General features: G+C 34.7%; 5 protein-coding genes across 6 annotated transcripts; 2 read left to right on the top strand and 3 right to left on the bottom strand.

Annotated features, from left to right (window-relative positions):
* Positions 1 to 52,404: 52,404 nt before the first annotated feature.
* LOC131842544 (solute carrier family 12 member 9) lies at positions 52,405 to 78,280 on the bottom strand. Its single transcript, XM_059191114.1, has 21 exons — positions 77,957 to 78,280; positions 75,953 to 76,090; positions 72,575 to 72,697; positions 70,197 to 70,331; positions 69,533 to 69,667; positions 68,085 to 68,287; positions 66,968 to 67,172; positions 65,893 to 66,072; positions 65,100 to 65,189; positions 63,851 to 63,966; positions 63,409 to 63,494; positions 61,072 to 61,273; positions 60,816 to 60,947; positions 60,386 to 60,493; positions 59,997 to 60,145; positions 59,592 to 59,783; positions 59,251 to 59,474; positions 55,116 to 55,246; positions 54,717 to 54,820; positions 53,716 to 53,827; positions 52,405 to 52,488 (listed from the first exon to the last, which is right to left on the bottom strand). Exons 2-21 carry the CDS (start codon positions 76,071 to 76,073, stop codon positions 52,408 to 52,410), a joined length of 2,829 nt encoding a protein of 942 aa, XP_059047097.1. The 5' UTR covers positions 76,074 to 76,090; positions 77,957 to 78,280; the 3' UTR covers positions 52,405 to 52,407.
* A 5,979-nt stretch (positions 78,281 to 84,259) lies between these two features.
* Positions 84,260 to 86,003, bottom strand: LOC131842600 (probable small nuclear ribonucleoprotein G). Its single transcript, XM_059191177.1, has 3 exons — positions 85,920 to 86,003; positions 85,607 to 85,754; positions 84,260 to 84,603 (listed from the first exon to the last, which is right to left on the bottom strand). Exons 1-3 carry the CDS (start codon positions 85,949 to 85,951, stop codon positions 84,553 to 84,555), a joined length of 231 nt encoding a protein of 76 aa, XP_059047160.1. The 5' UTR covers positions 85,952 to 86,003; the 3' UTR covers positions 84,260 to 84,552.
* A 1,132-nt stretch (positions 86,004 to 87,135) lies between these two features.
* LOC131842524 (microphthalmia-associated transcription factor) lies at positions 87,136 to 218,300 on the top strand. 2 transcript variants are annotated; one of them, XM_059191082.1, is made up of 13 exons: positions 87,136 to 87,462; positions 207,808 to 207,910; positions 210,094 to 210,201; positions 210,776 to 210,877; positions 211,036 to 211,167; positions 212,728 to 212,893; positions 213,189 to 213,430; positions 213,812 to 214,015; positions 214,454 to 214,568; positions 215,323 to 215,447; positions 215,928 to 216,042; positions 216,662 to 216,766; positions 217,644 to 218,300. In XM_059191082.1, the coding sequence occupies exons 1-13, from the start codon at positions 87,305 to 87,307 to the stop codon at positions 217,805 to 217,807; spliced, it is 1,839 nt and encodes a 612-aa protein (XP_059047065.1). In that variant the 5' UTR covers positions 87,136 to 87,304; the 3' UTR covers positions 217,808 to 218,300. The 2 variants fall into 2 exon arrangements, with proteins under 2 accessions (XP_059047065.1, XP_059047066.1); XM_059191083.1 differs by lacking the exon at positions 87,136 to 87,462 and adding an exon at positions 190,965 to 191,036.
* Positions 218,301 to 228,795: 10,495 nt separating this feature from the next.
* On the top strand, positions 228,796 to 234,372 carry LOC131842667 (phospholipid scramblase family member 5-like). Its single transcript, XM_059191237.1, has 6 exons — positions 228,796 to 228,891; positions 229,908 to 229,985; positions 231,048 to 231,211; positions 232,040 to 232,293; positions 233,028 to 233,163; positions 234,266 to 234,372. Exons 1-6 carry the CDS (start codon positions 228,796 to 228,798, stop codon positions 234,360 to 234,362), a joined length of 825 nt encoding a protein of 274 aa, XP_059047220.1. The 3' UTR covers positions 234,363 to 234,372.
* A 22,649-nt stretch (positions 234,373 to 257,021) lies between these two features.
* On the bottom strand, positions 257,022 to 261,601 carry LOC131842615 (zinc finger protein 628-like). The gene is made up of 2 exons (XM_059191192.1): positions 261,564 to 261,601; positions 257,022 to 258,894 (listed from the first exon to the last, which is right to left on the bottom strand). The coding sequence occupies exons 1-2, from the start codon at positions 261,599 to 261,601 to the stop codon at positions 257,022 to 257,024; spliced, it is 1,911 nt and encodes a 636-aa protein (XP_059047175.1).
* Positions 261,602 to 288,358: the final 26,757 nt, after the last annotated feature.

Here is a 288,358-nt window from a genome sequence, read left to right as displayed (position 1 = left end):
ACAAGCATTTTTTGACAAGAACAGTCATATTTATTTTTTTATTCTACCACTCACTCGGAACACACACACACAAGATTCTTGCTCATTCTTCTCGTGATGAGTGTTCATCACGAGAAGAATGAGCAAGAATCTTGCGTGTTGCTCTCTTAAGGTCCCAGTGGAAAATAAAATAAAATCATCAACAATCTAAATAAGTATTATAAATAAAATATTTATTTACATGGTTGATAAGGAAACTCCTTTATTATTGGAGGGCAGGGGATTGTTAGTAATGGGAACTTGTGACCCTAGTGGTGCCATGTAAGGATATCCACATGGTCCTCCCTGGAAACCATTGTGGTTAATTCTTGGTGAATCCGCTGCGATGGACTAATAGACCTGACTTCATGCCCTTCATGGAGGAGGATCACCACTAATTCCCCGCCAGCTAATACCGTTAGTTTATCGGTTTTTCAAAAAGGGTATATTAAGGTTTCTTAAAAGTCGGTAACACACCTTAGTTCCCCGCCAGCTAATACCGTTAGTTTATCGGTTTTTCAAGAAGGGTATATTAAAGTTTCTTAAAAGTCGGTAACACACCTTAGTTCCCCGCCAGCTAATACCGTTAGTTTATCGGTTTTTCAAGAAGGGTATATTAAGGTTTCTTAAAAGTCGGTAACACACCTTAGTTCCCCGCCAGCTAATACCGTTAGTTTATCGGTTTTTCAAGAAGGGTATATTAAGGTTTCTTAAAAGTCGGTAACACACCTTAGTTCCCCGCCAGCTAATACCGTTAGTTTATCGGTTTTTCAAAAATATTAAGGTTTCTTAAAAGTCGGTAACACATCTTAGTTCACCGCCAGCTAATACCGTTAGTTTATCGGTTTTTCAAGAAGGGTATATTAAGGTTTCTTAAAAGTCGGCGACACACCTTAGTTCCCCGCCAGCTAATACCGTTAGTTTATCGGTTTTTCAAGAAGGGTATATTAAGGTTTCTAAAGGGTCGGTAACCTGGTGATTCAGGCGTCCATAGGCTACGGTAACCGTTTACCATCAGATGGGCTGTAAGCTTGTTTGCCACCATAATAGTATAAAAAAACCATTCCATTATCACTTATAACTTAAAACCTATAACTGTGCAGATTTTTAAAAATAAGTAAAAAAAATATTCCTCCTCACTCAGAAAACTGTGCCGTGACGTGTCTGCACTCCAAAAGCGGGGTAATGCAAGGTGTCAGCCTGCTAGTGTCACCAGAACTTTATGTTTATTTTATGTTTCAGTGTGTAGTTATGTTTGATATTTATTTATATATATGTCATGGTAGTATGTCGTAAATGTTTACTCTGTGTTATCCGCCTAGATCTATGTATGTATGTGTATTATTATTATTATTTTATTATATATATTATATATGAAGGTATCTGCAGAATACCAGCGTCGTGGCACCCCGTCACGACATATGCTGAGCGGAGACCTATTTGGTACTATAAAATTAATATAAACCCATAAAATGTAAATAAAAATCTAAAAATTATTTTCAGTATGCTATGTACCTAATAAACAATTTTCTTTCTTTCTTTTTCTTTTCACTTATAAATAAAGTACCACGTGGTACAAACTTCTATATATTTTCCAGATTGTAAGATTTAAAATAATCTGTAAAGAGGCCTACATAGTTGCGTGAACATAAATGTTTACGTACATCGTGTGTTGAGTAAACGATCTTTTTTTAATTATAAACGCTCAAGTAAAAGATTACAATTAGTGAGAAATGCACTCTAAAGTTTCTACTTGAAAGGTTAATTTCAAAATTCGCAAATTTTGAGTTAATTCAGTATTTAGCTTCGACGTACCTCTACACAAATGAAAAAAAAATATTTTACATAATTATAACGTCATAAAAGCATACGAAATAGAAATCGAGATAGAAATAGCTATTTAACGATAAGGCCGCCTATTATTACCTTTATATTGTGATTATGTTATTTTTTTTTATTTGCTACACATATTAATTTATGTAATTGTTATTTTCTTTCTGTGAAAAAAATCATAAATAGTTTTTCATTTAATTTAATTTCATAGAATATTGAAAATTGGTTAAATACATATCAATTTTAAATTTTCTATCTCGATAAATATATGATTTAGAAATTTTAAAATAAAAGCATTTGAAAGATTTTTTACAAAGCTGGGTATTTAAAGTTACGACCATTCCGCTTTCTTCCGGCTATATATTATATATATATATATATATATAGTTTTAGTGCTATTTTTATATTATTCCAGTCGTTTTCTATAACGTAAGTGGTCAGCCTTCATACTCTACTAAAGTGTTAAGGGGATATATCTTGCATAATGTCACCATATATACAAAGATATATGTGTATATTATATACACACAAACGATTACATTACAGGTACATATGGTATATAATAGAAACTAGCTGTTTACAACAATTTTGTCTGTTTCTTGAAGACATAAGCCATATATATATTTGCACAAATTCCACTATTAACTAAAAACTAGCTTTATCCATCAATTTTGTTTGCTTTTTGAGATAAATATTTATTTATTTATTATTAAAACAATAATTACTTACAATTAAAATTATGAGAATGTGTACTAAAAAGAATAAATGCTTTATACACATATATGATACAATAAATTAATCAATACCAGAAATAGAAACAATCTTTATTAAAATGAACTTAATATAAGCACTTTTGAATAGTCACTTTTTTTTATTCTACCACTCATTCGGAACACAGACTCATCATAAGAAGAATGAGCAAGAAACTTGTGTGCTGCTCTTCTTTCTTGTTAATGAGACGAACTTCTTATCATTCCACGTATTTTTTTTTTATAATTCTTGTGTAAAATTCTGAGTGCAATTAAGAGTTTATAAAGTAACTACCTACTCGCCCCAGCTTCGCCCGGGTGTACATGTATTGTACATATATAAACCTTCCTCTTGAATCACTATATGTATTGAATAAAACCGCTTCAAAATCCGTTGCGTAGTTTTAAAGATTTAAGCATACATAGGGACAGACAGCGACAGCGACTTTATTTTATACTATGTAACGGCAAGTCAAGAATTAAAGAGCATGATGAAAGATCGCGGAAAGTGGCAAGAGCTCCACCGACAAGAGCGTAGCTCTTAAATTATGAATGAATGAATTAACGGCAAGTACGCCGTATCACCATGCGGAAGCTGGTTCCATCGTGTGTCAGAGGCAAAACTCAGAGCAGTTCCCGGGACTTGTAACCTGGGTGTAGTTTTAAAAGGTCCGTTTACCGGATTACATCAATCAACTTCGCCGATCGTGTTTCTCTTCCTGCCCAGCCAAATCTGCTAGGAGCATGTCAATGCTGCTTTAGATACAAGTTCTAGTATAGAACTTACTACGGTTCTAGATAAGCTAAGTTATTTTAGAGTGAGTTTTTGCTGATGTAAGCCAACACTGACCTTCGTGTTTGTCTCCCTACCCAGCCAAATCTGGTAGGAGCCTACTGGTAGTTTAGATACACGATCTAGTATATAACTTACTGCGGTTCCAGACAGGTCAAAATCATTTAGACGATTGTAGAGATTTTGCTGGTGTACTCACTGCCACTTCGACTGTATCAGGTACTAGACACACAGAGATTGAGAATTGCTTGATTGAGATATTACTGGTATTTAGAAATCAGTTTTCGTACACTCCACGAGTGTACCAGAATGACAGTTAATAAGGCGAAATGGTGAGCTGCCGTAAGGCGAATGCCATCATCCTCTCACCCCACAATATGATGACCACGACCGTTCTATCAAGAACGTATCTAATAAGAAGAAGTCTTGAGAAATATTCACAAAAATTCATATTTGTCCTTTCTGTGGGGTTATCTAGGTCCGCTTAGTTAACCTATACATTTAATTAACAAAAATTTTTAAATTTTTTATTTCCACAAAAAACATTGTATACACTATATAAAACAAAACATTGATATATATAATAATTAATATAATAAATTCTGTGATAATTTCATCCTAAATTCTCCAGCTGTTTACGAGGTCAATTTCCGCATCTGTAAGATTTAAGTTATGTTAAAAATAAAGATAAAAAATAAGGTCAAAAAGTTTTAAGTTTCTTCTTTGGGAAAGTTGTTAAATTTCATGAACTCTATCACTGCATTTCAGCTTGTATACTATTTAATATACATAATTAGTCCGTACGTGGGTTCACCTATCTCGTCCTAAACGGCTGGACCGATTTAAACGAAATTCTGTTTAAATATTTCTGAATGTTCTGAAGACTCGGTAAGACGCGTTTTCCGGCCAAAACGAGTCGATCAGGTATACTAAAAACATAAAAAATATAATCGTATAGTAACAGCTTACACTTAATATGTGCCTCGAAATAGCAACGTTTGATCGCCAACAGGCGCTGCGCACGCGCCGATCGGCTGAGTATCGATCGATTGATTTATACATACATCTATCCTTCCCTAAAATACGTCGTAACCAACTCCATTTCGTGTATTGAATTATCAACTTTAGAGGTAACTCGTAGAGTTCAATTTTGTGGTTGTGTCTTAACATCCAAGTTTATACATGTAAGTGTGATTTAGGAGTTAGGAAATTGTGCCGAAGCCACGTGTTCCAGAGAGCAGACATTTACGTTATTAGGCGACGGTTATTATGGGGGACATCCGAGGGGCCCGCGAAGAGAGTACCTTGGCTGGATTAATTATAGAAATAACCTTTTTTTAAATAACTACGTACATATTTTGAACATTTTGTGCTAAGCCATTTATTTTTCGAATTTTTCTTATAATCGATTCCATACATGATTCCCCTGCGTACTGCGTACAAATGTTAGTAACTACTACGATTGCATTTTGCTAGTTAGCCTGTAATAATAGTTTCAACAAATTTTATAGTCAATTTTAACTTATCATCAGGCGGATTGGTTGGTTAACCACTTTCATAACTTGGGATAATAATACACATTTTCTCAATACATTTTGTTCATTTGTTTATTACATTTTCATGACAGAACTGCTAAACCGATTTTAATGAAATTTGACGATATCTATCACGACGACGGATATAGGCTGTCTGCCCTTTATCACAAAATCTAATCTGAAAGGGGGTGTAATTGGGGTTCAAACTTTGTGCAGACGAAGTCGACGGGAAGAGCTAGTAATAAATAAGAACCTATTAACTTCGGTCGACTCGAGAGTGGAATGACCTGGAAAACTTGAATTAAGTCGTGAGCCGCTTCCTAGGGCCTACTCTGTGCCTACAATCAATATTATCTCCGCTCATACCTATTATAGAACCTATACAATTACAACAGAGTCGAGTTTCCCTTAAAACCCAAACTAGATACCTTCTAAAATGAACTTTCCCCGTATTGTTTTAGAGATGCTATTAATATAATCATTCTTAAATAACCCGACAGAAATTGTAAACGGCACCTTTGTTATATATCTTAGCAGGATTTTCAGTAAAAGTTCCGAAGCTGTCGGACCTTACTTATTTAAATTAATACCCTAAGCGTATAGGTTTATGGTTGATTTTGTTGTGAACTAAATTAATAATGTCGATATTTATCGGACATATTAAAAAGTGGCATCGTTTTTGTGAATATATTAAATCATGAAATGAAGTAAATACTAATATGTTTGTATTGAGGTAACAATACATTATTCTCCCACTGCTCTCCCATAGGGTATCTTCATTGGAGCATTTTTTTGGACAATAATAATAAACTCAGAACAATTCACACAGCGCCATCTAGACATAAGGTAAGCTAGCTAAAGCTTGTGTTATGGGTACTAAATAACTGATACAGATATGTACATACTTTTTATTTTCGTAAATACATACATATAGTACAGAGAAAACACCCAGATCGACACAAACAATTATACTCATGAATACAATTTTTTGTATCGTGGGAGGAATCGAACCCGTGACTATCAGAAGTAAGGCCCACATTGCTAGCTAAAGCTTCTGTTATGGATACTAAATAACTGATACTGATAACTGAGGGAAAATACCCACACCGACACAAACAATCATACTCATGAATTAAAATTTTTGTATCGTACGAGGAATCAAACCCGCGACTATGGGAAGTAAGGCGGTGTGCTAAACCGGTAGACCACCGAGGCCGTTTGACAATGGTAATAGAAGCCTGCTCTAACGTTATACGTTAAGTAGCTGACACCAGTGACAATAGAATGAGCAAGAAGTCAGGACAATCAGCACGACTTGGCATAATCACCAGTAATTAACCGCAATGGTGATTAATCCAGGAGGGACCGCATGGAGGTCGGCCTTACGTGGTACTAGGGCAACAGTGGGCGCAACAATTCTCATTACTAACAATATAGATGTACAATTAGGCCTTTAGCATGTTCCCTTAAAGCATGTAATAGACTAAACAATGAACAAATACTATTTTAAAATAAATTTATACACAAATAAATTATTTTATATAACGACTGTTTGTTGCCAAAATAAAGAGATAATAAAAATTATAATTCATATTATATATTATTATATGTATTTGATAATATAAATCACCAAAATTATAAAGCACTGTGTCTACAAAGTGAAGTGATATAGCACACCGCTATTCTTCCTAAGGTCCCGGGTTTGATTCCTTGCAAGATACTTATACAAAAACATTATATCTATAAATATTAATATTTATATATCATTCAGGGAGTTTTCTCTGTATATTATGTAAGTTTTTACAAAAACTGTAATTATTTATTTCGGTCAGTTGTCTAGTACCTACCCATAACACAAGCTCAGCTTAGCTTCAGACTAGATGGCGCTGTGTGAATTGTCCACGGTTAATATTATTTGTCTTATGGTGACATGCCACTATTTCGGTAGCGCCCAGATAAATGGTAGACAGAATAGGAGTTAACTGAACGTTTTATTTTAACTATTTAATATTAACTAAACCTTTCAAACAACAAAAAAATCGTGGTATTGTTTCATTTAGAAACCGGATCCAAAACCTTAAATTAATAGTGCGCGGTTTTCCATGGTTCCCGAGAAACAATGGACGGACAGACGGACGGGTCAACGACCGGGTCACGGCATGGTTGACCGACTCCATTGTTTTATGGGATCTTTAAATACGATTAGCCCAGTTAAGGGGTCACGAGTGTGGTTTATGAAGGCAGCTGTTGCTCTGACTGTTCTTAATTAGTAAATGCAACACATCACTTGTTTAGTGTAAAAATAATAGCTAAAAATGCAGGCCTCGGTGGTCTAGTGGTTTAACAAACCGTTTTACATCCGATAGTCGCGGGTTCGATTCTTCGTACAATTATGATATTAATATAGATTGACTAATATTACAAGGGTAAACACAAATTTTTAAAAAGAGATATCGCAAACCAAATTTTAACGAGCTAATCTCTGGAACTGTCTGTTGGATTCGACTCGAATTCGTTCTGCGTTTGATTGACCAAGGTCTTAAAAATAATATAAATTATTCTATTTCTTTGAAAGTAGGTACCAGCCAATAAAATTAGATTTGTCAATAGGTATGTTTTGAAATAGATTAAAAAGTCGCCTTGAACATTTTTAAGTCTGTCAATACAGTTAAAACTTCGGAAGCACTCAACAATATTTCATAGCGGCGGAAAAATCTTAGTGTACCAACGAATTTATTTATACACGCATCTGTTCCAATAGCGAACCGACGATAGCGGTTGATTCCTATCATAATTTTATATTTAAAACCAGTAAGATGCCAAACCTTTTGTTAATTTTGGCATAGTTTACGATCTGCTATAAATCCGCCATGTTGACGACACTCGTTCCAAAATGGCCGCCGAGCAACGTCAAAAAGGGCGCGAAAATGTAGAAATGGCGGATAATTTCGTGCTTTAAAGATCTCTTAAACGGTACTTTTATTTGCGTTTTATTTTTGGCTACAAGTAGGTCACGGTGTATTTAACTACGCTGTTAAAATTTGTAGCTAGTTTGGCGAATGCATAAATATCTATCCTTTTTTATGCTGCTTTCAATCTGTACATTGATTAATTTAATAAATAAGAATTTCCGGGCACATCACGGTGGTTTTTAATAAACTCACCATTAAAAAAACTGATTAGGTAATAGGGTCAACTAAATCATGTCCGACCTATGAGTCAAACATCAATAAAATTTTTGACAGTAGTAAATGTCAATGCTGTACGGTATAAGGATCTTTGCCTGTTTCATCATTAAAAAGGAGGTGGACGAATATGAAAAAAATCCGTAAATGTCATCTTGACAGATGAACTGATCCTGAACTGACAGCAGATCTTAGATGTGGAAACATAAACTGTACACATATTAGTCTATTCTCAATGCTACATTAATTTTATTACCTGCACTTACCGCGAAACTATAAAAACGAAAGTGGGTGTTCTGAATGACGGAGCTCCACATTGATGGTATTTCAAAATATCCTGAACTCTTGGGACTTGTTGTAACTCACTGCTTATTACTGTAACCAGAACATTCTATCTTCACGCTAAATATATGACAAAATGTAAATTTATTACAGAGTAGGCGAAGAAATACAGCGCTTTCAGTTAAAGGGTCAAATTAGCTGTATGGTCTTGTACCTTTGCCTATCCGCTTATGGATAAAATATACTACTAGGGTCAAATTAGGCTGGGAAATTATAGGACAAGAGACAATATATCTTAGCCTTCAGGAGTAGATATCACAAGTGTCTCATGATAACGTGATGTCTCTGATGCTGTTCATGTATATAGCCGACGGCACCACTTACCATTAGATGGGCCGTTAGCTTGTTTGCCATTCCAATAACAGCCAATAACAGAAGACTATACAATTATATTAAACAAGCTGTACCCGCGGTTTCACGCGCTTTAAATTTCAATAAAAAATATCGCCTATATGTTATTCTGATGCATAAGCTATATTACTCTAAAGTTTCAAATCCGTTAAGGAGTTTTTACGTGAAAGAGTAGCAAACGAAATACTTACACATTTTCGCGTTTATAATATTATTAATATATTTATTGTACTTGTTACATTAGTAAATAAAGATACTTATACAAAAAAGTGAGCAAGCGTGGGCTTATCGAAACTTAAGAGATCTCTTCCAGTCAACCTAATGCTGTGATAGAGGTGGTAGTTAGGGGGCAACGATAGTGCTCGAGTTTTTGTAATAACAAATTCTAATGTTTACTTTTTAATAGTGTTAATAGTTCCATTATTAAGATATTCATCGTTAATTCGTCATGTCCATTTCGCAAAAGCTTTTAAACTTAGGGCGCATACAAAAATAATAATCATCATAACCCATGACAATTCACAAAAGGCCATCTAGTCCAGAGCTAAGCAGAGCTTGTGTTATGGATACTGGACAACTGATATAAATACTTAAATGTTGATATAAATTTTAGAACATAAAATATAGTGGAGAGATCTGGAGACCCGTAAGACAGGTTCTTCGGATATCTATTAAAAAAAACAGAACATACAAGTTTATGAAATGATGACAAAGTTTTTGGAGAAAATATTAATTTAGTAAGTTAAAGAGAAAGCCTCTGATCATCAATTTTTTTCATCTAAAACCGATGTGTAAAATTAACATGTCCAGACATGTGGCGGTGTCTAAAATGTCCAGACATGTGGCGGCGTATTGGGCCGGGTCATTGGGCTCGCTAAAATATGATCGAGCGCAGTGATAGCTGCCTCATCCGTCATACTCGTGAACGTGCTGCTTGTAGGGACTGGTCTGCTCTTATCACTACGACTGACTTAATCTTATTGTGTATTTATATTTGACCCTAATAAATTAGTGCTGGTTGGTAGTTTGTATTCGTCGTTTCCACTTGTAAAATGTGAACTTACAAGGATTATTTAAAAGAGCAACACACAAGTATTTTGGTCGTTCTTCTTGTTGAGACAGCTTTCCGAAGCGATAGATTAAAGAAAATGTTATGACTATTCAAAAGTGATAAAATTAAGTTTATTTGAATAAATGATTTTCTATTCTATTCTATTCGAAACAACACCTTGGCAATTGCATAGTGCACCAGACTTAGAAGTCGTTGCATGAAATAGTTTGCGTGGGTCCCTGTCTGTCTCACCTATTCCTACTAATAATCAGCGTGATTTGTAACTTGTGTTCCGGTTTAAATGATGAGATATGGCAGTGAAATTACAGGGTATGAACCTAACACTTTAGTATTAGTACTCCGAAAGATGAATATCTTAGATAACATGAATTTATTCGACAGCCGCTGTGGTCTAGCGGCTTAGCTTATAGGTCTGAATGTTTTCTATGTATATTATGTATTTACAAAAAAAAACTATGTATTTATGACAGTTGTCCAAAATATATGCTCTTTTTACTTCGGGACTAGAAGAAGACTTTGTGGAAATTGTCTCTAGACAATTCACACAAAGTCTACCCTCTAGGGTATTATTATTATTTAGTATTTTTTTATATAAAACACCGTACCCTTCCATACGTAATGCTATTTCATTTCTAAAAACATACATGTTTTGGTAAGTGAACCAGTATTTTTTTCACACAGCGCCATCTATTCCCAAGCTAAGCAGACAGCTTGTGTTCTGTATTCTGAACAACTCATAAATTTATTTAGATACTTTTTTTTAGTAAATAAATACCTTACATACCCTATATTTTTTAATAATACATATTATAAATAGAAAACGGCCAGTCCGATACAAACAGTCCCAACGAGGAATCGAGCCCACGGACATCGGAAGTAAGGCCGTTATATACCGTATTGGGCATTGACAATAAACCATAATCTAGAGTCGTGTCATTTCTAATAGGATCATAACAGTGCCTCACCTCGCAAGTATCATAATGTCAAACATTTGACATTAAACTCCCCAGAGGTAGATAAAATCTAGCGCCAAAACATTCAAAATGGCGCCGATAAAATGTCAAAAATAGGGCGCGCAAAATGCCAACGAAATGTTAGCCAACGGCATTTATTTACCTCGATTCGCAAATCCAGATCCGCTCGGATGACCACCCTAAGTCTATCGACTGTCTTGTTCATTGTTTTGTTGGGTTTATTTATTATAATGAAAGTCTTGTCGGGTCGGGACAATGAAAGTGTTTTACGAATAGAGAGGGGATTATTTTATTATTAAATTATGTGAAGAATTTAATTGCTTAATTAAGGATATAAAAATCAATTAATAAAGAAGAAATTCTGACGCAACTATAGTCTGTTTTTTAATCCAGAAGACTAAATTGACAGGTGTAAATATCCAAATTTCAAATAATGTTACCACCTATAGCGGGGTAGTGCTGTACCTGCGATACCGATTTGTTTAATCGGAAATTTTTGTTTTAACATATTATATTTAAAGCCGATTCAACAACAGATTTTCAAAATTTATGTACACATACTAGTGTTTCTATTGCTATCGTTGTATTATACATCATTAAAATACATTTTTGTCGTTTCCGTACATATAGTTTTTTTTTTTTCTGTATTAAAAACATCATAATTTCTTGTGATTAATTGATATTACATTTCTTTTCTTTCTTTTATTAATTAGTACTATACATCTGAAAGGTTATCCTGTATTATGTATTTCTTTATGATTAAAAAATAAATAACGTAAATTATTTACAAATGTAGAATAAAAACATGACTCATATAATTATATTTTTGTACAAGTACAACCTTATTTAAAAAAAATGTGAATTCAGTTTCTTGTCAGTTCTCAGCTCGGAATCACTCCGAACTGTCGAACCTATATGAATAAAGATATTTGATTTGATTTGATTTGATACACGTCTACGAATTCTCGGATACAACTAGTATTTTATACGAAAAGTGAAAGAAATGTAGATGTGCTTTGCAGACACAATTTCGTAATGTCCATGTATATTTATTGCGTCTGGGGCGAGTTGCCCAAACTATGGATAATTCATCACATTTTGAAACTATCCATATATATGTATACAGACTAGCCGTGCCCGCGACTTCGTCCGCGTTGAATACTGATCTTGACCAAATATGGAAAAAATATTTAATAATCTGACCCAAAAATCCAAAGAAAAAAGTTTCATCGTTATAGATTCAAGAATGACAAATTTCCATATAAACTTTCATCACCTATTTTATTTTAACCACTTAAGGGTTATATTTTTACAAGCTTTGAATGTCATATCTATTTATATTTCATCAACAGGCTACTAAATAAGGTTCAAGCTTCTAGCTTTAAAAATGACGAACTTCCATAGAACCTTTCTATCTGCCTATACTTTCAACCCCTTACAACCCTTTTTCGCATTAAAAAGTATGTCCTATCTCCTTTATCAGGGTCCAGACAATCTGTGTACCAAATTTCATTCAAATCCGTTCCGTAGTTTTGACGTGAAAACGAGACAGAGAAACAGACAGACAGAGTTACTTTAGCAATTATAATATTAGCAAAGATAAGGATTGGTCTACCAAGGTTTTTATGCCTTCTTCTTCTCATTCGTTACGATCTTGACAGACATTATGTATTGGGGTTTGAGGATCATGTCATCCACCGCACGGTCTTTATGTAGTGAATACATAATACATAAATTATCCGAGGTTTAGCTAAGGACAAGCGTTCTCGGGGTCGATTCCCAACGCGATGGACTGACCTTGTAAAAACTACACTACACTTAGAACCGCGTGGAGGTCGACCTAACCCGAGGTGGGGTTCCCTCCTCCATTGTGTGTAGTATCCCATTAGGAACACAATTTTGGCTTCACTTCCTCTGGGACATTGCTAGTAATGTGGACTGATGACCCCATTTCTGGTTGTTCTGGCAATATCAGGTTGACCAGCATGCGGTTCACCCTAGAAACCACCGTAATATGTTCGTTATGTGATGTGCTAACTGACCTGACCTCATGCTCATCTTATCATCCTCCACTGTTGCCATAAACCGTTAGCAAAAACGATCCATGATAGTAACTTGAAACAGTCATGCTCGCTATAAAGTTCAAACTTGTGGCGGAGTGGTGGGCCGGGTCGATGTGCTCCCTCAATATGGTTGAGTGCAATGATGGCTGGCTCATCCATCATACTCATGAACGGGTACTGCTTGTGGGGACTGATCTGTTCAGGTTGCGAACACTGATTAGATTTTTAGCATATGCTGGTGATCACTCTATTGTCCCAAATTTGAATTTAAATGAATCTGTATTATTGTAAATATGTGCAACAAGTATTAAAAAAAAAAACGAGCTAAGTGTCAGTTCTTCTCATCTAGAAATCATTCCGAACTGACAGTAGATTTGACATATCCTAAGAGTCTGTAATAGACCTACATGAATAAAGATTTCGAATATTTGATTTTTTTTTTAAAAAAACCTTCTTCTGAGATTACGGTCTTGAAGGAGAGCCAGAGATATTAGTAAGTTTGTAAAGTGTTAGATTTTCCTCATCCGTTTATAAAACATTTTAAATATAAAATCACCTACAATCATAATGTAAATAGCAGCCGATGAATGAGAAAGCCGGCGCGGCGGCGCGTGCGCAACGAAACAGATGTCCAGGGTTCGATGCCCGGTTTCGGCACCCGCCCGGCTTTATAGGGGCACGTCCTACACACAGTATGATTATTTTTACATGAGTGTAGTTTTAATTTTTTGTGTACAATCTTACAACAGAATATTTTTAACTTGTAGGGACTGGTCTGCTTTAATCTACGGCTTATTTGAAATTATTGTGTACTTGCTGTGCCTGCGACTTCGTTCGCGCAGCGCAGGGCTTCCGTTAAGCCCTCAAATATGAATAATTTCCCCATTTTTGTATCATTTTTCACTGATGCTTCGCTTCTATTGGTCGTAGCGTAATGTTATATAGCTTAAAGCCTTCCTCGAGAAATGGACTATATAACATAAAAATATTTTTTCAATTCGAACCAGTAGTTCCTGAGATTAGCGCGTTCAAACAAACAAACAAACTCGTCAGATTTATAATATTAGTATAGATTTTGACCCTATTAAATTAGAGCTAGTTGGTAGTTTATTTGTACATTTCACCTTAAAAATGTAAAGTTATAAAGATTATTTAAAAGAGCAACAAGCAAGTTTCTTTCTCATTCTTCTTGTAATGAGACAGCTTTTCGAATGAGCGGTAGATTAAAAAAATAAGTATAACTATTCAAAAGCGGCCTAATTAAGTTTACTTGAAGAATAGATTTTCTATTCTATTCTATTATATGCTGAATGAAGGGCTTGTCGATTAAGCAAACTTGTAAGTACAGGCAAATAAAACGAAGCACGATGGTTACAGGGGGGACCGCGTGGAGGTCAAGCTGCTATTGCTAAATATAGATTCACTAGCCAACCCTCTTACTAACATTCGCCCACACATGTCTTCCCAACAGATAACTTATATAAGACATATGCATTTTCAGTTTGAAACTAGATGGCGCTGTGTGAATTCTTCAAAATTATTATTATTATGACAGTTAGATCTTCCCAAATGAGCACTGGCGGGAGGCTTCCACTCTGTACCACGAGTAAGGATAACAACCTGTATACTAGGATGTTTATTTTTACCTTTGTGAAGTTAATTCTTTTGTTCTTTGATGTAGTACAGTTTAATGCCACATGGCCGGCTCTCGAGGTAAAAATAAAAACGGTCAAGCTAGAAACGCGGTGAACCGCAACTGGTTCGCTCTAAACGTCTCTCGGTGTCAGCAAAATGTATATTTGTAGGCCGATTTTTTTGTTCATTGTCTTTTTTTGTCTTCATGTAAGCAATCATTACATAGTATAAAGTCGCTGTCGCTCTCTGTCCCTATGTATGCTTAAATCTTTAAAACAATGCAAAGGATTTTAACGCAGTTTTTTTTATAGATTTCTAGAGGAAGGTTTATATATATAAGACATATACAACAGTGCGAAGCCGGGGCGAGTAGCTAGTTATAAATAAATAACCCTGCATATTTAAAACAACACCATACGGTAAGCACAGCTTGTGTTATAGGTAATAGACAACTGATATAAATACAGACTTCCTTTTTTTTTTGTAAATACTTACATAGTATACATAGAAAACAGCCAGACCGATACAAACAATCATAGTCGTAAATAAAAGTGTTTGCATGTACGAGGAATTGAACCCGCGACCATCGGAAGTAAAGCGGTGTTCTAAACCGCTAGATCACCGAGGCCGTTAAATCTATTATAGAGATCCATATCTAATTCGTACAGAAATCTATACATCTACACATATAAATAAAATTGGAGTGTCTGTTTGTAATATCGAAATAACCTTTTTTTACTACATGCATATGAATATAAATACGGTACATACACCAAAATGACATGTCTTACAATTTTTGTCTGTCTGTTTGTTCCATCTAATCTCTGAAATGGCTGGACCGATTTTGACAGGACTTTTTTTAGCAGGTAACTGATGTAATAAGGAGTAACTTAGGCTACTTTTATTTTAGGTAAATAAAGTCAAGTTCCTCGCGGACGAAGTCACGGGGACAGCTAGTTAATAATAATAATACCCGGAACATTCCACCCTGGACAATCCACAATGCGCCATCCAGTCCCAAGAGAAGCAGAGTTTGTGTCATATGGAACTGTCGTCGTATTCTGTCGTCTGTAACCCATGGGAACCCATGGGACTGGTACCCATAGGTACTGGGCAAGTGATATGAATACTTAAGTACATTCTTTTTGTAAATGATACATGCATAAAATATATAAAAAACCAATGCAATCAAATCAACAATCATACTCATGGATAACAAATATTTGAACCATCCAAGGCATCGAACCTGCGATCTTCATACATAAAGCAGTGTGCTAAACAGGTAGACCACCGAGGTCGTCAAGCATTGGGATGTCGACTAGCTGGTAGTGTATTATATATTTATGGTTTATGATACTTCATTTTGGAGTGTCGCACGGAATCCTGATAACACCAATTATTGGTTCTTTTATGATAATTGGTTTTGGCTTAGCTAAAGGTGCATCGTAAAGATTTCGAAGAAAGGTATCATTCTCTGGACATTGGCTGAATTGGTAAATTTAAAGGCCCATTATGACCTACAGATATTTTTGTATCCTATCACAATATCAAATTAGTGTATATCTTATATCAAAAATTATAAAACTATCTATGCCCACGATTTCACCCACATGAAATCTATAGCATATATGTTATTCTGACGTATAATCTATATTACTGTTCAGTTTCATCAAAATCCGTTCAGTAGTTTTTGTGTGAAAGAGTAACAAACATCCATCCATACTCACAAACTTTCACGTTTCTTATATTATTAAGATGTGTATGTATATATGTTACCATTTCAAGCCGAAACGGTGTTATATATAGCTATATTAATATACTGTATCGTAAGTAGTATATATTACACAATATTATACTATTTATCACAAACAAAAGCAGACGTAATCGCGAGAAAGAGCTAGTGTATAATAAAATAGTTAAAAGATTTTATTGTAATAGTAGTATATATTTATTATAATAGTTAAAAGAAAAAAAGCAGGCGAAGTAGCAACTTCGCCTGCTTTTTTTCATTAAAATCTTATCAGCCGTTTGGTAGTGAAAAGATAACAAACAGACAGACACGCATTCGTAGTTATAATATTAGCACAGATAACATAATTTGATATTAGTATGATGTACTTTATATAGCTGTTACGCGCCACTTCGCCAATACTCACTTTCACTTCGAAATAAAACAAAATTTCTAAAATAAAATTATCCTAAATTAATCCTTATAACATCTGCTAACAAAAGTCCCGTAAAAATCGATTTCAGAGATTCAGAAAATAGCAAGAACATACAGACAGATAGACAACAATTTTTTTATTTTATTTTGCAAAATCGGTTTCAGAGATTCAGAGATTAGCAAGAAGAAACAGACAGACAGACAACAATTTTTTAATCTTATTTTGTAAGTACCGTATATACAAGTCTCATACGCATTTAGTGAATAACTTAGTTTTACCACGTAATTTTTTTTTTATAACACAGGGGACAAACGAGCATGCGGCTCACCTGATGGTAAGTGATTACCGCCGCCCATGAGCACCCGCAACACCATAATAAGCTCTTTTCTTGAAGGTTTCAATATCGTATCGGTTCGGAAATACCATTGCTGGAAGGTGATTCCACAATGTGGTTGTGCGAGGTACCACGTAATAGTGTTTCAGACATCCATAGACTACGGTAATCGTTACCATCAAATCGGCTGTATGCCTCCGATCCCCATCCAATTCAAACGGAGATTGAAATTATGACGGCCTGAACCGAGATTCGAACCTCTAGCGGTACCCTCAGACTAAAGTAATATCCGCCAGGCGAGAGTTGACCTTCAACTGCTCTATAAGTCCGTCCTTTGGTTTGGATTGGCATCTGCACTCGCCGGTCCGGTGAAGCTGTAAGGACCAACTGCGGCGTACAGCAAAAAAACGGCTTTAGGCTTGTTTTTCACCTACGTAGTATAAAAATACTATATAATATATATAATAATTAATATGTATCATTATATAGTATAAAACAAAGTCGCTGTCGCTGTCTGTCTGTCTCTATGTATGCTTAAATCTTTAAAACAACGCAACGGATTTTGAAGCGGTTTTTTTTAAATAGATAGAGTGACTCACGCGGAAGGTTTAGACATGTACAACTGGGCGAAGCCGGGGCGAGTAGCTAGATGTATAAATCTACGAACTGTTTAGCCATTATTCAAATACCTCCGCATCTGATGCAGATTACACTTAATAAAAATACAGTACAAACAATTAATATTTAAAACAGCTGACGGAATGCAAATGGCGACGAGTTATAATGCCGACGCCATTTTGTAATTTCGCGAAAGTTACGCGCGACGTCCCGCCGTTGGTTCCGTACCTATCTATACATATAAATAAAATTGGAGTGTCTGTTTGTAATATTAAAATAACCGCTTTTTACTACATGCATATGAATATAAATACGTACATACACCAAAATATTTTTTTTACAATATTTGATGGTCTGTATCTCTGAAATGGCTGGACCGATTTTGACGGGACTTTTTTTGGCAGGTTGGCACTTTCATTTTAGAAAATTTCTTTTAATTTAGAAAAATAAAGTTAATTCCCACTCGGATGAAGTCGCGGGTACAGCTAGTTTATGTATATAATATACACATTTGAATTTTACGTCGTCCGTTTATCTTCATGATATAATCCTACCCAAACGTTTAACTGTATTGAAAGAATAATAATAAGCTTGGACAACTCACACAGCGCCATCTAGTCCCAAGTTAAGCAGAGCTTCTGTTATGGGTACTAAACTACTGATATATATATACTTAGATATATTTTATATATATAACAATATATACATAATTGGTATTACTATATACTGGTCACGTATTCCTCGCACGGTGCAAACATTTGACAGTTAGCCTATCGTGATAAATTCATCATGAATTTCTCAGGATGGTTTCAAGGGGGACCATGTGGAGGTCAACCTGATATAGTACATTGGTAACATTGAGGTTATTAGTCCACATTACTAACTTCCTTTCTCCCTCCTATATATATATATATTACGTATGTATTTACAAAAATATATATATATAAGTATTTATATCACTTATCTAGTACCTATAACACAAGCTTTGCCTGAGATATAGCGCTGAATTATGAATTATGCTTGATTATTCATATTATGAACTAGCTACGCCCGCGGTTTTGCCCACGTACTTATAGCCTATGTGTTATTCTGATGTATATGTTTATATAAAAAGTTGATAAAAGGTTGTACGTATCGTTCTTTTTAAAGCAAGAAGCTTGAAATTTTTTCTACTACTGATTAAATATAAATAAATATGACATTTAAAGCTTGTAAAAATTATACAAATTTTAAATGTCGGAGAATCGTCATTACTGAAACTTTTACTTTGGCTTTTTTTGGGTTTGTATTATTGAATATATTTTCTTTATTTGGTCAATTTTACTATAATACGTGGACGAAGTCGCGGGCATAGCTAGTTAAATATATTTGCATAAATATTATTTTTGTTCTATTTTAATATATCACAAAAGTACAAATATAAACCGAGTTACTTGCCTAAAAAGTTGTCTGTACCCTAAACTCCAAACCCGTCCACTTCCCAAGTTATCCATAAACATACATACCGACACATTCCTCGGAAATATGAATAATTCAGTCGTCATTCCGAATTTAACGGTTTACGAAATTCTCAACTTGCGGCGGGACAGATGAATTCATTTTTGACGGGATTAATCTCGCTGCGGAATATTAAGGCCCTCTAATTTAGGATTAGGGTCCAAGATGGCACAGTACCCTTCTCTTAAATCAGAGATTCCCAAACTACGTTGAGCAAGAGGCCCCTATGGGACACAGTTACCTAGAAATAATAATTGCATTTAATAATGTCTAGTAAGATAAATCCAATATTGTGTACTAAGCACTGCCGTGTATAAACTGTGTCACCCCACCTAACATTTTCCTATTGTCATTTAGTATATAAGATCAATTTTTTTATGTACATGTTTTATGTGTATGTTTTCTAATAAATAAATAAATGTACATATTGTCAGTCTATTATCATCTTTAATATATATCGTCTCTACCAACAACATCGTGTAACTTACCCGCAACACCCCTTTTCTAAAATGAAGACTACAAACACCAACCAACAAATACAACAATAAATATAATAATAGCCAACTTTAAAAAAACATACTTAAAATTATTTAAATTATTAACCGGGTCTTAACACGAATAATTTTATGGCAAATAAAAGTATTTACCTCTCTCGACGTTTCGACTAGGTTGCACTAGCCGTGTTCACGAGCTGAAAGGTATTTACCTCTCTCGACGTTTCGACTAGGTTGCACTAGCCGTGGTCACGAGCTGAAAGATATTTACCTCTCTCGACGTTTCGACTAGGTTGCACTAGCCGTGGTCACGAGCTGAAAGGTATTTACCTCTCTCGACGTTTCGACTAGGTTGCACTAGCCGTGGTCACGAGCTGAAAGGTATTTACCTCTCTCGACGTTTCGACTAGGTTGCACTAGCCGTGGTCACGAGCTGAAAGGTATTTACCTCTCTCGACGTTTCGACTAGGTTGCACTAGCCGTGGTCACGAGCTGAGTGCTCATTCAGCTAAAGGTCAGGCTTTATTTGCCATAAAATTATTCGTGTTAAGACCCGGTTAATAATTTAAATAATGTATATTAAACACGAAAGTTTAAAATTAACATACTTAAAAACTGTATCTTTTTTTTCTCTATTTATTTATAACTTAAAGAACCTTATATTTTTCCTATTCATACAATATATTAACAATTTAAAACGTTGACGTTTAGTTAAGTGAGTGAACTTGACATAATTATTTCATCTAATAATATATTGATTGTACCGTAGTAGTAAATTAAGAAATATCATATATAATAAATAATTATTGAAAAGATAAAGGCAAGCCAATGATGAATTAATAATTGACGGCCCCGGTGGTCTAGCAACACACCACCTTACCTCCGATGGTCGCCGGTTCGATTCCTCGCACGGTACAAACATTTGTAATCATTTTGTATCGGTCTGGGTGTTTTCTGTATATTATGTACTTGCTGTGCTCACGGTTTTACCCGCATAACATTTATAGCATATGTGTTATTCTGATTCTATATTACTATCAATAAGATGTATTTAGAAAAAAAAAACGTATCTATGTATTTATATCAGTTGTCATTAACAGTAGCTCTGCTTGGCTTGCCATTAGATGGCGCTGTGTGAATTGTCCAGGCATCTTATTATTATTATTATTAATGAATGAAAATTATTATTATTATTATTTCATTTATTTCGGATATTTATCCATCCATATTATGTTAGTAAACAACTTATTAACTATGTTAGTAATTTACAATTTTATACATTTAATTCATATATTTATGTCTTTGTCCACGTCCAGAGGCCCTGAGTCCGCAGCAATGCAGTGGGCTCAAAATCACCAAGGTGGCAAATTCCAAGTTCTGTTTTATGATGAATTTACCTAGCAGCTATTACTTTGATGATCAGCCTAAATGATCCATAAACTTATGTTTAAACAATATTTACGTTGGCAGAGCATGGAATTGATTACAACTCTTGTAATTTTATTTTTAAAGAGACCTATCGCTGAAAAAAATCATTACGGGAACGTTTTTGTAAGGTTTATAATAATATTAAAATATATTTAAGTCTTTATTTTTTCCTTTTCAATAGCTATATGTTATATACATAGAAATTAAATAAATCTAATGAAATTGCCAATAAAGACGTTAGAAAGCAAATATATTGTGCAAAATATTATTTTTTTTAATCTAAATTATCTAAATATGAGAAATAGATGTGTCTTATATATTAATTAACATGCTCTAGGTATGAGAAGTTCGTCATATTTTAATATTATTAGAGCTTTTTTTAAAATATCTAAAATAATCATGTATTATCTGCGAGTTTGGTGATGTTCCCGGAAGGGATGAGGTGTTCACGGAATGATGCGTGTGTTCCTTAAATGACGATATAGATACAATTTAGGAAAAATCATGAGCAATGTTTTTGGAACATCGTACTTATTTATTCATTTTTGCATAAGGTTCCTAATTATCAAAAACCGTAACTTAAAACACTTTACAGTCTTTTAATAACCTGTACACAGCTGATTAGAAAGTTTTAATAATCATATTAAACTTTTATTACAATGGCAATAATCTTTTATTCCAATGTAAATAAATCAAACCATCTAAACATTATACTTATTATTTTTTAGTCATTATATACACGAATTTTGATATCGGTCTTCAGAATCAATGTACTGGTTCTTTCTTTGGCATAAAAGTCTTAGCCATACGAATCAGTTTATATTTCTTTGCTATCGCTAACACATTTTTGGAAGACTTCCCTCTCTTTGGAATTTTTTCATAAAATACAGGCCTTTTCTTTTAATTGCGCTGTCAGTACTTCGTTCAATAAGAGATTTTTGCGCACTTTAGGTGGTTCTATGACATTTTAAATCAATGCGTCAACTTTGCTGTTAGGAGTCGATGTTCTATTTCCTGTTCTTTTTTTTTCTTTTCTTCTTAGTCTTTTCTTTAAAGTTTTATATTTACATTTTATGTTAGGAATTGTTTTCTCTTGTTGTTTTATTTTATGATTTGGCTCTATCTTTCCGAACAATTTTTGTTGTTTTTTCCCTAAAAACCGTTCTGCATTTAATTCATCATTCGAATCTGGCAAAGTATTGTTTACTATACCTGATATTGCCTTCCTTCTTCCCTGTATTTTTCTAATCTTTCCCAATTTTTTATTTTGTCTCTCTCATTGATTTCATCAATGTTTTTAACTTTACCTACAGCTTTTTTTCTAAAAAGAGGCCCCAACCTGAGCCCTTTTTATTTCTCTCTCTTTCACCATCATCTTATCTAAAAAATTTTTTTTCCTGGCATTGGATTCTCCCATTGTCGCAAGTAAACCGAACTATTCTTATTAACTTGTTATTTCGGACGTTTCTTTATTTTTTTCAGCCATATGAGACTCCATATTGCTAAATAACATTAAACATATATTAAACAATATGTTAGCACAACATACACTGAATTGATTAACCGTTGGTAATAATAACAGGATGCGTTTATTTAAAAAGTCATTTCGGGAACGTCATCATCATTTCGAGAACCCTCCGTCAACTTCGGAAACGGTCCCGACATGACCGTTCCCGAAATGACTTTAAATAATATATTTTAGATCGCAGTAATCTTTGACATCATGTTTGGTTTTATTATTGTAACATATTTGATATATTTGCTATAAAGTACTACAAAACTTATATTTCAATTTCCCAAGTTTAGAAACGCATTCCCGGTATGATGACGTATTGATGTACGCTCTATAAATATTGAATTGAAAGATGCTTACCTCTTATTTTCAATTGTTTTGGCAAAAACGAAAGACGACAACCGTTTGTTTACATCGTTCACATCACTATACCATAGAAAACTAAGGGTTGCGATAAAAAACAAAATTTTTATTGAGAATCAAAATTGCGTTCACTGAAATGATGCTTACACTGCGGGACACAATATATAGACTTGATTTTCTTTAATTTCGTTTCTTTCTTTAGTAATAACAATAATTAATTGATTTATGATAATATTGTAGGCCATTGAGTAAGAAAAACATGTAAAACTTATTTTATTTTATTAATATTTTCAACGTTAGTTTTTGAAGATTGGTACTTGGGACGCGTTCCCGAAATGATTTTTGAAGTTATTTCTTTAAATATTAATAAATGTGCTTTACTTTTTCAGTAAATAATATTAGGTACAGTTAATATGAACATAGTTAAGTAATATTTACAATATCATTTTGTTTAAAAATACCAAATTTAGACTTTTATTTGCTGATAAAGCTAATTCTCCACCTTGGTGATTTTGAGCCAGCGATATCCAGTGCCCCTGAAGTGGACAATCCGACATATTGGATATGGTGTTTAGGAGGCTGTTTGCGCTCCCCCGAATTCTACAAATTAGTAAATGTCGATTTTTAGACCTCTTCGAGCCCAAAATTATTTTTCTGTATGTCGGCCTCTAGAAAACTAAAGTCGAGTTCTTGAGGTCTCGTGCAACTTTGGGAGTCCCTGTTTAAATCAATATCGGGCAGTACCCGGACGGTGCCGGAGCACATTACGTTTCCGGAAGGTTTTAAGTTTCACGTCAATTAGTTGAAGTTATTTTATGTTTGCCCAAACCTTTCTTAAGTTTAAAATTAAGTAGGCAGCAATTGATTTTTTTAAAGTAAATAATAATATATTTATTTAGAAGAAAAAAATCGGTGTAGTAAGAAGTAAACTGGTTTAAAGCGGCTTCCGAACTAGAAATGTAAACAGATTACATATATGAATATCTCCGACTAATTTGATGACAATTTCCTTGCTTTAGTACAAAAATAATATTGACAATGTTATCTGATTGCACTAAGACTGAATGCGTAGCTGTTTCTATGTTGCTTATCGCATGCCTCTTACTTGTTATTGTATAATTATTTATTAAAAAAAACTTTTATTCCAAGATCAACACACCAGTTTCTTGCTCATTCCTCTTATGATGAATCTGCGTTCCGAATATGTGGTAGAATAAAAAATATGACCATTCAAAAGTGCTTGTATTGAGTTTATTTGAACAAAGATTATTTTCTCAGTAATTTGGAGTGGTGGTCACATTGCTCGCAATATCCATATCACATTGACCTCCACACTGTTCCCCCTGGAACCCATCGATAAATTGGCACTGGCAATGGCACAATTGGCACAATGTGCACCTACCTCAGTTTTTTTTAAATGGATAACGATGAAAGTAAGAAAGTACCTTTGGAGGATGATAAAATGAGACCAGGACAGTTAGCGCATCGGGACAAATTCTTCAGAAGTTTATCATGATAGTTTCCAGGGGGAACTGCGTGGAGATCAAGCTGACGAGGTACATAACTAATAACCCCCATCCTTCTCCTAATCTCAGGTTCATTCTCCACTGATGTACCATTCCATTACCATCCATTAAAAAAATTGTAATACCCACCAAAGACAATAGTGGGCGTACAGGCCGACCTTTGTCAACAGGTAGTTTAGCAGATCTGCACGTGCTATGTACCGTCAGCAACCAAAGTTTTCTAGAACAATATTTCTTTGTTGGCCCTGTTAGAATTGTCCAGTATTATTACCGAAACCTTCGAGAAAGTTCGGCAACGCACTTGCAATTCCTCTGGTGTTTTTTTTTGTGGATGATAATGCAATGGTGCACCCGCCTGCGCTAACGGTTTACGCTGGCGAGGCATTCCCCTGGTGTTATAGGTGCTCATGGGCTGCAGTAATCATTTACCATCAGCTCAGCTGCAATCGTGTGTGTACCCTATACTATAAAGGATATAGGCTGACCAATCCGGGGCACTCACGTGCTCGTCAGCTCGCTATTTTATATGTCAACTGTACCAATAGGAAAATAGTCTCCTCTGATCAATCTCGCGTCCAATTCAAACGGGTATCGATATTATGATGGCCTGTGCTAAGGTTTGAACCCCTAGACGTGATACTAAAGTCGCATCTTTCAGGCAGACGTTTTCCCTCAACCGCTCCATAAGTCCTTCCGCGGGTTTTGAGTGCCATCCGCACTCGCTCGCTATCGTCCAGTGAAACTGTAAAGACCAACTGCGGCCAACAGGATTGAGTAGTCCTAAAAATAGGATAAATAGTATATGTTCCTTGCAGTTAGTTAAGGCACGCGTAATGCTCGACATAAAGTTCCATTCTATTTTGTGTATTTTACGGAATAAAATGTATACCATAACCCTTAAGGGGCCGGTCAAGTATTACGTATGCAGATTTATTACAATTATTTACCCCCCCACCCCGCCCCCACCTCCCCTTGTCAGCAAAATAAGTAAAGCTCTTACCCCCTCCCCCCATGGTTACGTAAACATTATTATATATGTAGGTATATGTATTTATATATTATACTTAAATATTTATTTAATATTCTAGTTGTTATATATTATAGTTATGTAATGCGTTTGTTGTTATTGTCATGTATTTGTATATATATAGTTCCACCACTCCACAATTCCTTTCAGTCATTCAAAGGTTGACTGGAAGAAATCCCTCATTTGGGATAAGTCCGCTATTGTACATCTTATATATATATATATTTTAAGATCGTTGTATCTTTAGTTAATTTAAATGTATTTATTGTGCAATAAAGTGTTACAAACAAACAAACATTTTTCAATTAATGTATTGTTTTTAATCAAAAACAACGTGAGGGTTGCCATTTTATTAAAAAAGTAAATAACTGCCTATGACGTATTACTTAATTTAAATGTATTTATTGTGCAATAAAGTGTTACAAACATACAAACATTTTTCAATTAATGTATTGTTTTTTATCAAACACAGTGCGAGGGTTGCCATGTTCTTAAAAAAGTAAATAACTGCCTATGACGTAATCATCGTCTAAACTCTCCCACCCCCCATGTCATTCAAAATAAGCAAAGTAAAGACCCCTCGCCCAATAGTGCTTACGTAATACTTGGACGGCCCCTAACTCGCGCTATACAACCCTGAGACCCTCACGTCCATAAACACATTTATTCAAAGCAAGCTGCTTCGCGGCTGAAATACCTGAGACGCAGAAGTACACTTTGTGATAACTTTGTACAAAGTGTATATATGTATGTATAGGTTAATTTGAAAATAATTATCTATTTATTTATTTACATCAAAATTAAGCGAACTGCACAGTTTCCCAATATGCTCACTTAGGAAAAATTACACAAAAATATGATACATTAATAATTACACAAAAAAAAATATATTTCTTTTTATATATGATAATTGTAAGATGCACCCGCCTGTACCTACCACCTAACGGTTTACGCTGGCGGGGCACCAGTCGAGGATGGTAAGATGAATATGAGATCAGGGTGAGTTAGCCCATCATGACAAAGGAATGAAGGAAGGATTCACCAGGAATTTATCACGGTAGTTTCCAGAGGGAACCGCGAGGAGTGGAACCTAACCTAACACCTACTAGTGTCACCAGAACTTATATCTATTTTATGTTTCAGCGTGTAGTTATGTTTGATGTATATTTATATATGGTAGTATGTCGTAAATGTTTACTCTATGTTATCCGCCTAGATTTATGTATGTGTATTATTATTATTATTTTATTATATTTATTATACATGAAGGTATCCGCTGAAAACCAGCGTCGCGGCACCCCGTCACGACATATGCTGAGCGGAGACCTATTTGGTACTGTAATTATTAATATAAAAATGTAAATTAAAATTTAAAAAATATTTTCAGTGTACCAAATAATCAATTTTCTTTCTATTCTTTCTTTTCTTTTATTTTCTTTCTTTTCTTTCTTTTCTTTCTTTTCTTTCTTTTCTTTCTTTTCTTTCTTTTCTTTCTTTTCTTTCTAACATTTTCTAACATCTTAACTTTCTCCCCATTACTAGCAATGTAATGTCATGAGTCCACATTACTAACAATTCTCTTCGCCCATATAAAAAAAATATTAAAACAATTAAAATAATAACAACTTACAAATTTACGTATTACTTAGTTGATTATTAATTACTTAGTTTTTGTTAATTGCTGAATTTTAGCAGAATGGCAATAGTAATCCTTTTATAATAAGTTACATGTAAATATGTCCAGCTCAGGAAATCGATTAACGATGAAGCCTTGAGTACTAATTATATATTAACTGCGCAACCAAATAGATAATCCCGCAGTTGTAGAACGGATAGGATTCAATATCCCACCGAATTACGTGAGAAGTGTCACCCGTGGTCGTGTCCGACTGTTTGCAACCGCGTCGGTACGCACTAGCCACGCTAGCAATTCTCCCACTATGAGAGCATTGCAATTATTAAATTTATTTTTAGGTAAGGTCCAAGATGCTGACGTATACACAGAAGCCTTGCCTTCCATAATTATTAAAATAAGAATATATTTATCATCGTATAATTTTAAGTAGTATAAATAGTTTTAAAATATAAACGTGTTGGCAATTAGCTGTAAGTTTATATTGTATTAATTAAATAAATAAATAAAAAATAAATAGTTTGTGTTGGCTGTACCTACAGTAATAAGCCTATTGTGTATTCATACGTGCACTATCAATGCATACCGAGTACCTACCACTAATGTGGCTGACCATCAACTACTGCGTTTGACGTCATCGTCCTTGAGTCTAGATTGTAAAACCATAGACACACTTTTAATAGTTTATCGAAATCAATCGTCATTTACAAAAAGGGTTGGAGAATGATCAAAATTGTTTTTTAAATAATAAAAAGGCATCTGGATAATGAAAATTACTGAAACCTTGAAACCAAAATTACCATTCAGATACGTAATTTGAACGACAAACAAACTTACGGCCTACCTGATGGGTTGTCGATGAATATATATATAGGGATAAGATATGTAGGAGAATCCTGTTGTCATTTAATACCAATGATACCACTCATACGTTGCCATTTCTAAATGAACTCTAAAACAGACGAACACAATAAGAGATCTATGCAGATCTCAGCGCTAAAAGTCTAAACTACCTAGTAATAAATCAAAACCCTGAATAAAAAATATATATTCATTTTAATACGTCATTTACTGTTAATAATTAATACATAAAAGTCCCGTCAAAATCGGTCCAGACATTTCAGAGATTAGCCGGAACAAACAGACAGACAGACAAAAATTGTAAAATATGTTATTTTGGTGTATGTACCGTATTTATGTTCATATGCATGTAGTAAAAAACGGTTATTTCAATATTACAAACAGTCACTCCAATTTTATTATACGTGTAGATTATTTCTTACTAGCTGAACATCGCAACTTCGTCTGCGTCACACTTATCATTATATATCGCCCAATGTATATAATATATTTTTAAGTTATAGCCAATGTGTTATTCCAATGTATAAGTTCTATTACTGTAAAGTTTCATCAAAACCCGTTCAGCAGTTTTTGTTCCCTCCGATCGATCCCCCATCCAATTCAAACGGGGATCGATATTACGACGGCCTGAGCCGAGATTCGAACCCTTAGCGTTGACTTCAGACTAAAGTCGTATCCGTCAGGCGGGAGTTGGCCTTCAGGCGCCATAAGTCCTTCCGCGGGGTTGGAGTGCCATCTGCACTCGCCCCCTATCGTCCGGTGAAGCTGTAAAGGCCAGCTGCGGCCAACAGCATTAGAGAGTAGTAAAAAATCTTGTCTGTGATCCTGTCTATCCATCTCTCTTGCTTTCATTTTAAATCTACAGAACCGATTTAAATTAAATTTGGTTCACAAATAGCCTATCGTCCGGTGAAGCTGTAAAGGCCAGCTGCGGCCAACAGCATTAGAGTAGTCAAGAAAAAAAGCAGTTTTTGTGTGTAAGAGTAAACATCCATCGGTATTCACAAAACTTTCGTATTTATAATATTAATGAAATGAATAGTCTGTAAGTATTTATGTAGCCTACATGATCCATATTATATATATACCTTACAGACTTTATAATATGGATCATGTAGCCTTACCTTACGTATTAAATATTTAAAAAAAAAAAATCAAAATTCAAAATATCTTTATTCATGTAGATCTATTACAGACTCTTATGATATGTCAAATCTACCTTCAGTTCGGAATGGTATCGAGATGAGAAGAACTGGCAAGAAACTCAGCTCGTATTCTTTTCAAATAAATGTTGTACATGATTACAATAATACATAATCCTATAAATTGTTGCCTTCATAATTGTATATATGTTGCTGTGTACTTATACTCGTATATATTTGTATTATATTATTGTATATTTATTTTATAAGTTATGTATTTATATATTATGTAGAATGTATATGTTTATAATATGTGTGTATTATTTTATATATTAATATTATTAATGTTTCTACTCCATCATGCGCCATCCACCATCTTCTGTCTTTTCTCCTCTACCCAAAGGTTGTCTGGAAGAGATTATATAGCATAAGCGATAAGACCGCCTTTTGTACCCATATTCTAAATATTGTTTAAATTTGTTGTTTGCAATAAAGAGTAATAAATAAAAATAAATAAATAAATAATCATTAAAATTCAAATTTGGGAGAATAGAGTGACAACCAGCATATGCTATCGCAAACAAAAAATTTAATCAGTGTTCGCAACCTGAACAGACCAGTATATATAAATACCATATATTATTAGTAAGTTAATATGCAGAATGTACGAATAGATGTAGTTGTAAGTTGGAATCCCTAGTGTGCTGATTAAAACGACCTTGGTGCATCACAGTGCCGTTGTTTAGTACCCAACACTAGTGATGCGACCACGCTATTAAACTTTTACAACGTTAAAAATAAACGCATTATTAGAAATAGCATTAAAACCTTTATGAAATTTTATATGCATCTTCGGTAGGTCTGAGAATCGGCTACTATCTATTTTTCATACCACTAAGTGGCCCCTCAGATCGATCCCCCGTCCAATAAAACGGGGATCGAAATTACGACGGCCTGAGCCGAGGTTCGAACCCCTAGTGGTGCCCTCAGACTAAAGTCGTATCCGTCAGGCGGGAGTTGGCCTTCAGCCGCTCCATAAGTCCTTCCGCGGGTTTGGAGTGCCATCTTCACTCGCCCCTAACGTCCGGTGAAGCTGTAAAGGCCAGCTACGGCCAACAGCATTAGAGTAGTCCGAAAAAAAAAGACCACTAAGTGGTAAGGTATATCCACCCCTAAATATATATTTTTTATTTTTTCGACATAATATTTTATTATTATTTAGGATTGTATATCCTAAATTTTCACCCTTCTAGCATGAACCCCAATTTTTTAAATGCGATTTTAATTTATATGGCAAAATAACGTTTGCGGGTCAGCTAGTTAATGTGTAATATTATCTCATCTGTGCTAATATAATGCGAAAGTAACTCTAAAACTAACAGTTAAAAGTTTCAAATTTATTTTTAAGGTATTGATTAAATATAAATAAATACATATATTAAGCTCACTATTACACGCGGATGAAGTCGCGGGTATAGCTAGTAAAAAAATAAATAGAGAAACGACTTTCAAATTAAAAAAAAACTCTTTTTGTAATAAGAATACTCGTTATATCCTCGGTGTTGCTCGCTTGAATTGTAATAGTTGGTTATCAGTGTTTCATTCAACGGAAGGATACGAGCCTACCGATATCTTTAATAATAAATATATCTTAAAAATTATTTTTGTTTTACTATCGGTTTTTCTTGAAGGAGAGGCAGTCAGAAGTATAAATTAATATATAGGTTATTTATATCAGAATCGAACTCACGACCTCTTAGGTGTCGGAATAGTTAACCACTAAGCCACGAGGCTGCCAACATAATAGGATAATAGGACCAGTGCTAAGTAGCTTTACTATCGGTGTTTCCTACACCGAAAGGCAGTCAAAAATAAAAATTAACAAATAAGTTTTTCATCAGAATTGAACTCACGACCTCGTAGGTGTCGGAGTAGTTAACCACTAAGCCACGAGGCTGTCAAGATAATAGTATAATAGGCTCAGCGCTCAGTAATACCGTTTAGTACAACACTAATAAGTACTTCCCGTGGACATGAAGTACATAAGTGCCGGTTCCATGCGCCATCATAATTAACTCTTTGTTCGTCTTTGTACGGCCAGCAGAATACATGAACACATATGTTTTAAAACAATACACATATACTAGCTGTGCCCGCGGTTTCACCCTGAAATTTATAGCCTACTCCGCGTGAAATTTAATTTAATTTTTCTAAAATAAAAGTCGGCGTAGTTACTTTTTATTACATCAGCTACCTGCCAACAAAAGTCGCCTCAAAATTGGTCCAGCCATATCAGAGATTAACCGGAACAAACAGACAGCCATACAGACTCACAAGAACTTTAAAAAATATTATTTTGGTGAATGTAATGTATTTATATTATATTATATAGTAAAAAACAGTTATTACAATATTACAAACAGACACTCCAATTTTATTTATATGTATAGATTAGCGGACCAGGCCACGCGTTGCTGTGGCGAATTGTTACTTTATATATAACAATAATTTGCAATAAAATAATATTGCAGAAACTATAAATTGAGATGTAAGCTTTCCTATCTTTCAAGTTGAATCAAATTGCGCACAATTTGCAAATCAAATTTGCAATCGGTTCAGTAGTTTAGGAGTCCATCGCACACAAACAACGTGACACGTAATTTTTATGTATAAAGATATGTTATTCTGATGTATAAACTAGTTTACTGTAAAGTTTCATCAAATTCTGTTCAGTAGTTTATGCGTGAAAGTGTAACAAACATCTATACATACACACAAACTTTCGCGTTTATAATAAAATTAATGTTAGATTTCACATCAATATTGTAGAAAAAATCCGATATTTTAAAAAGATATTAAAAGAAGGTAGTTTGTGTTTAGTACTAATGAAGTACCCAATGTAAAGATTATTACAAATATTGTAAATAGCGCCATCTAGTATTTATAGACCGACCTACTACACTGACTTCGGTCTATAAATACGGAGGTCGGTAGTTAAACAATCCTCTTTCGTTGGGTGAGTCGCGGCATTCAGTCGACAAGCGCAGAGCGTGCCGGTTGTGTTTTGGATACTAAAGTGAATTGTATTAGGAATGGGTTTATCCCGGTCTTAGTTGGGCCTGAGGGGAAGCTGCAAGTAGTGAAGGTGAGTGTTAATGCATTCTAAAAGGGCCTTTTAAACCTACACCCGTGTCACAAGTCACGGGCGCTACTTGGGGTTTCCCTTGCTGTAGCCAACTTCAAAGCCTAAGTCGTCATTAATGAATTAGTGCTTCTTATATTAATAAGATATATTTACTTTTTAATAGACAATAATAAATTGTTCAAATGAAACTGCTCACGGCATTGGTGGTCTAGCGGTTTAGCCTTAACTTCCGATGGTCGCGAGTTCGATTCATCGCACGGTATTAACATTTGTATTCATGAGTATGAATGGCTTTATTGATCTGAGTATTCTCTATAGGTATATATTTTGTCTATTCTTTTATATATATGTCATTGTCATACTTGTTCTGCTAACTATTTTACTTTTGTTCATAAACTTATATTATTTCTTCTTAAAACCTGTGTTTGCATAATTATATCTACCAGCCATTGGGTTGGTAGATAGTATATACCTATAGTCCTTCCTTCACAGTATGCCATACATTCAGACCATCTAAATACATAGATACATTTACATTTGTAAATATATAATTGATACATTTACAAATGTATCTATGTATTTATATGGTCTGAGTGTTTTCTATGTATATTATATTATTGCAGTAAAAAATGTATCTATACATTTATATCAGTTGTCTAATGCCCATAACACATGCTCTGCTTAGCCTTGGATGGTGCTGTGTGAAATGTCCTGAGATATTATTAGTATTATACAAACTGTTAAAAATTATTACACACGCACACACACATACACACACATATTGCACTTACTTGGTTTCGGCCCGAAGTGTGGAAAAAAACCAGCAAAAGCTGAGAGAATGAGACGATGGTGATGATAATAATAATATATACGCAGCAAAACGTAAAAACTCAGCAAAAAAAAGCTGAGAAAACATATCAAGAATAATAATAATAATATCCATCATCCATCCATATCTTTTTCTGGAGATGGATTAACTGTGAAAGATGATATGGTAAGAAAGGGAGTAAATAACGAGATGACTGCGAACAGGGATGTATGGAAGAGAAAAATATATTACGGCGACCAAAACCAACTAATACCAACTAAACCAAATAAATAGTAATTCAATTGATAGTTCTTAAAAACTATACCGAACTGGACGGTTAAAATTATAATGGCTAAAATTGACGTTCATAATAAAAATGTTTTAAATAATTGAATTTGAATCAATATACTCGTAAATAATGGTTACCATCAGACGGACCGTAGGCTTCTTTATCATTCAAATTAAAATAAAAAACTCATAAATTTAATTACACGTCATTATTGAATTTAATTTCTGAATGTATTTATGTTTAACACAAATTGTGTTAAAATAAACAGAATAAACAACACTGCAATTCCCAGTCGACAAATTTGGTTAACGAAGTTTGGATAACTTCGTTTCTACACTTTTGAATTGTAAACATTATTGATGATGATTATGATATGTTGACGACCTCGGTGGTCTAGCGGTCTTTTTTTTTTTTTTTTATATTTAAATACATTTTTCCACAGACATATTCGTCCGTGCCTTTTTTAATTTACTTTAATATTATTATATTTATTTAATTTCCATTTTTGTACAAAGTGACACCAGCAGTGTCACCCATCTTTATTTGGAAGATGATTTATCAATATGCATATACAATTATATAAATCTTACATTACTGAATCACAGTATTTATGTTTAACACAAATTGTGTTAAAATATAACAATTATATGAAATCAAACACTATTTTCAAAGTTCACCCAGTTTTGTTTAATTATTGATTGTTTAATTTCAAGTTTTTTTGTCGTAATTCGGCAATTTTTTTTTTTTTTTTTTTCCCTTTTTCACTTCCCTTTCCCCTTTTTTGTTTGTTTTTTTTTTTTTTGGTCCTTTTTTTTCCTTTTTTTTTTTTTTTTTTTATTTTAGTTTTTTACGACCGATTTTCGAAAAAACATTTGTATTATTGTTTGTATCGGTATTTTCTATGAATAATAATTGTTTTATTGCTTTCAAAGAAGGAAATTTTCTCAAGTACCTATATGTATATGACAATAAATATCTCAGGCCACTTCACAGAGCCCCATCTAGTCTCAAGGTAATTTTTTTTTTCGGACTACTGTAATGCTGTTGGCCGCAGCTGGCGGCTTCACCGGACGTTAGGGGGCGAGTGCAGATGGCACTCCAAACCCGCGGAAGGACTTATGGAGCGGCTGAAGGCCAACTCCTGCCTGACGGATACGACTTTAGTCTGAGGGCACCACTAGGGGTTCGGACCTCGGCTCAGGGCGTCGTAATATCGATCCCCGTTTGAATTGGACGGGGGATCGATCAAGGTAAGCAGAGCTTGTATTATGGGTACTAGACAACTGATATAAGTACATAGATACATTTTTAATAAATACATACATATAATATACATATATGGAAAACAACCAGACCGGTACAAATAATCACATATACTTATGAATATCGTGCGAGGAATCGAACTTACGACCATCGGAAGTAAAAAGTTGTGCTAAATTATTTAGGCCATGTTTGAAACTGTGTTTTCAAAGTGTCTAAATTAAGTAACTTAAGTGGTATACTGTAAGGGGGTTTATCGATCCAGTCCTCCGTCTTAAAGTTTGCTAACAATGTTTCATATCAAATCGACCTCCACCCGGTCCCCCTTAATGACATTCATCATTTATAATTTAAGAGCTGAGCTCTTGTCGGTGGAGCTCCCGCCACCTTTCCTAACATTGCATTTATAATTTAAGAGCTGAGCTCTTGTCGGTGGAGCTCCCGCCACCTTTCCTAACATTTTGTTTAATTCCTAGTAAATTTAGCGCGATGAGTCAAATCACCTGACTTTATGCTCATACCATCTCCTTGCACTGATGCCCCGCTAGCGTATACCGTTTCCACAGGCTAATCTATATTCATCATTTCAGCCCGGAGACGTCCACTGCTGAACAAAGGCCTCCCCGAAAGACCTCCACGACGATCGGTCATGCGCTGCTCGCATCCAACGCCTTTCAGCGATCTTGACCAGATCGTCGGTCCACCATGCTGGAGGCCTTCTCACGCTGCGTCTTCATGTCTGCGGTCGCCGCTCAAAGACTTTATTAATATATTAATACCCATACGTACGTATTACGTATTACTTATAATAGCAATTATGGTTTCCGTTAATAAATTCCTATATCGAGAGTAAGAATTCAGCCATCAATGTATACCTATATTTTGATTGATGAGTGTACAAAGGGGGGGAAGTAGAGAGGGGGGCGAGGTTGGTAGACGGGTCACAATCGAGCTTTGTTTACTTTATCAAAGCGGACAGCAGCCGACAACATTTGGTGATCGATATGATATACCCCTACTTATAATTAATGATCATAATAATATTCCTCACTAAAATCAGAGGCAGTCGATTCCATACAATTGGTGCTTGCTTGGAATGGACATAATGTAGGTGGAGTCATTGGCATTACTGGAATTCTTAATTCATCTATTAAAAAAATATATAAATGTTAAAATCACGTTAAAATGAAATATTGGGTCTAGGAAAGTAATTCTCGTATATACACTAATTTTAGTATTGACGATTTAATTACAATTATATAATATTATCTCATCTGTGCTAATATTATAAATGTGAAAGTGACTATGTGTCTGTCACACTTTCACGCAAAAACTTCTGAATCGATTTTACTGATATTTAGTACACAGATAGTAATTCAGAGAAAGGTTACTTATCACTGCGAAAAAAAGGTTGAAAGGGGAAATGAAAAGTGGTATAGAAATATCGTCATTTTTAAAGTAGAAGATTGAAGTTTATTTTTTAGGCTGTTGATTAAATATAAATTAATATGATATTTGTAAAAACATTACCCTTAATAAAAATAAAATAGAAAATGAATGGGAAAGGGCACGGAAAATCAGTTATTTTTGCAGCTAGAACGTTGCCTATGGACGCCTGAAATACCAGGTGTGTCCCTTGCGCGTTGTCGACGTTTAATATAACCTTCTTGAAGAACGCCATGCTGTAGTTTCTCGAGAAAACCCCGGCAGGTAGTTTATTCCACAATTTAAGTGGTACACAATTAAATTAAGTCTTACACTTCTCACCGTCCGAGACCACTTAGATTCCAGCATGTGGGGATGAATTCCCTACCGTCTACGAGCAGTGCGATGGTAAAAAGGAGTATGTTTTTTTTATTGATTAATTAATAACTACTTACCACATGAGTATTCCGAATAAGTAGTAGAATAAAAAAATATGAGTATTCAATAATGTTTATATTAAGTTTCTTTAAGTAATAATGATTTCTAATTGTTATAATTTAAAATGTTGTCTATCTCTGTAATTATCCGAGTAGGCACAGATGCGGCGCACGTGTTACGCCGGCGCGTGCGCACCGCTATCCATTATACGTACCTATTCACCCCGAGTCATGGGTTCACTTCCTACACCAGCTACCAACATCTTGCGAACCGTGATTTTTTGATTGATACATTGTTTGTTGATGGACATAGATTGAATTTATCTTGATTTGAAGAGTCAATGAAGCCATCAATGTACCGCTGTATTTTATAATAATAATAATAATTTATTTATTTGCTTGCTACATGGTAGTTTCGGATCTTATTAACTAATAAAAGTACATGACATGCAGCACCCCTTAGAGGTATGCAAATATTCAAATTAAATCATATTCAATTTAATATAAAATTATGTCATTACATTACGAATACCTACAAATATATTTAAATATCTATATTAATTAATTACAATATATAGTTATTAATAAAAATTATATAATGTCATCTATTTTGCATGTAAAATAATCTTTCACTGAGTAAAAACACTTATTTATCGCAATTTGTCTTTGAACCATTTTAAACAAAGATTTGTAATTGTATATATTATATATATTTATGCAACAGGTATATATTATACTGTTCTCATTTTTGGTAACACACAGTTTTCCAGGATCTCTCACAGAAAATTTATAGAAGTCACCCTTAAAAAAGGCAGCATTCAAGTATGTACATTGAAGGGACCGTGAGTATCTTTAATTATAGTAAACTAGCGATCCGTTCTAGCTGCGCACAGATGCGTTACAAATCTTTAAATTTCTTAGCTTATTCTATACTATAACACACATTATATAAAAAAAAAACTATCGACCAATTCAGGCTTCGCACGGATTCATATATACATACGCATATATTTATCTATTGTTAAAAACTGCATTGAAGTCGAAGACTTTGTTAAAATATGTAATGATGCTGGTGCACCTGTGCGCCTGTAATAGCCTCAGTAGCTCAGTTAGACTAGTACTTACTATTAACTAGATATATATAATAACAATATCCCTGCACAATTAACAGAGAGACATCTAGTCCCAACCTAAGCAGAGCTTATGTCATGAGTACTAGACAACTGATATAAATAAATAGATATTTTTTTTTTCTAAATAAATACTTAATATACATAGGAAATACCCAAACCGACACAAGCAATCAATTCACACAGCCCCATTTAGACCCAAGTTAAGATATCTAGAGCTTGTGTTGTGGGTACTAGATAACTGATACAAATAGGTACATAGATTTCTTTTATAATTTTATATATACATAGAAAACACCCAGACCGATGCAAACAGTCATACTCATGAATACAGTCAAGTTTGCACCGTGCGAGTAATCCAACCCGCGATCATCGGCAATAAGGCACTGCACTAAACCGCTAAACTGCTGAGTACATCTTAAGACATCATTTAAGTTATTCAAAAGTTAAGGCATTTTTATAATAATAATCTCAGAATTTTGAATAATAGTTACTATTTTAGTAAATGAAGGAATGATGTTAAGGAAGGAATAGTAGTTTCATCTGAAGACATCATTTAAGTTATTCAAAAGTTAGGGCACATTTTTTATAATAATAATCTCAAAACTATGTACATACATTTTAATAATAATAGCAATTATGTTATCACACAGCGCCATCTAGACCCAAGTTAAGCTAGCTAAAGCTTGTGTTATGAGTACTAGATAACTGATACAAATACACAGATATTTTTTTGTGTAAATAGAAAACGCCCAGACCCATACACACAATCATACTCATGAATACAAATATTTGTGCCGTGCGAGGAATCGAAGCCGCGACCATCGGAAGTAAAGCGGTGTGCTTAATCGCTAGACCACCGAGACCGTAGAATACTAGAACTACTACAAACTTTAATAAGAACAAAGAGGGTAACAAAGAAGTTTCATGTATCAAAGAAAACGTACGAAAGCCATGCGCATCCCTTCCACACGTCCCCCCCACGTAATTGATTTCCACCCCCCGAAGGAATGCGCCCCCTAATGGGGGTTTCAAAAACTCATTTGGTAGGTGTAGCTGGCACTGTGACCTAGAATCATATGTAAGTAGATTTTAAAACCCATTTATGTTTAATGTTGTATTGGTTTTCGATACAGAATGAAATTGACATAATCTTAAATCAAATAAACATAATATAAGCACTTTGGGTAGTATAAAAATGCCTTCTATGTATAATATCTATGTATTTACAAAAAAAACTATGTATTTATGTCAGTTATCAAGTACCCATAAAACAAGCTTTAGCTAGCGTAACTTGGGACTAGATCGTTCCGTCACTGCTGGGGATTGCGACTATAGATTATCTTGTCGACCAGCTGTCACCATCGGTTGCGCTCGTATACCTGATGTATTGTGGCGCTGACAGATGTATTCAGCTGACTGGACACCTGGTCTGACCATCGAATGGGACTTCGGCCTTGAGGTCTTTGACCCTGTATCTTTCCTGTTATCATCAGACCATATTGTCTACATCCCTCCGCGTAACGTGTCCGAAGTATCGCACAATGCGTAGAAAATAGACGCTGTTAATCTTTCAATTTGAGCTCTATTAGTACAGAGACGTTTTTTTATGGATGATAATGGAATGGTGCACCCGTCGACGCTAACGGTTTACGCTGGCCGGGCACCAGTGGAGGATGATATGATGAACATGAGGTCAGATCAATTAGCCCATCGTGACAAGTCCTACAAAAATTTATCGCGATGGTTTCCAGAGGGAACCGCGTGGAGGTCAACCTGATAAGGTACATTGCTAGCAATGAGATCATTTGTCCACATTACTAACAATCTCCTTTCCCCCTAGTACAGAGACGTTAGTACAAAATTAAAAAAAAAACCAAATTCAAAATATCTTTATTTATGTAGGTCTATTACAGACTCTTATGATATGTCAAATCTACTATCAGTTCGGAATGATTTCGAGATGAGAACAACTGACAAGAAGCTCGTATTCTTTTCAAATTAATATTATACATGTTTAGAATAATACAGATTCATTTTTAAGCACAAACTTGGGAGAATAGAGTGACCATCAGCATATGCTATTGCAAAAGCAAATAGTCTACAGACCAGTCCCCACAAACAGCACCCGATCACGACTATGTTGTATGTCCACGGTATCCTCAATAGTCACAAGCACCTCAACTCTTTGCCTATCAACGGCTTTGAGTGTCCATGTCTCTGCACTATCTGGTACTACTGCGGACGGTCGCACGTTCGATTTATTTTTCATTCGAATGGGTGTATTTACAAAAAAAAACATGCTTTTAAGAAATTCTATCTGTTGTCTAGTACCCATAACACAAGCTCTGCTTAGGCTTTGAGTGTCCATGTCTCTGCACCATATGATACTACTTCCGATGATCGCATTTATTCTTCGTTTGGTTCGATTTATTTTTCGTTCGAATGTGTGTATTTACAAAAAAACATGCTTTTAAGAAATTCTATCAGTTGTCTACTAACTACAACACAAGCTCTGCTTAACTTAGGACTAGATGGCGCTGTGTAAATTATCCAGGGTTGTTATTATAAAATATCACTAGTCATTTCCACAATTATTTCAACTTAACTTTGCTTTGATTGGCTTCGCTATAATATTGTCGTTAGCACAAACTGTGTCGTAACTAGTTCAAACTAACCTATTCAAAGAACTGAATACGTATGTACTTGTTTTATAAAGTATTTGTCTCACTGCTGCCGATAAAGGTGTTGTTATTATCACCATTACATAGTATAAAACAAAGTCGCTGTCGCTGTCTGTCCCTATGTATGCTTAAATCTTTAAAACTATGCAACGGATTTTGAAGCGAGTTTTTTTTAATAGATAGAGTGATTTAAGAGGAAGGTTTATATATAATACATGTGCGAAGCCGGGCATAGTAGCTAGTAAAATATATATTAAAAATAATAATAAATTTATTGCCAAGTATTTAGATACGACTAGCTTTTAGTGTATTATGCAACATAAACGAGATAAACAAATGGAAGGGTCTCAAGTATTGACAGACATATTGCAAGTGTGTTACTTTTTATTAATTTCATTTGTTTCTCTATTGTGTTTATTCTCACTTTTTTTTGGATGATGATATTATACTTTAGCCGCGATTTGATACGGCTATGTGTTTTTTTTAATGGATGATAATGGAATGGTGCTCCCGCCTGCGCTAACGGTTTACGCTGGCGGGGCACCAGTGGAGGATGATAAGATGAGCATGAGGTCAGGTCAGTTAGCCCATCGTGACAAATTCACCAATAATTTATCACGATGGTTTCCAGGGGGAACTGCGTGGAGGTCAACCTGACATGGTACATTACTAGCAATGAGATCATCAGTCCACATTACTAACAATCCTCTTTCCCCCTATACCGATATGTGTAGGCACACATTCATATCCGCTGATAGTGAAACAGTAAGACAGCCGCTTTACCTCACGTTGCAGTTTGCAGACGCGGCGTGGGACAGACACGCTAACATCCGGTGAGGCCCTTTGTTTTAGAAAATAGGTGGCTTGTACACCACCACCCTGTTACACAACCTCCATCCGTATTCAATTGAAAGACGAACCATTTTGTTATGACACATTTCGATTAAACTTTACGGAACGCCCAGATTAATTAATTTTGCGTAACTACTTCAAATGCTGTGTTGATTTTCTTATCGTTATATTAAAACGTGAAGCAAAAACGTTGTGCCCCTTTTTACGGAAAATATGCGGACGAAGGAGTATGAAATTTCGCACATTTGTTTTATTAATATTATAAACGTGAAAGGTTTTATGAATGAATGGATGTTCGTTACTCTTTCACGCAAAAACTACTAAACGGATTTTAATTAAACTTTACAATAATATAGCTTATTATATAGTTATGCTAGCTTATATCCGAATAACACATAGCCTATAAACGCAAGTGAACCCGCAGGCACAAATAGTTCGTACTGATATTATAAATTGTAGAGTGAGTCTGTTTGTCACCTTTTCACGACCTGTCACGTTTCAGCCGTAAAGGCTGAAAAGATCACGGACGGATCATAAGAGTATGGACATAGACTATCGTAATTTTCAAAGAATAATCTAGAAGGTGGTGAAATAGGGGATAAAAGTTTGTGCAGGCGAAGTCACGGGCAACAACTAGTGTCAGGTATAAATTCATTACCTATTCATAAAAAGTAGACGCAAACGACCCACGTAACTGGATATAAACAGTACAATAAATTATACCCAAACCGAGAGGCGGGCAGCGCCGGGCGCAGTTAATAAACTCTTAAGTAATACGAATTGTTGTTACGTGACGCGCCTCCAGAACGCCTCCTGAACACCCCGGCGGGGCTGCACGAATGGCAATAAAGTGAAGGATAGCCAAGGATGCCAACTGTACGAAAATCCTCAAGTTCGAGATTTTAATCCAATACGAGGTTTTTTTCATTCTCGTACAATATGTACGAGTTCTTGACTTGCGGAAATCGGTTTCGGATGGTGTCCAAGGTTAAAGAGACAGATTCAGATAATTTTATGAATATTATAAACGCGAAAGTTTGTGAGTATGGTTGGATGTTTGTTATGCTTTCACATAAAAATTACTGAACGGATTTTGATGAAACTTATTCATCATAATAACATATAGGCTATCCTTAGCACATATAATATACAATATTTTATCAGATTTTTTATTTATTCATGCCGAGTTAAGTTTTGAGGTTGTCAATTCATTTTTTTATCATGTGAAAGACATCTTTAAAAGACCGCCCCAAAGCCGAACAGAGAATTCATCCCTACAAGCTGGAACCTAAGTGGCCTCGGACAGTGCGGTTTTAGAGAAGCCCTCCCGCGTACACTTAGATTGTGGAATCAACTACCTGCTTAGATTTTCTCTAAGGATTTCAGCACGAAGTTTTTAAACAGAAACACCTCTGCTATTTCAGGCGTTCATAGGCTACGGTAACCATTTACCATCAGATGCGTCGTATGGACTCTACTATACGGCCCATCTGATGGTAAATGGCCACCATCGTGGTATCAAACAAGAAAGTGGGAGGGTGTGTTGAATTCTTACCCACTAATAAGCCACAGCCACACACCTACAAGCGCTATTGCCGGAATCGCGAGGTCGCGTCAGCAATCTACCGCTAGGGCAGGCCCCTACGAAATAGGTCGCCCTAACAACGAAATACCCATCTCGTTGTTAGATCGACCTATTTCGTCCTACTCAATTGCGGAAGCTTGTAGGTATACCTCCGGAGCCATTTGATGGGGTTAAATTGGCAACCCTGGCTGGGTCTGTCTGTACGTCACGAATAGCAATAAAGAGAACCATGGCAGGCACGACATAATTATGTGACACCTGAGATTCACGAATTGAAACTCTTACGCCTCCTCTCCGTTTCAGTATCAGAATACTGGGAGAGAATCTACCAGGGATAGACTTCGTGTAAAGTCGTTTTCTTAAGCTGTATTATCTATTTCAACAATCAGCTTTCTTTCTAAACTGTATTTCGGTCGAAGAGTGAATGGCAGTGAAATTACAGAGTAAACAATAATAATGCTAAAACTGTTCATACAAAATTGTAAAACTGAAGTTTTAATAATTCATTTTCCTAAGCTAAATAGATTGGACTGCAGCAAAGGAATTTCCTTGCAGCCGACATTTTGAAATTAGTTTCCACGGTCCGCGTCTTCCTCGTTATTTTACTGAAATAATCCAACGCTGTAGAGAGCTACGTACTCGTATATAAAATAAACCACTTGTTGCATATCACCCGACCGCCTGACCTACATACGAAATTGGGTCACTTGCCGTCCAATAAACCAATATTGAAAATAATCTACGTAACGCTTACTGGTTTAACTAGCACACATACGAGTATAGTTACATTTTGGCATTTTAACAGACTGCCTGTGCCTACCTACGTTAATAAAAACGCTCGGAAATGGAGCAATTTCCCGCCAAAAACTAGTAGTTCTAGTATTCTATTGTTCTTGTCTCTGAACAAAGAGCTCGGAATGATGTCAAATGACAATTCGCGTCTAGACAACGAACGTATAATTTTGTATTTGGAACGTCATTATGTCAGCTACGGCAGGAGGGTGAGTGACGCCATTGCAGTGGCGCACTAAGGAATGAGTTCGAAATTTGAATTAGTTTTATGGGTAGTTGAAAATGACGTCAGTTGGATAACAAAAAATACTCTTAGTAATTTTTTTTTAGTGTATATTAATGGAATGGTGCTTTCGCCTTCGCTAAAGGTTTACGCTGGCCACCAGTGGAGGATGATAATATAAACATAAGGTCAGGTTAGCCCATCGTGATAAATTCACCAGAAATTTATCACGATTTTTTTTATACTACTATGGTGGCAAACAAGCATACGGTCCATCTGATGGTAAATGGTTACCATAGCGTATGTACGCCTGAAACACCAGTGGTGTCACCTGCGCGTTGCCGACCCTTAAGAAACCTTAATATACCCTTCTTGCAATATCCCATGATGTAGTCTCGTGAGAAAACCTCGGCAGTAAGTTCATTCCACAACCTAAGAGTACGCGGGAGGAAGCTCCTCTGAAACCGCACTATCCGAGACCACTTAGGTTCCAGCGTGTGGAAATAAATTCCCTGTCGATGACGAGTGGTGCGATGGTAAAAGGTGACCGTAGGCATCATGTCGAACAATTCCTCAGAACACAGTCCGTTGTATAATCGGTAGAACACACAAAGCGAAGCGAAGTCTCGACTCAAACTAAGTAGTTCGATACCGCCAGAGAGAATGGGATCATCGACAATTCTCATAGCACGTCTCTGAACTGAGTCAAAAGGACCGAGCTGGTATCCAGGTGCCCAAAGATGAGAGCTGTACTCCAGGGGCAACCGCGTGGAAATAAACCTATTATTTTTGTGAGACTGCAAACAATTTCATACAAAACACACATGATCTTACATACGCCCTATATACAGTATGCATGTTTGTATCGGTCTGGGTGTTTTCTATGTATAATATGTATGTATTTACGAAATAATATATGAATGTATTTGTATCAGTTATCTAGTACCAATAACACAAGCTTTAGCTAGCTTAACTTGGGTCTAGATGGCGCTGTATGAATTGTCCTGAGATTATTACTATTACTATTAAAATGTATGTATATAGTTTTGTAAGTTTTGTAAATTATGTATGTATTAAAAAAAAATCTAAGTATTTACATCAGCTGTCTAGTGCCCATAACACAAACGCGAAAACGTATGGTTCAATTTGTATGTAAAATAAGTTAATTATAGTCAATAAAGGTAGCTTTCAGGAAATACTCCGAAACTCGCCAAACTACGTTGGTTATTCCTTCATTTACTAAAATAGTAACTATTATTCAAAATTCTGAGCGCCGGCTTATTGGAGGCTGGTAAAATATTCATAGTTCCTTGTTACTATCAAATCTACCAGAGTATACTTACTTATGTATGGGTATCACTTATTAAACATGCTATTTTCAGATAGTGAATATCTGAAAACATCCGTCTTCGAATATAGAGTCAAAAAAATTGAGTTGGTATACCAGGTTTGTTCAGATTTATTAACATTTTGCCTGAACGACTCCTTGACTTCAATATTGGGAATATTAAAGTCAAGGAGTCGTTCTCGTTCTCGATAATTTTCAATACTATTATATATTTTTTTATTTCTTACTCATAAGTCTTATATGTAATATTATTTTATTATCATATCAACATTATCATTACATAGTATAAAACAAAGTCGCTGTTGCTGTTTGTCCGTCTCTATGTATTCTTAAATCTTTAAATCTACGCAACGGATATTGAAGCGGTTTTTTTAATAGAGTGATTCAAGAGGAACGTTTATATGTATAATACATGTATACACGGGCGAAGCCGGGGTGAGTAGCTAGTATTTTGATAAAAAACCATAAACATTACATAGATATTTGGTAAACAACGACGGCCTCGTGGTCTAGCGGTTAAGCACGCCGCTTTACGACCGCTGGTCGCGGGTTTGATTCCTCGCACGGCGCAAACATTTGTATTCATTAGTATGATTATTTCTATCGGTCTGGGTGTTCTCTATGTATAGTATGTATGTATAAAAAAAATGTTAGTATTTATATCAGTTGTCAAGTACCCACGAGACAAGATTTGCTTACCGTGGGACTAGATGGCGCTGTGTTAATTGTCCAGGGTTATTTATTTAGTTAACTAGTCGTAAACTAATCAGAACTTGTACTGAACAACAATATACATTATATACAAACAATCATAGTAATTAATATTAAATGTTTGTAACGAAAATTGAATCAACGACCATCCGAAGTGAGAGTGTGCTTAGGCTCTATAGGTAACTATATTTTGATCCAATCTTTTACAAAATGATGCCTACCTACATACTTCAGATCTAAACTGAAAAACTGTGTTACCTTTGGGAAAGTAACTACACCGAACTGTGACCTATTTACACTACTGCAACACAAATACACAGTACTAAAGACAGATTGAGTGTCATTACACTTGTTTCTAGTTTTAATTTCTAATAAAAAAAAAACTATAAACATTATGTATATAATATATTCGGTAAACAACAACGATGACCTCGTAGTCTAGCGCTTTAGCACACAGCTTTATTTTCGATGATCGCGGATTCGATTCCTCGCACGGTGCAAATGTTATTATGATTATGTATTGTATGGTATTCACCGAGGCCGTCTCATCGATCAACAATTTTTTTTTCGCACAAACGAGTAAGTGCTTTTATTGATTTGTTTTCTTTATTTCATTGTTACGCTACTTACAAAAGCGTTTTTTTATTCAGTTTTGTATTTCTATTTTCGAACTCGACATTTCACAATTCACTCCATTTTGTGTCGGATATTCCAATCTCATTAAAAAAAAGTAACCAAAAAGTTTGATCTTAATAGGATTTCACCAAAATTCAGCAAACGCTGTCAGTTGAGGCGACACGTACAATACCCACTTTTGCATATGACGTCGGGTGAGAGTACAAAGGGAGACGCGGCGGGTCAAGGGTTCTCGACTCGGCGGAACCAATTAAATGGGGCAACGGGGGCTTGTTATAAATCGCGCTCAGGTACAGTTTGCTTAGTATTCTGTGGTTAGGTATAACATACAAAAAGATACCTAAGAATATACTTGGAGTTAGTATTTAATAGCTTCAAAACTACAGCTAAAGTGACGTTTTTTTAGGCATGATAATGGAATCCGCCTGAGCTAACGGTTTACGCTGGCGGGTCACCAGTGAAGGATGATAAGATGAGCATGAGGTCAGGTCAGTTAGCCTATCGTGACAAATTAATCAGGAATTTATCACGATGGTTTCCAGGAGGAACCGCGTGGAGGTCAACCTGACATGGTACATTGGTAGCAATAGGATTATTAGTCCACATTACTAACAATCCCCTTTCCCCCGCTAAAGTGACGTTGGGCCGTCACTTTAAATACCAACGCACAAGTTTCTTGCCTTTTTTGAGACAGTTTTTCCAATGATTGGTAGTTGTAGTTGGTAGTCCCAAAAAATAAAGGAATTTACTGTATTCTATTCTAGAATATTCTATTCTATTAATCAGTAGTTGGGTCGGTAGGTATTTTTTTTATTGACTTCATTTGAATCACTAACTGCACTCTCCTAATTGACTCTCAATTCAAATTTTCAAATACAAATTCAAATTCAAAAATCATTTATTCATGTAGGACACTTTAGACACTCATGAACGTCACATTTTTTACATTATAATTTTAATTTTACCCTACCGTCCAGTTCGGTATATAGATCCAATAAGAACTGGCAAGAAATTAAATTGAACTACTTTTTTTAAAAAGCCAGTTTATTTACAATGTATATTTATATAGGTATCTATGTCTAACATTAAATAAAAATCCCGAGCATGAACAACTATTGCCATGCACGCTCGTCAATAGTAAGGTATAAATAAAACAAATACATAAGCAAAGATAGTAATAATATTCATAATTTATTGTCATATCACATTGTTATACAATTAAAAAAATACTTTAGCAAAATATAATTATTTTCTGTCAATACCTACATGCAATTACTTTCTAGACAGTTTCCATTATAATATATCATACTTTCTCGATTATCAATCAATTGACAATAAATTTATAAAATTTGCATTGAATTTTAATACAATTCACTTCTTGACGACCTCGGTGGTCTAGCGGTTGAGCACACCGCTTTACGTCTCATGGTCGCGGGTTCGATTCCTAAACAATATAATTATTTGTTGTACATTCTGTAAATTTTCATGAAGCATCCTAATTAAAGTATCAACCCTTCTTTTTAATTAAGCAAAGTTTTTTCGCATATAATATTATAGTATATATATTTATAAATGTAAAACACGTTAAAAGTAAACTGTTTTTGAAAATGTGTCTATAATACGGTATGTGCTGTTGTTAAACTTTAAAATAGTTATTTTTCAAAAACACTTAAAATTAACAGATATTTAGTTAATTAAACCATTATCATGTAAAATATTTCTGATTTTGACTGATCAATTCTGCCCATGTCTAACGTCAAACTAAATTAGTAGTTATTAAACTACTAAATTAGTAGAAACTAATATATGTATAAAAAAAATCTACTAATCTGATATTCCAACATTTACATAGAGTATTTGGTTAAGACTACTCATCCTATATTCTCTTATTGCTAATATATATTATATATATATAAATATATACCTTATAAAAATATATTTTGGTGCATTATTTAGTGTGCGTTACATCTATACACGGCGAGTTTTGTCTATGGTACATACCATAGTCAACAAAATCTCTTTACCCAAACTTACTTTCTGTCGACGACCATGTTTCCAATTTTCTAATTCACAACAAAACTAGCCGAGTATATAAGTATATTTAATGCTAAGTTAAAATCTAACATTTTATTATTCAATATATACAATTTTATCATTTTAAAAAACATTTTACCGTCAATAGGAATAGAACCTGCGCAGGTGCGTTCCGTGTTGAGCATTATAGTCTAGTTACATTAATTTCCAATATAATACTTTCTTTTATATTTCGCTATCTAATTATACTTAATTAATATAAAAAAAACTATTTTGATATATTTCTCTAAGTTCAGATTTCATAAGACGCCGCAAACGTATCCTGTTAGAAATCCCTCTTGCTTTATTCTAACAAATTTTGCTTAATAACATATATACTTTACTAGATTTTCAATTTGTCAAGTTACAATATTTATTTAATTATCAATATTACACAAATTAAAAAAATAACAGAAAGCATAAAAATTCTTTTGGAATTTGGAATGCACGATATTAAGGCGGGACCTAAAGGACCCTACATAACAGTACGGCATTGCTATTTAGAATCTAATCATAAGTTGGTTAACATCATAAGATACTTTATGACAAAATATTTGCGACAAATATTATACCTATTTCTTACTCTCAGTAGCGTGAGCGTGATATAGGACAGATGACAATAAGAGTGGCTGAAATATACACATATATATATAATAATATAATAATCTCAGGACAATTCACACAGCGCCATCTAGATCTAAGTTACGCTAGCTAAAGCTAGTGTTATGGGTACTATATAACTGATACAAATACATAGATATTATACATAGAAAACACCCAGACCGATACAAACACAAACAATCATACTCATGAATACTAATGTTTGTGCCTTGCAAGGAAGGAATCGAACCCGCGACCATCGGTCGTAAAGCGGTGTGCTAGACCGCTAGACCACCGAGGCCGTCAATATATATATATATATATATACAACATTACAATTAGTGTTTTTTTTTTAATGTTTTGTTTCATTAATGTCTTGTGATAATCGTAAGTAAAAATTGTATCGTAAATAAAATATTTTATGCGTTTTATTTGAATCGGTTTAGCAAGAAATAGTATAAAATAATTTCTACAGGTCACAGCAATTGACTTGATTATATTTTGCTATCATTTGCCGTGGGTAGTAAATGTTTTATGTACAAAATCGTAATAATGCGCAGTCTCTGCTGTATGTTTTTTATGGTCATATCATTTCTTGCGTACTCTATTTCTATATCCCATAGTTATTCCATGTCTTATAGGAAACAAAATCCCATATACATGTTTTACACAATGACGTAGTATCTGTTTGCTTTGAGTTAAATTCCTAATTTCTAGAACACATAAAATACAATAACTTTAGATTTAGTGGTCAGTTTAGAGATACACATGTTAATAATCTTTGTCTAATATTTGTCTATCTATCTGTAGATATATTAGATATCTATAGATAACTCTAACTTCATAATTAATAGTCATTACAATTACTTTAAATTAAAATAATAATATAATATCAGATTTCATATTAATACATTTCTAATTATAATTTGGAGTAGATATAGCACCATTCGCACCGTTTTTATGTATCATTACATAGTATAAAACAAAGTCGCTGTCACTGTCTGTCCCTATGTATTCCTCTAGAATCTATTAAAAAACCGCTTCAAAATCCGTTTCGTAGTTATAAAAGATTTAAGCATACATAGGGACAGACAGTGACAGCGACAGCGAGAATGTTTATATATATATATATTTAAAAAATCCTGGATTTAACAATATATATATATATAATATGTTGGCAATATTATCAAATTGTGGATGTCAACACTGTAATGTTTTTTTTACTCTCTGATTTTTGGTGCTGTCTATGGTTGTTAAATTGAGTGTGCTATGTAATAAAAATAAAAAGTGTTATCCAATCAATTACTACTGTATATACTCAATACACATATATAGTGAAAGTTATCCCAAAGAACCTATGTGGTTATAGCCGAAACGAAATATCTCATATAAATTTAGTTTTTATATCTTATAATATAAAAAAATCAAATATAATATAAACAATCCCTATACTGGTAAAATAAAATTAATACGAATTACTGTTATATCTGTTTCTGGATTTTTTAACTATACTTATTACAGCGATATATAATTTATATTAAATTAAGTTTTTATACCCTATAATATAAAAAATGGTAAACAATCATGTGGTCCCTATACCAAGATATGTATGAGTTAGGTAGCATATATACAATAGTTTTTAATTACAAAGTTCAATAGTTTAAGATCTTAGTTCTTAATCTTCTGGAATGCCAACGCGTGCCATTATAGGACGCTGTCCATGTATATAGGCAACGGTTACCACTTACCATCAGGTGTACCGTTATCCTATTTTCTATTTCAATAATGAAACAAAATTTTTTTTTGGTCAAACAATTGGATTAAATTTAATTGCTGATAACCATTACAGGACGCTGTCCATGTATATAGGCAACAGTCATTATTGATTTATTTGTATTGAATAATTGGATTCAAACTCATTATTGATAAGTTTCTGCATTCAATATTAAATTTGATCTAAATTTGCATGCTCAAGATGGTACATCTTGAGCATACAAATTGTATTTGTATTGTATTGTATATGTATATTGTATTGCATGCAAATTGTACATGGAAATATGTATTTCTGAAAAAAACATAACATATTCAAAGCAAATAAATAAATGACCCGCACATAACTGCAAAATGGTAGGTTACAATTGAGTTGTTAATAACATAAGGTCCACATATTTAAATAATCCTGATTATGTAACACTGTTATTATAAAATGATTGAAATCGAAAGCGGGACTATCCCGTCCTGAGCCGTTGCGTCGATTAGGGATGTTAGGGATATAAAAATTCGGATACGGATATGTTTCTGATATAGGAATGATTATTATACTGGATACGGTTACGGATGCGGATATGAAATTATTTCGGATTATCCGTGAGTTCCGGATAATTTCGGTTACGGATATTATTTTTTTAAGAAATTTCAAAAGTAAAATACAAATAGCTAACAAAATGGTTACATAACGTGTCTGATTTAGGCTGCCCCCCTATCCGATATTATCCGAAACTTTTATTTCGGATCGGTTACGGTTACGAATATTATTTTATATCGGATATCCGATAGTTTCGGTTACGGTTACGGTTACGGAGCTCCCTAACATCCCTGTTGTCAATACATCATATCATAGTCTAAGATCCAACAATATAGAAATCAGATATAAAATTGTCAAAATTTTACTATTAAAAAATAACTACATCATCTAAAATTAAATAATAACTTAATCACTAAATTAACATACTGTCAGGAGTGTCAAATTTAAAGCATAATATTAGCTAATGTATTACATATAGGAAATTTTAAAATTAATCTGATGACCTTGGTGAAAACCTGGTAATAACAGTAGTGTAATGTCAAGCTCGTAAGTCAGTCCAGCAGTCTTCAGTTCACCTTGGACTGCATTATTTGTGAACTGTAAAATAAACATAATTACTAATAAGAATAAAGGTGTAACTCCAACATCCTTACACGCTAGCCTCAAGATATTCATCCACTTACTTTCATACTTCTCCAAAAAGCTTTAATACCAAACACACGTAGAAATATGTCCGCAAATTAAAATTCTTCGGTTTAAAAAAATCTTAACCATTATCATTACTTTTATAGCTGTCATTGCTTGTTGATTTTCACCCGCAATGACAAGTCTATCACTCCATCAAAGGGAGATATAATAAATATATTCCGAACTGACGGTAGATTTAAGAGGGTATGTAATAGACATACATGTATAAAGATATTTTGATTTTAATTTTATCTTACCTGATTGTTTTATAGCGCCGTGGAAGTTACTGACTTGAGTCCTCGGACTAGGATGGTAGGCGACAGATCTTTGGTAAAGTCATCTAAAATCTGTTGAAAAAGAAAATATCACATTCATTATTATATATAATACATGAATATAAATTAATAAACATATAATAACAATAATAATACCTCAGGACAATTCACACAGCATCACCTAATCCTAAGCTAAGCAGATCTTGTGGTATGGGTATAAATATTTAAATACAATTTTTTGTTAAATTAATACTATTCATTTTTTCCCATTACTGCCCTTCAACCGCTTTCTGTTTTTACCCAATTGTTAGCTGATAGAGAATGCCATATGGCATTAAGGTCGCAATTTGTACATTTGATGGTAGAGGGTTAAAAATTTAGGCTTGTATGCATTTTTAATGACGATAAAAAAAAAAAAAATTTGATCCAAAAAAAATTGGGTTGGTCCAGATTATAAAAAATACATAACCTATTCTTAAACCTGTGTAGTATCCTACATATAAAAAAAATTGGGTTGGTCCACTTAAGAGTATAAAAATAAAAAATACATATCGTATTCTCAGACCTATGTAGTATCATATAAAATCATCAACATCAGTGACCTTATATAAGTACACAATGTAAATAAACTGGTTTAAAGCCAGTTTATTAAAAATTCAGTACCACTCTCTACCGTCGCTACCACCCTCCATACGTAATACTCAATCCTCAGCCATCGTTAAGAAGCCATCTTTAAGTTAAATCTCACATTCTCTCCCTGTAAATACTCGCATGTTCACTTCTTCTCCACTTCTTTTGCTTCTTACATTTAGTATAGTGTGTTATTTGTGTAATATTTATATGTATGTATACTTTTTATGTGTGTATATATGTATGTATGTATTTAGTAATTTTAATTTATTTACGTAAGAGAGGTTTTTTTTTTTATCTCTTTAATTTTTTTGGGATTTTTGTGCACAAAATGTGACGATGACAATCCCATCGTACCTATACTAAATAACAAGAATAAACTAAAAAACTTAATCTAATATGATACCATCCAGAACAATAACTTGGCTGCATCGGAAGCTGGTTCTGCCAATATTTCATGAAATACTCCTATGTCTAACCTATTTAACATTAAAGCTTGGATATTCTATTCTTTCGTATATTCGCATATTCTCTTTTATATGCGTTACGAACACATTCCAAAGAAGAGAGGTAGAGAAAAAATATTAATACAAAAAACTTGATGTTCGTAGGTGGTTAAAATGTGCTACATGAATAAATGATTTTTGATTTCATTTCATTTGAGTATACCTTTAAATACTGTTCGCATATCGGCTCGTCTGTAGGTGACGGTGGCTCGGGCAATTGCACGAATGTCACCGCCGTGCCTTCACCACACCGACCCCTTATTATGTTGTTCACGCTAAAAGAAAAACAATATATAATATGTCAGGACTATTCACATAGCGCCATCTAGTTCTTAGTTAAGTAGAGCATGTATTATGGGTACTAGACAACTGATATAAAAACATTTATACATTTTTTTTTGTAAATATATACATAGAAACACTTGGATAATAAAAATTATACTCATTTATATTATATACATTCATGAGTAATATTATAGTTTGTACCGTGCGAGGAATCAATCCGGTGACCATTGGAAGTAAGGTGTACCACCAATCCACTAAACTATTGAGGCCGTCAAAAGAACAATTACTTCGTTAAAAGTATAACAATATTGTTTAATACATTAATATGATTGAAGGTATCATGTTAACTTAGTTACGCAGTGTTAGGGAAAAAATGGAAGCGTGTAAAGGATATCTGTCAATTCATACCTTTTCTCCGAGATTTTTATGCTCTTCATCACATATCAGGGTCCAGGATATGTGTGAGCACAATGTCACTCGTTAAAATCTTAGTTTCAACACTAGTTTTTAAATATACATCAGGGGGAAGGGAATTGTTAGTAATGTGCATTGATGATCTTATTGCTAGCAATGCACCATGTCAGGTTGACCTCCACGCGGTTCCCTCTGGAAACCATCGTGATAAATTCTTGGTGAATTTGTCACGATGTGCTAACTGACCTGACCTCATGCTCATCTCATGATCCTCCACTGGTGCCCCGCCAGGGTATACCGTTAACGCAGGTGGGGACACCATTTCATTATCATGCATAAAAAACATATGTTAGTACATCGTGCGCGCGTGTGGGGTCGTAAAGTGTGGTCTGTGCAACTGTCATGGTAGGGAAAAGAGGGTATGCAAAAAATTTTAACACACAAAATAAATAAAAAATCACTTACGTCTGTAAATAACTTAAGGGCACCCGTTGGAATATAGCGTTATCATCGGAGTGCAGCTCACTGGACCATTTGGTGGCGTTGTCCAGGGATGGCCACTCAGTGACCTGTGTCACGAAATTATATCTTAATTTTGTTCGTAGTGTGCACCTATATGCCAATTAACTAATTTCTGGTTAATTTGTCATGATGGGCTGACCTGACCACATGTTCATCTTATCATCCTCAACTGATGCCCCGCCAGCGTATATTAACATCAAGCGAATATTTTTTTTTTTCTTTCTGCTTTATTTAATAACTGAACCAATCACCATGCAATTTAGCAAAAAAAAGCAATCCTTTTTAGCTTGTCATGGTATGGCGAGAAAAGTCGGTGAAAGAAACTAGTAACAGAATACTTACAATGTGCGCAGTGGCGTTGATTCTGAGGGACTTGAGAAGTTCATCCAACCGCTCCTGAAGTGGTCGGGCTTCAGACATGAGGGGGGCATTGCCCTCAGAAGTGGAACCCACAGTCACCGATCTACCTGCTTCTGGAAGGAATATATAACTTTAAGTTTATATACCAGATGACTTAAATGAGGGGCGCGGCCACCATGACCCGCAGCCGCAGGTGCTGCCAGCCGCGCGCCGACCGCACCACGGCGGCCAGCTGCAGCGGCACTAGTGTAGTACTGAATTGTCAAGTGGTGGTGGTGGTGGTGGTGGTGGTGGTGGTGGCGGGGGGGCGCGGCCACCATGACCCGCAGCCGCAGGTGCTGCCAGCCGCGCGCCGACCGCACCACGGCGGCCAGCTGCAGCGGCACTAGTGTAGTACTCGCCTTGTATGACGGTGGGCGGCGAGTGGTGGTGGTGGTGGTGGTGGTGGTGGTGGCGGGGGGGCGCGGCCACCATGACCCGCAGCCGCAGGTGCTGCCAGCCGCGCGCCGACCGCACCACGGCGGCCAGCTGCAGCGGCACTAGTGTAGTACTCGCCTTGTATGACGGTGGGCGGCGAGTGGTGGTGGTGGTGGTGGTGGTGGTGGTGGTGGTGGTGGTGGCGGGGGGGCGCGGCCACCATGACCCGCAGCCGCAGGTGCTGCCAGCCGCGCGCCGACCGCACCACGGCGGCCAGCTGCAGCGGCACTCGTGTAGTACTCGCCTTGTATGACGGTGGGCGGCGAGTGGTGGTGGTGGTGGTGGTGGTGGTGGTGGTGGGGGGGGGGGGGGGGGGGCGCGGCCACCATGACCCGCAGCCGCAGGTGCTGCCAGCCGCGCGCCGACCGCACCACGGCGGCCAGCTGCAGCGGCACTAGTGTAGTACTCGCCTTGTATGACGGTGGGCGGCGAGTGGTGGTGGTGGTGGTGGTGGCGGGGGGGCGCGGCCACCATGACCCGCAGCCGCAGGTGCTGCCAGCCGCGCGCCGACCGCACCACGGCGGCCAGCTGCAGCGGCACTGGTAGTACTCGCCTTGTATGACGGTGGGCGGCGAGTGGTGGTGGTGGTGGTGGTGGCGGGGGGGCGCGGCCACCATGACCCGCAGCCGCAGGTGCTGCCAGCCGCGCGCCGACCGCACCACGGCGGCCAGCTGCAGCGGCACTAGTGTAGTACTCGCCTTGTATGACGGTGGGCGGCGAGTGGTGGTGGTGGTGGTGGTGGTGGTGGCGGGGGGGCGCGGCCACCATGACCCGCAGCCGCAGGTGCTGCCAGCCGCGCGCCGACCGCACCACGGCGGCCAGCTGCAGCGGCACTAGTGTAGTACTCGCCTTGTATGACGGTGGGCGGCGAGTGGTGGTGGTGGTGGTGGTGGTGGCGGGGGGGCGCGGCCACCATGACCCGCAGCCGCAGGTGCTGCCAGCCGCGCGCCGACCGCACCACGGCGGCCAGCTGCAGCGGCACTAGTGTAGTACTCGCCTTGTATGACGGTGGGCGGCGAGTGGTGGTGGTGGTGGTGGTGGTGGTGGTGGCGGGGGGGCGCGGCCACCATGACCCGCAGCCGCAGGTGCTGCCAGCCGCGCGCCGACCGCACCACGGCGGCCAGCTGCAGCGGCACTAGTGTAGTACTCGCCTTGTATGACGGTGGGCGGCGAGTGGTGGTGGTGGTGGTGGTGGTGGCGGGGGGGCGCGGCCACCATGACCCGCAGCCGCAGGTGCTGCCAGCCGCGCGCCGACCGCACCACGGCGGCCAGCTGCAGCGGCACTAGTGTAGTACTCGCCTTGTATGACGGTGGGCGGCGAGTGGTGGTGGTGGTGGTGGTGGTGGTGGCGGGGGGGCGCGGCCACCATGACCCGCAGCCGCAGGTGCTGCCAGCCGCGCGCCGACCGCACCACGGCGGCCAGCTGCAGCGGCACTAGTGTAGTACTCGCCTTGTATGACGGTGGGCGGCGAGTGGTGGTGGTGGTGGTGGTGGTGGTGGCGGGGGGGCGCGGCCACCATGACCCGCAGCCGCAGGTGCTGCCAGCCGCGCGCCGACCGCACCACGGCGGCCAGCTGCAGCGGCACTAGAGTACTCGCGCGCGCACGCATGAACCGCGTCCGCAGGGCTGCCAGCCGCGCGCCGACCGCACCACGCCAGCCACACGTGGGCGGCGATGGTGGTGGTGGTGGTGGTGGTGGCCGCGGCTGCCATTACCCGGAGGTGCTGCCAGCCGCGCGCCGACCGCACCACGGCGGCCATAAATACTATTTCTATATCTCTAGTGGTGGTGGTGGTGGTGGTGGTGGTGGCGGGGGGCGCGGCCACCATGCTATGGTCAGCCGCGCGCCGACCGCACCACGGCGGCCAGCTGCAGCGGCACTCGCCTTGTATGACGGTGGGCGGCGAGTGGTGGTGGTGGTGGTGGTCCGGTGGCGGGGGCGCGGCCACCATGACCCGCAGCCGCAGGTGCTGCCAGCCGCGCGCCGACCGCACCACGGCGGCCAGCTGCAGGAAGTTCGCGCCGACGACCACGGCGGCCAGGCAGCGTTCTCGCCTTGACGGTGGGCGGCGAGTGGTGGTGGTGGTGGTGGTGGTGGTGGCGGGGGGCGCGGCCACCATGACCCGCAGCCGCAGGTGCTGCCAGCCGCGCGCCGACCGCACCACGGCGGCCAGCTGCAGCGGCACTAGTGTAGTACTCGCCTTGTATGACGGTGGGCGGCGAGTGGTGGTGGTGGTGGTGGTGGTGGTGGTGGCGGGGGGGCGCGGCCACCATGACCCGCAGCCGCAGGTGCTGCCAGCCGCGCGCCGACCGCACCACGGCGGCCAGCTGCAGCGGCACTAGTGTAGTACTCGCCTTGTATGACGGTGGGCGGCGAGTGGTGGTTTGGTGGTGGTGGTGGCGGGGGGCGCGGCCACCATAGCAGCCGCAAATAAAAAGACGCGCGCCGACCGCACCACGGCGGCCAAAAGAATCATTGTATGACATATATATGACCCGCAGCCGCAGGTGCTGCCAGCCGCGCGCCGACCGCACCACGGCGGCCAGCTGCAGCGCCACTACTGTAGTACTCGCCTTGTATGACTGTGGGCGGCGAGTGGTGGTGGTGGTGGAGGTGGTGGCGGGGGGCGCGGCCACCATGACCCGCAGAGCTGAGACCGCACCACGGCGGCCAGTCGCGCCTAGGTAGTACTCGCTCGGTGGGCGGCGAGTGGTGGTGGTGGTGGTGGTGGTGGCGGGGGCGCGGCCAAGACCCGCAGCCGCAGGTGCTGCCAGCCGCGCGCCGACCGCACCACGGCGGCCAGCCCAGCAGCCTTGTATGACGGTGGGCGGCGAGTGGTGGTGGTGGTGGTGGTGGTGGCGGGGGGGCGCGGCCACCATGACCCGCAGCCGCAGGTGCTGCCAGCCGCGCGCCGACCGCACCACGGCGGCCAGCAGAACCGGCACGAGGAGGGAAGTCGCCTTGTATGACGGTGGGCGGCGAGTGGTGGTGGTGGTGGTGGTGGCGGGGCGCCGCCGCCAACAACACCAGCCGCCGCTGCTGCAAGCCGCGCGCCGACCGCACCACGGCGGCCAGCTGCAGCGGCACTAGTGTAGTACTCGCCTTGTATGACGGTGGGCGGCGAGAATGTTAGAACCGCACCACGGCGGCCAGCTGCAGCGGCACTAGTGTAGTACTCGCCTTGTATGACGGTGGGCGGCGAGTGGTGGTGGTGGTGGTGGTGGTGGTGGCGGGGGGGCGCGGCCACCATGACCCGCAGCCGCAGGTGCTGCCAGCCGCGCGCCGACCGCACCACGGCGGCCCGCTGCAGCGGCACTCGTGTAGTACTCGCCTTGTATGACGGTGGGCGGCGAGTGGTGGTGGTGGTGGTGGTGGTGGTGGGGGCGCCGCCACCATGACCCGCAGACGCAGCTGAGGCAAGCCGCGCGCCGACCGCACCACGGCGGCCAGCTGCAGCGGCACTAGTGTAGTACGACGGTGGGCGGCATTAGTACTCGCCTTGTATGACGGTGGGCGGCGAGTGGTGGTGGTGGTGGTGGTGGTGGTGGCGGGACCATGACCCGCAGCCGCAGGTGCTGCCAGCCGCGCGCCGACCGCACCACGGCGGCCAGCTGCAGCGGCACTAGTGTAGTACTCGCCTTGTATGACGGTGGGCGGCGAGTGGTGGTGGTGGTGGTGGTGGTGGTGGCGGGGGGGCGCGGCCACCATGACCCGCAGCCGCAGGTGCTGCCAGCCGCGCGCCGACCGCACCACGGCGGCCAGCTGCAGCGCGAACAGCGCGCGCACGCTGAACGCGTCCTCGGGCTGCGGCCGCAGCAGCTCCGCCAGCCACACGTCGATGTACTGCAGCGACGGCGACCGCCTGCCATTACGGATTCAGTTCATGTGAATAAATACTATTTCTATATCTCTACTGCTATGGTCATCGTTGAATAGTACCACTCATTCGTTTGAGCGAGAAGCAGCGAGGCGCACTGACCGTTCGACGGCGGCCATATCCAGGCGGTAGAAGTTCCGGCAGAGGCAGACGTTCTTCCCGACGCAGAGCACGTCGGACACGATGCGCACGTACTCGTGCGGCGGCAGCTGGTCGCGCGCGTCCGCACGCGTCGGGAACACGCTCTCGCCCGACTCCAGCTCGAACTGGTCCGTCTTGTACGGCGACGCCGGACTGCGGGTGGTTTTTTTATCAGTCAGGTATGATCACGGACAACAACGTGACCTGTATACATTGTTTTTCCAAGTGTAGTTTTTATACACCTTACAGTATAAAATAAAAAGATGTGTTACAGAAGAATCATAGCATATATACGACATACACGATATACACTTGATATAATGAAGCCGAGAGCTGAGAACCTGTGAGTCGCGCCAGGGTACTCACTCTCTGAAGAAGTCGTGCGACGGGTGCGCGTCCCTGAAGCCCAGCAGCAGCGTGTCGGGCTTCATGGCCCCGAGTCCTGAGAGCCGCGCCAGCTGCGCCGCGCCGTCCCGCACGGACGCCGCCAGGCACAACTCTACGAACGCCTTCACCTGCGCCCACATTATATTCCATTCTCATTTAATCCCATATTTCAAACAGCAGAACCATGAATTACAGAAGTTTGTAGAATGTTAGAAGACAGTATGTTCTAATTTGTAATTAATATTAGATCCATATCCGGCTCGAAGGACCAATATTCGGGTTGTACCGAAACTACGATGATAATGTACGAGCTAGCATCGTACATTATCAATTACAAACTATTCTTTTTTTACAAAGAAAAAGGTTACCTTGAGATGGTCGATGAGTTTCAGCCAGTACTTGTGCTCAGCCGCGAGTGGGTCACCGCTACCGTCCAATTGTCCCACTCGCACGTGGCCCAACACGAACAAACCGCCCTGTTACATATTATTATATAGTAAACAGTATCTTGTACATGATACTATCATAATGAATGTTGCAACTGAAAACCAGTTTCTTGTCAGTTCTTTGCTCAATAGCAAAGTGAACAGATGGGCAGTATTGTCATCTCATAATTCTGTAATAGACCTATATGAATAAATATATTTTGAATTGATTTAATCAGAATAACATTATCTAATGTTAAATTATTTTAAATAAAATACGAGTAAGTTTTATTTGCGTATTCCGCAGCATTTTCAAAAAGTACTATCATTACAATGAGCAAAACTAATTGTTAATAATATATTACTCACACACCTTTTTCTGGTCATTCACGAAATCAATAAGCGGCGCTGACTGCCTGGGGGAAGCTATGAGGAGCAGCATCTGCGGCCTCCAGAACTTGACGTGTTCACGACGTGGATCCAGGAGTAGCAGATATTTTCTGACCTATAAAACATCATGATATATTTTAATAGCACAGAGCAGTCATGTCAAAGACACGGCTTGCAGACTTCTTCTGATTCCTTGGCTGTACCAATAAGAATATATTTGTATACTATTCTATAGTTACTTGGTGGAAGATGAGGGCCTGGCTGAGGCTGCCCCACTTGGGGTCGGCGGCGGCGGGTGACAGCAGGTGCAGCGCCACCACCAGCGAGCTGCAGGCCAGCGCGGCGCCGGCTGCATACAGCGGTCGCAGTGCGAACACCAGCGCCGCGCACCCCGCCAGCCCCGCCAGCGACGTCGCCCACGAGAACTGCTTGAACGTCGGCCTGCACACCAACCGCTCTATTATTTAGCTTTTTTTTATACTACTTAAACCCCCAGTGGCAAACGACACTGTTGCTCGTTTGCCATCAAGTAAATGGTTACCGTAGCTTATAGACTTCTGAAACACCACGGGTGTTACGTGCGTGTTGCCGGCCATTAAGAAACTTTAATATACCCTTCTTAAAAAACCCCATGCTGTAGTCTCATGTAAAAACTTCGGCAGATAGTTAATTCCACAATCTAAGAAGCTCATCTGAAACCGCACTGTCCGAGACCACTTAGGTTCTAGCATGAGGGGATGAATTCTCTGTCGACGGCGAACGGTGCGAGGGTAAAAGGTAGCTGTGGGCATCATGTCGAACAAGACACTCTGTTGTATATTCGGTAGAAAACACAAAACGAAGTGAAGTCTCGTTTCAAACTAAGTGGTTCAATACCGAACCATATTGAACCACTTAGCTGATCTGCACGTCTCTGAACCGAGTCAAAAGGACCGAGCTGGTATCAGGGTGCTCCTGCCGAAAGATGAGAACAGTACTCCATATGCGGCCGAACCTGTAACTATTAGTCAAGAGTAAGAGAAATCTCTGGGCCACAATGAAGTACCGCTTCATTCTATTGAGCACACCGAGTTTTTGGACGCCAGCCTCACCTTTTCTTCAAGGTGATTGTGGAACTGAACTGTGTTAGGAATGTCGACACCGAGAATCCCAATGCTCTTAGAGATGATAACGGACGTGTTCTGGAATTGCGGAGCCACAGTAACAGGGATTTTCTTAGCAGTGAACGCGCAGGCTTGTGTCTTACTAGGGTTAAATTGAACTAAGTTCAGTCGCCATCGGAGACTCAGGTAAAAGTACTCTCGATTTCAGACACAAGCTGTCCGCGATTTGCCTCTACACTACACTCGCACAACAGAAAGAGGGATATTAGCACAGCCCGTATAGTAAGCGTATGAGCGTAATATCGTATGAGAACTGCTTGGACGTGGGCCTATACACAGACCGGTCTATTGTTTAGCGTACGAGAACTGCTTGAACGTGGGCCTGCACACCGACCGTTCTATTGTTTATAGACTACGAGAACTACTTGAACGTGGGCCCACACATAGAGAGTACGGGAACTACTTGAACGTGGGCCTACACACAGACCGTTCTACTTTTTATAGAGTACGAGAACTACTTGAACGTGGGCCTACACACAGACCGTTCTACTTTTTATAGAGTACGAAAACTACTTGAACGTTGGCCTACACACGACCGTTCTACTGTTTATAGAGTACGAGAACTACTTGAACGTGGGCCTACACACAGACCGTTCTACTGTTTATAGAGTACGAGAACTACTTGAACGTGGGCCTACACACGACCGTTCTACTGTTTATAGAGTACAAGAACTACTTGAACGTGGGCCTACACACAGACCGTTCTACTGTTTATAGAGTACGAGAACTACTTGAACGTGGGCCTACACACAGACCGTTCTACTGTTTATAGAGTACGAGAACTACTTGAACGTTGGCCTACACACGACCGTTCTACTGTTTATAGAGTACGAGAACTACTTGAACGTGGGCCTACACACAGACCGTTCTAATATTTATAGAGTACGAGAACTACTGGAACGTGGGCCTACACACAGACCGTTCTACTGTTTATAGAGTACAAGAACTACTTGAACGTGGGCCTACACACAGACCGTTCTACTGTTTATAGAGTACGAGAACTACTTGAACGTGGGCCTACACACGACCGTTCTACTGTTTATAGAGTACAAGAACTACTTGAACGTGGGCCTACACACAGACCGTTCTACTGTTTATAGAGTACGAGAACTACTGGAACGTGGGCCTGCACACCGACCATTCTAATATTTATAGAGTACGAGAACTACTGGAACGTGGGCCTACACACAGACGGTTCTATTGTTTATAGAGTACGAGAACTACTGGAACGTGGGCTGGACGCGGAACGTTCTATTGTATAGCTTATGAAAACTGCTTGAACGTGGGCAACACCAAATTAAACAATTGCAAGAAAAGAAAAATTAAACACTTTTAATAATAGCTTATAACACCAATAGCAACGGTATCACTGGGTTAATAAGTTAGTGGAACTGTAACTCTTGTTATACTAACCTGAAGTTAGGCGCAGACGCTAGATCCAATCCCAAACAAGCGAGATTTATTGCAAAGTAACTTGTCATGAATAGCACAGAATTCACCTGAAAATATTATTTATTTATAAACCTACTAATCACTTAAATATAACTTTTTATTTAGACAGATGGAATGGTTAATAAGCAAATAGCACACCTGTTGGTAAGCAGTAACCCTTGCCTATATACATACATGAACAGCACTAGGGACAACACGTTCTCATTTGACATATCTGATACCACTCAAGCATTGCCATCCAAAAGACTATACATGAATAAATATTCTGTCGTGTCAATAGTAAACCTTAATATATTTAGACCAGACCTTGGCAAGTTTAATGGTATAAACTGTTGCCTTCAGGTCGTCCTGCGATCAAGCAAATCGCTAGACATATTTTTGATATCTACTTTTGAGGACTAACCTGCGCTATAGCGTTGAGGGATCCGGCCATAATGCCCACTTGTACTAGAAGCCACGACGCAATCACAGCCAGCACGGGGTTGCCGGACCGCGACACCATCGGACGCAGGAGGAAACCTGACCAAATGCATTTTCTATACGAATAGCTGTGTTTACACGTACGCTCGTTACGCGCGAATACGAGTACTAATATATAATAATATTCGATTATACAATCACAAACTGTTTACTAAAATGACTTAAGACCTGTATATGATTATGGCTAAATAAATTTATTATTTATTGAAATAGTACATACTGGTAGACTACCAGCATTAAAAATTAGACAGAATAGAGTGACTACCAGTCACTTTATTCTGCCTACTTTTGAATTTCAAAATGTATTTATATTTGGTAAATATGTACATTTCAAAAGAATAAGAGGCGAGTTTCTTATCAGTTTTTAGCTGGAATGCTCACCGAACTGATGGTAGTTTTTGACATATCATACGAGTGTGTAATATTTTTTTTTTTTTATTCTGCCTTTTTGGTACAAACAGTGAATCTATATTTTACAAATATATATATATATAGAATAAGACAACGAGTTTCTTTTCAGTTTTTAGTAGAATGCTATTAATAATGGTAGTTTTGACATAATGAGTGTAATAGAAATTAAGAAAGAAAGAAAGAAAATATTTTATAGTTTAATATAAAAAATACAATATAAACATGAAATATAAAAAACAATTAAACATAGACATATAATTAAACATAATTATTAATTAAAAAGTCAATTAACAAGTTATTTTATATGATTAAAGATATATTGATTTGATTATTATTATCATTAAGAGTTCTGCAAACATTACGTTTTTAAAATGCAACATCACAAAATGTAGGACCTCATCCGTACCCTGGACACACAATGTCACAATTTGTAGACCTATTCCCCTAGCTAATATGTGACGCAATTTATTAATTTATGGCTTTAACCGTATGTTAAAACAGTAGTAGCAAATCTGCTTTGAGAACTATAATGCTCAAACCCACAGACGCCATCCTCAACCAGCACTGGTCGACGTCAAACGTTGCGTCGATGACGGCATCACACAATCCAGTGAGAAGCACCGCTCATCACGCGACACATATGAGGGTGGATACATGTGCTTCATGAGAAGAGGTCACAGTTTCATTTTAAAACACTCTTCCTTACCAAAAAACAAATTAACACCATACCTTCTCATAAACAATGCATCGGATTTACTTACCGAAAATATTATCTTTCGCGAGCGCTTCCAAAACTCTAGATGCTCCTATTAAATTGGAGAGTCCAGCCGAGAATGTGGCCATCAGCATCCCTGTAACAAAACATCAGTATACTTGGTACGGCTCCTACAATCATTAAATAGTATAAAATGATATTGTCCCTGCTTTATTTATTTCAGTTGTCTAGTATCCATAAGACAAGCTCTGCTTACTGTGGAACTAGATGGCGCTGTGTTAATTATATAGGGGAAAGAAAAATATATGTGCCTATTTAGTGTACAATATAGATTTTTCTATATGAATATATTTATATTTACATAGTATAAAATGAAGGCGTCTCTGCATCTGTTCGCTTAGATCTTTTAAACAACGCAACGGATTTTAATGTAGTATTTAGCTATAGATAGAGTGATTTAAGAGGAAGGTTTATATGTATAATACATGTACATCCGTGCGAAGCCAGGGCGAGTAGCTAGTTTACAATAAAAGAACTAAGAGACTAAAGCTCACTGATGATATTACTAAGTTTAAATTGACTTTGAAAGACTATTAGAAAAAAAATATAGTATGAATGAATAAAAATAAATTAATTTCTGGATGATGAAAATTCGTTTTTTTATATAATCCTTTAATAATATATTCTAATTTCTTCAATCATATTTGTACGCGTAATAGCAGAAGACAGTAAACTTATTATTTATTCTAAGACCTTTGTTACTTGTACTTCCCAAGTAGAGTTTGTATTAATGTGGAAAAATCATTTACGCGTACGAAACGCATCATGAACCTACATACCGACGGCTATGAAGGGTGGCCACACGTTCAGAGGCAGCAGGTACACGTAGTTGTTCTGCAGCAGGGCCCGTGAGCACGTGGCCGCGGACAGTGCCGCCAGCGCTGCGTACGAGACGCCCGTGAAGACCAGCGCCGTCAGCGTGCCCAGCGGAATGCTGCGAGATGGACTCTTCAGTTCACCTGCGTAACACATATTCATCATTTTTTTGTTTTTTATTAATTTATCACAAACTGAAATCACCTTTGTGTTTACAAAAGTCCGTTATGTTCATTTTTGATATATCAATCCCATCAAATTTAAAATATATTTATACATGTAGGTCTATTACAGACTCTTATGATATGTCAAATCCACTATCCGTTCGGAATGATTTCGAGATGAGAGAACTGACAAGAAAATCAGCTCGTATTCTTATCAAATACATGTTGTACATGTACGTAATAATACAGATTCATTTTTAAATTCAAATTTGGGAGAATAATGTGACCACCAGCATTGCAAAAGCAAATAGTCTAATCAGTGTTCGTAAACCGAACAGACCAGTCCCCACAAGCAGCACCCGGTCAGGAGTTTGACGGATATATATATATATTATGTCTCCCTTTGATGGGGTGATACACTTATCATTGCGGGTGAAAATCATTAAACAATGACAAATATAAAAGAAATGATGGTGATGAAGATTTTTTAAACGGCAGACTGACTGACTGACTGAGAAAAATTTCTACATGTGTTTAGTATTACAGCTTTTGGAGAAGTATGAAAGTAAGTGGATGAAGTTGTAATTATTATTGTGAGGGAAGTTACCTCCGAACTTCTCACGTTAACAGAGTAACTATAGTGGTGTTCAAGTAAATAACGTAGAATAAGATAAACAAAATATATTTCTAATCAAAATAAAATAATATAAAAACACATTTAATACAATATACAGATAAGTTATAGATACATCAATACGACGACAGACAAGATGCAACACACTCTCTTTTCAAATATTCAAACATACTTCATCTGCCATACCAGCCAGTCTAGACATCGATTGCAAACCTCGTTCTAACAATTATTAATACTCACCACTCATATTCGCGCCCGCCATTACCCCAGTAACCCCCGTGAACAGCACCCCGAATACAGACGCAAAGTCTACCATATCACCGTTGGTGGTCGTGTAATCCCTACCATACTCTGGATATAGGTTCTCGTAGAACGTCTTTGAGCTAAGTCCCGTGTAGGTGAAATTTGTTGCGTTTACTAATTGGTTTGTGTCGGGTTTCTCTATCTGTAAAAAAGAAGAATTGGATAAAAAATATAATAATATAAACTCAGAATAATTTATTCAAAAAGGAACTTTCAAGCTCCTTAAGTCTCTTCTATTTTAGTTGAGAAGAACTTGGAAGAAACTTACCGGAAAATAAACTACAAATTTAAACAAATTATTAATAAAAAAAATAAAGTAGAATAAATTAGAAAGAAGAGAAAAAAAAAATGAGTATTTTATTCAATAAAATTCTTGTAATATATATCTGATACATGAGTTAATAAATAAAAAAATATATCTTATATATAAAATTCTCGAGTCACAGTTTTCGTGTCAATTATTATTCTCATGAAAATATATCTGATAACATTTAGTCAATGTTAAATAAAAAATATATTTAATATTTATTATAAATTTAATATCATTATAACAGCTTTATTCAATTAAAAATGCAGTTACCCGTATTAATAGATATAATCTTTATTCAAGTAAATATAATAATGCACTTTTGAATTGTCTTAATGTTTATTCTAGCACACATTCGATACGCAGGATCATTACAAGAAGTGGGAGCAAAAAATTTGCGTGTTGCTCTTTTAAATATATCTTAAGTAAATACACATCAAGAACGAGGCATGCGACAATCAACATAGAAACCGATATAACTCATTCTTAGCGCAATCAGATAATATTGTCAGCTCTATGAATTTTACGTTTTTTTTTCTACGAAAATGTTTATAATTCTTCAATTTTGTAATAATAATAAAAGAATTATAGCAAAATAATCAAATTTAATGCAAAATAGTTTTGCGACAATAATAAAAAAGAACATTGCAAAATTAAAGAGTATATAAATCTTCAATTTTACAATAATCTTTTTTAATGAAAGTAATATAGGTGAATTTAAGTTATAAGTGAAATAAAACCACGTACCTCAGCCGGAGGTGTGACGAAGAAACTGATGAATGCACTAGACAGACAGACCAACATGGTGACCCATATGGCCAGGCTGGTGCGTGCGAATAGCGAAGCGCCAGCGAGCGACACACCGAGCCCAACCGTGTTCAGTATAGAGCGATACAGGAACCTGTACCACCAACCATCTGGTATACCAGGGCTCGATTTCACCAGATACCCTGAAGAACAGATAATCTATAATAATAATAATCTCAGGACAATTCACACAGCGCCATCTAGTCCCAAGTTAATCTACCTAAAACTTGTGTTATGGCTACTAGATAACTGATAAATATATTAAATAGATTTTTTTTCGTAAATACATACATATTATATATAGAAACCACCCAGACCGATACAAACAATCATAATCACGAATAGAAATGTTACAGATGAGTCTATATTCATTTTTTTTATACAGCCTCGGTAACACAGACTACCCTTTGTCTACAAAAAGGATATGGATGGGGGCGAAATGGGGGATGAAATGTTCTAGCAGGTTAAACATATAAAAACTGCACAATCTCACACCTCTAACCCCTATAGCAAAGGAATAATGGTGAGATCCCTTGACGAATACATTTTTTTTCTGAATACTCATTCAAGATATTCTTGAAATTGAAACCATATATAACTACCGATAAACTAATTATAATTTATTAAGAATTTTGTAACAGGTAACAACCATTTTTGAAATAAGGGAATAATGGGACAAATTGCAAAGGAAATTAATATATATAATTATTGAAACGAATGCAACCCTTATAGGGTTAGGAGTGTAAGATTGAGCACAAGACTATTTTAGATGAAAAACAACAAAATTTAAAAAATTAAAAATAAAAATAAGTACAAAAGACAGTCTTATCGCTAAAGCAACCTATTCAACAACCTTTAGAGAGTATTTTAAAAAATTGAGTAAGTGGCGCACGAGTGGAAATATAAAATTATATACACTTATGTAAATACTAGCTACTCGCCCCGACTTCCCGGGTGTACATGTATTATACATATAAACCTTAATCACTCTATCTATTTAAAAAAACCGCTTCAAAATCCGTTACGTTGGATCGGGCTGAAATTTGGCATGCATGTAGATGTTATGACATCGACAACCGTTAATAAAGGATTTTGATTAATTCTACCCTCAAGGAGATAAAATAGGGGATGAAAGTTTGTATGAAACTTTGTCAATTTCAAACCGATCGGGCTGAGACTTTGCATGCATAAAGCTACTATGACGTAGGCATCCCCTAAGAAAGGATTCTGATGAATTCCACCCTTAAGAGGATAAATTAACGCGAGCGAAGCCGCGTGCAAAAGCTAGTTATACATATAAACAAGAAAAACAACAATATACTAGTTAAAATGTCACAGGTAACACAGTGTAGAAGAAGGAAACATATCCACAAAGAATTTAATCTCACCATTAGTTCCAAAGTTCTCCACCAGTGCCTCAGTGCACGCTGATATGCAGAGGGCGCTGGACACCACATTGGCGAAGAAAAATAACGTGCCGATAGCGCCTCCGAACTCTGGACCTAGTGTCCTGCTTATCATGACTGAGTTTGCATTGAGGAAAAGATTGGTTCGCATAAAACCTAACTAATCTTAATCTTAGTAAGTATGTATGTGACTCATTCACGCAAAAAGTACTTAACGGATTTTGATGAAACTTTAGAATAATAGCTTATGCATCAGAATAACACGTAGGCTATATTTTATATTGAAATTTAACGCAGGTAAAACCTCGGGAACACAATGTAAATAAAATAACTTTTAGATTTAGGAAAAATAAAAAAGAAATTCCGTTGACTTTTTGCCTGTTCTTCTTAATTGAATCTGTATACCAGAACAAAATATGAATACAAAAACTTGAAGTTCATAACCTGCTAAAATGTCCTACATTAATAAATTATTTAATTTTGATTTTATATTCAGCCTTCTCAACAGGTCAACATGAACAGGTTGTTATCTTCAGTACACATTCCATACTGGCAGCCCTTAGACCTCACTTTGATCAAAATAGGACCAATGTTGGTTTGTTGGTCGGTTGGTTGATTGTTGGTTTTTTTTTAAAAAAAAGGATACAATACACTCCTCCTCCCTCCACGGCGCCGTTAGTGGATATGGCGCATATTGACGTGACGGTAAACAGCACTATTAAATAGGCAAGTGCGAACTGCGCCAACGTCACGAGCAGACCCGCGTTTCCCACTAAGTAACCTGCAACATAATGAAAATAATAATCTCAGGACAATTCGCACAGCGCCATCTAGACTCGAGTTAAGCTAGCTAAACCTTGTGTTATGGGTACTAGATAACTGTTATAAATACATAGTTTTCTTTCGTAATTACATATTATACATAGAAAACACGCAGACAGATACAAACAATGATACTCATGAATACAAATGTTTGTGCCGTGCGAAGAATCGAACCCGCGACCATCGAAATTAAAACGGTGTGCTACACCGCTAAATCACCGAGGCCGTTTATATGTATATTCATATACCCCCTATATGTTATATTGCATGTTATCGATGATATTGGAATGCTGCACCCGCCTGCGCTATCGGTTTACGCTGGCGGGGCACCAGTGGACGATGATAAGATGAGCATGACGTCAGGTCAGTTAGCTCATCGTGGCAATTTCACCATGAAACGGTGTTTTCCAGGGGAACCGTGTGGAGGTCAACCTGACATTGTTAATTTATATTCATTCCATATTGTTACGTCTGTTACAAACAATTTATGTTTTTGTTTTTATATTTTCAGTTAAAAATACTCCTACTAGGCCAGAACGCCTTCAACGCCTATCAGGTCGACATCCATGCGGTCCTCTCTGGAAACTGCCATGATTTTTTCTATTCTAAATTAGTGACCGTCATCCTGCACTGGTGCCCCATTCCATTATCATTAAAAAAAAACACACCCTGTATAACGTCATAAAAATTACGACAGTCAGATTATTTAATTATTCCATTAATTTTAGGTCAATATTATAAAACAACTGATATGTTCACACATGGTACGGACAATTATGAATCATTACAGATAATGTGCGTTTGTAGGGTCTATACATGCACGGATTCATTTATTTATTACTAGCTCTATAGATGCAGTTTCACTCGCGTTAAATTTATAGCCTACTAGCTGTTCTCGCGACTTCGTCCGCGTGGAATTTAACTTTATTTCTCTAAAATAAAAGTGGCCTAAGTTACTCCTTATTACATCAGCTACCTGCCAAAAAAAAGTCCTGTCGAAATCGGTACAGCCATTTCAGAGATTATCCGGAAAGGACAGACAGACAAGAATGTTATTTTGCTGTATATACCGTATTTATATTCATATGCATGTATTAACCGAAGTATAGTGTATGAACCGAAGATGAAAAATAGAGGAACTGAAAAGAAAAACAGAAAGAAGAAACTCAGATCGTAATCTTTTCAAATAAGATTGTAACATGTACATGTTTACAATAATATAAAAAATTAAGAAAACACAAAACTATTCATTTGCAGTATAATGGACGTTACCCAACAAAAGTTACTTAATGCAAATTTTGAACAATTACAAAATCAGTGTTAAATTTATTTTCTGACTAAATTGATTACTTGCTGTGTAGTTCTTTTTTTACAGTGGACACAAAATCATCAATGTCATTTGATTAGGAAAGAGTATTTTAAACACTATTATTGCATAGCAGCATTGTTGATATTACAACCTTGAAAGCAGGTGTAATAGCCGGGGCGATAAACAACGTAGCAAGTCAGAAGAGATTTTAGGTCATATACTTATTATTATTCATATTACTTATTTATTAATAACTAGCTTTTACCCGCGTCTCCACTCGCATAGTTTCATTAATGGCCGTTAAATGACGCTGAAATAGCAAAATGTTGATATTCTATTTTTTTGTTTTATATATATTAACTACTTTTGACAGCCTCGGTGGTCTAGTGGTTTAGCACACCGCTTTACTATTCGATGGTCGTAGGTTCGATTCCTCGCACGGTACAGACATTTGTATTCATGAGTGTGATTGTTTGTATCGGTCTGGGTGTTTTCTATGTATAATATGTATTTATTAACTAAAAAAAAATCCATGTATTTCTATCAGTTGTCTAGTACCCTCTGCTTAGCTTGGGACTAGATGGCGCTGTGTGAATTGTCCTGAAATATTAAATTATTAACTAAAAATATTTTGTTTTATATAACATAAAAAATAAAATTAAATATCAACATTTTGCTATATATATATATATATATACAATATTCTGGAAACTTACACATGCCGTGCCTACCAGTAATTAAGTCAACACTATATACCTGAACTTTTTGCAAGTGATAACAATTTAATCTTCATAGTGGATGTTCATGCTCAAATAAATGAAATAAAAAAAAAAAGCTTTGTAATTATAGGTGCGAAGCTGGTACAGGTCGCAAGTAATAAAGAAAATGATTACCCATCCGAATGAAAATGAGGGCGCTGAACATAGAAAGCACGACCGGACAGAAAACACCGGCGAAAGTGCCGACCTTCTTGATTGCCGGCCGCTCTGTCCGGAACTCACCGAACTCCACATATCCTACAAAAAAGATTTTTTTTATGATTCATAATGCACTGGAATTAGTGTGTGTGTACTATATCACTATATTTATTATAAAATAAAATGCTACTAACTAGAACCAAGAAGGGAAATCGTGAGGAACAATAATCATCATTGCCTTGCCTTTATCCCATTATTTGTGGTCGGCGCAGTATGTCATTCTCTTCCACTGATTCCTATCGACCGTCATATCTGGGAAGGTACATTGCTAGCAATGGGGACACCAGATCCCATTACTAACAATCCGCTTTCCCCCAAAAACAAAAATATTATTCATTTTTTTCACCCAATGTTAAATTTCGACGTGCGGCAACGCGCATTGACACCCCTGGTATTTCAGGCGTCCGTAGGCTACGGTCACCATTTACCATCAGTTGGGCCGTATGCTTATGTACGTCTGTTTTTATACTACATGCGTTGCATGTAGTATAAAAAAGCTTTACTTACTAATTTCTGAAACGCTTGGACGCATTTTAACGGGACTTTCACTTGCAGATAGCTAATGTTATAAGGAGTAACTTAAGGTACCTATTTTAGAAATTTTATTTATTTTAATTCCACGTGGACGAAACCCATATAACAGCTAGTATATCATACGTATTTTTTCCACCATGTGTAAAACAATACGTAATAATATTATTTGTGTCTGTACTAACATTTGTAGGCTACCAACCTCCTTACATTTACAACAGGCATATAACACAAATACATTTACTAAAAAAGTATATTGTCGAAATGTGAAATTGATTCGCTTGCTAATTACTGATTTAGAAAGTTATATGTAATTGGTGTATGTTACTTTTATTCTGATATTATATACTTCGTCATATATTAAATCTTTCATTAATTTCACTGTTGTTATCAACACGCCAACCAAACCACACATTAATTATAAGAAATCTGTAATGCTAACAAAATGGGCAAGTAAGTCTGATAATAAATAAATTATTATTATTAATAAAAATAATAACAATAAAAATAAAAAGCTTACTATAAAATTGAAGAATTCGTAAACGATAATAATGTTTTTGTAGAAAACATTTAAATACATAGCACTGACAATATTATCTGATTACACTAATAATGAGTGCGTAGCGATTTCTATGTTGATTATCGCATGCCTCTTACTTGTTACACTGTAATTATTTATATAAAAAAACATCTATTAAAAAGAGCAACACACAAGTTTCTTGCTCATTCTTCTTGTGATGAATCTGCATTCCGAATGAGTGGTAGAATCAAAATATGACTATTCAAAAGTGCTTGTAATGAGTTTATTTGAATAAAGATTATTTCTATTTCTATAACATAAAAATGTACAACTTGACTTTCTTGGCAGTTCTCAACAGAAGTAACTTCCTATTGGACGTTAGGGATAATGATAAAGAATTATAACATGTATAAGAGGCCGAATATAGGACCTAATTATTGAATACAATAAAAAAATATGAAAAAGTACCTTCCAGAGATTTTACTTTCATCTCGAACACAAGTCAACGCAATGGCCACAAGAATAGCACTGATAAAGTAGTACAGTTATCAACTATTGTGCAACCTTGAAATACATTGTTTGAAAACAATGCATTCACGCTTATTCACTATAACATCAATACCTAGTTAGTTTAGCCTCAATTGTAACTATTCTACTCAACTTACAACTCGACAGACTTTTTTTTTATTTTAATTTAGATGACACGCAAGCTAGCCCACTGTGGAAGGTCCCTCCTTGCACAGTGGGCTAGCTTGCGGGAAATTGTTCATCATCATCATCATCAGCCCACTGCAGTCCACTGCTGGACATAGGCCTCTCCCAAGGCACGCCACTGGGCACGATCTTCAGCCCTTCTCTTCCATTTTTTACCCGCAACCCTACGTATGTCGTCGCTCCGTCGGGAAATTGTTAGTAATATGAATTATTTACCCCATTGTTACCATGTTAGGTTGACCTACATGTGGTTCCCCCGGAAACCAACGTGATAAATCCGTAGTGAATTTACCACAATTGGCTAACTGATCTGACCTCACATGCATCTTATCATCTTCCACTGGTGCCCCACCGGCGTAAACCGTTAGCGTTAGTGGGTGCACCATTCCATTATCATCCATAAGAATAAAAACTCATCGTGGAAGGAGGATAGGAGATTGATAGTAATATGGACAAATAACCCCATTGTTACTATGTCAGGTTGACCTCCACGTGGTTCCCCCCCGGAAACCAACTTGATAAATGTCGTCGTGAATTTACCACGATGAGCTAACTGACCTGACCTCACGCTCATCTTATCATTTTTACTGGTGGGGCACCACCAGCATAAACCGTTAGCACAGGCAGGCACCATTCCATTATCATCCATAACACCCATTGTGGAATACCGGCCACTTACTCTATGTTATATTAAGAGGACCTTAAATTTCAAATACCAAATTCTAAATTGTCACTCCATATTATTGTTCCTCTCAGTTTCCCTCCCTGGCTCTAATTTGTAGCATTTTCTTTTATAATATATATTCTTATGGCAAACCCGGCCACGCGTTGCTGTGGCTAAGGTTCTTGAATATAATAATATTGCGACTATAAATTATGATGTCAGCTATCCTACCTTTCAAGTTGGATCAAATTGTACATAATATGTAAATCAAATTTTCAATAGATTCAGTAGTTTAGGAGTCCATCGCGGACAAACAACATGACACATAATTTTTATATAAAGATATATAATAGATGTATAATAGACACACTAATACCACTGCCTTCACTTTAATTTCACTGCTTTCTCTCATTTCAGTTGTAGTTATATTTTATATGTATATAGGTAAAGAAAATACAGAAAAAGACTTGGAATATGGAGATTCATATTATTGTCAAGGTATAGTCAAAATATACAATAAAAGAACTATAAATTTAAATACAGAATTTAGAATAAAAAATACACATCTGTCTAGCTAGTACAGTATACAACATTCATTCATTCATAATTTAAGAGCGACAGACAACACCGACTCTTGTCGGTGGAGCTCTTGCCACTTTCCACAATCTCACATAATAGTCTTTAAACCTTGATACATCACATCACCAATATACAACAATTTAAACATAAATATATCTGAGAAAGCAAGGTGCTTAGTAGCTGAAATAAGTAATACGAACTATTTCAGCTACAGGGTAAGACTTTCTACAAATCCATGTCATAATACAGAATATATGTAATAATTAATTTGCTAAAAATTATTTACCTTCCCCCATTGGTCTACCAGATGGAACATTTCTGCTGAATCTCATTCTTAGTTTGTTCATAAATCCTGGTGATCTGTAAGAGTTTGTGCTGGGCGATAGGGGGTCAAGAGTTTCCGCCATATTCAATAGCTTCGTCACTGCAAAAAAAAAACTTAACCCAAATTTATACTCTGTATTGAAGATGTATTCTCATACATTATAAATTTTTATTTTTTAATCACTCTGGGCAATTCCGACGACATGTACTTGCAAGCTAAGCTGTTTGTTTTGTGAGTACCAGACAACTGAGAGAAATATAGATAAATATACATAATAGCATAGAGGTAGCATGGTCTAAATCTCCAGACCATAGAGGTTGTGTCTTCTTAGTCGATGTTCTGAATAACAGGTAAAGAGTAATAAATAATATGAGCCAACAGACTCTATCATTTAGTACCAACATAAGAAGAGCTTGTAGGGAAATTACTGATAAGTTTAATGAGAAGCATTCATAAAAAAAACATAATTTGTAGTTGCTATTAAATTTGTTATGTAAATTGTAATTAATCTACAGACAATTGGAGTGTCTGTTTGTAATATTTAAATAACCATTTTTTACTACATGCATATGAAATTGTAAAAAAATTTTTTTTTTACAATTTTTGTCTGTCTGTCTGTTTGTTCCGGCTAATCTCTGATACGGCTCGATCGATATTGACAGGACTTTTTTTGGCAGGTAGCTGATGTAATGAGGAGTAATTTAGGCTACTTTTATTTTAGAAAAATAAAGTTATATTCTATGCGGGCAAAGTTGTGGGAACAGCTGTTAATTTAAATAATAAAATCAAGGTAATAAATAACGTAATTAGTTTATCTGCAGCAATAAAGGCTAACTACTATTATACTAGTTGACCCACTCGACTTTGTCTGTATCACACTTACTTGACATTTATCATTAAATTTCAAACAATTTACATACAAATAATCCATAACATTGTGTATATATTTACAAAGTATACTATCATATCACAAACAGACATAACATACAAATGTAAACAAATATAACAACTAATATTATAAATGCAAAAACTTATATGGAAGGATAGATGGATGTTTGTTACTCATTCACACAAAAAAATAATGAATGTATTTTGATAAAATTTTACAGTAATATAGCTTATACATCAGAATAACACATAGGCTATAATTTAAAATGATATTATTTAAATAGGGTCAAATTTAATTGTGAATGTTAAGTGTGACGCAAAGTTGAGTGGGTTAGTTAGTATAACAATAACAATAGCCTTTATTACTGTAGATAAACTAATTACCAACATGATTTTCTTATTTGAAGTAGTTAATTACATTCACATAAAAATATTATTGGTAATTTCAAATTTGTTTCTCTACTACTTATATTAAGTCTATATTTAGACGATTAGGGCATTATAATGACCTAGTAAGGACAAGTAACAATATTTAATGTTCTGACTAATATAATAAACTCTAATTGTCACTAAGAAATATAATAAGAATAACAATATTTCTATCACACTCACTGCAGTATGTTGATGCAATAAATTTAGGATATTAATGTTCCCATAATTATAAATACACCATAGATAATTATAGCTATGTACATTATATGAGAAATATGAATTGAAAGATAGTCATTCAAATCAGATCTTAATAATATTAACTAACTGATTGTTAAAATTAGGCAGAGATGCACTGTCTGATTAAATAAGAATTTAGATGAAAATTACAAATTCCACATTTAGAATATGCAACTATGTTATCACTAGTTTTGCTAAACCAATGTAATATTGCCCTGATGACCTCATCTGAATAAGAACACGATTTAGTTTCGTTTTTTCTTCAGCTATGGCTATATAATATGTATATATATTTAAAAACATACAGATTGTAATTAAAAAATAAACATTGTACTTTAGGCAAAGACAACAAAAGCAATAATCCTTTATCGAATAGATAAATAATAATAAAAATAAAAGATTACTTACAAAATTTGTCAATACAAAATATAAACCCCTATTCGGACAATGGACATGAAGACACTCTGACACAGATTTATAAATCTCACAACATTGTCTGATAGTAAAAAATACACTTCTAACGCTACTTATTGTGAATTAACACTGAATAGAGTCACCGTTTAGAAGTTCTTTGAAGTCACCACAAAGTACTTTTAAAGTCACTATTTGTTATAATTATGGTTAATGCGAACTGTAAATAAAAAGATAAACGTTTAAAATCGATTTCTGTTTAGTTTAGTAAATATTTCTATTAATTACATTTATCTTGATTTATAACAAAAACAAGTTGAAATATAATGTACTGTAGGGAACACAGTGGACTCGGCGATATTTTTTTGGAATTTGAAATGACATTGACAATGACTTTGACATTACATATTAAAATCACAATTCACCTCAATTACAGCTTGTCGTGAAGCCATTAAATATAAGAAGAAGATTTTAGTTACATTTTATCTGTCAAATAGTCGTGTACAATTTTTAGTTTATTAAAGCCTAATAATGGGTAAATCTAGTTTTAATTAATAATTCAATACTATATTCATATCAATTTAATAAACTAAAAATTACTTATAATCTATAATGGATAAGTATCTAAGACCCGAAAGATTCGATGCAGATCCGTCAGCAAATATTGATCAATCTCCGCTATGGATACATTGGAAACAAACTTTTGAGAATTTTATTAGTGCTATAAATACTAAGGATAATCCTATTACTCCAGAGCAGCAATACCAAGTACTCGTCAATTACTTATCGCCGATTCTTTATGCACATATCAAAGAATGTAACAACTACACTACAGCGATTCTTAAATTAAATCAATTATTTACAAAACCTGTAAACGAAATCTATTCAAGACATCGTCTTATGAAGCGATATCAGCAATCCGGTGAGTCAGTTCATCAATATATACAAGCTCTTAAACTATTGTCGAAAGAATGTAACTTCCATAAAGTTACAGCAGAACAGAATGAAAGTGAATACATAAGAGACGCTTTCATAGGCGGACTGGTGTCACCTGTAATACGTCAAAGACTGTTAGAAAATAGTACTTTAACCCTAGATGCGGCCTTCCAGCAAGCTCAATCACTGGAGTTAGCAGAAATTCATAATCAGAATTATCTACGTGACACTAATCCTGTAATAAATAATACAAATAACTGTTCTAATATTCCAGTTTTAAAGGATTCTATGTCTGCTGACAATAAGAATACTGATGTCACCGTTGCTGCAACACCAAATTATAGAAATACGTTTGAGTCTTGTTACTTTTGTGGAGAAAAAAGACATCCACGAAGATTCTGTCCAGCAGCCAGTTCAACGTGTCTTTCATGTGGTAAGAGGGGTCATTTTGCTAAAGTCTGTCGAAATAAATCTCAACGCAACGCAGCTACCTCCAACGAAAATCAGTCAATCGAAACACTCTCCTGCATACTATCTGCTGCAGATTTAAGTAAAGCGACTGTTCCTATTATTATCAATAACAAAATTATGGCTAGAGCACTAATAGATACAGGCAGTACAGCTAGTTTTATTGACAAACGACTGGTTAACCACTATGATTTAATTGAAACACCATATCACCAAAAGATAACAATGGCCAAGTCAAACCTTATATCACATGTAAAAAGCAGATGTGCATTAACTATAGAAATACAAAAACAAAAGGTGGAAGTCAATCTTATGGTGATGGAAGGATTATGTTCTGATGTTATTCTCGGTCATGATATGTTAAGTGAACATAAATCATTAGAAATGCAATTTGGTGGTTTTAAACCCTCGCTTCAATTATGTACTCTTATAGAAGCCAAAATAAAACCTGTTAGCTTATTCAGTAATTTACTACCTTTCGAGAAACCTATTGCGATTCGATCTAGGAAACAGTCAGAGATGGATCAAAAATTTATAGATGAAGAGATACAAAAGTTATTAAAAGATAAAATAATTGAACCTAGTCAGTCTCCATGGCGAGCACAAGTCCTTGTTACTAGTAGTGAACACCATAAAAAACGTATGGTTATAGATTATTCACAAACAATAAATAGATTTACTTTATTAGATGCATATCCACTCCCTTCTATTGAAGATGTTATAGCTAAGGTATCTAAACATAAAATATTCAGTAAAATAGACCTTAAAAGCGCGTATCATCAAGTACCTATATTGGAAAGCGAAAAATCATATACTGCCTTCGAAGCAGGAGGAAATTTATATCAGTTTCGACGAATTCCGTTTGGTGTCACCAATGGAGTGGCCGCATTTCAACGTGCAATTAATAATATCATAAAATCAGAGCAATTAGAAGGAGTTTATGCTTATCTCGATGATATCACGATTTGTGGGATAAATCAGACTGATCACGATGAAAAACTTAAAAAATTTGAAGAAATTTCTACAAAATATAATCTTACATTAAACGTGACAAAATATGAATTTTCAAAGACTACTATAAATCTTCTGGGATACAACATATGTAACGGAGTGATTAAACCTGATCCGGAACGTTTACGCCCTCTCCTAGAACTACCAATTCCTACTGATTCTGTTTCTTTGCGACGAGCACTAGGTATGTTTGCGCACTATGCTAAATGGATTCCTAAATTCTCATACAAAATACAACCATTTGTCAATCATAATACATTTCCGCTTACGGAGGACGCTATAAAAGCATTTGAAGATCTTAAAATAGAGATAGCTAAATCTACAGTAGCTGCTATCGAAAGCGGCATACAAATGACTGTAGAAACTGACGCTTCAGATTACGCTATTGCAGCTACGTTTCTCAAGAAGGTCGGCCAGTAGCTTTTTTTCAAGAACACTTTCTGCTACCGAAAGGGGTCACCCTGCTATTGAAAAGGAGGCCTCGGCAATTGTAGAAAGTTTGAGAAAATGGAGACAATTACTAATAGGACGAACATTCAAACTGATTACAGATCAACGTTCTATATCATTCATGTTTAACCAGCAACATACATCAAAGATCAAAAATGAGAAGATACAGCGTTGGCGTCTTGAATTAAGTAGTTACAACTTTGACATCATATATCGACCGGGAAGAGAAAATGTCGTGGCCGACGCATTGTCACGAGCAAATACTGTCATAGCTTCGACATCGAGAAATTCATTAATGGATTTACATAACATCTTTGTCACCCGGGTATTACACGGATGGTACATTGGGTAAGAACTAAAAATTTGCCCTTTTCTGTTGAAGAAATCAAACGCATAAATACATTATGTCCCGTATGTGCTGAAATTAAACCTAGATTCATAGAATCTTCTGGGACTTTAATAAAGGCTACTACACCATTTGAGCGAATTTCAATGGACTTTAAGGGGCCTCTTCCAAGTAGAACTCAAAATAAGTATATTCTAACTGTAGTAGACGAATATTCTCGTTTCCGATTTGCCTTTCCATGTCCAGATTTAACAGCTGAAACCGTTAAAAGGAAATTAACTCAATTATTTGCAATCTTTGGAGTACCCACCTATGCATTCTGATCGAGGAACATCCTTTGTCTCATCAGAATTAAAGGAATTTTTATGTAGCTTAGGAGTAGCTACAAGTTATTCATCACCTTATAATCCTCAAGGAAATGGCCAAACAGAGCGTTATAATGGGATTATTTGGAAAACTATTCAACTATCACTTATGTCTCTTAAGCTACCTATAAGTGCTTGGGAGTCAGTTATTACTCAGACATTACATTGCATTCGTTCATTATTATGCACCAGTACTGGGTGCACACCCCACGAGAGAATGTTTTCTCATCCACGAAGGTCATCCAATGGCCAATCAATGCCAACATGGCTAACGGAAGGAAGTACAGTGTTCATGAAAAATCTTGTGAGGAAGAGTAAGTACGATCCGTTTGTAGAAGATATATAGAGGTACTTAATGTAAACCCACATTATTCTCAAGTGCGTTTGCAGAATGGTCGAGAAACTACAATTTCAAATAGGTACTTGGCTCCAGCTAATCCTCCTTTGTTAAATGAACCTGTAAGAGAACAGAACCCGAACGCAGAAACTGAATCATTTAATGCTGATCAATCTACTGCTGACCAATTTCTAACAGACCAATCTCCCGCAGAAGAATCTCCTACTAATCAATCTCTTACAGATCAATTTCCTGCACTTCCATCCCCTGCTGAGGCAAATATATCTTCACGTCGTTCCACCAGGCTACGTCGCCCACCTAATCGGTTCCAAGATTATCAAACAGATTTCTAAGGCACGGGTGAATGTCGTGAAGCCATTAAATATAAGAAGAAGATTTTAGTTACATTTTATCTGTCAAATAGTCGTGTACAATTTTTAGTTTATTAAAGCCTAATAATGGGTAAATCTAGTTTTAATTAATAATTCAATACTATATTCATATCACAGCTTGTCAATAATGTCTATATTTCACTGTTACAATGGCTGTATGAGCGCAATTCCGTTTGCCTTTCCTTTAAGGAATAAATAAAGAACCAAAAAAAACCAATGTTGCAAAAATTCGTCTTACCCCCAAGATTTTTAGTAGATAAGTATATATTTCTCTATAATGGTGTCCGTTTGCTCTAGCGCTATACTCTGGCAGGGCACCAAATGCTATGGTCAGATACTGCCAACGTGACAAATTCTTCAGGAATTAACCATGCTGATTAGGGGGAATGGGATTGTTAATAGACTGAACTGTTGACCCATTGTTAGCAATGGACCTCTACGCGGTTACCCCATGGAAACCATCGATATAAACCTGACCTGACCACATGCTCTTCCTATCATCCTCCACTGGTGTCCCGTTAGCGTATACCGTTAGCGCATGCACGATTAAATTATCATCAATAGTAAAAATATAGCCAAGCTGATTTCTAGCGGATACTTCGTGGATATTACTTACTCAATATGATGAGAAAAAAATATTACCACCCAATCATAAATACTTATAAACCACTATAAACAACCATTTTTATTGGAAACTTATTACAATTTTTAATTTTGCAATTTATTACGAAAATGTCACAGCTGAAATTACGTATCGTACGTCAAACTATTCAAGTATCTGCAACTTAACAAACAATACATGCATCATAACTAGGATATGCATCACTGGACACTGCAAGCTGAATAAGCACATGGCAAAATTAGGCCTTAGCTTAACATAATCATATCAAACATAATCTGCAGATTTTGCCAAGCAGAAGAGGAGACGCCACTGCACATCCTATGTGGCCAACGGCGGATCCAGGGGGGCCATGGGGGTCATGACCCCCCCCCTGAGCCCAAAACTTAGGTGGACCACTAATTGAACACAATGATTTTATTTATATACTTTGTCACCATATAGAGTTTATGTAACTACATACCTTCAATATTTAATTAATTATATTTAAACAGTGCTTCTCTGGATATTCAAGAGAAGATTGCCATCTTCTCTTGAAGACATCCATGTGTATGTGTATATGTACAAGTTATTATGTGTTAAGTTTTTCAAGTGTACAATAAAGAATAAATATTTTTAAGTACAGCACTTACGTACATTAAGAAACTACCTACTTTTTATTTGTATCTATTATTATCGAAATTAAATTATAAGTTCTTGACGTAACCACGACTATGTGACCCTCCTGGCGCCAAAGCTGGATCCGCCCTTGTATGTGTGTTGATGCATAATATTAAAACCATAGATAAGATAATATTTTACATAATAAAACTATATCTGTTCAAATTAAGAACATTCAACTCCATTACATATTATAATCAAAATCTGCTTAGATCTGTCAGTTTTTAGAAAAAAATCAGATGTAACCAAAATTGACAAGATTGAAAGTAGTGAGGGCAATTTCTGATGTCCAATTATGTAATGATTATTATATATTTCTTGTATACACAATAATAAGAGACTATAACTGGTGGTTTTGTAATTTCCTGTAAACCATTTGGGAGTAGCAAATGCTAACTAAATTACAGACTTCCAATTATTACCATTAAATAGTCCATACATTACTGTAAAGTGTAGATTTAAATCTGCTACAGTTGATAATTATAAATAACATCTTTGTTATTCTATTATTAGGGTCGGGAATGTGCATGAAACACCCCTGGTGTCGCAACCTTCCATAGGCAATATAGTACCATATACCATTAGATGTGCCATGTAAAAAATATGAAATTAATAACCTTTCTAGAAGATAGAGCATAGATTAAAAATAAAAACAGTCTTTATTGTAAATAGAATCCTGTTCTTGTGGATAAAGCATAGACTAAAATGAAAAACTATTATGGAATGACAATATTTTAATGTTTTACAATTTCAACATTAGTGTTCCTGGCGTGGTGGTTAACAAAAAATGGGTCTGAAACATTTCATGTGTAGGGTCAAAAAATATGTATTTTCATTCATCGTGTACATATCATATGGAGTACAAGTAATTAATGTACCTAACATTATAATAACATTTACAGTCCTTCATTATTTGTAGTACTTAATATTATGTAACTTAATAATAAAGTAGGTTCTTATGATGCTTCTTATTCATGATAAGTTAGATTAAAAAGTACTTAAACTACTACTATATTCTGTCTAATGATTCCAGCATTATTATGCTGTTCCCTCTAATGACCTGTAACAGAAAAAAAACATATTTGAACATATTTTTATTTCATCAAATATTAATTAAAGAACTAATAAACCCATCTCCAACCTGAATTTTATTCCAAAACAAGCAAAGTCTATACTAATTGTAATTAATAACACTGATATTAGTTTTAGTAGTTAAAAAACTGGAATAGCAAACAACCCAAAGGCTCACGGCTAATGCGAAATATATATTTTTAATAACTAATTATTATTTAAGCTTTATTTTCCATATAATTTTATAATTTTAATTAATATTTTAAGTTAGACTAATTTAGTTGACTTTATATTGATTGGCCCTATGTGAGTAAAAACTTCCTCCAGCTTGTTCCATTGTCCTCTATTAATAGCCACGCTCATCCAGTTTTCCCCAGCCACTTTTTTAATGTCATCAGACCATCTTTTTCTTTGTCAATCCACTAGCCTTTTCTCCACCGGTCCTAGCCACTTTGTTAATTGGTGAGTCCACCTTTTGTCTCTGTACCCTAAGCTGTGATGTGACCTGCCTATTTCCATTTCTGTTTTAGGCCATGTTGAAGTGCATCTTTTATTTAAAATTGTTAATAAAATAAAATAATATAATACACAAATAACTATTAGTAATAAACAATCAGTAGCTACAAGAATAATAATACCAGTAGAAAAGTTCTGAATTTCTGACAAAAAAATCAACATTTGGCAACAACATAAAATCCATCGCATATTTGATTATAAACTATCCTACATTACTTGTCTACTCTTCAAAACTTTGATGTTGCATTTGCTTGTCTTAGATAATTTTAATAAACAAAATCTCTTTTGTGCTTTTCCCCTTGAATATTCAACTACATATATAAGTCACTAGATATGTATTGGACAAAACTAAGCTTAGTCCTGTCCACAGCACAGAAAATTGATGCTTAAGGAAGTAAAGCGTCGCTGCTGTGACCTAGTACCCCAGCAGATAATACAAAGTCTATTGCGATAATTAATAAAATATAAATACATACCACCATGCCAATGTTGTTACGTTGTCCATCTTTACATTCTTCTACAGACTCGTCAAGGACTAGATTCATGAAGGGGTCGAAACCACGGAGCACGCCGGTTACGGCGCGTCCGGCGTTCAGTTTTATGGACAGTTTCTTGTCCATGAATCTGAAAATTTAACATTATAAGTAAGTATTAAAGTATAGTCATCTATCATTACAGAAAAATAAAACAGCATAAATTATTGTTAGTGTATAAAATTGGTAATTAACGCAAGATAATATTATAGGTTAGGGAAGCTGTACAAACAAAACAGAAAGAAATTTAACTTACTTTTTTAATTCCGGAGGATGAGCTTTCGACATATTTATTTAAGAAATTAAGGTAAATGTTTTATACAAATTTTTTTATAATGTTTTAGCACTATTGAAAAGTCAAGCGTTCACAAAAACGAAGTTTTGTTTTTTCTTCCTTTATTTTTTGGAGTTTCGTACTACAGACCACAAACTATATACAGACTATGCATATAGACATATTTCATATTTTTATGTATGGCAACACCTGGGGGATCTTGCCAATATTGAGTAATTAATTTCCCGAGTTAATTTGTTTATTTTGAGATGTTAAAATGTCGTATTTTAGTAACTTGTCCCTTGTTATAATGAAAGCTTATTAGTATGCACCCCATCCCTCCCCGCAAATTTTATCAAATGTCTCCACTACAACTAATTTACCTTCTTCGCTTATATAATATAGCTGTCAATTCCTTGTGTTTATTTTCAAGTTTCTTTGCAACATCGTTGTTATTAATTTTTTAGTTAAATAACAAAAGTATTGCTACCGCAAGAAGGCAGAATAATTAAACCGACACCTAATATGATAAATATTAGGATATAATATTACGCCGGAGCTGATTAAATACATGGGATAAGTATTCAAAGATCAATTCGTTTATTTTAACAATGATTCTTATAATATTTTTAAATCATAATTTAATTACTTTTAATAACAAGTCATTTAAAACAATGAAAGTCATTTTAATATAAACTCACCTACAAATAACATTAATTAAGTATTTGTAAGTAGATAATTTGTATGTATGGTTTTATTATTTTACTTATATGTGTCTAATAAAAAGTATATTCTTTCATGTTATGCTATCAGTTGTAGTTTTACCCTTAATTAAAGGTAAAATACCTTTAACTGGTATCATTGGTTCATTCTAGCCAGATTAAAAAATATATTAGTAAAGTTACGATGCTTCATTTGAAAACTTTGAGATATATAAATATAGTATTATGATTATTCTCGGATACTTACAAATGAATATTAAAAATTAAGACTATTACAACTGAAAGGGATATAATAAATTATTGTAGGAAAGTATAATATGTACTATCGTTTCTGTAATATGCCAATAATTTTGGAAGTCAGTTACAGATGAGTATATCAATACTATGTCATGATTTTTTATTTTGTGTCTTAATAGTAACTGTTTATCAAAGTACACAGACGCATGTAAAGTGTCTATCTCTGTCTACAACTAACATTTAAACAATATAGCAATAAGTGTACACAGTTGTGAGGATGGATTCTTTTGGTATATTTATCATCTCTATATAAAAAACGCGTGTTTTGTTTTTAAACATGGTTATGCAGTTTAGTGGTTAGAACATAATTTGTAGTGGAAAAGTTTGTGTTTGTGTTACTGTTCAAAAATGGATGAATCTGGGATTGACTTGGCGTATGATCTCGCATCTTTGCTGTCGAATGATTTCAACCCTGATCACGGTATACCGGACGAAATGACTGCAGGACAGCATCAGGATTTCATGTTTTACGAACTCAAGTCGAAAGCCGTACCAATCACTGAAAGGTAAGTTGAATTGTTTAGAAGTAAGAGTTACGTTGCAATCATAAGTAACTTTGCGAATATTTTTAGCGCGTTAGGAGGAACAATTTCTCCGATGTTAGCATTCGTGGAGTGACCATGAAAACTGGACTTGGCAAAACACCCAGTTTTACCGTCTTGTTTATTATTATTTCAATAGTTTTTAGTATTTGGGAGTCGCAATTTTTCTTCTCTTGTCATCTTCATTCAATATGCTGATACTAGATAAATACATAGATATAAATGGCTTTTTTTAGTGTACATTTTATCACAATAAAATACATGTACCTTTTAATTTGGTTATAAATAGTAGATAAGAATCTACCTGTGCACGGTTACTATATTTTTAAATAGGAAAATTTTCCCGCGCTTTTTTACGCTATTACATTTCTGAACAGACGTACCAAATAGGTGTATTTTTTTCTTTTTATAACTCGTAGGTATGTATTGATTGTTCTATTGTCTATTATTCATGGTACATTGAATTAATAAAAAACTATTAAGAGTGCGATATTATGTTATGGTAGTGGCGTCTGCCAGTTAATTCGTGTGTAGATCGATAAAACAAACCATGTAAGTATGGTTTATTTTTTTTTATGAACAGCGCCATCTTTTATATTAAAATTAAAGTAATTATTTAAATTGTAAGTCGCATATTAAACATATTATTTAATATAGTTCACCCCTTTTTCTCAGCTGTAAAAATACACTTAAGTATTTTCCTCGGCTCTCTTTAGCCTTTATATTTAACAATGTATTTATTTTGTGAAAATTTCATCCGAATTTTTCCAGTCGTTTGTATGTGAATCCAAACAAACAAACAGACACTTCGACGCGTTACGATTATATTATGTAAAGATAAAATTTATACAGATGACCATTCTATATGATGCGATAATGGTCAATTGGTTGACCTCGGTGATTTAGTGGTTTAGCACGTTGCCTCACATTCCGATGGTGACGAGTCACGGGTTCGAATCCTGCACAACAAATATTTGTACATGAATAATGACTTTCTGTGATTGTATAGTTGTTTGCTTGTGTAGATAGATACATATATTATGTATGTATTTATTACTTAAATATTTGAAGGTAAATAAAAAAATGACTTTTTTTTCTCAATTAAGTTCGACTCAGCATGTATGAGTAGGTGTGTAAGTACTGACTGCGAAAAAATTGTTACCTACAATTTCCTGTGCTTTTTTGAGATAAAATATAGTCTATGTTCTTTCTATCCATTTTCGACCATCATTTGACATCGTTGTAAACCGAGGTAGACTTTGTGGGTACCTCTGTCTTACTTAATCTCTAATCTATTATATTTAAATTTAAAAAATGTATATATTCATATATTTCAGTACCTATATATTTAAGTATTAACTAATATAACTATACATGTAAATAAAATTGGAGTGTCTGTTTGTAATATTGAAACAACCATTTTTTACTACATGCATATGAATATAAATACGGTACACATACCAATATATTTTTTTTTTTCAATTTTTGTTTGTCTGTTTGTTTATTCCCCCTAATCTCTGAAATGGCTGGACCGATTTTGACGGGACTTTTCTTCAGTAGGTAGCTGATGTAATAAGTAGTAACTTTATTTTACTACTAGGCTACTTTTATTTTAGAAAAATAAAGTTAATCTCCACGCGGGAGTCGCGGGAACAGCTAATATGAAATATAATATAATATATATGTATTTCTATAGTCGTAATTTAGCATCCCCTCCAGAGGAATATATTAATCAATTAAAACTTGTATCAAATCGCGGCTGAAGTAGTTAATATCATCATCCAATGAGAAATTAAACATAACAGAGAAAGAAATAAAATTAATAAAAAAATCTCTAATGTCATCAGATTTGGAAGTAAAATTATAGGATAAGAGCTACTCGCCCAGCTTCATACGAGTGTATATGTATTATATATATAAACTTTCCTCTTGAATCACTCTATCTATTAAAAAAACCGCTTCAGAACCCTTTGCGTAGTTTTAAAGATTTAAGCATACCTAGAGACAGACAGCGACAGCGACTTTGTTTTATACTATGTAATGATAATGATAATGAAGAGGTATCACATCTTAGGCCTCGGGAATGGCAACGCGTGAGCTGTATCACATTCGTCACATGATAACGTGATGTCCGTAGTGCTGTTCATCTATATTGCGACAGTAACCGCTTCTATAACTTCATGGGCTGTCAGTTTGTTTGCCATTCCATTAAAAACTGGCCATTAGTGTACCTTTTGTTTACTCTATTACCCATTAGCTGCCAATTATGACTTTTTAGTCAAACAGAGGTATTTAAATTTAATTTTACAAACTATTACTTACACCTTGGAGAATGAAATTACGTCTTTTTCGTTAAGCATTTTTCAATTGATCTTTAGTATCTTCTTCTTTATACACAAGCTGTTTTTTGCGGCTTCGTTTACTGTTTGTACTACAGACTATCTTTTATCCCAATAAAAGATAGTCTGTATCCGTACTCTTGATACGGTCTATGTTTACGACAAATTGTATTAAAATATTTTCAGCCGTTTAGGAGTGAAAATGTAATAAACAGACAACCAGACACACATATACAATGTTAGCATGGATTATACACATAATAAAACATCGATATCATCATATTGGAAGACAGAGATATGTATACACAGATATCATATTGGGAGGATTCATGATCATCATAAAGAATACAGTCTTAATGGGAGACGTTTTTATTTGTTTTACTACATGCATATGAATATAAATACGGTACATACACCAAATTAATTCTTTTTTTCAATTTTTGTATGTCTGTCTGATTATTCCGCCTAATCTCTGAAATTCCGGCTGGACCGATTTTGGCGGGACTTGTTTTGGCAGGTAGCTGATGTAATAAGGAGTGACTTAGGCTACTTTTATTTTAGAAAAACAGTTTTTTTTTACTTTATTTTGGAAGACAAAGATATGTATACACAGATATCATATTGGGAGGATTCATGATCATCATAAAGAATACAGTCGTAATGGGAGACGTTCTCATTTGTTCGTATCGTTCTTTTACATATTACAAAACAGTACTAACAGAATCAAATTCTAATGAACACAAATCTTTGTATTATGTTGGTATCGAACTCACGACTATATAAACATAAAGCAGTATTAAACTGCTAAACCATCGAGTTCGACAAAGTAGATCCAATTATGCTTCAAGGAAAACGTGGTTTAACCCACCCAAAACTCTATTATTATCCGAGTCAAGGAGTATTTATTTATACAGTAAAAGTTTTACTATTTCATCTGTTTATTGTTACATCTTGATGTATTATTATGCCACAATACAGTCTATGTGCGTGCCAAACCTTTGACTAACAAAACAAACAAGTTTTATAATATTAGCTATGTTTGAATGTCAAATTTTTATCTAAGTAGAGTTGTAAAAATGTATGAAGATGACAAATAGACGACGTAATACACATAGACTCCTTGTACCCGAAACGTTCTTCGTTTTGGTACCCCAAATATACCCATCGCTACAGAATCCCCAAATTCGGGAGATTTCCAGAACTCAACAATTCAATATTACCGATGAAGGGAAAAGTGTAAGGATAAAATTCACATTTCAAAATTCAAGTCCCAAAATTAAAAATTCAAATTAGAATGTCTTGTAAACTTTTGGCCGCATATTCAAGCCATTTTTTTTATCACTCTCCCTACCGTCCTTTTGGCTAGCTACTTCAGTTAACATGAACTCGTAAGATACTCAACTTGTACTATTGGCAACAGCGATGCTTGACCCCATTGGGGATCATTTTTCTGTGCTATATTTAAAGCTACTCTTACTTTAATTATTATTCTCTTTTTCACAGCTTAAGCTGGTGATTAGTACCAAGGACGGGACATGCCAAGTCTATTGTTACTTTATTTTGCTTGATGATTTATTCTGTGGCATTTAGGAAGAGACGGACTATTGCACATGTATTTACGAATTTGTAGTGAAATGTAGTTTAGTTTATTATTATTTATTTATTTCAGGCAACTAGACCCATATCATAAATACCTTGTAGAATAACATACATATGAAATAATTTAAAACTAATGTATTGATATTGTCTGTGTGACACGGCACTGACGACGGCAATCTGCCACGGTAGCGCCGATACACCACACCCTTTGGCCAGTAGTCCTACTTCATGAAGGTAGCATGTGCATGTTTGTGGCCCGGGTTCCCACAACCCGGGCCACAAACACCTTGAAAGTCGGTCCGTATGTAAACAACAATGTCCTGGTCCTTTTCACCTAATTGACCTAAATCATCTAAAAATTTTCGGGTGTAGGTCCTTTGCACATATCCAGATGTCAAAAGGATAAAATAGCTTCCTAAAAGTAGAGAAGATTTGTAGGATATTCCGAAGAATCATATTCATTCATTATCATATATTATTTGATACTGCAACAGAAAATTGTTACGAAACTAGAGATGTCATTTTTTTTAAACAATACGTGGTTTGTTTGTTTGTTTTTTTTAACAATGGTTTTTTTAAACTAGTATTGCCGCATAAACCTTGAAAATAAAGAACAAAACTTTACAACCGTCAACCTGGATAATGTTTCAGAGGACACTGATTAATTTGCAAGATTTGGTAATTTAAAAAAAAGCAAGTAACATAACATAGTTTAAAATTAAAAATTCAAAGGATTTCTACTGGATGTGTACATAATTGTTTACTAGCTACTCGCTCCGGCTTCGCCCGGCTGTACATGTATTATACATATAAACCTTCTTCTTGAATCAGTCTATCTATTAAAAAAAATCGCTTCAAAATCCGTTGCGTAGTTTTGAAGATTTAAGCATACATAGGGACGGACCGACAGCGACTTTGTTTTATACTATGTAATGATGTTGTTGTTGGTTTGTTTATAATTGTTTCTGTCTACATACTGGGCTGTGGTCAGGGCCTAACAAATTCGTATCACACAAACAAACAAGTATATCAATTTACTGTTGACTAATTGTGGTTGAAAGGTCGCCGATTCGTTTCATTCAGTGTGAGAGAAACGTTACATTGCCAGTATAATATATTGTTTCTTGTATATTATGTTTGAGATTACTATATCGGTTGGGTCATTAACTGACTAAATCATCATTCTTTAAAACTATATATATATTTAAATATATATATTTAAATTGCATAGAATAGCGATGTCTTCATTTTAAAGCCTATAATAATATCCCTGAACGATTCACATCTAATCCCAAGATGAACAGATTTTGTTTTATGGAACAACCGATAGATAATTTTTTGTACATACCTACATAATATATGTACATAGAAAACACCCAGACCGATGGAACAATAATAATAATAATCTCAGGACAATTCACACAGCGCCATCTAGACTCAAGTTAAGCTAGCTAAAGCTTGTGATATGGGTAATAGATAACTGTTATAAATACATAGATTTTTTTCGTAAATACGGAAAACTCCCAGACAAATACAAACAATCATACTCATGAATACAAATGTTTGTGCCGTGCGCAGAATCCAACTCGCGACCATTAGAAATAAAGCGCTGAGCTAAACCGCTATAGTACCGACCGTCAGTATAATTCAGCCTATTGTAAATAGGCATATGAATTAAATTTGTAATAACTATGATTTAGTTGCAAAAGTAGAAAATAAATATAAATCGTCCTTAATTATCCTTTGTGAAATTATCAAACCAGATAGGGCTACGTTTGATTCGTGTATACTGAAAGAATATCTGAAAAAAACCCGTAGAAATAACCGTAGAATCGGAAGAAATTCGCCTAGTCACTGTTTTATAATTTTATTGTATATCTTATTATTAGTATTATAAATGCGAAAGTTTGTGAATATGGATGTTTGTTACTCTTTCACGCAGAAACTACTGGACGAATTCCGTTGAAACTTTACAGTGATATAGCTTATCAGAATAACACATAGACTATAAATTCACGCGGATGAACCCGTGGGCACACTAGTAAAGAAATAAAGAAAAAAGAAAAAATGCATATTGTTTTAAACGAGTGCAGTAGCCAAGACCAAAAAATAAACAGCCATAAGGCGAGTGACCGTAGTGAGCCGACGAATGACAAGGCAACGCTCAATTGCTCTTAATTCACAACGTGATTGATAGATATATAACGTAGTTGATAGGCGATGGTCTACTTGTTACTTACACAGTTCAAGTTCAAATCGTCTAGTTGGCTGTTGGGATGTCAATTGACGTTTTGTTGTATAACTTATTGTCTTACTACATTGTTACTTTACTATATTTTCAACACTTGCTCGTGGAGTGGATCTAATTTCACCTATTTTTGGTATACATATAAAACACTCGTATAAATTATATATTAAATGTAAGTAACATTTAAATTGGGGGTAAATTATAAAATAAAATAAAAAAATATATAAAGTTGAAGTTAAATTACATGAAGTTATATTCCAAAACCGCACTATATGCTATATACTTTTGGAATTTCGACAGCGCCGGCCGGCAGCGCGCTGATTTAAAAAAAGTAAAACGGCAGGACAGCAACTGTGTGCATCACAGTTCTATGGTTGAGTTTATTTAAAACCAAGTGTGTTGAAAAACGTCGTATGATATACGTATCTAACACACTGGGGTCTATTGTTTTATAACCATTACATCGCACTTATATCGTAATATATACTAATATATTAACAAAAGGTACTAATATATTAACAAAAAGTAAAGTACAGTAAGGGGCTGTTCAAGTATTACGTAAGCAGATTTATTACAATTATTTACCCCCCATCCCCCTTGTCAGCAAAAGTAAGCAAAGCTCTTACCCCATGCTTACGTAAACATTTCTCAATTAATGTATTGTTTTTTTAACAAAGACAATGTGAGGGTTGCCATTCGTGTAAAAAAGTAAATTACGACCGATGACGTAATCATCATACAGACTCCCCCACCCCCATGTCATCCAAAATAAGCAAAGAAAAGACACCCCGCCCCCCTATAGTGCTTACGTAATACTTGAACGGCCCCTAAGTACTTGTTTTTTTTTAAATTGGAACTGCATACTTGCCCTCTTAATTCAAGTGGCAGTAGTCCTCCGATCCCCCGTTCAATTTAAATAAAAATGGATTAGGATAGGTTAACATACATAAAAATACAGTAGAATTGAGAACAACGTCCTTTTCTTTGAAGTTGGTTTGTTATCGATACTTTTACTATTTCTATCACTGGGGACAGGGATAACAAATCAATTTTTGAATTTTATTTCTATATTGATGAAACTTTTATTAGGCAGCTTCGATCTCACGACCTCTAAGATCGGTGTCAGTAATATATATATCTATACATATAAATAAAATTTGGAGTGTCTGTTTGTAATACTGAAATAACTGTTTTTTACTACGTGCATATGAATATAAATACGGTACATACACCAAAATAATATTTTTTACAATTTTTGTCTGTCTGTTTGTTCCGGCTAATCTCTAAAATGGCTGGACCGATGTTGACGGGACTTTTATTGCCAGGTAGCAGATGTCATAAGGAGTAACTTAGGCTACTTATATTTTAGAAAATGAAGTTAAATTCCACGCGGACGAAGTCACGTGTACAACTAGTAATATATATAAATAATTAGACCCCAGATGCGTTACTACATCTGTCCGTCTGTGCTCAGTGCACGAGAGGGACAGAGATCGTTTTAAATCTGCACACTGTTCTAATAACTAAGAATGCGTTGACCTAGAGGTTGTTTGGCGAAATAATCTATTAAAGCAAGGCTTGTATCAACCGTACCTGTTCTGAAACATTGACCTAAAAATTTATGTTCATAAATAACGTATATAAATGTATATAAACATATATAAATGACTTGAAATGACGTGCTCATGGGCGGCAGTAATCACTTACCATCAGGTGAGCCGCATGCTCGTTTGTCCCCTGTGTTATAAAAAAAAACTTAAAAAAATTATTACTAGCTACTCGCCCCGGCTTCGCACGGGTGTACATGTATTATATATATATACCGTCCTCTTGAATCACTCTATCTATAAAAAACCTCTTCAAAATCCGTTGGGTAGTTTTAAAGATTTAAGCATATATAGGGGCAGACAGCGACAGCGACTTTGTTTTATACTATGTATTCATATCAATACGTTAAGCAAAAACTTTGTATCCCTTTTTACAAAAATTGCGCGAGCGGAGTAGTATGAAGTCGCATACTTATAGTTTATTAGCTATGCTCGCGTTTTACCCGCGTTAAATTTAATATAATAACATATAGGCTGTATTCATATATACAATAAATGAATACAGCCTATATGTTATTATGTTGCATAATGCATATTACTGTAAAGTTTCATCAAAATACGTTCAGTAGTTTTTGCGTGACAGATTAACAAACCTATACTTACAAACTTTCGCGTTTAAAATATTATATTAAGATATATAGAGAAGAAGAGCAGAAAGTTAACATTTTTTTTTTAATTATGTCTAAAAGTATATTTACAGTCTATTACTTTGTTAACAATTATTTGGGAGACGACTTTTCTTAGCGTTAGTCATCCAGACAAGGGATTTATGATATTTGAAATATATTCCACATACACACTAAAGATTGAATATTAATAAAAACATAACAAAATAAAACATTGCGGTCCTTGCATGAACATTATCCCAAATTTCTTTAATAGTATTCAACCAAACTTCTATTGAGATATGAGATTATATAAACTCCTTGAGATTATATGAATATTTATTATATGTAGTTTAAATTTATATTTTATTTATATGTAATCCATAAACTTATATATTTTATATTGGTATATTAGTATTTTTATATATTTGCATCTGTGTATTATTTTTCTGTATCTATTTGTTATATTTTTTGTTTTTCTTTTTTTCTTTCAATTAATTATTAAAGTGCACCTCTGCATTATCTCTGATCAACGCGACGGTTGACTGGTAGAGAATGCCATCAGGCATTAAGTCCGCCATGTATACATTTTTGTGTGCAAAGAATAAATAAATAAACAAAAAAAAATATTTCATGCGAGTTTTTCTCGACTGAAGTAAGTAGGTAGCCGATAAACGATATGGATAGTAAAAATTGATATGCATTAGAATAGAATAGAAAATCATTTATTCAAATAAACTTACATTGAAGCACTTTTGAATAGTCATCACATTTTTTTTAATCTACCGTTCATTCGGAAAGTTGTCTCATCACAAGAAGAACGAGAAAGAAACTTGGTGTTGCTCTTTTAAATAATGTTATTTTAATGTTTACAATTTAAGTTTAAGTGTGTGAATACAAACTACAGATCAGCACTAATTCAACTAAATAACATTAACGAAAGTGAACTAACTATACGAATAAATTCTTTTTTAATTTCAATTTAAACTTGCTTGCGCACCAGTTACTTATGAAAATGAAAAAAGAGTATTCATTGGTATCAACATGGGTAAGGGATGGGTCGTTCTTGATTACTGAGCCCGGACGGACAGAACTGAAAGCCCCTGACGGGTCAGGCTTTCAGTTGTGTGGTCGATGTTTTAGCAACAGCATATATTCATACATTCTTAATTTAAGAACGATGGTCTTTTCGTTGGAGCTCTTGCTTATATATATATATATATATATACCTACTCTATAGCTGTGCGTCTTAGCGCATTCACTTTTGACAAACGGGTTGTGTAACAAAAACTTACAATGGTCTCGTGCTCACAAGATTACTGAGAACTGGTTTCAATGTAAAAAAGATGTGATACTACGGAAATTTTTTGTATATATATTGTAATGCGTATAAAATCGTTTTTATGCGGATTATTAATTATTACGTAATAATAATAATAATCTCAGAACAGTTCACACAGCGCCAACTAGACCTAAGTTAAGCTAGCATAAGCTTGTGTTATGGGTACTAGATAACTGATATAAATACATAGATATATTTTTTTCTTAAATACATACATATTATATATATAGAAAACACCCAGACAATCATATGAGTGTGAATGTTTGTATTGGATGTATAAAGGAGTAACTTAGGCTACTTTTATTTTAGAAAAATAAAGTTAATTTCCAGGCGGACGAAGTCGTGGGTCCAGCTAGTAAATAAACAAATAAGATCGCCAGGATGATCGTCAACCAGTAGGGGAGGATGCATAAAGAAGTTGAATGATATATACGATGGTTGCTTACTATCAGGCAGGCCGTCACCATGTTTGCCATTCAAATGTCATAATACTGTGCGAGTTTTTTTAATTTGATTTGGTCGTTCAAAATGAAACTGCATACCAATGAAATAAGTACTAGTGTCTATTGTATGCCGCAGTTGTACAATTAACGTGATAAAGATATCACAATGGTCATGTACATTTTTCTCATTCGGCTATTGCGACAGATAAGGGATTCTGTATCAGATAAAACGGTCTTACACTAGCACTGTACTTGCAGCTCTGGTTATGCTTTAATTGAATGTGGTTCACTTAAAAAATTATTTAAGTAAAGTACCGTATTTTTACCATTTACTCGCGTATATCACGGAAAGTGTTCTGAGGAATTGTTCGGATTATTACCAGCTGCTGAATTTTACCATCGCACTACTCGCTAGAAACTATTATACAATATCATCAAAGGATGAATGGTGATCCTTCATCCTTCATGGCCACCACCACATTGTGGAATCACCTTCCAACAATGGTATTTCCGAACCGATGCGATATTGAAACTTTCAAGAAAACAGCTTATTACTTCTTAAAGGGCAACGCACTTGCAATTCCTCTGGAGTTGCGGGTGCTTATGGGTGGCGGTAATTACTTACCATCAGGTGAGCCGCAAGCTCCTTTGTCCTCCTTTTTATAAAAAAAATATAAAAGTGGAAAATAACTGAATATAAGTATATCAGATTGCTACTTTGATACTCATTTCATTCAGAGTAGATTAGCCAATACTTACCAATTTACCGTTTTACCATTGATCAATATGTATAAATGTCCTAATGGAGTTGTTCTTACTACGACTAACTGGTTAACGGTAATCACATCCCGTGGTGATTGACAATTCATCAGTTAGTATGACAGTCGCATAAAAAAATTAGTGACCATTAATTTTTTTATGCGACTGTTAAACTAGTAGAAAACTTGTTTTGTAACGATGCTAAGCCTAAGTATAACCAATAACCACACTCTAAAATTTACATAGGGGTCACAGTATTATATACTTACATAATCTACCAGTGCATCGACTTTATAAGACGTTCTTACGTTTCTTACTCACCCCGGCTTCGCACGGGTGTACATGTAATATATATATATATAGACCTTCCTCTGGAATCACTCTATCTATTAAAAAATCCGCTTCAAAATCCGTTGCGTAGTTTTAAAGATTTAAGCATACATAGGGACGGGACAGACAGTGACAGCGACTTTGTTTTATACTATGTAATGATACATACATTTAAGAGATCAGATATTCGTTTTATATACTTATCAACCGACTTCAAAGAGGATGTTGTGTTTGTGCGTATGCTTTTTTTATTATGGTATTTTTAGATGCTAAGGCCTGTGACACTGCGACCTGCATAGATCTATTGTACTCGCCCTTTTTCACCCGTCAGGGACAAGAATTGAAGGATGTTCATAGGAGCGATGGTTCTTATCTCCTCAGGGTGATATCAGAATGTATACATAGGGACGGACAGACAGCGACAGCGACTTTGTTTTATACTATGTAATGATACATATATTTAAGAGATCAGATATTCGTTTTATATACTTATCAACCGACTTCAAAGAGGATGTTGTGTTTGTGCGTATGCTTTTTTTATTATGGTATTTTTAGATGCTAAGGCCTGTGACACTGCGACCTGCATAGATCTATTGTACTCGCCCTTTTTCACCCGTCAGGGACAAGAATTGAAGGATATTCATAGGAGCGATGGTTCTTATCTCCTCAGGGTGATATCAGAATGTATACATAGGGACGGACAGACAGCGACAGCGACTTTGTTTTATACTATGTAATGATACATACATTTAAGAGATCAGATATTCGTTTTATATACTTATCAACCGACTTCAAAGAGGATGTTGTGTTTGTGCGTATGCTATTTTTAATATGGTATTTTTAGATGCTAAGGCATGTGACACTGCGACCTGCATAGATCTATTGTACTCGCCCTTTTTCACCCTTCAGGGACAAGAATTGAAGGATGTTCATAGGAGCGATGGTTCTTATCTCCTCAGGGTGATATCAGAGTGTATACTTTCCAAAGGAGATATTTCGTTTATGCACCTCCACACATATGCTACAACCACATAGGATGTGTAGTTTTTTTTATACCCACATAGTGTTGTTTTTATTGCGTTTATTACGGATGATAATGGAATGACGCACCCACCTGCGCTAACGGTTTTCAGAGGAGAATAAAGACCATATTGCCAGGTCAGTTCCCTCATCGTGACAAATTCACCAGGAACTTATCACAATTATTACCAGCAATGGGATTATTAGTCCACATTATTAGCAATCCATTTTCCCTCCCACATAGCATAATTGCTACAAATTCAAATCATTTCTAGACATAAAATGTACAAGTATAAATGAATGTCTGAATGACAGTTATAACCGTCAAGTTTTTTATTTTAAAACAGCCGATTACAAAAGTTGGACTACTGTTAACAAGAGCACTGTGGATTTATCTTAACACAAATCAAACGATGACGTACAGTGGTGTACTCGTGCAAATAAGATAATGTGTCAACTCTGTATTTACTGACTGCTTTCGTAACAGTGGATCACACAATAATAGTGTGGGATTGAATTATTTAGTTCTAAGAAAAAAATACTCGTATACATCATCGCTTATTTGCTTTTACGTGTAATGCGAAACTAGTAAATTATTTGTAAATAAAGTAAAATTTGTTATTTTAATGATATGATGGTATACACCGGTATGTATGTATATATAGTGTACTAGCAGATCCGGCCACGCGTTGCTGTGCCTAAGTAAAATAATATTGCGACTATAAATTGAGATGTAAGCTAACCTATCTTTCAAGTTGGATTATATTGCACACAATGTGCAAATCAAGTTTGCAATCGGTTCAGTAGTTTAGGAGTCCATCGCGGACAAAGAACGTGACACGTATTTTTTATATATAAAGATGTACTGCCGAAGCAAGTACATGAAGCACGTGTCCAAAGAGCTAATGTTTGTTAGTTTGAATGTTCGGGGTAATCTCCGCTACTTATAGATCTGATTTTGAAAATTATTCTAGTTTTGGATAGCTCATTTATCGAACAAGTCTAGAGATCTATAGTCTTCTTCTATAAATGTACGAATATGACCTTACAACATTACGCTACGACCAATAGAAGCGGAATGAAAAATGTAGCGAAAATTGAGAAAATATAACGCAGATGAAGCTGCGCGGGTGTGCTAGTGTACCTTAAATAATCGATGGTTATCAACGTCTATGAGGCAGGTATCAGCTTATCTGTCATTCATAAAAAACCAGTTGCATCACATCTTTGCGAATATAATTTACTACTTATCCGTAGAGCGGTGAAAGTGCCTTGAAGTTACCAGTTTCCAAGTAGACGATTTCTAGCGAATCTCGAACCGACTTCAAATAGTAGACGTTTTTAATACCTATTCAATTTGTGTGTGTTAGGTAATAAAGAAAGGTTCAATTAGGCCCTTTTTATAATTTTTATGTTACTGGAATGCCATACAAGTTGATGGTAAGTGGCCACTGTTAGCTATATAAACAGGTATATAAACAGCAGTTATCATTCCCATGACACTGCTCAGTGTGGAAGATCGTACAAAAAAACCTATTTGAGGGTACGTGAAAATAATAAATATAAAAAATATAAATAAAAATGGCGACTGTTGTACGATGTGTTATGTTATATACAAATAAATAATTATACAGACTTTCATAGCGTTTATTGACTCATTACCAAGACAACAATGAGTAGCCATTTTACGTTAGACGTACTTTACACAAGCTGATTAAATTAAAATCGCTATTAAAAAATAGGGATTGGTGATAGAAGGGTGAAAATTTAGGGTTGTATGTATTTTTAATGCCACATTATAAAAAAATAAAAAAATTTACAAAAAAAAATTAAAATGATAGGGGTAGACAATCCTTATCACAGGGGTATCAAAAATAGATAGTGGCCGATTCTCGGACTTACTGAATATGCATGTAAGATTTCATAAAAATGAACGTGAATGAGGTGATACGAGATTTTTTTTTTAATATATTTAATAAAGATAATTGTACAGTTGTTTTTATACATTAACTCGCCAAACTGTAGAACAGTTTGTTGGCAAGATATCGATATTTTATAAGTGTATATAGCGGCTACCCGCGCAACTTCGCCTGCATCACACTTACATGACATTTATCAGTATATTTCACCCAATTTACATAATATCTATTAAAATTATAGCCTATGTGTACAAACTTACGCATCATCATCATTACATAGTATAAAACAAAGTCGCTGTCGCTGTCTATCCCTATGTATACTTAAATCTTTACTACTACGCAACGGATTTTGAAGCGGTTTTTTTAATAGATAGAGTGATTCAAGAGGAAGGTTTATATGTATTACACCCGGGCGTAGACGGGGCGAGTAGCTAGTTTATAATATTAGTAAGTTATAAAATTCCCTCTCGTTTGAAAAATAAAATAATACATTGCAAATGGATTATGTGTGTTTAAAAAATGAGTCATAAACACACACAGTATAGGTCCTACGTCTAAAATCGATCTAAACATATCGAGTAGACTAAGGGGTTGGCAGCGGGCCTAAATATCTCGCTGTCAAATTATCATCCGTAGAACTAATGTTTCCGAGTTCTAGCTTACATACAACACGTGTCATTTGGCAAAATAAAGATAGGTATTTACAGAAAACTGCTGGCAACGGTCTGTACCAGGGGTTCCCAAACTTATTTTGTCTACTTTCCACTTTGAGAACAAATTATTTTTTAACGCCCCCATTTTTTCACCTACTCAAAAACTATTACTTCAAATTAAATTAATCAATTATTGTGGGCTATATTAGCGGAGATTAAACATTAATTCTAAAGGAGATTTACTATAACTCGCACGAGTTAACATGAAACCTGAGCGCAGTAGGTATGTAATAAGTTAACAAGTTAACTCTTATAGACTACAAGAGACTACCACCTGCCAATGAGAATGATTATTGAAACACAACTTTATAGTATTTAAACAGTATCTCTTATTCAAAATAAAATAAACATAATGGATTCTTATATAAAAACTGAATATGCATCTAAAATTTCATAAAAATGAGCCTGAATGAGGTGATACGAGATTTTTATATGTATATACATAACTAGCTGACACTCGCAACTTCGTCTGCACTTGCTTGACATTTATCATTATATTTCGCCCAATTTACATAATATATTTTTAAATTATAGCCTATGTTATTTTGATGTATAGGCTACATTACTGGAAAGTTTCATTAAAATCCGTTTAGTAGTGCGTGAAAGAGTAACAAACATTCATCCATACTCACAAACTTTCGCGTTTATAAATTACCAGCTACTCGCCTCGGCTTCGCACGAGTGTACATGTATTATATACATAAACCTTCCTCTAGAATCACTCTATCTATTAAAAAAAACCGGTTCAAAATCCGTTGCGTAGTTTTAAAAATTTAAGCATACATAGGGACGGACGGAAGCATAGACAGCGACAGCGATTTTGTTTTATACTATGGAATGATAAATATCTGCTCATTTTCATTTCTTCATTTTATAATATTGGTAAGGATTGTTGTAGAATTTAGAACTTCGCTATTTAGAAGTCTAGTGAAAATAAGATAAGGTTATTTAAAATGATAAGGTAATACAAAAAGCGAGTTCATTTGGCCGTGACACGAGTTTTATGAGTAATGTCATCGTACTCGTGTCACGATATCAAGGTTACTCTGCCGATAAGAAGTGCATTTATAACATATTGAATATACATCTATACTAAGATTATAAAGCTGAAGAGTTTGTTTGTTTGTTTTTCAAATAAGAGAAATCAGCAGTAGATTAAATATTAAAATATATTAAAATGATGAAGTTTACACGTTGACTTAAGAAAGTTACTGAGATATAACAGTGACATATTGTATAAAAATGTACAAATAATTCATTCTATGATGGCCAGCAAGAAGTATAATACTTCCAACAGTTCGTTTGTTTGAAGGCGCTAAACTCAGGAACAAGTGGTTCGAATTGAAAAATTATTTTTGTGTTAGATAGTCCACTTGGTTTTAAGCTAAATAACATTATGCTACGACTAATAGGAGCGGAGCTGCAATGAAAAATATTGCAAAAGCTGGGGAAATGAATTGCTCTCTACCTGCCATATGAACGAAGCCGCGATGTGGCGTTAAGGTAGACTTAAAAAATTAAACAGCGGTATTATAATATTTTCTGGTCAAGATCGCTGGAAGGCATTGGATGCGAGCAGCGCAGGACTGATCGTCGTGGAGATCTTTGGGGGAGGCCTATGTCCACCAGTGGACGTCTTCCGGGCTGCGATGATGATGATGATGATTATAATATTTTTTTGGTGGAAAATAAAATCCATATATCTGACTATACAAATAAATAAAATATAAGTGTCTGATTGTGGTTCTAAATTAATAACTTTTCACTAAATGCATATAAAAGTATACACGGGTTTTATATCAAAGAAGTAAAAAAACGGACTGTTTCTTGTTACTAATCTCTGAAACGGCTGGACTGATTTTGACGGGACTTTCACTCTCAGGCTAATATTACAACGAGTGTTACTTTTACTTTAGATTTTTTTTTATTTTAATTCCGCGTGGACGAAGGCAACTGCTAGTATTTAATAAAAAAGTGTTTTTATGTTGTTTACATAAATCTACTTGGTACTATGTACAACATAAGTTATTTCTTAAGAAAAACTACCGATAGATTCTAGTGTCGTTATTACGAGTATCTAGAAATTTTATTTCAACTTTTTAATATGTAAAAAATACATTTTTATTGAAGAGAAATTTTGTTATGCATGTGTAACGTAATCTACATCATAAACCCCAATAATACCAGTTTCACATTAGCTTAATATTGTTATATAAAACTGATAAATATCCGAGTAGTGACAGAGTACACAATATAACTGTAACAATGTATTAAACTGACAAACTGCCTCTTTTTTATGTAATATTATGTTATCTGTGGTATTATAAAGAGGTAAAGTTTGCGAGTTTGAATGTTCTAAACATTAAATCTCTCTACTGATCCCATTTTGATGATTCTTATAGTGATAGATGGCCTATTTATCGAGGAAGGCTACGTAACATTATGCTACGACCAATAGGAAAAATAGCTGCAATGAAAAATTTTGTAGAAACAGAGAAAGTTCACGCAGACGAAGTTGCGCGGGTCAGTTAGTATACGTTCATACATAATACTTACATCGTAGGGATGAAAGCGTGGTGTTTTTTTTTTAAAGAATGATAATGGAATGGTGGAACCACCTGCGCTAACGGTTTACGCTGGCGGGGCACCAGTGGAGGATGATAGGATGAACATTAAGTCATATCAGTTAGCCCAACGTGACAAATTCACCGGGAATGTATCACGATGGTTTCCAGGGGGAACCGCGTGGAGGTCGATCTGACATGGTGCATTGCTAGTAATGGGGTCATTAGTCCACATTACTAACAATCTCCTTCCCCCCAAGCGTGGTGTTTGACCACATGCAAATAGACCTAACCCTAAACTCACTTGGCATGAAGATAATCTATCTTATGGGATTCCGAGAATTAATCGGGGTCAGATTTTGGTTCTGGACGATATGTTATGTTTGTGAAACTGTTGTGAAGTCCCATCAGGTGTGTCGTCACCCTCTTTATCATTGCAATTACTTGATGGAAATATACATATATTTTGTGACTGTTTAATTTGATAGGTCACAGAAACAGACTGTGTAAAAATCTCAATTTATACAAAAACCTTTTTCTATTCGATTATTCAAATACAGTTAGTAGGAAAGACTGATTTTAATTGATAAAGATAGTGAAGTATTGCTGAGGATTTAAAAGACAAATTACTGTTCTCAAACAAAGCCGCCAAAGTCCATGAACTTGCGCAAGCGCATTTAAATAGGCGCACAATAATAACAAACAGCTGCGGTGCGCTTGCCAAAACCACAATATTTACTATAGGATATAAAACGACCCGAACCACAGACGTGAATATAAATAGACGTGGCAATTGCAGTAGACGTACGTCGCGTGTCAATTATTGGTTCTAAATTTAACATTGCAACTCCTATCTAACTTTCAGAAAATTTCTTTAGATAAAAATAGGCGAAAGTAATATACATTTATTTAAGTCATTTGTAATGTATGACATATTAACAGGTTATGGTAAATTTTTGATAATAAATAAAAGTAAAATGTGCATAAGACACGAAATACTAAAATGATCACGTGACCTGTTTTTGTGAAGGTTTTAAGTTTCCATTTTTGCGTCTTTGGGAAAGTTTAAAAGTTTCATTATATTATCGTGTATTTCGATTGGACGATAGTCTGTATTAAATGTAATATCTGAAATGAAGTACCTTAGTCAAATGGAATAGTATATTTTGATTTAAAATAATGTTTTTGCCCTGTCTATCTCTACGTATGTCTATGACCTGTACCATATATCCAACGCTAACGATAATCGTATATAATGCGCATATATCATTTAATAGAAAGGGAAATAACATAAATAAACCGTTGTAATATAATCTACAAAAATATAGAATAAGCGGTGTGAGTCGGTGTAGAGAAAATAAGATAAATAAACCGTAGATATTAGTCTAAGAAATTATAGAATAAACTATCAAGCAGCTTGCTTCGTTAGCTGTGGGTCGGTGTAGAGTGTAGATAAGGCAGTGAAATCACAGGACGATAAATGGCATGACACCTTAGTTCTTCGGAATGTCAATGCAATATGATTTAATAAAGAGGAAAATTAGATAAATAAACCGTAGACATTAGTCTAAGAAGATACAGAAGAAACAAAGAGACAAAATAAAAATACTGTAATTTTTTTAAATATTCCACTTTTTTTTTTCGATAAAATCCATCATGAACATACGGCCCAAATAGATGTAAAGTGGAAGAAGCAAGATACCAACTTAAAAAATTAGCGAATTTACCAATATGGCGAAATCCATGTTAGACTATCAAATAAAGAATAGGGTTGTCATTTTTTATTGATTTATATCATAGTATAATATATTTTCTTTAACAAAAATGTTTTTCTTTGTGTGTATATATTTTGTAACAAATATTAAAATAAAATACTTACATATTGTAATAACGTTTTCTATAAAGATATTCACATTGTTCATCTTAATAATTAAATTACTATATTTCCAATTTGAGCATTATTAATGTAAGTATCTTTGCATTTGTTTTTATGCGTTTGTTTGTCAATATCTTTATATCTCTTCTACCTCGTGATAATAATATAGATGTTTCTTTTATTAGAATTATATACTTTAAGTCAATGTTACCCACAATCTAGACAATATTCACTTATATGTATTATTTACTACTATAATATTATTTTTATCATTTTTAGTTTTTACTGTGCTTATTATGATATTTATATTACCATTATAGTAATGTACTTTTAAGTAATTGCAAAAATGATGACTGAGGTAGATAACTAGTAGTTTTCTTTATCTGTAATCTACTTTCTCCCGTCGTTACAGATTGATAAAGGCTTCAGAGATAAAAAATGCATGATCAGTTTGAAATTGGAATCATATAAGTATTTATTTTTAGAATTATATATGAATTATTATCACATAGGTACAAGTTACGGAAATTACTTATATCAGGCGACTTATATATATATATAGATTGATATAGTTTTTATATATAAAATATAATGTAATAGTTATATGTGTCTTGTTCTAGCAAATGCATAATTTGTATATTATTATCGAGGTAGAATTCGTAGGAAGTTTTATGTATAGTATATAGGTACACTAATCTAAAAAGTTACATCTTCAAAAATGATTGCCCACCCTAGATGCGGATGCAGTGCGTATGTTGATCGACATCCATTTTAGTAAAATTATAACAAGTAACTGTGAAGTATGTACAACTGCCGGGTAATTCTGTTGTAGTTTAGGTAACTGCAATCACTCATTTATAATTTGGGAGGAACAATTAATCTGGCTTGTAGTGTGTAAAAAAAACCTATAAGAATCCTCCATGCATGTATATATTAGGTATATCTTAATGTTATAATACAATATAATAATATAGTTATTTTAGTCATCATATTATATATTTTTTAAGCTTTTTAATTTTAGGTTTTTAGTTGTACAATTAGGTTATATAAATACTAGTAATAAATATATTTATAAATTAAAATAGGTATATTAAGATATACCTAATATACAAAATGGAGTAATAATTAGAGAGTTTATAATATATATATATATATATATATATATATATATATATATATATATATATATATATATATATGGTGGTCTAGCGGTCTAGCATAGCGCTTTACGTCCGATGGTCGCGGATTCGATTCCTCGCACGGTACAAACATTTGTATTCATGAGTATGATTGTTTGTATCGGTCTGGTTATTTTCTATGTATTTACGAGAAAAAAATTATCTATGTATTTGTATCAGTTATCTATAATAGTACCCATAACACAAGCTTTAGCTAGCTTAACTTGGGTCTAGATGGCGCTGTGTGAATTGTCCTGAGATTATTATTGGCATTATTATTATATTTTTTGGCAGTATAACTTTCTACTTTCCTTATTAAAAGGCTGTCGTATAAGAGTAGATAAGAACAGTCAGATGGTATATAGGTGGTGAAACTTGAGAAGCGTCCATCTAAATTGTTATATCAAAACAATTGGCTAACAATGTACTGTCACTATATGTTACTGTAATTGGCAATCCATTGACCGCAATGGTAACAATACCTACCTTTAATGTGTCATCGATATTTACAGTATTTGACTGACTAGTCTGACTACCAAAAGGAGGCGAATCTTAATGCGTCGTATTATTCAATGACCAGAAGTAAAGACTGCCTCGGTGGTCTAGCGTCTCGGTGGTTTAGCGCATTTACGATGGTCGTAGATTCGATACTACGCTCGATGCAAACCTTTGTATTCACAAGTATGATTATTCGTATGTATCTGGGTGTTTTCTAAGTATAGTGTGTATGTATTTATAAAAAATTAATTAAGTATTTCTATAACTTGTCTAGTACTCATAACACAAGCTCTGATTAGCTTGGGACTACATTGAATATGTTTTTTACTTACATATACATTTTTTACACATATATAATAGAAATTATCTAGACCGTGACAAACAGTCATACTCTTAAATATAAATATTTATAAAACTAGAATCGAACTCGTGACATCAAATATAAAGGGTGTATTAACCTGCTAGACCACCGTACCGAGGTCGCGTCAATTTGTTTGTAATATCTTTGAGAGTCTTTGAGAGCCTTTACAAGTGTTAGTTTAATTTTACAGATCATTTAGTGCTAATTCGATAATAATTATTTACTATAATGACAAGTATCATCGTGTTTATGTATTCAGCAAATGAGTCAGTCACGATAGGCGTATTTCGGCCAATAACACTTGTAGCAATGAGTGACGACACGACATGAAAACTACGATTTTTTATTTTTTTTTTTATAATCCAGGACAACTCTCACAGTACATATAGTTCAGAAAGTATAGTTTATAAGCAAAGCAGAACTTCTGTAATGGGTACTAGACAACTAGTATAAATGATTATTTATACTAGTTGTCTAGTACCCATTACAGAAAGGGAAAGGAGATTTTTAGTAATATGGACTGATGCTAGCAATGTACCATGTCAGGTCGTCCGAATTTAATTTTAAGGATTCTCAAATCAGTGCAGGTATTTTGGAGTTTACTTTCCTAATAACAAAACTAGCTTTCTCTGTATTATTATAATTAGCAGACCAGCGTGACTTCGTCTGCGTCATATATTCCACGTACAGGTATATCTAATATGTGTCATTGGACTTATCTTGATGTTATATAGCATATAGCCTTTCTCGGGAAATAGGCTAGCCAACACTAAAAGAATTTTTAGACCTATTTTCCACAAAGATCACAAAATTTTCATCTTTTTAGTATAAAAATAGATACGAAGGGAAGCTCGTCTCGGCTCGGAATCTCCAGGATATCCGTGTGGTCCTTTAAACCTACACCCTGATCACAAGTCCCGGGAACAGCTCGGAGCTTCCCTCTCTAACACACGATGGACCCGGCACCCAAACGGTGAATCCGTAGATTGCTTAGAAGTTGGTCTCTCTCTGCTACGGATATCTGACGATGGACCCAGCACCCGCACGGTGAATCCGTAGATTGCTCAGAAGTTGGTCTCTCTCTGCTATGGATATCTGACTATGGACCCGGCACCCGCATGGTGAATTCGTAGATTGCTCAGAAGTTGGTCTCTCTCTGCTACGGATATCGAACTATTGTGTCAATATATTCCAACTTTCTGACATAAAAAAAATATATACCAGTTCTCCTGTAGTTTTAGAATGCATCACATCGCGGTGTCCTTGTTTGATGCAAAAGTGTTGGAAACGAATGCCAATGTTAGTCTTTCTACATTCATTTCACGCACCGTGTAAGATAATAAGAGTGCAAATTTCTGTCTGTCTGCTCATGATATTGTATAGTTAGTATGTAACACACTAAATGGTGCGCAATATGTGTACTAAACTGTTTCATTATGACCTTTAAGTGTAGAGTCTACTACGTTATACTTTTTTTTAATCGATGACGTTGCAGTGGTGTTGTCTCATTTAACGATTTTTTATGTAACTGAATTGGCAAATGTTATAGTCTGTGGAGATACAAACTTATTTATTAATCTGTAACTTGTTGCCTACATTCTCTCTGGTTGTGGCAACGAACATGTTAAGTGCGACAATAATTATAAAGTGTTTAAATAAAAGAATATGTGAAGTTAAAACGTGTTTAACGTAATCAATGCACTGCAAATCATACCAATAACATAATATAACATCTCCAAAGAACCAGACGTGACCACTTCGTGGTCGGTGGCAACAGTCTCTTATGTACATGAGGAGCGTTCAGGGACAAAACGACGCCTATAGTTTTACTGCCACACCTATCCATAAAATTTATAAAGGTTGGCTCTATGGGTGGCTATGTTACCCAATTTATACACTCGTAGAGCAGCAGAGCACTTTGTAGAAACTCTACTCTAACTCGACTCGCTTGAACGAAGCTGATAAAATGAGAATTAAGATTAAAAGGTTAGACATTACGCTAACTCTGCCAGGATACTTGTAGGGAGATAATAAATTAAGACTTAATGAGGTTAAAGAGCCAACTGTGACGAATTCACCAGTAAGTTTGTCCTGTCTAAATTATAGGGATGTGGGGGTAAAAGCCTGAATTAAATAAATAAAAATATCTCAGTCCTCAGAGGTACATGGAGGGTAGCACGGGCATTACAAATTTTGCTATTCCAGTCCCATCAAAAACTTCCAGATTTGATCCAATATAGCAATACAAAGTATATATCTATTCACAGCAGGCTAATTGACTTCGAATTCTAATTTTATATGCATTAACCATACATCGTTTCTGATGGTAAAAGGTTCCCTCTGGACGCCTGAAATTTTAGGTGTTGTGAAACTTAGGAAACATCAATGTCCATTTTGGAAAATATGATACGTTGAGGCATCTACGACTACATTCGTGTTTGCGGAAGGAAGTTCCTCTAATACCTCACTGTACGTGACCATTTTCTCTCTACTCTGCAGTTATCTCTCTTACAGACATTTCTAAAGTAGAAATCAATCATTTTTATCATAAATTACCTATTTACGTAGACATGCAATGTCAATTATCAGTGAATGCCAAACATTATTTTTGTTCTCGTTGTAAAGTATTTACGTCAAGTGATGAATCCAAAAATACACCGTCTAATCTATATCTAGACAAACATTTTTCGTCTATAAATTTTACATATAAAAAAAAATGGGTGTTTTGTTTTAATAGGGAATTTATCCCCACACACTGGAACCTGTGGTCTCGGAACGTGCGATTTCAGAGTGGAAAAATTCAGTGTGTTTGTGGTATGAACGATGTTTTTTCTCTAAAGACGACAAGATAAGGTTTTCTTATTGAAAACCTCATCTGGTAGTATTAAGGTTTCTTAAGGTTTGGTTACAGGCCATCCACAGAATACGGTAACCATTTGCCATGAGATGGGCCGTATGCTTGATTGCCGTCTTCGTGGTATTAAAAGACATAATATATTGCCTGTGTCACTCTAGAATAATGCACATTTCAAACAGTAAAATAATGTCTTAATTGTGATTTCGGAGTTAACGAACAGAATTTCAACAGAATCCATTTTTTGATGAAATATATATTTCCTATATATATATACTTTATAATTTATTTTTTTATTTGAAGCTTCTTCATGGGTGCAATTTGTTCCAAATATAGTTACACTGACATGTCCGTTTTGCTGTCTATATTTGAATCCACCGTGGTAAGGGCCGGCGGTCTTTCGTTTTGTTTAGCCTTTTTGTCGGTGTACACAGTTTTTCATTATCGTTGCCAGTCAGATTGGAACGGATGACATTTTAAGATCTGTAAGTTGCTCTAGTATGTCGAAATGCTGATATTCCCACTACTCTCTTTTTATGTTTATAGTTCTCAACATACCGCCTTAAATGAACGTCATTTAATAAATTATTAAAATCTGACGACTATGACAATGCTGCCTGCTTATTCTACCTTCGCTGTTCTGTGATTCTAGTCATACTTTGTTTTTAAAATTAATTATCTATTTAAATTTATTTTAAGTTTCAATATTAAAACAAATTCTTTTTTTAATAACTGAGAATTATTTAAAATACAGTGATTCTTATAGTAGAATCTAGTCCCGTAACTCAAGCACTCATTATATGTATTTGCTATTATCTCTCACGTGTAGGTATCTATGTGTGTGTAGTATATGTATTTATTTGTTATTCTATGTATAAATAACAAATATTTATGCTATAAATAACTTCAGAGAAGTACAAACCATAGTGACATACATACCTACAAGTAGCTCTATCTATTATATTTTACTTGATTTTCGACACTTTGTCGATCACTGGCCTCCTCAGCAGTCCTCGAAAGGTTCACTAGATGGCGCTGTTTGTAAAGAATACATTCTAGCGTCTTTTACTTGTTTATGATGATTACTTTGTTATTAAACGAGTATTACATTTTAATTAAAGAACATAATGGAACAATATGTATAAAAATTAATCACTATTCTCCTTGGTCACGAAATCACTTTCGAACAGTTTAACTGACTTCATTTATGTTTATTTTATTGTTTTCTAATACTTTGTAGAAGATTGTTACAGAATAAACAATTAGCATTTTTCGCAGAAACGCTTGATATTAAAATAGTATTTTAAATAATTTAGTTTGACAGCTGGGTCAGCTAGACAGCTAAATTGCTACCTCCGCCGACTCAATTCTTCGTAGACGAGCTCGACGGAGGAGGGATGTTGTTCCCCTCCCTCCGCAAGGGCCAGGGGCGGCGGCCGTGGGGGCGCCTGCTTCCCCGTCGACATCGCAGCCTTGAGAAGGTACACGCGTGTACCCGCACTACTTCTCCTGAAGAAGACCCCTCCACTGAGATGGGTCCCCGCCGTCGAAGCTGCGGAAGAATGCTCGCGCACACCCGGAGCTCCGGCAATAAGCAGTAGAGGCACACCTTGGGGTTTTAGCCGGTAGGAGTCCGGCAGTACCCGCTCGCTACCCCTGGAGCGGGCGGGTCTTCGGGGGCCATGACGAACTTCCCCAAGAAAAAAAAAGCTAGACAGCTAACAATTAGTTAACTTTGTTATATTTATCAAGTTATCATCATTAGACATTATGACATTAGGAGCATGACGAAGAAATTCGTTGGATTTTGTTATTATCTACAGTACTCGTGAAATATTATCATTTGCGAAATAATTATTTAAGTTTATAAAACTAGACTGCACAAAGTTGTTTCTGAGGGTACCTCGGTTTCGCTTATTTCAGGCTTCAAGCAACTTGCATTCTTTTTAATGGATAATAATCGAATGGTACACCCGCCTGCGCTAACGGTTTACGCTGGCGGGGCACCAGTGGAGGATGATAAGATGAACATGAGGTCATGTCAGTTAGCACATCGTGACAAATTCACCAGGAATTTATCACATGGTTTTCAGGGGGGACCGCGTGGAGGTCAACCTAACATGGTCATTGCTAGTAATGGGGTCCACAAGACTAACAATCCCCTTCCCCCCGCCAGTCCATATTATTAACACCCTCTTCCCCCAGTAACTTGCACTGTATGATGTGTTTCGATTGTAGGGTGCGGTACGCAGTGAAATTATAGGGTAAGAGGCATGACATCTTAGTCCTCACGAAAGGCATTGCATGAGTGGTATCACGGGGCTGTTATGATAACGTGTTATCCGTAGTGCTGTTCATGTATATAGGCCACAGTTACAATGTAACATCAGTGGGGCCGACAAAACTTAACATGCTCTAGTATGAGGTACAATTTTTTGTTCTAGTTAATTAATATAAGACGGCTTTGTTTGATGTGGAGTGACCTCATTGTAGCATGGGTAATGGCTCACAAAGAGCTCTCCTGACAAAGGGACTGGAATAGTTTAACGAGTGTGTAATGAAACAAATGTTATTTTAATTGTTCGTGGTATGACGCCAACAGACTTAGCATTTCAGTTTTGGACAGTTGTGTGAAAAATTTCAACAAACGTTTGAACAATTATTGGATCCAAACAGTGTGGCTACAGGACGTACTTTATGCATTGCAATACAGACAAAATAATTAGTTTTCTTTTATGGATGACTAGCTGTTCCCGCAACTATGTCTTCGAGGAATTTAACTTTATTTTTCTAAAATAAAAGTAGCCTAAGTTACTCCTTAATACATCACCTATCTGCCAAAAAAAGTCCCGTCAAAATCAGTCCAGCCATTTCAGAGTAACCGGAACAAACAGACAGACAAAAATTGTAAGAAATGTTATTTTGGTGTATGTTCCGTATTCATATGCATGTAGTAAAAAACGATTATTTCAATATTACAAACAGACACTCCAATTTTATTTATACATATATAGATAATGCAATGTGTTTTTGCCTGTGTTAAGTTAATAAGCTGTAGTAGAGTAACTTAGGACACTGTGATTTCAGAAAAATAAAGTTAAATTCCACACGCCCGAAGTCGCGGGAACAGGTAGTATAATACGTTATTCATGTAGGCATTGCTTTGTGTTTCAGGTAAGAGGATAGAGCTGTTACATTTGGTAAGTTTATGAATTATTTTTCACTACAATGGTGGTAAATAAGTATACAACCCAACTGTTGGTAAACGGTTACTAAGGCATACGGATGGCGCCTGAAATACGAGGTGTGACGTGCGCTTTGCCGCACTATAATCTGTATTTATTTGTATATCTGTAGATTTGACACATCATAATTGTCTCTAATAGACCTATAAGAATAAAGACATTTTGACTTAAAAAAAAGAACATTGTGGTACATATACAGACAATAATGGACTCTATGATCAACCTATGAGGTATACAAATTTGGATTTTATTTGATTTAAATATTGCAATTCGGCAATTAAATAAGTTCTGTAGTAAATTTCAGGCGTTCATAGGCTACGGTGACAATCAAGATAAAGAATGAATACGTCAGAGGAAGTATGAAAGTGGGACCGATGTCGGAGAGGTTAAAGAGTAATCGTCTATCGTGGTATGGGCATATAATGCGTAGGAATGAAGATCATATCCTAAGGACGGTGATACATATGAATGTGGATGGTTATAAGGGTAGAGGAAGACCGAAAAAGAGATGGATGGACTGTATGAAAGATGATGTGGTGAGAAAGGGAGTAAATAACGGGATGACTGCGAACAGAGATGAATGGAAGAGGAAAACATATTACGACGACCAACAAATAAATGTGATAAGGAAGAAGCAGATGATGATAGGCTACGGTAACCATTTTTTTTTATTTATTTTATTTTTTTCATACATATCGATGTTTCCTACTAGGTCGTATATCTGAGAAAGCAGTAGATAGATAGATAGATAATTGATTTATTGCCAACATAACACCAATAATACAATTTACAATAAGACACAAAACAAGAAATAAATAATAACATGGAAGTTGGCAATAGGAGCTGCCTCAGCTGTTGCTGATATAAGCACAACCTTAGTGAGGTGCACCTATACAGCGCTGGTTTTCAGGCAGCCCCCATTACTCATAAAAAAACTAAGATGCGGGTTTTTTACTACATACAGATACATATAATTTAAACACAAAAAAAATATATTAAATAAGAAAATCTCTACACTATAGATACTCGGCAACACTGCATGCATATAAACTCAGTAAGTTTATACATGCAGTGTCCATCATTGAACTTACTAAAATTTTACTTAGTAACAAGAAACAAAAGTTTAATGAAATAAATTATAAAGTTACTATGCAATTACTGTTCGTTCTAAAATATTATAGTAAAGCCGCTGCAATAACAGTGTATTAATTCTAATTGCATTTGAGAGGTAGCCAAGGAAACTTTATTGGCTATTTTAACGTTTTAATAGTACACTATGTGAGATTTCTATTACGTTTTTAAAGGCGACATTATTGAAAGTCAAGAATAAAATTTTTTTATTTGAGTTTATTGTGAAGAAACAATCATACATTATCTACTTAACATGACATACCTGATCTTCGATATTTATCTACCATCAAAATAAAAATAAAATAAAAAAAACAAATTATATATAGGTAATTTGAGCCAGAGAAAAAAGTGGGAAAGTTAAATTATATGTTGCAGTAATTACATTCTTAAGTACAAACAAAAAACATCTAACACTATATTTTATAAGTGTTGTGCAGTATTGTAATTTTTTTATGTAAAACGATGGAATTCGATTAGCCTATCATCCTCCACTGTCATCCCTAGAGCTCAGGCGGGTGAACCTTTGTCATTCTTGTACCAGGCTAATCGATAAGATTTTTATATTCTAAAGTTGTAGTTAATTTTATAGTATTTGTACATTGTTTTTACTTCCCTTCTTGACAAGCCTTCAAATGAAGCTCCGTTCTCCGAATATGTTTTTTATATAGTTATTTACTTACATAAATATCAAAAATTATAATCAACTATAACTTAAAGTGCTTATATTAAGTTTATTTGAATTAAGGATTCTTTATTCTTATTCTCCTTCTCTTGACAGCCTCTATGTATAATATAATAGTAATAATATTTCAGGACAATTCACACAGCGCCATTTAGTCCCAAGCTATAAGCTGAGCTTGTGTTATGGGTACTAGACAACTGATACAAATACATGAATACATTTTTTTTAAATAAATACATATTATACATAGAAAACACCCAGACCGATACAAACAATCATACTCATGAATACAAATGTTTGTACTGTGCGAGGAATCGAACCCGCGACTATCGGATAGTAAAGTGCTGTACTAAACCACTAGACCACCGAGGCTGTTGAATGTATGTATTTACGAAAAAACAATTATATTTATGTATTTCTATCAGTAATCTAGCACCCATAACACAAGCTTTAGCCTGCTTAACTTGGGTCTAGATTGCTCTGTGTGAATATATATATATTTTTTTTTCAGTTTTAACTCACAAACTTTACCTCTATAATATTAGTAGAAATGATAATGTAGCTCAGTGGAAAATAACAAACTTGGCCTATAAAACAAATAATCTACGATCTTGCCACTTGTGAGCAGTTCATGGCGTTATTTATGAGTTTAGGACGGGATCCCCTTTAGTGATCGTAGGACATCTTCATCCGACAAGAGTAACTAGGTTGCATCCGGTTTCAACTGGATATGATGGACCAACATACTTCGGTGTGATTAAAACAATTTTAGCACTTGTACAGCCTTGTTTATGGTCGTGGGAGATTTTTTAATCTGTACAACCATGATTAACAGCTAAAACTTAATGATTACATGAGCATTGAGTTTAATTAAAATAATTTTGAGTTTTGCAATAAAATTGAATTCGTATTTTACGATTATTATCACGCAGACCCCAAGTAAAGGCAAGGCATGATTTAAAAATGTGCACGTCAAAGTACATCGTGATTTATATAAATATTGATTGAAATATTGGTATGGCGGTTTATTGAATCAAGTTAAATTAATATTAGGGATTATCCCTGCTATATATAAAATACATATTATTATTATTATGTTCCTATCATAGAAAGAATATGTATTTTATATATATATATTTTATAGGTTATGTTGTCCCACTGCTGGGCAAATATCTCCCTCATTACTTAATATTTTTCTCTCTCCTCTACATAGGTATATAGATATAAATGTATAGGTGTGTTGAGCTTTCCAAAAGATAGTAATTTTATTATTTATTTTTTATTTGTTATTTCAGTTCGATTGTACTTTTTTATTTTTTATACGGTAATTTTTCAGATTTCACATAATATGATTATAGCAATGTCGAATATAATATATCAACTCTATGTACCAGTAAAAGTATGTATATAATAAAATAACAACTATATAACTTTTACAGATTTCATTAGTTTGAAGCCTGATAATGTGATTATAGCAATGTCGAATGTCGATTCTAATATACTTGATGTTTGAATTAGGCGTTATATACGGTATAACGGGTACCAGGGATGCCACATGATAACGTGATGTCTCAAAGGATCAAGCCTTTCATGTATGTATAATGTGACCAGACGTCCGTTTTGAACGAGACAGTCCCTTTTTATAAATACGAGAACCGTGTCCCCGAAATGAACTCTGGGACGCAAATTTGTCCCGTTTTCAGTAACCGTGAGAAATTTTGAGAAGACGAGCCGGTTGTTGTGTGTTGTTAATTAAGGTGAGTATAAAAAATACGTGGCAAGAGTGGCATTCTTATTTAAAACTTACTAAAAAGAATATTTGTTCCGCTGATAAAATCTATACATAAAAATAGAATTGGACTGACTGTTTGTAATATTGAAAACCGTTTTTTATTACATTCATATGAATATAAATACGGTACATACACCAAAATAACATTTTTTACAATTTTTGTCTGTCTGTCTGTTTGTTCCAGCTAATCTCTGAAATGGCTAGACCGATTTTGACGGAATTTTTTTGGCAGGTATTGTTTTGGCAGGTTACTTAAATATAAATATGTTTAATTATATTTATCAATGTCCCCATATCGTTTAAAAAAGTAATAGGTCTTTTATGGGAATAGGTATAAAAATTTACAATAAGATACCGAAGGATATATTGGAATTACCCTTAAATAAATTCAAAACAATCATATTTACTGAGCAAAGCCCTCACTCACTAAACGATTACTTGAATGACGAGTGTGCATGGCAATATTTGTTCATGCACTGAATTTTCATTTAATGTTAGACATAGACACCTATATAAATATAACTAAACATTTTATTTTTATCAGTTACTTAAATATAAATATGACTAAACAATATGTTTAATTATATTTATCGGGTATAGTTTTTAATTCGTAACTAAGCAAATTTTTTCTTAACATATAATTTTAAAAAAGAGTTTTTTTTATTAACTGTCTGTTAGTTGACCTAAATAAAGCGATGTCCCATTTTGAGTCGAAGAATAAATGGTCACGTTACCTATGTGTTATATTAGATGGTAACGTGATGTCCTTGGTCCTTTCATGTATGTACATTGATACCCCTGGTATCCACTATTGTTTTTTGGTTACCGTTTTTAAGGACTAAGATGTAATACTGTTAGATACATCCATATATATGTGAAACATTGTGTAATCACAATCTTCTCTTCTCTTCCGCTTGCTGTGCCTAACAGGGTCCATAATTGATCTACTTTGAATCTAACTCCTACCAACTGCCTACTGTATTAGTGACTGCAAAGCTTAAATAAATAAATACATTACCACTTAACACAGGGTGATTTTGTTTGCCATTCATATACAAATAGGCTAAGGTCTCGGTCCCGTAGTATATGTATGTGATTACTGGAAACACGCTGTGTATGTTTAAATATACAATTCAGACATAATAAATCGGTCCGTGGTCTATATTTGTGTATTTTGACGAGTTTTGGCACACGTAATACTCGTTTTACGTCACTTATCGTCACCGTGGAACTGGTTTGATCATTGTACCACCGAGTGATTCACTCCCAGTGTGGAATATTTTTTAAATTTTAGTTAATTTTAATTGTACTAGCTGTACCCGCGGTTTCACCCGCGTTAAATTTCAATAAAAAATGTAGCCTATATGCTATTCTGATGCATAAGCTATATTACTGTAAAGTTTCATCAAAATCCGTTCAGTAGTTTTTGCGTGAAAGATTAACAAACAACCATTTATAAACTTTCGCGTTTATAATATTATTATATACTATCGACCCGTCCCGGTTTCGCACGGATTACAAATCTTTGAATTTATTTACTTGTTCTATACTATACTACTACTACACGCAAATATTATACCTATAAACCTTACTCATAAACCACTCAACTGAAGCAATTTTTAATAGATAATTAAAAACTGCTTCAAAATCCGTTGCGTAGTTTTAAAGATTTAACCGTACATAGTGACGGACAGACAGCGACAGCGACTTTGTTTTAAATGTGTAGTGACGAAGACTAGTTGTATTTTCTTTTTGTAGTATAATATAGTTTTGGTATGAACATGAAGGCTTACATATATCAGTGGAAATACACTATATTAAACTAACATGGACACATGTGATGGTATGTGTCCTAATGAAACAAGTAGTTCTGGATGTTTCCGTTGGTCGCATGTTCGGTTCCTCGTATTTAAGTAATTAGTGTAAAAAACTGTAACACTACATTATTTAAATTATTAACCGTTTCTTAACTCGAATAATTTTATGGCAAATAAAGGTATTTACCTCTCTCGACGTTTCGACTATGTTACACTAGCCGTGGTCATGAGCTGACTGGAGCAACAGCGATATCAATGTAGATAGGTGACAGCAGTTTTTTCTTCATCTACCGTCACTAGATTGTTTAACGAAAGTTCGCGACACACAGCACTCACGGCAACCTAGTCGAAACGTCGAGAGAGGTAAATACTTTTATTTGTCATAAAATTATTCGTGTTAAGACCCGGTTAATAATTTAAATAATGTATATTAAACACGAAAGTTTAAAATCTAACATTACATCTTCTATCTGTATTCTGCTTAACTTGGCAATAGATGGCACTGTGTGAATAGTTCATGGTTATTGTTTATTAAGTCCGCCTTATGTAGCTTTGTATTGTGTGCATTAAAGTTATATAAATACATATTATATGAGGAGAGTAAACTCACATTTTATGGTTGATATATTGTAATGGAAAAAGACGACCTGCGTCGCTAATAATGATTACACAAGACAATAACGATAATGATTAGAATTCATTGGAATATGTTAATGATAAATCGTTATTGCGATTGGGTTTGTTACTTTTCCAACGTAAAAACACATAAATAATGAACTTTTAAAATATGAAATCGTTTTTGTGAAATCCAATGTTATTGTAAGTAATGAGAAATGTTTTTAATTCATTTATAATGTTCTTGCACATTATTTAACTGGTTTATTTATAAGTCTTTTAAACTTTGGCGTATGATAAAAACTGCTATATACCGCCGTTTTTTTTCATGCATATACTGTATAAATGATGACATTCACCCGACTATGTTGTGTGTCAAAGGGTCGAAGATGTCCAGCACCTCTTGATGGAATGAGATAGGAAGAGTAGAGAGGGAACTATTTATTAAGGATTTTAAAATCAACAAATTTGATGTGGGTACTATTCAGAGCATACTACATGCCCTTACTACGGGATGTTGCTCTGCGGTTGTGGGCGCTGATAAAGGCAGCTTAATAAATGGATCCCTCGCAGTTGGCAATTGTTTGATTGTTTTTCATTTTTAAGAATTGTTCCGATTAGTTAGCAATAATGGGGTTGACATGTCTAAAAACAAAAACCCCAAAATAAATCTAGATAAAAAAAAATTATGACAGCCTCGGACGCCCTCGGTGGTCTATCGGTTTAGCACACCGCCTTACTTCCGATGGTTGCGGGTTCAATTCCTCGCACGGTACAAATATTTGTATTCATGAGTATCATTGTTTTTATCGGTCTGGATGTTTTCTATATATAATATGTATGTATTTACGAAAAAGAAATATGTATCTATGTATTTGTATTAGTTGTTTAATACCCATAACACAAGCTTTAACTAGCTTAACTTGGGTCTAAATGGCGATGTGTGAATTGCCCACAGATTGTTATTATATATTAATAAATAGTATAAAGAGGGTGAAGTTTGTGAGGTAGTAGGGAGTAATATCCGAATTTACTGAGTGGTATAAAAAAAAATGTGATGACTATACGACAGTAACAATGCAGACAGAAACCTTTTTGAAATTGGTTGCTAATGGACCACGATGGAGCTTAGTGGAATACGCTGTCAGCCAGGAGATGACGCAGCCAGCGTCACTGGTGCGCATCTGCCAATATTAGCAGCGCCACGTACTATAATTACGTCTGAAGTTTGAACTGATGTGTTATGGATTTACGTCTAAACGAATAATTTAATTAATTGTAATACCTGCTGCTCCAAATACAGCTAGGGAATCATCCCAATATGCTGGCCAATCAATTAATAGTAAAGAAAGACGAAGAACGACGGACGGAAAGAGTTTGTTAGTAATTAGGAGTAATAACCTCATTGCTAGCAATGAACCATATCAGGCTGAATTCCACGCGGTTTCTGGAAACCATCTAACTAACCTGACCTCGTACTCATCTTATAATCCTTTACTGGTGCATCGCCTGCGTAAACCGTTAGCGCAGGCGGCTGCACCATTGCACTATCATCTATAAGAAAAAAAGATAGTGATAGTCCCCGACAACATATGTCATAGTTTGGCAAGCCATCAAACATTGGAATGAGTTACCCCTTGACATTAAATCCATCGCTTCCAAATTCTCATTTAAATAAAAATTGCGTAAACACCTTTCCTTGAACTAGAGTAATTCCTTTTATCCCAAATTTCAATACTATTTAATCTTCCTCTACCTCTCCTCCTTCAGGAATCTGACTTTCATTCTTGTTTTGTATATATATATGTATTGGTATGTATATATATATATATTATTACGTTATGTAAGAATTATGTTAATCATAATGTACCGCCCACATGAATCTCTGTTTGCCCTATGGTTGACTGGGAGAAAATGCCTCTAGATGTTAAGTCTGCCATGTGCACCTTTATTAATGTATCTGTGCATTAAAGTTTAGTAAATAAAAAAAAATATATAGTTTACTGGAATCCGATGACTAATCAGGAACACCTAAAGAGACGACGATTCTGCTGGGAATCACACATCTGTTCATAGTCTTCGACTGATTGTAAGTAGTTGTAACCGCAGAATAATCCTAAATTTAATCTTAATAATATTATAAACGTGAAAGTTTGTGGATGTTTGTTACTCTTTCACGCAAAAACTACTGAACGGATTTTGAGGAAACTTTACAGTAATATAGCTTATACATGAGAATAACACATAGGCTATATTTTTATTGAAATTTAACGCGATCACAGCTAGTAATATATAAAGAAAAAGATTTTATTATTACTAAAAATCAAGAGTTTTTATGGATGGTAATGGAATGGTGCATCCACCTGCGCTGAATGTATGCGTATTTATTTATAAACTCTACTGCACTAAACATCTAATACAAGAATAATACTGACGAGATTTTAATGCACAAAAGAATATATATATTTTGTTTGCTCATAGTAGTGATAATATACGTATATTTTAAAACAATTCAATTCAATATTCAAATAATGTATAATTATATATTAATAAATACATATCTTCATATAGTATAAAACAAAGTCGCTTCTGTCAAGGTGCAGGACCAAGGTGCTAACAGAAAGACGTTTTGATTGAGACTGTTTAATAAAGGAACATGCAATACAGTACCCACATAATATTCATAATACAATTACCCACAGCTTCCACTGTCTGCTGTCGCTTATATCTTTTAAATCACGCAACGATTTTAATGCAATTTTCAGCAATAAATATAAATCAAAATCAAGGTTTGTATGTATGTATGTACCGTATTATAGTATAGAGAAATTAAAAAAATTGTAATACATCCACCCGCAGCCGGAACTAGGCGCTAGTTTAAAATATAAGACAAAATAGTCATTAGCTCCGGTCAGTTGTGTAAACTATAGTGATAAAATAGCAAGTAACCTCACGATCGACATTTATTATCGTATTATAGTAAAGAGAAATTAAAAAAATTGTAATACATCCATCCGCAGCCGGGACGGGCACTAGTTTAAAATATAAGACAAAATAGTCATTAGCTCAGGTCAGTTGTGTAAACTATAGTGATAAAATTGCAAGTAACCTCACGGTCGAGATATATTATCGTATTATAGTAAAGAGAAATTAAAAAAACTGTAATACATTCATCCGCAGCCGGGACGGGCACTAGTTTAAAATATAAGACAAAATAGTCATTAGCTCAGGTCAGTTGTGTAAACTATAGTGATAAAATTGCAAGTAACCTCACGGTCGAGATATATTATCGTATTATAGTAAAGAGAAATTAAAAAAATTGTAATACATTCATCCGCAGCCGGGACGGGCACTAGTTTAAAATATAAGACAAAATAGTCATTAGCTCAGGTCAGTTGTGTAAACTATAGTGATAAAATTGCAAGTAACCTCACGGTCGAGATATATTATCGTATTATAGTAAAGAGAAATTAAAAAAACTGTAATACATTCATCCGCAGCCGGGACGGGCACTAGTTTAAAATATAAGACAAAATAGTCATTAGCTCAGGTCAGTTGTGTAAACTATAGTGATAAAATTGCAAGTAACCTCACGGTCGAGATATATTATCGTATTATAGTAAAGAGAAATTAAAAAAATTGTAATACATTCATCCGCAGCCGGGACGGGCACTAGTTTAAAATATAAGACAAAATAGTCATTAGCTCAGGTCAGTTGTGTAAACTATAGTGATAAAATTGCAAGTAACCTCACGGTCGAGATATATTATCGTATTATAGTAAAGAGAAATTAAAAAAATTGTAATACATTCATCCGCAGCCGGGACGGGCACTAGTTTAAAATATAAGACAAAATAGTCATTAGCTCAGGTCAGTTGTGTAAACTATAGTGATAAAATTGCAAGTAACCTCACGGTCGAGATATATTATCGTATTATAGTAAAGAGAAATTAAAAAAATTGTAATACATCCATCCGCAGCCGGGACGGGCACTAGTTTAAAATATAATACAAAATAGTCATTATAGCTCAGGTTAGTAGCGTAAATTGTGATTTTATAGCAAGTAACCACGATAATCTTATTTGTACAATATTGTACAAATAAGATTTTGTATATATCTGGTACAACAGACTTAATAAATATAAATGATTCCCTCTTAATACCCTAGTAACTCAATACACAGTATTCGATACCTAATAATATCTATTCGGGCGTGTCTGTTTGTTTGTGCATACAGTAAACACAGCGCAATTGTGTACCAAACGGACCGACACGTGAACGATTTGAGATCGAGAGCGCAATTCCATTTAGACGGATCCATGTTTATTAATTCACAGATCAGAAATGAATGAATCAGTATTTTCCATTAATGAGAAAAACCTTATAGTTGTGTGAAACTGTGATCATGTCACAATCCGTCACACTTAGCATGTCATATGAATTCATGTGACTATTTATTAATACGAACGATTTGAGATCGAGAGCGCAACTCCATTAAATAAATCCATGTTTATTAATTCACAGATCAGAAATGAATGAATCAGTATTTTCCATTAACGAAAACCTTATAGTTGTGTGAAACTGTGACCATGTCACAATCCGCCACACTTAGCGTGTCATATGAATTCATCTAATTTATTAAAAAGAATTCTATATTGTTAAGAATTAAATTTAAGTTCAGTTTGTTATTTATTTGTTTTTGAAAAGTAATAAGTTACAAAATTAATTTTATTTAATTCTAATTTCTTTCCACTCATGCGCCGTCTGCTTTATTTTGTTGTAAATACAGAGATTAAGTTCCAATATTGTCTGGATATTGATTGGTGATAAGAGTGTCTATTGTATTCGGTTTTGTTTTTAATGTTTTAATTTTGTGCATGTCCTTTCTATATTTGTAAAAAAGTGTTATAAATATATAAATAAAACAAAATGTATTTGAAAAGTAATTAGTAGTACTTAGTAGTAATCGGCAACAATATGAAAGAATGAAAGAATATTTTTTTTAAAACGTAATTTTATTTTGCTCTCATTATTTATAACTATTTACGAGAATTTAATGAAATTACAATGTAACTATTGTTATTCGTGACAATTGTTTCGACTTATTCTGGAAGTTTTGTTTTTTTAGGTTTACGTTATACATAATATTGATTTCAAATAGTTTACCATAATATAACAATTTTATTATTTTCATATGTTTGATTAGTCAAACATTATTAAACACGAAATACCTGATTAGGAATTCAAATAGGATCGACAAATAGTAACGCTATTGTAAATTAATAAATAAAGTTCTATCTAAGAAAGGTATTGGTTGAAATGGTTCTGGATTTTATATCATATAGGTAATTGTCAAGTGATTACCTATGTAAAACAGAAATCACTGTTGTTATTATAATTTTCTCTGCTCTAATATATTGCGTCTATGATTTTGTATGACACATACCTAGTACTAATTTTGGCGCCAAAACACAAATTACTACATACTATACCGACTCACGTAAAAAAAGAACTATATTTTTAGGGCTTACGCGAACGGGCCTTGAGGTTGATCGTACAGATAAATCTTACGAATTTAAGCCGTAATTTTAGCAACCCTAACTGTCTGGTCGTCTGGCGGGACTCTTTTCCAATTAGGTTTTCTATTTTAGAATGCGCGCAGCTAGAACACCGCGGCGCGCGTCTAATGCCGACCGTCTCTCACAATCGCCAATAAACGGTATTATTAAATAAACTTCGAATCGAGGGAAAATGGCGGCAGTGTTCGAAATTCAAATTACGCGCGTTAAATGTGGCCAGTGTTTGTGTTGTGGTTTTAAAAAGTGCGAAAGAGTTTTGATATCATAGAAGGGTTTGTGTTGGCAATCAGTGACGTGACGCTCGAGTGGCACAGTTGGATAGTGTTTTGTTTAGATGCGCAAGAGCATCTGCATTGTTTATTTTGGACAGGCGACGCGCTCGGGTAAACTTAAATCGATTTGGATTTGTCATAGGTATCCACAGTTCACAAATGACAAACTAAAACGTGAGAAGTGTTAAAAATGTTAATAGCTGAATAATTACCCTGCGGTTCGATGCCAAAAATGTCAGATATTCACATAGTTTGCAAATATATACAGATTCTTTCGACGTTGTCTTGTCTTGTCATTTGTTCTAGTATTACGTTGGTAATCACCATTTATTTGTCACATCCATTTCCATTTATTACAACATATTTTATAAACGAGTATTTATATGTAAGTATGCATAAATAAGAATAGAAAGTTCGTATTCATACAGTTAAACTCTGATTATAGATTAAACTGAACAACACATTAAATTTAAAAAAATCGGAATATATGGATAATAGTGCTACCAACCCGAATCTCAGTGACAGTATTAAAAAACTGATCGACTCCAATATCAAAACAATTATACATTATACAAAACTTTAGGCGCTTCAATATATATTTTAACTTCAGATGATGGTTAATTTTTAATAGGTTAGTTAGCTGTTGTGGTTTGTAATGTCAATCTCAACTTTGTAGTGTAGAACTGAAAACCTTATTTAAAAGACTCTGACTAAAGTCATCTGAGTCTGTCACAACAGCTAGGCAACTTGCATTGTAAGCTGTGTTCACATTTGAATCTATTTATTACTCATCATCTCAGCCCGGAAGACGTCCACTGCTGGACAAAGGCCTCCCCCTATATACTAATACGTGAAGCAAAATATTTGGAATTTTCGCGGACGGCTCCTCCGCATGGAATTTTGCACACCTATAATTTATATAAGAGAAGAAGTTTAGAATGCTAATATAGTATATTTAAAAGATATTAATAAAAAATACATAAATTCATTAAAAAAGCATTACACAAGTTATTACAATACATGTATGTATTTGACATAAGCTTGTGCATATATGCATATAGTTTTTTGTTTATTGTTAAAGTCTGTGGTCAAGTTGAGCTTGTTTGTTTCAAATATTATTCGTCTACAGTCTGTATTGTTAAATTAATAAGGCTTGAATTTCGACCACTGAGTGACCACAGTATTAGTAACATTACATGGTAAAGAGATATGACATCTTAGTCGGAATGATTCGGGTCTTCTGCACGCTCCTATGAGCTTGGAGCTTCAATACGAGTCCCATTGTTCTGATCTTCTCCGGAGCTATTCTCCCGTATCACTGGTTTGACGGCTGGTGTTTTATTTACTTTATTTTATTTATCCTTTATTGCACTATTTAAAAAATGTACAATTGGCGAGCTTAATGCATGTGGTATTCTCTACCAGCTGACCATTGGATAGAAACAGAAAGCGGTTGAAGGGCAGTAATGGGAAAAGGCATACTATTTGTATTTGTCTTCTTTTTAATTACTAAACATCTTAGCATTAAGAAATGACAACGCATTAGGCCACGTCCGTCAAATGACGTAGTGTCCGCGATACAGTTTATCTATATAAGGATCGGTTGTCAGATTGTTTACTGTTACACGTATCGTATAAAGAACTAGCGGTCATACCCGGCTTTGCACGGTATTTAATAAAAATTTGAAAAATTATAAAAATTCGAATAATCTGGCCAAATTTGTACCGGCGTTAATACTACATATTTGCCACAAACGTGTAGTTTTTGTAACTTAACTGTGTTCGACATGGTATCTTGGACGTTTCTGTACAAATTTATGTGCTCTATAAAACTGTAGTACATCACTTTGCTGTATTATAAATAATTTCCGCAGCGTACGCGATACAAGGAAATCTCTTGTTATTTTTTTCATACGTTGTGTTACATTATCGAAGTTTTCATAAAAATCTCTAACATTTTTTAAATTATTCCATTGCCTATCTTTATCAGGGATGCTGTAGGATTCTAATGGTAAAAGAATTTTTCAAATCGGTCCAAAAGTTTTTAAGTCTAATGCAAACAAACAAACGATTTTTTTTCTCTTAATAATATTATTATAGTATGAAGACATGTTTAGTTCAATTTGATGTTTCTTATCGGCTAGATATACACAACTTACTGACTGACGGAATAATTAGAATACCACAATACTTAGTTTTAACTGACGAGCGTCTGGCCAGTGTCAGAACATTGTTATGCAGCATCCATGCTGAGATGTGCGGCCTCGAACGTAATACATGATATATACACCGAAAATTATATTTATAAACCGTTACATGATAATGGAAAAGTTTACACCTGGAATAAGAAATATTACACCAGAAATAAAAACAAATTCTCCTGAGATTCCTTTTACTTTGAAAATTTGTCTAAAATTTGATGGTGTTCCCAAAAATCACTTTAGATTTTAGTAGTAATTGATATAGAAAACCAACTGACGCCTCCTCCAATGGAAAGTGTTTATTGCAGAGGACTAGAGTGATTATTCATACGTAATGGTGTATCAAGCGTCCAAAGGCTACGGTAACCATTTACCATCAGATAGGCCAAATTCAAAATACATTTTTTTTAATGTCACATCTTACCATTCCAACCAGATCATAGCTTTCAAAACAAGCTGGTTACTTTCATATTTTTTTCTATTGGTCTATAACTAAGCAGAGCTTGTGTTATAGGTGGTAAGAACTGATAGAAATTCTGATAATTGTATATATGTAAAAAAGGAGACTAATACAAACAATCATACTCATGAATACAAATGTTTATATCGTGTGAGGAATCGAACTGCGACTGACTGAAGGAAACTAGTATGCTAAATCACTAGACCACCGATGCCGATGCTGAAGATTTCTTAAACTTTCAAAGAGGTTTTTTTTAATGGATGATAATGGAGGCACCAGTGGAGGAAGACAAAATCAACATGAGGTCAGGTCACTTACCCCATCGTGACAAATTAACCAGGAATTAATTACGATGGTCTCCAGGGAGAACCGCGTGGAGATCAACTTGCTAGCAATGGGCTCAACAGTCCATACTAACAAATCCCTTCCGCCAATTTTCCTACAGACAGTAGGGCAGACATCTATTAGGCAATGATTTTCCTAAACGTATCTCATACAGACACAACCGCGGGAAACAGTTGGTTGTACGTTTAAAATCCTAAAACAATTATCAAGTCAGTTGATAAGTATGTTAAAATATTACTCTAGTCTGACGGCTGTTATCATGAGGGATTTACAAACCACGTTTGTTTTTGATATTACGAAATTGCTTATGTATGGTTATTTGATTATTGCTTCAACATATATCTATACATATATACGGTACTACTTTGACTGGAATTACATTTGAAGGACCGATTTGAGTTCGTTTTTCACTAATGGATTGTACCTATCTTCTATTATTATACTCTTATGTAATGTGAACTATATATGAGATGATGTATAACCATATCGTATCAGGTTGACCTCCACGTAGTTACCCTCTGGAAACCATCATGACAAATTGCCGAGGAATTGGTAATGATGAGCTAACTGACCTGACTTCATATTCATCTTATCTTCCTCCAGTGGTGTCCCGCCAGTATAAACCGTTAGCGCAGACAGATGCATCAATGCATTATCATCTATTAAAAATATGAGTATAGAACGTATATATGTAGAATAATATATACATATATATATGTATAGTATACAATATACGGGCGAAGTTTACGGCTGGTCTTTCATTATTTAGGCCAAAAATAGGTGTAGTTGCAACATCGTTTTAAAAAGTTACTTCTGTTTATATTAGTGGGATAAACCGAGGTCTCACAACACAACAACCATGAAACGAGTCTCGGGACAGATAAGTAACAGACAGTTTTTCAATATTTTATTCATTTATTTTCAACCGACATCAAAAAGTTAGACATTCCCAGTTTTTTTATGTGTGTCACCTCAGGACTTTATACTGCGCAAATCTACATTGTTTTTTTTTAATTTTATTTGAATGGCCCTAATTCTCGTATGTTCTCAAATAAATTTTACCAAGATGTACAAGTAGTTTTAAAGTTATTCTAATTATTGCGATTATAATAAGTTTTGCCGTGGCAATATCTGACCAGTACTTTTAAAATTATCCTTAAAATTGCAAGGAAGTAGTATTTTATGTTATTTTGCAAATCTACAATGGTTTTCCAAAAATAACAATGAAATTTTTACAGAAGTATTCGAAGTGTACAATTTATTATATATAATACATAACCTAATAATATTTGTAGTTTCGATGTTATATTAACTGCAAAAGAAACAACAAATAGAAAGAAAAGAGACCACATTTTAAAAGAAGATTATGCTATCGTTACAACCTTTGAGCTTCATGCAGAAATTGATATGGTTCACGAACGACTAACGTTTATTATAAGACGAGGGTCCTGTGTTCATCACATAACGGTTGCCAGGCGCACGCGCATCCTATTGAAACAATTTAAATCGTTTATAGCTAACTAGCAATTTATACATAGTAATAAAAATTGATGGAGTAAAAAGAGGTTTAAAAGTTACTACATTAAATATTGTAAAACATGCTTACATAGCAAAATTTTAGTGTTTTTTTAATTATATATATAATTATAATAGATATGTACATACATATACATATAAAAACTAATGTCGGGTAACTTATCGCCGTAGTAGAACCCAAAAAAATTATTAGAAAAGGTAACTCACTAACCTCAGGAAAAGGCTTAACTGATTAGGGTGCAGTATTCGTTAATGTATTGTGATAAGCTTGTGTAAATTTTGTATTTCTATTTCATTCCAAAAGTTGTAAATTGTAGTTTTAGGGAATATCACTACGCACAAATATAAAATTGCGGTCTCAGAATATAAATAAAAGTATTACTGACAATAACAAGAACAAGACTAACAACATAATAAAACAACAGGTAGAAAATAAACTCTTCATGACCAGAATTAATAACGGCTTGCTCTGTCCTTCGAGAGAAGGAAAAAGGTAGATTGCGTCACTAGCGCCGTTTTCAGTAAATTACCTGTACACCTGATTGCTGCGCAGGCGCCGGATCCTTCCACACTTTACGTCATGCAGGGATGCCAACTGTACGAGAATCCTCATTGATATACAAGATTACGCTTTTGAGTACGAGGACATTATCATCGTCGTTCAAGGTTGTAAGAGATTTTGAATTAGAAATTTGTTAAAATGCTACGATGTATGAGGTTAGAAAGTAAGTTTGAGTCAATTTTTGAGTCTTAATACCGAAATTTTTGACTTCTTCATAAGAGGCTAATTGTTTTATAGTTGGTAACCCTGACACCATATCAAACTCATCAGAATCGTCAGTGTTATTCGAAACGCCGGCGCGTGCGGACATTGTGACCTCGCTGACAAATTATTATACACGTGTTTTTGTGAGTAAATAATCGGAGTGGACCAATTCTTATCAATTTAACTGGAACTGTGTTGTGCGTGTTTCTGTCACATTGGATTGTTGGATGGATGTGTTTCTACATTAGATCCAGCATAGTTTTGGTATGCCGAGTCGGTATTGTTTATTTTGATGACGCCAGAATATTACGAGGAAATATTAGCAATGTTTTGGTTACTGAATAATTGGTGTGATGCTTGTGTGCAGTAAATATTGTAAAAAGTCTCATAGATAATGACTCTGTAATAACAATTGTCATTGAATCATTAACGCATGTGTAACTTTTATTGTTTGATATTATCAATGAGCAAAGTGCTTGTCGAGGAGTTAAGTGTCTTCTATTAATTCAATGCGTACATCATTATGGTTTTTATTGCGAGGCATTAGAAGTCTTTTTCCATTAACTTTGTGCAGTTACTCAATAATATTTATTAGTCCATATAACACTGAATCGATGGCATGCAGTTGTAAACAATAAGAAATCAAAGAACATTATCCTTAACCGTCTTTTCGAGTAAGGTCAAAATAAGAGAAAAAAGCGGTTTTGCGAGTACTACGGATTTACCTATTAGTGGAATTCAATATTCTTACTTCGTAGAAAATATTCCTGGAATTAAACACGCGTGGAAATGTTGAAGACTTGTAGCAAATTGATTCGCAATAGTTAAAATGTATCTATGATAATTTTATGTAGTTTTTTTTTATTTTGTTGACTTATTTCCACTTATGCACTACTTACTTTATTATATTCTCATTTTTAAGGTTCTCTAGAAGAATTTGCTTTAGCTATATATAAGGCAACCTTTTGTAGTTATTTTTATTTTCAATCTTTTAATTTTGTTCTTATTCTTTTAATGTTTGCAATAGTATTAAATTAACAATTATTAATTAAATAAACAATTTTTATGCAATTTGAATGGCAAACAAGTTGACGATCCACCCGATGTTAAAAGCTAACTGTCGCTTATATACATAAACATATATAATTTTATTTAATAAACTAAACTGCCTTCAAGTATCTCCTCACTCTCTAAGGTTGGTAGAGAATCCTATTAGCATTAAGCTACTGTATAAAAATCAATAGTGTTTAAACACTATTGATTTTTATATTATATAAAGTAAATAAACAGAACTATGAACATCACGTTATCATGCGTTGCTATTCCAGATGACTAAGGAGTAATGCCTCGTACGATTATAATATTACTGAAAATTTTAGCATTGTCAGACAGTATTACGTTATGTTTACGAAAGGTTAGGTTATATAGGTAGACTATATAACCAAACCTTACTGAAACTAGACTAAATGTGCAACAAAATGTAAATAACAAACAAATTTTAAATAAATGAAGTACCTACATAGGATTTCTAATTTGATTACTATAACTAGAGAAATTAAATTAGGAATAGGCGAAAAGATTTCATTGATAGAAGAGTAATGCATAGTAGAGTCTATACAGCAAAGCAAGAAATCTTACTTTGTAGTAGTATATAAATATGACTCCCTAAATTGTCCATCCCGTTTATATTGCTACCATTTGTAACACTGCAAGTTTGAATCATGTTCAGTAGGTTTTTTTTATTTCCCTATTTTTATCTATATTTAGCTCTATATAATTAACTCTTTCAATAGTTACCCTATGTTCAGTTTATTTGTATTTATTAATATCTTTTCTCAATTTGCATAATGGGTTATATATTTTTTTCTTATCTTCATTGTTGCCTAATTCTGTATCTTGTATCTTTTTACAAGTAACTATAACTTATTAAATCTTTTGTCAATTGTTTTCATCAATCAATAGTTCAGTTCAGTAACAATGTTGTTTAACAATTGTAACAATGTTGCCAATATTGTTTTGTTAAAGGAAATAGTTTCAAAAATTAAACTTTTAGCATTCCCGCGCGTCCTTCGTTTAACCAAGTTAACAAGCTAAATTAGCTATTTAATAACGCTCCGGCACGGTTTGTGTCATCGTACAAAATTCTCGCTGGATACAGACATCAAATAATATGAGGAATACTGCGGTATAAATGTTGTATGCCATTTGGTGTTCGATTTTTTGTAGTACTAAATTTATTTGGATGAAGTTCAATTTTATTGTTCCCATTTATGCATGTTTATCAATTCTTATATCATAGGGTTAACAAGATTAGGTTTTTCAGAATATTGTTTAAGTTTTTTCTTGTTTTGAGTAATAAATTTTTAAAAACAAATGTAATTTTTGTTACTTCTGAAACCATTTAAAAAACAGTGTCAAGTAATTAAATAAGATTATCAAAAATATAAGGAATTGAATTACAGGCTATTATTTTTATTATGTTACTCCTTATAACGTTAGCTATTTGTGAGTGAAAGACCCGTCAAAATTGGAGAACATACAATTTTTTTTTTAAATATTATTGTATTCACTTTCAAAAGCTGTTAATTTTAATTGTGTAGGTCTGTTTGTACACTTCAATTTTATTTATTAACGAACAGATATATAGATTTTCCTATTTTTATGGAGCAACTGTAGTAGTACACGAATAAATAAATCTTCGATCAAACTTATGAATATAATTGTGGAATCACCTTCCAGCATCTCCGAACCGATACGAAATTGAAACCTTCAAGAAAAGAGCTTATTCTTTTTTAAAAGGCTCACAACGTACTTTTAATCACTAACCATCAGGTGAGCCGGATGCTTGTTTTTCCTGTGTTATAAAACAAATATATAAAAGAGGACAGATTTCTTTCTAAATTTACATGTTATCTACATTGATTACTTGTTAGGATATTTGTAGATTGTTGCTCCACTACTGCTGCGCCAAATCGGTATTGGGTGACACAAGTAACCTAGATTGTAAACATGAACACTAATGAATACCCACTATTTCTCATTTATGATATTTATTGTCAATCCCAAATATAGATCCAATACTTATTTTTAAACTTTCGTGTTTAATACACATTTTACTAATATTATAAACCCGGAAGTTTGTGAGTAGATATGGATGGATAGATGGACGGATGGATGTTTGTTAGTGTTTCATGCAAGAACTACTATTACTGAATGTATATTGATGAAACTTTTACAGTAATATAGATTATACATCAGAATAACACTTAGGCTTTTTTTCACGCGGGTGAAACCGCGACCACAGTTAGTTATAAATATCATTAAAAGTTTTAATACTAATAATTTTATGGTAAATATAGGTATTTACTATTAGCTAGAAGTATAAAAATCTATTACAGTTCATTAGTCATACGCTGAAACAAAAATACCGTTTCACTATTCATTTCTTTTTGTTTTGTATGCTTGTCTGAAATATACTAAAATAACAAATTATCAGCGTATAAATCGAAGAATTGTTCAATAATTTTAATTTTTAATTGAATTTCCACTCTGCTTTACATTTATTATATATTATTCTTCTTTATATATTAGGATTAAAAATCGTGGATTACGTTATAAAATATATTATAGTTGATACAACATTTAACGCGTCATCTAGTTCATAATGTATTTATGAAATATGTATTTGTAATGACTATGGGTACAAAGAATATCGTATAAATGAATGACGAAAGTCTAGACCAAATAAAAAAGTAAAAACTAGATTGACAGGATGTGGTTTCTAATACGAAAGATAGTCGATTATATATATAAGATTTTAATGTTAATTAACTGAATCTTAAGAACTGCAATCGTTCTTAATATTTCAACTGATGTCGTATCAAATTTTGTGCTGTTCTTTTGTAACGTAAAATTAACAGAATAAACCGATAACAATGTCTGTTAGTGCTTTAAACGAATTATAGAGTCAATCCATTGCTAATGTATAATTAAAGAGTATAAAAAAGTGCGAAACGTCGTAATCCAATGTCATTCCTTTAAAGTATATTCTAGAATAGACCGGCTGTCTTGATATGTCAATTGTGAGAGAAGTCAAGCCTTCGGTCAGTCATCATGGATCATTTAGTTATAGATCATTTAGAGATATATATTATGACGTATATACTATTTGTTTTCTTATGCCATATTGTCTTCATATTTTTGCTAGCTTTTTTTTACCTCATTTTTTTTTAACCAGCTGAGATTTGTAATCATAATTTTTTTCTCATTTTTGCTGAGATGTCTAATGAGTACTCTACATAAAGTAAGGTTTTGTTAGCTTGTGAATTATTTTTCCGGTATTGTCCTCTATATTAGAATATTATCGTTATTACGCTATATTTAATGAACGAGTCCGCAAACAAAATTAATAAACACGTGAACACCGGTAAACAACGTTTGGGATTCTGAGAAGACTGCGACCAAATAAGGATACGTATTCTCAAGTTGCAAAACTAAATGATACTGTTTTGAAATAATTCAGTAAGGTGACCAACTATTTTTTGATCAAAAAGAGTACACTTTACAAGTATTTCATAGGTGAAAAAAAAAGAAAAAACGATAAAACTTTTTTTTTTCGGAGTGAATTTTTATTTGCTTAATGAGGATGTTCGTGTAATAATGGAGCCACATCTGAACAACTTCCATTTTGCATATTACATTTGACTGCTAAGATGGCAGATAATGTTTTTACAGAAAGTTGTGACTTCTCACCGCTCCAATAATCATTCCCTAGTACTATATACCCTAGTAGAAAATACCCTTTCAACAGCAGCATTAGGGCCTAGACAGCATAAGGAAACTTCTATTAAAACTTAAATTTTCAGGTGGGATATGTCCTACTCTACAATAGCCTCAAATCACTGTCAACATAATTTTAAATATTTAATTAATAATCTAAAAAAATATTTTAGAAATACAAATAAATATAAAAATATACAAATGAGTACTTTCAGAGTACAGGATTTGAAAAGAGTACGGTATGCGAAAAATGAGTACAAAACTCAATAAATGAGTATAGTTGGTCACTTTAATTTCAGTAACAATGAGATCAGATTTCGTACAACGTAAATATTGTCATAACTACTCACAAAAACTGTAGCTTTGACCTCTCAGGTTAGCGAGTTGTATCGATTAGTGGCAGTTAAAAAAAAAGCTGTAGCAACTTATTAACATAGCGTAATGATAAGTGACCTCAACAGTGGAGTAACCTTAACCTAAGCAAGTGAACTGTTGATCTCAATTTAATCAGATCTATATCGGTGCAGTCAAGTATATATAGCTTCATGTAACTTAGCTATTAGGGGGATTGTTAGTAATGTGGACTCATGACCCCATTACTAGCAATGTACCATGTCAGGTTGACCTTCACGCAGTTTCCTATGGAAACCATCGTGATAAATTCCTGGAGAATTTGTCACGATGGTAACTGACCTGACCTGACCTCATGTTCATCTTATCATCCTCCATTGGTGTCCCGCCAAGGTAAACCGTTAGCGTAGGCGGGTGCACTATTCCATTATCATACATAAAAAAACCTTAGGCTCTGTACAATCATACTGTCATTGTTCAAGTTAATCGTAGTTATATTTGTAAAATTTGTTTGTTTTGGTCATTAATTTTATGCGGAAGTTCTTAGCTTCATTTGTAAACCGTATTTGTTTGTAGCCAAGAATTTATTTTTTTCTTACGTAGATTCTATGTATTTGTCAATTTATACCTATAGTATTATTGTTAGGCTTAGAATATATCATTAGACTTCATTCTAATCTTCAATTAGTATTACTTCTAAAAATAAATAAAACAATAAATAGTATATTTTGTTTACTTTATTAGTACTAATAAATCTTTCTTCGAGTGGACCGATTTTGACGGGACATTTTTTGGCACATTGGACATTTTTATAAGGAGTAACTTAGGCTGTTATTTTAGAAAAATTCTTTTAATTTAGGAATACAAAGTTAAATTCCACGCGGACGAAGTCGCGGGAATAATTAGTATTGTATATATAAATAACTTCATCAATATTACATCAGTAGAAGTAGCTCTAGTAATTTCCTCTTACTCAAAGTTTATAGGCCAAGGTGCCCGTTTACATAATCCTGCGAAGAAAGGTCCTTACCATGACCATCATTGCAGCCTCCGGCCATAGCGATAACTTCAACCTTGCCTATGTGGGGTAATAGCGTTACTGTGCACTGCATCTAGGGTTGTCAATACTTAGAAAATGATTATATAATTGTACAATTGGAATTTACGCATCGATTATTATGTTATCTGTGGCACGACTAAGATTATTGTGATGATATTACAATTTATGATATTGGCATAAGGTTTATATTGATGACGTCAAGGATTGCAAATTTTGTATTTATTGAAAGTGGGTCATAAAACGCTATATTGGATCTCGGTGACATATTTGGTATTGGAAGAAATGTTTGCCAAACATGAACTGAACTGTGCTCAGTCAACCAGTGGAATTAGGGCGATTATATCAGACATTTTGGCAAATGTTTGTGATCCTTTAAAGAATATATAAAATGGAAAATATGTAAAGGTACCGTAATTGTCACTTGACTAGTGAACCATAAAAAAAACAGCTGTGGATCAACTGGCGAGATAATTAAGCTTGGACCCGTTCTAACATGTGACGGGTATTGACATTGATAACCAGTATGTACCAGATGATTATGAACACTGATATGACACATGTTTGTCTGTATGTGCGGCAATAGTAGGGTTTTATTTCGTACAATAAAGTACAAGGTAAACTAACGTGATATACAGAAAAAAGTCTTATTTAGAAATAAAAATAACTGCTTTTTTAGATTTAAAAAAAAGCCGATAATCAAATCTATAAAAATTTAAAACCTCATCACTTTTTGTTAAATCTGTCGCCATATGACTACCTGACATCATCACTGGCTTGGCTAGTGCAAGTTAGTAGAAATGTTGTTGACAGGAAAATTTACATTATACATTACATTATTCGTGTCTTAGCTGTAGATATTAATAAAAAAAGGGAGAAATCCTTCTAAAATGAACCTGTCAAGATGTAATGAAGATTCTTGAATACTAGGAATATAATTTGTTAATGATTAGTTAAGAGTATCCTGTCAACGTAAAGAAAAAAAAATATGCAACAAAATGTGCGGTCTGTCATTATATATTATAATCCTTGGTTTCGTTTGATACAGAGTGATTCAATATGAATGGATTTCTCGAAATTTCCACATTGACAGGACCTCTTCCGATCGATCCCCCGTCCAATTTAAATGGAGATCGAAATTACGTTGGCCACACCCGAGGTCTAAACCCTTAGCGGTGCCTTCAGACTAAAGTTGTATGTGTCACGCTGTTGGCCTTTAGCCAGTCCATCCTCGGATTTGGAATTCCATCTTCACCTGGCCCCTGTCGTATGAAGGGACGAAAGTGAGCTATAAAGGCCAGCTGAAACCAACTGCATTAGAATAGTTAAAAAAAGTGACAGGACGAATCCACGGTAAACAACTAGTGTATAAATATGGGATTATAGTGAGATAAGTAGAGTTATTTATTACAAATTATGCAGTGGTGCCTTGTTATGACTGGGGAATCACAATGGAGTGTGATTCATTATTACCGGCGTTTATCACACGCAACCGACGCTTTCATACGATATCCGCTATATGACATGTCATATTATGATATAGGTTAAGTATTTAATTACTATGTCAATAAAATATATACGATAGTTGTGTAGAACGCGCGTTGGTTTTTTACATGGCGCCTAATACCAAGCAAGTTGAACCCCATGGAGATAGCCTATGCGTTATGTATCAGATGCTTTACTCTATAATTATTGGACCGAACTGGACGGTAGGGAGAAAATAAAATTATAATGTAAAAATTTGACGTTCATAAGCGGCTAAAATGTCCTACATGAATAAATGATTTTTGAATTTGAATTTGAATTTATTGGCAAAATAGAAGACAAGATACAAAAGAATATATCAGAAGATAGAAAAGATCTGATCAGTCATGCTCACAGAAGAACTTAGGGAGTTATTATTGGTGAAGATGTTAATTAGCATAGGACAATTCAATATGCATGGAAAATGTAAAATTACATCTTCCAAACAAAAATAGACCGAGGAATTGCCAATGCTGAACATTTATGAGATTTCAACTATGTCACATGAAAGCAACCTAATTGAAGTAGTCAGTATGTTATTGTAGACTCCTTTAGAAGAATCCACTCCAGCGGCATCAAACAGCGGTGTAGCGCAGACTTAGTGTTGTAGCGTACCTATTAGTATATTACTTTTTAGATTATTATTATACGTAAAAACATAGAACATAAAGTAATGTGCAAGTGCATATATTGAATTTTTAAAGTTTTTTTTTTTATAAAACTGGATGTGCATTAAATTGTCGCAATAAAATTCCCACAAGAAATACTACGGATGTAACAAAATACATTGAAAACAAAATTACACTTTCAACTTTTACGCCCGCATTCCAAAAGGTTTAATTTTCTGAATTTGACATTGTAGTGCATTGTTCAAATAATTTTGATAAATCCAATTCAAAATCATGTCCCATGAATACGTGTGCTTCGGTCCACATCTAATAACATATCCAGCGAACAATTGCATTATTTAATATCTGTGAAATACTCAATGAATGTAGGTCGTTGAAGTACTTGTAAATAAATTGGACGAGGAAAGCAAGTACCTTGTTAGTAGTAATTACTCACTGAATGTATTACCATATCAAAGGTATTTAGGTAACAAAAGTAATTGAACATTATGTTTTTCTTTGTCACCTATTACTGATATTTCATCATCCAATGTTCCGAATTAATGGATCAATGAACCGTATCTAATTTCTATTGGCCCACTAATATGATATTGACATCTCCAAAGATATAGATATAAGAAAAAGCATTTTAGCTACACTGCATTAAACAGACCAAAATCAATAATCATTTATTTTCATCAAAATATATCACCTAAAACTGCATCACATGAAAAAAAAGGACTGAAGTAGAGAAGTCTGCGTATGTTTCTTTGCCGTTTTATGCAAATTCGGAATGGAGCGAATATTTTTTAAACTGTTTTAGTCTATTCGCTAAAAGTTTGGTTAGGTTATTGTTTCTAATATTTTTTATATCTCTGGAAATTTAGCACCACAATCTGGTCATTTCTTTTCAACCCGGTAGATGTCGTCTATCTAAAGTCTAAATGAACGTTAATATATATAAGTATATATTTTAATTACTTATATGTACTTTCACAGCTGCTTTTAGCATCTGATCTGTAATTCCAAGAAATCCTATCAGTTGAGCTATGACTAGTATAGCTCAACTGATACTAACTTTCAAAATATATATCATATTCAAATTCTCACTTTATTATACCGTGGTAAGTATTTTTCCGCGCCAATATAACACTTGTTCGTCTTACTGATAAGGAACGCATGCTTTTCGTTGATAATTGTGTTTGTTAATCAAATATATTCGATATATTTCATATTTCCTATTACATAACCTACGTAACCGATTATAACACATAACACGGCTAATCTTTTGATCTTTTATTCGTAATACCGCATTTCCATCATACACCTTATCTAACTTTCTGATAATATTATGAATGTGAATTTTTAAAACATTTCGAGATGCTTAGATGTTAGTTACTTCAGCGACAGAATGGATTTTAATGCCTGGTACAAAGATTAATCTACCATATCCTATATTAGTGACTTACTGGATGCCATCTATTTTAATTACGCAGGCTGTACTAGAAAATACTGGTTGTCACAAGAATCACCACATCAATTACACATTGCACGTGTACCATTGAAAACATTTTGGCGAAAGCGTCGACAAGGACATGCGCGCATGCACTGATAAGTATGTAAATTTAAAATTTGCGTAACACTTCGGAAGCGTTGACTCCAAAGACTCCAAACCAATACATTTTACAGTAATTTATTAGCCCTTTCATGGAACGGTAATTAATTCTGACATAATTATGTAATATGCTTGTATTGAATACAAACAATGTAGAATTTTCTCATGCTTAAAATTCTTAACAATTAATAAGTACAGTAATTGAGAAGCGGTTAATGCTAATTATGACAATAACGTTAGGATATAAATTATTTTACATGTTACGGAAATAGTACTACAAGAGTGGAGTATCAATTGTTGTAACTCATATTTGGATAATGCGAAAATAGACCTACTTATTATGTAAAGGAGACATTGATTACCGAATATCGATTGGACAGTTTGAGAAATGAAAGGGTTATTAGTTGTGCTCTAGATATTTTATTGTTTGTTAATTATTTGAATACAGAACAAGGTACAATATCAGTTTTGTCAAATTTACGTAGATTTGCTAGTGAACAAATTGATAACATTCTAGAATCTTCTATTCTATTTGTAGTTTCAGTACATTAATATATCATAAGATTATGTTTCATAAGGTCCTCGGACGGTATAAAATTTTCAGTTTATAATGTGTTGCCATATATATCTACATTTCATGCCCCTGACATGAAATTTATTAAAATTCACTAAGCTACTTACTTTAGCATTCATACATACATAAAAATATTATCCACAATTGTTTGACAGTCTGTTAATGTATTGATTGATACATTGCGAAATTAGTTCACGGTCATAGCAAATTATTAACTTACAAGGGATTTACATATGTTTATAAAATACTAAATAGATCATTGTTATTATAATATTGTAACTAATACATTTATCGGATGAAGTACAATATTTTGCTCTTTTAATTTCAAGTTTGAAGTAACTGTACAAGTTGACATTAACACCGTTATTGCATTGACATGTTGTTTGCGCAAAAACATGTAGGTTATTGGAGTCTACTTTAGCTATTTATGCTCTTATTTTACTTCTATTACATATTAATATTAAGTTGGTCGTAAAGAGTACACCAATCTTAAACCCAGTTACGATATTTATAACATTGAATAATTTACCATCGGAACTAATGTTAAAACGAGCTACAGAATAAGAATTATATTAATTATTTGTTTCATTTTGTAGTCACAGTTTAAGTCCTGAAGAAGATTTTACAAAATTTTAGAATTTTGAACCTAATGCAGTAGGTTCTAAATTCTCAAATTTTGATTAAGACTGCGATAGGCCTATTGATACCACAATTACAAATCGGTTTAGATTTTTTACTGTTAGTTTTAGTGTTAGGATTGATATGTTTGTTTCGATAGAGGTCCTGCTGATGAAAAAGAGTCGTGTTATAATCTTATTCAGTCATTAATTCACCTTATTTCCAACATTCTCTTGTATTGTCGTATGTTAGTATTATTTAACGGTAGTAATCAGCTCCTAAACCAAATACAAGGCTGAATCTTTTTATCATGCTTACAAAATGATCTTTTATTGGCGATCATAAAATATTTTGGCAATTTGCAACGAATCCACTTTCTAAAACTATCGTAATAAATCTTTATATAGTGTTTTGTGTTTAATTGACTTTAGTCTCGCCTCTTTTGATTGCGTGTGGGCGAATATAGTTTGGTAATGATGTATATATACATAATTAGTGTATCATAAAATTTATCTTTGTGTCATCTCCTGGGGTCTTGTTTATTTATATTGTGACCTGAACCGTGGCTTCTGGAAAAAAAAAACAAACCACCCACAATCAAAACCTAATAATTTTCAATTACGCATAATCTTTCGACGTTATAGAATGCCTCGTAAAATAATTTACTTTTATGTGCAATTAAACGTCGAACTCATGACATTGAATTTACATTAAGACGTGTCAAGGTCGTCGAATTTAAGATAAAAAATATTGGTTCGCAATTCGTCTATTGGTAGTACGTATGTGAGTTTATATTACAACTAGCAAAATGATAGGTTTTGATAACATTTGAACCGTCTTTTAGAGTTCATAGTTTCATTGATTAATTTTTTAGTCCGACGTCCAATGACTGCATTTTAAAAGTACTTTGTTAAAGTTTTTAAGTTAGGTAGGTTTTTCTTCCAAAAAATATCAGGACACATTTTTTTTGGGGCTACTGGCAAATGATGAGTTACTTACGTTATGAGTGTTTAGTGTTTTATACCTTAATCATTACCATAACTTTTAAGTATATAAATTTGATGACTTAAATAGTCAGTATCTACGGCATTTTGTTTGTCCAGTTTGTTCTTTTAATGCAATTTTACTGCAAGAGTTAGTTATTTTTTAATAAAGTTGTATTTTGGCCGCCTGCGAGCTTAAGCGAGTCGCTAGTGTATTAAATAATTAATTTAAAAGTAAATCCGTTTGTCAAGGGCGTCTAATTATTTTTTTTAATGCTCTGGAGCGGGCCGGTGCCAACCTGTCGACACTACTGATTTTTTGTCCCCATTGTGATTCAAATTCGACCTTTGCTCAGTCAGTGACTGTTCATTTTAGGTTGTAAGTAAATTGTAATTGAATTGCTGACCGCAAACTTTTTATAAGATTTATTAATAATGTTCTAGTTTATTTTTAATCTCACTTCAAAAGAGTAAAGTCTTAATTCTATTGTCATTAGGTGAATCTATTCAAGGATATCTTTACCAATTGATATTATAATATTATTGTTTAAATCAGTATCTTATTTTTCTTTTCTTTCACATATTGATCCTACTTTTATTTGATCACAATTAAAGCAATTTGTTTAGATAAAATTTTCAATTATCGAAATATAATATAAAATGTCTCTACATGTTAATGTTTTATGTCAGTCGCAGTAGGATTATTTGTGCTACAGAAAGCGGTTCTAAGCTCAAAAGCTATTAAGCACATACCAATTTCCATTGTAGGACTATAGATAGTTTGTAATTTGTAAAAGAACTTGCAGAGCATTTTATAATCATTCATAAGTGTCTCAACTGCATTATTGAAATAATTTCAATAACGCCGAATCTACGTCTACATGGTAGTCCAAATGTTTATCGTAACTTCTTATTCTCTTATAATCTGTTTCTGTGTCTACCTTTTTTTATGTTATTTTTTATTTATATATTCTTTAGTTATATACTGTTTTAGCATTCAATTAAGTGTTTTCAATAATCATGATCTAAGCTAAACCATAGATAATGCTACTTCTGGAGCGTTCTGTTTAAGCGATAAAGGAAGCTTGCCTCAGAGGTCAAGGCATAGAGTCGGCAAAAAGTCTGTCGCGCCATGCGTGTGGGTGGTGGAGATTTTACAATACCAGGACATTCAGATTCGAATATGTATTAATAGTTGTATTAAATTAGATAGTTAATACATACAAAAGACCAAACAGTAGACGCATTTAGGCTCCTTAAGAAACTAAAAGAAAAGATAGAACGGGATCCTAATTGTGCAACGTGCTACATACGTTAGGTGTGGAAATTAAAGAAGTCATGTTTTAAAAATATCAGTTACCTAATATCTGTTATAGTTATTATTGTTGTTTGTGTTACAGATGTATCAAAATATTATTATCGTACACGGACATTATGTAATTAATAATCATTATTAATGATATTTATCTTAGAATTGTGTAATTATCAAATTGTTGGACTTGTCGTCATAGTTTTTTTTTAATGGATGATAAAGATATGGTTCACCCGTTTGCGCTAACGGCTTATGCTGGCGGGGCACCAGTGGCCAATAATATGAGAATGGATGAGCATGAGGTCAGGTCAGTTAGCAGGAATTTATCACGATGGTATCCACGGGGAACCGCGTGGAAGTCAATCTGATTACTAACAATTTCCTTCCCCCAATTATGTACTCATTAGTACGTTCATCATCATCAGCCCACTGCAGTCCACTGCTGGACATAAGCCTCTCCCAAGGCATGCCACTGGGCACGATCTTCAGCCCTTCTCATCCAGATACTACCCGCAATAAGTACATTAGGTATGGTACATATTGTTACCTTATTTTATTGTATGAAATAATCTTCAATAGATGGTTTGTGGGATTCTTACCCATTGAAACCCCATGGTGTACGTAAATACACCATTGCTGGAGTTACGAGGTCGTGTTTCCATTCTATCACGACTCCGGCGGCATATATTCCCTAATGCTATTTATATACTAAAAGTTCATGATGATTAATCAGTGGAAACACATCAAACAAACTTACTTTCGCATTTATAACATTAGTTATGATATGACACTATAAAATAAATATGGCGGTCATAAACCGTCAAAACCAAATTTACCATTCGGGTTTTTTTTACTTTATCATAATTAATTTATTTGTTTATTCATTTGCTAGTTGCAACTTGCTGATTTTCTCGCTCGAATCAAGACAGAAGTATTCTATATTGTTCTAATATATGGTACTTTTATAAACCAAATTTAACGCCACTCTATTGTAGATGAGAATATGACCACTTATATATTGGTCAATAGTGTAGCTGCCACGCGTACGGACTCACATGCATTACTAGTCTTAATATTATTACGCCATGCTTGACGCTCGAATGGCTGCTCTATTTAAGAGTTTTCACAAGAAATGGTTATATCATCACAAATACCAACGATCCAATTTAATAGCCCCCTAATGTACAGAGTGGTCGCTAATACCACAATCGGACGGGGAGAGACGATCTTCTTAGCATTCCATGGATTCAACATGCGGGAGCCGGGTCAAATGTGTGGCAGAAAGGGAAAATCCGAGCAGTTATTATTATAGACGCGAAATTCTGTGAGGATGGATACATAATTGGTACTTTTTCACACAAAAAGCAACTAGATGGATTTTAATTAAATCTGATACACAAATCCTGGACATTTCACGCAGCGCTATTTAGTCCCAAGTTAAGCTGAGCTATATACATAGAGAACACAAATAAATCTCATCTTAACTTGACATACCTTAATTTAGCTAAACAATATAGGTCCTATTTGAATAAATTCGAGGTTATATGCACGTCTTAAATTTTCTATCACTATTGACCGTCCAGAGTTAGTTACTTCAGTTGAGAAGAACTGGCAAGAAACTGTTCTGGTATTTTTTTTTGTTATTTTTTAATACTTTATATTTGAATTCGTTTCTACTGTACTAGTAGATACTAGTCTGCTTCGACTAGCTACTTCAGTTGAGAAGTTTTTTCTTGGTTATTGTTTTATCACATTTTATACCTGAATTCATTACTACTGGTGCTATAAAATCTGCCATTACATTTATTATATGCGCACGTATTATTAATTCGTTACCATGATGCACTGCGCGAATGTTAGCGCAATTAAGTTTTCTTCAATTATTTTTCCTTACAATATTTAGGCCATGGATATCAAGTGTTGCGATTTCGTGTGCTGTGATGGCGTGCTAGATTGTGATCAGAATATAAAAATTTTGCAACATCGCTGAGTTATATATGACATCTGGTAAACATGTCTTGCTTTTGTACAGCATGTTATTAGTGTGAGGGTTGTTACACTATCAAATATGAGCAACACGCAAGTATCTTGCTCATTTTCATATGATGAGTCTGCGTTTCGAATTTCTGGTAGAATAAAAAAATATTACTATTCAATTTCTGTTTCCATTTCTATTTAGAATAACTTAATTATCTCAAAGTTTTAAACAGTAGTGATCCCACTAGATTATTTCTAAACTATATGTAACTTTTTTATTTGTATAATAAGAGTCTTATATAAATGAGAGCGAATTTTGTAGCTTTATAGTACATATAAGGGACTATTAGAAAAAGTCTATCATCACTCGAAAGATACAATATTTTCACACATTCATCAGTATATTAATACATTAAATATTGTATTTAAAAAATGCATATTTTAAACATATTTTTAAGTTGGGTGAATGCTAATTCACCCAAAATATTCATATCATACATGCATGAACATTTCATGTAACATAAATGTCAATATAATTATTAAAAAAAATTACAGTCTCATCCGTCGTTATGACGAAACTTTTTCATAACTTGTAAGACACTTAAATGAGCAAAGGAAATATCCTAAACTACTTTGACTTGTTTGTTTCATTAAATGGTGGGAAAAATAATTTTTACATTTACTTTATACATTTATTTTCCATCTTAATTTATTTGTTCCTGTAATGCAAAATGAAAAAGTAATAATTTAAATACTACTTTACTTGTTGGTTTCAGAAGGACATAAAATTTGAAATCTATATCTATTTCATTCTCAGATTTATACAGCAGCAGATATAATCATTCCATTTTAAAGCTTCCCAATTTCTCCACATTTGGCAAACTGTAGTAAGTATTCAATATTTTGCATTCAGGTGAGGTTTTGTATTTACAACCTGATGACTTGTTTACCTCTGCCGTACCTTCACCTTATAAAATAGGGGCACTGCAATACGTTGAATTGGTACGCGTTAAGCATGCTGCGTGTGCGCACTGGATTTTACGTTACGTCATCTACAAGCAAAGAAAGAGGAAAATCAGTTTGTTTAACGTATTGAACTAGTGATTCAGATTTATGTTTATAAACTACCGGTTTTCGTGATTGTTTATTATTGAGCATATCAATTAAGCTGACAGCCGCCTGATTGGAGTAGATCCGTAGTCTATTACTATACACATCCCCGTCATTGTCTTCCCTTGTATCATTTGGGTTCATCACATCGTCATTTGTGGTCGTTGTATCCTCTCCTATTCTATTCATATTGTTTGCTAGCATAACAGTATTTCCTTGCCTATTAGTCACAATATTATTCACACAGACCATCTGTTTCTTTATAGGCTTATCTTTATTCTTTATTACTAACCATATATCCTAATTAATATTATGATTGACTTTGTGTCTTATCTATTCAATATTGTCATTGACACCTACTGGACGTTGTTAAACAACTTTCTATCTTTTCTTTTTAGTTTAGATAAAATTTGTTACGACCAAAAAATAAATGCGTTGTATAAAAATATAATTGCTTCGACAATCTTCTGGTCTATGACATCGGTTGAAAAAAAGAGGTATCTAACAATGTTATAGTGAATATTAAATGTTTTTTTGTGCCCTACGATGGATACGCCCAAGTTACTATATAGGTATACATAATTAATATTAATAATCATAATAATAAACATAACAAAGCAAAGTCGCTGTTTACTTCTGTCTATGTCTACGCCTATTTCTAAATTATGTAAAGGTTTTTTTATACGATACTCACGTTTCGACATTATCATCCGGAAGGTTTATATGTATCATAACTCATGTGACGTCTCATTCACGACCTCTGTTACATGTACAGTAGAAGATATTGTGTTAATTACAAGATGTTCATGTACGTAGTCAGACGTAGTAAGTTCTTTTCGTGTCTCATTATTTATACCTCAGAAAATACTTTGTTGTACAAATTCATTAATTATTGGTAAACCCATACACGCACTCGTAACTACCTAAACGATTTCATTAGCAGTATCGCACTTGGTAATGCTAATCAAATCATTTAGAAACTATTGATAAAATGCGACCTAGCGTGATCATATAATGAGATACTACTGTATGACTGAGTGTTGTTTGGCGTCTTTTGTGGCGTTAACATTATTTTCTTCAAAGACAACTTTTACAGATAAAGTTAATATAATGCTACGAAATGTGTAAAGTTTGTATTTGCATTTGGAAACACAGACTGGTGTCTCAGCATCTAAAGGCTACGGTAACCATTTAACGTATGCTTGTTTGCCACCAATCATCAAAACCCTTCAAGACTTCTGGGATATGTATTTATAACCAAGAATTGCTTCTTTTATATTATAAGAAACTCTATAATACGCAAGTTACTTTTACTACGTTACTCGTACTTCTTCTGATGAGTCTGGAAATGAGTTAAATGAGTTTTCGAATGAGTGAGATTAAAAAAATAAGACTATCAAAAATGATTATATTAAATTTATTTATATTATTATTAATTAAATATATTTTAGTACTAGTTTTCAAAGACTTCCTTCATATTTCCTATCCATATCCCATATCATCTGGGATTGTACATAGTTGTCTGCCGCTATTTGAACTATTTCTATCGCTAAGCAGTTCACTTTGCACGTTGTGTTCTGGCTGAGTTATAGAAAATGCAGGATATGCCACTTTTTTTACACTTATTATCTACTTTTGTTCTTTTTCTTTTTATGTCCGTGGTGAAGTATAAGCGACGTATACCGTTTTACCTTGCGCTTGCTTATTTTCTATTTCCATTACATCTTTCTAATATTTGTGAACATGGATGGATGTTTGTTACCATTTCATAAAAAACTGCTAAACGTATTTGAATGAAACTACAGTAATATAGCTTATACTTCAGAATAACACATAGCTATAAGCTATAAATTTCGTGCAAGTGAAACGGAGGGCACAGCTACTAACATATAAATATTATTTCTGTTCAATTCTACGGGGATGCACCGCAATATGTAATTGTAAATTGCATAACGAGATATCGTAATCATAAACCGGTATGTCAGTTATGGTGATTACTAAAATTACCTATCTCCCAAAACGGAGATCTTAGTTCGGGTATTTACGCCTGTTTGGCCAGTAACGACTTTATTAATTAGTACTTTTTCCTACATAGCCGCAATCAGTCATTTAGGGACTTAACAGAATACTAAAGTTGTTTATTTTAGTGTACCTATAGCTTCTCTAAACTAATATAATATTAGTGAGGAAATATTTGATTAAAAATTACATTTGTAAATGTAACGATATACGTATCGCCGCATTCAGACGTCAAATGGTTATTTAGATAGTTCCTTCTCTTACTTATATTATAAACGTGAAAATTTGTGAGTATGGATGGATGGATGTTTGTTACTCTTTCACGCAAAAATTACTGAATGGATTTCCATGAAATTTTAAAATAGCTAACGCTATCAGAATAACGCATAGGCTATAATTTAAAAATATATTATATAAATTGGGTAAAATATTATACTGTATATATATATATATATATATATATGTGTGAACTTGCGGGTCATCTAGTTATTTTATAAATAAATTAGTTAATTAAACACAAACTAAAATTTATTTATTAACATAAGACCTTTCGGCCTCTTGTGCACGTCATATTTTTTATCTCTATCCCTACCGTTCAGTTCGGCTAGCTACTTCAGTTGACAAGAACTGATTATAAAGATAGATATATACATAGACCACCGAGATCGTCTTTGATTGATTTAGTGGGTTAGCACACCGCATTATTTCCGATGGTCGCCGTTCGATTTCTCGCACTGTGCACTTGTATTCATGAATATGATTGTTTGTATTGGTTTTGGTGTTTCTATGTGTATTATATATTGGGTGTTTTCCATGTATATTATGTATATAAAATATATGTATCTAAGTATTTATAACAGTTATCTAGTATCCATAACATAAGAGCTCTGCTTACCGTGGAAGTAGATGACGCTGTGTTAATTGTCCAGGTTTATTTATTTATTTACAATTAAAAATGTAGATGGTTAATTAAAAATATTCATGATAATAATTGTTACCCTATGTATTTTTCTTAGGGTTTTTTTAGTTCCGCTGGTTGTTTAGTTTTATTTAGATTATATGTTGAGCTATATCTAAAATTTTCTAGGAATTTCATCTAGACATTTTCTCCAAGAAACCTTAACAACTTGACAAACAGACAAACAAACATGAAACTTGATAAACAGACAGTTTTTCCCTCTCACGATTTTATTATAAGTAAATAATTACTATAATTAAGGAAAAATACTTAATATTTACCTTAATTCACTTTATAGCGCACAGATTTTTTTTTTATATAACCGTACTTTATGTGTTTGCTTTTAACGCAAGTAAAAATTTTCTATCCATCCATCTAAACAATAATCTCTTACAGACAGTATCTCCAGTGATTTCAAAAATATGTTTTACCTACCATACAGTGAGGCGTAAGAAAGACTCACTGACAACCTATACAAATGTCAACACTATAAAACCTTGTCACAATCTTTATACAACAAAAGTTTGTTGTATAAAGATTTTAAAATGTTTGACAATGATAAAGGTGTCACTGTGACAAAGTATTAAAATGTTATAATGTGCTAATCTTGTTACGTTATCACATATATTTTCTACCGCCCCGGCTTCGCACGGATGCATTACAAATCTTTGATTTTCTCGGCTTGTGCAATACTATAACGGGCATGTATTATACATATAAACCTTCCTCTTTAATCACCCTATCTATTGTTGAAAACTGTATTAAATTCTGTCGAGTAGTTTAAAAGATCTAAGCAAACAGACAGTGGAAGCGAATTTATTTTATACTGTGTAAAGATGTATCAAAGGCTATTATAATATACTTTATATTAAAAAGATTTTGTAGATTAAATTAGTTAAAATCTTATATATAAAATTCTCGTGTCACAGTTTTCGTTCCCATACTCCTCCGAAACGGCTTGACCGATTCTCATGAAATTTTATGAGCGTATTGAGTAGGTCTGAGAATCGGCTAACATCTATTTTTCATCCCCCTTAATGTTAGGGGTAGTCCACCCCTAATTTTTTTTTTATTTTACGGCAAAACAACGTTTGCCGGGACAGCTAGTAATTTATAAAATTGTTACGTATTCAGGACTGAGGTCTGATAGTTTTCAGTAGATGAAATGAAATATTAAGGAATAAATCAGAACAAGAACAAACTAATGTTGATATTAGCAAAAATAGTGAGAATATGGTAGTCAGCCTCGGTGGTCTAGCGGTTTAGCACACCGCCTTTCTTCCGATGATCGTGGATACGATCTTCGTATGATGCATACATTCGTTGAATGTTTGTATGGCTACAGACTAATACAAACATACGACCGAACGGGCATAACTTGTGCAAATTTAGAAAACAACAGTATTTCTAACAGTTGCTTACTACATAAGTTCAGCCTAGTCTGGGTCTAAGTGACGCTGTCTATTATTCATTCTATATATCCACATTAACAAACAAACGACAAACTATATAAACTATGATATAAAAAAAAAAAACTGAAATACAGTCGAATTCAAAATTATTTTTTTAAATTCAGTCAATAATAAGCTACTCATAATTCCTACAGCTCTTCAATGTCAATACTGTAAGGAAAATGTGTTGTTTATATAATAAATGGTCTACGAATTGTCATTCATAATATGAAATGAAGTGTACCCAAAGTTACTTTTATAGTTTTCCTGTACGAGAGCACGTGGGAATTGTTTCCTTGAATGTTTAATTCAAATTTTATTAGGTTACCTAGGTGAATAAGGTATGTACGTAACAAGTGAATCTGGACTGCATCGTTTTAATTTCCTGGTCAAAATATTAATATGTATTTTCGACATTTACCTATCACTTATATAGTCAACGGTAATAAAAAATATCGTGGGAAGTTTTCATCATCATCATCGCAGCCCGGAAGACGTCCACTGCTGGACATAGGCCTCCCCCAAAGATCTCCACCACGATCGGTCCTGCGCTGCTCCATCCAATGCCTTCCAGCGATATTGACCAGATCGTCGGTCCAAGGTCGGTGGGAAGGTTTAGTCCACATAAAAACTATAAACATAACCATATCACTCGTCACAACGAAGTGGCTATGGAAGACTATTACTTCGAGCATACGTAAGCTAGGTTTATAGAAAGGGGAAGGGGATTGTAAGTAACCTGAATATCAGAGATCTGGAAATCATTTCGATAAATTCCTGGCGAATTCTTGACGATCTCGATAGTCTAGCGGTTTAGCACACAGCTTTACTTACGACGGTTCGGGTTCGATCCCTCGCACGGCACAAACATTTGTATTCATGAGTATGATTGTTTGCATCAGTCTAGGCATTTACTATGTGCATAATGTATTTATAAAAAGTAAGTATTTATATCAGTTGTCTAGTACCCATAACACAAGTTCTGCTTAGTTTGGGACTAGATAGATAGAAAGGAAAAGAAATGGTGATGTGTGAATTCAAATCAAATCATATCTTTATTCATGTAGGTCTATTACAGACTCTTATGATATGTTTAAACTACCGTCAGTCCGAAGAGCATTCGACCTGAGAACTTACGAGAAATTCGACGACCGTGGTCGTGGACGGTGGTCCAGTGGTTTGGCACACTGCTTTACAACCGATGGTCGCGGGTTCGATTCCTCGCATAGCACAAACATGATTGTTTGCATCAGTCTAGGTATTTACTATGTACATAATGTATGTATTTATAAAAAGTATTTATATCAGTTGTCTGGTACCCATAACACAAGTTCTGCTTAGTTTGGGACTAGATAGAAAGAAAAGAAAAAAAAAATGGAGATGTGTGAATTCAATTCAAATAGAAATATCTTTATTCATGTAGGTCTATTACAGACTCTTGTGATATATCAAAAACTACCGTCAGTTCGGTGAGCATTCGAGCTAAAAAGAACTTATGAGAAATTGTCTATAGTTATTATTATTATTAATGCTTCTCCACATATGCCCCTCCAGCATACTCTATTAACGCAGGTGGGCAATATCATTACCATCCATCAAAAATTGACGAATGTTTACCATTTGGCGAGACGTATCGTTCGGTGTCAAAGTGAAACTTACATATTACAATTATCGAAAGCAGACCAGTCGCCCATGACAAGATAAAACGTACAAACGTACAAGAGTGTCGAATAGCTCCACTTTCGAAGACCTTGATAATAGCATAGGCGGCTGCAGTGAAACGGTTACGCAATGTTCTGCTTTTATATTGTCACCTCATAGGGCTCCTCTTGGGTTGGCTATTCTAGATACAGCTAGACCGGTTGTCATCAAAATTCAAAATATTCATAAATTATATATATATATATATATATATATATATAAATATATATATATATATATATATTTTTATTATTCTATGTTAGGTTTGTAAAAAAATCTAAAAATTTTAATTCCTGTACTTACTCTTGTAGCTCGCATAATTTTATATTTTACTAGCTGTTCCCGCTACTTCGTCCGCGGAATTTAACTTTATTGTTCTAAAATAAAAGTAGACTAAGGTAACTAACTCCTTATTACATCAGCTACCTGCCAAAAAAAGTACCGTCAAAATCGGTCCAGCCATTTCAGAGATTAGCCGGAACAAACAGACCGACAGACAGACAGACAAAAATTGTTAAAAATGTTATGTTGGTGCAAGTACCGTATTTATATTCATATGCATGTACTCTCCAATTTTATTTATATGTATAGATTTAAAACTAGTAATATATCATCATTTAATTTGTAATGAACGTCGTGGCCTAATGATGTAAGGCCCTAAATAATGCCCAAGAGGTTTGTCTGTTATAATACCAACACTCTGGTGAAAGAGCAACCGATAACAATATAAAAATTAATCCGATATATGGCGGTTGCAAAGTTGTATTCAAATATATAGAGCGAAATGTGGACATGTCAAGTGTTGCGTTAACCACAATATCGACAGTCGACAGTGCCTCTGACTATACCATCTGTGATAATAGTCGTAAATGTATGTATTTTTTTATTTATTGTAATTATAATAATAATAATAATCTCAGGACAATTCACACAGCGCCATGTAGACCCAAGCTAAGCTCAGCAACAAGCTCTGAGTACTAGACAATTGATATAAATACATAGATACTTTTTTTCTAAATGTATACATAGAGAACTCCCAGGCTGATGTAAACAATCATACTCATGAATGCAAATGTTACAAAATGAGGAATCGAACCCGCGACAATCGGAAGTCAAGCGGTGAGTTAAACCGCCAGACCACCGGGGCAATCAATTGTTTCGTAAGTATCTGGCGTAGCCTACCCTGGAGTACCTTTAATGCTTCACTATGAAAAATAAGTCATATTAAAATAATTAAAATAAGGCATATTAAAACTTAGTATCTGACGTCTTAAGGTCTGATGTAACGTGAAATATTTGTATTTTGCAAGAATGAAGATTATAATTGCGATAAGCAATAAATGTAGTGCAACTTATCTTGATAGGACTCTCAATTGTTTGAGTTCATTGCACTCAGGATATTAAGTATTAGCTGTGCCCGCGACTTCCTCCGAGTGAAATAGTGAAGTATTTTTAATTATTTTACACATAGGACACATACGTATAAATACTTTAATAAACTTAAATGATTACATTTAATATAAGATCTTATATTTATACATTGAAAATAACTTTTTAACATTTTGAAGTAAAAAAACAAATTAATTAAAAAATAAATGATCATATTCCTTTTTTACTTCAAAATGTTTAAAAAGTTATTTTAATGTATGAATATAAGGTCTTATATTCTATAACGGTACTTTCAGAATCAATAATAATGATGTATCTTCAACTACTCAGTAAATATATCACATCAAGGAACAAGTGTTGATCTTATGAGGGTTTTTTTTTTTGTGAATGATAATGGAATGGAGCACCCGCCTGCGCTAACGGTTTACGCTGGCGGGGCACCAGTGTAGGATGACAAGATGAGCATGAGGTCAGGTCAGTTAGCCCATCGTGGTAAATTCACTAGGAATTCATCACGATGGTTTCCAGGGGGAACCGCGTGGAGGTCAACCTGACATAGTACATTGCTAGTAATGGGGTCATGAGTTCACATTACTAACAATCCCCTTCCCCCCTTATGAGGGTTGGTGTCACACGGTCGTAGTCCCTGACACATTAAAGTCTGCCAAAGCCTCAAAACACTATCAATTAACTAGCGTATAAGGGAAAAGGAGATAACGTACACTACACACATACTTAATATAATATTTTCGTGGAGAAGGTGAAAGAAAAAAAATGACGTAAAAGGGTACGGACTTAATGATCTATTGCATGGAAATTTACATGTCTCAAAGGCTCTACTGCACTTTATATTATGTATGATTTTTGTGGGGAAGAAGTAAATATATTATTATTATTATCTATGGAAAGCAAGAGCGTAATATAAAACAATCACATCTAATAAATCTATCACATCAAAAAGTGTTCATAAATTTTCTATCAACATTTAGCTTATTTATTTTTATTCATTGTATATCATAAAAAACTTGCGAATCATCTATGTAACACCGTAACCTACAATTACATATATAAAAAAATCTAATGATATAACTGTTACGCGCACAACAATAGCGCAAAAACTGAGTATTGGTAATGAAAATGAAAGGAAGCACGTTCCGGAACTAATGCTCCATTACAATGCCAAGGTAACTGATAAAGACCGTCTATAAATAAGAGGAACAATTCTAGAATCAAGTAAACGCTACTAGGATCTTTAAAATTGTTATGCTTATAGAGGAAATCAAACTTTAAACATGATAAAGTCAGGTATTGCTTGTCCAAGGAATAAGTGGCTGCTTCAGTCACAAAAGCAGATCAGTTCAATAAGCGATTCCCAAAGTGGATATTTTGTGTCTAAAGATGATGTTTATCACTTTGCATCAGGTCCTCCAAACAATGAACCTCACCTCACCTCAAAATATCCACTTTGGGAATTGCTTCTTGAACTGATATGCCTTTTGTGACTGAATCAGCTACTTATACATTGGACAAGCAAAAAAAATCACTTCTTCATAACTCTATAAAAGAAATCTGTGGTACATTTATAAATAAAAAAGATACAAATCATTGTAACCAGTAATTTCAATTTAAATTTCTGATAGAATAGAATTGAGATTTTTTATTACCAATATTAATTTTTCATCATGATTATGATACTAATTTTTTGTATCTAATACTCATTCGGAAATCTGTGTTATCACAAGAACGAGCAAGAAACTTCGTGTAGCTATTTAATAAAAGTTATAACTTTACATTTTTAAGTTAAACTAAATGTATACAAACTACGAAATAGCACAAATTCATTACAGCCAAAATATTAAATACACAACTGGTTGACCAGTCCAGACCAGTCCCTAGAATGTCCCTTCTGATGATGATAAAATACGCGCATTTTTGTTTAACTAGGCAGGTAGGAAAATGTTGTTAATTGTAGAAACTTAGCCATATAACCAGATCTGTCAGAGCTATATTTCTCTCTGAGCTCTACTTGTTATCAGTACTGAATTATGTACTATGAACTCAACAGAAGTGACATCCTCATTACTGAATCATCAGTATAGGTATATCAATCACCATGAAATATGAAGTGACCATGACAAAGTCAAATGGGCACAAAATCATTTTCAATTTTATGTGTTTGAAAATTAAGAAGCAAATCGCATAACTGGTATTGATAACTACAGTTTGTCTTTGCACCTGCTCGCATATATTTAGCATTTGAATCGTGATACTCACGTTATTGGTAAAACAAAAAATACAACGCTATATTACGCTAGGTACTGGGTTTAGTATGCTTACAAAGTAGCATAGTTGTTTGGCTAATGAACATTTTAATTAAATACATTTTTATCCTTTTTTGAGTAATAATAATAATAATAACCTCAGGGCAATTCACACAGCGCCATCTAGACTTAAGCTAAATAAAACTTGTGTTATGGGCACTGGATAACTGATACAAATACGAAAATATGTAAATATTTTTTGTAAATACATACATATTATGAATAAAAAACATAGACCGATAGAAACAATCATACTCATGAATACAAATGTTAGTGCCGTGCGAGGAATCGAACCCGCGACCATCGGAACTAAGGCGGTTTACGCTAGACTACCGGGGCCGTCTGACATTATTGTATTTAGTATTGTTTTCATTTATAAAGATACGGTAGATGTTACATTAACGATCTATCACATTAAAAGTATCATTATATAACAATACTTCTTACAACCAGTTAGCATTACCAACCTATAGTTATTACTACTATAGTAAATTACTACTGATTACTCATCATATTTGTTATTAGTGTTAGTTTGTTCATTAGATTATTTATTAGTTTGTAGCTTCTCATTGTCGTACGTGACAGGTATTGTTCGTTTTAACATCTTTGTTAGATAAAGATCTTCGTCATTGAAATCAAATTGCCGCACAATGAATGGGCATCTTCTGTAATTACCATACAGATTTATGACCACAAATCAGATGTATTGGAAAAAATCGACCAAAGTTCAAGTTTTCAAGGTTTAAAATCGCTTAAAGTTATACCAATAGAATACAATGCTCAGCGTTTTATGGTTACAAGCCTAAACATGTAATTGAGATCTCAAGATGTCTTGACGACGAGGAAAGATGATCTCTAGTGTTATATGTTTAGAGAACAAATTTCGTCTGTTGCTAGCAGCATAGTATGGAGACTTATATCACCTGTGACAATATGTAAACAATATCGTACCTGTATTAGATAAACTGCTTAGAACACCCTTTATAATATTGTCATTAACGTAACTACGAAAATGTACTACATACTTGTATTATGTTTATGTTAACCTAGTACTTAGATTGTAGAATTAACTACCTGCCGGGGTTTTCTCTAGAGACTACAGCATGGGGTTTTTCAAGAAGGCTATATTAAGGTTTCTTAGGAGTCTAGCGTTATGATAGCCATTTACCATCAGACGGACCGTATGCGTGATTACTAACGTCATAGTATATGTAAATAACTTATCGCGTGTTTTATATTGTAACTGTATCCTCTACTCCATAATTCCTTTCAGTCACTCAAAGGTTGACTGGAAGAAATACTTCTTTTGGGGTAAATCCGCCATTGTACCATTTATATTTTAAGACATGTATTCTTCTTTTAATAATCTGTACAATAAATAATTATAAACAAAACAAACGAACTTGTCGTTGAACGATTTGATAATTTTTTGTTATGTGTTGGAGTTGTTTTGTGTATAAACAGTAGCAGTGAATATAATTAGTCTTCAATGGTTTTTTCTGACTACATCAGAATCGTACAAGATGTCACTACCGTTACTAAAAACTAGTAGAATAGAAGTAATTTTAAATGTGATGGATTATATTTCTTATTTCATCATACTTCAACCAATGTCGATCAATACGGTCCCTTCATCCATTATTTCATATAACATCTACAGAAATATAATTTAAAGAAGATACAATAAAACTATATAGAATCTAGCTGTTTCTAGCAGATCTGCCATTCTTCATTATATAAAAAAAACGTCTATTCAAAAGTGCAATACACAAGTTTCTTGCTCATTCTTCTTGTGATGAATCTGCATTCCGAATGAGTGGTAGAATCAAAATATGACTATTCAAAAGTGCTTGTAATGAGTTTATTTGAATAAAGATTATTTCTATTTCTATTTCTTTTTTGGAGTGCCCTCAACACTCACCTCTTCTTTTGTTAATGTCTGCTACACTATTAGAAAGAAACCAAACTATATTTATAAAAGTAAATAAAATTGAAGTGTCGGTTTGTAATTTCAAATTAAAAGTTTTTACTAAATGCATATGAATGTATATACGGTACGTAGATCAGAAAGTACATTTTGCCGGTCTGACTGTCTGCTTGTTCTTGCCAATCTCTGAAACAGCTGGACCGATTTTGACAAGTCCACTGGAAGATATCTAATGTTATAAGAAGTAACTTAGGTGCTTTTATTGTAGAAATTTTGTTTACATAAATTTATTTCTTTATTTTTTTACTGGTAGATGTGTCTTCCACTGGAAGATATGTAATGTTATAAGGAGTAACTTGGCTGCTTTTATTTTAGAAATTTTGCTTAGATAAATTTATTTTTTTATTTTTTTAGTGGTAGATGTTTTTAGATCCGTACAAATGCTCCGACTTACATTTTAATACGAATACCTAAGTTGACAATTACAAAAGTTATTGTTAGAACAGATACCATGACCTTGAATTTACAAGTCAAGTAAAAATTCACTAGTCCTCTAATTCACCTCAACTAATTGCTCCTTTAGTAATACAAATAACTTTTTTTTTCAACGACTCATGATTCTGCAATGTCAAAAGATATATTTACAGCGTTTCTGCAGAAGTTTTATTTGTTCTCTTGTTGTTTTAAGTTGTTGAGTGGCCGGTGACTTACTATCCCGGTGATCCCAATAGGTCGTAATTTGAAATCTGGATCACACTAAAAAAAAGTTATTCTGAAATGTCAAAAGACAAAGTATTCACAGCGTTTCTGAAAAAGTTATATTTATTCTCTTGGTTTAAGTCGTTGAGTGGCCGGTGGTTTACTACCCCGGTCATCCTAAGACGTCGTAAGTTTAAACATGGTCCAGTGGTTTAGCACATCGCCTTACTTCCGATGGTCGCGGATGCGATTCCTTACACGGCGCAAACATTTATATTCATAAGTATGATGCTTTGTATCAGTCTGGGTGTTTTCTATGTATATAATATGTATATATTTACGAAAAAAATATATACCTATAACACAAGTTTTATTTACTTCATTCCATTTTATAAGGTTTTTAATAGTTAATATCTAGTAAATCGCCATGCCAAGTGTTGCGTTCACTACAATGACAGTTTACAAGCCTCTATCTACCCCATCTGGGATCAGTCGTAACGGTATCTTATATTATGTGTAATAATACTAGTTATCGCTTATATAGGTACTACATCAACTGCAAAAGCAACGTGCAATGCCAGGAACTAAGGCGTTTTCCTCCATACCTATGACATATTTCATTACTTACCTATATAATTCATTCAAACCGGTATACAGATAGCTTAGTACTCCTGTTGCAGTCTGTCACAATTCTTTATAAAATATGTAATAAAATTCTTAATAGAAAATACAATAAAAATATGGAATGTCAACTATATTGCCAGTACGTCAGCTACAACTCCATTTTGCAAAATATGTCTATATTGTAATGCCACTTAAGCGTCCGCAATTCCCCCATCTTCCCCTACTGGATAACTGATACATATACATAGATTTTTTTTTATAAATACATATATATATTATACATAAAAAATATGTCTGTATTGTTCCCTTTTTTATTAGATTTTTAGTCTCATCTCTCATCAATGAATACATTAGTCTTTTTGTTATAAACCCTACAACCTTTTTTAATGATAAGGAATGGTGCACTCGTCTGCGTTAACGTTTTACTCTGCCGGGGCACCAGTGGACAATAATAAGTGGATCATAATTATCATTTAGCCAATCGTGAGAAAATCACCAGAATTTTATCATGATGTTTATCAGGAGGAACTGCGTGGTGGTCAACCTGACATACATTGCTAGCAATCGAATCAACAATTTTTTTATACTACGATGGTGGTAAACAAGCATACGCCTCATCTGATGGTAAATGGTTACCAGGTACCGACGCCTGAGACACCGGGAGTGTCACATTACTCTAACAATCACCTTCCTCCCCTATTGGTCCCTATTTTATATTTGTTACTTAATTGTTCTCTTATTAATCTTAATAATATTACAAACACGAAAGTTTGTGAGTATGGATGGATGCTGGTTACTCTTTCACGCAAAAACTAGTATACGGATTTTGATGAAACTTCACAGTAATATAGCTTACACATCAGAATATATAGGCAATAAATTTCATGCGAGTAAAACCGCAAGCACAGCTTTATAATTGTTGTAATTTACTTAATTTATACCTACTTACTTGTATTTATTTTCATGTTATTTTCTTAATAATCACCGCCCACTAATCTCTGTTTACCTCATGGTCGACTGAGAGAAAATGCCTTATGGTGTTAAGTACGCCATTTGCACCTTCATTTTTTGTATTTGTGCATTAAAGTTTTAATAAATAAATAAATTGTTATTCTTACTGACATAGATTAAATTGCAAATAGAAGATGCTACTTCATAATCTTTCATTAGAATAATATTTGTCTCAAACGTGATAGTTGTTAAAAGCTTATTCCAACGCATCCTTGGCCGTAGAAACCATCTGAAAAGACAAAAAGTAAGGCCGGCGCGACCTCATTTGAAACAATTATTTAGCAAAAACAAATCTTCTCGCTCCATTTGTAATAGATTGTTTAGGAATGAATTTTCTATCTCGGTTTCCGCATGAGGCTGCATTTAAACAATATTTTTTGTTATCAAACCTCAATATTGTTTACTTGTTAACCAGATTTGTGGTCGTCTGTATAGGTACTTATTTTTCACGTAATTCTATAGCTAAACAGGATACTTTGCATGCTGAGTTTCGTTTATACTATCATATCAAGGGTGAGTTATGGGAGTTACAAAAAGAAATATAAATAATCTTTATTCAAATAAACTTAATATAAGCGCTTTTGAATACTCACATTTTTTTTTATTCTGCCGCTCATTCGGAATGTAGACTCATCACAAGAAGAAGGAACAAGAAACTTGTGTGTTGCTCTTTTAAATAATTCTTCCATTAACGAGGATTAGGCATGCGACAATCAACAACAACGCAAGTTAGTTTGTTTTATAGTTTTACACATTCGTTATACACATATTAAATACAACAATTTCAAATCCTAAAAATTTAATTTTTATTAAATAATTTTTTTGGTGATTAATTTATTTTAGTTTGGTTTGGTTTATTGTAACGAAAATACATTCTTAATAACATATTTACATATAAACATAAACATTTAAATTAATTTATGCCCTAAAAATAGGAGATAATTATAGTCCGCAAATCCGGTTTACAACCCAAAATAGGTAGCTCTCCTGCAAAATTGACATTGTGTAATTTGCACATTTATGAATTATAAATATTATAATTACATAATTATCTTCAATTTTACACAAGCTTATATTTAATTAACTCGTTTTTGAATACGATATCATAAATAGTTATATCAATCAAGTAGACACTTAATATGACAGTTATTAATGTAATTACGACATCTTAACATTAATCAGCTGTTGGATTATAATATCCATAGAGTTGTTCTTTAACATTTTTTATTTTTTTCGTTTATTTAAAAAAAAAATTGTTGTTCGATTAAAATAAGTATAGTGTTGTTCTTTGACTGCATTATTGACATTATTTCTGGTAAAACATTATTTATTACACAATTAGAATAGAATAGAAAAGTTTTACAAATATTATATAATAATTATATAAAAAACTTTTCAATAGTCATGATTTATTTTTTTAATCTATCGCTCATTTTGAAAACTACATATATTAAAATAAGCGAGCAAGAATTTTATGTGTTGTTCTTTTAAATAAATTATTTGTAACTTTACATTTTTTTACTTTCCGAATTGAAACTTAATCTATATCTATTTATATGAAACAAAATCTTATTAATATTATAAATGCGAAAATTTGTAAGTATATAATAATGCGATGTTTGTTACTCTTTCACTCAAAAATTACTAAACGGATTTTGATGAAACTTTGCAGTAATATAGCTTATGCATCAGATTAACACATAGGCTATATTGTATATTGAAATTTAACGCGGGTCACAGCTACTTCTTGTATAAAAACGAAACGGCCCTGCCTGAATCCTTGCTGATAAAGGCATTACGGCACTGCTAACATAATTATTGCTCCAAGCATAAATTATAACTAAAAAATTAATACTATGCGGGTAGAGTATAAGTATATCAAGTGTAACTAATGATTGTTAGATAAAATCTGCAACAGTTACGGTACTGTACCGAATATTTCATGTACAGATTAGATGGATCTGATATGTAAATACGTCAAATTACATACGAGTACGTCAGGTAGAGAGAACAGAGCGTAAACTTCAGCCAGTGTCCAATTTAGAAAGTTATCAATGGCACCTGTCACAATGAAATATGATTGATATCAACTCAATAACATATACTTGGAAGTATTTAATTAATTTTGGGAAAAACCTAATCTGTTAACTGATACTGCAACAGCGAAACTAGTGTATTTTAGTTACTTCTATAGTATAATGTCGTATGGTATTATATTGTGGGGAAGAGCTGATGTAGAATCAATTTTTATATTACAAAAAAGAGCAATTCGTTCAATATATAATTTACCGTGTCGCGAATCTCTTAGAGAACGCTTTAAAGAAACAGGTATCCTTACTGTTCCCTCTCAATATATATATGAAAATATTATGTACGTACGCAAAAACTTAAATTTATTTCCAAAAAATAGTCACTTACACGCTTATAATACAAGGAATAAAAATAAATTAAATATGCCTAGTTATCGTCTCAAAAAAGTAAGTACATCTTTCATGGGACATTGTATACGTTTTTATAATAAATTGCCAGATAGTGTTTTAAATTTAAGTGAAGGCAAATTTAAGATACATGTAAAAAAAACACTTTGCTCTAAAGCTTATTATAAAATAAACGACTACTTAAATGACTACAATGTGTGGACTTAATTACAATTTTAACTTTTGTTATGAGCCATATAATTTTTCCCATTGACATGGATAATGTAATAACATTAAAGAAACTTATTATAAATGATTTTTTATAATTTGTAATGACATATTGTAAATCAAATAATGTAAATTTAATATTGTAATGGGTGAAAACTGTGATCGGTACAGCCTATGCTGTAAATAATATAATTGACGTAGTGGAGTAACCTGAAACAGTCATGCTCGCTATAAAGTTCAAACTTGTGGCGGCGTGGTGGGCCGGGTCGATGTGCTCCCTCAAATATGGTTGAGTACAATGATGGCTGGCTCATACGTCATACTCGTGAACGGGTGCTACTTGTGGGGACTGGTCTGTTTAGGTTGTGAACACTGATTAAATTTTTTGTTCTTTGCGATAGCATATGCTGGTGGTCACTCTATTCTCCCAAATTTGAATTTTAAAAACTATATTTATTATAAACATGTTCCACTATTATTTGAAAAAATACGAGCTGAGTTTCTTGTCAGTTCTTCTCATCTCGATATCATTCCGAACTGACGGTAGATTTGACATATCATAAGAGTCTGTAATAGACCTACATGAATAAAGATATTTTGAATTTGAATTTGAATCTGTTAACCGATGAATTTGCTTTTTAATTGCGCAGCATATAATTGGCGCGAACTCTAAAAGTACGTCACGCCAGAATATTAATAACTTTGTATTTATTTCTATTTGTGCTCAAAAATAAATTTAAAGACTTAGAAATATCTTACTAATATTATAAATGCAAAAGTTTGTGAGTATAGATGGATGGATGCGATAGATCGATGTATGTTTGTTACTTTATATAAAGTGGAGAAATATTTGAAGAAAAACTACATTTGTAAATGGTATATATCCTAGATTGTTACTCTTTCAAGCAAAAATTACTGAAAGGATTTTGATGAAACTTAACAGTAATTTAGCTTATACGTCAGAATAACACATAGACGCACTTCATTTGGCGCCATAGTACGAAGGTCGTGAGAACAATACGCTATATTTGATTTAGTATGCTCTGTGTCCGAACTGTTATCTGCCGTTATTGTCTCAATATATCTGGGGACAGAAGGACAGTCATCTTCTACACTTGCCTACATAAGGTCCTTAATGGGTACCATCATAGGAACATCTGTAAATTAATAATAACCCTGTACAATTCATAAAGCGCAATCTTATCCCAAGCTAGGGAAAGCTTTTATTATGGGTTATTTTTTTTTAAATACGTACATACTTTACATACAAAACACCCAGCTAATTATTATAATATAATAATAATAACAAAAAAAACATACTCATGAATACAAATATTTGCATAGTACGAAGAATCGAACCCGCCAACGATAGTAATGTGGTATGCTAAACCGCTAGACCAAGGACAAAATTTTAATTATTAACGAAAATAGTTTAAATTCCAAAATAGGTATGTCACATCATATTAGATAGGCTGTCACAAATGTGACTAACTATAAATTCCCGGTGTATATTTCACGATGGGCTAACTGACCTGTCCTCATGTTCATCCTATCATCCTCCACTGGTGCCCCGCCAGCGTAAGCGCAGGCGGGTGCATCATTCCATTATCATCCATTAAAAAATATGTGACTGTGTCAAGGACGGGGAAGCATTCAAAAATCAAGATTTTCATGATAATCCCATATTATTACCGCTACTTTGTTAATAATTGTAAAAAATTTTGACCTGTAATAATCGTAACATACACTTTGTACAAAGTCGCCAGTGTGTCTTTGTCTTTTTTGTAAATTTGTGTGTGTAACTTTGTCACACCTATTTCAAGCAGCTTGCTCTGTAATATGTGTTTCGGTTGAAGGATGAGATAAATAAGTGAAACTATATATTGCCGTGGCAACTTATTTTTTAGTCCGGTCATCTATTTACAGATTTATCATATTATCTGTACTTTGCTTATCAAAATCTTGCTATTCTCATACGGTCTCAATGTGTACTATAACTAGTCTACTTTATAAACGGCACTCCTGCGGGGTGCAAACCTAAGAGGGGACTAGTATAACAAGCTTATTTCTTAAATAAAACTGAAATGTAAAACAATTGATGGTAGATATACATGAACAGCATGTATTACATCGTAATGTGACATATGTGGTACCATCGTATTGTGGTAACTGCGGAATCACTCTCATGCATTGCTAGTCTGTAGGACAACATATCTCTGTACCCAGTAAATTTACTGCCACATCTCAACTGACTTACAAAACGAAATAAATAAGTGCGAAGACACTTACATTGACAACTTTGTAAGTCTATCTCGATATTTTTCCTTGCTTTCTTTCCCTCCTCGCTGACCGCGGTCGTGCAAACATTACGTTAGCGTGCCCCGCACCTTCAAGGGAGTGCCACTTTTGAAGTTGACAGGTCATACTCAATGCTTATCGTTATGTCTGACAATATGATCGATAATGTCAAATGTAGAGTTTCATATCTGATAATATCTGGAGCAGTTTCTTTAATCACTTGTATTCAGCAATTTCTGCAGCGCTATCTAGTGTCAAACTGACTAGATCTTATATTTGGTAGAAAATAAACATATATAGGGACAGTTAATTATATATTTTAAATACTAACTTGTACTTGTAAAAAATCTTAACCAGACATAAACCAACTTACAGTGACTGATGGTCGGTGGTTGGTAGTACTTTTATACTAACTAAGTATAATTGCGCAGCATGCCGTCGGCCCGGTAAAAATTTAACAAAATTATTAATTTGAGTTTCACTCCTAATACTAGCGTGCGTACACCGATAGCGCAACCGCTGTATTGAAAGGAGATCAAATGTAAAACCACATAAATAAAAAAAAATACTAAGTTTAAACTTATGTTTTTTTTTAATGAAGATTATGGGCTATTGTCATGTGCTAAGACCTGTATTGCGACCTACATAGATCTATTGTGCTCGCCCTTTTTCAAAGTTCGCTACCTAGGCCCGTCTGAGACAAGAATTGAAGGATATTCTTAGGAGCGATGGTGTTTATCTCCTCCATTCTAATTGTACAAAAGAATGTATGTCAGTGGGTTCTTTCTGAAGTATCGTGTATGTACTATCATAATGTTACCTTTTATCATTTCATCTTACTTATCAATCATCCATACTGACGTATCACTAAAACATCCACGTGTACAGATTGCAATTTCATTAAATCAAATTCAAATTCAAAATATCTTTATTCATGTAGGTCTATTACAGACTCTTATGATATGTTAAATATACAGTCAGTTCGGTATGATTTCGAGGTGAGAAGAACTGACAAGAAACTCAGCTCGTATTCTTTTCAAATAAATGTTGTACATGTTTACAATAATACACAGTTATTAAAATTCAAATTTGGGAGAATAGAGTGACCACCAGCATATGCTATTGCAAAAAACAAAAAAATTAATCAGTGTTCGCAACCTGAACAGACCAAGCCCCACAAGAATTAAATTTATTGTATAATGTTTCATCAACGGCATGATGTTCAGATCCATGAATGTTAATGGAATTGCAAATAATCTGATGACCCACCAGGTGGAAATTAGCCACTGTTGCCTATTTCAAAAAACACTACCATGCACACCGTGTTGTCGTGAAGAGGCATCTTAGTCCTTTGAAAAGACTTATCCGTTGCAACCTGAGTAGATCACCAGACTCAAATGTGGGGTTTCTGGTGCTAAGTATGTGTATAAACGACGATTACCGTTTACCATCGCGTGGGTCGTCAGCTTGTTTGCTATTTCAATTACGTAATTATAAAAAAGACTCGTCTATTTAGGATAAAAGCAAAGGAACAACAAAAAGCCTGGCAATAAACGAAGTTATCCCTAAAATTAAAGTGTTCCTTAAACCAACTTTATCGTTACAACATAGAGCGGTGGATTATTACGCTCTAAATTAAAACTATTAAGTTTACATTAAATTATAGTTATTTATCATGAATTATCCTTGTCATAGCGTGCTCACATGTCACTGATTGCAGTCACAAATTGATGTGTCACAGTCACAAGCCGCAGATTTTATTGCTTTCTGAACTGTTATCAGTTGGACAATTGGTGGATACACAAATTAAAGTTACCCAAATAGAAGTATCTCTTATGTACTAAGACGTTAAAATACTTGAAGCAAACTCATAGTATTTCTATTTATATATATATATATTTATGCATCTCTCTTACATTCCTGTTCAAAGGGTAAGTTTATCTTACCCTTCCAGAATTTTCAATGGTCTGGTTAATAGAGGATTTCCAATATTATTTTTTTATTTACGATGTATATATATTATATGACATGCTTCGCGTTGGTCCCATATTTTTAATTTAAAAGCAAACTATTTATTTCTTTTGCAAATCAGAATTATACCGAGTTCATTAAGTTTCATAAATAAACGTTTTCCATGTTTGACATAAACATGGGAAACGTTTAAAAAATATTAAAGTAAAGTAGTGTGATAATATTGTATTATTAATCACACTACATTACTTTAATATTTTTTTGTAACAAAATGTATGTAAATTATATTATTATTGGTTACTCTTATATCTATTTGGTTTTATATAAATAAAACAGTATATGTTTTATATTCGAAGGATAATTATTTATACTCTATTTTAATTATTATATACCTAGGTTATTGTAATAGCCTGTATAAATGACTAGCTGATTCGCGTAACTTCATCTGTATCACACTTACTTGACATTTATTATAATATTTCGCACAATTTACTTAATATATTTTTAAATTATAGCCTATAGTTATTCTGATGTATAAGCTATATTACTGTAAAGTTTCATTAAAATACGTTCAGTAGTTTTTGCGTGAAAGAGTAACAAACATCCATCCATACTCACAAACTTTCGCGTTTATAATATTAATAATAAGATTATAGTTAATGTGATATAGTTCTCTAATATTACTAACATTTATCAACGATGATGTGGACTATTGTCCCGTATGTTTAAACAATCAAGATATTATAGATGCTTAATATTTATTATATTTAATAATTAGTTATGTAATGCAGCATATATCAGAGTAATAAAGAATAGTTTATAAAACTCTAAAATGTAAATATTTCGAACATAAGTGGCGTCAAGGACCGTGTGTGTGGTCTCACCTTTCATATCTATTCAACTGGCGGAACTTAAAAACCTAACTACGAGAAGTTTATCACCAGTTACATAAATAGTTAATTTATATATTGATATATTTTCACGGTTAGTATGTAATATGGCATACAATTGTTTCGTGATTGCTCATTGTATACATTAATACATATATAATGTTCTTGGACTAAACTTATAACTTATAAATTTACTAAAGTTTTTCTTTATAATGCTTAAAATCAAAATTAATCTTAATCTTTTTAATATTATAAACGCGAAAGTTGTGAGTATGTATAGATGTTTGTTACTCTCTCACGCAAAAAGTACGGATCGTATTTTGATGAAACTTTACAGTAATATAGCTTCTACATCGGAATAACACATAGTCTATACATTTCATACGGCTAAAACTGCGGGCACTGTCAATCATAAATGAACTGACTTTTCCATTTGAAAAATTCCTTATGTATATAACATGTATTCAAAAGAGCAACACACTAGTTTCTTGCTCATTCTTCTTGTGATGAGTCTGCATTCCGAATTAGTGGTATAATAAAAAATATGACTATCAATTAGAAATAAAAATAATCTTTATTCAAATAAACTTCATATGACGAATAAACTCAAAATAATATATAATCTTTAAATATTATAAACGCGAAGGTTTGTGGATGTTTGTTACTCTTTCACGCAAAAACTACTGAATGGATTTTGATGAAACTTTATAGTAATATAGCTTATACATCGGAATAACACATAGCCAGCATACTTAGTCAATGATAAATCAACTCACTTTTCCATTTGAAAAATTATTTCGTGTATAGAAAAGCAGTTATATGAAATGGCAGAACTTAAAAACCTAACTTCAAGTTTATCACCAGTTACATAAATACTTAATTTATATGTTGACATACATTCACGGTTAGTATGTAATGTAGCATACAATTACTTCGTGACTGCCCATTTACCATACCATTGACGTGACTGTATCGAATTGCAGACTATTTTCTTTACGTATTATATCAGGAGTTGTAACAAGTTCCCAATATATTGATATAGGTTTTTGGGGTAATGATTCCAAGGCAACCGATGTCCGCATCATTTGTTCTTATGTAATACTAGCTGTTCTCGCGACTTTATCTGCGTGGAATTAACTTTATTTTTCTAAAATTAAGGTAGCCTAAGTTACTCCTTATTACATCAGTTACCTGCCAAAAAAAGTCCCGTTAAAATCTGTCCAGCCATTTCAGAGATTAGCCGGAACAAACGGACAGACAGACAAAAATTGTAAAAAAAATGTTATTTTGGTGTATGTATCGTATTTATATTCATATGCATGTAGTAAAAACCGATTATTTCAATATTTCAAACAGACACTCCAATTGTATTTATATGTATAGATTTACTTTTGCAGTTTTTTACGTCAATATCACAGTATCATTTCGAGGTATCTTCTTGTTTGATCTTCTTTAAAATTAACTTAATGCTTAAATTCAATAAAATACATTGCAAATCCTAAATTGCTGAGATATGATTTAATGAAAAATATTATTGAGTAGTAACTCAATAATATTTTATAGAATAATATTTTTACAAGAAATCATCGTTTCGTATCAACTTTCCCAACATTTTTCCTCGTCTATTTTCTATTGTGTTCAATATCTGCCGTTTTTCTTCTTTTTTCCCTTGAGGGGGAAGAGAAGACCAAGGCACAGGTACATCAAACATATTGAGGGCAAAATGGGAGTCGTGTCGTATCAACAATTAAAGAGCATGATGGAAGATCGCGGAAAGTGGCAAGAACTCCACCGACAAGAGCGTACCTCTTAAATTATGAATGAATGTAGTAACTAGTAAATATTCTGAAATTTCTGTTCCGTAATAGTATATTAGAATGGTTATACTTAACTTTACGGCCTCAGAGTTCCAGCGGTTTACTGCACCGCCTGACTTCAGGCCGTCTCGGGTTCGAGTTCTCATACGGTACAAACATTTGTATATGAGTATGATTGTTTGTATCTGGTTGTTTTCTATGTATATTTTTTTAGTGGATCATAATGGAATGGTGCACCTCCCTGCGCTAAAGGTTTACGCTGACGGGGTACCAGTGTAGGATGATAAGATGAATATGAGGTCAGGTCAGTTAGCACATAGTGACAAATTCTCCAGAAATTATCACGATGGTTTCCAGGGGAAACCGCGTAGAGGTCAACCTGACATAGTACATTGTTAGCAATAGGGTCATCAGTCACATTAGTAACAATGCCTTCCCCCCCCCCCTCCCCTCCTTAATATGTATGTAGTTAAAAAAAAGTAACTATGTTGTATGAGCTATTTAGTACCTGTAACACCAGCTCTGCTTAGTTCAGGACTAGATGGCGCTATGTAAACTATGGATACTTGTCCAAATCATGCCATAAAAATGAACTTATATGCTGTACTTGCTTCCATGAATATTAATTTAATTTTATCTTACCCGCATATATTTTTTACGTATTACGAAACTACGGAACAGTTACCACTCTTCTTATATGATACTGGTAACGTAATATGCAATATTTCTTTTTTATTCATAAAGAACAATGAAATTTAGTATGTTTTTTTAAATACATATATGATATCCTTGGTCTAATCTTCATAATTTATAAATAGAAAAGTTTAGTTTTTTTATAATGCGGAAACTCAAAGTCTTAATAATATCATAAATACGAAAGTTTGTGAAGGGTCGGATAGATGGTTTTGTGGTTACTTATTGCTTATTCAAGTAAAAACTACTGAACGAATTTTGATGAAACTACAGTAATATAGCTTATACATGGGAATAACATATAGGCTATACATTTCATGCGATTGAAAACGCGGGCACAGCTAGTCAATCATATCAACTGATTTTAAAAATCTTTCGCGTATAGTAAAACAGTTACACGAGTTTTATTCTATTTAAAAAATATATAGATACATCCCTACAATAGTACAACACAAAAATAATATTGTATTAACAAACGAAGTCAAGTAATGAAAAAAAAATAACCTATTTTAAAAATGTTGCAATAGAGAAAGAAAGAAAAAGAGTATATACGTACACATTATTATCATAATTATATTAAGTGTATTTGAATAAAGATTATTTTTATTCTATACAATTACAGAGCAACACTTGACTTCATTTCATTTACCTTTTTTTTTATAGATTAGAAGTGTATATTACCCGTTTTTTCCGTCTCCCATTTTTATCGTTGTTACATAATAATCGTTCAATATAAATCCAAAATTAATCTACGTTTCGATAACATGAGTGGTTAGTATATTTCCTTTGCTATATGTTTACCAGTTAAAGTAAAACATGTTAGTTTTAAATTACATTTTACAGTTCATTTTAGAGGTGAGTTTAATTTTCATTTGTTATGGTTTAGGATTATCTAACATCTTCTGAAGACCTAATTTTTACCATCTTTAAATGGACTTTTCTAATATAAATTATGAAATTTTAAAATATATATAATCAAAAAATAGTTTGTAACTGAAGCCTTAGAGCGACAGCGACTTTGTTTTATACTAAGATGTTAATATTCACAAATTATTTATTCATATAGACATATTAACGCACGTCATATATTACTAATATTCTGAGACTAAACCAATCAAATTATCAACACCCAGTATTTGGGTAGTATCAATAAATGTTTATTTATTTATTTTTAAATTTAAAAACACAAAAATAGTTTGTAACAGAGCCTTCATAAACGGCATAATTAAATGTTATCAACACCCAGTATTTGGGTAGTATCAAAAATTATGTGAAACAGTTCAGCCGCTTATGACCTTAAATTTTTTGCATTAATATTTTTCCTACCGCTACTTCAGTACACATATTCTATTGATCAGAAATGCCATAAAAAATTCAACTGATTTCTTTTTTTTTAAACCAGTTTATTTACATTATGTACTTGTAGATATCTGTCTGGTCGTATCCTGTTATTTTAAATGTATGTAACAGTAAAGTGATGAAGTGTTACAAATAAACAAAAACAGCTTGTAACAGATCCATAGAGCTTTCTAATATGTTAATATTTAGAAATGTTAACGCTTCGTATGTTGCTATGTATATATATGTTCTGAGACTAAACCAATCAAATTATCGACACCCATCATTTGCGTAATACCGAAAATTTTGTGAAATCTCGCCAACAAGATTGAGAATTTGTTAAAATCACAATACGTTTTGCAATCACAAAGTTGGTTTGCATGAAAAACGTGATGCTACTGGTTAGCGGGGCGCGTAAGTTGAGTGCGTCGTGTGCGCACAATTTGTGTAAAGACCAAGTTTTCGGGCTGAGGACACATTTTTTTAATTCTCCAAAATATAGAATAGAATATAAAATTTACTATCAAGTTTGTTATTTATAAAGAAACCAGCTGTTTCTTGCAGCTCTACCCGTGCTTCCGTGGTTTTGGAGTAATAGTATATAAAATTATGTGTCAATTCGTACATTTAAAACAAAACTAACCGTGTCTTGTTGCTCCGTGGTTTTGGAGTGCCCTATCACGGGACTCTTTCTCGTACGGTGAAATTGTTTAAGTACTATATCTATACAAATAAATAAAATTGAAGTGTCTGTTTGTGATTTCGAATTAACAGATTTTCACTAAATCTAAAATACATACGGTATTTATATACGGTGTTTACATGAAAAAAAAAATATTTTTTGTCTAAGTCCGTTTGTTCTTGCTAAATCTCTCTGAAAGGGCTGGACGGATTTTGATGGGTCTGTCATTCGCAGATAGCTAATGTTATAAGGAGTAACCTAGGCTTACTTTGATTTATAAATATTTAAATAAAAAAAAGTTTCCCACGCAGACGATGTCGCGCGTAACAGCTAGTTATGACTATAAAAAACGCACCATCATGATTGTTTCGTTCACATTGTGATCGGTATTGTTGTCGAGATTAAAAAAATATATCACGAAAAATTAAGGTATGTGTTTGTTTGTCGAAAATAATAAATATTTTACTGTTTAATTATATTATTACTGAATCAAAGAACAATGATAAGATTAGCGTACATCGTGACCTAGAAAAAAAGTCGGTACTTTATTATAACTATAATAAACATTACAATTCATACCCGTTATACAATTTCTGTGATGAATTCGTATGGATTATCTTTATCTCTGTTATAAAACAAGTAATCAGCAGTATTTACATATCTATACCTAATAATATTTAAGGTTAAAATATATAAAATCGTTGGTTATTTATTCACTGTGGGTATCGAAAATCTATAAAAGAACCAGGGAGTTGTTATAAGAGTAATGTATATTCACTATATGTGAAAAGCTAGAAACATGGGCCAGGAAGGGAAACGTTAGAATTTGGTATATGATTATTATAATATTATGTATATATATGTATATTATATACCAAAATGATCTGTAATCCACAATCATTCTTATAGACTAGAACAATATTTTATTGAAATAAATTTAATGCACATACTTTTCAATAGTATCTTTTTTTTCTACTGCTCTTTCAGCGTGCAGATTCAGCCAGTTGTATATTTACCTGTTTATTTTTTTATGGATGGTAATGGTATGGTGCACCCGCCTGCGCTAACGGTTTACGCTGGCGGGGCACGAGTGGAGGATGATAAGATGAGCATGAGGTCAGGTCAGTTAGCCCATCGTAACAAATTCTCCAAGAATTTATCACTTTGGTTTCCAGGGGAACCGCGTGTAGGTCAACATAACATGGTACATTGCTAGCAATAAGGTGGTCAGTCCACATTACTAACAATCCCCTATCCAAATATATTTACCTGTTGCCATTTAAAAAAAATAATATAAGGAATTGTATAGATGGAATTAGAAGTGTTTAGTTAGTCTAAGTTATCTGTGGATGTGAAACTGAATAAATACAGTTTCATTTCATCTATTTTGATATGTACATTTGTAATATGGTGTCAACGTACTGAATCTATGTTAGCAGGTTAAAATATTTTTAAATCCAGTTATTATCTATTATTATTATTATTATCTTTTTATTATTATTATTATTTCTCGTTTTAATTATTTTTATACTTGTGTATAGATTAGATTGTTTACTGATTTGTTTGTATACAGTAGGTATATTATATGTAATACCATGTAACCGATAACAAATAATGATACTATAAAAAAATGTAATTGCATCAATAAGAATGTGTTTGTTTGTCCGTTTATAATAAGATATGTTCTTATAAAGACAAACCGTGATAGTTCATAGAGTCATCTGTCTTACTTATTTCTGCTGGCACGCAGTTTGCTTTGTAAGATGTGTGTTATATTTATTATAAAAAAATTACATGTATAAGGCACGGAGTCAAGAAATATTAGTCCTTGTTTTTTTTTTTTCGGTCTACTCTAATGCTGTTGGCCGCAGCTGGCCTTTACAGCTTCATCGGACGGTAGGGGGCGAGTGCAGATGGCACTCCGAACCCGCGGAAGGACTTATGGACCGGCTGAAGGCCAACTCCCGCCTGACGGATACGACTTTAGTCTGAGGGCACCACTAGGGCTTCGAACCTCAGCTCAGGCCGTCGTAATATCGATCCCCGTTTGAATTGGACGGGGGATCGATCGGAGGGGGTTACTCCTTGGATAGTGGTATAGTAGTGTATAAGAGTTTGTCGTTATACAGCTTATATTATTATTTATATTACTTTCTTGTATGTGTGATAATGATACAAATATATTATTTATCTATCTATGGTAGGGATTACTATCATAATACTTGCATTATGGAAATAGATATAGAAACTTAGTTAAGTCCATTTTGTAACATGTTTTTTTTTTTTCACAATAAACTTATTATTATTATTATTTTGTGAATATCTCTCGGGATCTCTTTCGGGATTGCATATAATATCTATTTTTGTATGTTAGTTGTTAATACGACACGACTCCAACTTTTTTATTATCAGCTTCATGTAGCTGTGTCTTGGTCATCCCTTCCCCTCTTTTTTTTTATTTTTCCTTCAATAATGTTATTTATAAGTTCGTCGTGTCATATCTAGTGCCCCAATATTGTTCCGCGTCTATTCTCAATAATATTTATGATCTGTCTCTTTTCTTTAACACATTGCAGTATTTCTTCATTTCTTAAACGAAACTGTAACATGTTTATTATTTGTATAATAAAGATGCATAGTCCTTGAGATCTAGTAATCAACTTAAATACTAACTACTACTACTAAATGTAGTAAATACCTACTTTAAGATTACCGTAGTAAACGCTACTTCCCTACTATTTTATTACTTTACAGTACCATTTTAAAACTGATAAAAATGTTAGTTTTATCAATGTGGATACTTATTGGAAATAATTTTCCATTGAAAATGTTATCACGAATTATTTTATCTACACCCTAATATTCTGGGCTTACGATGCTACTTCAAGAGTACCAAGTACCTTCTATAAAACACACAACTATAAACAACTAATGAAACATTTAAGAATAAATTATTCAAAAACATATTTATAATTTAAGGAATCAAACCGGGATAGTTATAAAAATATCAATAAAACTCAATCAAAAAACATACCTCTTTCTTTTTAAAGTCGGTTCATAAACATAGCAGTTTATTTTTCTCTAAAGTTATATTTAGTTATTTACTACATAATTATTTGCAGTATGTGAAGCGAATAAAAAGTATAATCAATATAATATAATCTGTGGATGAAACTAAACGTTAATTAATTATTATAATTACAACAATATTAATAATCTTATATTATATTAGTAACATGTTTCATGCCTATGACTACTGCGTGGATTTAAAAATCCACGCACTACCTTAGCTTATGAAATAATAGCAAACATCTATCTTGTCCTACAAATGTTCTGGAGTAAAAGAATAAAGTAGAATAAATATTTAATAATAATTCAATAAAAAATATATTTAATTTCAAAAGTATACTCTATTTGTAACTGTGTTTCAATACTCATACATGAGAATTAGTACCCATACATAAGTAGGTATTGTGCCCACAATCAATCAATGGGCCGTGCGTACGCGCATACCGCGCTCACACAACTACTCGTATCTGATCCATGCGTATTATCATCGCACGGCATTTATTTTTATTTTTTTTTCATGATAATAGAGCACAGCAATCAGTCTGTAATTCTATGTTCTCGTGAGCTGACGTAGCAACGCGAATCCGTGAATATTTTGTGAGTTATCGAATCGAGTCGATTTTGATCGTAAGTAGGAACAGTGTAAAATCGCGAGTGGAATGTTATTATTTAATTTTGCTCTATCGTGTGCTATTGTCATAAAAGATTAAATGTTTAAAATCTTTTTTAAATTATACGAAGGTTATAAGATGATGATAAGATTATTCTTTATTTGAGTAAAATCTAAAACACGGTTTTACATTAAAATAGCGGTAATACTTAGTGAAGTTCATAAGTTTTTGCTTAACCTTGTGTCAATTCTGCTTGTCTGTGATCACTTAATTAACTAAATTGTCTGCATGATGCTTTTTTTACTGTTTTACGATGATTTACCTTCAGTTTTTAAGTTGGAAACCACTACTTATCATTAAAGAGTTATATATGAATTTACATTCGTTTCCAAATTATATATATTGTCATCGGGTCCTTTACGAAGTAGCACTTAAATGCAACTTATTTCCAAAATACCTTATACAGCGTTTAATCTTCTAAGCATTTTCGATAATATTTTATCTAAATTAATTACATGGCAACACATTACAATAACTCTAGGATCTAAAGTATATGCAGTTGCGTTTATTTATACCCATAACTGTTATTTAACGACTTGAGAAATTTTTTTTTTATTAAATATTCAATGAGAAAATAAAATAAAATTATTAATATCAAATATTTTTTGTCACTTATGCACGTAAAATTATTTATCACTTACCTTAGATTAGCTACTTCAGTTGTCAAGAACTAACAGGAAATTAAAAAAACTCAACCATTCGTGTGATTCTGTGTATTTTATGTTTTGTCTTTTATCTTTTTTTGACTTTATTTATATTTGAATTTGTTCTAAATCTAGAATAGAATAGAAAATCCTTTATTCAAATAAACTTAACTTAAGCATTTTTGAATACAATGTAGTAGCAAATGTTTAGACTTTTTCACGTACTACTGGATAAAAAAAAACTAAATGAAGTGGTAACTTTACCATCAGCTGTTCTAGATTATGATCGTCTTTGGAACTATATGATAACGGATGTTGAACTGTAGCAATACCATGAAGCACTCTACCACATATTATGCGAATGAATATTGTACATACAAATCTGATTCTCACAGCTTTCAGTTACAGTTCAGATTAGATTAGAAATAAAATTGGTATCGTATTCTAAGAATGGAATTTTTTTATTTATCTCTCCATAAGTACTTGAAGTTAACTTTTTCATAGAATTATCTTAAAACACGACTCTAATCCGAGATTAGGTAGACAGAGGCATCTTGTACATTTCATTGTATAGATATAAAATTTTACAATATTATGTTACTGCAACAACAATTGAACCTAAATGTAATATGGATAGGTACCATATTCGTTCAGCTGAACAACATTTTTCATTTAACTTCAACTCTATAATATCTTGAATTTTATATTGAAAATACTACACACTTGTAGAAAGATTTTCCGGTATATATATATCGCTCGTAAACTAGTGGACAATATTATATATTTTTGTTAATTTAGTTCCTGGTTTAATTTGGATAGTTTTAAGATTTTATATAGATTTTTTTTTAAGTTTACAAAAGGTTTAAATTTTAACTCTTTTTATATTAAGAATTATATAAGATTCCATTTAACAGTTTTTACATTGTGCGAGAATTCAACCCACGACAACGGCATGCTGGTTTAACCGCTACACCGTCGCACTCGTCAAAAGCTTATTCACTCGGCATTTTCAATATTCAACCGTAGCGAGTCGGCCGCCGTTTAACTTAATTTGTGAAAACATGTCTCCACTTACGTTTTGTTAAATAAATCACCATGATTCTCTCGACAATTGTCATGAATACCAATGTCTTTGTTCAACCGGAGGCCACTCATGTAACGACTCTTGTAATTTCTCTACTCAAACTACATAAGTGTGTTCTTAAAGTAATTGCACAATTATCATTCTAAGTTAACTAATAGACTTGGAACGTCACTTGACTGTCGTCATCATCATTACACGGTGGAGACGAGTAAGCTTGGAGTTGACATGATTGATTTAGGAGGAAATTCCTGATAATGGTAATAAAGGAAACCAGGGAATTGTTTTAAGATGTATATCATATATATCACAAAAAGAAACATTACAAACTAAGGCCAGATAGTAAGCGAAAAGAATAATAGAATAAACTGACAATTTAGTATTTGGTATTCGAAATATAAAGCCTCATAGAGTATGTAAGTGGAATGTATTCCATATTCACCATCACAAGCACTGGGTCCGCAACAGTGCAATGATGTTCAGTGCCTCTGGAGCGGACTATCCGACCTATTTGATAACAAGACTGTTTCGTCATCTCAGCCCAGAAGACACCCACTGCTGAACAAAGGCCTCCTCCAAAGATCTCCACGACTATCGGTCCTGCGCTGCTCGCATCCAATGCCTTCCGATTTTGACCAGATCGTCGGTCCATCTTGCTGGAGGCCTTCCCACGCTGTCTTCCGGTCCACTCGAGGACTTTACTGCTTCAACGGCCATCTCTCTTACAAGCTATGTGCCCTGCCCATTGCCACTCCAGTTTTGCGATTCTTCGGGCTATGTTGGCTGTTTACGCTCCCCCGAATTCTACACATTAGTGATGCAGTTCTATTAGATATTATAGCTTCAAAGCTATCCGCGCTGCTGCAAACATCTCTGATACGCTACAGAACCGAGGGAGATAAAAATGTCAAGTTGAGAATATAATTTCTTGAAAGAAGTTCATCATTCATCATTGGCTTTTTCCTATTATTTGTGGTCGGCGCAGTATGTCATTATCTTCCACTGATCTCTATCGGCCGTCATATCTAAGCATACTCTCCTTTTATTAATAGCATCTTTCACACAGTCCATCTATCTTTTTTTAGGGCATCCTTCTTGAGAGAAGTTGTATATATTGTTTTCATATTGCAATGCGCTACCACACACTGACTACAGGCCGGATGTCCCTAAATTATTAAGTCTATCGTTTTATGATCAATCTTGCGATACTTCCAAGGGAATACAAGTTAACGCGCCACGGTAAAATATAACCTATCTCTGTTATTTTTAGATGATAAAATTATCACAATCTACTTTAACCAAACGTCAAGCGTGTGATAGATGTGAAGTAAGATATGATGCTTCCAAGGTAACATATTGTATGATTTTCAACTACTTTTATAGTAATAATAACCCAAGACAATTTATACATAATTCCATCTAGTTGCAATGTAAGCATCCGTCATACTCGTGAACGAGTGCTGCTTGTAGGGAGAGACTGGTCTGCTCTAATCACTACGACGACTGATTTACGCTTATTTAGTTACTCAACCAGTTGGTTGTATGTCTAATATTTTCATTTTGACTCTAATGAGTTAGTGCTAGTTGGTAGTTTGTATACACACAGTTCAACTTAAAAATATAAAGTAACAATTAAATTATTTAAAAAAACAACACGCAAGTTAATTTCTCGATTGTCTTGTCATGAGACAGCTTTCCGAATAAGCGGTAGATTGAAAAAAAAAGTGATGACTATTCAAAAGTGCTTCAGTGTAAGTTTATTTCAATAAATTATTTATATTCTAAGCAGACCGTGTTATGGATATTTGACAACTGATATAAATATATAATATACATAGAGAGCACCCAGACCGATACAAACAATCATTCTCATGGGGGGGAAAGTGGATTGTTAGTAACGTAGACTGATGGCCCCATTGCTAGCCATGTAAGGTTGACCTCCACGCGGTTCCCCTAGAAACTATCGTGACAAATTCCTGGTGAATATGTCACTATGTGCTAACTGACCTGGCCTCATATTCTTCTTATTGTCCTCCACTGGTAAAGCCCCCCAGCGTAAACCGTTCGTGCATGCGTGTTCATCAATAAAAAAATACACTCATGTTTGCACCGTGAAACGGAATCGAACCCGCGATCATCAGAATAAAAGCGGTGTACTAAATAGCTATACCACCGAGGTCGTCAGACAACAGATAAGTCTGTTACTAATATTAATATCTATTCTAATATATGTACATATATCTTGAAATGTCTATTTTCGTATACTGCGACCAGGATTAGTAGTGTCGCATTACGCATCCGCATTTTGCGTATCTACCTTGCTTTACTCTTAAGTCGGCATATCTTCAGATAACGGCAGTTATGAAAACTTGTAAAATCAGTATCTAGAGATATTGATAGCTATCTGTCTTAACTCTGTCATGATATTGTATTGGCTTTGATAAATCACTTCTATTGACCTCGAAGCAACTGTTAAGGCTTTGACACACTAGGTACACTACGCCTGTTTTTCGGACTACTCTAATGCTTATTTTTAGAAGTGATACTCCTGGTGTTTCAGGCGTTCATAGGCTACAGTAACCATTTACCATTAGATGGGCCGTAAGCTTGATTGCCACCATCGTAGTATAAAAAAAAGCTGTTGGCAGCAGCTGGCTTTTACAGCTTCACCGGATGATAGGGGGCGAGTGCAGATGGCACTCCAAACTAAAGGAAGGATTTATGGAGCGACTGAACGTAAACTTCCGCCTGACGGATACAAGGTCTGAGGGCGCTGCTAGGGTTAGAATATCGACTCAGGCCATCGTAATTTCGATCCCCGTTTGAAATGAGGCATCAATCGGAGGGGTGGACGCGGATCGATTTTCCCTTCAAAACGCAAAAGTCTTACCCGTTTCTCACAGCTAGTGTGGGCTGCGAACGAACATGATACCGGCAAGGAACATACACATCCTGGCCGGTAACATGTTCATTCGCATCCAGTCTTGGAAAACGGTAAAGTACCTACATTTTCTCACTATTAAACTAACCTACTAACGCGTATATCGTTAGCGCTGGCGGCAATCCCATTATCATTAATTAAAAAAACATCATAGGACACTCGCTTAGATTGTTAGATTCGTAGCCAAGGTTCGAATTCTGAGACGTTTACTCATTATGCTTCTGGGCAGTTTCAACTTCAACGTCACAACAATTCACCATCTTGCGGTAGGCCCTGTACACAGTGTGACATAGCCTTAACAAAAACTTTCAAAACTGCCCACTGAAACGTAGATAATGTTCATGTAAGTGAAGCAGTAGGTAACAGTCTATATAAATAATTCATGATAATAATCTCTGAACAATTCACACAGCATCATCTAGATCCAAGTTAGCTAGCTAAAGCTTATGTTATGGGTACTAGACAACTGATATAAATACATAAATATATTTTTTTCGTAAATACTGATACAAGCAATCATATTCATGAATACAAATATTTGCGAGGAATTGAACCCGCGACTACCGAAAATAAGGCTAAACCGCTAGACCACCGAGGCCGTCCAATATAGGATTGTTAATATATGTTTATATGTTTGATAGATGTACTATACAAAATGAGAGTAAGTTTATTTTATAATAACTTGAGACAAATCATATCATCTTAATATTGACTCTGTAGTAATTGTAGAACGATGGAGTTTGACAATGACTTCTATGAATTATAGGTCGGGAGCTCGTGGTAAATTTATGATACAGTTATAAGAAAATAAGTGCGAATAGTCGATACAAATATTTATCTTCGTTACTTTACAAGTGTGAGTATTTGAACAATTTCATGTAATAATATGTCATATTGCTATATACACGAACTAGTACTAATAATTTTACATAAGTTAATGATTTAGACAGCATATTTAGTTGTGAAAATGAAGTTTTCTGTGTCTATTTACAATTGCTAATGTAATTTTTTTTTTACATTTTAATAAATGACTTTTGTAATATCATATCAAGTAATTTAGTAGTGATTAGTATTTAGTGTTCTCTTCTTGCAAGTTTAAATTGCATCAACTATCTCTATCTATACGTACTACAAATGACTCTTCGAGTACCCCCTCAAAAACTGTTACCGTCTCTCAGACTATTAAACTATTTATACGGTGCACTGTTTACGTAGATACATATTATAATAACCTCGTTCTTATTCACTTTCTAAGAACTATGCGTGAATGACATACATATACATAAATATACATCTTTGTTATTAATATTTTCGAACCGACTTCAAAAAACGAGATTGTCATATCGACTTTTCTTTGTGTGACTTGCGCAATATAATTGCTGTTTATAATTAAATGTTATCTAAATATATATAACTCAAACGTGACTGATATAGTTAGTGATCTATTAACGCGAGCGAAGCCGCGGGCAAAAGTTAGTTCTAAATAAATTTCAGTAATTTGCGTGAAAGAGTAACAAACATCCATTCTTGCATCCGTCTATCCATACTCACAAACTTTCGTGTTTGTAATATTGGTGAGACTGGCTTCTCACTGCTCTTCTCATAAGATTACGTTCTCATTGCCGACAACTTTGCGAACCTCCTAAGCTATTATGTCAGAAAGATCATAATAAACTCATATAAAACAATAACTTTAATATTACTAGGCAATTACTGATAAAATAGCTAATGTGAGCTCACAAATGATAATACACATCAAGAAAAAAATCTGTCGTCTTATAAACAGGTGTCAGAGCAAATATTGTAGCAACCGATGATATGACATACAAACATACGAGTGATAAGATAGAACCGCATCCACCGTGTTAACTTGACCTACTCGTGTTACAGTATTGTGAAAATAAAATAATTTATTTGGTAAATGACAAAAAAAAACATTTATATACATATATATTTTAATTTAATAAAAAAATTAATTGTTTATAAATTTATTATATTCATGAAAAAAATCCTTCATGAATACTATCATTGGCTTTTAGTTTTGGTATACCAATTATTTACAATATACTGTACAGAAATCCAGATTTAGTTTTGAAGTATTAGGTACAAGGTAAAATCTACTAGTTCTATTTTTTTTAAATAGAATTCTTACAATTATTTTGCTAAACTTATTGACGGCCTCAGTAATCTAGGAACTTAGCACATAGTTTTATTTTCGATGGTCGTTGGTTCGATTCTACAATTCTAAACTTTTGTATTCATGATAATGATTGTTAATTGTTTGTATTGGTCTGGTTGTTTTCTATGTATTTATATCATTTATGAGTACTAGACAACTGCTTAACAAGCTCTGCTTAGCTTGGTACTAGATGGCGCTGTGTAAATTGCCCTGATATATTATTATTATTAATGCATTGAACTAAAGTCTAAAGTTAATAATTAAAATAATTTCAACCCAATTTACGAGAAGTTATGTCTTTCTATAAATAGCTAGTGTCTTTATTATACAAATCTATATAGTTTGTTCTTTATTGTTTCGGTGCATTTTATTATTCATTGGAAGTCTGAAATACAGAGTTTATTGTTATGTTTTGCAGAAACGTTTAAACGTTAGTTAACTGGTTGTGCTTCCATTTTTGTATTTCTAAATACATAAAAGAGGAATGAGAATAATAATTAAAATTATTTATTTATTGTTCAGTAACAATTTACAATATGTGTGCTGTTATAAATATATATATAACTAGCTGAACCAACAGTCATGCCCCCCCTCCGATCGATTCCCCGTCCAATTCAAACGAGGATTGAAATTTTGATGGCCTCAGCCGAGGTTCGATCCCCGAGCGGTGCCCTCAGACTAAAGTCGTATCCGTCAGGCGGGAGTTGGCCTTCAGCCACTCCATAAGTCCTTTCGCGGATTTGGATTGCCATCTGCACTCACCCCCTATTATCCGGTGTAGCTGTAAAGGCCAGCTGCGGCCAACAGCATTAAAGTAATTCGAAAAAAAAAAAACGTCATACTATTTTGTTGTTTCTTCAGGAAGTGTTCAAGTTTATATATTAAGTCCCTCTATTAGACAGACTTCAAAAAGAACTGACTGTACTTTTTGTCGTTATATTACCCGTTAACTGACGTATTTCTCTTGTTATTGTTGTAGTTTTAAAAAGTTTAAAGTGTTTTTACATTCGCTCACGGAACCCTAATTATTATCAAGACAAGTGATAATGAATTGGAATAAAAACGTTTGGCAGGGTGTGTCTGTAGGGTGTATTACATAATTATTATATATTATCGTGTTGCCCATTCGATATCGGTGTCCGCAACATGATAAGCCCCTTCGTCGCGACGCTAATCAATCTCAAAGAAAATGATTTCAAATCCGACCGGTTTGATAAGATTCCGCCGCGTGTCATTGATAACTTTGGTTGTTATGTTTGGACTTTACACTACTTATATAGCGGTTTCGTCGAAATTGTGGCGTATATTTTTATTTTTATGTCCTATTTTTTAATCAATTATGATGATTCTTAATTCTATATTTATATTGTATCTAATGTTTCAGAGATATTGAACAGATTCGTATTTTTTTTTTATTTTGATATGAGCTCGCAGTTCAAAATTTAAACCTAAAATTTCCTCATCATTTAATAAACTGCAATGACAGATTATTTATAAAAATCTTACATCACTTTATAAATAGTTACGCCTGTACTTCGAGCATCAATTCTAAAAAAATTAGTAATACTCAGATAAAGTTTGACGGTCTCGTGGTCTAGCAGTTTAGCATACCTCTTTACATCCGATGGTCGCGGGTTCGATTACTCGCACCGTGCAAACATTTGTATTCATGAGTACGATTGTTTGTATCGGTCTAGGTGTTTTCTATGTATGTTATATATACATTTTATATCAGTTGTCTAGTACCCATTCCACAAGCTCTGCTTACCGTGCGACTGGAAGACTCTGTGTTAATTGTCCAGTAGGTAAAAAAATAAATCTAAGTATTAAAAATTGACGTGCATAAGTAGTCACTTTTGAAAAAGATTTTTATTGGTAAATGTTAAAAACATTTTTAAAATCTTTGACAATGTCATACATACACTTTTTATATATTATCATTCATTCATAAATTTAAAAGCAACGCTCTTGTCGGTGGAGCTCTTGCCAGTTTCTACGATCTTCCATCATACTCTTTAAACCTTGATACGTCATGACTCCAATTCTGTCTGTGATTTGCTTGTTGTATTGTACATTCATTCCCACACGCTGGAACCTAAGTGGTCTCGGACAGTGCGGTTTCAGAGAAGCTTCCTCCCGCGTACATTTACATTGTGGAATGAACTTCCTACCGAAGTTTTCCCATGAGACTACAGCATGGGGTTTTTCAAGAAGAGTATATTAAGGTTTCTTAAGGGTTGGCAACGCGCACGTGATACCCCGGGTGTTTCAGACGTCCATAGGCTACGGTAACCATTTACCATCGGAGTATAAAAGAAATGTTATATGTTATAATAAACATATAATATACTAATCATATACTTATGATTCATGTGTTAATTTAGTAACCAATTAATATTTAATCGATACAAAAATATTTTGTTTTATGAATTAGCAAATCAACGTCACCATTGATAACAATCATTGCAATCAATCTAATCTACATAATATCAGATATAGTTAAACGTAAACCGGCATTGACTGTACTTAGTGTACGATACATATCGATGCTACTGAATTTGATCGAAAAATAATCAAACTCGCTTCTAGTACTTGAAATATTAAAAAAAAAACCAGCGAACGCGACGACGCGAGACGATTCGCTCAGAATAGCAGCGCAAACCTGACTTGAACCATTGCCCAAAGCATCGAGGAATCTATTGAATCCAAAGAATTCATCTAAATTTATTTAGTAATAAAGGCTATCGGGATGTAGGTGACAAACTTTTTGCTTACTGCTTTAGTTTAGATGGTTGCGGGTTCCTCTCGCACGGTGCAATTGTATTCATCAGTATGATTGTATCGGCTCTAAAACGTGTCAGAAACAGTGATTTAACGTAGAATCTGGCTGATCTCTCATCAGCAATAATAAATTAAAACTACATAAGTACAAATTTAGTACAGGAAACACAAACAAATTAACTAGATAAAAGAACATAACAAAATAACGTTACAGAAAAATGTTATTAATCATAATAATCGCTTTCATTGAATCCATTCTAATGTATTATACTTACTGATAATAAACTCCAGTATACTCCAATGTAGTTGGTCAAGCTGCTTCAAATAACTCAGAGAATGTACAATCCAAAAATGTTTGTACTTTATAACATACAAAAATTGATAATAGAATACAAATACAAATGTAGACAATTTTACAGCTGTCAAGCTGATGCTTGTGAAATAATGTTTAAATTCTCAGAGAATGTACAATCCAAAAATGTTTGTACTTTATAACATACAAAAAAAATTAATCGATAATAGAATACAAATACAAGATGTACAATCCAAAAATGTTTGTACTTTATAACATACAAAAATTGATAATAGAATACAAATACAAATGTAGACAATTTTACAGCTGTCTTGTTATGACGAATGATGCAGTGGAAAATGTGAAGGATTAATGTTTAAATTCCATAAGCTTACTGCGCGTCTAAACTGATACGGATTACGAAATACCTACTTTAGTATTTACAAAGATAAAGTTAAGTAAAATTAGAACTAAAAATATAAATGGAGATAGAGACTTCATTAAAACTACTACTTTGTGTAATGATGATAAATAATTATAAATGAAAGTACAGGTTATAGTAATAGAACAATTCTCGCTCCTAGTCAATATTTGCAATTAGTACATATACACAGCATTGGAAGGAGAAAACAACATTTTCCTTAGTACTACTAAGATCGGTAAAAACTTATATCTTTTGATGCAAATAAGGGTAAAACATTAGAAGTGTGAAATGTTATAGAATGTATCAAAAATGGCACTACTGCCTCAAGACAATTACATGTAGTGTTGCTACATAGTACTAAGCCACTATTAGGTTTACTTCTGTAACCATGTTCACTTCTGATGTAATCTTGCTAGCTCGCAGCCTATGTCTCTGTAACTGATACGTAATAATAAACAATCTGTACTATTTGATACCAAAAATCCCATTTACTGTATGTTAAATATTTAATATTTGACCATTTTATACCACGTTGATAGCTTATCATAAACAATGCATCATCATTCATCAAGTGAAATCTTGACGCGGTTGCTGGTGACGCTAACGTGGCACACTTTGATAAATACTGTCACCGGGAGATGTGGTGTTAGATATTTTCCTTTAGTTATATAACTATATATCTTTATGTAATTTTAAATCTCATACATTGATAATATCATTTTCTGCATCTACAACATACCTTACATCGAATACTTTATTGGATTTGCCTTAAAATTCCATTTCACCTAATAACAATTTTTTTGAGGCATTTTTATATGAATTTTCTGCCTATTTTTTACGAAGTGTGTCAACATATTTTTACACGTGTATTTCTATAAGCGTAAACACTCCATCAAGTAATCTTGTTTCTTGTTTGTTATTGCTATACTTTAAAGTAGCATTAATTTGTTCGACTACTTCCTGATAACCAACATAATAATAAAATATTTTTCCTTCTTTCATCATCTTTATTATTTACATATACTTCTCTTACCTCTTTATACTTATCAGTTGTTATATAGGCTTTTGCTTAGACTGTTTGGTTGTTTGTACTGCACAGTTTGTTTAGATTCTCTATATATATATTACAGCATGTTTTGGCCAAATAACAAGTTATTTCTTCTACAATTTTGCATTTATGTTAATTTACTCACTCTGCTTATTATGCTTAATATTCACACGTAGCTACTTTTCTTGCTTCTCTTACATTCATGCAAATCCAATACCCGTACTAATGATTTCGCTTTCAAAATATCGTCAGCGCGTATGTGTCCATTGACGTATAAAATCAGACCTAATTCACGTGTTACAATAATTACTTAGTATTAAACGTATTATCGTAATAATTACATAAAACATAAACGTCACACAAGCATCAATCACCATATCTTAATCCTTTGTTATTAAATCGTGTAACAAGATCGACTCGACTTCAGTGATAACATTTTTTCCTTCTCCAACAGAAACTCAAGTATTTAGCAGTATTAATCCAGTGATATAAAACGTGTGTGAATCCGTGTTAAATGGACTTGCAGTGTTAAAAATAGTTACGTTAACAGTTAATTCAAGATGTGTGTTACAAGTAGTGGGTGAATACGAGAAGATGACAGTGAGGTGACGTTGGGATCGGCCATTTGGGCTGAAGTGATTGACTTTCGGAAACATTCCTCTATTAAAAATTCTAAGCCAGGGCCCGGAGCATAAAAGCAAGGATATTTGCAAAATGACCAAGGGCCCTCGCAAAGTGAAGCTAGTCATTGTAGTTAATAATAAGAAAGAGTAAGTATTCTTTTGATGTTATGCATTGCAAATACATTTTTATAAAATTCTTTTCCTAAATTTGTTTTTAAATACAATTGGAATGGCCAACAACCTGATTGCGAATCTGATGAATCTTGCCTGTATATATGACCATCTGTATCTTTCAGTTGCTCATCTACCTCTAAGGTATTGTCAATCCTGATGACTTGGTTGCCTTGAAAAATACTTGGTACCATGTATTTTTACTGTCATACCTCTTTCTTTGGACTAGAACACAGTTTACAAATCAAGCCGCTAAATGAGACCGCTCTGGTCATTGTATATTAATTTCTAAATTTGCTTTTTATTAAGCATGAGTGGTGTTTAGTTTAATGTCATTTTATTTGTTTGTATCGTTTGAATCTTGATGTCTTTCAGTTAAACTGTAAAATGAGGTTAATTGTTTGTATTTCTTGTTGGTTTGTTTATATTTTACATGTTATCGTCGCTATTTAGTGAACTGATTTTAATATTGTAATCGAATGTTAGTTTGTTCAAATATTGTCTCAGATATTTTTTTCAAACAAGGTTCGTAATATTGCTTTTATATTTACGTCACGGTGTGTTTTTAGTATTTTGTTTATTTTTGCTTTTGTGAGAGGAAATGTGAGAGAATAATTTACATGTTTGTTAGTAAAACTGTAAGCATTATTGTAAGAGGAACACATTCATTATCATTCACCAAAAGAACATGATTTTTTAAATTTCTTACGAACGACATCCATATCGGTGCATAGTCAGTATCGACGTCTTTATTTGGTAAAAAATAATTATACCGTAGAAATATTGTTAGATATTGTTTAATGTGATTATTATTACACATTAAACAATATTTCTCTACGTTCTACCTAAGATAAATAATAAATCACTTCCTGTTATTTGCATCTTTGTCTATAATAACTTTCACCCCCTATTTCACCCCTGAGTCTGTATTTTTTGAAATAACAGATAAAATTTATTCAAATCACAGGCCCTTCCACATTTGCAATATTGGAATGTAAGTATGTATTGAAAATACATAAACAAAATACATACATAAAATACTGAACATTAATGATTAAGTACAGTATATCAGTCTTCAGAGATCATGTACTGATGATACCACTGGTGATAATTATGACAAGGACCCAGCTGCAGCAATCAGTGACCGGATACGAACGATTTTACACCTACCCACAACGCAATTAAGTCGATGTTACGATAAAATATTAGCATACAATAACGTATTTACGTATTCATTCATGGGCTTCCCATTCATGATATACTATATATACTAGCAGGACAAGAGTAATTCGCCTGGTTTGTGTCGAGTGACCATCATTTTTTTTTTCATCTAGCTCAATTGAGGTTGTAATGAGTTTCTAAAGCCAATACGTAGCCATCATATACTAGCATATTTAATAACAGAACAAGTGTAATTCGCCTGGTTTGTGTCGGTCGAGGGTCCATCATTTTTTTTTGTCATCTCAATTGTTTTCTAATTTTCATGGACGGTGATAATCACTTACCATCAGGAGAGCCGCAAAATCGTTTCTCCGCTGTGCTATAAAAAAAAAATTAAGGTTGTAATGATTTTCCAATGTCAAGGTTGGAAAAGTGACTTAGCAACCATTACAGCGTTCCGCTATTGACTGCTATCATTGACAGAAGGTAACTGTTAAGTAATAATTGTTCAAAATTCAAAATAGGATTTATCCTTTATTCACGTAGGTCTATTACAGACTCTTATGATATGTCAAATCTACGGTGCGTGTTCAAACAAAGTTAATTTATTATAATGCATTAGTTGGCTGTCATTTCTCTTTTATTTCATTACTAATTCTCTCGTACACAGTTACTGCATCTTCTATGTATAGTATACCAGTTGACCCACACAATTTCATTTGCATCACACTTGATATTTATCATATTTCGTCCCATTTACAAAATTTAATAAATATAATATAATAATAATCTCAGGACAATTCACACAGCGCCATCTAGATCCAAGTTAAGCTAACTAAAGCTTGTGTTATAGGTACTAGATAAGTGATACATATACATAGTTTTTTTTTGTAAATACATACATATTATACGTAGAAACACCCAGACCGATACAAACAATCGTACTCATGAATACAAATGTTTGGGCCATGCGAGGAATCGAACCCGCGACCATCGGTTGTAAAGTGGTGTGTTAGACCACCGACGTCGTCAGATAAAATCAAATATCTTTTTAAATTTTAGTCTATGTTTTATTCTGATGTTATTCTTAGCTATATTACTCTGTAAAGTTTCATCAAAATCCGTTTTGTTGTTTTCGTGTGAAAGAGTAACAAACATCCATCCATACTCACAAACTTTCGCGTATATAAGAATAAAGCATGAAATACGTAGTTACTTGAATAACAAAATAAATCAGCCATAGTGGTCAGAACAAACCAGTCCTTATAAATAATCATTCACGAATTACTATGACGATACGTACGTACAAGGAAGTCTGGCTGTTCGCGACATTGCCGAAAAAATGCAAGAAAATAGGCTGCGATGGTATGGATACGTGAAGACAAAGCCGCCTGATTACGTCGGAAACCTGGCGCTGCAACTTTCTGTTCCTGGTCGTAGGGGCAGAGGTAGACCAAGGAAGGGATGGGATGATATTGTTGCTAGGGACATGATAGAGTGTGAGGTCTCTGAGGACGATGTGGCACACCATGTGGGATATATAGCAAGAAAGAGAGAGAGAGACTATGACGAATACATACACGACTCACTACTGCCGTATTAAATAAAAGTTTCAAAAACTTTATTTAATACGGTAGATAATACGCATACTAATACAGTTCCCACACATAAGGTTGCTGCAATTAACCCTTTAATTATCGTATGGCGCAAGCGACATGCGCCCGCGATCCCATTAGTAATGGCGCGAGACACGCGAACGCATAATTGAAAGTGAAGGCGACGATGATACAACAGTTCGGATTGGAATTAATTACCATTGTGATGGTATCAATCTTTGGCACTTGAACATGATACTGCTCATTAGTGTGACTTTATTCAGCGTTCGTTCATTAGTAAATTATTTAAACTGCTGTCAAGGAAAATACCTTGTCAGTTATTAGAAATGTTATATTAATGATTCGATCGGAATTAATGATAAGCATGCAAAGTTTTTATCAGATTTGATCATACCTTCTGCCGTAATACATGTGCCGGTATTGTTTTTTTTTAAATATCATATAAAAGCAGAACTATTGATAGCAGTACGTAATGTGTATTTAAAAAGTATTTACATAATTCGAAGTGGCTTAAATGATTTTTTGTAACGAAATATGTTTAATCCCATTAAAATTGTTTACAGTGCTTATAAAAGCAGCATGGAATCAAGAAGGTATTAAACTGTATTTATCGTATACGGCACTTTTTCGAATATTGCGTTTTGGAGTCCAAAGAAAATTTTCTGTTTACACAAATTAGTGAGCTTCAATTCCCGGATACATGTCACACGTAAACACATTTTTTAAAGTTATGATTATCAAATACTATAATTATCAACATCTTCTGTTTAAAATAAAAGGTAGCCTATGTACCGGTAGCCATAGGCTGTTAAAGTTAAAAATAATTATTTATTTATTTATCAGAAACAAATTTTTAAATTTAGCTTAATTTCTTAATTTTCGTTCGTCCTTCTTACTATCGTAATGATTAGTACAGCCGTTAAAGTATGATAATGTAATAAGAAATCCTCTAACATTTATAATGTAAGATAGAACAAACTTGACAAATGATCAGCTCATGACTTGCACCATCCGCGACCTTCCATCCACGCGACAAATGACGCTCTTCCTTCGTTCAAGGACGCCAAATCGTGAGAGTGCGCCATTACATCGGTTCTCCTAACTGCAGCACACACTTCCGCGTTCATTATTGGACTGTTTCTGAATATAGCCATCATAGCCATTCAGTTAGATGTCGTATTGCCATTCAATTAAATGTCATATTTGCGACAATGTCTATGTTAGTATATATGGATGTTATTACACTACTAGTGTCTGCCCGCTACGGCGTCTACTTGATCTTGATTTATCGTAAAAAATGTCATATTGCCATTCAATTAAATGCCACATTTGCGACAATGTCTACGTCGTCTAGATTTATTATAAAATAATAGCGTTTAAAGTTTGTATATGTAATCATTAAATAAAAAAAACATAATGATCCAACGTCGCACAAAGAACCAGTGTATCCAAGGTACTGGCAATGTTCTTGAATCACCATGCTTATCTCTAGGGCTACCAGCTCTTAGGTCACTAGTAACCTCGATGATCCGGAGTGAAGAAGATTAATAGTAATGTGGACTAATAACTCCATTACTAGCAATGTACCATGTCCGTTACATTCCACTTGGAGGTCCACGTGGTTCCTCCTGGAAACCATCGTGTTCGTATTCCAATTTGCGAAGATGGACTAAGCGACCTGACTTCATGCTCATTTTATTATCCTCCACTGCGCCTCCAGCTTCAACCGTTAGCGCAGGGTGGTCATCATTTTCTATTATCATCCAATAAAAAAACCGTGCTGCAATCCCTTTCTATTATTTTTATTAAATTATGAACAGAGATTATATGAATATAATTGTTTTATTAAATATATTTTTATATTGTCACCATATTATAAATTTCCAGTAACTATACTTTACGGCTTTTTATACTGTATAATCATTAATCTAATGATGGAACTACATTAACTTCCGTGTGTAAGTCATATATTATCGTCGGTTGATGGCCACGTCATGGCTACCATATTGCACGTAGCTGACCACCATGACGAAGCTATATGCGCCATGGCGCGCTATATGCGCCTACCTATACCCTTATGCTCAGTGGTAGTGCTTACAAGGGTGTCAAAAAATCAGATAATAATAAGGGCCCGTATACAAAAGTTACATCGTCCTGAGCAAGTACTAAATGTTTTTGAATCTATAGCTGTATGAATAGCGCTCTTTTGTTTAATTGTAATAGTAAAAAAGTTAACGGTAAGTGGTAACCATCGCCTATAGCTGCTGAGCTCAGTTTCTCATCAGTTGTTCTCAGCTCTAAAGCGTTCAGAACTAACGGTAAATTTGACATACCTACATGAATAAAGATAGGGGAAACAGTATAGTTATTGGCCCCTTTACAGTTATTAGCCATTTCAACTTTACTGCCAAAAAACTAGCAACATCCTATACAAATAGTAGATTTGAAATCTGATTAATGGTAACAATTTTATTCTCTGTCTAAAAGTTTCAACAAAATTCCGCTAGGTTATTTGGTTCGTTTCCGACGTGTGATTTTTTGCCGGAGGAACAAAATCAGGTGAGTATATTAAAAAAATATTAAGACTGCTTTTATTTTTTTGTGCGATATTTTGAAATGTGTATGTAGTCAGTCCGTTATGCAAACTTGATAAAACATAGCGTGTTATAAACAGATTAAAGTTGTATTATAACTTATTTTCTTCAGCGTTACCTGACTTCATGCTCATTTATGGAAAAAGTTATTTTTTATTGAAGATAACGTCTTCTGTTACACTGTATAGCTACACAATTTCTACAAATTTTAAACCATTACTCACAGTTAATAGCCTAGGCCAATAACTGTATCGTTCGTAAAACTAGTCTATAGAAAAAGTATGCCAATTACTATATCTTATTTTTTTATTTTTGATAACTTAGCTAAAAATACCTATATTTATTTCTTTATATCAGATACACAAGAAAAGAAAATGCCGAAGATACCCGAATATACGAAAGAGGCCCTTGACGAAGCCTTAGAAATAATAAATAGAAAAACAATGTCTTTGAGAGCAGTCGCTAAAAAATATAACATACCCAGAGGAACTTTACAGTTTAAACTCAAAAATCCCACTTCAAAATCTCAATTTGGGCCAACACCATATCTAACAAAGGAGGAAGAAACTACTATCGCAATGGTTGATTAATTGTTTTATTAAATATATTTTAACATTGTCCAAGAACCATATTATAAATTTCCAAATAAAAAAATACTTAACTAGCGAAAACCTATTAGACGTAATTCAGGATCCAAAACGTATATTTAATGCTGACGAGACAGGATTCTAGCTCTGTCCTTCTACTGGTCGCGTTCTTGCTGCTAAAGGAGACAAAAATATTTATGCTGTGGAACAAGGAAACTCTAAAGAAAATGTTACAGTGTTATTTACATTTTCTGCCGATGGCAAGACTTGTCCTCCTTTAATAGTATTTCCATACAAACGACTGCCCGAGAAAATAGCGAAATCAGTGCCACCTAAATGGGGTATTGGACGCAGTGATACGGGGTGGATGACGGCAGATGTCTTTAACCAATTTATTATTGAAATATTTGCTCCATATCTTGCTGAAAATAACATAAAAAACCTGTTATCCTGTTTATTGATGGCCACAAAAGTCATATCACTTTACAGCTTAATTTGACTTGTAAAGAGCTAGGAGTTGAATTAGTAGCTCTTTACCCCAACACCACTCGAATCACTCAGCCAGCAGATGTTTCTGTATTTGGACCAATAAAAAAAATATACGGAAATGCATAAATTTCAATCAGAAAATGTTGGAGAGGTGTAAACGAAGCTCAACATTGCTATTATTTCAAAAACCATTGTTAACGACTTAAAATCTGACACATTTATAAATGGTTTTCGGGCATGTGGCTTGTGTCCCTTTGATGAGAATGCAGTAGACTACTCCAAATGTTTAGGTGCACCTACAAGTATTGAAGAGACAGATAGACAAAGTGTAGAAAATAACGAAAACAAGGTCATGTCACTAAGAGAATTCGAAGATATTGTAGGGGTGGAAATGATAGACGAGATGATAATAATATGCAGGGCCCCACTATTGACAAAAAATAAGGTGACAAGTTACATCGTTCCACTTCTACCTCTGTAACCACAAAGACAGAAACTACTCATCTTAATAAGTCAATTACTAACTACTTACAGGAGGCTCCAGAAAATAAAAGAAAGTTTATTCGAAAGACAGAAAAGACTCCATTTGTGATTACTTCTGAGAATTTTAGATTAGCCATTGAAAAGAAAGATATGGAAAAGCAAGAAAAAGAGAATCAAAAAATGGAAAGGAAGAGAAAAAGGGATGAGAAAAAAGAAAATGTTCTCAAGACCAAAAAAGGTAAAGGTGTAGGAAAGAAGTCAAAAAATATTGATAAGAAACAGGAAAATATTGACATGAAGACTGTAACGGAAAATGCTAAAGAGAAAAATATTGATACTGAAATTAGCAACCCCGGTAAAATAAGGATTTCATCAAATATAGTTTTAATTGCGTCTGGCTAATAAAAATAAGTCAATCGTCAATTTAAACATATGCCAGATGACGATGAGCTTTCTGACTTTATATGCCACAACTGTTTATCGTTAAATGACTGGTCATAATTCTGAAAGTTCTGAAGATGAAAACCACGATGAAGAGATGTTTTAGTTATTAATAATATAATTATGTTACTACTTTTTTGTTAAATTTTCAATTTATATTTTATTTTTCAGTGTGGCCAATAGCTATATGATTAGATGGCCAGTAACTGCCAATTACTGGATCTCAAGTTTTATATTTTTAAGTTCACATTATTCTTATAATATTTAATAAAACTTTATGTAAGGCACCTGGTATAGTAAATACATTAATAAAGAAACATATATCGTGAGTTGTATTTAATTTAGAGCCATGTATTTTTTTTTAATTGTATTTTTTTATTGAGTGGTCGCTTAACTGGCCGATAACTATACTGTTTCCCCTATTTTGTTTTTGTTTATATATACATGTAGAATCACGGATATCACCTTATCACGCCTGTAAAGTTAGTTATTGCCTTTTCTAGGGACTAAGATATCATGCCTCCATATTCAGTAATTTCAGTACCTTCTCTTTCACCCTTTCATAGAAACTTATAAATGAATGATGAGACAGAGGACTTTATAAAGTCTACCTCAGTAATTATGTTTGTTAAAAGCGTTTACTATTATCGGAGAGCTAGTCGAAATATGACATAACCACATTAATAATATCACCAAAAGAAACAGTCATAGCAAACAAAAATAAATCAAAATCATGTATGAAAGATATGAAATGGCGCCCTCAATATACCTTATCATTATCTTATCAATAATGATAATGTGTACAGAAAAAGTGCCGAACGGTAGCGTGCACTTAATTATCTCTACAAGATGAGTACACCCACACCCTTTATGAGGTCTTCAAGGCTGGTCGTATGGCTACACATGTAATTATAAGATAATTGTGTAGTGAAATATTATACAATAATATTTTTCGTTAAGAAATTCTTTATAAGTAAAATACAAATAAAAGAAAATATGATTATTTGATACACGTAGTAAAGCATTACATAAAAACTGTAAAACAATGTCGCTGTTGCTGTCTGTCCGTCTCTATGTATGCTTAAGTCTTTAAAACTACGCAACGGATTTTGAAGCGGTTTTGTTTTAATAGATAGAGTGATTCTAGAGGACGTTATATATATATAATACATATACACCCATGCAAAGCCGGGGCGAGTAGCTAATATTAAAATTAAACAAAGATTATAAAACACAGTTGTGTGGTATCGAATAGATCTCTGCTAAGAATATGCCGTGACGATATAAAAACCTCTGTATTCTTAATATTTTTCTATATTTATATTATATTATATTTTTACCTATATACAATATAAAAATAAAATTATAACAGATTCAACAGAATATGAGTAGTGGTACCTTCTACTATCCAAATACTATGATATGTACTATATTTACACAAATACTATAGTATATAAATAGCATAGTATCATAGTATTCTATATAGTACTTAATGAATGAAAAGATGAATCATAACCGAGATAAGCAAATGGATTAGTGCTGATTAGGTAGGTAAATCCATTGACCAGTAATATTTGCTACCACCACTAATTCATTCATTCATTCATAATTTAAGCTCACACTTGTCGGTGGAGCTCTTGCCACTTTCCGCTATCTACCATCCTACTCTTTAAATGATATGACACGACTACAATTTTGTCTTTAATCTGCTTGATGTAGCCGTCTTGATCTTTCCCACCCTCTCTTTTCTTCTATTTCTCCCTCAATAATAAATTTCATAAATTCATCGTACCGTATCAAAGTCCTTAATGTCTACACAAATTTTGTGTACACTTTAGGGACTTGATACGGTACGTTATGTTTCTTTACTATGTATTAAACAGTAGAATGGATAGATTATTACTCCAATGTTCTGAAATTGTACACGCTTATTTGAAAAAAATAAGAGCTGAGTTTCGTGTCAATTCTTCTTAACTCGAAAGCACTCAGAACTGACGGTAGATTTGATATATCATGATAGTCTGTAATAGACCTATTACACACTCTCATGATATATCAAATCCAATTTTAACATTTACTCAGACATTCTTATTTAAATTACAACTCTGTACGTAAAATATTTCCTTTTATTATGATCTAACAAATTACACTTTCGATACAGTTTTAGAAAGAAATATGTATAAAAAAAGGAAAATAACAATTCTAATACCTAATTACAACTGTAATTAACCCACCTTACTTAAGTACCAACCTAACTAATTCCTACAAATGTATCAGACAGCTTTACATTCATTGGTAAGGCTGTCTGTCAGTGTAGAGAATTCTCTACTTATACATTCCAATAGCATAACTTCATATAACAGAATGTAACATATTATGAGTAGGTAACATTGAAACGCGACTATAGTTCCATTACAATTATCTCGAAATGGAAATTGAGATGTAATGCAGTCGTAACAAGCACTTAGATGACAAGATGAGGTCAGCCCAAACAACCTCTCGGATGGCACGGTAACCGAAGATAATGCACACGAGCCGAGTATAATGCTATGACGTCGCCGGTGCGTCCTTGCCAGCCTCTGTGATAACGTTCTTGTCACGAACTATGCTTATGAATATCACAAACACTCATAGGTAGATCGATACACATCGATACTTAATAAATATCGATGTATACTAAGAAATTATCGATGTTTTGGAATCGATCATCGATGTATAAAATCGAACATTTTATCAAGGGATAAAAAATGAGAATCGAAAAGTACTATTATTAAATCATTTAAAAGAGTTTCAACACATATAATTTTATGGTAAATAAAGGTAAAGGTAAATAATGGCTAGTGTGAAATACGTTTATTTACCATCAAATTATTCGTGTTAAATCCAGTTTAAATATATTAATAATGTTTAAGAAATGTAAAAGTATTGTTTAAATTGATGTTTTTCTAATGTGCCTTAACGGTATACGCTGACGGGGCACCAGTGAAGGATGATAGGCCGGGCATAAGGTCAGATCAGTTGGCCTACCGTAGCAAAATTCACCAGGAGGTAACAATAAATTTCCATAGCCCATCGTGATATTCGTCAGTATATCACAGTGATTTCTAGGAGACAATATGGAAGTCGACATGACATTGTGGACGACATACAAACAACACCATCTCCACACTGAAAAGTACTTGCAATCTGAAAAGAACCTGCAATATCGGGATATTAGTGCTAATGAGAAAGAGAGAAGCTAAGGGGAGAGAAACGTTGATGTTTTCTGAGATCGATATTTTTCATTCGATATTTATTTTACATCTATAAGTAGGCCGAAGAGCTGGCAGCTACCTCGGACAAAGAATTAGTCTAGATATTCAAAGAGGGAACGCTGTCAGTATCTTCGGAAATTTGCCTAAAGGGACCCCTTTTAATAATATATTTTAGTTATTGTATTATATTTTTTAAGCTTTTTAATTTTAGGTTGTAGTTGTATAATTAAGTTATGTAAATGATATAATTAGTTTAGTATTGTTGTCATTTGAATCTGTTTTTAGATATATTGTAAACAGCAAAAAATAATAAGTATAGATCATTGTCAACATCGACGTTTTTCTATGTATTCTAATTACAAACAACCCTTACCTAAAAGAATTCAATATTTGTTAACTACGTAGGAAAACATTGTGTTATGTAGCATATAGTAGTCTATATTTACGCAAGCATAAACCTATGTCTCTACAATTTGGCAGATATGTTTGCTATTCAAAATTATAGAGTCTTAGGCCTCAGGAATAACATTACGGGTGTTTTTTTAGGGATGATAATGGAGATTCACCCGCCTGCCCTAACGGTTTACGCTGGCGGGGCACCATGTGATAAAATGAGCATATTCAATATGATAGACATCATGATGGATTCAGGAATAACATTACGGGTGTTTTTTAAGGGATGATAATGGAGATTCACCCGCCTGCCCTAACGGTTTACGCTGGCGGGGCACCAGTGATTAATTGATGAAATAATGTTATGATAAAATGTCATCAGCATAGGTCTGTATTAGTCAGTTAGCCCAACGTGAGAAATTCACTAGAAATTCATCATGATGGATTCAAAAATTGTATATAAAAAATATATGGTTTAAAAATAGAAATATCAGGGGTCGCCAGGTGAAGGTTAAACTGACATAGTACATTGTTAAATGGTAACGGTCACCTATATACGGAAGTCCACATGGTGTCACTGGTAATCAAGAGTCGCATACATCAGCTTCTAGTACCCCACAAGCTCTGCATTACGGGTAGATAAAGAATTTATTTTATTATTATGGATATTATTATTTGGTATAACAGTTAATATGACAAGTCTAATATATTATTAAAAATAAATAAAATGCAATGAATATACTGGTTTCGCAACGAGTCACTAACAGAATCTAAAAACATCTAAACTATAACACTCTCAAAGAGATACAATATACTAGTTCCAACCGCGTGAAAAAATATATTCTAACGGATTATGTTCTCATCAAAATCCGTTCAGTACTTTTTGCGTGAAAGAGTCATCCGTAGTAAACATCCATATTTAAAAACTGTCACGTTTATAATATTATTAAGATTAAGATAAGATAAACATGTAGAAAATATTATTAATTTTAAGAATTTCAAAAATAGAAACTTACAGGGTTGCGAATTATTGAAATTCGACAATAAATCACAGATATACAAAATCGAGTTCTTTTAGAAGTAAATAAGGTTTTAATTAGATAGTACCATGATATCATGATATTGAATTAATAGCTGTACCCCATGTAAGGAACAAACGGTGCTAACTAGTGGCATTCGTGTTGATAATAATGGCTTCGCCTTGGCCACTCGTAATATGACAGTTTTTTGCTCACACTCCGTACGGACCGGGGAAATAGCAAATTAGATGGAAATAAAATGGTCTTTTAATAACATTTTTTATTTTTTAACTAACTTTAAAACTATACACACACTTTCGCACATTGCATGGTCGCGATTATCGATTACACACGTATTCATGTATATATTATATAATTTAATATTCAAATATTTGTAAGTTGTCTAGAGACCCATAATATAAGCTCTTGCTATCATGGGCCATGTTAATTGTCAAATTTATTTAGAATGAAACTTTACAGTAATATAACTTATGCATCAGAATAACATATAGGCTATATTTTTATTGAAATAAAGCAGGTGAAACAACGGGCACGTCTAATACGCCGTATGCTTGTTTGCCACCTAAGTGGTATAAAAAAAAAAAAAAAATATATTATTAAAAAAAAATGCAATGAAATGTTCCCAACGAGTCACTAACAGAATCTAAAAACATCTATATCTATCAATATACTATAAAAAAAATGCAACGGAATGTTCTCCACATGCAACCTGTTGTAGCAAGTACAGGGCGTATATCATGAATGTATGTGAGTACCTCATATTGGCTAGAGTTAGCGGTCAAGGCACACATGTTACTGAGTACGAATGTCACTATCGCACACTTGTATTGCACATACACACGCTGTATATATTATATAATTTAATATTTAAGTGTGGAGAGACCCTACCGGATCTTGGATATCATCCACAAATGAACTGACATCAATTTCAGTAATTTTCCTTCGATCGATCCCCGACCGATTCAATCGACAGCTTAGTTAAAGATTTTTCGATCCCCGTCCACTTCAATTGACGGCTTAAGCCGAGGTTGGAACCCCTATCGGTGCCCTCAGACTAAAGTCGTATCCGTTATGTAGGAGTTGGGCTTCAGTTGTTTCATAAGTAAAGTTTACACAGTCCGGTGAAGCTGTAAAGGCCAGCTGCGGACATTACAATAAATAAAAAAAAAATTATCAGCCATCCTCTTGCCACAACTGGTAATATCATATATATCTTAAAATTTTCAGTCTTACTACTATTTTGTAATTTTATGCATTATTTGAAACCGCTTCTAAAAGGTGAATTTTTATATCATTACATAGTATAAAACAAAGTCGCTCTCGCTGTCTGTCCGTCCCTATGTATAATTAAATCTTTAAAACAACGCAACGGATTTTGAGCGATCTTTTTTAATAGATAGACTGATTCAAGAGGAAAATTTATGTATATAATATATGTACACCCGGACGAAGCCGGGCGAGTAGCTATTATGTAAACCACTAAGTCACAATGTACTTCTTTATATAGTATAAAACGAAGTCTCCGCCGCAAAGAGAATACTCTTATATATTTTAAATTTCGCAACGGATTTTAATGCAGTTTTCAGCAATATATAGTGATTCAAGAGGAATGTTTATATGTATAATACATGCGTGTTATAGTATAGAACAAGCCGAGAAATTTAGAGATTTGTAATGCATTCGTGCGAAGCCGGGACGGGTCACTAGTATAAATAAAAGAATAACTATTCTCTTGTTTTGTCAATAATGATCTTTGTACTATTGAGAAGAGCTTGGAATTAAGCACCTGTCATATTTAGATACGATAGATGTCGTGTTATCTATAAGTAATACACGCTGGTTGTTCCACGTATTGTAAGCTATGATAACATTCCAAAGATTACCACGCGTGTCACATCTGATATATCAAGATTGAGGCATAAAAATGTACCAGTTTCTTGCCGGTTCTTCTCAATCTATATGTATATATATATTTCTCAAACTATATATATAAAAATCAAAGGTGACTGACATAGTGATCTATCAACGCACAGCCCAAACCACTGGACGGATCGGGCTGAAATTTGGCATGCAGGTAGATGTTATGACGTAGGCATCCCCTTAGAAAGGATTTTGATAATTTCTACCCCCAAGGGGATAAAATATGTATGAAAATTTGTCAATTTTAAACCGATCGGGCTATAGTAGCTTTATGCATGCAAAGTCTCACTTTGCATGCATAAAGCTACTATGACGTAGGCATCCCCTAAGAGAGGATTATGATAAAAAGCGGGCAAAAGCTAGTTTCATATATAGACAGAACTGGATGGGAAAAAAATATTGTTATGAAAAAACTTTGACTTCCATAAATGATTACTATTAAATGTAAATACATGAATAATCTTTAATTTGAATTTGATGATATCGACGTGGTTTAGAAGTAGTAAAAGAAGAAACAGACAGACAAACACAGACGTTTTACACTATTTAGAGGTACAAACTTGTTTAATACATAATTTGGGATTTTCCATTAATTTTACAATACCAACAAAAAGTTAGAATGTGTCACACAGTTTAGGTAACTTGCGCAGCATCTTTGATTACTGTAGATCTACAATCATCAGTATTTAGTAGTTGGTATTCTCAAAAATTGAGAATATAAAGAAAATGTATGTTCATATATTTATTTGCTTTTTCACAGCATCCGCTAAGTATCTTGCTTATTCTTCGGTTGTATGTATACCCGAAAATTTACACTTAAAAATATAAATTTGTTTAATTGTTTGAAATAAATAAATAGCCCTGGACAATTAACACAGCGTCATCTAGTCCCACGGTAAGCAGAGCTTGTATTATGCGTATTAGACCACTACGTGATTATTGGTATAAAATGATACAGAATGAAAAATAACCACTTATGTCATTGTTTATACAAAAAAAAAATCACATATCAGTCATATGCGCAGGCGCATACCTGCACGATGTACGCCTCCACAGTAACACTGAGTTGATAGTATAGAGTTACCATGTTTAATATAATTTTAATTATTACCTATCATGCTATCCTATTCTACTATTATGTTACAAACGCCAAAGTGTATATTTATAGATGTATTGATCGATGTTTGTTGCTCTTTCGCACAATAACTACGGAACGGATTATGATGAATCTTTACAATAATATAGCTTATATTATACATCAGAATGACATGGGCTATAATTGAAACAGATATTGTGTAAATTGGGCGACATATACTAAGCCATGTCGTGAAATTTCTTTAATTTTATTTACAATGACTCTTAGAGTTAAAATAAAAATATACATATTAAGGCGATAGGGATCAGTGGAAGTTGCCATACTGCACCGGCCGCAAATATTGAGATATAGGCAAGGCAATGATAATGTTGGAACAGCTACATAATAAATACAAAATATAATATCATACATAAATAGCTTTTAGAAAATCGATTCCTATAATAATTATCATCATCGCAGCCCGGAAGACGTCCACTGCTGGACATAGGCCTCCCCGACTGAATTATACCGGTGTCGAACCGGGTCAGTCGGTAAACCTACTATATAAAATACAATATGCAACGCATTGGTTTTGTTAGACGACAATGTATTTAATTTTCCTTCAATCACTTCTCGAGTCAGAAATCGATTTGCTTAATAATTCTACAAGTCTACTCCACTCTATTTATCTTAGTGGCACCCAATACGATGTATATCAATATGCAACGATATTGTATATCAATTCAATAATAGTTATTGAGGACTAGTTTACAACTTATTGATCAATCAGTGTACAATTGAAGTATGTATAATAATGTATTGACGGCCATCGGGTTGATAAATATACTGTATCTATTCACAGCGGGGAGGGGGATTGTTATTAATAGGCAATTTTTTTTTTAATTATTATAACAAGTATTTTAAATAACAAACTATTTAAGTATATTAATACAAATTTATATTGTTCTATGGATGGTAATGGAATAAAACGCCTACGCTAACGGTATACCTACACTACCAGAGTCAGTGGATTCATAATAGGATGAGTAGTAGTGAAGAGGTCAGGTAGCGTATCTTGGCGAAATCACCAGGAATTCATACATACTATTACCAATGTTTCACCAGTAATGGAGACTACTACACTAACAGGGTTGACTTCCACTTCAATTTTGTGATTACGAGAAGAATTTGACAATTGCATTTGAGAATTTTTATTCATGTAGGTCAGACAGGGAAATCTTTTATTATATTACAATATATTATAAGCATATTAACAAAGAATGACATATACTCACACAAAAAAAATATAGTAATCCAACGCGACACATCGAGGCAGCGTACCTAAGATACTGGCAGTGTTGCCTCTTTGAATGACCATACTTACCCTCTGGTCAAAGTAGCTACCAGCTCTAGGGTAGATAAAGGTAGCTACACTTGTGACCTAGATGAGCCGCTGAAGTACTCATCAAAAACGATTTAGCTTTCGAGCTCCATAGGCCCAACGTCTTCAAAAACCAATCTTCTGTAGACTATTTTATTAAATATATCTGTTTTTTTTTTAAACATATTTAATATGTGTACTTGTTTTTTAATAGTAATATTTTTTTACAAATTGTTGTACGTGTTTATATTAACATTGATTCCTACACTAGGCTGGTATACTTGATTTATAATGTTGCTTTCTGTTGTTGCAGTCCCCCGACATTCAAGACCCTAACACCGACATCACGTACACAGCTCAAGCAGCAGTTGATGCGCGAACATGCGCAGGAGCAACTGCGCAGAGAATCATTACAGGTACTATTTCAATAATAACTGCACCCCCACATTCCTTTTACATAGGAAACTCTAACAACCTCCACAATGCTTAAAATGTACTATGTACCGACCGTTTAAATAATTTTCAACTTCGTCACGAGTATTTCTGATACTGAAAATTGCTTGATCCGATGATTGCAATATATACCTACCTACGATATGAAAAATTCAAAAAGTAATCTACAGGTATTGAATCAATTTTGAATACAAAGTAATTTATTTGGATAAGGATTAATAAATTAATAAATAGGCGTGAGTAACATGTACAACGCGACAGTGTTATTTTTTCTATTTCTATAACTTATTACATTCGTAATATCTATTGAATGGAATAGCCGATTTGAACGATTTAAAAAGTAATATACATAAATTGAAACAGTTTTAAAAACAATAGGATTTATTTAGATAAGGATTTAAACAGAAGTATGAATAACATGGTGTAATTTTGGTCGGTATTGCTATCAACTTTTAAAAGTGGTTATTGTGACCTAACGATAATAGTTGGCCATATAGTATCCTGAAGTTTTTTGTAGTTATTAATATTTTCTTCAATATTGTAGAACATACTTTTGTTCTATCATCGATCCCGGATTCGAGATCCCGGGATCAAATCCTGCCGATCCCGATCCCGATCAAATCCTGGTCGAAGGTCCCCAAAATCTCGGGATTTTATATAACAAGTCCCGATTTTCTTTTTTGATTTGTGTTTGAATGTGTACAAAAGTTCGTCTTCACGGCGATATGATTAATGAATTTCGTAGCAATTATTTCGTTGACTACAAGTGTTTTTTGTAAGAACTATAACGATATGCTTGTAAGATTTGTCGAAGTCTATGGTATAGCATACCTAATTGTCTTACATCCCGTAGGGTATTTTGTAGGTTTCTCTAAGTGAGTCTCATAAAGATGATTTTCTCAAAGTTTATTTTTTAGTAAATATGTATTAGAATTTGTAAACTACAAATATTAGTCTTCAATGAAATTAGAAGCATAATTTTATTTAATATAGCTTTAAAATTAAACTATTACCAATTACCGAAACAAAAATAGAATTATTGAAAATAATTTACTGACTTTTCATTGCCACTGCATTCCTAAATTGATTCCGGAATCGATCCCGGGATCCTGTTATTATCTTTCAGTAATCCCGAAATGCCGGGATTAGAAAAACTAGTCGAGATCGTATTCTCTAGATGTAATGTAACTTAAAGTCTGCATATAAATTATTATTGTTAGTATTATAAATAATTCAGTAATAATACAATAATCAGTTGTACTAGCACAATAGGCACAGATAAGGTAATATGTAGTTGTAATGCTATTTGTACCGGTGTGTAAAAAATAAATAAATCTTAGTACTAAATGTAGGTTAAATCAATACACAGTTCAATGCCGAACATGCTGAACTTTAACATTTGTCTGCGAACGAGAACCGAACTCGTAACTCAAGCGACCGGACATGTCGATTTGCATACAAGCGCGGTTTTATGCAACGCGATCGATTTATCGTGCACGGTAATGTTTGCGAAATATTTTTGAATAATTTTATACTTGTTGCTGTCTACGTAAGAAAGAAGGCAAGAATAACTAAATTATAATAATAATAATTTAAATTTATATATATAAAAAAAAAGAATAATAAGACAAGTCTATCGCCCCCTTTATATATATAAAATATATATATAAAGAACAATAATAATAATAAATCTCAGGACAATTCACACAGCGCCATCTAGTCCCAAGCTAAGCTAGCTAAAGCTCGTGTTATGAGTGCTAGACAACTGATATAAAAACTTATATAATTTTTTTTATACATACATTTATATATATAGAAAACGCCCAAACCAATTAAAACATTCATACTCATGGATGCAAATGCGAGGTATCAAACCCGCGTCCATCAGAAGTAAAGAACCGCTAGACTATCGATAAATTAAAAAAAATAGTATAAATCCATTAAGCAATGAAAAGGAGTAATTTAATAAAATAAATTACTACCTACATATAATTCTTTAAAACAAAAATAATGTTCCATAACTATTTGCTATTTTTTTTTTCAAATCGCCACCTTAACGCCGCGCGGCCCCAGTCTGCGAGCTGATTTAAAAAAGTATAGTTTTTAATTGATAAAATTAAATGGATATAATTTGTTTGTATTGCAGGCACAACAAGCAGGTCAATCCAAAGACAATGAAGACAAGAAAAAATCCACACCCACAGACGTGCCGCGTATTACGCCGCATGTCGAACTACCTCCACAGGTTCTACAGGTCTGTATCTGTTTTAGATAGATAGATAGATAGACCCTCTTATTCATAAGTATAAGAATTTCCACTGTGGGCTAACTAAAATTAATTAGCTTATTTTTATATATTATTTGTTGCGCCTTGGCGCAGATGGCGCATTTTTTTTTATTTATTTCCACTATTACAATTATTTTTACAGGTCTTAACAATTAATGTTAACCAATGTAATATTAATACATTTATGTTGTAATTAATTATATATATATATAATAAATAAGGCTATTTTAATAAATTCATACAGAAAAAAAAACTTTATTTAAATAAACATTTTATAAGCACTTTTGAATAGTAATATTTGTTTTATTCTGCCACTCATTCGGAATGCAGACTCATCACGAGAAGAATGACCAAGTATTTCTATTCAAGTGTTTTTTTATAAACTATGATGGTGGCTGATGGTAAATGGTTACCGTTGCCTATGGACGCTTGAGACACCAGGGCTGTTAATAGCGCGTTGCCAACCCTTAAAAAACCTTAATATACCCTGCTTGAAAAAGTAATAATGAGGTAACTACAATCAGGTCCTTAATGTTTCCAGGTCCGAACAGTTCTGGAGAACCCCACCAGGTATCACGTGATACAGAAGCAGAAGAGTCAGGTGCGGCAGTACCTGAGTGAGTCTTTCCAACCACAGACACAGGTGAGGATGTTTTTTTAATGTAACTGGAATAGGTAAGCAATCCGTTAAGTCGTTTTTGGGTGAAAGAGTGACAAACATCCATCCATCGATACTCACAAACTTTCATATTTATAGTATTAGTTATATAAACATTTCTGATGAGTCTTTTTTGTCACCAGCCAGCCACACGAGTTGCGCCCGTGCAGTCAGCGCCCGAGTTGGGCACACAACCTCCACCATCGCCCGACAGAGCTTCCTCCTCTAGTCTACTGAGTCCAGGGATCTGTTCTGTTGGCACCAATAATTCAGAGGTACTTACTTTTGTTATATGTTATACGAGCTGACCCGTGCAACTGCTTATGAACCTTACTTGACATTTATCATTATATTTCATCCAATTTACATAACATATTTTTAAATTGTAGCCTATGCGTTATTCTGATGTATAAGCTATATTACTGTAAAGTTTCATCAAAACCCGTTTGGTAGTTTTTGCGTGAAAGAATAACAAACATCCATCCATACTCACAAACTTTCGCGTTTATAATATTAACAATATTTTTCCTCTGAATAATTCACACAGCACCATCTAGTCCCACAGTAAGTAGAACTTGTGTTATGGGTACTAGACAACTGATATAAACACTTAGATACATTTTTTTTGTAGATAAATAATATGTTATTATTATATATTCACAAAACAAAGGTATCTAAGTAATGCTTTATTTGTATATACCTAAAATTAATGGTCGCGGGTTAGATTCCTCGTACGGTACAAACATTTGTATTCATGAGTATGATTTTCTAAGTAATTTTTATGTATATTTTGTATTTATTTACAAAAAATAGATAAAAAAAGTATTTATATCAGTTGTTAGTACTTATAAAATAAGAGATCGCGCTGTGAGATTATTCTGGGTTGTTATAATAATAATAATGACAATTTGTTTATTATGTACAAGCTAGTTCGTTAGTGTAAATTACGATAAATACAAGTATCTGATATAATCTGGGATGTTCTGTCGGTTTTATCACATGTTATCAAACCCCTTCAGGCGTTTAATCATGATTGAGTAACAAGTATGAAGATATTCAGAGATTCAACGCAACAGATACACGTACATTTATGATATGAGTTTCGGAGTGATCCGGCTCGAAGGACCACTTTATGTTTGGGATCCTGCTCCTCGGAGATGAATCAAACTTGGTTGGACTGTATAGAACTGGTTTATAATATTAGAGGGAAACGGTACAAACATATTACCATGTTCAGAATATCTATATATTTCAGATATGCTATCACTAGCTGTTACAAGCGTCTTTGTTTATGTCAAATTATAAACTGTCATCCCCATTTCAACCCCTAATTTTTTAAATAAATAACAGCTTATGTCCGTATTTGTGGCATATTTGCTACCATTAGCTGTTACAAGCGTCTTTGTCAGTATAAACTTTCATCCTCATTTCAACCCCAAAATTTTTAAATAAAGAACAACCTATGTCCGTTCGACAATATGTTGTAGCACCACACATTATTTACGTAATACAGCAGTGCGCTAACTGCCATCACAACGCGAGCTCTTCTTTCATCCCATATTTCAACCACTTTCAAAGTTTAAAAAAAGTGGTCTATATCCGTGGGACCATCTATTGTAGGATCTCACATTATGTGCTCAATACACGCTAACTGCCAGCGCAGTGCGCAATGCTTTGCTTTTTGATAATTAAACTTTGTATACATAAAAGTACTTTCAAAATCGCCAAATTTTTTTTCATATAACGCATAATATTAAATCTTTGTTCTGCACAATATTAGTATTTCCACTATTGTTTAAAATAAGGTATCAATTAATAATTCTGGCATTGGGCAGGCGGATGAGTTCCTAGAGGATATCCTGTCGCTGGATGGCGCAGGCCCGTCTTCATCAGGCCCCCCGTCGGCCGCCAGCTCGGTGGCGGGAGACTGTGCCCTGCTGTCCGATGCGGACATGCATGCCCTCGCCAAGGATCGACAGAAGAAAGACAACCACAACATGAGTAAGTATCATCAGCACAATATTACTAAACGATGCGAGTAGGGGCCATTGAGAGGATAGAGGATGCGAGTAGGTTCCATTATTGCGGTAGAAGATGCGAGTAGGGCCATTTAGAGATTAGAGGATGCGAGTAGAGCCCATTGAGAGGTTAGAGGATGCGAGTAGGGGCCATTGAGAGGCCCTAGCCTCTATTAAGGCCTGTACTAGCTATTAAGAGACAAGGTATCAATAGAGGTTCTACTTAGGTGCTGTGTGATTTGTCTTTGGTTATTATAAGAATTCCTTTTTAATTCCAGTCGAGCGTCGTCGCCGATTTAACATTAACGACCGGATAAAAGAACTAGGCACTCTCCTTCCTAAATCGACGGATCCGTTCTACGAAGTAATACGGGACGTCAGGCCGAATAAAGGGACGATATTAAAGAGCAGTGTGGACTACATCAAGTGTTTGAGGGACGAAGTGAACAGGCTCAAGCAGAGTGAACAGCGGCGGAAACAGATCGAGTTGCATAACAGAAAACTCATGCTCAGGATACAGGTTAGTGCTTTGTATTAATTATAGAATCTCGACTTTAACTCTTTATAAATAAGGCCTACAATGATTATTATGCATAATAATGCACCTTTTTGATTGGGTTTTTGTTTAGTATTGACTAGTGTAATAAAAGGAGAGTCTCCTAACTGTGTCGTTTTATATTAGACTCTAAGACCAAGCGTATATATGCGTTTTTGTGTCGATACGAAGGCTGAATATGGTCCTTCACAAGCCGGATGCGTTCACAAGTGTGACGGCTTAACCGGATGTCCAATGATTATCCACTCAACCCTATTAGTCAGAACATGATCACCTCACGTATCTGGAAAATATTTGTCGTAATAAGATCGATTCGTTAATCAGTCGTGTCTGTGCCGGTTGCAGGAGCTGGAAAGGCTGGCGCGGGTGCACGGGCTGGCGCTGCCGGCCGGCGCGGGGCCCGCGGGGCCGGCGGGGCCCGGCGGGGGCGCCGCAGCCGGGGGACCGGCGGGCCCCGCCGCCGACGGGTGGGGCTCGCCGCACAACGACGACTCGGGCGTCGACACCGCCGGCTCCGACTGCCGCGCCTCCCCCGTCACCTGCGTGCCAGTAAGTACATCTCTGCTTCCCATCTCCATGTTCATGGGTCTAGTAGCTAGCCCCATTACTAGTCAAATTTCGAGCATTGGGCGACCACTATGTACCACATACACATATGAATATAATTGAAGTGCCTGGTTGTAATATTGAAATAACCGCTTTTTGCTACATTGCATACGAATATAAATTTGTAAAAAAATGTTATTTTGGTGTATGTACGGGTACATACACCAAAATAACATTTTTTTAAATTTTTGTCTGTCTGTCTGTCTATTTGTTCCGGCTAATCTCTGAAATGGTTAGACCGATTTTGACGGGACTTTTTTTGGCAGGTAGCTGATGTAATAAGGAGTAACTTAGGCTACTTTTATTTTAGAAAAATAAAGTTTAATTCCACGCGGACGAAGTCGCGGGTACAGCTAGTTAAGATATAATTTATGTTTGCAGGACGTGGTGTTACCAAAAACAGAACCATCACCCCTGATGGATCTGAGCGAGCAGTCGACAGGGTTGATGAGGGATATACCTTCAAACGAGTGTCTGACGGCCCTCGATGCGTTAGGTGAGTTCAGCAAACGATACGTATTAAATCAAATAGTGAGAAAGACTAACTGCCTTTACACGTATGCTCTTTCACGCGAGAAAGAGATTGTAAAGAGAATACAGCATGGGGTTTTTGAAGAAAGCTATATTAAGTGTGTGTGGAACATGCGCGTGACACCCCTGGTTTCAGGCGTCATCAATAGACTACAGTAACGATTTACCGTCAGATGGGCCAAAATTTAAAAATTAATATTGTCGCAACTGTGATAGAGGTACACAGAGAGAACGAGAAAGAGCGCGTGTAAGAGTACGTACTTTCGCGGGTTTTTGCAGGAATACCATAAATTCATTAAATAAAATAAAATAAAAAGCTCACGCACACTAGACATGCAAGTCTGTGCCTACCTAAGTCCATACCTAATTTTAGTGTCTTGCCTAAACCCTTCTAAAAGTATTTATTATACTTATTAATTAATAATTTTAATAAAGAATCCATTTTCCAATTAACCTAATGGTTTAGCACACCGTTTACTATCCGACGGTCGTGGGTTCGATTCTTCGCGCGGTACAAACGTTTGTATTCATGAGTATGATTGTTTGTATCGGTCTGGGTGTTTTCTATGTATTATATGTATTTACATTTATTTGTAAAAAAAAATGTATTTATATCAGTTGTATAGTACCCATAACACAAGCTCTGCTTAGCTTGGGACTAGATGGCGCTGTGTGAATTGTCCTGAGATATTATTATTCTTATTATTATTATATTTCAGATGGCTTGAAACTGGGCTCATGTTCGCCGCTGAGCCGCGACGAGGGTCTATCTCTGGGGTGCCTGGAGTCGGATCTTTGTCTGGAACCAGTCACTGACCACCTATTTAGTCATAAGGACATAAAGGTACATAGCATATATTCCATTTATTTCTTTACATACTTCGACAGTTGGTACAATATTCCACTCTCGGTGGTCTAGCGGTTTAGCACACCGGTTTGCTTCTAACGGTCACGGGTTCGAACCTCGCACGGTGCAAGTATTTGTATTCATAAGTAGGATTGTTTGTATCGGTCTGGATGTTTTCTATATATATTGTATACTAGCTGTACCTGCGACTTTTTAACTTATTTTTCTGAAATAATAGTAGCCTAAGTTACTTTTTATTACATCAGTTACCTGCCTGTAATATCGATTAAAGAATACAAAAAATAAACTTCAAATATATTAATATTAAAAAAGTTTCCAAAACCATGTTCAAGAACTCTATAGAATGAAGTACAAATTGTGTTACCAAAATAAATAATGTTGAATTTGAATATATAGAAGTAATTTTATGAATAAGAGTGAAGTGTTTAATATATAAGTTATGTGTGACCACTACAGATGCGACTGTCACCGTCCCCCGGGCTGCTGGGCGGCGAGGACAGCGAGGCGGTGCTCAACCTGGCGCAGATTGAGGACCTCATGGATGACGACTCACACAACCCTGTCACACAAGGTACATTATATATACATATATAAGCATATTATTGTGTGATTCATTAGCAATTTATAGTGACCTAGACCAATTAAAGTAAAAATATTCAATAATCTAAGTCAAAAAAGGCAAAGATAAATGTTTATTAATTTTAGGTCCAAAAATAAAGATTTTACATACAAACTTCTATCTCCTATTTTAATTTAAGGGTAACATTTTTACAAACTTTGTTTGTTACATTTATTTATATTTAATCAACAGTCTAAAACATACGTTTCAAGCTTCTAGCTTTAAAAATGAGTATACTTCCATGTAGCTTTTCGTCTCCCCTATCAACCCTTTACAACCCTTTTTTTGCATTAAAGAGTAGCCTATATCTATTGTGTACCAAATTTCATTTAAATCGGTGCAGTAGTTTTCGCGTGAAAGCGTGACAGACAGATATACAAACAGTTACTTTCGCATTTATAATATTAGTAAGAATTATTTTACATTACCACAAAACTAATATATCTCTAAAGGGTTGCCTAAAGGGATCCCTTTTAATAATATATTTTAGTAATCATATATATGATGTGTTTGTTAGTTATAATATACTGTGTGTGTTTGTTAGTTATAATATACTGTGTCTCCCCAACAGGCGACCCAATGCTGTGTTCATCCCCAACAGCAGCACTATGTCTCAGCGATGTGGTAGCTGGTGCTTTGTTACACGACGACGCGCCGCCATACTCGCACACGGACGGTCAGTACTGTTTTGGATGGTAACCTATTAATTGATTACCATCCAAAACATATTCATTATTAATTACTCTTTATTACGGCCACGGTGGTCTAGCGGTTTAGCACACGACCTTACATCGGATTGTCGCGGATTCGATTCCTCGCACGGTACAAACATTTGTATTTATGAGTATAATTGTTTGTATGGGTGTTTTATTTATTAAATATATACATATTAACTTATTATGTATGTATTTAGAAAAAAAATGTATAGATACATTTTTTTTCTAGTATTTATATCAGTTGTCTAGTAACCATAATACAAGCTCTGCTTAGTTTGCAGGACAAATGGCGCTGTGTGATTTTTTTTATGGATGATAATGGAATGGTGCACCCGTTTACTCTAACTGTGTACGCTGACAGGGCACCGGTGGAGGATGATAGGATGAACATGAGGTTAGGTCAGTTCCTAACTGACCTGCTGAACTAACTGAACTGGCATTTGACCATAAGGGCAAATGGCAATTTACCACGATGGTTTCCAGGGTGAACCGTGTAAAGGTCAACCTGACATGGTACATTGCTAGCTATATAATAGAATCACTATATTACTATTCTGAATGATAAAATCGATGCCATTTTGAAATAAATCACAATCAAATAAAAATAATTTATTCATGTAGGACATTTTAGCCACTTATGAACGTCAAATTTTTTGTATTAATACTTTTTCCCTACCGTCCAGTTCAGTACAGATTTAATTGAGAACTGGCAAGATACTCAACTGTTTTTTTTTTAATAGCAAGTTTTTTTACATGATTTATTCAGACTAGCATTTATTTGTTATTATGGAATATAGTAAATCAGTATGTCAATTAAGTGTATTTTTTTTATATCAGGTTCATCGTCACTAATGTCGGAGTCTATGGGTCTGGGCGCTGGTCTGTCGTTAGGAGAATCATGTCTTCCAACGCTGCTGCTGGGCGGCTCCCACCACCACGTGCCACATTCACCCCACTCTCACCCCCGACAACCCTGTTTCGACATGGATCTGGGAGCTTAGCACACGTACCCTTTGAAGGTACGATATCACGGTACCACTGAAGGAAAGGAATTAACGCCATCTAGCGGATAAAGCAATATAACCGTTCAGCGACATCTATCGGTCGCTGTACGAACTAGTAATGTTAGATTTTTGTTGTAAACGAAATATTAAACTTAAACCGGCAAATTATAAACGTAGTTATTGTTATGTGTTTTATAGAAATATCAATTGTTATTTATCGGTATTTTATTTCGGTGACAACGTAAATGGTTGTACGTTTACGCATGTTGTCAAAAGATGGCGCTGTACAATAAATGTGAATACACGGTAGCTTTCCCTTCCTGATTACCTAACAAATAAGAGATCTCTTCGATTGTCTGGTTTTTAAAAGACGTATAAATTATGAGAGAATGGATGTACTATCGAATAAGTTTCAAATGTTAAGTCAAGTGTGAGTCGACATAAACGTGAGAGAGTTCCATGCCAGCTATATTGCGCAATTGTACGTCAAACTGTCATAAATAAGTATTGAAAAACGAAAAAGACAGACACAATTTCATATTTTTAATATTATTATAGATTATAACGATACAACAACAAAAAGAAAGGATATTTTTTTTCTCTCTGTACTTTGACCCATATGTACAGTCATAGTCATAAAAAAAGCTTATAAATATATGTAAATACGTGTAAAGTAATATAGCAGGCATCGAACTCCAAATAGACGTATCTAGTTTATGTGTTCATAAATTTCATATACCATTTATAGAAAAAACATACATTATTTCAGAAACAATTCACTGGAACAAATGTCAATTATTGTAATATATTGATACAATTATAACGTTATAATATACTTTCTTTGGCTCAAAATATTGTATAGACATTTAAAAAGTAAAACCCAGTCGATGGTATAGAGAAACCAAAGAGATCATGATGTTCTTCTCGAAAAAACTACGCATCTATCATTCACTATTAAAGTATGAACTTCCTAATTAGTGAAAATATTTAGTCGTTTAGTTGTTTAGTTAATGTGATGAATTCGTTACCAGCTCGTTGTTTTGTTCGTTTAATATTTAATGACATGTATTAGACAAATTTTGCTGTAACGTTCGGGTTATCCGACTGCGTCAAACTTAATGAGGGTAATGTGTTAGCGAATAATTCGTTTGTCGAATGAAATGAACACAATCTGTTTGGTGCTGATAAGAAATATGTATCGTTAAATATATTTTATATGCATTTTAGATGTAAATGCAAATTATTAGAATCCGCTATTTTTCTACTAGTAAATTCTAAGCCAGTTTTTGGCATAAGTAGTGAAAATTGTTAAGTTCGTGAACTTGAATGTAGATGGCGCTATTCGGTAATTATTTATAATAAGTAATGTGATTATACTAACAAAATAAAATGACCAAACAACAACATAAAGAGTTATTCGAATTCGCTATATTACCGATATTTTTAAAAAGGGATTTGGGCTATTACTCGACGCTTAGACACTAGCACTGCGATCTAGAGGAGGTTTGACGGTTCTTGCTCACAAAAAAACCACACGGTCTATTCAATACCAAATTCCAACCGATTTTTTATCGTCTGGAAAGTTCTTCAAAACACCGTCCCCACGCCAGAAGGGAGACGAGGGGCTATTTGCTTCTTACTCACATAAAAAAACACACGGTCTCCTCAAAACCAAATTCCACCCGTTTTTTATAGTCTGGAAACATCTTCAAAAGACCTTTCCCCCGCCAGAAGAGAGACGAGGTGCTGTTTCTTTCTTACTCACTACAAACCACACGATGTAGCTACGAGCGGCATTGCCGGAGTCGCGAGATCGCGTTAGTATTCTACCGCGACTACAGCAATGTTGTTAGGGCGCCCTATCTCGTTGTTAGGGCGACCTATCTCGTTGTTAGGGCGACCTATCTCGTTGTTAGGGCGGCCTATCTCGTTGTTAGGGCGCCCTATCTCGTTGGTCGGGCGACCTATCTCGTCGTTAGGGCGACCTATTCCGCCCTACTCAATTGTGGAACCGTGTTGGTATGCGTTTCCTTAGTCCTTTGGGAGAAAATTCAACCCCGACAGCTAGAATAGAACGCCCTTACGTATTGTAACAAATATATTTCATGCAAATATCTAGAATTCATTTAATATTTTAACGAAAGTAATGTTTTGGTTGTTTATTTTGTTAGATTTGATCGCACTGAATGTTTTGTTGATATTGTAAGTTCACGAATAATAAATAGTAAAAATATAATAGTATTAAAGTTTATTACAAGCCGAATAAACATGGTGCTATATCACTGTATAGAGTTATTGAAAGTTACTATCAGTCTGAACTCGCAGTATTATTGTATTATTCATATTACCGTTAATATATATATATGACCTCGATGGTCTAGCGGGGTATAGCACATCGCTTTACTTCTGATGGTCGCGGGTTCAATTCCTCGCACGGTGCAAACATTTGTATTCATGAGTATCATTGTTTGTATCGGTCTGGGTATTTTCTATGTATATTATGTATGTATTAAAAAAAATACATCTTAGTATTTATATCAGTTGTCTAGTACCCAGAACACAAGCACTGCTTACCGTGGGACTAGATGGCGCTGTGTTAATTGTCCAGAGTTATTTATTTAAATGTATTTTAATAAGTAATAATAATATATTACGCCAATAAAAACACGCTATAATAACCCGAAATCCAGTGTTATTGACCATAAAGTTATTCCTGTTAAAACCCGGTTAACAATATAAATAATGTATATTAAACAGGAAAGTATAAAAATAATTATTCCTAACACTGTTTACACTTGTTAAGAATACTTACGTTTTTTTTTTAAATGAATTCAAATATTATAATTATTTAAAAAAAGTACTTTATTGTCTATGGTTTAAATCAGTGATTTCCAAAATGGTCTATATCGACCCCCAGGTGTCTATGACAAACTGCAAGGGGTACGACAACGGTCGTCTGGTTGTTTTTACTTCATGTTTATAAAACTAAACTTTACTACAGTTAGAAATTTACAAAAAATCAATACCAGGTATGAATGGGGGGTCTACCCAAAACAGAAAAATATGGCAAGTGGTCTACGACATAAAAAAGTTTGGAAACCTGTGGTTTAAATGAATAACACTGGATTTTAGTTCGTTATATATACCTAAATAAAAAAAAAACAAACGCAATAACTTTATTTTTTTTTCGTAAAAAACTAATATAAAATAATTAGAATTATTTTAAAAATAACTATTTCTAACACTGTTTGCAGTTGTTAGGAATACTTACTTTTTTTTTAAATAATTCAAATATTAGAATTATTTTAATAATACTTTATTTGTCTATGGTTTAAATAAATAACACTGAATTTCATTTCATTGTATATACCTAAATAAAAAACACACTGTTTTGTCACGGTGTTTTTTTTTATACATTGCGAGTCGGACTTAAGTAATACGATACAGATTATTATATATATAAATTATATATCATATATATAAAAACTAAGATATAACAACCGATGGACCACAATTTAATAAGAGATGTGATACAATATATTTTTAGAAGATATTTATGAATTTTACTATTAGAAAAAAACCTATTATTTTTGTATATAAAAATTAGTTGTTTAATCGTATTGCTTTTAGCGCATGTTGGTAACAAGCTATGTATATAGTAGAATTGTTGATATCTAACACTGGTTAAGTGAAGCATTGTATTGTTAAGTTTGTGATGAATTTATTGAAACTGCACGTTAGAATAACTGCAGTGTTGTATTAAAAGGTTTATCATCCTATATGTGTTATTGCAATAACTTAGTTATCAACTTTAAGTATAAATATAACTAATAGCTGTGCCTGCGACTTTGTCCGCGTGGAATAGACGGACGAATGGGGAATTTTATATGGATGTATAGTGAAAATATGAATAATGAAAAAATGTTTATTTCTCTAAAAAAACATTCGATTACAATAACGTGTCATGTACATCCCGCTCTTCCATAAACATTTATAATAGTTTTTTTTTAAGATTTTTAGACATTATGACGACCTCGGTGGTCTAGCGGTCTAGCACACCGTTTTACGACCGATGGTCGCGGGTTCGATTCCTCGTACGGCACAAACATTTGTATATATGAGTATGATTGTTTGTATCGGTCTGGGTGTTTAGTATTATATTTATGTATTTACAAAAAAAATCTATGTATATGTATCAGTTATCTAGTACCCATCTAGTACCCACACAAGCTTTAGCTAGCTTATCTTGGGTCTAGGGTGCGCTGTGTGAATTGTCCTGAGGTTATTATTATTATTATTAGATACCAAATATTACTAAACAAAAGATACTTATTAGATGTTAATTATAAAAAATTACAAGATATATACAATGAAAAAGTAATTATTAAGATTTTACATATACAGCACGCTATATGTGCTTTTTTTTTATTTTCTTTCTTTTTTTCTATACCTATCCACAAATAAAAATATACTACTTACAAATAATAAACGTATGTAAACTCTTGCTTTTGAACTATTTTATCCTACACTCTCCAGCTAGCTTCTTTAATAAAAAATTACAGTTCTATTATAATAAAAAATATATGTAATGAGATGGAACTGGCTTCTGTTTTACAGCATATGCTAGTACAGAAGTCAGGACTACACAAAAATTGAATAAGTATTCATAACACAAGTTCTGGTTAGCTTGCCACTAGATGACGCTGTGTGAATTGTCCAGAGTCATTATATATCATAGTCAGCGCTGTATAGGTGCACCTCATTGAGGTTGTGCTTATATCAGCAACAGCTGAGGCCAACTTTCTAGTTTTACAGCATATGCTAGTACAGAAGTAAGGACTACACAAAAAATGTATAAAAGATTACAGTATTGTAAAAAAAATTAATATATCAGAACATTAACAGCTTCTGTTAGTACAGAAGTCAGAACTACACAACAATTGAGCAAAATATAATTGTTGTATTGTAAAAAAATCGTAACAAACATTGTAATTAAATCTGAAATGATTGGTTTGTTGCAGTATTTTTATTTTAGTTCTTAAAGTTGATAACTAATTTGCAATAATGTTTGAAATACAGAACAAAATATTTATATTACTATTTATAAGAATATGTTTAAGTTAAACGTGAATCAGTGAGCCTTATTATTACTTTATTTTAAATGTAGCTCTTAAATCGTGATTGATATTGTTATTAAATGAATGTTACTTTGTATAATTCGCTCGGCAGCAATAATCGAAATTACGACGGCCTGAGCCGAGGTTCGAACCCATAGCGGTGCCCTCAGACTCTTTAGTCTGTCGTATCCATCAGGCGAGAGTTGGCCTTCAGCCGCTGAATAAGTCCTTTCTTTGGTTTGGAGTGCCATCTGCACTCGCCCCCTATCGTCCGGTCAAGCTGTAAATGCCAGCTGGGCCAACAGCATTAGAGTAGTCCGAAAAAATAGAGTGAGGCACAGATTAGCCATGCAGACTTCATCTGGTGCTGTATAGGACAGCTACGGCCAACATCTGTAGTAACTGTATTTTAACTGAACTTTGAAAAAGGGCGAGCACAATAGATCTATGTAGGTTGCAGTGCTACAGGTGACAATGACAATAGCCCAAACAACCCAATAAAAAAAACTGTATTTTGAAAAAAAATTATCTATGCTTTAGTTTACGGAGGACCTTCAAATATTACGATAAAATCATTGTCTTCCAACTTGGTGTGTCATCAAACAGTTAACTTGCAATTTCTCTGGTATTGTAGGTACTTATAAGCTACGCTACACTTACCATAAGGTGTGCCGCAAGCACATTAGTGCCCTATGCTTTTTAAGAAAAAAAATGAAATTCTGTACATATAAAGAATAATTTAATAGAGAAGTAATATGTTGTACTATGATATTGTGATATTAAAATGTGCCTTATTGATTGTTAATTATGTTTAGTGATATGTACACATACGCTCTAAAAAACAGTGGTCAATTAAGAACAACAACAATTCACTATATGTAATAATAATAATAATAAAAACTGTACACTGTGTACACAGAAGAAATATAATAAAAAACAATACCTATATAATATGTAATATAAAATAGTCACACCGACTTCAAAAAAGACTATTTTTTCAATTCAACTGTAAATTTTTAAATTTTTTTTTTCAGTCATTTATAAACCAATATAAAACGAAACTTTTTCTTTTCAAAAGTCTTTCAGATTGGTATCTAAAAGTCTTTTGAAAAAAAAAGAAAAAAATTTAAAAGAAAAAAAATCCCATTTTATTTTGGTATAAACTGAAAAAGGAAATTTAAGATTTTTTCTTTTAGAGTCGGTTTTTTTTTATTAACAATCATAGTATATAAAGAGTAATAGATTAAATATTGTCATGAAGAGCGCCGAGCGATAAAAATATTACGAGTTACTATGAGTATGGATGTTATTTAATAACGTATGAGATTAAACATGTTTCAGTACAAAAAATAAATTACAAAAATTTCAATGAATACATTAGTCTTTTTGTTATAAACCCTACGACCTTTTTTAATGATAATGGAATGGTGCACACGTCTGCGCTAACGGTTTACGCTAGCGGGGCACCAGTGGAGGACGATAAGATGAGCATGAGGTCATGTTGACATGTCATGGTCCCATCGTGACAAGTTCAACAGAAATTTATTTTTATTTTTATTTTAATAACTTTAATGCACGTCATATTCGAAACGATTTTTTCCTCGTTGAGGTAAACCTGATATGGTACATTGGTAGCAATAGGATCATAAGTCCATTGTACCAACAATCCCGTTTCGGAGGGAAGGTTATTGTTAGTAATGGGACCTAGTAATTCCCAATGCTAGCAATTGACTTGATAGGTCGACCTCCATGCGGTTCTTCTTGGAAACCATCGTAATAATTTTTTTGTGAATTTGTTACGATGGGCTAACTGACATCTTATCATCCTCCACTGGTGCCGGCCAGAGTAAACCGTTAGCGCAGGCGGGTGCACCATTCCATTATCATCCACAAAAAAAAACAATCCTCTTCACCCTAATCTATATAACTATGTAGTTGTGCAGATATACCTCAATTGTATTATTAACTAGCTACTCGCCCGGCTTCGCGCAGGTGTACATGTATTATACATATAAACCTTCCTCTTGAATCACTCTATCTATAAAAAAAAACCGCATCAAAATCCTTTGCGTAGTTTTAAAGATTTAAGCTTACATAGGGACGGACAGACAGCGACAGCGACTTTATTTTATACTATGTAATGATGATATACAATGCCTATTATAGTATTAGCTCTTTCAGTTTTAGAAGACCATCATAAAAACATTGAAAAAATTAAGTTGAAAACCTCCTTTTTTTGAAGTTGACAAAAATTACTATCAAACGGTTATTCTTGAAAAATGCACTAACGGTTAGCACTCTGGGATGACGAATTTAATTTTCTATTGTAGAGATTACATTAATTGCAATGGTTCGCATAATCCTGAACCGGCTACCCTAATTCATGTAAACCAGATGCGGTATCGAAAAAATCAATAAGCCGTTTGACCATGCCAGAATCCATACTGATTCCAATGTCGCGTGCATAAAAACTGTCGTTAATTTTATACAATTCGGCACACTCCTGCGCAGGAATAATGGTAAAATGTAGTGATGTGACATCACAAAAAAATATCAACACGATAAAAATAAATTTATTTTTTAATGTATGATGATGACGGGATACCAGTGGAGGAAGTGACGATATCGTGACAAATTCTCAAGGAATTAAACATTACTATGTAGCAGTCAAACTGACAGTACTGACATAGTACTCTAGCAATATTGTGACTAGTTCCTGTGACTAATAATGCACATCTCTCCATGGACTGACTGATTATGGTTTATGAATTTGATTCAGATTCAGAAGTTTGCGCGTTTACCGCTAAAAAGAATCCATTTACCGTATCTCTTCAGTTTCAAGACACTCTCCTTGATGTGAAGCCAAATCTCGAGGTCCTTGGCGTTTATATATCCAGTGACGTTCAGTTTTGCGGTCATTTGGAGGACAAGCTAAAATAGCCTCTAAAAAGCTTGGTATGCTCAGCAGAGTGAGACGGTATTTCACGGCGGCCCATCGCTTGCAATTATACAAGACGCAGATCCGGCCGCACATGGAATACTGTTCTCATTTCTGGGCGGGAGCACCGCAATACCAGCTACTTCCATTTGACCTCATTCAGAACCGAGCAGCCAGAATCATTGGTAATCAACGTCTATGTGACAGACTCGACCCATTGGCTTTGCGGCGTGATATTGCATCTCTGTGCATTTTCTACCGCATATATCACGGGGAGTGTTCTGAGGAATTGTTCGGATTAATAACCGCTGAGTTTCACCACCGTACCACCCGCCATAAACTGAAATACCATCCTGATCATTTGGATGAATGGCGGTCTTCCACAGTGCGGTTTTATAGAAACTTTTTGCCTCGCACAACCGCATTGTGGAATCACCTTCCAGCAATGGTATTTCCGAACCGATACGATATTGAAACCTTCAAGAAAAGAGCTTATTCCTTTTTAAAATGCCGACAACGTACTTGCAAGTCCCCTGGTGTTGCGGGTGCTCATGGGCGGCAGTAATCACTTACCATCAGGTGAGCCGCATGCTCGTTTGTCCCTGTGTTATAAAAAAAAAGATTCTCTAATCCCCCATCCAATTCAAACGAGGAACAAATGATAGTGACTAGTGACGGTAGTTGAAGAAACTGCTGACACCTAGCGACATTTATGTCGTTACTTTAGTTAACTCGTGACCACGGCCAGTGCAACGTAGTCGATACGTCATGAGAGGTAAGTGTACAGTTATTTGTTATTTAAATCTTCTTATATCTCATAATATATTAGTTACACATACGTACATTAATAAAAATCACAGGATTTTACCACGTTTTATTGTTATTGAGTTCCCGAAATTTCGACATGATCACGAATAAACAACGGCCGAAATATCGGAAACTCGCTAAAAATAAAACGTGGTAAGATCCGCGATTTTTACTGATTATTAGTATAAATGATGACCGCGTCAAACTTGAAATAATAAAAATATAAATCGTTATTGCCATAATATCGGCACGTTAGACACAGCCCCACGTCTTCACCCGCGGCATAAGACATCTCTTATTATATATCGATATCGATAAGACATTATATCGACAGAAAGTCATGCGAACCAATTATTTTACTAAACTTAGCAGGACCTGTGCAATTGATGCATTTCCTCCCCAAAAACGCGATTATTTTTATTCATTCAAACTGGCAACAATGGACCGTTTCAAATTTCGAACGAAATTTGCGTTTTTGCATAAAATATCTGCGCGGGATGGCGCGTGCGCACATTAAAAGGTATTGTGACCATATATTGCGTGGCGAACAGGATGTCTACAAGTTTCTTTATATAACACCACAAATGCAATGTGGTAATATTATAATGTACAAAGGAAAGAAAGAAAGAAAATAAGTTTATTTAGTACACAAACAATAATATTTTTTTTAAATTACATATTTCATTACACACTACATACTAAACTTTATAATGGGATAGTAATATCAGAGTATTAACAGTTGATTTTTTATTAAAATTCAAATTCAAATACTTTATTTGTGAAGTACAGGTTACAAAGGTCTTAAGAAATAGATAGAAGTTTCACTGTCTTCTGCAATTACGCGTACAAATCGTCGTCATCCAGAAATTCATTTATGCTATAATAATTCTTGTCCAATAAATATTTCTTCAAAATAAATTTAAAATGTCTAATGTCATCAGTAAGGTTTATTCTCTTAGGTATTTTATTAAAAATGTATATACCTAAGTTTTGTTCGTTATCTCTTGGCGCATTGAGAGCTCAGATTGTAATTATTGTATAATATTTAGTAAATATCATAATCTGTATGGTAAATATTGTTTACCATACATATAATATATGTTTATCTTAAATAAATATACCAATGATACACGTAACATTTCTTACTGCCGGTTAAATTAGATCTGTCAATAGATGTCCCGTCTGGATTTGGTGCTCGTTGTCACCCCACGGTGCATTGTGCGCGCGCGCATTGTTGCACCGATTGATAAAAGCGATACAGTTTCCTAGTTTTTTCACAAATTTAAATGAAGTCCCCCATTTGTAATAATAATGCGCCATTTGCATGGATTCGTATCATGTTCGCATAATTTTATTTTATGGTCGAAATAACGTGGGGAATGGACATTAACTAAAATATCTACAATTTTTATACAATAACAGACCCTAAATAATGTAAGAATTAAAAAAATATATTCAAGGTATATATTTTTTAAATTCTTTAATAAAATTATTTAAAAGAGCAACACGCAAGTTTCTTGCTCGTTCTTCTTCTGATGAGACAGCTTTCCGAACGAGCGGTAGATAAAAAAATGTAATGACTATTCAAAAGTGCTTCAATGTAAGTTTATTTGAATAAATGATTTTCTATTCTATTCTATTCTACAACCAACTGCCCGTTTAATGAAACTTCTCGTCAGAAATGCTTACAATTCTAATACAGTCTTCGACTTACGTCATTGGAGGTTACATCGAACAATGTTTTGACACTATTCCTCATACTTCTTCCTCAATTGTTTCGATTTCCGGCAAGTGAATTCTCACTTGTCGGAAACTATTGATGCATCAGAATAACATACAGGCTATATTTTTTATTGCAACTTAACTGAAATTTAACCGCCAGTAGCTTTGGTATAAGTCTATGGTAAAGTCTATTGCAAACTCCTTATTTACAATGAGATATGATCTCTTTCCGTCACTTCGATATAATTGTCAAAATAATTGAAATTATGCACGTATTAGCTGCAAAAGTATTATATTATTAACTGTTAATTTATTAATTTATAAATATAAATAAATATTATAGAAAATAAAATATGATTTAATTACTTAATATCACTTTGGCGAGTTGAGTAATGATTACGATGCACTCTGCTACGATACCTTTCGGCCCGAATCTGTTTCCGGATCTAATGAAACCAGTTATACCTGATGTGGACACAGTGCCCCAGATCTCAGATGTAAGTTGGACATTTCGTTTGTAATATATTAATAACCCCTGGACATTTCACACAGCGCCATCCTGTCCGCTGTGTGAAAGCAAAGCAGAGCTTGTGTTATGGGTACTAGACAACTGATATAAATACTTAGTTTTTTTTGTAAATACATACATAATATACATAGACAGACCGATACAAACAATTATACTCGCTAAAACATTTGTATGCACCCTACTAAGAATTGAACCCGCGACCATCGAAAGTAAAAAGGTCTGCTAAAGCGCTAGACCACCAAGGCAGTCATAAAACTGCACTACGGTACGGTAATATGGTATTAACGAAATAAATAAGTACTTCTAAATCCATAAAGTTAATGTTAATTATACAAATTTAATTAAATAAACAAATATATGAAATGTTATAGTCGCTTTGTAGTATTAAATTATACATGTTAGTGATTGTTATAAACGCAAAAGTTCTTGAGTATGGATGTTTGTTACTCTTTCACAAAAAAACTACTGAACGGATTTTGATTAAACATTACAATAATATAGCTTATACATTTATTTATTTATTTGCAGAATACAATGTTACAAGTAGGTCTTACAATATGAATATTCTTTCAATGTATTCAGCCTGCTTAGTTTTATAAATTGAATTAATTTTTAAAATATTTCTAATAATTAAATTAAATTGTTTATATATTAAAATATCTCAAAACTAACAATATTTTACATGTCAAAAAAATCCTTAATACTATAAAAACAATTTTCTAATAACCAATTATAAAGTCTAGATTTAAAAAGTCTAAAATTTTGCATTTTTATGTTAGTTGGTAATTTATCAGGAAAAGACAGACTATAATTAAAAAAAAATATCTGGGTCAGCTAGTCTGTCATAAATTTAAGATTAATAAATACTCGCTAAAAAGTTTAGCCAAAAAAACCTAACAGACAGTCACACTTATAAAATTTTTATTTACGAATTAATTAAATTAGATAATAACGAAATAAAATTAATAGAAGTGAATGTAACAGGTAAAAGTACCGGATACAAATCAAGACATCCCGCAAAATAAAATCAAGGCTGGCAGCAAAACCGAAGACGGAATACTAGTATGTAAATAATGTAACAAAATGTTTTCACCATAGCTTAATATATGCATATTTCAATTCACTCCAGATAATTGCAACATTAATAATTGTTGTTGTTAGCAGTTAAAAGATACGCAGTTTTATATAATTCACGTACAGAATTTATTTAGTAGAAACAAAGCAACAAAACATGTCGCACAGTACAAGGATTTTACACAAGAGAGAGAGAACATAAGAAAGAGAAAGTTTTTTTTATAGATGATAATGGAATGGTGCACCCGCCTGCGCTAATGGTTTACACTGGCGAGGCACCAGTGGAGGATGATAAGATGAACATGAGGTCAGGTCAGTTAGCCCATTGTGACAAATTCACCAGGAATTTATCATGATGATTTCCAGGGAGAATCGCGTGGTGGTCAACCTGACATGGTACTTTGCTAGTAATATGGTCATGGGTTATGAGTCCATATTACTAACAATCTCCTTCCCCTCAAAAGAAAGTATTACATGTCGGTATCCTGCACAGATTAATCATATGCAACATTGACACAGATTATAAATAAAGTTAGGGTTAATATACACTTCCTCGCTAAATATAACAATAATATTAAAATAATAATTATTAGAACAGTTATAAAACAATATTAAATTAGATATTTCATTAAAATTACTTGCATAAGAACTTTATAGGTAATGCATAGAACTTGTAGATTTCAAGATGCAACCATTTTGTGATACATATACTATAATTAAAAAAACAATGGAAAGCACACACCATCCATATAGTACCAATAGTTCTGTCATCCACAGGAATTATACCAAGTCTTAGCAAACACCTAGACACGTTGCGAATCCCCTCCTCTACAATAGACCTATTACAAAAAACGTCATTCTCTACAAATGCCGCATTGTAAGGAAATTTCTTTCGTCATCACTTTTATCATCCTCATAAAACTTTTAAACTCATCCACGTTTGGCTAAGGCCCGCGTGTTGGTACGAATTACCACGGGGGTAATTCGTACCGCCGTGGTAATTCGTACCAAAAAGGGAGATGTGTAAAAAAAATATAAATAATATATCAGGTCCCAACGCCACATCTACTCCACGAGTTATCTTCAGTAGACCGACTCTTCATCACCAAGCGTCTCCGAGTGAAGACTGTCTTATTCCTGAGGGGCAAGAAGAACAGGTTTTATATAAGAACACCCGAAAAAGAACTCGTTTACACCGTCGAGGAAGAGAATAGGTTTATTTTCTTATTTATAGTTAAAGAATTAAACTGACTATCAAAACTTAGACTGCAGTAAACTATGTATGTTATGTAGTACAGTTGTCTTGCATATGCTTGCTTGTCTGAGATAGCTTTTACGTCTTACTAATATTATAAACGCGAAAGTTTATGCAAAAACTACTGAACGGATATTGATGAAACTTTACAGTAATATAGCTTATACATCAGAATAACATATGGGCTATAAATTTCACGCTGCTAAACCGTAGACACAGCTAGTAAATCATAAAAATGTATTTTATTAAAAGGAAATAAAACTCTATTTTGAAGGAAATAGGCTATACGTTAGGTGGACATCATGTTTGTCGTTTAAATTAGTCTCTTACCATCAGTCAAACCATATCAGCGTATTCCTTCTTAAAAGGCCGGCAACTCACTTGAAATTCCCCTGATGTTGCGAGTGCTCTTGAGCGGCGGCAATAAGTTCCCAGCACGTGAGCCGCAAACTCATTTGTCCCCTGTGCTATAAAATAACATGATTTTTTAATAATAGCTCCTTATTGCACACAGATAAATAAACAACAATAAAAGCATATTAAAAGTGTTTTAGAAAAGGCGGTCTTATCGCTAACCGAACGAGCGGTAGATAAAAAAATATGTTGACTATTCAAAAGTGCTTAAATTAAGTTTATTTGAATAAATGATTTTCTATTCTATTCTATTCTATTCTATATTCTAAATAGCGATCTCTTACAGACAACTTGGTGTTGACAGAAAGTATTTCCTTAGACAGAGAAGGTAGGAGGCGCACACTAGAACTTATATTTGCATGAAATTTTACAGTTGGTGGGTCGGGTACTTCCTCTACGGTCTCCGACCACTGCAGCTCAGGGTCACTGATGGAGAAGGTGCAGAGGTTATGAGGATAACCAGACCTTACGCCTGCACTGCCAGGGTTTTACCATGCCAACTCCAACGTATCGAAGTGTTCGCGCCGCCCGGATGTTCTATAGGAACTATAGAGCAACAGTGGACTGCAATCAGACCTTTGTACCTCGTTAAAGATAGTGACGGATTTCATTTGTTTTGGATACGAGGTTTGTTACATTTCTACAGTGAATGGTAATCAAATTGACGACCCAACTGATATTAAGTGATAACCACATTGTGGATGATCCAGTAATGGGACAACCTATACGATATTGAAATCTTCAAGAAAAGAACTTATTCCTTCTTAAAAGGCAAACACCATAGTGGCAATTCCCTGATCCAGCAAAGGCATTTCCAAATCGATACCATGTTGAAAACTTCAAGAAAAGAGCTTATTCCTTCTTAAAAGGTGGGCAACATAGTGACAATTCGCTTGATGTTGGTAAAATTAAACCGTCGTTAAAAAGCCGGCCGTCAGTTACCCATGGACACCTCCATGGTTACCGACGACTCATTTGATGGGTCGCCATTTTTCACCAACATCACGTCTACTAAGATATTCTGCCCCTTATCTTGTATTTTAACCTTATCAATTCCCTCAGCTTTTATATACTACATTTATGGCAAACAAGCATACGGCCATCTGATGATAAACGGTTACTGAACACTATGGTAGCCTCAATAAAACGATCCTTAAGAAACTTTTACACGGGAAGAAGTCTCTATGAAACCGCACTGTCTGAGACCATTTAGGTTTCAGCGTGTAGGGGTGACTTCCCTATCGATGGCGAGCGGTGCGATAGTAAAAGATAGCCGTAGGTATCATGTCATACAATTCTGATGAACATTCCGTTGTGTAGTAGAACTCGTTAAATTCATACATGGATGACCGTTTATGCAGGTCCATACATGACCCTGAGTTTATTCAAAGACGTGCAGTTCGACATCACCAGACCTGATGGGACTACCATTGGTGGCACCTGCAAGCGCTGGCAGGGTTTAACACATGCATTATTCTTAGCACCAGTTACGGACAGGTACCGTTCTTTATATATGTAATTGGTAATGGTAAATAAATTGACAGCCCATCTGATGGTAAGTGATAACCGTCACCTACATATGTGGACAGCACTGTGGACATCACGTTATCATGTGACATCCGTGATACTCATGCGTTGCCAAAGCACTAAGATGTTAGATCTCTTATACAACAGTTTCTTAGAGAACTAAGTAGTGTTATGCTAAAAGTAAAATAAATTCTTGATGCTTTAGTATTAAACATAATTTTAAAAAGTAATGTACGGAATGGTTTATTGATATAGTTGCATTAAATACATTATTCTAGATTATTCTTCGTCTTATTGAAAGCTAGAATCTATATGCCTATGGTGTCTATTTCTGTAGGTAGGTGTTAGGATGTCAGCAATTCTCTTTAGATTAAGAATTAGTTCTTCTATTTATCCAAGTGGAATTTAAGTTTTATTATTAAAATAAATAACATTTCTAAAATAAAAGTAGTATGTTACTCCTCCAAAAATTAGCTACCTGCGATTGAAAGTCCCGCCAAAATCGGTCCAGTCATTTTAGACATTAGCAAGAACAAACGACAGACAGACGAAAACAAATTTTCATATTTTTTTATGTAAGTATCGTATATACTTTCATGAGCATATAGTGAAAAGCTGTTAATTGATATTACGAACAGAATATTCAATTATATTTATTTGTGTAGATTAAGTACAATCATATGTACAAAGGGTAAATAAAATATATTTCAAAGTGATAGTAGATTTTTTTTACTTACCATCTTTATATATAAAAATTACATATCACGTAGTTTATCCGCAATGGACTCCTAAACTACTGAACCGATTGCAAATTTGTTTTGCACATTGTGTGCAATTTGATTTAACTTAAAAGATAGAGGATAGCTTACATCTTAATTTATAGTCGCAATATTTTATTCAAGAACCTTAGCAACAGCAACGCATGGCCAGGTCTACTAGTAATTGTATAAAATATTGATTGTAACTTATTAATTTTAAAAATGTTATTCGAATATCAAACAATCTAGTAACAAAATGTTTTGGACATGGCGAAATTATAATCAGTATGGTTTAGGAGTTTTTTTATTTCCAGGTTCGGAGTGGCCTTTGATAAAGATCTCACTGTAGAGCAGAAAGCGTTACTTTTGGCTGCAACTTTGCTTATGGACTACATGTATTACGATGTTTGATGTTAATATACTTGAGTAAATATGTAATATTAACGTTTTTTATTATCACTAGTACTGCACACATGTTTTTAAAACCTCAGCCATTCTTTGCCACTGTTTCCTCACAAAGATCTTTTCTAACTACGTGTATGAACCATAAACTATTGTACTAATAGGTAGTAAAATAAATATTCTCTAAAAAATATAATTAAAATTAATTATATCCAATACTAGGATTGTTCAGTAAAAAAATGATTATACTTTTTATTTATGTGACAATTAATTTTCATTTGAAATGACTTAGTCTATGGTATTTACATACACATTGTATGTAAATACCATAGACAAATTAATTATAATTAATCTTAGGTAAATAGATACTTATTTGCTTTGAAGATAATTTGTATGAAAGTCAGTAAAACGATCATTACTGCTGTGATTCGATATCATTTTGCATGGCCGTAAACTCTCAGAAATAATAAAAACTTGACTGTAGTAAAACGTCAGATCATTCTCGAACTGATTTTATTTAATGAGGTAATTCTATATACTAAAGCAACACAAACCGTGCAACATACCCACATAAATTAATATTATAAAATTATTACTACATGTATCCCTTAAAGTAATAACGTAATATATTCATGAATAAGCACTATTTCTAAATCTGAAATAGGTTATTAATATTATTTTATACATATATATATTCAACATGCCACTTTCAAGATTCTAATATCGTAATAAATATTATCTATAACACTTACATACAGGTGATATATGTATACTTACAATACAACTAAGCAATTCATTTTTTATATCATTGAACTTTTAGAATAACACTTTTAAATAATCTTATAATTTTAAGCAACACTGAATCATCGTAATTTATTGTATATGTATTAAAATTTTAATTCCAATACTTACTACTTAATTATACATTTTTTTTATTTCATGCTTAGCTACGGCTGCCGCCTGTCTGGGGGTACGCTTCTGGTTTTTACAATTAGACAAATGGTTTTTTACAAGATCTTGTTCTGTATTTGCTGTATTTTTATCTACCTTTTGATATGAATAACATTCGTCACCCTCACTCTCCGCACTTGACCATCTTTCCTCGTCTCCTTCTAGATTATCACTTTTGCCCATTTCAGTTTTTGCAACCTGTATCAGGTGTCGCCTATTTCGCCTGTAACGCCTACCCGAGTCATCACTAACAAAATACGATCGCGGTTGTGATGATCGTGCATCCACTCGTGCCCTTTTTCGGTCGTTTCCGTATCCATCTATCATTATAACAGATTCCCCGGCCGTAATTCGGGTAAATCGCGTGCATGTTTGTCGTAGTATTGTTTATTATTATTCTGCTTACTTATAATAGTTTTATATTGATTCGTATTATCACGAAACGGATACAACTTACAAATGTGCGACGGTAACCTGGTATTTAGCCTTCGTCCCATTAATAATTGTGATGGAGCGTCTATACCATCTCGTGGAGTCGCTCTAAAATTAAGAAGACCCAAATAAAAATCTGTACCCGACTTCATGGATTTAATGAGAATATTTTTAATAATCTGTACACTACGTTCACTACGACCGTTCGATTGAGGATAATTAGGTGAAGTAGTAGTGTGGTCGAAATCCCAACTTTCACTAAACATTTTGAATTCTTTTGAAGCATACGCCGGACCGTTATCAGTTACGAGTTCCTGCGGTATCCCGTGCCTAGAGAAGTGATCTTTCATTGCGAGAATTACAGCTTTACTATTGATACTAGTCAGCGGACTTACTTCTATGAAGTTTGAAAAATAATCGACGAGTAAAAGAAAATATTTTTTACCGCATTGGAATAAGTCTGAGCCGACTTTGGCCCAGGGCAGGTCCGGTATGTTGTGCGGCACGAGCGGCTCCCGCGGCGGGCGGTGGGCGCGCTCGACGCACGCCGCGCACCGGCGCACGGCGCGCTCCACGTCGCGAGACATGCCCGGCCAAAACATCACGTCGCGCGCGTGCCGCTTGCACCGGTCGATTCCCATGTGACCGTCGTGCACCCGCTGAATCATTTCCGCGCGCAAACTACGCGGTATATACACCAGGTTGTCTTTAAAAATTATACCGTCTATATATTCGAAACTTTCGTTATATGACCACTGACTACGAACTAGTTCGTCTACATCAAATTTATTACTCGGCCATCCCCTCATTATGTATCGTATTATTGACTTACATTCATCATCTTTCTCAGTAGCATCGCGCACAGCTCTTATTTTACTGTCACTGAATCGAATATTTTGTATTAAAAAACAAGACTGTTCTGTTATTTCGTCTGATATATGATCTTTCATTAATTCGCTTAACGGCGCTCGCGACAATGCATCGGCGATATGCATATATTTGCCCGGTTTATAAATGACTTTAAAATTATATGCTTGTGCGCGAAGCATCATCCGTTGTAACCGAGCCGGAACAGAATTCAAAGATTTATTAAATAAGGCTTCTAAAGGTTTGTGATCTGTTTCGACTACTACATTTTTTCTGCCAAAAATATATTGGTGAAACCGTTCTAAAGCATATACTATCGCCAACAACTCTTTTTCTATCTGTGCATAGCGACTCTGTGTTTCGGTGAGCGTTGAGGAGGCGAACTCGACCGGACGGCCTCCCTGAAGCAACACTGCGCCGAGCGCGCACGAACTTGCGTCCACTGATAACACGACCGGTTCTGTCAACGAGTATAAAGCTAGCACAGGCGCACCGCACACTAATTCTTTTAATCGCTGTACAGCCGCGTCGTGTATGGAGTCCCACTGCCATACTGTGTCTTTTTTTAATAATTGACGTAACGGGGAGGCTACCTGAGAATAATTAGGTATAAATTTTGAAAGATAATTTATCATTCCAAGAAAACGTTCTAATGACTTCCGATCCTGTGGCTTAGGCATGTCCTTAATTGCTTTTAACTTATTATTGTCTACATGCATACCTTCTGAATTAAACTTGTGTCCTAAGTAAGTAACTTGTGGTACACAGAATTCACATTTAGCTCTGTTAAATTTTATACCAACTTGACGTGCCCTATCTAGTAACATTTTTAACCGTTCATCATGCTGTGTCTTATCAGATCCCCAGACTATAATGTCATCTACGAATGAGTCCACGCCTACGAGGTCCTCTAAGAGCTCCCGTACCTTTGCATGAAACACTTCCGAAGCGCAGTTGATACCATACGGTAAACGCAAAAATTGGTATCTGCCAAAAGGCGTTCCAAACGTACATAGGTCTGCGCTTCGGTTATCTAGCTGAACCATCCAGAAACCAGAACGAGCATCCAGTTTACTAAAAAATCGTGCTCCTTTCAATTTCGCAGCTATCTCTGTAACAGTCGGAAGGGGATAATGCGCGCGGTGTACTACGCGGTTTAGTGATCGAGGATCTAGGCACAAGCGAATGCTGCCATCTTTTTTCGCCACTACAACTATAGCAGATGTGCTACCTTTCTAATCACCCCAGCTTCTCCATTCGTTCTAATTCTAAAAATAATTTATCCTTGACACCTAAAGGTATTTTTCTCACTGGACACACTACTGGTTGTGCTCCTATTTCTGTGATAATACTGTACTTACCTGGTAACTTTACACCTTGAAAAAGATCATCATAATCGTCTATATTTATGGCAAATATTCGTCTTACTAAACCTAATTCATCACAAGCATTTTTGCCCAATACACTCTGACAATTTTGATCAGAGATTATAAAATAAAGATTGTATTTACGATTTTTATAAATCCAGTCGATATAGCAAGACCCGATGATAGGAATATAATTACCACAAAAAGACTGTGCTTTAGTTTTGTCAGGAGACAGACATGAAGTATTCAAACCCAAATTTAAAAAAGTTTTAATTGACATGACGTTTAAATCCGACCCTGTGTCTAATTTGAATACTTGTTTACTATTATTACTAACTAATGACAAGGTTTCGTACCACTTACAGTTCTTATTGCCAGAATTTCCGTCCAGTGTAGAAACGTAATATAGTTCGTCGTCACTATCACTAGCACTTTCTTTTATATGATATATTTTATTTTTATAACGCTTACCCGGACACATCCGTTTGAAATGGCCTATTTCATGACACGAAAAACACTTAACACTTTTGGCGGAGCACTGTGAGCCTCCTTGACAGCGCGCCGAGCCACAGGCCGCACACCCGCGAGCCGCCGCCGCCGCGCCGTCCGCAACAGGCGCGCCCAGCCGCCCGCGGCCTCGCCTCGCCTGGCGGCCGCCGCGCGGGTACCTGCTGGCTCCCCATTGTTGCTCCGTTCGTGCTCCATATACTACGTCCACAGCCGACGATGTGCCCGCTTCGGTCCCACACTTGGCGTTTTCTATCTGACGTTGTTCCTCCGCGGTCATCTCACTAGCTTGACAGATTTTCACGGCACGTCCCAGGTCGAGATCGTCTTCTCTAAGTAGACGGTCACGCAGCTTGCTGTCGGTCACACCACACACGATTCGGTCACGTATGAGACCTTCCTCCAGATGTTCGAATTCACACGACTGCGTAAGAAGCTTCAGAGCGGTCACATACTCATCTATAGTTTCACCTCTCTCTTGGTTTCTCGTGAAAAATTTGAATCTAGCCATAGTGGTGTTCTTTTTCATACCAAAATGTTCGTTAAATTTATTTATGAGAATATCAAAGTCCTCCTGATTTTCATTTTTATCGTATTTAAATGTTGTGTATATGTCGTACCCGTCGGATCCAATCAAATTCACCAGTAAACTTGATTTGACATCCGTACTCTCTTTATAAACTCCAGAGGCCTTCATAAACACCATAAATTGTTTAGACCATTTTCGCCACGCGTCGGACCTTGCAGCCGGACCACCTTCAAGTACTAATTCCGATGGTGGTCGTGCGTGTTCCATGATTATTATAACACTTCACTTACTGAACTTATTTTTTACAAAATTACGCTTTAAAGTATAAAATATCAGTACTTTTAGAGTATAATAATGTTATTTTTCGTAAGAACACCGCTGTCACCATGTAGTAAAACGTCAGATCATTCTCGAACTGATTTTATTTAATGAGGTAATTCTATATACTAAAGCAACACAAACCGTGCAACATACCCACATAAATTAATATTATAAAATTATTACTACATTGACGACAATAAAATACAAGGATCGTTAGGCGAATGTGAATTTAAACACAATCACAGTGTTGTTTGTATTCGCTCGAAACACTTCGCATTATTAAAATGAGGGGACACATTTCGTTATATTTTAAATGCGTTTTCTCTTCTACATCAAAAATGTCGATTTCCCCTAAAAATTAATGTCCTGCACGCGTCCCACCCCTATTTGCATTGTGTTTAAGTTTTTTCGTCTCGGCAGATGTTGGGCGAACGTAAATGGCGCGAAATTTTGACAGAACGTATAATTTTTGGCGCCCAACAATGACATTTGAAGTTGTAGAGAATTCGACGCGCGGGCACAGATAAAAAAAACTTAATAACGGGTATTTTAGCAAAACCCTTTTCCAAAGGATTGAATTCAATTACGCGATAGACGAGCAAATCTAATAAAAGGGTGCTTTTACAGATTTTTGGAAAAAATAACATGGGGTGTATGTAGGTCACTGGTACGTACTTTAGCGAATTAAAGTTTTTTGTGCGCACTTTTTTTTTAATAAAACATCGGCGCGCGCATGTCGCGTGTTCGGAAAAAGCAAGGGTTTAAAGAAACTGGCAACAATGGCTTTTTAGAAAATGATTTAGAGTTTTTTTACACCATAACGGATTTTCTTTTTTAGATATCGTAGTTTTTTGTTAAAATAGATTTCTGTGCTTTATTAAATAAAATTGCAGCTTTGAGTGTCAAAATGGCGTTAATATTGTGTGATTGATTGCGTATTGTTAGTTTTTACATTGCAACTTAACTAATAAAGAGAGATACATGTAAAATATTTATTTCTTACTACTTAATTAATGTTAATTTATATCACTTACATAATGTGATAAGATTATAGTCTTAGTATAGATTAGTCTATGAATTGATTACATGCAAACATTACTTTTAAGAATTTATTTAGCAAAATATAAATAAATAGATAATCCCCAAATGTATGAAGCAAAATCACTTTTTTTGTCTGTCTGTCCTCTTACTTCTTTTAAATAACGCAACAGATTTTGATTCGGTTTTCACTGTTGTAGTTTCGAGAACTTCTTCCGGATAGTTAACATGTATGTTGAATAATACAAATTTCAAATAATAAAATCAACCAATCCTTCAAATTTGTTTATAATAAATATAGAAAATAATATGTGCATAGCCGGCATGGTAGGCTAGTAACAATATACTTGCAAACTAATGTACTGAGCATTTAAATAATATACTGTAATAAAATGGATAGGTTTATATTAAACCACAGATAACATAATATTACATAATTAATTTTATTTGCGTTTATTAACATTTAGCTGCACATGCATCCATGCTAAGGGGGAAACATTATCAACGCGATATACACGTCGGGTCTTCCCGCTAACAGTAGGACCATAGCACACTAATTAAACGAGTTTAATTTAGAATTTTCCCTCCTTTATGTGATTTTCTATGCTCTTTTACTCAACTCTTATAACATCATGGGTATGAAGATAGTGGTGAATTGAATTCTTCTCAACGCATGAAGGACGTCATTATGTCTGCCGTGCTGTTTATGTATATAGCGACGGTGACCACTTACCATCAGCTTATTAATAATAATAATTATTAACTGATATAATTGATTAATAATTATTGATATAAAGGTTTTCTCGGACTACTCTAATGCAGCTGCGGCCAACAGCATTAGAGTAATCCGACCTTTATATCAATAATCATTAATTAATTATATCAGTTAATAATAATTATTTTGCACTAGCTACTCGCACCGGTATCGCACGGGTGTACATGTGTTATATATATAAACCTTCCTCTTGAATCACTCCATTAAAAAAAACGCTTCAAAATCCGTTGCGTAGTTTTAAAGATTTAAGCATACATAGGGACGGACAGACAGCGACAGCGACTTTGTTTTAAACTATGTAATGCAGGAACATATAACTAGAATAATAACTCAGGCCAATATCTGTGTGAATTATCCTGGGTTATTATTATAGAACAGAATAATAATATAAAAATAATATATAGAATACAAAATAGAGGAAGTACCCGACCCACCAGTTGTAAAATTTCATGCAAATATAAGTTCTAGTGTGCGCCTCCTACCTTCTCTGTCTAAGGAAATACTTTCTGTCAACACCAAGTTGTCTGTAAGAGATCGCTATTTAGAATATAGAATAGAATAGAATAGAAAATCATTTATTCAAATAAACTTACATTGAAGCACTTTTGATTAGTCATCACATTTTTTTCAATCTACCGCTCATTCGGAAAGCTGTCTCATCACAGGAACGAGCAAGAAACTAGCGTGTTGCTCTTTTAAATAATTTTGCTATATTCACGATCTAGTCCCGGACTAAGCAGAGCTTGTGTTATGGGTACTAGACAACTGATACAAATATTTAAATATATATTTTGTTGTAAATTCATACATAATATACATAGAGAACACCAGACCAATACAAATAATCGTACTCATGAATAGAAATGTTTGTACCGAGCGAGTAATCGAAGTCGCGACTGTCGTAATTAAGGCAACTTGTAGACCTAGACCACCGAGGTCTTCGCTAATAACAATCCCACTTTCGTATTAAGATTTCTGCCTGTTGGACACTGACGTAGTTTCTTATTTCAGCCTGTGGGACACTGACGTAGTTTCTTATTTCAGCCTGTGGGACACTGACGTAGTTTCTTATTTCAGCCTGTGGGACACTGACGTAGTTTCTTATTTCAGCCTGTGGGACACTGACGTAGTTTCTTATTTCAGCCTGTGGGACACTGACGTAGTTTCTTATTTCAGCCTGTGGGACACTGACGTAGTTTCTTATTTCAGCCTGTGGGACACTGACGTAGTTTCTTATTTCAGCCTGTGGGACACTGACGTAGTTTCTTGTTTCAGCCTGTGGGACACTGACGTAGTTTCTTGTTTCAGCCTGTGGGACACTGACGTAGTTTCTTATTTCAGCCTGTGGGACACTGACGTAGTTTCTTATTTCAGCCTGTGGGACACTGACGTAGTTTCTTATTTCAGCCTGTGGGACACTGACGTAGTTTCTTATTTCAGCCTGTGGGACACTGACGTAGTTTCTTATTTCAGCCTGTGGGACACTGACGTAGTTTCTTGTTTCAGCCTGTGGGACACTGACGTAGTTTCTTATTTCAGCCTGTGGGACACTGACGTAGTTTCTTATTTCAGCCTGTGGGACACTGACGTAGTTTCTTATTTCAGCCTGTGGGACACTGACGTAGTTTCTTATTTCAGCCTGTGGGACACTGACGTAGTTTCTTGTTTCAGCCTGTGGGACACTGACGTAGTTTCTTGTTTCAGCCTGTGGGACACTGACGTAGTTTCTTATTTCAGCCTGTGGGACACTGACGTAGTTTCTTATTTCAGCCTGTGGGACACTGACGTAGTTTCTTGTTTCAGCCTGTGGGACACTGACGTAGTTTCTTATTTCAGCCTGTGGGACACTGACGTAGTTTCTTATTTCAGCCTGTGGGACACTGACGTAGTTTCTTGTTTCAGCCTGTGGGACACTGACGTAGTTTCTTATTTCAGCCTGTGGGACACTGACGTAGTTTCTTATTTCAGCCTGTGGGACACTGACGTAGTTTCTTATTTCAGCCTGTGGGACACTGACGTAGTTTCTTGTTTCAGCCTGTGGGACACTGACGTAGTTTCTTATTTCAGCCTGTGGGACACTGACGTAGTTTCTTATTTCAGCCTGTGGGACACTGACGTAGTTTCTTATTTCAGCCTGTGGGACACTGACGTAGTTTCTTATTTCAGCCTGTGGGACACTGACGTAGTTTCTTGTTTCAGCCTGTGGGACACTGACGTAGTTTCTTATTTCAGCCTGTGGGACACTGACGTAGTTTCTTATTTCAGCCTGTGGGACACTGACGTAGTTTCTTGTTTCAGCCTGTGGGACACTGACGTAGTTTCTTATTTCAGCCTGTGGGACACTGACGTAGTTTCTTATTTCAGCCTGTGGGACACTGACGTAGTTTCTTATTTCAGCCTGTGGGACACTGACGTAGTTTCTTATTTCAGCCTGTGGGACACTGACGTAGTTTCTTATTTCAGCCTGTGGGACACTGACGTAGTTTCTTGTTTCAGCCTGTGGGACACTGACGTAGTTTCTTATTTCAGCCTGTGGGACACTGACGTAGTTTCTTATTTCAGCCTGTGGGACACTGACGTAGTTTCTTATTTCAGCCTGTGGGACACTGACGTAGTTTCTTATTTCAGCCTGTGGGACACTGACGTAGTTTCTTATTTCAGCCTGTGGGACACTGACGTGTGTTTCAGCCTGTGGGACACTGACGTAGTTTCTTGTTTCAGCCTGTGGGACACTGACGTAGTTTCTTATTTCAGCCTGTGGGACACTGACGTAGTTTCTTATTTCAGCCTGTGGGACACTGACGTAGTTTCTTGTTTCAGCCTGTGGGACACTGACGTAGTTTCTTATTTCAGCCTGTGGGACACTGACGTAGTTTCTTATTTCAGCCTGTGGGACACTGACGTAGTTTCTTGTTTCAGCCTGTGGGACACTGACGTAGTTTCTTATTTCAGCCTGTGGGACACTGACGTAGTTTCTTATTTCAGCCTGTGGGACACTGACGTAGTTTCTTATTTCAGCCTGTGGGACACTGACGTAGTTTCTTGTTTCAGCCTGTGGGACACTGACGTAGTTTCTTATTTCAGCCTGTGGGACACTGACGTAGTTTCTTATTTCAGCCTGTGGGACACTGACGTAGTTTCTTATTTCAGCCTGTGGGACACTGACGTAGTTTCTTATTTCAGCCTGTGGGACACTGACGTAGTTTCTTATTTCAGCCTGTGGGACACTGACGTAGTTTCTTGTTTCAGCCTGTGGGACACTGACGTAGTTTCTTATTTCAGCCTGTGGGACACTGACGTAGTTTCTTGTTTTAGCCTGTGGGACACTGACGTAGTTTCTTGTTTCAGCCTGTGGGACACTGACGTAGTTTCTTATTTCAGCCTGTGGGACACTGACGTAGTTTCTTATTTCAGCCTGTGGGACACTGACGTAGTTTCTTGTTTCAGCCTGTGGGACACTGACGTAGTTTCTTATTTCAGCCTGTGGGACACTGACGTAGTTTCTTATTTCAGCCTGTGGGACACTGACGTAGTTTCTTGTTTCAGCCTGTGGGACACTGACGTAGTTTCTTATTTCAGCCTGTGGGACACTGACGTAGTTTCTTATTTCAGCCTGTGGGACACTGACGTAGTTTCTTATTTCAGCCTGTGGGACACTGACGTAGTTTCTTGTTTCAGCCTGTGGGACACTGACGTAGTTTCTTATTTCAGCCTGTGGGACACTGACGTAGTTTCTTGTTTCAGCCTGTGGGACACTGACGTAGTTTCTTATTTCAGCCTGTGGGACACTGACGTAGTTTCTTATTTCAGCCTGTGGGACACTGACGTAGTTTCTTGTTTCAGCCTGTGGGACACTGACGTAGTTTCTTATTTCAGCCTGTGGGACACTGACGTAGTTTCTTATTTCAGCCTGTGGGACACTGACGTAGTTTCTTATTTCAGCCTGTGGGACACTGACGTAGTTTCTTATTTCAGCCTGTGGGACACTGACGTAGTTTCTTATTTCAGCCTGTGGGACACTGACGTAGTTTCTTATTTCAGCCTGTGGGACACTGACGTAGTTTCTTATTTCAGCCTGTGGGACACTGACGTAGTTTCTTATTTCAGCCTGTGGGACACTGACGTAGTTTCTTGTTTCAGCCTGTGGGACACTGACGTAGTTTCTTATTTCAGCCTGTGGGACACTGACGTAGTTTCTTATTTTAGCCTGTGGGACACTGACGTAGTTTCTTATTTCAGCCTGTGGGACACTGACGTAGTTTCTTATTTCAGCCTGTGGGACACTGACGTAGTTTCTTGTTTCAGCCTGTGGGACACTGACGTAGTTTCTTGTTTCAGCCTGTGGGACACTGACGTAGTTTCTTATTTCAGCCTGTGGGACACTGACGTAGTTTCTTATTTCAGCCTGTGGGACACTGACGTAGTTTCTTGTTTCAGCCTGTGGGACACTGACGTAGTTTCTTATTTCAGCCTGTGGGACACTGACGTAGTTTCTTATTTCAGCCTGTGGGACACTGACGTAGTTTCTTGTTTCAGCCTGTGGGACACTGACGTAGTTTCTTATTTCAGCCTGTGGGACACTGACGTAGTTTCTTATTTCAGCCTGTGGGACACTGACGTAGTTTCTTGTTTCAGCCTGTGGGACACTGACGTAGTTTCTTATTTCAGCCTGTGGGACACTGACGTAGTTTCTTGTTTCAGCCTGTGGGACACTGACGTAGTTTCTTATTTCAGCCTGTGGGACACTGACGTAGTTTCTTATTTCAGCCTGTGGGACACTGACGTAGTTTCTTGTTTCAGCCTGTGGGACACTGACGTAGTTTCTTATTTCAGCCTGTGGGACACTGACGTAGTTTCTTATTTCAGCCTGTGGGACACTGACGTAGTTTCTTGTTTCAGCCTGTGGGACACTGACGTAGTTTCTTATTTCAGCCTGTGGGACACTGACGTAGTTTCTTATTTCAGCCTGTGGGACACTGACGTAGTTTCTTATTTCAGCCTGTGGGACACTGACGTAGTTTCTTATTTCAGCCTGTGGGACACTGACGTAGTTTCTTATTTCAGCCTGTGGGACACTGACGTAGTTTCTTGTTTCAGCCTGTGGGACACTGACGTAGTTTCTTATTTCAGCCTGTGGGACACTGACGTAGTTTCTTATTTCAGCCTGTGGGACACTGACGTAGTTTCTTATTTCAGCCTGTGGGACACTGACGTAGTTTCTTGTTTCAGCCTGTGGGACACTGACGTAGTTTCTTGTTTCAGCCTGTGGGACACTGACGTAGTTTCTTAGTTCAGCCTATGGGACACTGACGTAGTTTCTTATTTCAGCCTGTGGGACACTGACCTAGTTTCTTATTGGGACACTGACCTAGTTTCTTATTTCAGCCTGTGGGACACTGACGTAGTTTCTTATTTCAGCCTGTGGGACACTGACGTAGTTTCTTATTTCAGCCTGTGGGACACTGACGTAGTTTCTTATTTCAGCCTGTGGGACACTGACGTAGTTTCTTGTTTCAGCCTGTGGGACACTGACGTAGTTTCTTATTTCAGCCTGTGGGACACTGACGTAGTTTCTTATTTCAGCCTGTGGGACACTGACGTAGTTTCTTATTTCAGCCTGTGGGACACTGACGTAGTTTCTTATTTCAGCCTGTGGGACACTGACGTAGTTTCTTATTTCAGCCTGTGGGACACTGACGTAGTTTCTTGTTTCAGCCTGTGGGACACTGACGTAGTTTCTTGTTTCAGCCTGTGGGACACTGACGTAGTTTCTTAGTTCAGCCTATGGGACACTGACGTAGTTTCTTATTTCAGCCTGTGGGAGACTGTCGTAGTTTCTTGTTTCAGCCTGTGGGACACTGACCTAGTTTCTTAGTTCAGCCTATGGGACACTGACGTAGTTTCTTAGTTCAGCCTATGGGACACTGACGTAGTTTCTTATTTCAGCCTGTGGGACACTGACGTAGTTTCTTATTTCAGCCTGTGGGACACTGACGTAGTTTCTTATTTCAGCCTATGGGACACTGACGTAGTTTCTTAGTTCAGCCTGTGGGACACTGACGTAGTTTCTTATTTCAGCCTGTGGGACACTGACGTAGTTTCTTATTTCAGCCTGTGGGACACTGACGTAGTTTCTTGTTTCAGCCTGTGGGACACTGACGTAGTTTCTTATTTCAGCCTGTGGGACACTGACGTAGTTTCTTATTTCAGCCTGTGGGACACTGACGTAGTTTCTTATTTCAGCCTGTGGGACACTGACGTAGTTTCTTATTTCAGCCTGTGGGACACTGACGTAGTTTCTTGTTTCAGCCTGTGGGACACTGACGTAGTTTCTTATTTCAGCCTGTGGGACACTGACGTAGTTTCTTATTTCAGCCTGTGGGACACTGACGTAGTTTCTTATTTCAGCCTGTGGGACACTGACGTAGTTTCTTATTTCAGCCTGTGGGACACTGACGTAGTTTCTTATTTCAGCCTGTGGGACACTGACGTAGTTTCTTATTTCAGCCTGTGGGACACTGACGTAGTTTCTTATTTCAGCCTGTGGGACACTGACGTAGTTTCTTGTTTCAGCCTGTGGGACACTGACGTAGTTTCTTATTTCAGCCTGTGGGACACTGACGTAGTTTCTTATTTCAGCCTGTGGGACACTGACGTAGTTTCTTATTTCAGCCTGTGGGACACTGACGTAGTTTCTTGTTTCAGCCTGTGGGACACTGACGTAGTTTCTTATTTCAGCCTGTGGGACACTGACGTAGTTTCTTATTTCAGCCTGTGGGACACTGACGTAGTTTCTTGTTTCAGCCTGTGGGACACTGACGTAGTTTCTTAGTTCAGCCTATGGGACACTGACGTAGTTTCTTATTTCAGCCTGTGGGAGACTGTCGTAGTTTCTTGTTTCAGCCTGTGGGACACTGACCTAGTTTCTTAGTTCAGCCTATGGGACACTGACGTAGTTTCTTAGTTCAGCCTATGGGACACTGACGTAGTTTCTTATTTCAGCCTGTGGGAGACTGTCGTAGTTTCTTGTTTCAGCCTGTGGGACACTGACCTAGTTTCTTAGTTCAGCCTATGGGACACTGACGTAGTTTCTTATTTCAGCCTGTGGGAGACTGACGTAGTTACTTATTTCAGCCTGTGGGACACTGACCTAGTTTCTTACTTCAGCCTGTGGGAAACTGACGTAGTTACTTATTTCAGTCTGTGGGACACTGACCTAGTTTCTTATATTCAGCGTGTGGGACACTGACGTAGTTTCTTGTTATCAACTTGCAGAGGACGCATTGCACTAATTACTTATCATTATTTGCGCATTCGCTGAAAATTAGACGTCATTTTCTTATTATTCCACAGTTTGTGACGTACACAGCCCACTTTGCTAACCACAATCGTACCTACATCATTATATATGAAATGAAATGTGCGGAATTTTTATGTAATTTCGTACTTATCATTACATAGTACAAAACAAAGTCGCTGTCGCTGTCTGTCCCTTTGTATGTTTAAATTTTTAAAACTACGCAATGGATTTTGAAGCGGTTTTTTTATAGATAGAGTGATTCAAGAGGAAGGTTTATATATATAATACATGTATACCCGTGCGAAGCCGGGGCGAGTAGCTAGTATGTTACATAGTATGTGTGTGTATAGGTATAGTAAAAGAAATGTAAATAGAAATAATATTTATACAAATAAACTTAACGTAAGCACTTTTGAATAGTCACATTTTTTTTATCCTACCACTCATTTGGAACGCAGTCGAAAGAAGAATGAGCAAGAAACTTGTGTCTTGCTCTTTTAATAAATGTAGTTTTAAGTAAATTTACATTAACAAGGATATGACAATAATTTTGAACCATATGACAACAATTTTGAACCGCGGTTCAAATGTTACCAACCGTGTCGGCGGGTTAACCGGTGCGGTGTTGACACCGCCGGGGCCCGCCGACCCCGGGGCTCCATTTCAATGTTTTGCCATTATTTTTTTAACATTTAACCCATTTTTCAACAATTTCACTGCGATTTCCCCCTTAATATGTTTGACAGGCGCCGAACAATGCAACCCTCGCGTCGCGATTTTAATGGGTGTCGCGTTTTATCAAAAAACGGGTGTTTTTTTGTAAAACACTGTTTTTTTTTATTAATCTAAAGCCGACAGTTGACGCGGACATAATCTTTAATTAAGACCATTTTTGGCGCGCTTCTCTCTGTAGGGTAGGTCTCGTAGTGATTGTGTGATTTATTTATTGAGAATTTTACGGATTTTATAAAAAAAATTGTGTCCTCGTCGTACTGGAGTTCCGTAACTAATAACTGAAAGGAACATATCATCACTGAAATAAATATACAGATACTATATATCCCATATTTATAATATAACTAGCGGTACCCGCGTGTAATTTATAGCCTATCTGTTATTCTGATGTATATGTATATAGTACTGATGATGTATGATGTATATATTATTGTAAAGTTTCATGAAAATCCGTTCAGTAACAAACTTTTGCGTTAAGTAACAAATATCCATCCAAACTCACAAATTTTCGCATTAATAATATTAATAAGATATACTATAGAATTCCTAAAAATTGAATATATTTCTGCAATTTTTTTTACAAATAAACCCTTTGAACGTGGTTTTAGTAACGTTGCAAACTATTGGGACGTGGTACATAAAGATATTTAGGCTACCGTTACCACTTACCATCAGGTGATCCTACAGCTTCTGACTTCTGACTGACTGACTTCTACAGACTTCGTCCGCGTGAAAATTAACTTTATTTTTCTAAAATAAAAGTAGCCTAAGTTACTTCTTATTCATCAGATATCTGCCAATAAAAGTCCCGTCAAATCCAATCCAGCTATTTCAGAGATTAGCCGGAACAAACAGACAGACAGACAAATATTGTAAAATGTTATTTTAATGTATGTACCATATTTACATTCATATGCATTTAGTAAAAAACTGTTATTTCAATATTACAAACAGACACTCCAATTTTATTTATATGTATAGATAATTACATAATAACATGTAGTATATAGTACTTTCATGTATATAGGCGACAGTTACCACTCACCATCATGTGGGCCGTCGCCTTGTTTGCGATTCAAGTTATAAAAAAAAATATTGATAAAATCTCAATAGAATAAAAAAAAATACTGAACGTGATTGAAGTTATCCTATGTATATTTTATTGTCTATATTGATACATAGATCTCTGTTAGGTCTTTGTATCTATGGTTATAAGAAACAGAAATTTTTCTCCACCTTGTCAGTACAAATAACTCCATATTGACTAACGTGCTTGCTTGAATAATAATAATAATAATAGTCATCTGAAGACAATTCACATGCGCCGTCTAGTTCTAAGTTAAGCTGGCTTAGTTTGTATTATGGGTACTAGATAACTGATACAAATACATAGATATTTAGTTTCATCGAAAACACCGATACAAACTATGTACATACCCATGAATACAAATGTTTGTGCCGTGCGAGGAATAGAACCCGCGACCGTTGGAAGTAAGGCGGTGTGCTAAACCGCTAGACCAACGAGGCCGTCAAAGTAATATATTTTATAATAATATAAAACAAAGTTGCCGCCGCTGTCTGTTCGCTTAGATCTGTTAAACTACGCAACGGATTTTAATGCAGTTTTTAGGAATAGATATAGTGATTCACAAGGAAGAGATATATGTATAATACATGTACACCCGTGCGATGCCAGGGCGGTAAACTAGTTAAAAATAAATGACTAATTTCTTTACATTACTCATAATTAATGGATTCGGGTAAAGGCTCAGGTGACACAAGGAAAACAAAACAGCTTATTTGTATATTTAATTTATTGAATACGGTAGAAATGCTTCGTAGTTATTAATGGAAAACAAATACATAACAAACAGACGGATCTAGGAACATATACCGACCGCTCGCCCTATTGTTACACTTGGCGGTTTCACCTGCATTTTTTTGTCTATGGTCCAGAATATTCTTCTTTTTTATTAATGGCAACACGAGTCTAAATTCAGAGAACATTTTGCTATGTAAGTCACAGATGTATAATCACTAAGTTACCATTTTTTTTCTTTTTTATTAATGACGACTAGAATTTATTTTGCATCAAAGATGACAGACATTTTGCATCAAAGAGGGTCTTGTCCAAGTAGTAATAAAAGGTCTTACGAGAGTGAAACCTAAATTGAATCTATGCATCTATGTATGATATAATGTAAGTCTAAAAGTGAGATAGAGACAACTGCAATAATACCGTCTTCTTACCACTTTTTTGGTAAATATATATAAAAAAGTGTTTGAAAACCGGCACGTTTGCAAGTGCGAACTAAATATTAAAAATAATAATGAATTATTAGCACTCTGTAGATATGCATGTGCATTATGGTTTTGTGATACTGAAAAATGCAACAAATTTATCTATGAAAACAATTGCTTAAAATTTCGGCCATGCAAAAAATAGTTATACAATATTGAATATTGTTTTATTATAATGTTGTTTTATTGTGATACAAGCACGAATATATCTTTTTTATTATTTTTATTATCACTGTTAATTTTAATTAATAGCCTCGCCTACTCTACATTTTGAAGTCATTTTATATAGACACGTCAATTGTTTTTTAAAATTGGAATGTTCTGGAATAAATTAGTTCTTTATTATCGTTTGCAAACAGGCAAAGTTATTCTATATATAGTTATAACTTACAATACACAGCAATAGCTTTGTTTTTTTTTTATTTGCAATTAGGCCAAGGTACACAACGCCTGACCGCCTTTTAGATGTCGTCGACCAATAATAGACAAACTAGTGTTTTAACAACTTCTATAATACACACTGGATTGTCTATTATTACATAGACAAATGTTTATATTAGCATCAAGTGTAACAATACGACCACGGCATAAGGTTTGGCTTTCTCCCAAAGCCATATAATTCTCTTTATATATTTCAAATATAATTTTACCAAAAGTGGATTCCAAAACTGTATATTTAGACTTTATGTCGACCATCTCGTATTACTAAGTCGATAGGTAGCTACAAAATTATATCTCTGTAAATGTATAGAAACTCTGTTTGACTTTGTATATATTCTTTGGTATATTTAATCTATAGGTCTCCACATTGGTAAAATATATAAAATAATTTGACTAGAAATAACACAGTTTTTTTTATATACTTAACTTGACAAATCATTACCATTTCTTCATTATACAGTCGCACTTAAAAAATATACTTAAAAATTAAAAATCGGCGAGGAACGACTAGAATAATATTACAACTAAAATAATATTCGTGAAATGATTAATCAATTGGAATGTTTTAAGAAGACTTAAAAGGAACTTTCGATTAAACAATGTCATCTATATATGTATATATTTTTACAAAACAACTGACTTCTCAGTAAACGTCAGTTAAACTTTTGTAACGATAATATAAGTTTACAAAACAGTTTTTTGTTAAACGGGACGTAAAAAATTATTATGCATTTCACAGTTTTTTTTTTAATATTAGGACTTGTACTATGCCCAGGAAAGGCACGTTTCTCTTTCAATAATTCCAAAACTATAGTCACATCACGGCGGTCACTCAGAATATTATTTTGCTCCTAATTAATTTATTTTATACTCTGAGGACTAACCCTGACATTTTCTTTTCTATTATTACACATGTTATTGATTATAATTTAATATTAATCTGTTTAATGTCGTAAGAAAATATTCATTGCGTTTAAAAACTAGTTAATACAATAAATTACGCAAACCTTCTTATAATCTTTAACAAATAATCAAAATCGTTTGACACTAGTTTAAAATAAGAACTATAAATATTTATTTCATTAGTTACTCTGTGCTTCAAAGACAATTTAATGTCTACACAACACGACTTGATTAGTCTGACCGATCTGTCACATTTTGACGAATTCTTCTGTAAACATTGACGCATACTGTGGAAACTAGTAATTATATACTTGAACTTATTGTGAATAATAATAATTATAAACATTGTGGTTATCTTGTTGGTCTCTCAAATAAATAAAATTAAAACAATGAAATTGGCACTAAAAGAAGCCAATTGTATCAGGCTGACATGTTGGTATTCAGAAGGGTTATGACTGTGTTCAGACAACAAAAAAATCGGAACAAATTGTATTATTATATTATTAATATTATAAATGCAAAAGTTTGTGAGTATGGATGGATGTTTGTTACTCTTTCACGCAAAAACTACTGAACGTATTTTAATGAAATTTTACAGTGATGTAGCTTATACATTAGAATAACACATAGGTTATAAATATCACGCAGGTAAACCGTGGGCACGGCTTTTTAAGAATAAATCAATTACTGGTCAATAATCATCAAATTGTATGGGACCACAAAATCGGGTTATATAATAAAAAAAAGTCCTGACTAAAAATTAAAAATCACGTAATCTAACCACGTTTTATTTATTATGAGTTCCCGATATTTCGGCAGTGTTTCAACTGCAATGATCACGGGTAAACTGAGTTTAGTTTTATAAATAACGACCGCGTCAAAATTTAAAACAGTATAAAAGTTCTAAGGTCACAAAAAAATACGGTCAATTGAGAATGTCTTCCGTTTTTTTATTCAATGGAAATAGTGTTGGATAATCTTGCAGTAAGTTGAACTGATGTTGGGTGGGCAGTTGGACTTAAAATTGGTGTATATCGAGAGTATGCACTATTGCAACCTAAAGATTGGGCCAACTGAACTGTGTCAAGTCGTGTCGTGTGTAGCTGCCTTTATAATTTAAAATTTCAAAATTGAAGTCTAATAAAAACAGTATTAAATGGTGCGACTGTAACAACTGATTATAGACTTTGTACCCGAGTGAAAGAATTCAAATTTCATTGTAATAATCTCTGTTCTCACAAACTACGCTTAACATTAATTTGTACTGATTCATTATTTGTTCACCAACCTCCGTTGCCTTACACGAATTGGTATATATATATTAAATTTGTACTATTGTTCGTTTGTTTATAATTCACTCCAGGTACAAAGCGATTAAAGAAACAATTCTGAACACAATGCCGATACATTTTCACTACATTCAATGAGACTCCCCTACGATGGTCGCGTAATTTCGTAAATTGTAAAAATTGTGGCATTGAACTCTAACTTGTGGTTCTACAACACCCCCCTCCTTGAATTTACGCGGCCATAGTCAGATCGTCACCTCGCATACATTTTTTATTAATTTTGTTATTATTTAAAACGTTATTAATATAATTTGTTGTATCGCGCGCGGTGGTCTCAGCTCCGCAATAGTGGGGAAATTTGGCTGATGTCGCAGGAAGACTAGTAGGAAGATGGCTATCGAGAATAACAACTGACAAATTTCGTCATAGCAAAGTTTCGCCAATATTATTTGTATCAATGAAGCTGTGGATATATTTTTAATAATTAAAATAAACATAAATAAATAAATATTAGGTGTAGTTCCGTCATTAGTCTATCTTCTCATAGATTTTATTAATAAAAATACAGTCATTGGTATATCAATACAATTGTATGAGGAACTTTTAACATTTAAAGTCATGACAAAACTACACCACATAACTAGTTTAATTTCATTTAATGCCTTTATTACACTATTTATGTAACAAAGGCATAAAATCAAACATGAACAGAGACATGTTAGCATTATGACGAAACTCTTCTAACTCGAAATTTCCAACCTCGAAACTTCACTTCTAAATGTCATGAATTATTAGGAACTATATCGTTTGTTCTTTTATAATCAACTATTATTTATACAATGAATGTCTTTAAACGCATGATCAACGGTAAAACAATGACTTGTATCGACGGAAGCGTAATGAGTAGCTTTACCCTGATTAACAATCACAATATTATTATTAGAATCAGGTGTGAAGCTGCATAATGACCATTGCGGAGCCGTTCCCACCGAGACCTCTAGTTTTAATTAAATTACAACTTACGTACATACATAGGAACTTTGTTTAGAAGCTGCATGGTTTGTACAAGCTAACCTCCACACTGATCTACCGAATAATGAATTATTTAAACAAACTTGTTACCATTTTACCCATCAAATAAGTCTTGTTTACCAAGATAATAATATTCGACGAATGCCCCTCGTCTTAATCATCTCTAGTGTGCCGCTGAGGTATATAGATTACATTTCAGTCTTTTGTCATGGTGTTTATCATTCAGTTTAAAATTTTTAATCAAGTAATCAAACCTTGAATAATTAGAGAACTTGCCCTTAATTATGTAAAAGTGTCATTAACAATTCTCAGTTGTAAACGGATTGTAATCTACAGTTTTGCAGGTATGTGACCATTTAACAATTGCAACTGTGAAACAACTATGCTCGCATCTGCAACTCTTGAATGTTCCTATAATTCTCAAACCCTTCGATTTTAATGCCATACAGTTGTTAATTGTTAATGACATTATTACATAATTAGGCCCCAGGTACATCGACCGTTTTAAACATATTCTATAGTAGAAAACATAGTATTTTAAACATTTGTAAATATTATAATGTTAATTTACTCTAAATTTAAGTATGGCCACATCAGAGACGAGTAAGACGGGGTATCGCCTGCAGTAACATAATAATATTATGTTATCGATTACAATACAAATAAGTGTAAATGTAAGCCCGGCCGAACGACTAATGGGGTGGACAGAGCTGCGCCCAAATCCAAACCCGAAAACAATGACCCGTATTATGATTGGTGTATTACACAACAAAAACAGTCTGACCGAGCCCCCACGACCACATATCTAATCAAATTTAATACTAAAATTACGTTTAATGTTGATCACTGCCCAATAGTACGTATCTTTGTGCTTTAAGTCACTCGTAGACAACAATAAATAGTATCGAGTAGCTAACATGAGCGCCGGGCTCCGTCCGGCGCGGCGTAGTAACGCAGTAAGTATATTTGTACTTTACGGTAACTCCAAAATATAATTTATACAATAACAGCTAATATAAAACCTAACGTTGTGAGGTAGAGCGGTTGTCGTAGTACATCTATCAGGCGTGGTGCAGCATGCACCTAGTTTGTGGGTGTGTTTGTACTGTAACCGAGGGTGACGTCGGGCGGGCGCCGCGTCGCCGCGGTCCGCGGTCTGCGGTCTGCAGTGTGCGGTCCGCGGTCTGCGGTCTGCAGTGTGCGGTCCGCGGTCTGCGGTCCGCGGCGACGCGAGTCCGCGCCGTATCGTTCCGCGTCGTGGCGGCGACGCTCGCTGGCTGTCGTCGTCGTGTGTCGTGTCGTGCCGCCAGCCACCGAGGCGCTCGCTCAGTGATCAACATCGCACCGGTACTACGACGCTATCGTGAGTGCACACACACTCACCGATATAATACGTTTAAATAATAATTATTCCTAGGGTGTATTTCTTCTCCCGATCGAAATCGACGTTTCAAAAACTCGTCTCGGACCGACCCGACGGAACATCGAGGAGATAATAATAAATAATCGAATTTATAAGCGGTAACGTTTCATATATCACCCGTTCAATATAATTCTCAATATATGAAGTTAGACTCTGACAAAAAAAAAGAGGCCGGGGACCGCCGCGCGGTGTGGCGCTCGGGCGGGCGGCCGCGGACAGCTTCTCCGATTATAATTACGTCTCATAATATTTTTCAGCAATCGCTTGAAGGCACACAGCGTTAAATGTAGTTAGTACAGTTCAGCGATCGTATGCGCGCGCACGCGGCGGTGTAGTCGCGAGCCGCGGGCGCGCGCGTGCGTCGAGTGCGGCCAGACGCGCGTCGGCGTCGGCGTGACGTCGGCGTGACATCGGCGTGACGGCGGCGGCCGAATCACGCTCCGGCGTCGGGTGGCGGCTAGGCCGGCGTGAGCGTGAGCGTGACGGTGGCGCGGCGGGTGGCGCGGCGGCGCACGGGCAGGAACACGAGCGCCGGCACCAGGCTGAGCGCGCCGCCCGCCTCCTCCACCACGAACGGCTGCATCGTTAGCGGAGCCTGCGGCGCGCGCGGCACGGCCAGCAGCGCGCCGGCGCCGCCGTGCGCCGCGCGCAGGTGCGCCTCCAGCGCCGCGAAGCCCTCCGCGCGGAACTCGCAGCGCGAGCACGAGTACTGCGCCTCCGGATCCTCGCCCGCCTCGCCCGCCGAGCCGCAGCTCTCCGCGCTCTCCGCCTCCGGGCACCCGATGCCGTTGTTCGCCTCGTTGCCCATCTCGACGCTCTCGTTCACCTGCTGCTGGGCGTGCGCGCGCTCGTGCGCGAATAGAAATGCGAGCACGTCCGTCGTGAATGGACAGTAGGAGCACGCGTAGGGCTTGTCTCTGGTGAGCAGGTCCAGGGGTCTCGGCGGGGGAGGCGGCGGTCTGGCCGGCGGCGCATGCTCTGCGAGCAAGTGTGCGCGCAGAGCTCGCGGCCCACGGAAGCGGCGCGCGCACAGCGGGCACGGCTCGGCGGGTGCGGCATTCGTCGGCGCCGGCGGTGCGGGAATTCCGTGTGTGTTGTGTTTGTGCACGCGTAGAAAATATTTGCTACATAACTCCTTGTGACAGATGTCGCAGGTGACGCCGCCCAGCTGCGTGCCGCTCTCCAACGAGATGCCGTGCATGCGTTGCATATGTGTACGCATGAAGTACTTATTGCACAGCTCCTTGTTGCAAATTTCGCAAAAACTAGACCCTGATGAGGAAGCACGACGTTCGTCGGGCGGCGGTGGAGACGCCGAAGGCGGCCGTGGGCCGGGGTCTGTCGGTTCGTCTGACAGCCGCTCTGCCGCGAGCTCGTTCAGTTGCGAGATCATCGTTTGTAGTTTCCGCAATTCCTCGCTCGCTGAACCAGGCGACACTGTTCCGCGCTCCTCCACTATTAAGTTTAATGGGCTCGTTTGACCATCTCGTAGAGCCGCCTCAAAGTCTTCTTCGCATTCTCGCTTCACCTCAGCCATATCTTCGGGGTCGTACGGTGGTGGGAGCGAATGAGATCGCGGAGGAGTATCAGGAGGTGGCGCAGGTAGTGCCGGCGGTGTTGCAAGCGGCGTTGTTAACGGTGTCGGTGTACCGAGCGCCATCGGTGGCGTTGCCGAAGGCGGGGACAGATCCGCTGCTGGCGATGCATGTGCTGGGACGCCATGCCTTCGCTCCCGGTGCGTTCTCAGAAAATATTTATTGCAATACTCCTTACAGCATATTTCACAGAACGCCTCAGGGTTGACGACACCGAGTCTCCGTAGTGCATCAGGCTGGAATCCAGTCTCGCGTGCTCTTCTCGCTGAATCTGGTGAGAGACGCCGCGGCGTTCCACCGGACTCCTCATCTGAGGCCCGTCTAGGTGGGGATTGTTGGACGGGCGGTGGAGCAGCCGGTTGTGGTTCCCCGCCATCATATATCCCATGCTTGTTTGCCCGATGGGTCTTCAGGAAGTATTTGTTGCAGAACTCCTTGCAGCAGAGGTCACAGTAGGCCTCAGGATTGAATATTCTAGGTGGTTCGTGACGGGGGAGCAGACGGAATGCGGCTAGGGGGTCGAAGGTTGGCAGGGCGAGTTCCCCGAAGGCGAGGGCGCTCTTGTAGATGTCGGCCATCTTGGCGTGTAGATCGAGAGGCGGAGGCGGCAGTGGCTGGGGCGCGCGTGTCGGCGCCGCCTGCTTGCGCCGCTTACGCCCGGGACTGCCGCCACCGCTCTCCAGGTCCAACTCGCGCTTCACCGCCGGCGCGACTGACATCGCGTCACCGCCGCATCTGCAATTGAGATAAGATCTTCGTTAGTGATTAAAGATATAAGTAGAAATGCATTTTAAAGGATCATTATCATTTAGCAATTCATTGGACAATGCTTTTTCAGCATTAGATTACAAGAACCACTTTTTTAACTACTTTATCTAATTAGGGATGTTGTTCAGATTTTACGTGAGTTTCTTTTTATATATCAGTTTATAAGTGGTATTTTTATGTTTATATATTTAGTCAATTTTCAATTAAACAATTGTTTTACTGTTCAGCTTTTTTTATATTATTTTTTTCTTTCACGTTCACAGATGTCTTCGCTTTCATAGACACTCCATAAATATGAGTGTTTAATTGTATTATATGCAATATAGAAGTTGTTTATTATCTTCTGTGTTTAGGATCGTGTTATAACATCGCGTTGGGATACTCTTGTCATATGCAATCAGTCTCGATTGCTGCGGTTAGCTGCGGTACCGTTGCGATGCGTTATTAACCGCACCGCATCGCATCGCATCGCATCGCATCGCACCCCAACGCACCGCAACGCACCGATTACATTTAGATACAAATTCAAAGCAGAGAATCATGATCAATAGCATCATAAGAATAGAAGTACAGAACCATCTAAGTAAATATAGATTTAAGGAATCATACAAATAGAAAATTTATAAAATGAATTTTAAAATTTATAAATTTATTTTATTCGTGGAATATTCAGTTTCTGGCGGCCTCTATCGATTGACATATTACTTCCGATGGTCGCAGGTTCGATTCTTCGCACACTATAACTATATGATATGACTCGACTATGATTGTCTGTATTGATCTCAATCTTACCTATGCATATTATGTAACATATTAATAATATGTAATTACAAAAAAATATCAAGTATTTGTATCAGTTAGTATCCATAAAACAAGCTCTGCTTAGCTTGGGACTAGATGGCGCTGTGTGAATTGTCCAGGGTAATTATTAGTCTAGATCATCGCTGGAAACTATGTTTCCAGTATTATGTTGAGTTGTGGTCCACTTTGACTCTTGTCTATAATGTGTGCAAATTGTTGATTGTATTTTTTTATTCATTACTTGCTGTTCCCGCGACTTCGTCCGCTTGGAATTTAAAATATAAAAGTAGCCTAAGTTACTCCTTATTACATCAGCTACCTGCCAATAAAAGTCTGGTCAAAATCGGTCCAGCCATTTCAGAGATTAGCCGGAACAAACAAACAGACAGACAGATAAAAATTGTAAAAAACATTTTTTACAATTTAGGTACATACGTACCGTATTTATATTCGTATGCATGTAGTAAAAAATGGTTATTTCAATATGACAAAAAGACACTCCAATTTTATTTATATGTATAGATTATTGTGTCAAGACAATTCAATAAAACTATGTTCTATGTATTTTATTCTATTCAAGATATTATCATTACAAATATCAGTTTTATATTAATATGTAGAATACAAACACATTAACGCTGTCCACCATCATGAAGGACGACTACCGAAGGGAGTGGTGTACCGGCGCTACCCTGGCAGATTGCCAATTGCCTCTTTCACGCAAAAACTACTGAATGGATTTTGATGAAACTTTACAGTAATATAGCTTATACATCAGAATAACATATAGGCTAGAAATTTCATGCGGATGAATCCGCGGGCACAGCTAGTACGTATATATGTTAGTCTGTATATATATATATATATATATATTAAGTTATCTGAATCAAATAAATAAATAAAAAATTAAAACTGTCTTAGAATTAAAACTTCTCACTGCTGACATTTCATATGCAATCAATGCACGAGTGCTGACTATCGATTGATATGCAATCACGGAACTTTATCAGTCAGTGACTCCTAGACATTTGTCGAAACAACTAACATAAACATCAACAGATCCTATTACATGTATATGTAGCTTAATACTATTATTTATCTATACTTAACATATAAAACAACTATTAAATTATCTCTGAAAAAATAATAATTGTTCAAAAAATTTATAATACTAGCTGTGCCCGCGTTTTCACACGCGTCAAATTTATAGCCTATATGTTATTCTGATAAGCTATATTACTGTAAAGTTTCATCAAAATCCGTTCAGTAGTTTTTGCGTGAAAGAGAAATAAACATCCATCCCTACTCACAAACTTTCGTGTTTATAATATTAATAAGGTAAGATAAATAAATAACTTTTACCTATAAGACCTTAAATAATAGAGATAAAGGTAAGCCAATGATGATTCTTTATAATTAAGTATTTGTTAATAATAATAATGGTAATCAGTTTAATTACTATCAATTAATAATTAATTATTATCATTTAGAAAAGCAACAAACAACTTTTGAACTTCAAGTAAAAGGTTGATGTGGTCTCTCTGATTTCATATTAAAAAAAATAATAATACAATATTAATAAATGTTGCTTCTTTTACTTAATAGTATATAAGTTATTAGACATAAAAATTACATCTATGAAAGATAAAAAATTAATATTTCTTTTGTCAATAATTACCTAATAGGTTAGGTATAAATGTACTTTTTAAATTCACTATTAAACATTAAAAAAATATTATTAAAACAGTCTTAAATGTACTTTTTTAAAGAAATAATCAAAGAAAATTATTATTATTAAGACAAGTCATATAAGATTCTTGTTAGATAGACCTCACCTACTGTAATCCAAATTATTCCTGTGCGTTTCCTTCATATATGTATAGTCCGTAACAACATTATAATCACATCACTATCATTATAACAAAACACATTATAATCATAGTTAAAACATCACTATTAAAAATATTTCATTTGTTGTTTTTTTTTATTAAGTACTTTTACGGCCCTGGAAACATTTCTTAGAATTCAAATAAATTATACACATTCACAGTATTCGAAATAATTCAAAAAATATGTGTTCGAAACGCGACACTTCCAAATTCAAAATTCGAATTCATAACTTGTAATAAAGCTGTGTGCACATTGTAATACGTAAATTATTTTTCGGTAATTAAAATTCGTCAGAAATGATGAGTATAGTGAAACGCGTGGTGCCGTTTGCGCGTGCGCCCAAAACTGACGTGTTTTTATCTAAAATGGTGTTGGGTTATTTTTTGGGTAGAAAATGGCAAAAATCGTTTACCCCACCCGGTCGCCCCTCGTACAAGGGGTCGGTGCATTATTAATCGGAGGTGTTTACATGACGCGGTTTGTATTACTGTTGAGAAGGTGACTGGATTTCAACAAGTAATCAATTTCGATATATTACTGATATCTACACATATAAATAAAATTTGAGCTTTTGTTTGTAATATTGAAATAAGCTATTTTTACTACATGCATATGAATATATATATATATGTATATGAATACAAATACGGTACATACATCAAAATAACATTTTTTACAATTTTTGTCTGTCTGTCTGTTTGTTCCGGCTAATCTCTGAAATGGCTGGACCGATTCTGACGGGTCTTTGTTTGGCAGATAGCTGATATAATAAATAGTAACTTAGGCTACTTTTATTTTAGAAAAATAGAGTTAATTTCCACGCGGACGAAGTCGCGTTACGCGTGTAACTAGTTATAATTAAAAACTTACTATGTTTACTATGGTCACAACATTTCAATACACTTCATTTAATAAAAACAAAATATTATAAATGTAAATGTGTTTTTAAGCATCTGAAAGGATTTTAATGAAATTCAACCCGAAGGTATACTGTATGACGTGGATCTACACAGATTATCTTTTATGTCTAAACGAACACACAGAAGTAAAAAGAGTAAAGTTCATGATATAAAACCTATTTAGGTCCCTAATGGGTCCCTAAATAGGTAGATATTTATTCGTATTAAGTAATGTATGCAATTTTGCATTTTCATTTTGTTATGTTATATATATAATTATATAGTATTTGGTGTAGAGAGTAACAGACTATTATTCAACCCCATCAATAAAAGTGACGCAAGTTAACCCACGGGCGGGTGCTAGTATAATAATAATAACATTGAACAATTTACACAGCGCCATCTAGTCTCAACCTTTGCAGAGCTTAAGAAATGAGAAAACGGCAATACAAACACTCATACTCATGAATACAAATGGTTATATTATGCGTGGAATCGAACTTGCGATCATCGGTATAACTAAATCATAGGTATAAGTAAATACCGCACTTTACATTTTGTCTATGTACATAAGTAAATGCTATAAGTAATAATGAAATATTAGGTAATACAAATAAATAAAAAAAATAAACCAATAGGAATTGACACAATAAATATATTTGCAACATGTAAACGCTGCTTAATAGCAAACAATACACGAAGCTTTCCGAAAATTTGGAAACTATCGAAAGGGCGGCTCTCTGTAAATACACCGGTCTCTCTCACACATGTACAAATATCAATAATGGCGATATCCCCTCTCGCTCTATCTCCCTATCTCTCTATATAATTATGATTATGAGTAATGGTACAATAAATTTGAGTTTAGAAACTTTGTAAAGATGTTATTTACTGATATCCTCACGCCTCTGATTATGAGGGAGGGGTTAAGATGTTTACTCTCAACTCGTCCCCGCGATCGGTTGAGAATCCTTGAGAGCACTTGACCTACGTATTAATGTCGATTACCTCGATGGTGTAGTGGTAAACTATCGTCCTTCTGATGGTCGCGAGTTCAATCCCGCATTATTCGATGATTTATGGGTTGAAAGTAATGTGGACTGTTAACCGTATCGCTAGCTGTGTACCATGTTAGGTTGACTTCCATGCGGTTCATAAATTCCCGGTGAATTTGTCACGATGGGCTAACTGAGGTAACCTCATATTATCATCATCCACTGGTGCCCCGCCAGCGTAAACCGTTAGCCTAAATGATAAGGATCCCATCTTAAAATTTCATTTTTATTTTTTGGTATTTTTTTTATAATGAGACTTTAAAAAATACATACACTCCTAAATTCTCCCATCTACTACCAACCCTTATTTTTATAGCGATATACTTCAATATATATGGCAAAACAACGTTTGCCAGATCAGCTAGTATTATTACAATATTTAAAATAGGAAATTCGTTAAAAACTTCCGCTGTATCAAATCGCAGTGAGAAGAATTTTAAGTCCAAATACGTATATAAAAAAAACTACGAAACAAATAAAAGAAAATAAAAAAAGATAGGAAATTCCAAATTCAAATTATAGCTGTAGGTATAGAATGCCGTACGCGCCAGCCGGTCGATGATTTAAAAAAGCTAGCCAACTTTTTGGTATTTTTATTTGATATAAACAACCGCGGGCGCTGCTTTTTTTTACCAACGGCCAAAGTGAAAAGTTTTATATTAAAAACTCTGAAAAACAAGTTTAATTACTTGGCCGGGGTAGACATCAATTTGCCTTATTAAAGTGTTATTGTTATTTAAAATGGGCAAACTTGATTTTTTATTGTTTACCTTTTGTAATATTTTTAATAGGAGTTTAGAAATTAAAAAAATTCGGAATGTAATTGATGGGGACGATTATGATTAGTGGATTATATATAACTTCGGCCTGTGACTTTGTTTACTTTTTATATAGCATTTGAGATGGAAATAGAAATTATCTTTATTCATATAAACTTAATATAAGCAGTTTTGAATAGTCATATTTTTTTATTCTACCACTCATACGGAACACAGACAACAAGAAGAATGAACCTAACTAACTAACTTAATCTTTATACAATCAGATGAGTGTTACGAAATTCTAAGTTGGATATTTTTCAACAAAAATGTTAGAATAGAATAGAAAATCCTTTATTCGATTACAGTTAATTTAAACACTATTGAATAGTCACAGTCATTTAAAAAGTCTTCAATTTTATAATAAGCTTTATGTTGAAAGTGTTTTATAAGACATTTCAATCATTGCTCTGGTAGATTTAGGCCTCTGGCAATTTGTTGTAAAACCACAAAAAAATAAAATTGTAAGATCAATACAAACAACCATACTCATGGATACAAATTTGTACCGTGCGAGGAACTGAACCAGCGACCATCGGAAGTAAGACGATGTGATAAACCGCTAAACTGGTGATGCCGTCAATTATTTTTTAACATCAGTGTATTCTTTACCGGTGAATAGGAAGGATAAATCAGTCAAAATATATACAATTGACTGAGTTTTTTATATCTCGGCCAGAACTCACTACCAGAATTGGGTGATATCATAGTAGCAAACCGCTACGCCATCGTGTCTTTTATGTAAATCAAATTATATACGATAGTTGCACAACAAACCACAAATACACAGACGGACAGAGCAATAGTCGCACCCAAACTGTCTATTGAGAATTTTTCAAGTAAAACGCTATATTTTTACGGCGGTCGTTAAGTTTGAAATATCGGCCGTGGGGGTGCGGGGGTGCGAGGGGGTGAGTAGGGGGGTGGGTTGGCAAATAAAATAAAAATAAAGGCCGATTACGGCCGACATTTTATAATGGACGTCGAAATGACATGCGGGCGCCGCGGTGGCGCGGCCGATGTGTAGAGTCGACTACGCGATGCAAATGTTAGTAGGGCTCGGTTTGCGCCTCGCGGCTCCCGGCTCCCGGCTCAGTTGATAACTGCGTATGCTTTTTAACCGACTGCGACAGTGTAATGTCAGTTTTTATATTTTATATTAAAAGAAGGTAGTTTCATTATTACTCGGTATCGTTAAACTAGTTGCATATAACCCCCACTCATATCTTCTCTGTATAAAAGGGAGGGTTTTTGTATGCCGCGGCATTCGCTCTTTGAGCACAGGATGTGCTGGTTGTATTTTAATTGCTAAAGTGAATTGTGTTAGAGACATAGTTAAATTAATGTTATATAGTTGTTATTTTATTATAATACATACTTTTACTAGTATATAGAGTTGATATATCTTACACGATCAACCGATATTATACCTTATCTTAATAATATTATAAACGTGAAAGTTTGTATGGATATTTGTTATTCTTTCACGCTAAATTACTGAACGGATTTTGATTAAATTTTACAGCTTATGCATATTATACATATTGAATATTAACGCGGGTGAAATTGCGGGCACAGCTAGTATATATATATTTTATATATACTAGCTGTGCCCTCTAGCTTTTAGCTAGAATATATTTTATATCTTACTATTTTACTAATGTTATAAACGCGAAAATTTATGAGTATGGATGGATGTTTGTTACTCTTTCACGCAAAAACTACTGAATGGATTTTGATGAAATTTTAGATAGATAGATAGATAAAATTTTTATTTACATTAAAACCATACATATATACATATATTTTTCCTGCATGATTAATAAATAATAAAATCATTTCCAGGTTTCCCAAACTTAAAATATTAACCCCAGTACGAACAACGAAGAAATCTCTTATTATATCTCTCTAACCTCGCATATAGTATTACTATACCGTGGTTTCACGCGTGTGAAATTTATTTTATCGTTAATCAAAATGTCGTACACACTTGTACGAGTTTGATAACATACTCATATAGGAGTTCAAATTCAAAATATCTTTATTCATGTACATAGGTCTATTACAGACTCTTATGATATGTCAAATCTACCGTCAGTTTGTAATGATTTCGAGATGAGAAGAACTGACAAGAAATCTCGTACCAATACTTAGTTGCAGGTTATACTTAGTTTGGGTACCAGCAAATAGTCCTGTATGCATATTACCTACCTGTTAATTTCACAATCCGTTTCCCTAAGGTTGCCTTGAAAAGATATCTTTAAGCAATAAGGCCGCCTTATTGTAACTATACATGTTGTCCTTTAATATATTGTTTGTGCATTGTATATATATATATAACTCAAAGGACATGACTGGAGGACTGACATCAACGCACAGCCCAAACCACTGGACGGATCGGGCTGAAATTTAGCATGCAGATAGATGTTATGACGTAGGCATCCGCTAAGAAAGGATTTTGATTAATTCTACCCCCAAGGGGATAAAATAGGGGATGAAAGTTTGTATGAAACTTTGTCAATTTTAAACCGCTCGGGCTGAGACTTTGCATGCATAAATCTACTGTGACGTAGGCATCCCCTAAGAAAGGATTTTGATAAATTGCACCCCTAAGGGGATAAATTATCGCGAGCGCAGCCGCGGGCAAAAGCTAGTAAAGTCTATTCTATCCATCTAAAATAAGATGTAATATGAAAATTGGAATTTAAATTAATAAAGTGTTATTATTGACAGTAGCTACAAATATTGTCATAAGGTTGGTATTTTAGAATAGAATAGAAAATCATTTATTCAAATAAACTTAATTTAAGCACTTTTGAATAGTCATAATAATGTTTTTTTTTTTAATCTATCGCTCACTCGTAAAGCTGTCTCATCGCAAGAAGAACGAGCAAGAAACTTGTGTGTTGCTCTTTTATTGGTTCTGTTGGTACTAATGTATAATGTAAAAATTGAATTTGGAATAAATAAATTATTATTATTATTATTGTTATAGGCAGTACGGTAATTGTCAAAATCATATAATTGGTATCCCTTATCATGTACTTATATCTCACTTATAACTTGACCAATTCATAAGTTTATTAAGCACCTGTTTACAAAAATGACTGAATCTTATCACATATAATGACGTCAGCACTCACGTGACGTCTTAGTAAATGCAATAATAACAAAAGCCAACCTGAAATGAAATACAGACAGACGTTATGTATATATTTTATATTAATTTTCCTTATAACAATAACAGTTATATTTCCGAGTTGAATCTATTTAAAAAGTTCATTCGAATAAATCTCTAATTATGTAGTATATAAAAAAATTACTACCTGTAATTTGACTGTATAGTTCTAAACAATCAGATTCTGATGAAACTGTTAAAACAACGTTCATGGCAATAGTTGTTTATGCACGGCATTTTAATTTAATGTTTGACATAGACACATATATAAGTAAATAATATAAGTAAAATGTCTTTAAAAAAAAAAAGAAAATCAGCTGTGTTCCTTGCCAGTTCATCTCAATTGAATCTGTATAATGAACTGGACGGTAGAGAAAAAATATAATACAAAAAATTTGACGTTCATAAGCGGCTAAAATGTCCTACATGAATAATCAGATTAGAATGAAACTAAAAAAGTAACTGTAAATATTTAACTAAAAGTAAAAACTTCTGTTTCACAAATAAAACAATATAAATCTTACTTATATTATAAACGCAAAAGTTTGTGAGTATGGATGGATGTATGTTACTCTTTCACGCAAAAACTAATAAACGGATTGTGATGAAACTTTACAGTAATATAGCTTATACATTAGAATAACATACAGACTATAAATTTCATGTTTATGAAATCGTGGACACACTTGTTGAAAATATACATGAACATGTGAAATATATGTTTCTCTTTGGTGATAAACCTTTTTGTATTATTTTAAATACATACTGTAAGTACACCTATGAACTTGCGCAAGCACCTTGCCCACCTCTTCAGACTAAATACACCCATAACATTTTGCCTACCTTGCTTTATTCTCATTAAAAAATATTTAAATTACCGCTTCACATTCGTATCATTATCTTATATATAAAATACTCGTGTCACAGTTTTCGTTCCCATACTCCTCTGAAACGGCTTGACCGATTCTCATGGAATTTTGTGAGCGTATTGAGTAGGTCTGAGAATCGGCCAACATCTATTTTTCATCCCCCTAAATGTTAGGGGTAGTCCACCCCTAATTTTTATTTTTATTTTAAGGCAAAACAACGTTTGCCGGGTCAGATAGTATAGTATAAAACAAAGTAGCTGTCGCTGTCTGCCCGTCCCTATGTATGCTTAAATCTTTAAAACTACGCAACGGATTTCGAATCAGTTTTTTAATAGATAGAGTGATTCAAGAGGAAGGTTTATATGTATAATACATGTACACCTGTGCGAAGCCGGGGCGAGTAGCTAGAATTATATAAATTTAAATACTCAATACATTAAACTACTGATATAATACACCCATAAACAGCCATAGATTCATCCCATAGAGCCATTGATTCTTTCTAACTAACTACCTAACTACCAATTCGATAAGGAAATGGTTTAATGTGAATAATTATGAAACAACTTCTTAATAAACGACCTACAAATACGTATCAATGTTTAAAAGCTATTGTTTTGTAATTACACAAAATTAATATAGGAAAATAATAATATTAAATCATAAAATTACTATTAAATAATGTGGGTGATTTACAAGAAGTGTTTACTAACAATAATTTCGAATGAAACATCCCAACCACAAGGCAGACCGACAAAGGATCATTGAAAACAAGCCTGCATTAAAAAAAACATTAAACATCTAATTAACCTATTTCAACCGGTTGTTGGTGTAACTTGTTATATCAATTACTTATAAAAAAACTATTTGAAAGACAGAGATGAATAATAATCTATAAGTACATATAAATAAAATTGGACTGTCTGTTTGTAATATTGAAATAACCGTTTTTTATTACATGCATATGAATATAAATATGGTACATACACCAAAATTACACTTTTTACAATTTTTGTCTGTCTGTTTGTTCCGGCTAATCTCTGTAATGGCTGGTCCGATTTTGACGTGACTTTTTTGGCAGGTAGCTGATGTAATAAGGAGTAACTTAGGCTACTTTTGTTTTAGAAAAATAAAGTTAATTTCCACGCGGACGAAGTCGCGAGTACGGCTAGTTATCAAATAAACTTATTAAGGACTTTTGTTTCTCACATTGCAACTATACCTCGCTAGAAATGCAATTTCTTCCAATAAGAATGGGTTAGGAACTTTTAAACAAACGTACAACTTCTAAATATGTATAAAAACAAATGACAAACTGTTCTTATAAATTTTATTACTCATAATTAATCAGTACCTGGATACCCAAATTAGTTTATTAAAAAAAAACAGTAATACTCGTATAAAATGTACTGTACTGTACATAGTTGATCAGTGCTCGATACCTACATTAGTTTATAAAAAAAAATATAAAAAAAATGTAACGCACCTAGAAATAAATTCAATTGGTAAGGAGCCTTTATTATACCGAACTTTAATGTATTTTACTATTTGTAAAAAAGGTAATCATTAAAATCGGTTCATAATACCCTTATATAATTGAATATTATTGTAAATTTGAATAATAATGATGTTGTTAGTGAAATAATTTAATCTCTACAAAAGTAACTGTAGGAAATCAGATATTTTTAGTGACAGATGTCTACTCCACGGCACTCCCGTTCGTTACTCATGTCGCCGCGTATTTATATTCAATCAGTCGGGGCGGGAGTCGAACCCACGCCCCCGTAGCCAGGTGCCCGCTGATGGATTCTCAATTTTATAATTGACAGTTATGCGTTGACGATTTCAATTCACAATAGGATAACAAATTATAAAAATTTACAGGTGTGAAGAGGTTATATATGCGTGTATTATGGTCTCAATGGTCTAGTGGTTTAGCATACAGCTTTAGTTACGATGGTCGCGGGTTCGATTCCGCAAGATGCAATCTTTTTTGTTTGTATCGGTCTAGACGGTAATACGGTCTACTGAACTGGACGGTAGGAAAACAATTATAATATAAACAAATTGACGTTCATAAGCGGCTAAAATGTCCTTCATGAACAATTTATTTTTGAATTTTAATTTGAATTAGATGTATTGTATATAATATAATTTATGGGTTTACAAAAATATCAGTATTTAAGTATTTATATTAGTGAAATTAACGTCGTTGATTTGTTTGTTTGTCACACTTGTCAATTGTCACAAGAAAATGTCTTTATTCATGTAGGTCTATTACATACTCTTATGATATGTCAAATCTACGGTTAGTTCGGAGTGCTTTCGAGCTGAAAAGAACTGACAAGAAACTCAGCTCGTATTCTTTTCAAATAACAATCAATGACGACCTCGGTGGTCTAGCGGTCTAGCACACCGCTTTACGTCCGATGGTCGCGGGTTCGATTCCTCGCACGGCACAAACATTTGTATTCGTGAGTATGATTGTTTGTATCGGTCTGGGTGTTTTCTATGTATATTATGTATGTATTTACGAAAAAAAAAAATCTGTGTACTTGTATCAGTTATCTAATACCCGTACCACAAGCTTTAGATAGCTTAACTCGGGTCTAGATGGCGCTGTGTGAATTGTCCTGAGATTAAAAAAAAAAAAATAAGGTTCTACAAAAGCAAAAAGTTTAATCAGTGTTGTAACTCAAACAGACTGGTCCTCACAAGTATATTTTTCCTTGTAGTGGCAACCCTATCTAAAATATACTCATTGGTACCTAGCTAAAAAACACAAGAATATAATTTTTTTCTTTTACATAAGGTGGCAACCCTATCTAAAATATACTTATAGGTAGAGGTACCTGGCTATATAACTCGCTGTACACGTAGGTGGTTGTTTGTGTAAATTTCGATAACACAAATCGATGGGTTTACCATATTTTTAATTTGAGCTTATCTAACCATAGTTTATCTTTAAACTACGTGTGCCGGTGATAAAATAAAAAAAAACATAAATCAATACTTACACCCAATTCTCGTGTGACACGTTGCGAACGAACTTGGGTATTTTATTTTACACCCATATTAATATAACGACCTCGGTGGTGTAGCGTTTTTTTTTTTTATTATTTTTAAATACAATTTTCCACAGACATATTCGTCCGTGCCTTTTTTAATTTACTTTAATATTATAATATTTATTTAATTTCCACTTTTGTACAACTCCAGCCGAGATGTTACAATTTGTCTAACAGTGACACCGAGGCAGACCTTATCCGTCTGGCCCAGAACCACCGCTGGCCGGCCGGGTGAGTTGACAACATGCAGTGTCACCCATCTTTATTACGAGGATTAGATTTACCAATATGCATATACAATTATATAAATCTTACACTACTACTAATTTCACAGTTTTCATTACATTGTGCAGTGTAAGAATTCATAATGTAACAATACACATTATGAATTCTTACACTGCATATACAATTATAGGTGTAGCGGTTAGCACACCGCTTTACTTGCGACCATCGCAGGTTCGATTCCTCGCATGTTAGAAACTTTTTATTCATGAGCATGATTGTTTGCATTGGTCTGAATGTTTTATATGTATATTACGTATTTACAAAAAAACTATCTAAGTATTTATATTAAATGTCTAGTACTACAAGCTCTTTCTTGGGGCAAGATGGCGCTGTGTGAATTATCCAGGGTTATTAAAAATATTTATAAATTCAGTAAAATAAATTTAAATATATTGATATTGTATTTATACAAAAAAAAAATGTTTATATCTAACTTCTTTTCTTGGGGCTGGATGGCGCTGTGTGAAATTACCTTTTATTTTATTTTAAAACAGATTGTAACGAATATAATAAAATCTGTTTACACCTGAAATTTCATTTAGTAGTTAAAAACTAACAGACTGACTATTGCATTTATAATATTAGTAAGTATATGTTATAAATGCAAAAGTATATCGTGAACTTCGTTAAGCTAAACAACCTAGAAAAATTATTTGAAATGATTAATTTTAATTTGAACGAGTGGTAGATAAAAAACAAATTGTTATGACTGTTCAAAAGTGCTGAAATTAAGTTTATTTGAACAAATGATTTTCTATTCTATTCGGCATATATAATATCTCTCTCTCTCTCTCTCTCTACCTAGCCATTTCCCATTTCATTTGGGGTCGGCTCTCCTAGTCTTTCTTCGCCAGGCACATCTGTCCTGGGTCGTCGAGTCGCATTCATCGTCGTCATCGAGTTGCATATATAATATTTGTAGGTTCTTATTGTCCCTGTCCTCGCTCGCTATCGACATGGAACTCATCCCCACACGCTGGAACCTAAGTGGTCTCGGACAGTGCGGTTTCAGAGGAGCTTCCTCCTGCGTACACTTACATTGTGGAATGAACTACCTGCCGAGATTTTTCACGAGACTAACATGTTGTTTTCAAGAATTTTATTATGAATTGTATATATAATTAATTATTAAATTTAATTATTTATATTATAATAAGACATTAAGGTTTCTGAAGGGTCTGCAATGCGCACGTGACACCCTGGTATTTCAGACGTCGATAGGCTACGGTAACCATTTACCATCACATGGACTGTATGCTTGTTTGTTATGTAGTATAAAAATATATCCCGCCAAAATATTAATTATTAACATTATATAAACAGAAACAGCATCGTATTAAGACATTTTTTTTTAAGTCGGACAACAAACTGGCTACTTTAAAGCGCTTGAAGCGCTGCGAAGCGTAGCATGTAGCGTGGCAAACAAAATTGATACGTTAATATCTCTCCCCTCGAATTCACATATTTCAATAAAAAAAACCTAATATGAGCGGCGCGCTGTGGATATTAAATTTCTTGGAATATACAATACTTGGACGAAATATGACGAGTATGTAGGAAATCTATATTCCTTACGGGGGAGGGGTTGTTAGTAATGGGGGTGAATGGCTCGACATCAGTTCGATCTCCACGCGGACCCTTGGAAACCATCGTGGTAAATTTCTGGTGAACTCGCCACTACTAGAAGCCGTGAGTGAATTGGCCACTATGGGGAAACTGACCTGACTTCATGGAGGAAACGGGGTTAGTTGCACTCTAGTAATGTACTGATGACCCCATTGTTAGCAATGGACCATGTCAGGTTGACCTCCACTCGGACCCCTAGAGACTGTCGTGGATAATTTCTGATGAATTGCCACTATGGGCAATGAGAAAGGGAATTGCTAGTAATGTTTGACGACCTCGGTGGTATAGCGGTCTAGCACACCGCTTTACGTCCGATGGTCGTGGGTTCGATTTCTCGCACGGCACAAACATTTGTATTCATGAGTATGATTGTTTGTATCGGTCTGGGTGTTTTCCATGTATAATATGTATGTATTTACGAAAAAAAAAATATCTATGTACTTGTATCAGTTATCTAGTACCCATAACACAAGCTTTAGGTAGCTTAACGTGGGTCTAGATGGCGTTGTGTGAATTGTCCTGAGATAAAAAAAAAAAATGTGGACTGATGAACCCATTGTTAGCAATGGACCATGTCAGGTTGACCTCCACGCGGACCCCTAGAGACTGTCGTGGATAATTTCTGGTGAATTGCCACTATGGGCACCCTGACGTGCAATCAAGGGGAGAAAGGGAATTGCTAGTAATGTGGACCGATGTACCCATTGTTAGCAATAGACCATGTCAGGTTGACCTCCACGCGGATTCCTAGAAACCATCGTAGTAAATGAATTCCTAGTTAATTCGCCACTATGGGGAAACTGACCTGACTTCATGGAGGGAAACGAGATTGTGTCTCACTCTAGAAACGTACTGATGACCCCCATGTTAGCAACATACCACGTCAGGTTGACCACCACGCGGTTCCCTGGAATCGTCGTGGTTTATTACTGATCAAATCGCCATTGTGGGTTATCTGAACTAACTTCATGTTCATCTTGCCATTCTCCACTGGTGCTCCGCCTGCGTATACCGTTAGCACAGGCAGGTGTACCATACCATTATCACCCATTAACAGAATATTCCTTTTAAATAGGATTTCTGACTCATTTTAAAAGCCCGGTCTAATATACTTTGTACAAAGTTGTCTGTATGTTTTCTTATTTTGATACTTATATTAGTATGATCAATTTAATATAAGTTCTCAATAATATTTCTTGAGAGCCTCAGTGGTCTAGCGGTTCGCCTTAAATCCGATGGTCGCGGGTTTAGTTCCTTGTAAATTCTGATTGTCATGAGTTTCATAACTATTGTCTTATTACATGTAACATGTAATAGCAATAAATAAATAAATGAATAAATGAAGAAATGAATATTACATATATACTAGCTGTCCCGGCAAACGTTGTTTTGCCTTAAAATTAAAAAAAAATAAATGTTATGTTTTTTTATGTATTCAAATGGTAAACAAACCCACTTGATACCCACTATGATACACATTATACTTGAACAGCACTACTGACATCACGTTATCATGTACCACCTGTGTGTCCTCATGTGTTGCCATTCAGAGGACTTTAACATAATGCCTCTTATCCTGTAATTTCAATGCCTAATCTACACCCTACAACTGATATGAAATGGGGAGACTGTGGTACACACAGACAACTTCTGTAACAAAGTATATCTCGGTAAATATAGTAATGAGGGAATTATTAGTAATGTGGACTGTTGATCCTATTGCTATCAATGTACCACGTCAGGTTGACCACCACGCGGTGACCCCCTGGAAACCATCGTGATAATATTTTGGTGAATTTGTCATGATGGGCTAACTGACCTGACCTCATGCTCATCTTATCATCCTCCACTGGTGCCCCGCCAGCGTAAACCGTTAGCGCAGACGGGTGCACCATTCCATTATCATCAAAAAAAAAATACAGTATTGAATAGAATAGATAACTATTCAAATAAACTTACATTTAAGCACTTTTGAATAGTCATACTTATTTCTTTCAATCTACCGCTCATTCGGAAAGCTGTCTCAACTCAAGAAAGAGGAAGAAACTTGCGTGTTGCACTTTTAAATAATTATTGTAAGTTTACATTTTTAAGTTGAAACGTGTGAATACAAACTACCAAGTAGCACTAATTCATTAGAATCAAAAGATTAAATACACAACCCACTGCTCAAGTAACTAAATAAGATATTGGAAAATCAACTTTGAAGTCAAATCTAAAGCATGTATCAGTCAATTCTAACTGACCCGCAAACGTTGTTTTGCCACATTAATAAAATCGTTATTATAAAATAGGGGTTGATAGTAGGGGGTTGAATGTGTTTTTAATGCCACATTAACAAAAAAAATTGTTCAAAAATTAAAAAATATTTTTTAGCGAAATATATTTCTTGTCATTTAGGGGTTTGAAAAATAGATAGTAGTCGATTCTCAAACCTAATGAATATGCATTTAAAATTTCATACAAATCAGTCAAGCCGTTTCGGAGGATTATGGTAAATAACATTGTGACACGAGAATTTTTTATATAAAATTAACTATATGATATATTCAATATACTATGTTATATGTTTCTATATTCATGTTGCGTAAACTAAACTCTTACAATCACAAAATCTCCAAATAGATTAAACTGCCGTTATCCATCTCAGCGTCGAAATCAAATACGACTCAGTCATAACCGATAACCGGTAAATCGGTTATCATCGATTGAAAACAAATTACTATACCTACCCACATACTTCGCATCACTACAAAGACCGTATAACATGGCCGCCAGCGCGGCGTCAATGTAACAAAATAATAAAAGTGAAAAAAAAAATGTACGTCACACATGAAATAAAATAAAGTAAAATGAAATAAAGGGCAAGCGAGCGAAATACGTCCCAGTTCCACACATACACGCATGCTGCCCAATTTATAATATTGTTTTCCTTAGGATATATTTTTTCACTAGTGTGGAGGGTGGGCACCCCTCCACCCCCCTAGGGCCCCCATCGCCCCCCAGTTATTATTAAAGACGAAGACTCACACATTCTTGCCGAAACCGAGTGTGATTAGATTAATATGGTTTTCGTATGTGTTTGTGTATATAGCGAGCTCATAATCTATGAAATGCTTCTATGGCGACAGAGTGGTAGTTCAAAATTGTAACATCCTATTAGACATTGTATTTTGTTATTGGAAAAATAATTGCAATTCTTTTTTTTTTTAACCCAGAACTATTTACACAACGCCATTTACTCTGAAGCTAAGTAAAGCCTGTGTTATGGGTACTAGACAACTGATACAAATACATTTTTTTGTAAATACATAAGAAACACTCAGGTCATTACAAACAATCATTGTTATGAATAGAAATGTTTGTACTGTGCGAAGAATCGAACCTGCGACTATCGGAAGTAAAGCGCTGTGCGAAACCGCTATACCACCAAGGCAAGGGCAGGTAACTATTTAGTAGTAACTCTACCAACGACTCAAGCAATGAAATTTTATTTTTATATGTAGACTTTTATAGTATTTAATACTTTTTACAATTTGATATTTTTACAAAAAAATAAATATAATAAAGAAGTTTTATTTTTTTCGACGACCTCGGTGGTCTAGCTGTCTAGCACACCGCTTTACGTCGATAGTCTCGGGTTCGATTCCTCGCACGGCACAAAGATTTGTATTCATGAGTCTAATTGTTTGTAACGGTCTGGGTGTTTTCTATGTATAATATGTATGTATTTACGAAAAAAAAAAATCTATGTCTGTATCAGTTATCTAGTACCCATAACACAAGCTTTAGCTAGCTTACCTTGGGACTAGATGGCGCTGTGTGAATTGTACTGAGATTATTATTATTTTATGTATGTTAATGGAATAGTGCTCCTACCTGCGCTGGATAACTTATATGAACTACTAGCAGACCCGGCCACGCGTTGCTGTGACTAAGGTTCTTGAATAAAATAATATTGCGAGTATAAATTGAGATGTAAGCTGTCCTATCTTTCAAGTTGGATCAAATTGCACACAATGTGCAAATCAAATTTGCAATCGGTTCAGTAGTTTAGGAGTCCATCGCGGACAAACAACGTGACACGTAATTTTTATATATAAAGATATATAATAGAGATAGAAATAATCTTCAGTCAAATAAACTCAATTTAACCTTTGAATAGTCACATTTTTTTATTCTACCACTTATTCGGAACGCAGACTCATCAAGACAAGACAGACAAGAAGAACGAGCGAGAAACTTGCGTGTTGCTCTTATACAATCATTCCATTCCACTCCAGTTTGATTTATTGTACTACTCACCAACCTATGGTCGTGGGTTCGATCCTAGAGGTACTCTTATCAAAAATATAATTTAAAAAAATTTTGGCTGTCTGTCTATCCGCTTGTTCCTACTAATCTCTGAACGACTGGACCGATTTTGACGAGATTTTCAGTCAGATAATTTATTCTAATCTATTTGCAAGTGAAAATCTAAAATGTTATGACAACATTAGCTATCTGCGAGTGAAGATCTCATAAATATAAATGTTTGTACTGTGCAAGGAATGAACCCGCAACCATTTAAAAAAAAGCGGTGTGTTCAACCGCTAAACCACTGAGGCCGTCAAAACATCTTTTCTAGTATTGTATAATATATGCTTATACCATTTCAGTGACGCGACACGAACGGTCGGCACTATAATATTATATGTTTACATGAACCCGGCCGTGTTTTACTCGTTACATACTTTGTCGTGCCATTTTTATACGACTCAAGTGGCTGAGAACAAACAAGCTTACGGCCCACCCGATGGAAACTGGTGTCTGTATTAATACTTTTATTTCACTCAGATTTTATCACGACGCCGATAATTTCTAATCTAAATAGAGCTTTGTTAGAGTTTGGAACCTCTTTTACAAAATTATAGGTGTCCGGTGGTCTAGTGCTTTAGTGGTGGCACTACCTTACTTTTGTTGCGGGTTCGATTCCTCGCATGGTACAAACATTTATATTCATGAGTATGATTGCTTGTATTCATCTGGGTGTTTCTATGTATATTATGTATATATATATTTTAAAAAAATTATTTGTATCAGTAGTCTAGTAGCCATAACACATGGTCACACATGTGCTTAGCTTGGGACTAGATGCCGCTATTAGTTGTTCTGAGATATTATTATTATTATCTAAACTAATTTGTTTGTTTGTATAGGCTCCGAAACTACTAGACCGATTTGAAAAATTCTTTCATCACCAGGAAGCTACACTATCCCTGAGTGACATAGGCTAGGCTATATTATATATCCAAAAAAAAAATAAGAAACCTTACTAAAATTCCAAAAATATAACCCAAGGTGTAAAAAAATTCTATAAAATACCTTACACCGCGTGACCTGCGAAAATAGAACAAAATAATGTTTTTTTTATATATGTAAATTTAAGCGCGTTTGACCGCATTCTCACCTGAAGTTAAGTGATGGTAGGGTCTAAGCTGATAGTGCCTATTCAATCTTGACTGGAAAGACCCAATGTTCTAAGAGGCAGAAAAAATAGACGCTGGAAAATAGACTAAAAATGTACTATGACTTTGCAGAGTATATCTTTTACAATGTTTGTTTTGTTAAAAAAAACAAACTCTACGATTGTTTTTGGAGCGATTCGTTGAATTGAAGAAGATCGCGTTCCGGCCGTCCGTCCGTCTTGACGATTAATTCACCGAAACAATGACAGAACAACAGACAGTTTCAACTGCGACAGAATTATAAATTACACTGTATAACCTCCGTTGGTATAAAATACAAGTATATCCAGGGCCAGTTATAGTAGTCACGAAACTGGAGTTTCACTCAGTCAGTGATAACATTAATAAAACCATAGATAACATATTATTACTAATATTACTTAACTGTGCGAAAGCGGATTGTTAGTAATGTGGATTTATGGTCATATGGCAATGTACCATGTTAGGTTGACCACCACGCGGTTCCCCCTAGACACCATCGTGTTAAATTCCTAGTGAATTTGTCACGATGGGCTAACTGACCTGATGTCATGCTCATCTTATCATCCTCCACTGGTGCCCCGCCAGCGTAAACCGTTAGCGCAGGCGGGTTATTATCACCCATAAAAAATACATAACTAATTATTAAATACTAGCTATACCCGCGACATTGTCTACATGTTATAATATGATCTAACACAAAAACTAAAAAAAAAAAGTTCATCGTTCTGACCATAAAAATGACGATTTTCTTTCTTATTTCATCCCCTTTTTTATTTAACCTCCATAAGGTAACACTTTTACAAACTTTGAATGTCATATTTATTTATATTCAACAACAACCCAAAAAATGTTTCAAGCTTCTAGTTTTAAAAACAACGATACTTACATACAATTTTCATCACCCCTTTCAACCCTTTTTTCAAATTAATAATTAGCCTATGTCTTTTCTCAGGGTCTAGACTATCTGTGTACCAAATTTCATTTAAATCGGTACTGTAGTTTTGGCGTGAACGAGACAGACAAACAGACAGAGTTACTTTGGCAGTTTTTATAGCTATACACCCTTATTTCCACAGACTGATTTCATGCCCTTTTTGCAATTTTTTTTTAGTTGATTCTATTTATTTTTATAATTAGTAAGCATCTATAATATCTTGATTGTTTAAACATACGGGACAATATCTTCGTTGATACATATTAGTAATAATAGAGAACTATATCACATTAACTATAATCATATTATTAATATTATAAAAGCCAAAGTTTGTGAGTATGGATGGATGTTTGTTACTCTTTCACGCAAAAACTACTGAACGTATTTTAATGAAACTTTACAGTAATATAGCTTATACATCAGAATAACATATAGACTATAATTTAAAATGATATAATGTAATTTGGGCGAAATATATAAATGTCAAGTAAGTGTAATGCAGACGAAGTTGTCAGCTAGTAATACAAAAACTGAAGAAACTTCAGAAAGAGAATTGAATTTATTATTGATACATTTGGTACATACGGTAAAATAATAATAAATCAATACAGAATGTTACTAATATCGCTTACACAAACAAACAAATACTGAGATTTCAGTATTGAAAGGAATCATTTAGAAAAAGTAAATAGGTCTTTTGTGGGATTGGACATTAAATTTTATAATAAACTTCCTACGGAGTTTTGAAATTACTTTTCAATAAATAAAAAATATATTAACAAACGTTTTCTGAACAATGCCTTAACAAATTGCATTCAATCAAAATAAATAAAAATATCTTTGTTCATGTAGATCTATTACAGACTCTTATGATATGTCAAATCTACCGTCTGTTCGGAGAGCTTTCGAGATATGAAGAACTGACAAGAAACTCAGCTCGCGCATCCTCTAAAGATTGTTTGTTTAAAAAAATACACACGCAGACAAAGTCGCGGGCGACCGCTAGTAGTAAAATATTTTGAAACTTATATGTAGGTATATACATAAAAACAAATGTATAGATTTGGTGGCTAATATTTTGTACAATTTGATTTTTGAAAAATCGACTTTAATGTGTTAGCAATAAAGTCGTTTTCGTACACATATCTCTTTAGATAGTTCTCGCACAATTTGGTTCGGGCTTGTGGAGTACGAACTCATCTACTCGTATAAAGTAGTGATTACTTGCGTAGTGAATTATACAGTGCCTAAATCATAGATAAATCTTAAGTATTCTGTATTTTCGACATTTAAGAATTTAAGAATTCGATATTCAAATATGAAATAAAACTTAGAATTTGGAACACATAAACATACTGGCAATGTAGCATTTTTTTCCACTTTCGTTCATCTCTTTTTCTAATGATGGAACAGGCAAAGGATCTTAGACTGTACAACCTAATTTACTTTTAAAATTTTTCATACTTGTACTGGTAAAGAGTCCATAGGTCTAATAAGTCAACCTAATAATGAAATATGTATTTGTTAGATCATAATTCTAGAACTTACACTAGTAAACAATCATAAATCTGTCAAGTGTTCAGCAAAAAAAGAATTTAATTATTCGAATGGCTTGTTCCAAATTTGAAATAGTGATTGATTTCGAATTTGGAACACTATCCGCTAATGGTACACGTACATTATAGCGCGGCATAATCTATCGATTTTTCCGCGCCCCCTACAGCGGCTGTCGCGAAATTATCGAAATCTAACAAAAGCATCCGAAGCGAAGTCCGAAGAAAACTAATAACTGGACTTACACCACCCCACGTCTCACACACACGGCACACACGCACCACATACAACCTTAAACTCACACACACACGCCCACTTCTAATTATATACGTCTACGAAGAGAATAAAGATGGGGGAAAAATTTTACAAGAAACAAGTGCGCCGGACGCGCGGGTGGGGGTGCTGACCGCTCTTCGTCATTAAGCCTCCCTCCGGGGGAGGGGGGGCTAGTTCTCCCTCGGATGTTTAATAATATGAAGAATTGGAGATAATTTGCGCGAAACTAAATAAGAAACGCCGGACGAAAATTGAAAGGTCCGAATGATCTCTCTCCCTCGCACGGGCCATGGGGAGATCGCACTTCAAAAGAAACTAGTTATATTTGTTTTTATATGAAACGTTTATTTCCTTGATGAGTTGTTATTAAATGGCGGCCATTTTGAATTTGGGGTAAAACCCATATTACACACATTTTGAAAATGTGTTTTACCCGAAATGCATTTTAGTTCATATTGTCCTAAACCAAAAAAATTACCCACTAATTATGTGTCCTAATATTAAAACTACTTCATTAAGTCTAAACCAAAGCAAACCTAGTCACATTTAAGTCTAGCATTTGTTTCTCGAAATTGTATCATACTTACTCGATATTACAATACATTTTTGTTCGCAACCCTAAATGTCTGAGTCCCACTCGCAATATACTAGGTTTATTATTATAAACTTTTCATTTATTACCTATGTGATTTTACATAAATATTTTTTTTAAACATCTACACAGACCAACATTCAAATAATTAGAATATAGTAATTTAAATACACAACAATTTGCAGTCAGTATTATTTTCATAGACAAATAGATACTGGCCATTTATTTATTGATTTAAGTTTTATTTAAAACAGCAATACACAAGTTTCTCGCTCATTCTTCTTGTGATGAGTCTGCGTTCCGAATGAGCGGTAGAATAAAAAAATGTGACTATTCAAAAGTGCTTATATTAAATTTATTTAAAGATTATTTCTATAATGAATGAATGAATAGAATTTTATTAACTCGTTTTTACAGTAATAACATAAGAAGTACAAGAATAATTTACACATTAAAAAACGGAGTCAATGTGAACCACAACTCAGCATAATGCTGGAAATAGTTTCCAGCGCTGATTTTCAGTTGGGCCCTCAGTACGGACGCGCAAATATTACAATTAAAAAATACGTATAGGTACATAAACTTAATAAATCAGATATTACACAATTAAAATAAAAATAATAATAGCAATTTCTATTCTATTTTACATTATAAACTGAGTAAGGATAAAGAAATTTTATGAATAATATATTATTTTGTTATTATTGTAATTACTAGGTACTTACGTATTTGTTATACGTAAGTGCCTATTTAAGATAGCGATGCTGTGAACGTCATTATGACGAATCATTACAAATGACATAATGACTAATAAATAAATGTAATATATTTAATTAATTATTGAAATAAGTCTCTTTCCATATTGAGGAATGGTAAGTTATTCTTTATCATCCTTTATCAGAGTATGAGTGGTATGACGCCCGTCATACCACTCATGCGTTGTCATTCCGAGAACGAAAATTTCATGTCTCTTATCCTGTAATTCTACTGCCGTATCTCAACCAAAACACAGCTAACAAACGAAGCTTGGAGTTCGAAATAGGTATACTGAGGTAGCCACACTAGTGGTCACCCATTTTTCGAAATTTGACCATAATAAAAGATACAAAAAGATCGTCACCCATTGGTCGAAATTCGACTATAATAAAAGATACAAAAAGATCTTTGATTCAGTAATAAAAATTAAACAAAAAAGTATTATATATACTGTTTTGTTTAATTTTTATATTAAACAAAAAAGTATTATATATACTGTTTTGTTTAATTTTTATTGCTGGATCAAAGATCTGTTTGTAACCAACGAAGCTTGGCGTTTGAAATTGGTATACTGAGGTAGCCACACTAGTGGTCACCCATTTTTCGAAATTTGACCATAATAAAAGATACAAAAAGATCGTCACCCATTGGTCGAAATTCGACTATAATAAAAGACACAAAAAGATCTTTGATTCAGCAATAAAAATTAAACAAAAAAGTATTATATATACTGTTTTGTTTAATTTTTATTGCTGGATCAAAGATCTGTTTGTAACCAACGAAGCTTGGCGTTTGAAATAGGTATACTGAGGTAGCCACACTAGTGGTCACCCATTTTTCGAAATTTGACCATAATAAAAGATACAAAAAGATCGTCACCCATTGGTCGAAATTCGACTATAATAAAAGATACAAAAAGATCTTTGATTCAGCAATAAAAATTAAACAAAAAAGTATTATATATACTGTTTTGTTTAATTTTTATTGCTGCATCAAAGATCTGTTTGTAACCAACGAAGCTTGGCGTTTGAAATAGGTATACTGAGGTAGCCACACTAGTGGTCACCCATTATTCGAAATTCGACCATAATAAAAGATACAAAAAGATTTTGATTTGATTGATCCAGAAAAAAAATTAAACACAAAAGTATATATACGTATGTCAAATACATGGTAATATGGGTAATGTTTTTTTTATTGATTTCATGCTTTTTTATGTATAATTAAAAACAGTAGCATTCTCACTCCTTCTTTTAACAATTACATAGTATAAAACAAAGTCGCTGTCCGCCACTATGTATGCTTATATCTTTAAAACTACGCAACGGATTTTGAAGCTGTTTTTTTAATAGATTAAGTGATTCAAGAGGAAGGAGGCACAAACAATTGTATTCATGAGTATGATTGTTTGTACCGGTCTGGGTGTTTTCTATGTATAAGATGTATTTATTAAAAAAAAAATGTATCCATGTATTTATATCAGTTATCTAGTACCCAAAACACAAGTTCTGCTTAGCTTGGGACTAGATGGCGCTGTGTGAATTGTCCTGAAATATTATTATTATTATATTACATATAGTACAAAGCTAATTTCATTTTTGAATAAACATGTAAATACTCATATGATCTGCGCCAAATATCAGCATTCATTGTGATCGAACCAGTAATTGGAATGTAGGTGCACCGAATACAAGCTATAATACGTACATATATTGCATCTACACATGACCACAGCGTTGGCGATTACGAGCAGTAGTTAGATTTGCTGGTGTAGACAAAATGTCCTGATACCTCAGGACATTGATATTCAACCATAATTCATTAAAATTTTATGATTGAACGTTATAAAGGTTCTATTGTTAAATACTACCTGTGTATTGTATGTGTTTATGTGTAAGAGAGCACTGATAGCTATAGCACAGGTGTAAACCTAGTTTAGGATATAGGTCCTCATTTTGTATTGCACAACTTTCTGCCATTTGATCACCTAGCTAATGAACTTCAGCTATTATGTACTCTCCTTTTTAATTTTGTAATCTTGTGGTTGTACAAATAAAGCATTATTATTTTTATTACGATTGTAGGCTGTTTACGTCACAAACTGTCGAATAATAAAAAAAAAATCATGTCTCAGTTTCCCGCCAAAAAGTAGGAATTAAAAATGGCGCTTGCATTTCCCGATAAGATTTCACCAAATCATAAAGAAAACAAACGCGTCTCAGCGCCCCAATTAAGTACTATGTCACAAAGGGGATATCGATTGGGCCATTTTCAGGGTCCCCTCGGCACCTCATAAATATGTAGTTTTTGCTACGGAACTCGACTTGTTAACTTTGATCGATGCAGGCATTGGGCTGACCGAATGTAGTTAAAACTGTCTTTTGGGGCAGTTCAATTACTTAACGGCTGTATCGACAGACAAATCTTTTATTTATGTACATGAAATTAGGATAAGAGTCATGACATCTTAGTTCTCTGGTAGAGATATAGAAATAATCTTTATTCAAATAAACGTAATAAGTTTTTTCATAGTATAAAACAAAATCGCCACCGTTGTTTGTTCGCTTATATCTTTTAATTTATGCAACAGATTTTAATGCAATTTACAGCAATAGATAGAGTGATTCAAGAGGAAGGTTTATATGTATAATACATGCGTGTTATAGTATAGAACAAGCCGATAAATTCAAAGATTTAAAATCGATCCATCCGAAGCTAGTTACATAATATTTTTTTTATTCTGCCGCTCATTCGGAAAGCAAACTCATCACAAGAAGAATGAAGAAAGAAACTTGCGTGTTGCTCTCTAAAATAAATGTTGTTCAACGTTACATATTTAAGATTTTATGAGAATACGAACTGACAAATAGCAAGATTAAACATTTCAGTAATATAATTTTACTTCTCAAATCAGTAATATTATAAACGTGGAAGTCTGTATATAGATGAATGTTTGTTTCTTTTTCTCGCAAAAACTACTTAAACGATTGTAATAAAGTTTACAATAATATAGCTTATTCATCAAAATAACAAAAGCTATAAGTTTCATACAAATGAAACTGCGGGCACAACTAGTATAATAATAATCCAGTATTATTAGAACAGGCCTAGTAAATAATGATACACCAGTTTGACTCTTCCAATGTATGAAAGCGTATAGACAATAGAGGTCTTTTTTGTTTGGATACTTTTAAAATTATAAAAGTACTTGTAACCGCCCAGTTTGAAAAGATCTTAGTAATATTATAAACTTGAAAATGTGTGAGGATGGATGTATGTTTGTTACTCTTTCACGCAAAAACTACTGAACCGATTTTGATGAAACTTTACAGTAATATAGTTTATACATCGGAATAAAACCAACAACTTTAATTAATATTATTGACATATGTAATAGTAGTAATAGTAGCGATATAATCTTATAACTCAAAGCATGCTGCGGTTACCTATAATTATGAGAACAGTTTGTATAAGACCATTAGAATTGTATAGAATCACGACAGATTTTTATTGCTATATCTTGTGTTGGTAATCCTTAAAAAAAATATGTAAACACAGGTACACATTCAATAAGATATTATGGAAATTGTGCGAAATATCACGTCAAGTAAGTGTGATAAACTTGCGCGGGTAAGCCAGTAAGCAATAAAAATGTGTACGAGTATAAAATAGGACGACATCTATTGTCTCTGCCTACCTTAGAATGAGACAGGCGTGATGCTATCTCAATTCTATAGTTATACAATACAAGGCGTTGTAGACAGATAAAACGTTTTTCCTCAATGACGAACACATCATGTAAGCCATAAAATTGGTATTAATGATTTTTGGACTAGTTCTGCAACTAATTAAAAGCGAGTTGATGATATCATTGTATTATTCTGTTTTTTTACATGTCTCATACAATCCAAAAATATCAAATATCTTGCGCCGGTAGGGGTGGCATATTTTGTAGAATATACCCTCTATATTTATATAAAACTAGATGAACCCGCGCTTTTACCCTCATGGAATTTGTAACCTATATGTTATTCTGATGTATAAGCTATATTACTGTAAAGTTTCATCAAAAGTTCAGTAGTTTTTTGCGTGAAAGAATAACAAACATCCATCCATCCATATTCACAAACTTTCGCGTTTATAATATAAATAAGCTCCTCTGAGACTGTTCGAGACGACTTAGGTTCCAGCGTGTGGGAATGAATTCCCTGTCGATGGCGAGCGGTGCCATTGTAAAAGGTAGCCGTAGGCATCATATCGAACAGAAGACCCTCAGAACACTCTCAGAACACTGTCCGTTTACCATCAGATGGGCCGTATGCTTGTTTGCCACTTACGTGGTATAAAAAGCAACACCCATTCATAAGTTTAGTTATGGTGAGTCAAACGGAAATAAACTTATTGTGTGCTATATTTAAATTCAATTTTCCGGTGTAGATACAGTTCAAAATCGTCAATCCAAACGGTCTATAGGAAAAGATACACGTATATAAACGTGATATAAAAACCCCATGCAACAAACTTCACGAGGTTTTTTCCTTTATGGAAAAACCACATGATTATTTCCTTTCTAATTTTATTTTATTTTATATATATGTCAGTCCTTAAAATATATATAATGTAATATAATGATTTTTTATATATGTCTGTAAGTATAATCATATTTATTGAGCAAAGCCTATTACTCACTAAACGATTATTTGAATGACGAGCGTGCATGGCAATAGTTGTTCATGCATGGGATTTTCATTTAATGTTAGACATAGACACCTATATAAATATACTTTATAAATAAATTGGCTATTAAAAAAAAAAATTCTTGCCAGTTCTTCCCAATTGAATCTGTATACTAAACTGGTATGGAAGAAATATTCATACAAAAAACTGACTTTCGTAAGCACCTAAAATGTCCTACATGAATAAATGTAATATTTTCGATTTGGTTTGATTTGATTATAAGGTGTGCCAATATGTATAAGTAATATATTTATTTGTATTATTATCCTATCCCTCTTATTACCTTTATATAAATATTTTTCCATACTATTTTTGCGCCACCTACCACTTTAGTTGTATTTTCTCTACCTAAAGGTTGTCTGGAAGAGATCGCGTCTTGCGATAACACCGCCTTTAGTACATCCATATCTCTTTTCTTTATAATTCTATTGGTGCAATAAAGAGTTTATAAATAAATAATATTAAATTGTCTGAATTAAAATAAGTAATGAAATCCAATATAATTTTCTTCACAAAGGATTTGATGGAAAACTTCAAAATTATAAACGCAAATAGGGTAGTCAGAAGTTGTCAATGGTCTATGTCGTGGTGAATATAATACTTC

This window comes from Achroia grisella, unplaced genomic scaffold (genome assembly GCF_030625045.1).
Source record: "Achroia grisella isolate CSIRO2021 unplaced genomic scaffold, CSIRO_AGI_Agris_v1 utg241, whole genome shotgun sequence".
NCBI classification, from domain to species: Eukaryota; Metazoa; Arthropoda; class Insecta; order Lepidoptera; family Pyralidae; genus Achroia; species Achroia grisella.
This window is presented reverse-complemented; position numbering and strand designations above follow the sequence as displayed.

Coding starts and splice junctions, on each gene's coding strand:
- LOC131842544 (XM_059191114.1), bottom strand. CDS start 76,073: ATGGCGGAAACTCTTGACCCCCTATCGCCCAGCACAAACTCTTACAGA. Junction 72,698..75,952: donor TGGTAGACCAATGGGGGAAG/GTAAATAATTTT, acceptor TCTTTTTTGTAG/GATATGTGGAGTTCGGTGAG. Junction 52,489..53,715: donor TATGCGAACAGTATTTAAAG/GTATACTCAAAT, acceptor CTTTTTCAACAG/ATTTTAGATGACTTTACCAA.
- LOC131842600 (XM_059191177.1), bottom strand. CDS start 85,951: ATGTCGAAAGCTCATCCTCCGGAATTAAAAAA. Junction 85,755..85,919: donor CATCCTCCGGAATTAAAAAA/GTAAGTTAAATT, acceptor TTAAATTTTCAG/ATTCATGGACAAGAAACTGT. Junction 84,604..85,606: donor GTAACAACATTGGCATGGTG/GTATGTATTTAT, acceptor TTTCTGTTACAG/GTCATTAGAGGGAACAGCAT.
- LOC131842615 (XM_059191192.1), bottom strand. CDS start 261,601: ATGAAGGAAACGCACAGGAATAATTTGGATTACAGTAG. Junction 258,895..261,563: donor AATAATTTGGATTACAGTAG/GTGAGGTCTATC, acceptor TCTCAATTGCAG/ATGCGGCGGTGACGCGATGT.
- LOC131842524 (XM_059191082.1), top strand. CDS start 87,305: ATGGATGAATCTGGGATTGACTTGGCGTATGATCTCGCATCTTTGCTG. Junction 213,431..213,811: donor AACTCATGCTCAGGATACAG/GTTAGTGCTTTG, acceptor TGCCGGTTGCAG/GAGCTGGAAAGGCTGGCGCG. Junction 214,016..214,453: donor CCCCCGTCACCTGCGTGCCA/GTAAGTACATCT, acceptor TTATGTTTGCAG/GACGTGGTGTTACCAAAAAC.
- LOC131842667 (XM_059191237.1), top strand. CDS start 228,796: ATGCACTCTGCTACGATACCTTTCGGCCCGAATCTGTTTCCGGATCTA. Junction 229,986..231,047: donor AAACCGAAGACGGAATACTA/GTATGTAAATAA, acceptor ATAATATATCAG/GTCCCAACGCCACATCTACT. Junction 231,212..232,039: donor ACCGTCGAGGAAGAGAATAG/GTTTATTTTCTT, acceptor GAAATTTTACAG/TTGGTGGGTCGGGTACTTCC.